General features: G+C 38.6%; 14 protein-coding genes across 24 annotated transcripts in view; 5 read left to right on the top strand and 9 right to left on the bottom strand.

The window, feature by feature from the left end:
• Positions 1-119,832, top strand: part of adgrv1 (adhesion G protein-coupled receptor V1) — a 119,981-nt gene extending 149 nt beyond the window's left edge. The window contains exons 1-89 of the mRNA XM_053653934.1: positions 1-37; positions 1,671-1,820; positions 6,622-6,717; positions 8,951-9,055; positions 9,268-9,381; positions 10,295-10,860; positions 10,963-11,233; positions 12,506-12,835; positions 13,445-13,621; positions 14,155-14,378; positions 15,199-15,231; positions 15,813-15,939; positions 16,040-16,225; positions 16,386-16,566; positions 16,770-16,933; positions 17,365-17,869; positions 18,724-18,850; positions 19,006-19,223; positions 19,412-20,158; positions 21,037-21,410; positions 22,458-22,634; positions 23,689-23,869; positions 23,959-24,152; positions 24,313-24,442; positions 24,761-24,844; positions 25,970-26,109; positions 26,230-26,839; positions 26,934-27,149; positions 27,575-27,790; positions 27,879-28,123; positions 28,210-28,391; positions 28,481-29,289; positions 30,153-30,362; positions 31,335-31,465; positions 31,580-31,679; positions 33,392-33,571; positions 33,885-34,048; positions 36,727-36,814; positions 37,146-37,224; positions 37,343-37,481; positions 37,583-37,724; positions 37,832-38,097; positions 39,630-39,805; positions 39,977-40,104; positions 40,273-40,430; positions 40,693-40,839; positions 41,061-41,141; positions 41,767-42,031; positions 42,527-42,646; positions 42,765-42,987; positions 44,037-44,241; positions 45,753-45,899; positions 46,156-46,411; positions 46,703-46,905; positions 48,271-48,447; positions 48,565-48,747; positions 48,910-49,089; positions 49,192-49,356; positions 49,703-49,823; positions 50,025-50,148; positions 50,245-50,383; positions 50,552-50,737; positions 51,319-51,554; positions 51,777-51,925; positions 53,064-53,262; positions 53,452-53,671; positions 54,257-54,496; positions 55,313-55,462; positions 55,799-56,275; positions 57,173-57,316; positions 57,646-57,817; positions 58,034-58,169; positions 58,481-59,328; positions 59,515-59,632; positions 59,761-59,932; positions 60,389-60,631; positions 61,562-61,969; positions 63,268-63,452; positions 64,929-65,178; positions 66,179-66,318; positions 67,129-67,289; positions 67,440-67,540; positions 93,334-93,450; positions 96,178-96,356; positions 100,664-100,821; positions 108,714-108,835; positions 114,027-114,215; positions 115,946-116,120; positions 119,586-119,832. The exon at positions 1-37 is cut by the window's left edge and continues 149 nt beyond it. Of these exons, the coding sequence (XP_053509909.1) occupies positions 1-37; positions 1,671-1,820; positions 6,622-6,717; positions 8,951-9,055; positions 9,268-9,381; positions 10,295-10,860; positions 10,963-11,233; positions 12,506-12,835; positions 13,445-13,621; positions 14,155-14,378; positions 15,199-15,231; positions 15,813-15,939; positions 16,040-16,225; positions 16,386-16,566; positions 16,770-16,933; positions 17,365-17,869; positions 18,724-18,850; positions 19,006-19,223; positions 19,412-20,158; positions 21,037-21,410; positions 22,458-22,634; positions 23,689-23,869; positions 23,959-24,152; positions 24,313-24,442; positions 24,761-24,844; positions 25,970-26,109; positions 26,230-26,839; positions 26,934-27,149; positions 27,575-27,790; positions 27,879-28,123; positions 28,210-28,391; positions 28,481-29,289; positions 30,153-30,362; positions 31,335-31,465; positions 31,580-31,679; positions 33,392-33,571; positions 33,885-34,048; positions 36,727-36,814; positions 37,146-37,224; positions 37,343-37,481; positions 37,583-37,724; positions 37,832-38,097; positions 39,630-39,805; positions 39,977-40,104; positions 40,273-40,430; positions 40,693-40,839; positions 41,061-41,141; positions 41,767-42,031; positions 42,527-42,646; positions 42,765-42,987; positions 44,037-44,241; positions 45,753-45,899; positions 46,156-46,411; positions 46,703-46,905; positions 48,271-48,447; positions 48,565-48,747; positions 48,910-49,089; positions 49,192-49,356; positions 49,703-49,823; positions 50,025-50,148; positions 50,245-50,383; positions 50,552-50,737; positions 51,319-51,554; positions 51,777-51,925; positions 53,064-53,262; positions 53,452-53,671; positions 54,257-54,496; positions 55,313-55,462; positions 55,799-56,275; positions 57,173-57,316; positions 57,646-57,817; positions 58,034-58,169; positions 58,481-59,328; positions 59,515-59,632; positions 59,761-59,932; positions 60,389-60,631; positions 61,562-61,969; positions 63,268-63,452; positions 64,929-65,178; positions 66,179-66,318; positions 67,129-67,289; positions 67,440-67,540; positions 93,334-93,450; positions 96,178-96,356; positions 100,664-100,821; positions 108,714-108,835; positions 114,027-114,215; positions 115,946-116,120; positions 119,586-119,704 (18,607 nt within the window). The 3' untranslated portion in view covers positions 119,705-119,832. The remainder of the gene's footprint in view (positions 38-1,670; positions 1,821-6,621; positions 6,718-8,950; positions 9,056-9,267; positions 9,382-10,294; positions 10,861-10,962; positions 11,234-12,505; positions 12,836-13,444; positions 13,622-14,154; positions 14,379-15,198; positions 15,232-15,812; positions 15,940-16,039; positions 16,226-16,385; positions 16,567-16,769; positions 16,934-17,364; positions 17,870-18,723; positions 18,851-19,005; positions 19,224-19,411; positions 20,159-21,036; positions 21,411-22,457; positions 22,635-23,688; positions 23,870-23,958; positions 24,153-24,312; positions 24,443-24,760; positions 24,845-25,969; positions 26,110-26,229; positions 26,840-26,933; positions 27,150-27,574; positions 27,791-27,878; positions 28,124-28,209; positions 28,392-28,480; positions 29,290-30,152; positions 30,363-31,334; positions 31,466-31,579; positions 31,680-33,391; positions 33,572-33,884; positions 34,049-36,726; positions 36,815-37,145; positions 37,225-37,342; positions 37,482-37,582; positions 37,725-37,831; positions 38,098-39,629; positions 39,806-39,976; positions 40,105-40,272; positions 40,431-40,692; positions 40,840-41,060; positions 41,142-41,766; positions 42,032-42,526; positions 42,647-42,764; positions 42,988-44,036; positions 44,242-45,752; positions 45,900-46,155; positions 46,412-46,702; positions 46,906-48,270; positions 48,448-48,564; positions 48,748-48,909; positions 49,090-49,191; positions 49,357-49,702; positions 49,824-50,024; positions 50,149-50,244; positions 50,384-50,551; positions 50,738-51,318; positions 51,555-51,776; positions 51,926-53,063; positions 53,263-53,451; positions 53,672-54,256; positions 54,497-55,312; positions 55,463-55,798; positions 56,276-57,172; positions 57,317-57,645; positions 57,818-58,033; positions 58,170-58,480; positions 59,329-59,514; positions 59,633-59,760; positions 59,933-60,388; positions 60,632-61,561; positions 61,970-63,267; positions 63,453-64,928; positions 65,179-66,178; positions 66,319-67,128; positions 67,290-67,439; positions 67,541-93,333; positions 93,451-96,177; positions 96,357-100,663; positions 100,822-108,713; positions 108,836-114,026; positions 114,216-115,945; positions 116,121-119,585) is intronic.
• Positions 119,833-139,917: 20,085 nt separating this feature from the next.
• Positions 139,918-148,069, bottom strand: arrdc3a (arrestin domain containing 3a). Its single transcript, XM_053654143.1, has 8 exons — positions 147,560-148,069; positions 145,573-145,654; positions 145,254-145,401; positions 144,757-144,859; positions 144,385-144,641; positions 143,708-143,870; positions 143,318-143,460; positions 139,918-142,699 (listed from the first exon to the last, which is right to left on the bottom strand). The coding sequence occupies exons 1-8, from the start codon at positions 147,837-147,839 to the stop codon at positions 142,631-142,633; spliced, it is 1,245 nt and encodes a 414-aa protein (XP_053510118.1). The 5' UTR covers positions 147,840-148,069; the 3' UTR covers positions 139,918-142,630.
• A 7,324-nt stretch (positions 148,070-155,393) lies between these two features.
• LOC128625643 (arrestin domain-containing protein 3) lies at positions 155,394-163,827 on the bottom strand. Its single transcript, XM_053654141.1, has 7 exons — positions 163,504-163,827; positions 160,594-160,635; positions 159,813-159,873; positions 158,177-158,318; positions 157,090-157,186; positions 156,728-156,984; positions 155,394-156,250 (listed from the first exon to the last, which is right to left on the bottom strand). Exons 1-7 carry the CDS (start codon positions 163,760-163,762, stop codon positions 155,717-155,719), a joined length of 1,392 nt encoding a protein of 463 aa, XP_053510116.1. The 5' UTR covers positions 163,763-163,827; the 3' UTR covers positions 155,394-155,716.
• An 812-nt stretch (positions 163,828-164,639) lies between these two features.
• Positions 164,640-172,673, bottom strand: LOC128625669 (arrestin domain-containing protein 3-like). The gene is made up of 7 exons (XM_053654236.1): positions 171,927-172,673; positions 169,840-169,878; positions 169,519-169,579; positions 168,827-168,974; positions 167,692-167,788; positions 167,315-167,571; positions 164,640-167,205 (listed from the first exon to the last, which is right to left on the bottom strand). The coding sequence occupies exons 1-7, from the start codon at positions 172,192-172,194 to the stop codon at positions 166,732-166,734; spliced, it is 1,344 nt and encodes a 447-aa protein (XP_053510211.1). The 5' UTR covers positions 172,195-172,673; the 3' UTR covers positions 164,640-166,731.
• A 126-nt stretch (positions 172,674-172,799) lies between these two features.
• pmpca (peptidase, mitochondrial processing subunit alpha) lies at positions 172,800-179,226 on the top strand. 2 transcript variants are annotated; one of them, XM_053654231.1, is made up of 13 exons: positions 172,800-173,155; positions 174,107-174,309; positions 174,961-175,040; positions 175,157-175,239; positions 175,327-175,421; positions 175,505-175,605; positions 175,804-176,067; positions 176,172-176,264; positions 176,354-176,472; positions 177,210-177,300; positions 177,405-177,467; positions 177,548-177,692; positions 177,918-179,226. In XM_053654231.1, exons 1-13 carry the CDS (start codon positions 173,109-173,111, stop codon positions 178,085-178,087), a joined length of 1,554 nt encoding a protein of 517 aa, XP_053510206.1. In that variant the 5' UTR covers positions 172,800-173,108; the 3' UTR covers positions 178,088-179,226. The 2 variants fall into 2 exon arrangements, with proteins under 2 accessions (XP_053510206.1, XP_053510207.1); XM_053654232.1 differs by lacking the exons at positions 172,800-173,155; positions 174,107-174,309 and having other exon boundaries at positions 174,985-175,040; positions 175,329-175,421.
• Positions 179,227-179,323: 97 nt separating this feature from the next.
• inpp5e (inositol polyphosphate-5-phosphatase E) lies at positions 179,324-186,465 on the bottom strand. Of its 3 annotated transcripts, none has more exons than XM_053654229.1 (11): positions 186,086-186,465; positions 185,940-185,995; positions 183,364-184,241; positions 182,360-182,671; positions 182,161-182,285; positions 181,914-182,033; positions 181,692-181,799; positions 181,451-181,612; positions 181,182-181,297; positions 180,948-181,084; positions 179,324-180,446 (listed from the first exon to the last, which is right to left on the bottom strand). In XM_053654229.1, exons 3-11 carry the CDS (start codon positions 184,179-184,181, stop codon positions 180,314-180,316), a joined length of 2,031 nt encoding a protein of 676 aa, XP_053510204.1. In that variant the 5' UTR covers positions 184,182-184,241; positions 185,940-185,995; positions 186,086-186,465; the 3' UTR covers positions 179,324-180,313. The 3 variants fall into 3 exon arrangements, with proteins under 3 accessions (XP_053510204.1, XP_053510205.1, XP_053510203.1); XM_053654230.1 differs by lacking the exon at positions 185,940-185,995 and having other exon boundaries at positions 182,360-182,457; positions 182,548-182,671; XM_053654228.1 differs by lacking the exon at positions 185,940-185,995.
• A 102-nt stretch (positions 186,466-186,567) lies between these two features.
• mfsd10 (major facilitator superfamily domain containing 10) lies at positions 186,568-193,961 on the bottom strand. Of its 2 annotated transcripts, none has more exons than XM_053654235.1 (13): positions 193,827-193,961; positions 192,508-192,739; positions 191,804-191,900; positions 191,590-191,693; positions 191,312-191,470; positions 191,009-191,188; positions 190,758-190,866; positions 189,943-190,054; positions 189,478-189,586; positions 188,919-189,009; positions 188,770-188,817; positions 188,465-188,554; positions 186,568-188,221 (listed from the first exon to the last, which is right to left on the bottom strand). In XM_053654235.1, the coding sequence occupies exons 2-13, from the start codon at positions 192,652-192,654 to the stop codon at positions 188,118-188,120; spliced, it is 1,350 nt and encodes a 449-aa protein (XP_053510210.1). In that variant the 5' UTR covers positions 192,655-192,739; positions 193,827-193,961; the 3' UTR covers positions 186,568-188,117. The 2 variants fall into 2 exon arrangements, with proteins under 2 accessions (XP_053510210.1, XP_053510209.1); XM_053654234.1 differs by having other exon boundaries at positions 192,508-192,736.
• A 1,509-nt stretch (positions 193,962-195,470) lies between these two features.
• On the top strand, positions 195,471-199,791 carry coq2 (coenzyme Q2 4-hydroxybenzoate polyprenyltransferase). The gene is made up of 8 exons (XM_053610166.1): positions 195,471-195,517; positions 196,128-196,479; positions 196,612-196,778; positions 197,463-197,584; positions 197,857-197,942; positions 198,772-198,905; positions 199,027-199,215; positions 199,362-199,791. Exons 2-8 carry the CDS (start codon positions 196,173-196,175, stop codon positions 199,512-199,514), a joined length of 1,158 nt encoding a protein of 385 aa, XP_053466141.1. The 5' UTR covers positions 195,471-195,517; positions 196,128-196,172; the 3' UTR covers positions 199,515-199,791.
• Positions 199,597-218,883, bottom strand: gldc (glycine dehydrogenase (decarboxylating)). Its single transcript, XM_053610165.1, has 25 exons — positions 218,448-218,883; positions 218,204-218,282; positions 215,928-216,063; positions 215,331-215,495; positions 215,154-215,231; positions 214,907-215,054; positions 214,502-214,698; positions 213,791-213,887; positions 212,290-212,395; positions 212,061-212,200; positions 211,210-211,290; positions 211,007-211,104; positions 209,311-209,395; positions 209,180-209,221; positions 208,802-208,944; positions 206,818-206,893; positions 205,539-205,664; positions 202,255-202,404; positions 202,020-202,132; positions 201,158-201,296; positions 200,926-201,037; positions 200,731-200,826; positions 200,454-200,626; positions 200,260-200,340; positions 199,597-200,153 (listed from the first exon to the last, which is right to left on the bottom strand). Exons 1-25 carry the CDS (start codon positions 218,736-218,738, stop codon positions 200,016-200,018), a joined length of 3,090 nt encoding a protein of 1,029 aa, XP_053466140.1. The 5' UTR covers positions 218,739-218,883; the 3' UTR covers positions 199,597-200,015.
• Positions 218,884-222,659: 3,776 nt separating this feature from the next.
• mboat4 (membrane bound O-acyltransferase domain containing 4) lies at positions 222,660-224,101 on the top strand. The gene is made up of 3 exons (XM_053610224.1): positions 222,660-222,781; positions 222,875-223,099; positions 223,177-224,101. Exons 1-3 carry the CDS (start codon positions 222,660-222,662, stop codon positions 224,099-224,101), a joined length of 1,272 nt encoding a protein of 423 aa, XP_053466199.1.
• Positions 224,102-229,973: 5,872 nt separating this feature from the next.
• zgc:114041 (uncharacterized protein LOC574425 homolog) lies at positions 229,974-231,331 on the bottom strand. Its single transcript, XM_053654081.1, has one exon. It carries the CDS (start codon positions 230,609-230,611, stop codon positions 230,021-230,023), a length of 591 nt encoding a protein of 196 aa, XP_053510056.1. The 5' UTR covers positions 230,612-231,331; the 3' UTR covers positions 229,974-230,020.
• A 72-nt stretch (positions 231,332-231,403) lies between these two features.
• jak2b (Janus kinase 2b) lies at positions 231,404-269,960 on the bottom strand. Of its 3 annotated transcripts, XM_053654074.1 has the most exons (25): positions 269,253-269,960; positions 258,803-259,164; positions 255,385-255,625; positions 246,089-246,212; positions 245,682-245,799; positions 243,352-243,497; positions 242,677-243,007; positions 241,190-241,309; positions 240,725-240,882; positions 240,421-240,532; positions 239,468-239,654; positions 239,139-239,263; positions 238,649-238,783; positions 238,428-238,515; positions 238,120-238,247; positions 237,894-238,032; positions 237,291-237,442; positions 236,971-237,121; positions 236,346-236,485; positions 235,115-235,304; positions 234,011-234,135; positions 233,682-233,854; positions 233,454-233,571; positions 233,001-233,114; positions 231,404-231,995 (listed from the first exon to the last, which is right to left on the bottom strand). In XM_053654074.1, the coding sequence occupies exons 3-25, from the start codon at positions 255,575-255,577 to the stop codon at positions 231,861-231,863; spliced, it is 3,402 nt and encodes a 1,133-aa protein (XP_053510049.1). In that variant the 5' UTR covers positions 255,578-255,625; positions 258,803-259,164; positions 269,253-269,960; the 3' UTR covers positions 231,404-231,860. The 3 variants fall into 3 exon arrangements, with proteins under 3 accessions (XP_053510049.1, XP_053510048.1, XP_053510050.1); XM_053654073.1 differs by lacking the exon at positions 258,803-259,164; XM_053654075.1 differs by lacking the exon at positions 258,803-259,164 and having other exon boundaries at positions 242,677-242,971; positions 269,253-269,957.
• LOC128625611 (zinc finger BED domain-containing protein 4-like) lies at positions 248,867-254,287 on the top strand. Of its 5 annotated transcripts, none has more exons than XM_053654079.1 (5): positions 248,867-248,978; positions 249,727-249,797; positions 250,119-250,222; positions 250,310-250,562; positions 250,720-254,287. In XM_053654079.1, exons 4-5 carry the CDS (start codon positions 250,429-250,431, stop codon positions 251,348-251,350), a joined length of 765 nt encoding a protein of 254 aa, XP_053510054.1. In that variant the 5' UTR covers positions 248,867-248,978; positions 249,727-249,797; positions 250,119-250,222; positions 250,310-250,428; the 3' UTR covers positions 251,351-254,287. The 5 variants fall into 5 exon arrangements, with proteins under 5 accessions (XP_053510054.1, XP_053510052.1, XP_053510053.1 ...); XM_053654078.1 differs by lacking the exon at positions 248,867-248,978 and adding an exon at positions 249,535-249,630; XM_053654077.1 differs by having other exon boundaries at positions 249,727-250,222.
• Positions 269,961-282,602: 12,642 nt separating the features above from the next.
• nrarpb (NOTCH regulated ankyrin repeat protein b) lies at positions 282,603-284,311 on the bottom strand. The gene is made up of 2 exons (XM_053610339.1): positions 283,915-284,311; positions 282,603-283,800 (listed from the first exon to the last, which is right to left on the bottom strand). Exon 2 carries the CDS (start codon positions 283,465-283,467, stop codon positions 283,132-283,134), a length of 336 nt encoding a protein of 111 aa, XP_053466314.1. The 5' UTR covers positions 283,468-283,800; positions 283,915-284,311; the 3' UTR covers positions 282,603-283,131.
• Between the last annotated feature and the right edge of the window lie 4,047 nt (positions 284,312-288,358).

The raw sequence follows: 288,358 nt of genomic DNA, 5'->3' as shown, positions 1-288,358 counted from the left end.
GGTCGGAGACCCCATAAACGTCACTGCTCTAGTCCTGGTAAGCGCTTCCGAATTGGATCGGGTTTTACGAGAAGTAATTCTAGCTGTAGTAGTAGTACGAGTAGTTAGTGCTGTCTTGTAGAAGTGAGACATTACAAGTGTAGGTGTGAAGGTGTGGTATCAATACAGGTCTCCACACTGAATAAGTAATAATTATCTAAGACTTTATCACATTTAGGTATTTTAGAGCAATGCTCAGACTGTTAAGAAATCAAAGGCTATAGGAGCTTTCTTTGTGTCCTGCAGTAGCCAGGAAGATCCGGTCTAGGAGTCTATGTTTTTCACATTATAGATAAAGTAGACTGCAACATTTTGTATACCCTCAGTAAACTGTAAATCTAACATGTTGTGTTATTGTTAAAAAGTATGTCTTAAAATGATTTTTCTGTTGATTTCTGCTTGCTTTGGCTTGTTGTCTAGTAGCAGATACACCCACATTTCATTTTTAACATCTTGAAATACTGTTTTGTTGTAGAGAAATTGTAAAAGAAATGTTAGTTCTATTTTTGCCCATTCAAAAACCACTGAAGATGCACACTGTCAGACTGGTAGATAAAAAAAGGAGAAACTGTATTGGTCAAGAATAAAGCCAATTATAAGATTTGCATCAAATCAAAAATATCACGAGGAAACACAGATGATTATATAATACTAAGAAAGATAATGACAGTTTGTTTTAAGCTTAAAAGCTAATCTAAAGAAAGATAAAGCCTCTAAAAGGGACCAAAGGGACACTGCTGAAATAAATCAGCTTTCAGTTGTTTATTTCTATAAGCCATTCAGGTCAATGGAAGGATGAATGTAACCAGGTTGAGGCAGCTTGGTTAAAGTTCAGCAGTGACAGTGACATGGTAGGTAATGTAAGTTATAGATGATATCAAAGCAGGCTCAATGTGGCAACAAATTCCACATATATATCAACTGTTAATGGCAGTTTTTACAGTTGAAAGTACACAATTCTTTGAGCAAATGTGAGCAAAGTGTTACAGAATGGTGCTAAGCAGATGTGCATGTTGCAATCCCAGCAGTGTGGATTTCCACACCCAACCATCTGCTTGCTGCTAACTTGCTAGTGCACTGCTGTGCACATCTGGGCATTATTAGCGTTACAACGCAAATCTGCCTACTGTTCAACAAAGAGTGCTAAATGTCACGCTAAGCACCCTAGTGTAGCTCCTCAGTCAAATCATTCATAGCGTAGCATGAAGGGAAGATGTGTGACCTTTTTTACAGTGAGTTTTAGTGGGTGGCATTACTGTAAATGTTAATTGTCATCCACATCATTCTATGTGGAGAAAACTTACAAAATTGGACAGCTTCCCATTCTCTCATTGTTCTTTAAAGATGAAACTGTTGTTTTGCACGTCACACATGAAGTAATAGTTACACCTCTGTGAGGCTGTTTGGTTCAACACTGCAGATTGATTAAACTGGAGATTATTTTGATCCAGATACAGGATTCTTTTTACACCAAACATACCTAACTGTAGATTTATATTTGGTGTATAGACTTATTTACATCTAATTGGTCATTTTCCAAAGTGGGTGTCCTACCTAGAACATGAATGTAGCCTACAGCTTTGATGAAATTGGATGTGACGGTAGTAAAAATGTGGTTTGTGGTGATGCAGCTGCAGAGTGAGGACACTGGAGACTTTGAGGCCACCACTGCAGCTGCTTTCCTGCTGTCCTCCGAGTCAAGCAAAACTATCTTCATCGCCGTGAAGGATGATGATCTACCTGAAGCCGATGAAACCTTTGTGTTTAACCTCCGACTCCAGGTACAATTTTGTGGATGTGTGCTTTTTGCCTTAACCCAGTAATCTAGAATAAAGTAAATTTATACAGTTGACTCCAGAATTATTGGAACCATTTTTTCAATTGAGCATAAATAAATGCATAAAACGAATAATATTTCTAGCTTCTACATATGGGGAGGCAATGAAGTATCAACACACCTACAAAGAATAAGCGCGTTAAGCCTCTTGCAGTAATGTCTAACAAGGTTGGAGACATTTTTAAAGGGATCCGTGGCCAAGTCATTACCTTCTGGCAGACCCAAACCAGGGTTTAAGCTGTCATATCCTGGTACAATAAGCCATTAATTTTGTCAAGAGTGCCTGAAACCCCAACCACAAAATAGCCCCAAAGCATCAATGATCCATATTTTGCACTGTGTTTGTTGGATTTTTTATTAAAATTTCATGCAGTCCTTTTTTTTTGCCAAACATGCTAATGGTGTTCATGGTCTCATCTGATTAGCACTACATGATTCTTGATTAATGCAGTAGGAATCACAATTTTTTTGTCTTAGAAATGAGATTGCAATTTTCACTCTTCTTTGACTAATTTTGAAAGGAACAATATTTATTGAATTCTTACGTTCCAGACCATGGTAGCTACATTTCCTAGCAGATGCTTGTGAATTTTCAATTACTGACTTACTGACACATTGGTACTGCAATAGCCTATTTGTATACCGAGCAAACAAAACTGCTATTTATTATTAATATTTAATACTATTAAGGCACCAAGAGCACAATATCTCCTCTCAAAATGAAAAATGAAGACAGCAATATTAACCACTGCATAAATAATTAGCCATGGCAATGTTTCTCCATTTCTATCTATCCTGATAAAAGTACTCTATGCCAAAGGCATCATTGGCACAATTGGTTTGTTCCATTCATTTATTTCATGCACTTATTCATTGTTTGTAGATGACATTAAACATTTGTTTAGGACACATTTGTTCCTTCTCACTACAAGTGGGTGTTTGGGTCATTGAAAAATTCACTCCTTCTGTAAAGTCACCACACTTCAGGTGCGTGTGTTATGTCATGTGGTAGTTGCCATGTGGCACCCTTTGAACTAGTTGCCTGCATGCAAATGATGCAGAACCTAATGCCAAACTTGTGAATTGCACTTTTATTTGTAGCTCTAATGACATTCGGTGAGGTTTCTACAGGAATCTAAACACTGCAATTCAGAAACTGCACAATATGTTCATGTGTCATTGTCTTGGCAAGATTTTCACTGTTCCAAACATTTTTATGGGGTCCTGAGGACCTAGGGTCTCTTTAATATTGATGGGTTTTCCCCATGATGATGGATGTCAAAGGGACTTTGCAAGTGTGCTACCTCATATTTACATCCTAGGGAAACAGGACATGATCAAAGTTCCAGGAGAGCAAATTAAGCAAATTAAAAACATTTAATCATTTTGGAAATGACAGTTAAGCACTGAAGAAAGATAAGCACGTTTTCTGGAGTTGACTGTAGCTCTGGTTGCCATTCCTCTCATTGGGAGGTCTGTGTTATGAATGAATTCTTTCTTTAGTTTTGCGTGCATATGTGACCATCTGTATGCTCTTTTTTTCCGGACTTCCCTCTTAAAAAGTTAGTTAGCACACTACAGATCTCTCTTGTACTCTTGTTCAAAACAGGAGAATCTCAAAGCGATTCTAGACACGGCCTGAGTGCTTCTCATTTTTTTTAACTCTGGTCAAAGGACCCATAATCCCTAGCATGGCCTTTGATGTCTCTTCTGTAGCTCCCTTTTCAGGTTTGAGTCATGCCACTTGAGCAGTACGACTGCCTTAAGCATCATCTTCTTGTGAGAGGAAACCCATAGTGACAGGCACAACTTCTCTAACTATAAGATTAAAGGGAAATGATGTACAGCAAATCAGTATGAGAAAAGCACTGGCCTGGAATTAAGCTTCCAACGACACACAATGACACACAATGAAAGAAAAATATAACTGCTGAACAGGGGTGGAAAAACTACTGGAAAATTCATACTTAGAGTAAGTGAAATTACTGTATAGATACTGTGTCAAACTCTTACTCAATTTAAAGGTGGAAGTATCCAGTCTAAAATGTACTAAAGTGGAAGTCAAAAAGTTTGCTACTTTTAAATGTACTCAACTATTGTAAAAGTTTTTTTTTTAATGTCTTTAACTGATTTTTTTTTTTTAACTTGTAAAATTGTTAGAAAATGATTTTCAATTCATTCAATCTCTGAAGATTTGCTGGTCATGACTAACTATAGATAGCTTGCTAATAAATTAATCTGACATAACATATCCTGTAAATAACATATCCTGTAAATATTTACCATTTGCTAGAATTTAACTTGCTGTCTAGTCAATATACTGTATGTTAACTACTGGAACTGACGCTAGTCTAACCTGAAATTAGCAAAGAAAACAGGCTAATTAAATATAGACAGTTAATGTTAGCAAATTAGTTAAACTTACCTCAGCATGCTTTTTCAAATTGGAGGGGGTCAAAGACAGGCGAAGGAGATACCTCTTTTTGTACGAGTCTTTGCTTAATCGAGCGTATTGAAACAATTACTGTAGCTGAACTAGGGTTGTGTCTTATCCATATTCAGCTATAGAATTACTTATATTGTGTAGCATGAGAAGGTCAACACAGATGACGATTTGGCACAATTCTTGACAGTTTTTGAACATTAATGACGTTGACTGAATGCTAAATTGATATGATCGGATGCTAAACTCAGCCCATTCAACTGATACATAGCATACAGTCATTTGCTAGATGGGAGAAGAAGAAACATTTGTGAATTGTAATGAGTTCTTTGAAGGTGTCAGTTAAAATGTAAGGACTGCTTTTGTTCTTGGTAATATAATTACGATAGAGTACAAGTAAATACTCAAGTCAAGTTTAAATATGCCAAAATAATACTTTATTCAGGTATCTAGGGAGCATGGTGGCTTAGTGGTTAGCATGTTTGCCTCACACCTACAGGGTTGGGGGTTTGAATCCCGCCTCCGCAATGTGTGCGGAGCTTGCATGTTCTCCCTGTGCTTCAGGGGTTTCCTCTGGGTACTCTGGTTTCCTCCCCCAGTCCAAAGACAGGTGTTTTAGGCTGATTAGCATCTCCAAATTGTCTGTAGTGTGTGAATGTGTGTGCAGTTGCGCAAATGATGGGATGGCACCCTGTCCAGGGTGTCCCCCACATTGTGTCCTGACTCCCCTGGGATAGTCCAGGCTCTCCTGTGACTCTGTGTAGGATAAGCAGTATGGAAAATGGATGGATGGACTCCCTAATGCAGAATACCTTCACCTATGATGAGGTATTCACTGTATAATATCATGTTAAGGGCCAACTGTGTGTTGGATCTTTAGGGTCCTTTACATTTACCATGAAGACAAGTATTAGAATATTTCCACATTGCACTACATGTCTCTCGACAGAGACCCTGTTCAGCATGGTTCCATTAGCAGTTGTCAGTGTTTGATTAATGATGTTATGTCTCAGTTTCTTGGTCTTCCTGTCTGCTGTTGACAAATGAGCCTCAGACTGGCACAGAAAGGACAGAAGTCATTTCAAGAAGGTAGGGGTCCTCTGGTACCATGAGCCTCGTCTTGGATATTTATAGTAATTACAGTAATTGACAACATCATGGTAAACTTCTCATCAAATGAGAGCTGGTCGATTCTACAGATCTCTTCTGCACCGCCAACGAGTGCTTTTTAGCCACCCTCACACTTACAGACACATCCACCCACACACACACATGCACACAAGAGAATGCACCACCATAAGATTTCTAAAATGTACTAGTTGATTAAAAATATGATTGGGAGATATTTACAGTAAGGCATTTGATAAAAATTTTTATTAGGACATAGTATATTAAAGTTAGTTCTCTAACAGCATTCCAAGACACTGGTATAGAGATGAACAGAATAATTAAGGATGCTCATGTAGTATCAGGTCATTATATTTGTAGACCTGAATGGCTATGAGGGAAGGGTGCGAGCTTGTGGTGGTGCCGTGATTGAAGTCATGGTCGGCAGAAGGGATTGTTTGAGTGTATGTGCTCAGTGTCTGTGCGACTGCTGCAACAAGAGCTCCATGCGTGAAAGAAAGCTTTGTTACAGCTGGGAACAGCCTCACTGAATACTGAATATTTTCTGAATGCAGAGGTTTGCAATAGGGTTAATCATAGAGCTGTTTTTTCCTGCTCTTCTTTTTTTTTGCTTTTCTTTACTGTCTTTCATGCTATCCCTCATTTGTCTTACACAGAAACACACATATATTGCTGTTTTTCTCCCTCGCTGTTATTTTGTCTTAATACTTCTAGACTTAGACCAAATCCTGACCCTATCCATAACCACAAAAATGAAAAAGAATTCATACATCCCTTTTCATTTTTGAAAATAAGTTGCATGTTATATAAAAGAAGATTTCCATGTACACCACAGTATGCCATGATTTTTCATATTTTCATGTCATTGTGGTGAAACTTGGCCCAAACAGAGAAAGAAAAACACACACACATTTGTCGCACGTTTGTCTTGTGATGACCTTCCACTGACATGATGAACCTAACCTTAACCTTAACCTCAGTAAGCGAAAGAAAATATTTTGGCTCTTTTAGTTTTTAAATAAAAGCTGCAGTTTTTTTTGGGAGAAAAAGGTTGCCGTGTGGGGACCAGACAAATGTTCCCACAAGGTCAAAACTGTCAGATATTTCTATCCTTGCAGGGGCATCCCACACACTTTTTCATACAGTCTAACCTACAACACTCATATAATTTCAGAGCTCATCGAATGGTGTGACGGTTGGAACTCCAAACACGGCCAGGATCACCATCTTGTCCAATGACAATGCCTTTGGAATTATATCATTCAACTCAGTAAGATTTTGGCATTATAACTTTCTAACAATTATAATATTGTATGGAATATATACTTTTTCTGCCTTTACATTCATAGGAAAGTAACCAAAATATATAACTGGCAACTACAACTGAAAGTTACCATGGTGACTCCCACCCAGAGTTATTTTTACATGTTTACTGAAGGGCAATTAAAATCTAAGGGGTGGAGGGAGATGAGGAAATGAGACTTGGGGGAATCAGCAGAGTGGTGGGGGTGGAATGCCTTTGCAGAGGGGTCGCTCAGGTGGGAGTCTATTGGGTTGCTAGGGTGAGTAAAAATACACATATAAGAAGTTTACTGACTGGATTAACTTGTCAATGAACGTTTACATAATGTCTTGAATCTGAGTTGTGCTGCCATCCCCCATAAGGAGCTCCCACACTTTTTCAGTCACCCCTTTGATTTGATTGCCAGTAAATGACACAGAGACACAATGACAAGCAACATTTGAATTTAAAAGTCTAGGCAAATTAAGTACGACTCAGTAAAGTGATGAATCCAAACAACCGGATGCAGTTTAAATTCCTCAGACCAATCATTCAACTGCATTTGGGACTCAAAAGGGGCACAAGTCAATCTTCCATGTTAGGTTTGGCCACAATATAACATAAATTTTAAACAAACATGATGTGTATAAATTAGAGATGCACCGATATAAAGGCTATTTTTCATACTATCGGCTATTGGCCGATAGTTTAGAAACATCCGATGATCAGGGCCGATCATATCCTGTCAATCAAAAGAGGACGGGAATGTCTCTTGTGTGGAATGATGACAAAACTGCAGTTTGTAATCTCTGCACTGCTAAAATTTTATACCGGACGCTGCAGCAGTGAAGCGGAAGTTTCGGCGTCGAGTCTAATTTTTTTTTTTTTTGCTGAGCAGCTCGTGCTGAAAAATATATTTGTAGAGTAGTATATTTCATATCCAGTTAATGTTAATGTTATGTTACTATATATGTAAATAATTTTTTTTTTACTTTCCGCCCCTGTATTGTCTGATTGTTTCCCGTATGTGTCATTAGTCTCAGCTATTTTGTTTTCCTGATTACGTTTGTCATTTAAACCCCTCGTGTCTCTTTCTATGTCGCAAAATATTACGTGAGTTTTCAGTATACTAAGCGTTTGTTCCTCGCTTCATGTGCTATAGGTTTGATCTTGTTCTCACCCTCGTTCTTTGATTCTGTTTAGCCTTGTTTATACCCGTTTGTCGATCGCCTGACCCATTGCCTATTTTTGACCACATTATTGTCTCACATTTTGGATTTGTCTGTCTGTGTCTACTCTAATAATGCTCTTATCTGCATTTGCATCCATCTTAACCTCCATTATGTGCTTAACGTAACAGAGCCTAACATGAGGTTTTTTAGAATTCAGTCAATTAAGTCTGTTAATATGAATTAATAACATTCAATAAGTTAAGAAATCTTACTTTAATCTTCAGAATTTAGTTAATGTGTTGATGTTAATTAGAGTAATGTGTTTTCTGTTTATGAGACCAGTTACTGTGAAACAACTTGTTGAAATGGCGAGAATAAAGTTTTTATTGGCATTTCCTTCAGAATTGTGGAATTAATTATTATAAATTTTTAAAAAAGGCATAAAAGGCAGAACTATCGGTTATCGGTATTGGCTGATATCACTCTGAATAATCGGTTATCGGTATCGGCTGAGAAATTTGTGCATCTCTAGTATAAATCTTATAGTAGACAAGGACACATTTCTGCCTGTGAAGTTTGGGGTCTGTATCTCCAAAAGGCCTAGTGGAATTACTGCTGTGGGGCCTCTCATAACTCAGCAGAAGCTGGTAATACACAGTGCAAGCTCATAAAGATAACATAGCTAACAATTCGACAGCTACTACATGCTAGCAGTACTAACTCAAGCTCTGTAAAATTCTATAAAGAAAGGTGCTCAAAATGCATGGAAATACACTCACCATGGTAGAAGAGATAAGATAAGTCTATTCCTAGCTTTGGAGGACAAGATACTTGTAGATCCAGCCAATGCTTTAAGCTGCTAAGCAGATAGCTCCAGAATGTCTATGTGTGTTCTGACTTGTATGAGTCTAGAAGAAGAAAGAAAAGATATGTATGAATGTATGATATTAGACAGAATCTAATCAGTTCATGTCAACATCAACAGTATTCGCTGTCCAAAGAATTATTTTGAATATTTCAGTGTTCAGCTTTTCTTTTTCATTCTCCAGACCAGCCTGATCACCGTGGAGGAGCCAAAAGGCAGAAATCTTTATGTGCCTCTTACTCTTATCAGAGAAAAGGGAACTTATGGATCAGTAACTGTGAATTTTGAAGTGAGCCCCAAGAATTCTGTCCTATACTTTTTCTCTTATTCTTCTTATAATTCTCTCCTATTCTTCTTTGTATTTCTAACTGATTGAAAGAAGATACTTGAGGACAGAGCCATAACAATTGTAATGAAATTAACATTAACATTACATTATAATGAAATGTTGTTTCCTAATCTTGTTTTTATACTCATGATGAGAATGATTCACACTGACAGATCTTTGGAGGCCCAAACCCAGCCAGTGAGGATCTGAGTCCAGACAGAGGAAACCTCACTATTCCCCCTGGTCAGGCAGTGGTGGTCTTTAGTATAATGATACATGATGATAAGGTAGTGTTGCTTTCAATTTTTTTTATTTTTATTTATTTGATTTTTTTTACAATTTGTAACAGTAACATTTAAAAGCAAAATTAAAAGCTACACATACACAAAAAAAATAAACGCAAACAAAAATTAACTCGAACATGCTAATATGCTATACAGGGTTTAGAAAAGGAAATATAACATACAGAGAATGGTACTAAAATGGTACCGCAACCTTTATTTAGTACACATGAACTGTAACAAATTAAATATATTTAATGACGTGACTGACTTCCAAAGTTCAGCCAGATTTAATTAAAACTGAAATGCTGGTTGGTGCCAAACACCATTTAAAAAAAAAAAAAAAAAAAAAACCCAAAAAAACTGTCAACAAATATCTAACACTGCTAATACCGAAGATTTCAGTGCTGTATCTACATCATATTCATGACTACAATTTTTATTTTTTTTGTTAAAAATTGGCCATGACCAGAATCCGACAATAAAAAAACATAATATCAATATTGCATGTACTCTAGGCAAGTGAAAATATAATTGTATAATATTTGTACCCTGTTTAGTCTTTGCCAATTTCCACTCACTAGCTTGGACTCCCTCTATCACAGGGTAGCCACCAGTCTGGGTATGTGAGGGCTAACACTAAGGACTAACATGCTAGGGACGTCGACTACTGATTTATGTTGCTGAATAAAGATGTCCCAGTTCTTTACACATGCAAACTTTGGTGGTGTTTAAGAGTGAAAATAGACCTATTGTATGCTATATATGATTCATTTACAATATGTATTTGAATTTTAAAAGACAAACATTAGCTCATGTTAACAATGATACTTTAGCAGAAGTTAGTGAAGTATATGTTTTTGTAGGACTCAATATCTGTTCTGTCACCTTTGCTGACATTGCTTCTTCTTCAAACAAGGTTCCAGAAGATGATGAGATCTTCACCGTGCAGTTGACTGGAGTAGCAGGAGGTGCCTTACTAAGCCACAACAATACAAGTGTGCAGATCAAAATCTCTCGTAATGATGCCCCTGTGCGCTTCTTGCAACCCTCTTTTGCTGTGTCTGAAAGTGCCGGTGTCATAAATCTTACCGTTACCCGTGGAAGAACTGATGATGGCTTCCTCATTGGCTCTGATGATGGAGAAGTTTCGGTCATGTATGCTATAGTAACCGGGAATGGAGCAGCCAGTGCCACACTTTTGGAGGACTTTGTGGACCTACAGCCTAAAAGGATGGTGGTTTTACCCCCAAAGATTTATGAAGCAGTGCTGCGTTTTAACATAATTGATGACAGAACTCCAGAAATTGCTGAGTCCTTTCAGGTGGTTCTTCTGGAGGAGACGCTGTTGGGTGATGCGGTACTGGTGTCTCCAAGCTCTGTGCAGGTGACTATTGAGCCTAATGACAAGCCATATGGCGTGTTGTCAATCAGCTGTCCTCCTCCAACACAACCTGTCATAATTAATGAAGATACAACTATGAGGTATGGAGATTTTGCCATAGTGTATCAAAGGCCTTTAGATACATTTTGACTCAATACAAAATGGCAATACAAATCTTTATAATTTACTTTCTTTCCTCCAAGGTTTGAAGGCATCACCATAGTGAGAAATGGAGGAACCCATGGTCTTGTCTCTGTTAACTGGACCATAATACGGAACTCCACAGATAAGACCCCTGTCTCTAGTGACCTGTCCCCAGTCTCTGGAACATTGTTTTTTGCAGAAGGGCAAATGAGTGCCATCCTGCCATTAAACATCACTCAGGATGACCTCCCTGAAGAAGCAGAGGCTTTCCTGCTCAGACTGATCCCTCGATCTGTGCAGGGTGGGGCTGAAGTAGATGACCCTATGGAGGTGATTGAGGTTGACCTTAATGTTTTGGTTTGGGTTTCTACTTAATGTCCAAACTTTGATGAAGGTAGTTTAGGAGGAAAACTATTCTATGCATAGACTATGATGGATAGATCATAAAGGGTAATATGATATGAAAATGGGTTGTCACCCAGTTTGTTATATTGTAAAATAATCAAAATACACGAAAGAGGTCAAGAGCTTTCAAAAGAACTAAAATGACTGCACATGAGGGGTTTTCCAAAGGTTTTACTTTGTGGTTCACATCCCAAGGAGTAAAATGTCATAAATCTGGGAAGTTATCCCACCTGGGAAGTCACCACAATTACTTTACCACAGGAAGTCATGTCAGGCACATGGCTCTTTCTTGAGCCTCTTTTCTGAGGTCTTTGAAAAGAAGAACCAGGATCCATTTCCCCATCAAGTTAATGTATCTGATGAGAACTTGAGTGGTGGAAAATTAGTTTTAGATCAGTGGAAAACTTGTAATCAGCTGGATCACACTTACTGGCTGCAGAGGGATGTGGTCTGAGAACCATATGCATCTGTCTGGCACAATGACATCAATGCAGTGTTGGGTAAATTAATAGTCACCTGTCTGCTCCCTTCATGTGGTCCTAATGGAAAATAAACCTGCCAGATGAGTGCTGAAGGCAGCTGTGTGTGTTCTGTCCTTAACTTTATAACTGTTTTACTCTGATTATGTGCGAAAGCAGTGGGTAGATCAAGTCCTTGTTTACTTTTAAGCCATTAAATTGCACTAGTGCATGAATGTGGTAGATTACCCCCACTGATACTGCTCTGCTGTGCTGTGCATATGGCTGGCACTGCTCTGCTGTGCATATGGCTGGCAGGAATTGACTCAGCAACATGTGAGAGCTGTATGTAAAGGGATAGATTATAGCTTGAATATGTCAAGCACCCATAATTTTTCTGTGAAAAATCATTCCAGCAAGTCGCAAAGCAAAATACTGAGAAAAGTCTCTCGCCTAGTTCTAAAGATGTCTGGATAAATGACTAAAGGGGTAATAAAGTGGTTTGTGAATACTATTTTTGGCTGTGGGGCTTAATGAAAGAGGGAGCCTTACTAAGATTAGAGCATAGGTTTTATGCAGATGAACTTACATTAGATGTGTGTTAATGCTCCAGCTATGAAAATTATTTTTAAAAGTTCATGCTACCCAGATTACCCCCCCACGCCCCCAAAATCCTTAATAGCTTTATTGCTACTTTATGTTTAAGGAAGATTTTCACCTTGTTTTCTATCATCCCCAGATGGTATTCTACATCCAAGACAGTGATGACATTTATGGGCGATTTGGCTTCCATCCACGTGAGAGGCAGAGTATTCAGAGCCAGCCTGAGGGGCGGTTCCTATCCCTTAGCTTCCTTCGTGAAGCAGGCACTCTTGGGGAAGTGCGCTTGGCCTTTACAGCCCTTTACATTCCTGCCGGGACCCTGAATCCTGCAAGGGCTCGGGATGGTGTGCTGAATGGCACCAGTGCCGACAGTCTGCTGTTCAGTTCGGGTCAGTCAAGGGTTCAACTCATCCTGCCCATCCGTAATGACGCCTTCTTGCAGAATGGAGCCCACTTTCTTATACAGGTACTTTCTCAACAGACTACCAGTGTGAAAACATGCCTGAGTACCTTCGTGTTTTGCATGGCACTGGATTTTAATGTTTATCTTTATGGCCCTTGTTTATCTGTCCTGTCTTTTCTGAGTCTCCCAAGACTTGAGACTTGGGACAACCTCAAGTGTCTTAAGAATTTATTGTTCTATAGTACAAGAGTCTCTCAATCAGCTTGTCTGGTAATTAGCAATCTTGAGTCATGGTTATTTAAGTGGTTTGGCTTGTGGCCATAGGATTTGTATTGGTGCCCAAACAAATAATCCCTTCTTTGAGCAATGCTGAGAAATAAACACAACACAAAAAACTGGCACAGTACGAACTAATCAAGAGCTCCTTCAAGGACATATACATGTACACAAGAGTGCTGACCAAACCAAAAAGCGGCTAGTGGAAAAGTGTGACCGTGTAATGTAAGATCTTGTTACATGATGTGATGAACATGAGACAACACTGGACAAATACCAGCTTGATATACTATAAAGCAACTCCCTGTTATATATTGGTGCAGATGTTGTAAGATTTGTTCAAACTAACAGTTTTGAATTGAGTAATTTCAGCAGTGTCTATCGTTTCTTTCTCAGCTGGACAGTTTACAGCTGGTGAACATCACTCCTCCTATTCCTTCAGTGAGCCCTCGTTTTGGAGGAGCTATCAACATCTCCCTGGCTATCACACCTGACATTGCTAATGGAGAGATCGGGTTCACCAGTAACCAGACAGTGGTGGCAACAGAACCTGAGGAGTCAAACACCAGCATGGTATATCAGATCAGATCAGAGAGTTATATCAGGAGAATTTGATTAGTTAACTTAATATAAAGTATCAATGACAAAATCAATGACAGGAATGTATCATTGCAAATGTATCAATCTAAAAATATATCAGTCCATTTTTTTTTTATTCTTGTAAAGGCAAACACTTTGAGGCAATCACTAATCTCACTTCATTCAACACAGTGATAATAAAGGTGCAGTTTGTAATGTTGAAAAGTGCTTCTAGACGTGTAATTATAACATAATTTCCAATATACATTAGAAAATAATTTTAAATATACCTTAGATATTGTGAGTCACAAAATTTGCAAGTAGCAAATTTTGCAGTTCATCCCTTTCAGGGCTTTAAAATTATGAACTGCTCCTTTAATTTCAAACCACTCCATCCTTAAATCGGTCAATGCATATAAAACTCTTATTTGACAAAATTGATCAGTTTTTCTTATCATTAAAGAAGTGTCAGCGCTCAAATGACATACATGTACTTCTCCTCCTGAGCATATTCTGTCTCTTTCTAGATCATTCTTCCCTTGAGGCGAGATGGGACAGATGGGTTGGCTGTGGTGTTCTGGAGTGTCCGACCTGTTGGAGAGAACAGAGCTGATGTTACCAGAAATGACCTTTCACCTTTCACTGGTTCAGTGACATTTTTATCAGGACAAAGTGAAGCAAACATCTCCATCACCATCATGGCAGATAATGTTCCAGAGATCAACGAGACAGTCCTACTTACATTAGACAGGTGCTGTGTACTTCTTACGTTTGGCCATCTAAAAAATAACCATTGTTACTACCCCATTATTTTCCCTATAACAGCATATCCTGAAGTGTTTTATTCTTCTTATACCACAGTAATTAACCAGCAATAGCAATTTTTTAATTAAAGAACAGCTTTGATTTAAACAGCACCTAAAAAACTAATTAGTTTTGTTTATCACTTTTCAGCTTATCACCTTTTATCAGCTATAAACAGTCAACAGTGCAAATTATTTTGTCCTGAAGACTTTCCTGTGGCAGAAAAGTTACTGAATGTTACAAAATGCTGACACCAGAGACTCCTTCAGTAAATGTTCAATAAATGTCTCCCAACATACATTTTATGTTATATATTTTATATAAACCTGATTTGCCTTGCAACCGGAACCACTGTCAGAGCTGCTGTTATAGGAATTTAATCAACATATTCTGACCAATCAGAATTGAGAATTTAACAGCGCTATGGTGTAAGTTACATTAGCTGACACTAAATCTGTGTGGTTCTGTGTTATTTATTATTTATGGCCTTTGTGTTGCAGAAAGTATAATGAAACTATAATGTTGATGTTTTGACTGGTTTCAGTTTTGTCTGTTGGAAGTGTTTTATTTATGTAGTTTATCTCAGCCACATATTTAGTTCTGTGTAGAGAAATTTGAAACAAGAGGAAGGTTCCCACAAAAGGTTTACACTAATAGCAGTAAGACATGATTGTGGTGACTTAAGCACCCAATTCCTCGTTTTCTTTAACTGAAGACCCTTCTGACAGGAACGCTCCTTCCCCTTACCTCCCACTCTTCCTTTGCAGGGTAGAAACTGCACGCTTTGTAGTGTACTTCGGGTAAGTGTACACTGAAGAGATTTTGCCCTTTTGTGTGCTGTGAATCAGCACTTTGTGTGATGAACCTCTTTGGACTATGCCTTAACATTTCGATGGGTGAAGTCTCTTTCATCAGGGTGTGTGAAATGAAGAGAAAGGGTGTGTGCCTGTGTGCGTGCATGCAAATTGTGTGAATCAGTCAGGTCCAAACCATTGCTCTCTTTTCTCATTTAGTACCTAATTTACCCGCTTCCTTTATGCTCTGCTGTAAAGCCATCAGTGTTTGTATGCATGCGGTGCATCCTGTGAATACGTTTGTTTGGAATGCTGCTCCCTGTCTAGTCTTTGTCTGCCATTTTACTAATTATCTGGAGCTTCGAGCGTTGGCGCAGCCCAAGCCACGCTCAGTTAACACATTGGCCCCCCTGCTGGGTGGATGTATGCTGGTAGGCTGCGCCAAAACATGGCAACTCAAAGCAGCCCCTATAAACACATTGCAGAGATGACTGTCTACAAACACAGACTACTCTGATACCAATTTTCACACTAATGTTCTGTATCCCTACATGTAAAGGTAAAATCTATGTTTTTCCATCATACAGGACAAATGCGGAGAACCAGATTCTGAAGCCTGGTTTCACCAGCCGGGAGATTGTCATACTAGAGAATGATGACCCTGGTGGAGTCTTTGAGTTTTCACAAGTGTCTAGAGGCCCCTGGTTTATCAACGTAAGAATAAAGTACTTTTGGTACACCAGTCTCATTTTGCTCCTTCAGTTGTGTTTATACAAATAACAACACATTTCCTCTGTATCTGTACTCTCTGTAGGAGGGCGAGACGGTGGAGCTGAGAGTTATCAGACAGCAAGGTCAGCTGCTGAACCAGCTGGTGAGATACACATTGACACCCTCTGGAAATGAGAATTTTTATGGAGCCACAGGCATCCTCGAGTTCCAGCCTGGAGAGAGGGAGGTGGTAGTGGCTCTAGTAGCCATACCTGATGGGCGTCCAGAGGTAGGAATTGGTGCCAGGCTTGTATTGACCAAAGTATTTTGGGAGTATTTTGGCATTTCAGATCTAAGATGGCCATCAGTCATTCTAAGAGTTCTTCATGGGGGGTAGTGGGCTGATAAGGATGCTGACATTGACGGACCTTCTTCTTTTTTCTTATCAGCTAGATGAGATGTTCACAGTGGTTCTCAGCAGTCACAGCACTCCAGCTAGTCGCCTGGGTAACAACAGGCAGGTCAACATCACTGTGCGTAAAAGTGATGACCCTTTTGGGGTCATCCAGTTCATACAACCACAACTAATGTTCTCCATCAATGAAAGCAAAGGAATGGACATTCATTCAGGTATCTGTGTTATCCCTTTACAATACTAGCATTTTAACAATAGGGGAAGTTTTAATTATTCAATATGAAGTGCAGTTGGGTTTCCATTAGACCATCACTGGTCACATTCTCATTTTTGGGTGTGGATCTTAACAAAGACTGTATAGTGTGCTTATTTTGATGTCCATATATTTGGAGAGATCTATGATGATTTTCTATTACAGCATCCTACCCCATTGTGAGGGGGAGGGGCCGATTTGGAAATGCATCAGTCCTCTGGATTCTTGAGCCCACCTTATCAGGAGATGTCACCCCAGTCCAAGGGGAAGTGGTCTTTACTGAAGGAGAGTATCTGAAAAACCTAACTCTTTACTCCAAGCCTGATGAGGTAAAAGTCCTCAAAATATTTGATAATCCCTTTTTCCTTTACTGCAAATATAGTAATAATACTAGAGGTGGTCCTGAAGGAATTCCGACCAATTCTGCCTCTCCCACATTCATTATATTTGTTTATACATGCCCTTGACATTTTCTAATCAACTTAGTTGGTTCTGTTTCCTAAAATATAAACAAATGAGTAATTTAAACCACCCTGACCGTAACGCTAATAAATGCATGAGCAACACACTACATCCAATCTGCTTCTACTGTATGTTAATGAGCAAGCTTCATACAGTATCTGATCGCCCGCTCCTGCCTGTATAAAAGTAAAAACTCCCACTTGTATGCTCTTCTGATTTTATTGGTGGGTCAAGTGGGTCTTCTGGGATCCCAGTCCTGATGCACATACTTAAAAATAAATATATTATTTTCTGTCAGGTGCCAGAAGATGTAGAAAAATTCACCATCATGCTCATCAATGCAACTGGAGGAGCTAGACTGGGAAATATTCTGAACGCATCCTTACAGATTAATAAGAATGATGATCCCATTTACTTTGCAGGTATTATTTTCGAGCTTTTTTTTAACTTGAAAGAAGTTGATGCAATTCCTTTTCAGCCACTTTTTCACAAAGATTGTATCATATTGATCATATTGTATTGTGCCTTCTGTTTTAACCTAGAACCGGTCATACAGAGGGTCAGAGAGGGTGGTGTGGCAAATTTTCGCATTTTGAGAGCTGGACTGGCCAATTTTGTAGCCACAGTCATGTACCGGTTTCAGTTTGGAGACTCATCACTGGGAGACTTTATCCCTTTAAGTAATGACTCACTGCTGGTGTTTGACTATGGGGAATGGATGAAGAACATATCAGTTGCTATACAGGATGACGACATTCCAGAAACAGATGAACCGTTTTATATTGTGCTGTTCAATGCTTCAGGTGTGTTACATTCCTTGCATTATTAACCATGATGTGTACAGTATTTTAATGTTGTATTTTGCTTTTGGCCAACCATATCTCATTTAGCAACTAAAATAAACCTTCTTTCATAGAGCATGTTTCCATCTTTGCTGTGTCTGTTGGTGAGATTGGTAAATGTTTTAAAATACCATTCAGAGAAGGAAATAATGCACTTAATTTCCATCTCTTTCCCGTACAGCTAATTAATCCAGTGCATTTGACATTTGTTTCAATACACAGAGAGATCTGTTGATTAGGCCTGACTGGCCTGACCCTGAAAGCCTTCCCTAATCCATGTATTGTGTAACACACACACACACACACACACACGCACACACACAGAGGCAGGGTGGAACATTGTAGCACGTTAATTACAGACACTGAACTCTTTTTCTCTTACTCTGTCCAACACAAAACCAACCCACCCAAGAGTTTTTATCTTTCTCTCATTTTGCTCCTGCTCCCAAAAGCTAAGTTTATTCTTAGAGATTACTTCAACCTTCAGCTGTGCTATTGTTTAAACTGATGTCTTTATTGTGTAGTTTGCTAATCATTATGAAAGGTGTTGTGTATTACAATGCTGGTGGGACATTATCAATGCTTGGATATTGACCACGTGTGTGATATACGTATACTTTCAAATTCAAAACAGACTGGATCTTGCTTAATAATGATATGAAAATGATTATGTATTCCTCAATTATGATGTTGACAATAAATTATTGACTGAATGATGTATATTTTGTGTAATAGCATAGCTTTTTGCCATTTCAAAACTATGTACACTACTGACTGGAGACCTCTATGTGACCTGTTGTGTATTTTGTGTGCAGGAGATACTGTGGTTTATGGAAAGGATACTGCCACAGTAGTTATTGAAGCCAATGATGATGCCAATGGGATATTCTCTCTGGATTCCACTGAGAAGCCTGTGGAGGAAGGGAAGTCCAACAACTTCTAGTGAGAAACATAATTTTTTTTTCCTGATTTTCCATACACTCATACACACCAACTCACTTAATAACATGCACAAAATGAAGGCAATGACATAATTCTGCAGCACTAAATCCAACCTTCCCCATCCTGTCTGTTCTCACTGTTATTATTTTCTCCAGTGTTATTAGGAATAGAGGGCATTTTGGCAACATCACAGTCTTCTGGCAGCTGTTTGCCAATTACACCCCTCTTGAGCCGAGTCAGGAGTTTGTCAACACATCTGGATTTATAATCTTCACCACAGGAGAGAAAACCAAGCCGATAGTCCTGGAGGCCATCTCTGACAAACTCCCAGAGTTCAATGAGTTTTTTGAGCTACGCTTAATGAACATCTCAGGTCAGCACCAGTCAGGAATTAAATATATGTTTTTGGAAAAACATGGTTAGTAAAAAAAACAACAACAAAAAAAACAATATATCTTTCAATGGCTTGATGCTGGATCATTATGTCAGTGAAGACATTGAACTGTTCTTGGCATGAAATACTGTTTATACTTAACAGTATTTCACTTTTTGGTTCCATAGGTGGTTATCCTGGTGAAGGTGGCAAGCTGGCTACAAAAAACCTCAGTGCTTCTGTTCTTATCCCTTTCAACGATGACCCTTTTGGGGTGTTTGCGATAGACAAGGACAACCTAGACCAGGTAGTAGCAGAGGACGTACTATCTATTGATGACATGTCTTCAGTTACGTCCTTCGCTATCCTCCGCCAGCAGGGAACTTTCGGAGATGTCCGCGTGTCATGGGAGATCCTATCTGAAGCCTTCCCACAAGGTCTACCACCGATGCAAGACTTTATCTTGATGGCCACATTTCCCGAAGCCGTCAAGCTCCAGCCCCATGCGAGAAGGCACCATTCTGGAACGGATGCCTTCTTCTTTTCTGGCCTCCCAGGAAGTTATGGAACCATTACTCTAAAAGCTCAGCCTGAGGATATTCCTCACAAACTAGCTAATTTCACATTCTCAGCCTGGCTAATGCCCAGACCCAACACGGATGGGTTTATTGTTTCAAAGGGAAATGGCAATGGAACTTTGTATTACGGAGTAAAAGTCCAGACGAACGAGTCTCATGTTAGTGTGATGCTTCATTACACAACCATAGGCTCTAACATCACCCAAGTGGCAAAAGCCACAGCAATGAAATTTGTGGAAGATAATGTATGGGTTCATGTCATCATTGCAGTGGAAGACGGAATTATTGAGTTTTATTTGGACGGGAACCCAATGCCTGGAGGAATCAAGAGTCTCAAAGGAGAAGCCATTATGAATGGTGTGTAAACTGGGTCTGTTTTAAGGTTAGGATCTAGTACTAAACAATGTTCTATCCCATAGTGATTAGGACTGTTGCATTGCTTCATTTGTCTTCATGCAGGTTGCTCAAAATTGGCACATAGCAGCAGCAGAAGAAGAGAATTATGTTATTTCTAGCACATCCAACATTTAAAGTCTTTCAACATGCTGTATTATTTCCAAATGTGTCCCTGGAATTTAACATCACCAATCAGGATTATTTTTCTCCTCACTACTTTATACTTTACTATTGCGAGACATGTCTAGTAGTCAGTCATAACAAGTGTTGTTTAGCTTCTAGCAGTTCCTGTGGTCCACATCTGGCAAGAGTCAGTTGTGCAAATCTGGTGCTATTGTCTACAATTTCACAGTGCTCTTATGCTTGAGCGAGTATGCGTGTGCTACTGGACATTGTTAGGCACAGATGAAAGCAGCTAGTGGTCGTCCTAATGGAAGTAATGGAAAACAATGTGGCTTTTGTAATATAGTGAAGTTTCCTCGGGAGACTTTCTTGACATTTCTTTTACTAGTTTCAATCAAGTGGATAGACACATAAAATGTTAACATATTTGACATTGTATTGGGTTGATAGTTTAATGAATGCTAGCAGGCTTTGTACAAGTGTTTTGTCACTGCCCGCTCAAGCATATTTCCTCAATTTGTACAATCAAGAAATATTTTGTCTTACATTAATACCAGCACCTGGTGACCCTATCCTGACCAGATTTAAGCCTTCAGAGGATTTCATTTTTGGTATTTTTGTGTCTGTGAAGTATGCCTCAATTGCATTTTATTCTATAAACTAAACCTGTTGCTACTAATAGTACTACTGACGTGTCTTTCTCTAACTCACTCCAGATGCAGCTCCTGTAAGCATCGGCTCTGACCCTGACGGACATCAGCTCTTTACAGGTCTGCTGCAGGATGTGCGTCTCTACAACATACGTCTCAACCAGTCAGAAATTCATGAGCTCCACGGCCAGCCTGCGAAGACTGACTTCCGTAATGTGGCTGGATACTTGGAATACTGGCAGGGAGAGAAGATAAAATCGTTTGTCGTGGAAACACGCGATGACCGAGAAGAAGAAGGAGAGGAGATCTTTTACCTGCAGTTGGTGGCCGTTCACGGTGGAGCCCGGCTGCCTTTGCCTCGCCCCACTGCTAGGATCAGGATTATGAAGAGCGACAATGCCAATGGACTGTTTGGGTTCACTGGAACTTGCATTCCTGATGTAAGCACGCAGTGCATTACTGTACTAAAACCATCTACTACTGTATGAATGTATTGCTTTTTAGAAAATTTGTTTTAATATTTTGGAAGTCATTTAAAGCAGATATCAAATTTTCACAATGTTCAGAAATGTCTCCCTTAATATATATTTTGATTTTGCCTCAAAAAACTACTGTGCCAATGTATCTTGTCTATAGTATCCTTACTTAGCATCCCAGAGAATTAGTTGATTAAATAGTCCTTGCTGGTTCATCAGTGTTTGGTTTGGCTCCCTAGAAATCATGAAACGCGACCCCCCCCCCTGGTTGTGAGCGCATGTCCTCATGTATATTTGATTTGTCTTCACGCCTGGTTGGAAGGAGTTCACGTTGGTCTCTTTAGATTAGACTCATGGCATCTCCGATGGCTGATTCGATTAACAGGACAGATGGCAGACCTGGACAGAGCATTCCTTTACAAGGACTACTTCTCGCTTACTAACAAAAGCGACACTATGGCATGTGGCCTACTGATGCTTTCGTTAACACAGACACATAGTCACTTTTACAGAATTGTTGGAACGTTTTTGGTGTACTTGGAGTACGTCCTGCTCTACTTTGCATATTGCATCAGGATAGAAATTTTTTTTAAGTGATATTGAACTGGTTTGAAAATCAAATGTGGTAGGTTGAATTGGCACCAGAAAGCAATTAGATTTTTTTAGCATAATCAGCTGAGCCAAGAGGTTCACTGAGTATCCTGATTTGTGAATTCAGTTAGAAGTGTAGCTTTTTCTGACTCAGGATTATGTTGTCTCAAGGAGTTCTTGTCATCCCAATTTTTTTCTTATCACTGTCCTTGTCATCTTTGGCTTCCTCATTAGGGATCTAAATCTACATCTGGATTTCTGTAAAGCTGTTTTATGTCTATTGTTAAAATTTTGTACAGATAAACTTGAATTGAATGAATATTTGAGATAAATTTGAGTACTCATGACTCTTATACTCATATACTCATATACAGGCACACTGTATAACTTTCTATCCTATCTGTCTTATCTTATCATCAGATATCTGAGGAGGGCTCCACTGTTTCCTGCATAGTAGAACGCACACGTGGTGCTCTGGACTCTGTCTATGTAAACTACACTGTGACACAGCTCGAGTCTCCTGCTAGGGCACCCAATGTCTCAGACTTTGCCAAACCTGCAGGCTCCATCTTCTTCCTCCCAGGCCAACGCTCTGAGGTAACATGACTGATGTCAATTGTTCATTATTAATGAGCAGGGGATCTCTTGTTGGGGAAGCGCAACACTGAGCATGCTCCATGTCTGAAGTAGAGGTCAATGAGGCCTTACAAAGTTGTCGATGTAGTAGCATATAATTTAAGTTCATTCGTTCATCTGTTTTGCGATTGATGTTGTATCTCAGCCAGGTTGTAAGCATCTAGCTCCATCTGGTGGGTAGTCGAGCTGACGAAGTTTGCTTTTGCAGTGGGTTCATTTGTATTGGAAAAGTTACAGGATATGTATACACTAGGGGTGTAACATAGTGCCACTATCTGTATCTGCCTTTGTATTTTCTGAGTGCTCCAGATATTAGTGTCCCAAACCCAAGTGGGCTTGACTTAAAGTGGAAGGGTTTTCTTTTTTAATTTAATTAAATTAAATGAATCTGCAACTCTGCCCCTGAAAGCCCTGGAATACACTGGGCAAAAATGTAGCCTAATTTAAACCACTGTGACCATGACCACAAGTTACCAAGGATCCTGTATGCCTCCTGCAATGTCACCCTGTTAATCAATGTGTTTTTTCTTTGACCACTCACTCATATCCAATGAAAGTAAAAACGTTTTTCTTGCATCCCACATGAACTAGTCCTTTGCATCTCCAGGGTTGGGGGTTCGATTCCCAGCTCTGCCCTGTGAATGCAGAGTTTCCATGTTCTCACCGTTCTTTGCGGTTTCCTCCGGGTACTCCGGTTTCCTCCCCCAGTCCAAAGACGTGCATTGTAGGCTGATTGGCATCTTTAAATTGTCTGTAGTGTGCGAATGGGTGCGCGATTGTGCCTTGCGATGTGTTGGCACCCTGCCCAGTGTGTCCCAGGCCTTGTGCCCTGAGTTCCCTGGGATAGGCTCCAGGTTCCCTGTGACCCTGGGTAGGATAAGTGGTACAGAAGATGGATGGATGGATGCATGGATGTTACTTATAAACAAGCAGAGAAATATGTAATGTAGTGTGGAAAGTAATGGGATTAGCTGTGAACCTCTAGAACCTCACATCAGTCTTCTGGATATCACAGGTTTTGAACCTGCACATACTAGATGATGATCTTCCAGAGTTTGATGAGTATTTCCAAGTCAATCTGGTCTCAGCCCAATCAGGAGATGGGAAACCAGGTTCTACCCCAACCAGTGGAGCCAGCATCGATCCTGACAATGCAATCAATAATGTTACCATCAAGTCCAGTGACCATCCTTATGGTATGCATACTTCCATATTTCCAGTTGCTATTATTTTCTACATTTTAATAACTTTTAATGAATACACTTAAAAACACCTGCTGTCTCAGGTCTGCTGCAGTTCCAGACTTCTCCTATTACTCAGGCAATGATCAGACCAGCTTTAGAAGAAGCCCATATAACTGTGAAAGAAGAGGCTGGTGTGGTCGGACTACCAGTGGCCAGAGCGCAGGGCTTGCTGGGAAGAGTATTAGTGGCCTATCACACAACCCCAGTAACTGCCATTGGCTCAAAGGACTATGAGGTAATCTACTATCTGCATGCAAAGCAAAATAAATTCACTTCACATGAACTTGATTGATTTGTTGCTCTTTATTTATTGGAAAGAAGTGGAAAGTGCTACATTAATTTCTGTCCCTTAAATTTGCCACAATGTGTTGTTTTTTTTTTTTTTTCTTGGGCAGAACGCAGAGGGGTTGCTGGATTTTTTGCCAGGTGAAAGGCTCAAATATATCAACATCACTATAATCGATAACTCTGTGCCAGAGCTGGACAAGGTCTTTAGAGTAGAACTTTACAACCCACAGGGAGGAGGTAAGAGACCTCACAATCCGAGCTTTCATTGCACATTATCTATCACTAACATAATGGGACTGAATAATTAGTAGTCTCCTTTTCTGATTAACAGGCCCTCTATACATTCTTCTGCTTTGAAAAAATATTTGTCAGTGTTCCATTCTCAAAACTATCGCATGTTTTGCCCTGACCATTTTCCATGAACTTTGCAGCTGTACATATTCCATCCATGTGGTCTGAATATGATCATGGAAAATTAAACCTCTGTTCTTTGTGTGATCCCGTTTACATTCTGTGTGAATCCTGTGTGCTTCTGGTTGCTGTGTGCTGATTAAGTGGACCTGTTCTTTGGGAGTGGGGACAGTGGAAGTGGAGAGAGTGACACTGATTTCTTCCTTCCACCCTTTTACTACCACCCCGGTAAGGTCCCTGGTCTCTGTCTAATTTTCCTACTCTGAAATCTACCCTGAAATGAAACTAGAGCATCTGCTTTCCCATCTAGGGCTCTATTATTGTCATCATGGTACAAGTACAAAAATTAGGCATATGTTTTCATTATTACATATTTTTATTTTGCATGTAGTGTACAGCCTGTAGAAAGTGGGTGTGGGAGGACTTACATTTCACCAAATGAAGAATATACTAGCAAATTGTGCTTGCATTGTCATGAAAATAGAGCCCATAACGTCAGTGAAATATCCAACGTCATTCACTGATAAGTAAACACAAACTTGAATAGAATTAACATTTTTCTTTTAAGCGATGTTGGTTACTCAGTTTCTTTTCAGGTTGTGAACAAAACATCATAATATTTTTATTGAAATCAACAGTGTTACAACCGTCTTTTTCCAAGTCTCTAACATGGCTCAAACTAAGCCATATAGCTACATCTGTGTGTTTTGACAAAAGCCCAGTTAGAGTTTATGCTAATTCACTGTTTAATGCACCCTAGGTTGATTTTCTGGACAGTATCAAACAACTTTCAAATCCAGCCTCTTAGTAAATTCCAGATTATGAGCTGTAAATGTTTGGAGACCTTGTCCACGTCGATGCCCAAGTAAAACAATCTTTTTTGGACTTTGGGGTTTAGCGGCCTCCTGCAACTCTAAGACTAGTGTCTGCTTCTCTATTTACATTGCACTAAGGCCAATGAACACTCAGAGGAAAAATGTGGGAAAAGCAAATATCCATTATATTGAGAGGATTGCAGCAGTGGTGAGTGGTTTATTGAAAATGTCAGGAGGTTCATTTTTCCCATAGGGCCTTGTTTCAAATACATATAGTGTGCTCTGTTAAACTTCGTGCCTATGGCTTGCATTGGACAAGATACTTACGGGACTGATTTAATGGGCTGTCAATATGTATGTGAATTGTTTCACACACAACATGAGCAATGGTTGCATTGTGCTAAATTCCATACCATGATCATTGAAATTCATTAAAAAAAGAAACCCTTTGCTGTTAAACTATTTTGATGAGTCTCTTTCCAGTTTGAAAGATTTATCTTGAATGGTAATAATATAGATTTTTTGTTTTTCTTTGAAGCCAACTTGGGACTTGCATCGCACATCACTGTGACTATTTCTGCCTCCGATGAGGCTCACGGGGTCTTCCAGTTCAGTAATGATTCTGTGTCAGTGAACGGTACTGAACCAGAAGAAGGTCAGAGTAATGTAATGCTGCAGGTCAGGTCTCTTTATGCTAAAATAATCATTCAATAATATAGCAAAATATCCACCAGAATTTGGTGTGTACAGTATGTAGCTCACAATACTGATATTATACTTGTTTCCTTTCCCTTTCAGGTTATTCGTACTTTTGGCGCGCTCTCCACTGTCACAGTATTCTGGCAAGCAGATGCAGACTCAGAAGGAGAGCTTATCTACAGATCTGGCAACTTGACCTTCACTGTAGGACAGACCATTGGAAACATTTTCATTCGTATTTCTGAAGACGATATTCCTGAACTGGATAAGAGTTTTAAAATCCGTCTGTTAAACGTTTCTCATGGACGGCTTGGGAGCCAGACTGTTTCAACGCTGACTGTACTGGCTAGTGATGACCCCTATGGGCTGTTCTTGTTCTCAGAAAGTAGCAGGCCAATCAGAGTAGCAGAAGCAGACACTCTGGTTGTTTTGACAGTACAAAGGAGGAAAGGACTGATGGGAAGGGTGCGAGTGACCTACAGGACAGTGAGGGATACAGATCCAGTGCCGTACTCCACACCCGGTGTGGGCAGGGCAAGCGCTGGGAGTGATTTTGTACCCATTTTGGAGTCAGTAACATTCTCAGCCAATCAGAGTGAAGTGAATGTGACTGTCAGAATTCTGGATGACAAGGAACCTGAAAGGGCGGAGTCGTTGTTTGTTGAACTTAGCAGTGTCACATTGGTTGAAGGTGCACAGACACGACCAGGTGAGTAGGAACTGTCTTTTAATGCATGTTGCTCAGTGGCTAAGATTTTGACTTAAATTAATAATTGTAATTCCTTGATTTTTGGTTTCTGCAGTTGCTCTGTCACCTCAGCTTGGCCTGAGAAATGTCTCAGTGGCTCAGGTCATTATTGAGGCCAGTGATGATGCCTTTGGTGTGCTCCAGCTCTCTTCTCCAGCAGTAAGTGTGCCTGAGTATTATGTAGGACCCATCATAAACGTTACACGCACCGGGGGGATTTTTTCCGACGTCTCAGTGAAGTTTCGGGCCATACCCATGACTGCACGAGTTGGTAAGTAAAAAACAAAAAAAGATAGAATAGCTTTGCCTATTGTAAATGCCAAAGCAACCGCTGCTGCTGTAGAACTACAGTTTTAAATATAGCCAGTGTGCTTTTTTTATGGGCCTAGACAGCACAATACTGTATAACAAAATGAATATTATACTTTGTAGTGTTTGAAGATAGAAAATACTTATAGGCTTAATATAGGCTTAAGTGAAATCACCATAAAGTGTTACACCATAAAGTTTCGCTTACAAGTGCTCAAATATACTGCCCTCTTTCATTTGCAATTTTTTATTTGAAACTGAAAAAATGTCTGAAATGTTAATTCACACATTCATGTCATATCTCATTTGTATTGACATCTTATTGCAGATAGCTTAACTCATTTTTTTTTGGTGGGGGGGGTCTATGATTACTGACCGTGCCTGTAGGTGAAGACTATAGTGTGGCCTCCTCCGATGTGGTCATTCTGGAAGGAGAAAGCAGTAAACCAGTCCCTATCCTTATTATCAATGACATGATTCCTGAATTGGAGGAAACCTTCCGCATTGAGCTTCTTAACCAGACTACTGGGGGAGCTTTCCTGGGCGAGCTCACCCAGGCAATCATCACTATCCTGCCTTCTGATGATCCATATGGGTCCTTTGGTTAGTTGGAATGTCCAACATCATTTTGGCATTGATTAGATTAATTTCTTCATATGTTTGATAACTTGATCTTGTTCATGTTGCTCAGTTTTTCAGGCTGCACCAATTACTATAGAGGAGCCAACGGTGAACACTTTTGAAGTATTTTTGCCAATTGTGAGGAATGCTGGGACTATAGGTTATGTTAGTGTCAAATGGCGTGCTACCATCAATGGCAGACCTGCAACAGGTGACCTTCAACCTCTGTCTGGAGAGGTCAGCTTTGCTCCAGGTGAAACTATGAAGACACTAAAAGTAGAGGTTTTGGCTGATGATGTGCCAGAAATTGAAGAGGTAAGTAGTATTTTCTCAGCTGTCCTAGGAATTATTAAGGATTTTCTGCCCCCCCTTTTTAATGAGTGTATAAATCTTTGTTTTAGGTCATCAAGGTAGAGCTTACTGATGCCACAAATGGTGGAAGCATTGGTGGTGAAAATGCTGTGAACATCATTGTACCTGCCAATGACAACCCCTATGGCACAGTGCACTTTGAGCAAGCGGTATATAGACTACAGGAGCCTTTGGAAGGCGTGTACCTTGCCAACATTACTGTTCGAAGAAGGTGTGCAATGATCTTACCTAGTTTTAAGGCATGTAACATAAAATGATTTCAGTATCAAAAGTCCTAATAGATTTTTTTTTCTTTTCCAGTGGAGGTAATTTTGGTCTTCTAGAGATTGTATATAGTACCTTTGAGATTGATGTGGTGAATAACGCCCAGAGAATCGGCCATGACTTCCTCACCTATTATGATTCCCCCTTGCCCGGGGCACCCTCTAGTGCCATACGAAGGCCTATCAACATCACCTCAGCCAGGGACCCTCTGAACTCCTGTGCAGCCTTCTGTCTTCGGGAACGTGCCTGCCAAGCCTTTTCTTTCACTAATGCCTCCACTGCAACGTGCTTCTGGGTAACCACATCCGCAAACCAGCTTTCCGCTGCTGTCCAAACACTCACTTATATAAAAAATACCACTGCTGCTGCTTCTCTCTTCAGCTCACAGGCGACTGCCGGGAGTGACTATGTAACCATGATAATGCAAACAGCAACCATGCTGGATGGCTCAAGTATTGCCAACCTAACTGTGCCAATTCTGACAGATTCTTTGCCAGAGATGGATGAGAGTTTCATGATACAAATGTTGAAGGTTAGCCTGGTTAATATGACTGTTGCTGAGAAACACCTGCCCACCATCAGACAACCAGACACCGCTACAGTGACAATAGGGATGAATGGTGATGCGTTCGGAGTGTTTAAACTATTTAGTATAAACCCCAGTGCTACTCAGAATGGATCGTATCTGGAGGTAAGAGAGGAGCCTGGGACTAGAGTGCTGATGGTCATTGAAAGGACCGGAGGCAGTCTAGGCCGTGTTACCATTGAGTGGATGAATGTTGGTGGCACTGCAAAGCCCAATGCTGATTTTAATGGCACCAGGGAGACCCTCATCTTTGCAGAAGGTAGGTCTGAAGAGCAATACCCGAATTCGTCTTCCTCATTACTCTAAATCTTTAGTATAGATTATTTTATCTACAGTTGAATGCAAATGTTTGCATCCAGTATGGTTTTTGAATGGAAAAATGAAGGTACCTCAACTAAGTAAAAAATGCAATGTGCAGAGCTCCCAACTCGTGCAACAGAAAATCTGTCTATTAAGAGATTGCAAGTTTGAATCCTGACATTGCTACTGCCATCTATGGTTGGGAGCCAAGGGAGCGAAATTTACCTGTGCTCTCTGAGTGGGAGAAATGGCATTACTCTCTCCCCTGTCGATCACAGTGATACTAGCCAATCGTGGGCATCTGTGAGATCATGTATGCAGAAGAGGGCAAATAGCGCATAACTCTGAGTGTGTTATGCTGCCCTGTGATGCAACTTGATATGATTGGTTGTGTGACATGTCTGCTAGGAAGAACTTCACCCTCCCTTGTTGAAATCTGTTGTATGATAGTGGAGAGCTGGACGATAGGTGGGAATTGGCACGTGGCAAAATTGGGGCAAAACTGTTAGCAAATCCAATATATTTCACGGTGTTACTTTTGAAACCATGGTTTATGTTTCTTTTCCAATTTGATCAAAGTAGGAACTGAAATCAAGTACAAATTAATCTTACTGAGCTTACCCCAATTTACTGAAATTTACTGGAGACAAAGATTTTAATTTGTTGCAACAAGAAAATTTTAATTCAACTGTCTGTGTGCCACATCATTGCTGTGCCACTTACCAATAGTGTGAAGTCAGAGTTAAAACAGGTTAATGTTATCATCTGTAGAGAAATTCTGAATTGCTTTCACTACATCTCATGTGTTACTACCCCTCAAAGGTGATGTGAAGAAAACAATTGAGTTCTTCATCACAGATGACACTGAGCCAGAGGACAATGAAACCATACAGATTGGTTTAGTAAGGACTGAAGGTGGCAGTCGTATCCTGCCAGGCTCAGATACTGTCACCATCCTTATTCTTGCCAATGACCATGCAGCTGGCTTAGTGGGCTTCCACCCAGCATCACGATCAGTCATAGTTAAAGAGGGTGAGTACCATTCATTTTGATTGGTTTGGTTGAATTTCACATCTATAACATACCAGTATACATACAATAGCCCACTGATCTCATGTGGCACATTCTATTAATTTGGGATTGATAAATTATTAATTTTGCCGTTCCTGTAAGTATATTTATCGGTATTTGAAACTCACCTGTGCATGAACAAGTATCAGTTCTGCACTTCATAATGACCAGTGACTGTTATAGAGGAGAAGAGAGAGTTTTGTAACAGCTGGCACACTGGAAGAATGACACGAGTTGTAAAAGATACATGATAGAACATGGATATATTATATATTTATGGATCTCAATATTGTAGCTTATTCCACAGTGCTGCAGAGTTCTTGATTCTGATTGGTCAGGAGGTGTTTTTTTTTTAACAGCAGCTCTGACAGTAGTGTGTTTATGTTAATGCACTCATAATACGTTATCATTTATTTAGTATCAACCCATTCACAGGGACTTCTATATAAAACTATAATCCACATAATCTAAACGTAACAGTAAATTGATTTTAAATACGCTGTTATTTAACAAAGAAAGAATCTATAATCACTGACAGTATTAAGTTTTCTGTAAGGAGACATTTATTTAACTGTTTTGGAACTTTTTTGGAATCTGAAGTGTCAGTGTTTTGTAAAGCTGTTCCTTTAAGTCTTCCACAATGGGAAAGTCTTCAGTATAGACAACTTTTTTTTTTTTGCATTTTGCATTTTCTTAGTAACATGACAAGATGCTTTTAGTCTTTTTAATATTCATTTCAAGGGAGAAAGAAAGAGAGGCTGTTAAGGGAACAACTTTTTAAAGTTGCTATAATGTAAGTGATAACAAAATAAAGATTAAAGTAATATACTTTATGATGTAATGTATCAGGACATTATGAGACTAATGATTTACATCATATAAAGCACATTTAGAAGAATCCTGTCTTTAGATCCATGTTTTATTTTATAACAGGTGAGAGAGTGCCATTACTTGTGCAAAGGACAGCTCCTGCAATAGGGAATGTCACTGTGGAGTGGAGAATCGAAGGTCCTCAAACCTTACTTACATTTGTGGAAACCTCTGGTGTTCTGTTCTTCACTGCGGTAAGAAGAAAATGCTAAAAACATATAATATATAGGCATGCCAAGTGCCTTTAGGACACTAATTAGTGGTTTATTAATGGTTGGTTTTGTCCTGTATTCTATTCTGCACTATAGCATGTGTTGAATGACACTATAGTGCTACAGCTACTGGATGATGTCACTCCTGAAGAAAAAGAGGAGTACAGAGTTATCCTCTATAACATTAGGACTAAAGGTAAGATGCTAAATTGTTACACAGCAGATTAAATCCTCAATAAGTTGTTTTTAAATTTCTTTCATAGTTATTTACTATTAAATATGTCATTGTTTGCTTTTTGAGTATTTCCTTAGTTATAGTACAGTGGATATAAAAAGTCTAAAGTCCCCAAAGCCAAGATAAATCATGTCAGAACTTTTCCCCCCTCAATGTGAAATTACAATGTATAAAAATTAAGTGAAAAACAATCAGAAACATTTTAGGGAAAAATGTGAATATAGGAAAAATAGGAAAATTTACAATAACCTACTTGCATAAGTGTGCACACCCTTAAACTAATACTTTGTTGAAGCACCTCTTGATTTTTATTACACCACTCAGTCTTTTTGGGTAAGGGTCTATCAGCATGGCACATCTTGACATGGCAATATTTTCCCACCCTTTCTTGCAAAAACATTCTAGATCCCCACCCCCATAGGTTTTTATGTGGATTCAGGTCTGGACTCTGGATGGATCATTCAAAAACACTGATATTCTTTTGTTTAAGCCATTCCTTTGTTGATTTGGATGTATGCTTTGGGTCATTGTCATGCTGAAAGGTGAAATTCCTTTTCATCTTCAGCTGACTTGCAGACAACTGAAGGTTTTGCTCTAAAATCGACTGGTATTTGTAGCTGTTCATGATTTCGTTCACCTTGATTGAAGCCCCAGTTCTGACTGAAGAAAAGCAGCCCTAAAGCATGATGCCGCCACCACCATGCTTCACCGTGGGTATGGTGTTCTTTTGGTGATGTGCTTTTTGAACCAAACATACCTTTTGAAATTATGGAATTATTAAACCTTTTGGAAATGGTCTCTTCAAACCATAACACATTTTGACACATGGTTTGGGGTGATTTAGTTGGGCTTGGATGTTTTTTGTGAGAAAGGGCTTCCATCTAGCCTCCCTACCCCATAGCCCAGACATGTGAAGAATACCAGAGATTATTGTCACATGCAGAGAGCAATCAGTACTTGTCAGATATTCCTGCAGCTCCTTTAATGTTGCCGTAGGTCTCTTGGCGGCCTCCCTGGTAAGTTTTTGTCTGGTCCTTTTATAAATTTTGGAGGGACGTCCTGTTCTTGGTGATGTCACTGTGGTGCTCCTCTTGTTGATGATGGCCTTTACAGTGTTCCATAGTACATGTAATGTTGTGGAAAATTCTTTTATACCCCTCTCCTGATCGATACCTTTCAACAAGTGAGATACCATGCATGTTTTGTAAGCTCTTTGTGGAGCATGGCTTCAGCAATCAGTTGAAACCAAGAAGATGTGATGAAAATGCTATAGAAACAGCTGTTCTTTTTTATTTGGGATTAATTAGAATAATTTCATTGATGACAGCTGTATGATAATTAATTTTGAATATGCGATTGAATGGGATTGGTTCATTCTGTACACAGCCACATACCCAATTATAAAAGAGTGTACACACTTATGCAAACAGGTTATTGTAACTTTTTTATTTTTCTTATTTTCCCTACAATGTTTCTGATTATCATTTAATTTTAATACATTGTAATTTCACATTGACGGTGGAAAAAGTTCTGACATGATTTATCTTCTTTAAGTTTTTTTTACATCGCAAAAATCTGCCATTTTAGCCGGGGTGTGTAGAATTTTTATATACACTGTAGACAGAGAAACTATGTATGTTCAGCAAAGCTGATCATTGTTTTTTCTCTCATAGGTGTAACAGCTACAGGTGAGGCAGCTTTGGATGCTGAAGGTCGTGAGGCAGTGGTCAGTGTAGCAGCTAGCGATGAGCCATTCGGCATGCTGAGGATTGCTCCATCCTCTCTCAGCATATCCACTGAAGAGAAAGACACCAAGCTCAGGATTTACATTAACAGAGAGTTTGGAGCCTCAGGTGAATCCTTATAAAGAAATTAATTTTAAAAAGGCTTGCTATTAATGAAAGTTAATGCAGGTCACTTAGTATCATGAACAGAATTATGCTTGTTTCTAACTAACTAACTAAGATTGTTATCAGTGCAAAGTATATAGATGAAGTATTGCTTTACTTGGCCCATAGTCTAAATGAAGTAAAACTACAAAAACCCATTTTGAAGCATACCAGTGTTGACAATGTTGAGTTTTTATAATTGTTACAATTTTTGTTACAAAGGTCTTTTGAATGCCAATTGAATTCGAATTGATTACATTTCCTATTAACTCTATAGGATCCGTGAACATCAGCTATGAGACAGTGAAAGGTTCCCTGCAGGACCTGAGTCTGATTGAAGGGGCTCTGGCAGAACCTGGTCAGGATTTTCAACATGTCTCCAGCTTTGTGGTCATGCAGGATGGCCAGACCTCTGTGTCCATCCCAATCACAATTATAGATGTGAGTGTTAATCAGGAGCAGGAGCGATTTTGTGGTCATTTTGTTTTATTAAAATTGCAGTTATTGAATGGTGGAAATTGGTTTGACACATTACATTAGAATTTGCATTCAAGTGTAAAAGTTTGCATACCTTTAGGACAAAATGAAAAAGACGAGGACATTTACCGTGTTAGGTTTAACAGTGGTCTGTTCATCAGTGTATATACTTACCTAAGTCCACCCCTGATATTATACCTCTGCTTGTCCAATCTTTTCCTGTTCTGTTCTAACTCAGATATTGTCCTTTTTCATTCTTTATGGATATTATCTCTAAGAACCATATTTGAGCTGGCCAATAAGGTGCTAAAAGCATCAGACGTAGATGGTCTTGGTGAACTCTTGCTAGAACTAGAAGCGCCCTTGTCGTAGTAGAATCCCATTTAACCCCGTGAAAAGTTGTCCTCTGCACTGGAGAAAGTATACTTTTCTTAAGGTTCAACCTGTGCCCCAAACCCCTCATGTGGGCGAGAACAACATCTCGATGTTGAATCGCCAGTTCCCTGGATTGTGCTAGAATTAACCAGTCATCCATGGATGCCCTGGAGTCGCAAGGGACCAGAGCACTTTGTGAAGGTGCGAAGGTCGGCAATGGCGTTAACCGTGCTGCCAAACAGGCCAGAAGGTTCAACAGGGGCATCCAGTAGGGAGACCTTATCTTTATCCCCAACCCTGAGAGGTTGAGCCATAGGTGCCTCTCTGCTGCAACCAAGCTCCCCATTGAATGGCAGATATGACTGTTTGCTTATGTATATTTGCTTGGTGACCTGGAGAGACAAATCCATGGCGCAGTGAAGCGATGCCACTGCCTCGGGCCCAATTCCCTCCCTGTTATTGAGCTCACTCAGCAGGTCTGCTTGGTAGGCCTGCAACACTGCCATTGTATGCAGTGACCCACAAGCGAGACCCGCTGCCGCATAGGCTTTGCTAACCAACGCCGAGGTGGCCTTGCATGGCTTGGATGGGAAAGCTGCCCCCCCCCCCCCCAATTACCTGTCGATGATGGAGAAAGGTAGCTCTCAAGCACCTCCTCCACCTTTGGCATAGCTAAATAGCCGTGCTGTTAGGTCCCCACGATGACTGAATAATCCAACATCGCGGGGTTATATATACAGCTAGCGTATGGTTTTTCCCAGAAGTGTGATATTTCATCATGCACTTCTGGAAAAAAGGGGAGTTTTCTGCAGTTTGAGGGAGATTTATATTCACTGGGGAGAAAGCGCTCATCCAGCCTGCTACGAGCCAGTTCCTCTTCCCTGGGCCAGTCTAGATTAAGTTTTTCTACTGCCCTAGTAATCAATTCAAGCAGCTCTTTATGCTTGAGAGCTGCTCTCCATTTTTGGTGCAGTGGCACCCCCCTCTGGCTCCTTGGAGTCAGAGAGGGTGTTTTGGCTTTCCATAATGGTAGGAGGAATTGCAATGCGAGCTCCAAAATCCGGCAGAGAGTCGGACCCGGAAGACAGAGCAAGAGCTAGAGCTCATCTCCGGCTCTTCTTCTAGATCCATACAAGATTCCCAGCACCTGAGCTGGCTGGCTGCCAGTCCAGATCCGCGAGGCTCTGAAACCCAACTCCCTTCGGCCGAGAAGAGAGCAAGTTACGAGGGGAGCTGGCTGACTGTAAAGCGCTCACAATACGCATAGTCAGACCTTTCGAATGCTGCAGTGGCATGCTCCACCCCCAGATACTTCATACAGAAAGTATGTCATCACTGCCCCCCCACCACCAATGCTGAAACAGATGCAAGGCAGTGACACACTTTCTGGATTCTCTCTCACTCATTCTTTTCTCTTTTTTTCTTTTTTAAAGGGACAAAAAAGTAAAGAGATTTTTCTTTTAAAAAAAAAAAAAAGATAGGGAGGAAATGAAGAGTATTTTGCAAGCATTCAAACGACCAACATGCAGTCTTGCTGAAGATAATAAGGCTGGCCGCATGGTTCACAGGTTCCGTTTTATATCACGAGACACGTTTAATTGCCACGCCACCTAATCACGGCAGGCCTATAAATAGGCATGATGTTACACAAGCTTCAGATGCTGGTCATGCAGGAGGGTGCTTCCTACAGTGTGAAGCTCACGCAATGTTTGAAAGGGAACATTCTACTTCTTTGTAGATAACTACAAAATAATCTTATAGTATCTTTTTCCACAAGTATAAAAAAACATGGCTGATGCAAATGTCTCTGAGACAAGTTCGTTCCTGTTATTACTTGTGTAATAGCAGCTATAAGCAGTCATTCCATCACCAGCTTCTCTTTTGTTTACTCTTTCTTGAAGTTAATAAGATGAGCCAGATTATTTCCATGTTAAATAAACATCTCCTTACACAAAGCTTCACCATAGCAACAATTTATTTAGCATTTTTCTTTGTTAAATAACAGCACTTTTTGAAATCCATTTACTAGTCTTGCATTATTTAGAGTGTCTGCCAGACATGTCTTGTGAATTAGTTATTACTATTAAAATGATAACATATTAGAATAAGCACATTAATATAAATCCTGTGATTTGCCGTGCAGTCGGCACTACTGTTATATAAAATTAATCAACAGATCAATCAACATTCAAGAATTTTGGTGTTACCATTTATTGTGTGGTTTCTCTTCCTATTGTACTGAAATATCAATCTCTGTTTTTAAACAGGATGACATCCCTGAGTTGAAGGAATTTTTCCTGGTCAATATAACATCCGCTGTTCTGATAACTACACTCCCAACTTCCCCTAAGCTAGGTACACTGAAAATCTCTGTCATATCTCTGATTCCATAATCCTTAATACTTCAATGAATCATGCACTTATTCATTCCCCATCAATCACCTGTATACTTTCATCTCAACCGTTTCTTTTTTCATTTCTGTATATCTTGTTTTCAACTTTCACTAGAGGTGCACTATAGATTAAAAGGTAATGCTGAATGTCTGCTTTCCTTCTTGTTGTAGTCTTCTTGGAAGTCCTTTCATCTATAACTGTAATCATATTGTTTATTCTCTATTCAAATGCCACTGAGCTATATTTCAAAAGGAAGTCTAACATTTTGCTATTGGACTGAATATGTTAACAGATACACAAGGTCTGGTAGCGGAAATTAGCATTAATGCTAATGATGGAATCCAGGGTATCGTCAGTTGGCAAAGCATAGAGTAAGAACATCCCTTTTTAAACTAATTCACAACACAGGTCATTAAATAATGTCATATTTTGATAAGATATGTTGATGGGTTATGATTAATGCATGCGTGGTATCGTTTTTTTCCACAGTTTTGAAGTGAACGAGACGATCGGAGTGTTATCTTTAGTGGCTTATCGGGATGCTGGAACATATGGGAATGTCTCTGTCTTCTTCTATGCTCAAAATCTAGAGGCTCAGTTGGGTCTGGACTTTAATGCTACAGCTTCAGTGAGTCATGAATATAAATTCATCTCGTACTGTCTATTGTGCATTTTGTGAAATTGTTATGACTTATAGAGAATAGTAAATCAAATATGATTCCTTTAAAGGTTCTCCATTTTGTGACTGGAGAGAGGTACAAGTTTGTAGAGGTGGTGATCTTGGATGATCCTATTCCAGAAGGAGATGAGAAGTTCCAGCTTATTTTAACAAATCCATCACCAGGACTTGAGCTTGGAAAGAACATTACTGGTTAGCACAAGTTAAGAAGAAGAATGTAGAATGTGTTGAACCGATGTATTTGAATGCTCATGTGCAACCCAAACTCATAACATTTTCCTTCTGTTCATCTTTAATAGCAACAGTGACCATCTTAGCCAATGATGATGGCCACGGAATCATTTCCTTCAACAACAGTGAGCACTTCCTGTTGCGGGAGCCCACCTCAGTGTCAGGTCTGGGCCAGAGTGTGGCTACTCTGATCATTGTACGAAATCCACCACAGGGGACATTTGGGACCGTGACCGTGCAGTTCTCTATTATTGATGCTAATGGAACCCTGTACACTGAAGACCTCACACCCTCTGAGGGCTTTGTCGTTCTGGAAGATGGGGTTAGATTTAAGGTTAGTAGAACAGCTGTGTGTGTGTATAAATAAATAAATTACATATATATATTGTCACAAATGCGGAGACGGACGCGGATGCACTTGCAGATTCAAAGATTGATGAAAGTTCAAACCAAATACAAAAGACACTAAGCATACGTGAACCAGGAAAATAAACATAAACCAATACTTAGGACACAGGAGAGCATAACGTGACATCGAAAGCCAGACCCCAAGTGCTGTACAAACTGTGACTTAAATGCACAGAGGTGCTTGTTAATGAGACTCAGGTGTAAATGGTCATGTGACTCTGATGCAGAGGTGCAGTGGCTGCTGGGAACTGAATGGTCCCTATTTCCTTCCGGAGATTCATAACAGACCCCCACCCCTTAACGCGTGGCTCCTGAAGCACAGAAAAAGTTTGAGAGGGGGTATTGGATACCCAGACCAGAAGTCAAAGTTCCCCTGAGTGTCATCTCTCGCAGGGCCATAACGAGGAAATGAGGATGCTTGCCGTGTTTCCTGGAGTACAGATGCTTGACAGTCTCTTCCGTACCACAGAGAGATGATCTCCCTGGCCTGGCTTGGGCACAGAGAGATTGCCAACACGCAGCCAGCGAGGGGAACAAAACTCAAGGTAGCTCCCAAGAGGGTGAACCACAAACATGAACCACGGAGCTAGAGGGGGAAGCAATCCTCTACACGAAGTTCTCCATGAGATCAAAGGAGGGAGTGACGCCCTCCGTGAAGCATGAGGGGGGAGCGATGTCCTCTGTGAAGCAGGAAAGGGGAGCAACATGCGGTGTGAAGCAGAGCAATGGAGTGACATCCTCAGCGGAGCAGGAAGGCAGAGCAACGTCTTCATCTGAGCAGGACAACTGAGTGACGTCCTCAGTGGAGTAGGAAAGTGGAGCGACATCCAAAGAGGAGCCTGGCGTAGTGACGTCCGAGGCAGAGTAGGAAAGCAAAGCGGAGCACTCAGCCTAACCCGGAGATGGAGTCCTCAGCTGAACAGCAACATCCTCAGCTGAACATGGAGGCTGAGCGGCGTCCTCAGTCAAGCAGGGAGGCTGAGCAAGATCCGCAGTAGGGGAGGGAGGGTGGTCCCAGATTTTACACCTAAACTAAGTATGAAAAATTTTGGAAGACATTTTCCTAACATTTCCTCTATGTGTGATGGAGACTTTTGGGACACCCTGTATATATACACATGTCAAACATAACATTAAAACCACCTGCCTAATATTGTGTGGTTCCCCCTTGTGCTGCCAAAACAGCTCTGACCCATTGAGGCATGATTTTGTAGGAAGACAGCCTAGGCAAGATCAAATAACAAATAAAAATATTTTCACTTCAATTTGTTGAAATATTGATAAATGTATTATTTCTATGAAGTTGAGGTGTCAAGTTATGCTAGTAGTAAGAAAAAACCCATTTTGGCCAAAAAACTATTTTTTGTCTTTTTTTGACACATTATATGATTTCATTATATTATTCTTACATCTTATTCCTTAGCTTGTGTTTTAAATGAATTATGTCATTGGTTCTAGACTCTGGAGATCTGGGCAGTTCTAGATGCTGAACCAGAAATGAATGAAACCTTCAAAGTGTCTCTGTTCAATCCTACTGGAGGAGCACGACTGGGAGAACCTGTAGAGACATTTATTACTGTGTTACAGAACCAGGCTCCACTGGGGCTTTTCAGAATATTTCCATCTAGCAACAGGTACACACACACACACACACACACACATACACACACACAAACACACACACACACACACACACTCCCCTTGAGTTAAATTTTGTTGTATGTACTAGTTTATTTATCTTGTGCCATTGTGTTTGTGTGTGTGTGTGTGTGTGTGTGTGTGTGTGTGTGTGTGTGTGTGTTTAGGACTCTGAGCTCTTTAACAGTTGAAGAGACTGTTGGGACTGTGTATTTGACAGTGGCTCGCAGTAATGGTCTGGATTCTGCAGTCAGTGTGGAATTTGAGACAAACTCAGACACAGCCTTTGGCATGAGTAAGATCATTATTTTAACATCTACTTGCTTTCTTAAAGCATATGTTGCACCACAGTTTAAATTCTGGCCACAAAACTACTGTAATGAATATGTATTACATTCTGATATACTTAGAAAAATAAACACTGAAAGTTTGTATTCAAATAAAGTTTGCACTGATTTGACAGGGGGTGATTATTCACAGCTAGCTGTGTATCAGCGCTTCAGAGACACCTGGCCTTTAGGATGGTGTTCTGTCTTTAATGGAGATTCCTCTCTGATCTTGATGCTCATGCATGACCTGGTCACCCTCTACAGGTGGCAAGGAGTATTTGTGTCCATTCAGGTGTGTGACTTGTAGCCCATAACAACTAATTAGAACACGATTTGAAACGAACAGGAGTTTGACTGTTTCTTTTTAAGTCAAAGATCATATATAATTTGAGATGTGCACTGTCTAAAAGATGTAATGAGCTTAATTCATCAGCACTACTGAGAAATTAGGCCCAAATCTTTTATTTTACTTTGACTGAAAGTAAATATGGATGGTGTAAATGTTTAAAGAGACATGAGGAAAGTGAATGCTACTGTCTGTTTTGCTGTTACAGAATGTGAGTGTGCAGAGTCCAGGCTCTTGTGTGGGTTTTACAGTAAATGGTACCACCTATGTGGCAGTGGCCCATGAAGACACCACGAAGTCTCCTGCTGCCAATGTCAGCATATTCCGCCTCCAACCAGACCTCAATCTTACTCTAGTGAGTCCACTGGTGTGGCTGTTTGTGTGTTCACTTGCTACCATGCAACAACAATAGCTCTCCCTCCATCCTGACACATGATGCCTCATTCCTTTTTAAACTATATAGATATAGTTATAGCTATATATATATAGCTATAGTTTCAACTATATATATATATATATATATATATATATATATATATATATACACTACTTTTCCTGGTTCTCTTTCTTTTCCAGGAGCATACCAGGGCTGTGGGAAGCCGTGATGTTAAACATTTCTCTGTCCAGACTTTGGATTATTTCATTGCACTGAATCAGGTTAGGGAACGTTCTGCCTTCCTTTATGTTATATTACATTATTCACCAATGGTAGGCTTATTACAGATGTGCAGAAGGGCATGTGCATAATGTTTTGGGCATATTATTTTGCCAAGCAAATTCTATAAAGCCAGTGAGCCCTAGTTTATTGATAAAAATGAGCAAAACTGTCATTATTTTTACTTTGTTTTTTGTTTTTTGAAGGCGGTTTTCATAAATTTTCATTTTGTGGGGCCCGGTGTTATAGGCATATTGTATGAAACGTTCCATGTATGTTGCCGGTGTTCTGTTTTATGTCACTGATTTAAAAAAAATTTAATTAAAAGTGTAAGAACACTAAAATACTTTTCCAAACATGTGCCTTGGTTCCATTTCTCTAATTAACAACAAAAAAAAATAACCGAGAGTAATGGAGAATTACGTGTGTTAGTGCAGTAACTGATATTTATATCTTATTTAGTCACAAATTTTTAATATATTCGAATATACAAGTCATCCATAAAACTCAAAGAACAGGAAGCAGTGGGTTTTGCTATTTAGAAAAAATATTGTTTAGCTTACTAAAATAAAAATAAGATCCACTCTTTAAATAGAAATGACAACGTGCAAATCTTTTCTTTGTTAGGTATTTGTGTGGACTGGAAACTCTCTCTCCCTTCATCACACGTTAGAAATTCAGGACATCACCTCACTCTTTCCCTTTACCCGAGCAAACAGGAACATCCAGCATTTAGTGGCGTGCAGAGGCAGAAATTCATCCGGCTGCCTCCTCTACCAGTGGATTAACGGCAGCTTTCAAAACCCCCAGCCTCTAGTAATCAGTGCCAAAGTCAAACAAGTGGAGTCCATACAGTCGGGAGGGGAGACGTTCCTGCTAGTTGTTACAGAAGGTAATTTTGTATTGAAATGTTAGGAGAAGAAACTGCTGTGTAATTTAATGGACGATTGAACTCAGAACTAACAAGGTTAAGTGTAGGCTATGCATTGTTTAGCAGCTGAACTCTCTCTGTTTGAAATTTGAGTGATGGTGTACAAACTAAACATGCACTGTGTTCTAAGGAAACACCAGACTTGTAGGCTCCAATGCATATTTAGAACTGGGTTACACAGAACTATAGTGAGGCACCAGAACAGATCTTAAGCATAGTAAATGGCTGATTCTCAGCCAGGCTTGTTTCTAAGACCGCAGCCAATCGAGAGCGTTATAATTTTACACAGGGGTAGCAGTGTCTTTGCAGCCCTAGTCTGAACCACAGCTACACTATAGAGGCAAATGGGTGTGCATGTGTGTGTTACACTTAAATAATACAGCTCCACTTTCACTTCCAGCCTGAGTATGTATGACTTAAAATGTGCTTCTTTTTTTTTTTTTTTTTTTGTCAAAGGCCCAAATCCCACATGCGAGGTGTTTTTATGGAGTTCTCAGCAAACCTTTCAGCCAGCACAGTCCATTCCATTCCCAGGCCTTTCTTCAGTCCATGCTTTCACTCCTCCATCAGGCATATGTATGTTAATATATTTTATCACTTTTGCTTTACATGTTGTCATATGGCATATTGGATTAGTAGAAATGAGCAATCTTAAAAAGTTATACAGCATACTAATAGCGTATTTATTTCTTAGCGCATCTCTTGCTGGCTGGAACAAACGACTCAGCACTGTACATGTGGAAACCTGAACTGATCCAGTTCACTAAAGTCCTAAAGTCCTCACCAGCTCAGCAGTTCCTCTATCAGTCCATCCTGTCCTTTAATGTGACAAAGAGTCTGATCATAGCTAAAGAAGGATCAGACTCTGTCATATATGAATTGATCTCAGTGTCCAACCAGTCTGACTTCATCCCCCGGTAAAGTACATTAAGTATCTGCTTCGCTATTACTACTGTGTTATAACAACAGCATGACGCATGCATTGATAATGAGATATATCCTTTCAATATGGTAAACATTATTATCTTTTCTGTGTTGACATTTTGACTAGTTGACCAATATTTCAAAAAAGCAGTCGAGTAGTCATCTGTTATGCAGTTAAAGCAAAAACTGATTCAGGACATTGCTAATTTCATTAGTGCAGTTAAATTCTGATAAAACAACAGCTGCTGAATAAATAAATCAGTGCAATAAAAATCTGTATCTATATCTTGGATTTAACCCGAAGAGGGTGTGGCCTAAATCAGAAGGGTTTATTATTATTATTATTAGTAGTAGTAGTAGTATTAGTAGTAGTAGTAGTATTTATTAAATATGAACCCTAACACTATAGCCCTGTCAACACTGGGGAGAAAAACACAGGTAGAATTGCCAGCACTGTCAGCATGGTGTGTGACTTCCTGTTCTTAGAATTCCTCAACCTCAGCTACATCACTCGAGTTCATATCCGACCTAGTTCATACTGTATGTTGCAGTATGCGGGATGCGAGTCACGATGCTCACCTCTAATCTCAACCAGATGCACTGTGAACAAGCTGTTGTGGCAGAATAATAATAATAATAGTATCTGTATTTGTATCTGTTTAGAGCACATTAACTGTTCATAGCAAATAATGTATTTACTGTATATTCAGTTACATCCCTACTGTGTATGATATTACACTATTTAAGGACATACCAATTCTTGAAATGCATTCTTGTGGACGAGCTAGTGGCTCAGCTGAAATTGTTGACTCTGAAACTGAGAGCGTGCAGCATGGCTCATCAACAGAGCCCTCCTTAGATCAGTCCTGGAGGAAGGATGCTATTTCCACTGCTGTGTCTGGCAAATTTTTTCACGCTGTCTAGTCGATGATTCTTCAAATCTATGCAACCCTTAGTTCTTAGCTTATATGCATTATTATCTGTGCATGTTTCTGGTTTGTTTTGTCACTATAAGAAATTAGTTTGTTTTGTTCCCATTTAGTTCTGCTGAGCTCTTCTTCCAGCCTGGAGTGAGTGAATTAGAGATAGCTGTGAACATAATCAATGACGATACTCCAGAAGTGGAAGAACGTTTCCGTGTGAGCCTCAAGAACCCTAAAGGAGGTGCTGAGATTGGCTTTCGTGCCCAAGTCACTGTGATTATTCCAGCTAATGATGATGCCTATGGCATTATTGGTTTTGCCCAGGTATTACATATTGTGATCAAACAATGCATACTGACTTAGAGGCTAAGGCTAAAAATAATAATTTGGGGATCACAACTTCATGCAAATATGCTGTCAATAATACACATATGGTATAATTCATGCAATAATATACTCTTAAAGAAAAAGGCATTTTTCAGTTTGTTCCACAGGGGAAAACCATATATGTGTGGCAGGCTGAGAAAACCTATTGGCTGTCACTGTGGTTAAATTCTGGCCAACAGCTAAACATGGAAGAAAAAAAAAATGGTTTTGGCCAAAATTGAGTTTTTCAGCCTATAGTTTTCAGTACATATATTATATTGTACAAAATGTCAAAATTTCACATTTTCTCTCATCACTATATAAATGTCATATGTAGAACCCTAGAACAGAGTGTTTCACTTTCAAAAGCTTCAAATAGGACCTATTACGAAGACTAGAACCCATAACCATGCAAAAAAAACCCAAAAAAAACCTTAAGGAGCCCTGTATGAGTGGGTTGTGGTTGTCTAAATGGAAGTGTGTATAATTTACATTCACTAAAAATGCATATTAAAATATTGTACTTATTGTTTCTCTATTTATGTACTATATGTATAAGTGCATAGCATAGCATAGAGCACAGCATAGAGAAGACAAACATTTTACTCAAGTACGTATAAAAATAATTACTCAACTGACAGTTAAAGTAATAATGTTAATCATTGCTTGAGTAAGAATAATAAAGTATTGAATGAGAAGACTACTCAAGTAGCAAGTCATTGTTACTTCGGATCTGATTAAAACGAAGGGAAAATCCTGAATCTCAGATTACATGGAGAGCTAAGTAATAGTAAGCTAACGTAAGTCACACTTCTCCTTGAAAGTCTGTCTGTTCTGTTTATATGATATAAAACCTGGGTTCAAGATGAAGCAGCATATCCCAGTCCTGTGATGGGTACAATAACACAGAACCTGTCATTTTCAACAAAAATCTCACACAGACCGCAAAATAAATAAAAAATGGTTGACTGGCTTTGTTTTCACAAAATGTTAACAAGACAAACTTGTCAGCATCTGCATTTAAACAAGACAACAGAGAACAAAAGAACAGAAGAGAAAGTGTGTAGAGAGCGTGAATGTAGTGAAGTAAAAGGACATTTCTGTGATTAAAAATGAACTTGAGTAAGAGTATGGCCAGTTAAATCTAATCTTAAATCTTTTTTTCAAAAAGTTACTCAAGTAAATGTAATGAAGTAAATGTAGCACATTACTACGTACCTCTGACTATGGTATAAAGTATAATACTATGGCAAGTCTGGTTTAGCTGATTGACAATATTGCCCATGAAACTATCTATAACTTTGCTTCTTTTTTTTTTGTTTTGATACCATACATTTTCTTCAGATGGTAACATACTGTATATACGGTTAACCAGACCCTAAGTATCAGATATTTGTAGCCTGCTGCATAAAGAGTCTGACCATCTTTAAGCTGTTAAGCATTTCACCCGTTTTTGTGTTTGCGGCCAGAACTCTCTCTCCCTGGAGGTGGATGAGTTGGAAATTGATAACCCGTTCTCTTTGAGTTTGGAGAGGAGGAAAGGGACTTTTGGGAGACTCACTGTGCGCTGGGCAGCCAATGGAAGCCTGGAGGACATTTTCCCAACATTAGGAGTGGTGAGATTTTATAAAGAAGGAGCTGAAAACAAATGATAGCTGTCGTTCTGGTATGAAAATAATCAGTGGGCCAGTATCAAGAGCAATATATCCTGATATGATTTGTGTGACTCGTGGCCCATTTCAAAAGGCATTGTAATGGCGCCAAGTTCACATTCACAAGGGTTGCTTCAACAGGCAATAAATTCTAACTTTAATAATTCTCTTCACAGGCTAATGGCAATTGTAGTTCACTCTTTTTTTTTTGTGTTCCTAGGTGACATTTTCAGAAAGTCAGACTGTAGCCACCATCTCACTGACTGTATTAGCTGACAGTATTCCAGAACTAGCAGAGAAAGTGGCTATCATGCTAACAGATGTCACAACAGTTGGTGTTGTGGATCCATCCGTGAGAGCTGTGATTGACACACAACGTGCTAGAGCCATGGTCACCATCAAGGCTAACGGCTCTCCATACGGAGTGATTGGATGGCACCTAGACTCCCAGTATTTCATCACAAGCGAGCCTCCAAGTAAATCACCTCAGAACATATTTTGGCCAAACTAATATAATTAAGGGCGCCTCGGCACATATAATAGCCTAGACTCACATTATAGTGGTGTACCGCAAAGAGTCGTGTCTCTCAATTTCTGCCATTACTATGCTAAGAAATATGCAAATAGCTTGCACAGATCTGTGCATATATGGCATTCAAATTAAGGAAAATAATATAACAATTATTATATTATTTTGCACAACCTCATCATTTATTTTACACTTGAGCTCAGACGTTCAGATTTCTCTTTAATCTTTCCACTTTTAGAAAGCCCAAGCAATATCACATTGAGCATTGTGAGAGATCAGGGAGCGTCTGGAAATGTGGTGGTCCACTATACAACCAGACCTGTACTCTCATTGCCGCTGGTTAGTCAAGCCAGTGAGGGTCAGGACTACATTGCCAAACAGGCTAGCATCATCATGATGGAGAATGCAACTGTTGCCCTTGTAACCATCACCATCTTACCGGTAATTAGTTCAGTGCTGTTTCCATGCAACCAAACAAAATGTTTTACTATGTACTATCTTCTTAGACTTCCTCAAAGTAGAACACTCATATTAGGGCTCTTTATTTGGGATCTTAGGTTTACACATACTGTAAGAATTTGCATATCACACATCTTGTATTCTTTATAAGGATAAGTACAGACATGTTTGTAGGTCATTTTCTATGCATTAAAAATATTGTAAAAAATTATTATTTAAATAATGAATAAAACACTATGGGGCATGATGTTATAGGAAAATAAACAACAATGTAGTGGTGTGATGGAACTCGATGCAAAGCAGAGTTACAGTATATTTACCACCATACAGTATATTTTATAATTTACAGTATATAACATTATGCCTGAAAGTGTTTTATTCCTCTTATACCAGAGCAATTTCCAAACAATGAAAATATTTGATTTATATAGTGACAGGGTGTGCTTTTTTGTCCATTTATAGTTACAGTTAATGTTCTGTAACATCCACAAAACAAGTTATCCTATATATCACAGCCTCTCTATGTTTCCTCTACTTGATGTTTATACACAGCAAAATCACCAGAGTTGATTTAATACCCACAGTGTTGAATTTACATCCTACAGTGTATATATAAGTCCATTGGACTCAAATAAACGCTCTGGGTGTTAATGCAACACTAGGGATTTTACTGTGTAGACAAAAAAAAAATTAACATACGTTATTAAGATCCTGTAGATTGGAAAGACTTCTGTGCTGACGATTTTCCCATGCTGGAGCACCTACAAAACAGTTCTGCCTCTGACTGTTATAAAGCCCTGTTATAAAGAGTGAATGAACACCTTCCGAACAATCAGAAGTGAGCATTCAAAAGCACTGTGGTATAATATATTTTAATGGCTTAATTTATACATTCAGGGATTCTTTAATAAGTAAAGCCATGTTCCAAATAAATTCATCATTACTAGTTTTCATTCATTGTTAACATTAGATTAACATTTTTAGATGACTCAGGCCATCTATGCTGAGCTGTAACCAAAGCTGTTGGTTTAAGTTGTTAAACAGAAAACCTGGCTTTTCAGGCCACGGTGATCATCAAAACCACTGAAATCTTTTGCTTTTTTTTTATTTCCTGAAAAATATCTCTCCCTTCTGCAAATTGCTGTGATTGTTGAATATTTTATCCTCATTTACTTCAAGCTTCATGAGTTTTGTTTGGACTGAGAGGACTTGATTGTGTCTCCTGGCAAACGATCACATGCTGTGGTAGAATGACTGGTGTATTAATTCTGAGCCATTGACGCCTCATGATTTTGAAGTCAGATGATTCTTCTGCCTGATTATGCGGGTGCTTGTGTATCATCACAGGATGATATTCCAGAATTGGCTGAGACATTTTTGGTGAACATCACTGGTGTGGAGTTGATGGGAGATCAGAGCGGAGCCAGCCAGGCCAGAATCAAGAGGCCCGGAATGGAGATTGCTGAGATCACAATTCAAGAAAATGACGACCCCAGAGGAGTCCTTCAGTTCAATGTGTCAAAGGTGTGATGTTTATTCATTGACCATCTTCTATTTACACGAACATAATTGATGCATTTATAAGAGATTGGGCAGCTGGGTGCTTTGTTCATTAATCATGGAGAACATCTTTATTTTCAGGATGCTTCTGGATTACTGTTTGCCTTTGAGGTTCCTCCACCTGGTAATGTGCTTTTTCTACAAGTCGTGAGGCTTGCTGGTAGAACTGGTCGGCTTGTGTTGTACTGGGAAGCTCAAGCAGTCATCGCCACTATTGACGACTTCACCCCGTCATCAGGCAACCTCACATTTCAAGATGGACAGGTGTATATTTGAATCTACAGTTTAAATATGACCTCTGATTATGCATAAATGAAAGCAGTCAACAAATCTCTAATCAACATGCTATGTATTCATGGGTGTTTATTTTGTAGTGTATGAAATAAGAAATTGTACTATATTTTTACATCTCTACTGTCTTTGTAGGCAAGTGCCATTATTGAGATCACTATTATTGACGACACTGTTGTGGAGCCTATGGAAACCTTTCTCGTCAAACTCACTCACGTGATAGGAGGAGCCAGACTGGGAACCGACACTTCTGTTCTGGTCAACATCCCCGCCAATGATTCACCTCTGGGTCGCTTTGGCTTCCAGGAACTAACAGTACATATGAAATAATAATACTTCTCTATAACAACATTCCTCTATGCTCTCTGCACATGCCTTATGCCTTATATGCCTTAAAAATATGTTCTTATTATCCAGATTACTGTTTCTGAGCCCCAGTTTCCTGGTGACCCTGCATCCTTGGCGAATCTGACAGTGGTGCGAAGTTTGGGTGGAGAGGGAACGGTCTATCTCATCTGGCTCCTGGAGCAGCAGGGGAGAGATGATCTACAACCTCATAATGGGACTCTTGTGTTTAATGGGGTGTGTTTTGGGACTCCCTACTAGAGGAAATTCAGGCATACTCTATTAGCAAATTTAATATGGAGCTCAAAATATTTATTTAGATTCTATGTTTGGATTTAGCACCACAGTTTAGCATGATTTATGATTTATGACTTCAATTAGCCAATATTATTGGAAATTCTATTAATTATATTTAATTAATTAACTGTATGAATTCTAGATTTTGCTGATTTAATAGATTATTGTTGTATTTTACTAATGTTTTACTTTTTACTATATTATGTTGTATAATAATATACTATATACTATAATAATAATAATAATAATCATCATCATCATCATCTTGTTTTCTTATTCTGTCCAGAGTGAGTCGAGAAAGTCTGTGGTGATCCAGGCTTTGGCTGATGCAGTGCTGGAGGGTGAAGAGAAATTCACAATCCAGCTTCTCTCTGCCAGGAATGAGGCTGTCATTGACCCCACAAGAAGTGAGTGTTTAGACTATTCTCTGCCATTTCTAGTAGTTGTAAATCAGCATAAATGCATTTCTTTCATAATCTTGAAAGCTTCTCAGAGCTGATGAAGCCCCTCAGATGAGTGCTGAAGTGTCAGAGATCTTGCAGAAATCATGACTTGTGGACCTTGAAAAATCTATTAGTGCTTGTTGACTTTCATGTTTGCTCCATTAGACCTGGCCACAATTGTGATTAGGGCTGACCGTGGAGCTCTGGGCATCATTGGCATTGCTGACTCTTCCAGGAATGTACTTATCGGAGAACCTCAGGGAATGTACAATGGCACAGCTTTTATCAGGTACAACTTCACCACCCAATATTTTTGTTGTTGTTGTTGTCATTTCTGTTAACTGTTGAATAAGGTGGTGAGTGTGTGTGTGTGTGTGTGGTATAGTCTTGTCAGAGGGCCAGGCATTTTTGGTGAGATTGAGATATACTGGAACATTACACCAGCCATCGCCAATGAGTTTGTGGAGAACTCTGGGAAAGTTATCATGAGAGATCGCCAGTCTGCAGCAACCATTCAGCTGATGGTAAGAGAACCAAAAGCTCAGAGTTGTAATATTTAATTTATATTCTCATGTGTAATATGGAAACGCTACATTCCAGATTAATTACAAAAGCACATCCAGAAAATGTAAGCCAGGTGCTACATATATGTGTGTCCTTCTAATTTTTTGTTGTCTTCTTTTCTCTTCCAGGCTGTGGATGATGATATTCCAGAGGAAAAGCGTCTATATGAGCTGAGTCTCACCTCACTAACTCCCGGTGCAGACATCAGCCTCAGTCGACAGCATGCCACCGTCACCATGGCAGCCAGTGACCTGCCTTATGGCCTCTTCTCCTTCTCCCAGTCCGCACTGAGCGTAACAGAAGATGACAGATCAGTGAGTTACCTTTTTTATCCAGTGATTTTCTAACATACAACCACTGTATATGACGGTGAACTGGAACAACAAGAGTGACAGTAGAGTTACATCCTATGATTCTCTGGCAAATTTATTGTAACATATTGTCTTATTCCACATAACAAAGCTGAATAACATTGCGGTTATACTATCAGTGTATATAGTTCTAATAAAATACACCCCTTAACTTCTGATATCTGTTCCAGCATCAGGAGAGATTCAAATAAATGAATAGGCTTGTGTATAGGATGACATGGAGGTCTATGGAAACATAGAGCTTTATACTAAATGATCAACTAATACAATGAATGGGTCAAATACAAACAGATTTTTAAAAAGCTATATTCTTAATGAGATATCAATCAAACCATTCAGATTAATAATGTGTCCATTTTATCCCAATCCCTTTTAACAATGGTGCCACACTACACCAGGTTACCTACACAGATACTCATGAAAATATTGAAAATATATTGTGCACTGCAAATTTATGCCTTATTTTTGGCATAATGTTACGATCTGATCCAAGGTTTCTAATGTCTGTGGTTTTGTTCCTCCAGGTGAACATCACAGTGGTGCGCTCCATGGGGCTGCTGGGTAGTGTGTGGGTGAGTTACCACACAGAGGGCCAGACTGCAATGAGTGGGCTGGACTTCGAGCAGGCATCAGGCAGACTACTGTTCAGCCCAGGCCACAGCTCCAGAGTCATTACGCTGAAGATTGTGGATGATTTACTAGCAGAGGGACCTGAGAACTTCTACGTTAACATCACCCAGGTGCAACTCCTCAATGACAGGTAGAGTAACAAAAACGTTGGTGTCACTTCAGTACAGCATGGCATGTGTGAAATATACAGGTAGTGCTCAAAAACACAGAAAGCATGAAAACATGAAGATCAACACAACACAATGGATCTTCAGACATGGTTGTTTTCTTTAGATATTTAAAAGAGTCAACTGTCTATTGTGTATGATCGTTGTGTTGGTTTTTTTTTTCTCATTCTGTTCCCTGTAATTAGTACACTCAACTTTACCATAAGAGAACACGGTCTCCAAATAGACCAGCCTCCAGCAATAGGCAATATCTCCTCAATCATGATTGTCATCCAGAAGAATGACAATGTCGAAGGCATCCTGGAGTTTGACCCTTCCTACATTAACATCACTGGTACGCACTTACTTTACTCACTTGCTTCAGTTTAAATGCATAGTCATGCTTAAATCAGTTGCATAATTTTACAAGTATAATAAATCAGTAGATATACAGGAATGCAATTAGTATTTTCAGTTTATATACTGTATGTGGTGGCCTGGGAAAAGCCTCCACATTTTGAAAATTGGACATTTTCTGCTATATATAGCTCCAAAAACTACAGATTTTAAGCAAATCTTTAAATAAAATCTGTTTCTTGTTCCCATGTATCTGAAGCAAAGTAACCTCCAGGTTACTCACACTTAAAGGGTTGGGGGTTTGATTCCCACCTCCGCCCTGTGTGTGTGGAGTTTGCCTGTTCTCCCCGTGCTTCAGGGGTTTCATCCGGATACTCCCGTTTCCACCCCAGTCCAGAGACATACGTTGTAGACTGGCATTTCCAAATTGTCCGTGGTGTGTGAGTGTGTGTGTGTGTGGTTGTGCCCTACAATGGATTGGCACGGCATCCAGGGTGTCCCCCGCCTCGTGCTCCGAGTCCCATGGGATAGGCTCCAGGCTAGATGCAAGATGGATGGATAGATGGATGGATTCCGCTTTTACTACAGAGCATCCCAGACAACCAGTATCTGATTATAATCTGAATTGATCTCGATTGGACTTACAGTACGTCCATTTCATTATGTCTGTCTGACATGACTGTCCAACAACTTGATCAAAACCTGGCATGTGAGGAAATCACACATACCTAGTATGGTTTTAACCATCTATAGGCAAACTGACTGTATTTACTGCTGCATATCTTAAACCAGCTCCTTACTCAGTGTGTTCTTTGCAGGACTATAGTTATAGCCATCTTTTTCCTGTTTGGCAGAATTCACAGCAACATCAGACAGGTTTTTCCAGACCACCACACATTCATTTGTTCAGTTCACCTCTGAGGTTGCCAGGGTTTTCTTGAGTCTCAGGGAAATGAGTTTTCCCACTTTAAAACAAGTATTTAATGTTTGATTTTTTAATGCACACTGCTAAATTGCAATACAATGTTGGATAAAATCAAGATAAAGTCAAGTTTTTAGCTATAAGATTAAAAATATGATATGATATGATATGATATCCTGTTGATATTATATGTTTTCTTTATTATTGGTTTTAGTTGAGGAGGATGTCGGCACTTTCTCTATCCCTGTCCTGAGGAGAGTGGGTACATACGGGCAGGTCAGCATCGAGTACATAACCAGAAGCTTGACTGCACAGTCTGGCTCAGATTACATCCTACTTAATGGCACTATAACCTTCACACATGGCCAGAATGTCAGCCACATTAATCTCTCCATAGTGGATGATCTGGACAGGTGAGTGAGGTTTGGACCCTTCAATGTGTTTTTAGATTTAACCTTGTGAAATATTTTTGATATATTGTGTTGGACTTAAAATCTGTATATCCTGTTCATTAAATTAAGGTTGTGATACCTCATATTTTATTTGAATGATAACACAAATGAAATCAGATGAAATAAAGTTATTCCCATAACTTTTCACAGGGAATATAATGAGGTGTTTGAAATCCAGCTCACCGCGGCCTCAGGAGGAGCAATACTGGGCACCCGACTCATCGCTCAGATTACCATTGCTAAAAGCGACTCACCCAGCGGAATGGTCCGATTCATCAATCAAAGTGTGATCTCGATCCCCAACCCTGACAGAACACTGAGGCTCAGCCTCGTTCTGGAGCGCTTCGGAGGGGTGGTGGGTGATGCCACGGTGAGCAGCATTTAGATAATGACCACATAACGTGCACACTTCACAAGTATTCCACATATGTGGAAATGATTTTTGAAAACTTTCCATTTGATGTTTCCATTGCTTTATTCATTCAGCAATGGGATAATGGGGGTCAGGGATTGGACAGCTGACCGAGAATAGATAGATGACCTGTCAAGTTAATAAGAGGGGAAGCTGAGTGTTGGATTCCACAGTGTTATCTTTATGTAGGAAATATACTGACTGATTTAAAGCTCTAATTATGCAACTTGCTGGATAGGCAATATTTTCAGCAGTATAACCACAACTGTATTTGAATATCAACAATTCCTCCATCATAATGCATAATATGCATATTCTGCAGAAATTGCAGAGCTTATGATGGCCTATTTTGGGTTTTCCTGAGTAAAACTGTTTAAATGAAAAATGGTTTAACAATATTAGCAGTATTTTATATAATCAGTAATAAGAAGAATTCATTTAGTCATTAAAATGATAATAAATTGCTCTATATGACTTGAATAATATACCGGAAACTGATTCAGACAGTAATGCTAATTGTGAAATATTATGGTTCTCTCTCAGATAACATGGAACATTCTAGGACCCAACACAAATGAAGTATTGCCATCTGTAAACACAGATTTTGGTGAACCGGTGAACGGATCGTTCCATTTCAGAGATGGAGAAGGGGGAACGCGTAGCATCGAGCTCCAGATTCTGCCCCATGATGAGGTAGAAGTGGAAGAAACATTTTTAATTAGACTCAGCCACCTGTTTGGAGACATGGATGTTGACCCCAGAGCAGGCTCTGTCACACTGCGGGTATGTTATTGTTACACTGCTGACAGTGCACAGTATTAATATATTTCATAATGTTATTGTTAGAATGAAATATTATTTAATCTGTTTGTTGCTCGTAGAAATTATCTCAAAACGTGAGAGCGTGGGTATTCAAGTCAAATTTGTAAAGATTCAGCTACAGAAAGTTAATTAACATGACTGAATAGCAAATATTTATTTATTTATTGTTCAAAGATAACTGAGTTACTGATCAGAAGGTCAGGTGTTTAAGCCCCAGTACTGCCAATCTGCCACTGTTGGGTCCTTAAGCACTGGCCTTAACCCTCTCTGCTCCAGGCGCAGTGTAACATGGCTGACCCTGCGCTCTGACCCCTTCTTCCTAACAAGCTGGGATATGCAAAGAAACGGATTTCAATGTGCTGTAGTGTATATGTGAAAAATAAAGGCTTCTTCATTCCGTCTAACACACATAAGACACAACAATGTAATATTATTATTTTTTGTTTCACAGTCACATTTCACATTTTCACATGAAGAATAAACACATACTTCTGTCTGATTGTCTTTAAACATTATCTTTCATCCATGACTTATTATTGTATTTTGAACAAGACATGTTGCCACTCCACTAATCCAACAAGAGGGTAAATTAAATTTTAAAAATCTATGAAAGTTTGTAAAAATGCTTCCCTTTCTTGATGATCTGCCTTCAGCTAATCGCAATCAAAATCTTTTTTTTTTTTTCGTACAGAGATCACACTTCATTTAGCACTCTACATAATGAATTCTTGTTCTTTTGTGTGTGTGTGTGTGTGTGTATGTGTGTGTGTGTGGCAGATTTCAAAGTTTGGTGACCCGAACGGCATAGTGCAGTTCACCGAACAGGATCTGAGAGAGCGTATTTATAGTGAACCTGCAGACCATGAAGGTCCCCTGAACATCTCCCTCCTTATCATGCGCAGAGAAGGAGTCATGGGAAATATCACTGTAAGGACAACGCACACTCACACAACTCTTTTTGAATAATCGATCTCATCCCCTTTGTATTGCATCATACCAAGGACATTATTATAGCGTTACAGTAGATATTTCATGTAAGAAGTTATTAGTAGCAGGTCATTGTATTAGCAGTGACCCATTTAAAAGATTATATGACCGTATAAGTCCAGTTACCTTGACCAATAGTGTCTGTAATAAGAAATACCACTTACAGAAAGTTTCAGTATGACATAGATAACTAACATTTAATTGACTTTATGGAATATGTTATAATAAACAGTAGGAAAATTGTTCATTACACCCAGCCCTATCACTTTTCCTCAGGTATTCTGGGAGATCCTCAGTGACACAGACTCAGCGGGTGACTTTCTCACCCTCCATGGATCAGCTACCATTCTGGCCGGTCAGCGGCTAGCAGAGCTCGTCCTTACCCTGCTACCTGACCCTGTGCCCGAGCTGGAGGAGGTCTACACAGTTCATCTGAGCTCGGTGGAGGGTGGTGCTGAACTTGATACCAACCGCAGCAGTGTCCGCCTCCGGGTCCGTGCCAACGATGAGCCACACGGAGTGTTTGCCCTTTTCAGTGAGCACCAGAAGCTACTTGTGAATGACACTAACCGCAGCAGGTACTTGGCGCTGAACATTAGCAGGCTGGCTGGGACGTTTGGCAGCGTCAGTGTCGGATACCAGATCAGTTATCCCACTCCTGGCCAGAGCTTCACTGAGGACAGATCTACTGGGAGCATCGTGGTGAAGGATGATGAGAAGTCTGCCAGTATCGCCGTGCCAATTAGCACACAGGTTTGTTATGCACATATTTGGATGGTGTTATTTTAATGTGCATGCGTTCCAATTAAATGCAAATTTTACACAATTTCTTTGGAGAAAATGTTATTATAATGGTACAAAAGATAACAGATGTAACTAGACTGTAACGAGAATGTTAGTGACTCAAATCGATCAAATAGAAAAATCAAATAGATTAAAAGTGTAGCTTTCAAAGAAGAGTGCGATGTAAAGATTGGAAAAAGTTAAGGCAGTGTTTTTGTAATTTTCAACTGTCCAGTTTTGGTGAGTATGTGCCCACTGTAGCCTCAGATTCCTGTTCTTCACTGTCAGGAGTGGACCCTGATGTGGTCTTCTGCTCAAGGTTCAACATGTTGTGCATTTTGAGATGCTTTTCTGCTCACTGTGGTTGTAAAGAGTGATTGAATTACCTTCCTGTCAGTTCGAAGCAGTCTGGCCATATTCCTCTGAACTCTCTAATCAATAAGCCATTTCTGCTACCAGAACAGCCACAAAGTGGATGTTACAAAGTTATTTTCAGTAATATTCACACCAGCTCATCTATCACCAACAACCATGTCATGGTTAAAGTCACCGAGTTCACATTTTTCAACATTCTGATGTTTGATGAACATTTGAAGCTCTTGACCTGTATCTGCATGATTTTATGCATTGTGCTGCTGCCACATGATTGGCTGATTAGATAACTGCATGAATAATTGTACAGGATTGAATCCAGGAAGTAACTGCTTTGTACTTCACTAATGATAGTGGAAGTAGTAGATGCTTCTGTGAACACGCTGTTGTGTTGTTTGTGTTAGCCACGGTGACTGAAATGACTTATATTACTTATGAACGGGGAAGTTGAAGACAAATGTACATTTACTGTTAACATCCTATTCTTCTTTTCAGGTTTTCTTTGTAACAGGTTTTAACATCACAGTGCAGCTGATGAATGTGAGTCTGATAGGACCTTTGCTTGCATCTCCTCCCCGTGTGCAGCTGGATGCAAGGATCGTCACTGTGTCTGTGCCTGAAGAGGCTGCCAATCCTGAAGTCAGTCTCCATATTCCATATTTATCATTCAGATACAATGCAAAAATGCAAGCAAATTGCCACAAGAGGGCACTATAGTTACACATACACCGTGAGAAGATTATATATATATATATATATATATATATATATATATATATATATATATATGTGTGTGTGTGTGTGTGTGTGTGTGTGTGTGTGTCAGTGCATGGGTGTGTGTGTGTGTATATATATATATATGTATATGTATAATTGGTTCTTCTAAAACTCAAATATTTTCAGAAAAGTCTTGTAGAATCACATCATTATCACAATTCTTTGCAGTAAATTAATCACCGTCTTTCCAGGTGGGCTTTGCCTCCTTGGACCTGCAGGTATCTGATGTCAGGAGCGGCCGATGTGATGCGTTAATCAACAGGATGGGTCTCTATGGAGATGTGACTGTGCAGTGGAGAGCTGGATTCCCTCCTGGACAGACTCCATCAGGGTACCAGCCCGGAGAAATCACTCCCAGCTCAGGTTAGTAATCGTCAAACTCAGACACACAGGACAAGAGATATTCACACTGTGGAGACTGATAAAATAAAATTTTAAGAAAACTGTGACATTAGTGCCAAAGCTTAAATTATGTAAATTGATATACTGTATATTGTGGATATAGTGTATAGATCCTGCAGGTGTCACTTGTCCAAGTCTTGCTTAATGGCGTGTTTGTGTTTTGTGTTTTGTCTGTAGGCACTGTGATCCTCTCTCATGGCCAGAGGAGCAAAACCATATCTTTTATAGCTGAGTATAATATGTCTGTGCCTGTTACACATGCAGTTCACCTGACCACTATAGAGTCCATGTCACCAGGAGGAGCCAGATTCAGGTAATACCTGCTCCATATGTCCTTTTAAATTCATGTAGTTATATTTTTATTTTTGTTGTCTGTTTTATACCGTATTTATTGAGTCTGAGCTCAAATGATTCTTGTATATGAGAATTTCCTTTGTTTTTACATTAATATATTTGATAAAATGACGCTTAGAAGTTTTTGAAAGAAATCATTTTGAATTCCATCAAGTATTCCTCATATATATTCTCACCATATTATATAATACTTATCAGGAACTAGTGGGTGCCATAATATATGATGACACTGTTACAATGTTTACATTTTGTGTTCCTGTGATTGCTCAGACCTGGTTACACTGTGGCAGAGGTGGAGTCACTAGGACTGTATCAGTTCCATCCTGACTCTCGGAAGCTGGATATTACAGAAGACGTGCACACCATCACTATCTACGTCCAACGCCTCTACGGCTTCCGCACCAACCGCACCCAGCTCTACTACAAGACCTGGCCAGGTAGTGCCCTTCCTGGTGAAGATTTTACCCCAGTGCACGATGGGCAGCTACTCTTTGAAGGCCGCCAAACAGCTGCCGCCATCAACATCTCCATTCTAGATGACTCACGAATGGAACCTAATGAGACATTTTATGTGAACTTGACCGACGTTCGCGTAATCAGTGCAGGCTATACTTCTTTTAGTGCTCGTCCACGTATTGTAGCTGAAAACAGTATTTCTGCTATTACCATTCTCGACAATGATGCCATCACTGGATTTGGATTTTTAAGTATTGGCCCAGCGATGAGCCGCACTTCTGAAGACAGGCTGGAGGGGGCGCCAGCTCAGAAAGTTGTCCTAAGAGTACGCAGGACAGCAGGACAGACAGGGGTGGTAAGTGCCCGAGTTCGAGTTTATGATGGTGGTCTTGTTTCTCCGGTGCTGCATGGGGCTCCATTCCTTCAGGAACACAATGGGACATGGGCAAGGGAAGGGGACGACTTTACACTTGAGTCACAGATGGTCACTCTGTCGGAGGGGCAAACAGAGGCTGAGGTCAGCCTCTTTATTCTAGACGACCAGGAGCCGGAGGGGCAGGAGGTCTTTTATGTCTACCTCAGTGAACCAGAAGGGGGAGCACAGATCGTCAGCTCACCGGATGAGAGTGGCATCACTTTCTTTGCCAAAATCATTATTCTAGGTAAATGCGTTATTTTTCTTAAAAAATCAACCCACAAGGCGAACATACTATAGTTTCAATAGAAGGTATAGTGTATGAAATGGGAATGATTGTAAAAAAATTAAAAATACAAACTGTACTAGTCTAAGTCAATGCCTGATCGGTTTTGTATGATGACTGTTTCTTTTTATTATGTATTTCTCTCAGGGAGTGATCTTCACAACGGAATTGTGGGCTTCACTTTGAGTTCTCAGACAGGCCAGGTTCTGGATGAAGACTCAGACAACAGGACAGCCATACTCTTCCTTCAGAGGCAGGAAAACAGGTAAACGTCTTCCGCTTCTTCGTCTCTTAGTCTGCGTTACGTTTTATCGTAGCATACATACTGTTAATGTTGTTGACCACAGTTCACACTGCTGGACAGGATTAACACCGGGCTTGTGTGTTTGACAGAGCATTTGAGGATGTTTTCGTGTCCTGGAGGGCAACATTCAGCCTCACAGCTCCAGAATTGCTCAGTCAGGGGATTAATCTGACACAACAGCTGCAGCAGACCTCGGGCAGGGTGCTGTGCAGGAGAGGACAGGTTCTCTGTCTCCTCCAACTGGAGGTCCGACCAGACCAGGTACAAATGCAGGACGGGGCTGTCTGACAAACTAGCCGTCCAGTCATCTAACTCCTTCTCTCTCGTGCATTCATTTTCTTTGATGCCTCTTAATTTCTTCTGCCGCATGTAATGCTAGCATTAGAGTTTTCTCTTCCAACTCAGTTCCTCTAGCTAGAACAGCCCTTTAGCACAATTGCTAGAGTGTCATACCAGTGTTGTAACTATTTCTAGACAATTGTCAGCTTTTCAGTGTGGCTTGTTTCTGTGAGACCTAAACTCTACTCGTGCCTTGTCTGGTGTTATACTTTAAAATTCATACAAGGTCTGTCAAATGATTCAAATAATTAATAATTAAAACAATCAGGATTAATGTACTATTTAAAGTCTACACATGGTTCAAAGGATCGAACTAGAAGGATGGCATAATGACATAAAAAATAGGTGTGCTAATCCATGTATTTTTACTGTTTGCAGGAGCCCGAGTTCCAGGTGTGGTTCCTGGTGGAGATCTATGAAGTAGGAGATGGTGCTGTGATTAATCAGAGTGCTCGCTTCGCTAACATCACCATGCTGGAAAGTGATGACCCACGGGGACTGGTGTATTTTGCTGTGGGCTCCCGGCTGCCTGTGGCCACGCTCCGAGCAAGCAGAGTCACTCTGCAGGTCTACAGGGAGGGCATTGTGGCATCAGCTTTATCTGTGAAGTACCATTTGCAGGTGAGGTGCAGTGACACACACACAAACACATTGTGGGATATAATACATGGATATTATATTCATGTACAAACATATACACTGCTGATGAAGAGGTGGTAATAACTCTCTTTGGTGCCCATGGGCTTTTACACACACACACATACACGCACACACACAAATTTGAATTTGCTTAGAGTGAGAATCTACTTCAGGTTTTACAATATGACCTTATGGACCTTATGACTAGGGTTAAGCATGTGACACAAACTATGACCTTGGACTAAAATTAGGCATCTTATGTCTTAACCCTTCACCCTTCACCCTTACCAAGGCCAAATATATGGTTGTACAGTTCTGCTGGAACACTGAATTTGACAAGCTGTAGACAGAGTGATGTATCAGATTACTTCTCACACTCTCTCACTTCTCTCTTTCTTCCTTTTTAGATTTGTTCTCCATTCTACATAAGTTAATTCAGCTTTCTTTTGTACTTTGAAATTAGAAATCAAATGCACTTTTTCTATCCCTGAAGCCAATCCATCAAGCATTCTTTTTTTAAATAAGGTTTAACAGTTTATCAGAGGAAGGATTCATTTGGCTGCTCTTTCAGTCAGATATTGTGCTGTCTGAATAATAAAGAGCTTCTCAGACCATCTGCTGTTCAATGGCTTAAAATCTTCATTTCTGTTTACTATATTTTCTCATATAAAATACGTATCTATATGTGCAAATATCACAAACAAGTATTTTGACACACTTTCCTGAAAACATATTTATGTATAACGGAAGTCCAAGGGTGGTAACTGAATGTCTTGCCAAAGCTTTTTTATTATTATTATTATTTAGATTTTATCCAGCTGAACTGAAGAAATGACAAAAATGGCTTCTTTCTACTTATGCTTTTTGGTTACTTTGAAAAAAACAATGGTTTACACATTTGATTCTCCACAGGAGTTGCCAAAGGCTGAGTCCATTGGTCCAACTCTGATCTGGCCTGCTGTGGCTGATGCAGATTTCATCATGGCCAGTGGTGAGCTTACATTCGATATTGGCCAGCAGAGTGCTGGTTTGGACATCACACTCACGCCCAGCATCGGCTCGTCAAACCCCACACCCAAGCGCTTTCGCGTAATTCTCTCTGATGCCACTGGAGGTGCCCGGATTCACCCAGTGTATGGGATGGCAAATGTGACTCTGGTTTCGGACACTGAAGCTCAGGCCGTGTGGGCACTGCTGGAACAGCTCCATCAACCTCTGGATGAGACACTGATCAACCGTGTACTGGAGGGGCTTATTAATAAAGTCAGCATAGACACGACACACGAACAAATGACCGCCGTGCTGGATGCAGTGGGGAAGGTGAGGATTAGCGTGTGGGTTTATATAAGTAGCAGTTGTTATAGATGGTTTCCACACTGTGAAGCTGGGACAAAATTGTGTTTTCAGTGATGCTGCTGTAGCCTTCTTAACAAGGGAGTTGGTGTAGGCAACCCATGAGAGGTTTTCTAAAATGTGGACACCCCAGAACTTGCAGGACACTTGCTCAACAATACCATCAATAAAGAACACTGTTTTAGTCAAGTCACTTAGACCTGAAATGCATGTTGAAGCCCCAAGTTGCTACCCAAGTTGAGTTCATACCATGGGTTGAAAGCATTGTGTGAAATGAGAGAGAGGACGTTGCCACCATTAATAATTACATTTAAATTGCTTTAGCTACCTTAATGAAATGCAGTAGTTCATAGTAGTGTGTTTGATTCATGTTATATAAATGTAGAAGAAACAATGATTTAAACTGACATTATGTACTTACTTAAACAGTGCAAGTCAAAGTAGGAGTGTCATAAACCCAAGTCAAGCCTTAGGTATTCATAAAATTGAGTCCAAGTTCAACACTCATCCTGTCTGGACTTCCTGATATAATGATGAGCTCTTGGTCTGGTGTTTGGAGGATTGTTATTCCACAAGGTTCTGAATCTCCTCTGAATAATTTGATTCTGAAATCACCGGTGTATCATCCAGTGTCAGGTGGAGGATAAGCTAAGGCCTTAGTCATTTTATACATTGGTATAATAAGTAAACTGGTGAAAAACAGAGAATTAATGCTTAGATTATAAAGAGTTAAATTATTTGATTCTCAGAGTTAGAGTCATACAGTATGTAGGGTGGTGGAGATGTAGATGGTGTCCTCAGTAAGTCTGCAGATGCTGTGTGGCTGGGTTAATGGCTTCAGTATTAGACAGCACTTGATATTGATGATAGAAGGCTACAGCAACTCAGACTTGTTGGACTTGGGAACTACAATGGTGCTTGAAAGTTTGTGAAACCTTTAGAATTTTCCATATTTCGGCATATATATGACCTAAAACATCATCAGTTTTTGTGGAAAGGACTTGTGTGGAAAGCTGATGATGTTTTTCGAAAATCTGATAATGTTTTATGTTTTAGAAATATAGAAAGTTCTACCACCACTGTACTTGTGGTACACGTACACTCTGTGTAAAGGCAGAGACTGATTAAGAAAAAATATGATGGTGAATCATCTGATCAGCGCAGATCATGCTGGAGGAAATGATCATTTATATAAAGATGATATGATTGGTTAGATGTTTAGAATCTGTCCTCTGAATGATCATGATGTCTCATGCTACATCTAGATTTTGAGTGAAGCCGAACAGACTCCCCTGAAAGACAGCAGCCGGGCTTTGACCTATGACCTCCTCTGTGCCCTTGCCAAACCGAGCCGCACAGACACACGAGGCCTGAGCCATTTGGCCACAGTAGCCGAGCGTTTTGCCTTCTCACTGATTAGTGACGCTCCATGCAGCACCGATGGACAGAGGTAAAAGTTTCAAATCTGTTGTCGCATGATTTTGACTTGCTGGAACTAGTACACTACTCTACGCTACTTTAACAAATGGGAGATTTTGCATACAAGTGCTCAATTTTATAAACCAGCCTCCCAGATTAATCCTAATATGGCTGTTATGCTGGGGATACGTTAATGTGATCACATATAATGCTAACTGACCATGACTAGCTTGATGCCTAGTTAGCATTTCAGGTAATGTACTGTGCACTTAATATGTTAAAATACTGTATGTTTAACGCTCATATTCTGTACATCAATTGGCCATGGATCCACCTGTATTGTTTGTAGGTCCTGTTCTTCACTTTTGCGTATTGTATTGTATTGTATATTAGTTTCATTTATTAGCAATACAAATAAAATTCATGGAAATGGGCTGTTAGATTTCCATGTATCTCAGGAATCACCATGAGATACATGGAAGATTTCCATGTATCTCAGGATGTCTATTTGAGCATGCATGTGTTAGTGTGTGTTCATTTAGGCTCCCCAGATCGATCTGAAACGCTCTGAGGAGAACCACACTTTCTAAGCACAGAACTAAAAGTTAATAGAAGTAATTGTAGAACAGGCTGAAAGGCATGACGGAAGATCTGAAAGACATAATCTGAGATTCCTGAGATACATGGAAATCTAACACAGGCTAAACCACCCACATGCTTGGTAATCCTCCTGATGGCTGTTGTTTCATGTTTATGATTTCTAAATGATGTTTTATGGTCATTAATGAAATCGAGCCAAGCACCTGCAGGGCAAAAAATCTCTGCTGTGTTATGCAAATTAAGTTTTCCCCTGTCAAACATGAAACCATTGAGGGGATAGGTTCAGCTGAAGGTTAAATACGTGTGTTAATTTTAATAAACAAATATTCAGTCGTGTAACTGAATTATCTGAGTCCACTTCATAACATCAAACAAGTATCTAGTTTAAATCTCTCAGTCTGTAATACTTGGCGTTTCAATATTTGGTTCACTGGTCTCATGGGCCTTTATTTAAATATTATTCGTATTGTTAGAAAAAGTCCTCTGCTAGCTAACAGAGTGTCATATTAAACACGCAAGCAGCAGCCTGTATAGTTGCTTGTCAGAGGTTTGTGTGTGTGTGTGTGAGAGGGAGAGAGAGAGAGAGAGAGAGAACACCACATATACACATGGTCATATTGTGTGAATGTTATTTCCTGAATTGTTCACCATGAAATATGTGATAAATATATGTGACACCAAACATGGTAGAAATATACTGTTATGATGTAACTACAAGCGATCAGCTTATATCATTTGATGAAGGAACTTGCCTTGGGATGTGAACTGACGCAGGCCAGTACATTAGACCTGCCCACCCCCACACACCACCCTACACACAATTGTATTGTTCCACTTTTAAAATCAGTCCTTTTGACCCACACAGAATATAAGGGTTAACTTTGATTCCTCTATACCATTTCTACAGAGGAAAGACCTTGGACACGTGTCCTTACTTCACTATCACAGCGTACCACTGGTATCCCACAGACATCAACGCACACACCTTTACGGGCACGGATGGCGATACCTTCACCCTACCCGATGCCCTGCTGGAGGTCCCAGTACTGCCTGGGGGTGGCATGTCTCCCTTTGCCTGCCACAAAATACATTTCATTGAGTACCACACTGAGCACTGGTTCCTCACTAACACAAAAGCCAGCGCTCTGAACAACAAGGTAAGCAAAGCCAAATGTGTTTCTTTTTCAAATCAGCAGGCAAATTGTATTCAGTGATTACATATTCAGTGCATGAGATGGGTTTGGTACGTTTTAAAATCTCCAAATGTTTGCTACTAGCAACTGATTTGTTTGGTTCTGAGATAGATGTTTATTAGTAATTCATTGATTCATGACATTTTTTTTATACTTCCTGCAGAAGTTCATGTTTCATGTTTATGTAAGGAAGGTTTTATCAGATCCTATTTATATTTCAGGTAGGGGTTTCTGGTTTTAATTTAAGTGCAAAAATGTAGGTATTTTCTACTGTGTGTTTAAGTATACCCAGTATACTCAGTAAAATAATAACTCAGTCATAATAATAATAATAATAATAATAATAATAATAATAATAATAATCAGAAAAAGAAGACTACCATTACCAATGATAATAATAAAAGGGGAAAGGATGAAAAAATAAGGTTCAGTTTTATGAAACGCTAAACATAGTGTTTAAATTAAAATTTAAAAAGTTTTTAAAACCCCATTTTTCAGGTTCTTTTATTGTGACGATTTAAAAGCTTGCATTAAAACATAATGATTCTTAAACATACATTTTAAATAGGAAAATTGCAACTGTAATTAAGAATATTTCAGTTATATAAGAAACTTGACCAATGAAATATATAATAGAGATCAATCAAAACATAATGAGGAAACCCCATTTGATTGGCTTTAGCCACTGTCCAGATGGTGGCAGTGTTGTTCAGTCTGTCTGTTAGCAGTCAGTCGTTTGAGTCATGGCTATTCCCTTCTCTGTGCATGCTGTAATAGTAATTTACACGTGTTAAATATTAAAGGACGATTCCAGTTTGTCAACACTGCAGTTTCCCAGAAGAAGATGTTTGTATATTCCTGGTATTCTGTGATAGAAATAAACTTAGCCAGTTTGTTATTTATGAATGTTTTTCTTGTGTGTGTGTGTGTGTGTGTGTGTGTGTGTGTTTGTGCACGCGTGCAGGTATTCTCTGTTAGTCTACAGGGCCGGGGGTCCAGACCTTTAGAAGACGGTAAAGAGGTGGTGTACCGCATACACACACCAGATCGCCGCGTGAAACCCCGGCAATCTCTGTGCCTTCTGTGGAACCAGGCAGCAGAGAGGTGGTTTACCTAACTCTACACCCACACACACATCTGTCTTATCATCTTTGACTACATTTACATGTACATCAATAGTCCGAATCGGAATTTGGCAGAATTCTGATTAGTACTGAGTCACGTAGACGCCGCAATCTGATTGCCCAATTCAGATTAAGACAATATTCTGATTCCCCAAATTATGATTTCCATCCCTGGAATATCCCTGTTTTAATTGGTCATTGGTTGCATGTAAACACCTTATTCAGAAAATCCACTGAAAGGAGAATATATGCGCATGTTTAGTCCACAAGGCATTATGGGTGCTAACTGATGCTTATCTGTAGGCTCGGTATTTAGGAATGGCAACGCAGACATACTTACAACAACCATGTATACAGGAATATCCCGATGCCTGTACGCATATAAACATCATATTTGGAATACGGGTGAAACCTGAATATAGACCTTGAATGGAAATTATTGTGCATGTAAATGTAGTCATTGTGAGAACCTTCTACTGACATAAATATTAATGAATTTAATGAATGCTATGCTACACCTAAATCTGTCTCGAACCCGAACCTGAGTAACCAAAAAGAAACCCTTTGACTCTTTATTTATTTATTTATTTATTTATTTATTTTTAAAATGTTTTGTAAAAAGGCAGTTTTCCTAGTGAGTGGCAGCTAAATGTCCCCACAAGGCCAAATCTCTCAGGTATTCCTCTCCTTGTGGGGACATTTGTTTTTTAGACAATCATTTGGTCATAAAAATCATGCATATTCAGTGTAAAGCTGCTTGACATTTATTTTATTGGTTTCTCTTGTTCAGCTGGCTGTCTGATGGTCAGTTCTGTCGAGTGGTAGATGACGGCGAGAACTTTGTGGAGTGTGCCTGTTCACATCTGTCCATCTACACAGCGTACGCTGAGATCGACACTCTGTCTTCATACAACGAGGCTTTCTACGCTGCAGGCTTCATCTGCATCTCAGGTCCAAATCTGATTAAGTCTTTAGTTGCACTAAAATAAGCCTGGCAAGTCAAGACTTGCCCTCTGTGCACTGTGTTTCGTTAACCTCTCTCTTTAGTTACAAAGATTACAAATCTGCTCTGTTGGAAATGTGTTGTGTCTCCTTTCACAGGTTTTGCCTTGGCCATCATATCTCATGTGCTATGCTCCAGATTCCCCATGTTTGCTGCCAAACTGCTCACGCACATGATGGTGGCCTGTCTAGGGACACAGGTAGGACAAGTTATAAATGAACAAACTCTTCAAAAAAAAAAAGTATGCGGTTTTGTGACAGGCCCTTTGCTTTTTCTCCATCTGTAATATGGTCTATTTTTGCAGGGAAAACATAAGTGTTGGGTTTTTTTTTTTTTTCCTGTTTTTGTCCTGTTGCTATTCTCATGGTCAGAAATGAACCCACCTACACTGACGTGTGTGGTGCTACAGAGTGTGTGACATTTGAAATTTGCTGACACAAAGTTCTTTTTAAACCCACTTTGGCCCAAAATTGTGCAAACTTTCCCATTTTTCAGGACCTCCTTTTAACTCAGACACAACAAAGTAGCCTTAAATAGAAGATTTAATAAGTCTACTCATATTTCTTAACACGCAATTTCGTAGATGTACTATAGCATATATATACGTGGATACTTTCGCCAAGTATTGAGTCGTTTTATTCATAATAAATAAGAACAAAAAGCTCAGTGACTACTAAATGTGATTCAGGCAGTTGATTTGTCATTTACACATGTGAAATCAGAAAATGTCTAACAAAACAAATGAAACACCCACACAAGCACATCACGTGGCAAGAAATGCATTTGTAGTGAAATCTATAAGTACACTCACCATCCACTTTATTAGGAACACCTGTACCAGTCCTATACAGGTCAGATAAAGTTCACATCACACATCAAAATGTGATGTCATGACCGTGGCGTGGTTGTTTGGTGCCAGACGGACTGGGTTGAGTATTTCAGAAACTGCTGATCTCCTGGGAGTTTGACTTTAACTTTAGAGTTTACACAGAATGGTGCAAAAAACCAAAACAACAAACATTCATTGAGCAGCAGTTCTGTGGGTGGAAACACCTTGTTGAAGAGAGAGGTCAGAGACGAATGGCCAAAGTGGTTCAAGCTGACAGGAAGTCTTTAGTAATTTAAATACCCACTCTTTACAACTGTGGTGAGCAGAGAAGCATCTAAAAATGCACAACAGCAAAATACCACATCAAGTTCAAATCCTGTCAGCCAGGAACCTGGACAGCAGGACAGCAGAAGTTGATGAAAGACCAGGTGATGTGTTGCCAGTCTTCAAATGTCCAGTTTTGATGAGTTGCCTTATTTTTGCATTTGCATTATGATAATGAAGAGCCGAGCTTCATGCAAAAGAGTTTAAAAATAGCATACGCCGATCAGCCATAACATTAAAACCACATGCCGAATATTGTGTAGGTCCCCTTTGTGCCACCAAAACAGCTCTGACCTGTCGAGGCATGGACTCCAGAAGACCTCTGAAAGGTGTGCTGTGGTATCTGGTACCAAGACTTTAGCAGCAGATCCTTCAAGTCCTGTACGTTATGAGGTGGGGGCTCCATGGATCGGACTTGTTTGTCCAGCACGTCCTACAGATGCTTGATCAGATTGAAATATAGTTTGACTGAATTTGGGGAATTTGGAGGCCAAATCAACACCTTGAAATCTTTGTCATGTTCCTCAAACTATTTCTGAGCAATTTTTGCAGTGTGGCAGGAAGCATTATCCTGCTGAAAGAGACCACTGCTGTTGCCACAAAGGGGTGTACTTGGCCTGCAGCAATGTTTAGGTAGGTGGTACGTGTCAAAGTAACATCCACATAAATGCCCGGACCCAAGGTTTCCCAGCAAAACATTGCCCAGAGCATCACACTTCCTCCACCGGCTCGCCTTCTTCCCATAGTGCATCCTGGTGCCATCTCTTCCCCAGGTAAGCAACGCACATCCGCCATCGACATGATGTAAAAAAAAAGCAGTAGGCACTTTCGTGGTGGGTAGGGATCAGCATGGGCACTTTGACCTACATATGCGGCAAGCTGCAATGTACTGTGTGTTCTGACAACTTTCTATCATTGCCAGCATTAACTTTTTCAGCAATTTGTGCTACTGTATCTCTTCTGTGGGATCATACCAGGTGGGCTAACCTTCGCTCCACATGTGCATCACTGAGCCTTGTTCACCCATGACCCGGTCACCAGTTCACTGGTTGTCCTTCCTTGAACCACTTTTGATAGGTACTAACCACTGCATATCAGGAACACCCCACAAGACCTGTCGTTTTGGATATGCTCTGACCCAGTCGTCTAGCCATCACAATTTAGCCCTTGTCAAAGTCGCTCAGATCCTTACGCTTACCCATTTTTCCTGCTTCACCATCAACTTCGAGGACTGACTGTTCAATTGCTGCCTAATATATCCCACCCCTTGACAGGTGACACTGTAATCAATATTATTCACTTCACCTGTCAGGGGTTTTAATGTTGTGGCTTATCAGTGTATTTAACGGCAGGTGTAGTAGTGTATAGCAAATATCTGCTGCTTTCTTCTACACTAGCCCAAACGACTGTGCATATCCTTAGTTTATAACTTTCTGCGTATTTGTGCTTCAAACGGCTGTAATTTGAAATGATGTCCAGGCCCAAAAATTTTCAGCATAACAGTTCACTACTTTGCATTTTAATCCCATCTATTAAATTATTTTAGAATGGCTAAAATAGCATGAGGTTATTCAGAAAGCTGAAAGAATGCAGTGTAGACCATGTACTCTTCTTTTTGAAACCATGCTGACCAGGTGATCCTTGCATACCTCTTTTCTCCACACCACTAATCCATTATAGAATGATATTTCTAGGAATTACATGATAACAGCTTGGATGAACACGTCTAAATAAGACCGTATGGGCTACCAGGGTGACAACCCAGCTATCTCCAGTCTCCCTTCCCCATAAAACCAGAGGAAAAGGGGGTGGGGCAAGTGGCTAGTGGTCTGATGCTTGTGAACAGGTGACCTTAACCAGAGTGGGAATTTTCCACTGGACCTGAATTAGTATTGTGAAGCCGAATTACATGAAGGTGCTCAGGTCCTTAGCAGGGCCTTTGCAGGTCTCCCAAAACCTGTATGCATTCTGTCATTCATTAAGTGTTTTTGCTTTTTCTCTCTTGTCACGAACTGTTTTGAATGGAAAATTCCATGCTGACCATTTCAAGTGGCTGTGGGTCTTACAGAGACATAGACTGAAACTTGTCTATCTTGTCTGCTTGTTCTGTCAGTTGTAATGCTTTCTAGTTGGAGAAGGAAAAAACGGTTGCACTTTCTATGAAGCCCAGATTTATAAATCACTATAACTGTGCTCTTAGTTCCTCGTAAGTTGAAAATGATTCCTTGTAAGCATTTTATGTACTTGAATAATGACTTGTATCACTTGAAGAATGTAATGACGAGTGCTATAGTGTTTTTATAATTATTAATAAATATTACAGTCACTTTATAATTATTCAAAAGCTATAAAGCTTGTGCAGTACACCACATGTCATTATAATGAATAGTGCCAAGATGATTGTTATCAAGGGAGTACTTATTAGCAGATTATTAAAGCTTTATGGGAAAGGAAATATGAGGATATATTGCTAAGTTACAAAGAATTCTAAGCACATTTGAATGATTTATGAATATGGGCTCTGTAGAAAGTGTCACCAAAGGAAAAGAATACACACAAAAAAAGTTTTTATTAAGTGAAATCATACTTACAGTGCAGTCTGTCGGTAAATTGACAGTGAAATCATTTCTGGTGTTTTGGCATTGCACTTTGTACTGATGTACACTGCGTACAACGTTTTTGTCTATATATAGTCCTGCATTGGTTTATCTGTAAATCAACAATCATGTGGTATCTGGCTGCTGAGTTGTTTTCTTGGCCCAGCTCTGTCATTGTATCATTAGTTCATGCACAGCCAGGCTAACCAAAGGTCTAGATTTGATTCCGGCTGTGTAATTTGAATGTGGAGTTTGTTTGATTTGGTGTTTTTCAGCATGAGAACAGAGAAGTGGCAGCACCAGTAAAAGAGACCATCAGGAAAAGCAGAATAAGTTTGGATATGTCAAAAATGAACTATTTGATACTGTTTAAAAAAAAATAAATAAAAAAGGAAGAATGCACTGGTGAGGTAAAGACTAAAATACGTCTAGGCAGGAAAAACTATCTAGGATGTCAGAAAAGATGTCAAGGTTTACGGTACAGAGAAGATTAGAGCAGCGTGACCTCAGAGACTTCACAAGAAGATATCCCTGGTAAACCTCAAACACAGAAAGGCCAGGTTACATATATTTCATATAGCCCATGTCATATAGCCCATTCTGGAGTGTGAGGAAAGTGTAGAGAGAAAAGGAACTGGTCATGGTCTATAACATTTGGAATTATGCATAAACATGCATAAGGCTCACTTGCCTTTGGCTTTAGAAAAAATATTCTATCTAGCACTGTAAGGCAGGACTATGCAACTAAAATTTGTACAGGTCCAGGTACATCCAGGTACATTCCTTACTCACAAAGTTCTGGATAAGCAACTATCACATTGAATAGCAACAGCAGTTACCTTTTAATGTGTAACTTTTAGTGATTAATTTTGGCTAGTTTGAAGTGTTTGAATGCCGAAGCATTTTATTTTAAAAATGGGGAAGCAGCAATTACGCACATTACGCACAAATTTAGATTTTTTTTATTGAAGTCTACTAAACTTATTTAGTATATTAAGTTATGCCACAGCACAGTTGAATTCTCGAATCTGTAGAAAATGAGTCAGAAGGTATGCATTATTCTGTATCATCGCATGGCTCGGACAGTAGCTCTGGCTGTAACTTGAATGATTGAAAGGTTTATATTAATGCACTCATTCTAATACATTATCATTTCTGTAGTAACAGCTCCTACACAGGGATGCATACGGCAGACCCTCCACACAATCTAAGACTAAAAATGGATTTTAAAAAAGTTTTGTTGTTAACAAAGAAAAACGTTTCGCAATAAATGAAGTTTATTTAACATTCCTAGGAGGAGGTGCAGGGTTCAGCGCTTTCTAACAGTCTTCAGAGAAACTCTTCACGACAGAGGAGGTTATGTTTTCCACTTTCTCAGTAAAATGACAAGCTGTGTTTTTTAAGATAGACGCAAAAAAAGGAGATGCTGATGAGAGAATGACAGTTTAACATAAATGATAATGGGAAGTAAATTGTCTTGCATGTGTTCCACAACATTAAATCTTCCTATAAACCATTAAAATGTGAAGTATCTTGTTCATTAAAAAATAAAACATTGTAATCATTGCCAACTCGGGCAAGTTGGCCAATATCACACTACTTTGGCACATTTTATTGTCCTAAAACCACATAGTATGTTATTCCTTGCTTAAGTATCACATAAATAGAATAAAATTGCAACTGAAAAATTGCTTGGTTTACTGGCGCTCCAAGTTACCACTTTTGACTAGCATCATGGACTCTGAACAGGTACAATGTCTGTTTCGAACTTAAAGTTTCAACATGTTTTTGTCATCATCAGTTTGCTAATTTGAAAAGAGAACATACATGAAGTGTAGTGAAAACTCTCCGCTTTGTAGTGAAAACTCTCCGCTTTTCAGTGAAAGAATTTAATAAACACGTGAGAAACCTCAAACTGAGTTGCTGAGTCAGCTGTTTTTTCAAGCGCTCAGTTTAGTCCACTGCAACACTACTTGAACACTTTCACGTTCTATATAGAACAGTAAAACAGAGGACTCCACTTTCAGAAAAGGTTTCACGCAGAACCCTTATAGTGAGCTAGGCCCTTTCTTATTTAAACTGAGGGCAGTCATCAGTTACACGTGATTTGCAGCCAGGGTATGTATTTAAATGGTTGTGATTCCTATTATTTCTTATGATTTAGTCATAACCCATAAATAGTCATACCCTTGAATTAAAGTTGGGTCTTTTTCTGCAATTTATCCGTTTAGTCATTATGTCTTTGAAAGGTTTTAGAGGACAGGGTCAAAGCATGCCACTCACTGTAGCACACTCAACCTTGAATTTAATCATTTGATGTTTTTTTTTTTCTCTGTGAGCTACAATATCAAACCCTCTGGGGTATTACTAAAATAATTATTTAATCAGTTTAGTAGTTCTAAATGAGTTTAAACCAGCAATATTTACAAGACAGGAAGGCAGGGGTGGTTCCTCCATATGTGTATGTTGAGTCCTACCATATATCTCACCCATTTAACAAATATTAATCTTCATAAAGTTCTCATTCACAACTCCATACAAATTCCATTGAAATACCAATTACCTCTTTTGAGTCCACTGACTTAAAAATGGTGATATTTGACAGATTTAAGCTGATGATGGTGCATTGATTTGCTCACCTTTCAAGATGTTACACAGTCGCTGGGCAGCACACACACACTGCCCCATTTAGCTTCCATAGAGTTATTATGGGAACTGCAACCATTGCAAATGGAGATCCATTGGGGCAGGATTTTCTCGGCCCTATGTTCACTCTGTGAACATTTTTGTTGGTGAGGAAGAGTGGACAGGACAGTTAATGACAAGGTTGCCAGATTGTTTAACAAGAAATTTAAACATACTCTGTGGCTGCCATGATCTTGTTTTAAAAGAAACAATCTGAGTTAAATGTAATAAATATACGCAAAATGGCAAAAGTGTAAGTGTAGACTGTGTGTCTATGATGTGCAGAACCATTTTTTTTTCTGCAAAGACAGGGAGAGGGAAAGGGAGATTATGGAGTGGATAATGTCCGTGCATCAGAAATAAATTAAATACTTGTGTTAAATACTTGTTTCCCAATGCCATGGCTAAGGGAAAGAAGAAACATGTCTCCCAAGGCCATATTATTTGGTCTGGTTTCAGGGCTTTTGTGTGGTTTTTAAGATGTAGCTGGGCTGAAAATGTTGTTAAAACCTGTCAAAACTGATTAATAATATTACCTTGAACACAGTTGAAGGTATGCCTAAAACCACTCAGATTTTTTGCTAGACTATATACTGGATGACTGTATGTTGTCGACTCCCAGTTACGGAGTTACTCTATAACTATTCATTACATAATAGCCTGTAGCATAAGACAACTGTGATAGCCTCTCGACTCAATTTTTGATTGAGGCTATGTCCTTACTGATGTTACCCTGCACCACCTAAATCTATGGTCATGAGTCGCTGCTGTAGGTGAGATTAAATTCTTCCCTACTTTCTGATCATTCTCTGCTTTAATCTATGAACGCTTTAACCTTATGTAAGGAGAATGTTAGCAGCCAAGAAAAACCTACTCACAGCACTAAGCATTCCCACTTGATAATCTTTAAGAGAGCGCGGAGACTATTTACACATGACTCAGTTTTTCCTGTAATAATAAGTACACAATAATAGTCAACCCTGTCGCTTATCTTTGAACATCTTTTCCCAAAGAGAAAGTTCATGAGCATTCAGAGTTATCTGTTGCTGTTATCCACTGACCTTAGATTTAACCCAAAAGATTCATACATACATCCCTTTCTGTCATCTGGTATCTGATTGCATTGATTTCTTTGATATCTGCATTTTGGCAGATAGTAGCATGTACACATTAGCATAGCTATGCAGTTTGGCTGCTGGCCAAGCATTGATCTACATCAGGTTCACAGCTGATAAACAGGGGACAACAGTTGGTTATCTTGAAAAAAAAATAGAAAAAGGAAAATGCAAGATCAATATCAGCTGGAGAGGTCAAGCCACCTGTCTCTCCTTCTGTCCTTCCTCTCACAACTGAAGATTGTAGTGAGTGGAAAGTTACCCAGCGAAGCTCACCTGGCTTTGTGTGTCATCATTGCTAGGGCTCTTCATATGAGCGGCAATAACACATTTAACTAGGGCAATTAGCTAGCATGCCTGGGCAATAAAAAGGTCTTTAGCTTCAAACGTATGCAGGCTGCACTCAGTGACAGTGCAAGGTATAGAGCTACAGTACATGAACACACAGAGACTTAAACATGTACAGGTCAGGAACATAAACAGGTGCAGTGGCCGTGTGTGTGTGTGTGTGTGTGTGTGTGTGTGTGTGTGTGTGTGTGTGTGTGTGTGAGAGTGGTTATTCAAAGTGAAATCTAAGCCTGTCTTCACATGTTCCTTAGCTCCTTGGAAAATTTCAGGTCCAGGATTATGTTATGTTCAAAATGTAAATGTCTTAATTCCTATATGACAGAATTTTCTACAGAGTTTTCCAGAATTTTATATACACCACAGCTACAGTACTTGCGAGGACACAGAGTTAAATATTTACATAAGGACACCTTATAGTGCATATGTACTGTACATCGTGTTTCTCACTTTTACACAGGGTGAAATATAAAGCAGTACAAGCAATGCTTAACGTTACTTAAGTGACACTAATATCAACAACATAAATTTATACATGTAAACAACTACACATAACAAAGACTTTAATACTTTAATGAGCTGACTCGTGCATTATTTTTATATGTTTAAACAATTATACAAATGTAATTAGGGGCATTTTTTTTTTTTTTTTTTTTTTTTTTTTTTGCTGCATGTTAATCCAGCCTCAAGTTTCTACTCAAACATTAACTTTTAACACAAAATAGATACTTTATTGTACAGTATGGTAGCTACACACTAATTACAGGTGATGTCTGGTAAACACATTTCATGTTGAATATTCAAGTACACAGAAACAGGGATAAAAACTATTTTGTCTACAGCAGTATTTCATGTAATAGTACTATTACCATACAGTTATTTTAAATGCTCAGTAATTAAATAATCACTAATTAAACACAACATGGAGTGTTTTAGGTGTTGGGCAACCACAAACCTCCAGGTTCAGTGCACTCTGGCTCAGATTCTACAAGTCTCTAGAACTGTCCTGGAGGTATAAACACCACTCTTTCAGAAGATATTCCCTTAGTTGGTGTTTTAATGATGATGGTTGAGAGCACTGTCTAACACACCGCTCCAAAATCTCCCATAGGTGTTCAACATGGTTGAGATTTGGTGACTGTGAAGGTCATAGCATATGATTTACATCATTTTCATGCTGAGCAAGCCATTCAGTGACCTTTCGTGTCCTGTAAATGGGGAGGTTGTCATTCTGGGAGACACTGGAAGAAAATACAAGAGGAAATATTTCATCACAGGGTGAATGTGATATACTCAGTATTGTGTTACAGTGACAGTTCCATGTAAGAGGACCCAAAACATGCCAGCTAAATGCCCCCACAGCAAATCCGAACTGCCAGCTTTTCATTTAATTTCTCACCCATGTATGTATAGTTTTTGTAAGTAATATAGTTGGTGCATGCTTGGTGCAAGTTGAAAATGTAAATGCGCAAGTAATAAAGTGCCAGGTGTAAAGCAATACATATGAATCATATCCATATTTATGGATTATATATTTTGCCAAAAGTATTGAACGTAACATTTCAAGAAACGAACAAAAATATACAATGAGAAAGAAGAACAACACTCTTCAGTGGCAAAAATTTAACCTGGTCTTCAAATGAACAGCATTCTTTGTTAACAGTTTTCTAATCTTTGTTTTCGCTAATCTTTGTTTATGAATGCATTGCCAGAGTTTTCGTTTGTTCTTTCAAATTTTCGTTTACAATCCGCAAGTTGTTCGCCATTCTCGCACAAATATCATGTGTGGGCGGGGCTTAACATTGATTTACTCTCATCAGCTAGTGAGCTTTGGATCAATAGCACCCTGACCAAGAAGTAGAGACTTTAGTGGCACGAATTTTGGAGAGCGTTCTGGATGCAGTTTTCTGTAGAATTATAGTGTTTGTACTCTGTAGTGGAAATTATTTACTTATTTAGTCAGTATATTAGTTCATAATTAATATTTGAGGTTTGGGTAGTCTCCTATGACTGTTTTTCGAGATTAGCTCTCAGGAGCAGCACAGAGCGTCATCGTCTTCTCATCATCACCGTCATCACCCTCCCCCTCAAGCTGTCGATCCAAATCTCACTAGCCAATTAGAATAAATCATCGTTAAGCTCACCCACACATGAGATTTGTGCTAGAATAGCGAAGATAAACTTACAGAGTGTAAATGAAAACTTTGAAAGGTGTAAACGAAAACTCCGGCAGCACATTCATAAATCATGATTAGTGTAAATGAAGCTTAGGAAACTGTTAACAGAGAAAGCTGTTTATTTGAAGACCAGGTTCAATTTTTGCTTTTTTTTTTTTTACTTTCAGATCAATTGTTAAATTATTACATATAGTTAAATAATTAAATAATGCAGTGAGTCTACTTTTTATTTTCTTATATTAGATTATATCTACTTTATTTGTTTGTTTGTTTGTTTGTTTGTTTGTGTTGTTCCTTACATTTCTGGTTGCACAGGGCTATTTCTTCTTCTACTTCTTTTGTTTAGACAAAACACGGTGCTCTCAATGCTAGCCAGGTAAATTTTCACTCCAGTCACCACAGGCATTTTTCTCAGAAAAACAGGTACTTTATTGAGAGGAAGTCATGAATTCTGAGTCACGTGGGTCCATACTTGACGGTATTTGTGTATTATTACAGAATGCTTTCCACTTGGCAGACTCAGTGAGTCATTTATTTATTTGTAGGATTGTAAATTAGCCTGGCTTTCACACAAACACCTTTACCACATCTGCTTTCTGTAATGCAGCTTCCTCTCTAACTGTAATGTTATCATGAGTTATTTTTCTTAGCACGACCATTGTATGCATCATTTGTTTTGGATTCATTTATGATTAGAATTTCACTCCTAACTCAGTGGCTAGTGAACCACTGCACTTTATTTTGAGATCCTTTGACACTGATGGTTTCAGTGGTAGTGTTTATCATTTCTCTCTCTCAGGAATAGAAAAATTTATAGTTAATTGATCTATATATGAATTCCGCTTATTTCTCATTTGTATGTTTGTATGATGTGGGGTATTTGAATGCACACATATTTATCAACAGGAAAAACACTTTTCAGAGATATTCTTTCTGGCCTGACAAAACAGCAGTCTATTATTATCCAAGACAGGAAACAGGTCATAGAAGTAACCAGAATAAACACTTCCCTTGTCTAAAAGTACATGCATGTGCGTGAGTTTATACTGACCGCTCATTTACTGTAATGAGGCAGCCCCAGATGACGTCAAGGATGGAGAGAGAGAGAGAGAGATACAGAGAGATGGGTCGCAGGAGAGGGGGGGAGATAGGGAGAGGGAGGGAGAGAGAGCAGGAGGGGGGGGGGTGAGCAGGAGAGGGGGGGAGATAGGGAGAGGGAGGGCGAGAGAGAGAGTGCGAGAAAGGGAGGGGGGGGGATGTATGAAAAAAATCAAGAGAAGGAAAAAAGAAGTCTACATCCACATCCTGGCCTTTATTACTTTGCATTTGCTGAGATGTGTGTGAATGTGGGTATGTGTGTCCCTACACTCCCACACTCACACAAACACAGGCAAGTGAATCCAAACAGTGCGTTGGTCCCACGACTCAATCAGATTAGGCAACAAAGGCCATGCTGCGTTGCCAAATCAAACATAGCCATTTTCTCCTGATCTAAAAGACTTGTGCTTGTTCATTTGACGTAAATCATTTGACTTGTTCTCCTCATTTAGATGTCTGGTTCAAACTGGTCAGAGCTCTGCACCTTTTTTTCCCTTGTGCTAGAGAAATGAGATGCACGCTGTACAGGTCAAGACCTTACTGCTCCAGATCACGGTGAACCTCGAGCTAATTGCTAACCCCAGTGTGGCACTAACATGATCTTCTCTAGTGGGGGTGAGGGGCCATCACAGGATGGCTAACGTTACCGTCTTGTGTCGCCTGCCCAGCTCAGGGCCTGACATCAGCCAGGCAGAGCGTTTTCTGATATCATCTTGCATGAGGTGACCAAGGACATAGAAATAGAGCACTGTATCTGACTGTGTCCAAACACACAGAAGAGTCATATTATAAACTGCTGAGCATTTGAGGATCAAGCTAGTTGTTGCATAACAGTGAGTGTATGCATGACATGACATGACTTAACACAACAGCACATCATCTAATAACCTACCATTAGAACGTGATGCTGATGACAGCTTTATGGTCTCCTACACTGTAAAGGGTCCACATTATTCTTATATAAATCTGTCACTTTGAAAGCTTTGTAAGCTTCTTTAATATAATGTGTACTCATAATCCTTCTGATATTTTATGGTGCTTCACCATAGCTCTGACACCATTATTTAAATTAATTTCTAGGTTCCTAGCACCCCAAAGGGTTCTTGAGTTTGTCTCTTCAGAATTTATCTCCTTGTATCATCACCTTGGTCATTCAAAGAGCCCTCCAGTAACTTCCTTAAGATTCAGATTGTAGGGTATTCATTTTCCTATTGAACAATGCTTCACAACTTTCAGGTCACTGATTAGTGAAAGACAGCTTAAAGGAAAAATCCACCCTGAATGGCTTACTTAATAATATTTATAATAACCATATGATCTACAGTGGTGTCCATGATATATTTTGTAATAAATTTCCAACATTACGTCAGAGTGGTAGACAACATCTAACTTGTCAGTTATCAGAAATACAAGCAACCAACAAATTAGCACCAGAATCGCTCGCTAAGCACATAACAGATATTCCAATATAAACATGTTTATTATGTTTTAGAGTAAACCTTTGTTTCAAGCTAGCTGTTTTGAAACTCAGAACTCAATCAAATACAGCCATTTTCTCTTGTTCTGTCTAATGCCACTTCCCCAAAACACAAAAAGTACACACAAGCTGCACAGGCTACATGCAAGTACATGAGGTTGAGCATTTTTAATCGACAGGCCAGTAGATATGCCTCCCTCTTCTGCTTGGCTGGATGTTGGTGGTCTACATCGTTTGTTTTTGATCCCATTTCCAGGACCTGTGACAGCTCTAGTATCCTGTATTTTTTTTTCTCTCTAAACATTTTTATTGACATCTGTTAGAATATGAGGAGAGCTTCATCAAATATGACAAAAAATGCTTGGACTTAAAATCACTGACTTGCCCTTTAATCATGTAGGTAAAACATGGAAACAGTAAAGACTGCCCTAGCTTCCAAATACCTGATTTCACTAATGGTGTTTCTTTCCTTGTTGAAGTTGAGTAAGAATACGAATGAAGTATGTGCATAAAACTCATATATTTGGCCTTAACAATATCAGAGGGTTTTTTTTTTTTATAACAAGTAACACCATATATCAATCTGAAATGTAGCTTATAAGCTTTGCTCTTTAGGCCTACTGTATGTGTTTTCTAACATGAAAACCTTTCCTATTGACCTACTTTCTGTGTTTTCCAAAAGAGAAGAGTTTGAGAGCAAACACTGACATGTCATTTATCCATGCGTATGCCTTTGCCTGCAATGAATTTGTCCAACAAGCAACAAACTCAAAATTGGACCACATAGAACCTTGAACTTGTGTAAAGAGGTTTGCAAATAAAAGCAAAAAAAAAAAAAAAAAAACTCATCTGACCTTTAACTCAGTTCTCTTTACTCCAAATACATATTAACAAGGTTTAGCTCAGATTGCAGAGTTTTCTCTAATTTGTCGACTCTCGTTTTAGCAAATGTTTAATTTACACTATGGAGCTCTCGGTTCAACCCCTGTATTGTGCATCTAATGCTTTACCACACTTCTATACGGCAGACCACATTTTGGGAAATGTTCTTGATCTCCTGCAGTCTTGTATATATAAATGAGACATAATTTCTTGTGCTTTGTCAGTCATCACTATGCATATTCCAAGTCCCAGTTATGCAAGCTGTCCATACAGCTTTCTGTTTGCTGGTCACTTGTCTGTACAGCTCATCAATAGCCCCTCAGACCTCTGGACAGATTGCATTGGCTGGATTATTTTTGGAAATCCCTAGACATGTGGGTGATACACTTAGCCTGAACTTTGGATGGTAAAAAGGGGACAGAAGTCCAGCTTCACCTTATGAGCAGCCCCCCATGTCTGTTGATCACACATGGCCTTATGCTGGTAAAACTCAGCTGAGTGAATGTGAATTATTCAGACAGTCTGCTGACTGCTGACTATACCACATGTCTGCTGTTCTGAAGTTGTAAGACATTTACCCAGATCTGATTAACCATCACAATAGACAATCAACTATATGTATGCAGTTAGGTTTATCCAAGCTTCTGGGAAGTACTGACTGAAAAAGCATTTAGCCTCTCAAGTGAAATGGGACTTTCACAGCCTTGGATAGTGTGAAGTGTGTTAACCTTGCAATGCCTGTTAAGAATAAAAGGGAAATACACTGGAAGCAGATTAGAATAGAAATAAAGAAATAACACTTAAGCCAGAGTATACAGGATGTGCACAAGCGTCTACAGGATGTGCATAAAGACACGAGGAAGGAAAGCATCAGGGATTAATTTTATTAAACTCCATGGCTATTTTGGGATTCTTTTGTCTCTGTTCCTTGACTACATGGGAGTTTGGATGGTGTTACACGCAGCTGATGCTCTGATATTGTTTGTCATGTTGCTAGCCTGCATCTTCTGTGTGAGCTTTTTGGTATGTGTTTTCAACAGATATTTACACCTGTAGGGGTCGCTCTATAGCCACGCTCGTCACTAAAACACATTGTGAAAATGTGTTCTTGCTGATCTGTCCAAGAACGAACTCCACTGCTTGGAATACATTACTTGGAGTCAAATAATCCTCAAATATTGTACGACCGCAATTCCAAAAAAGTTGGGACACTGTGTGAAATGTAAATACATGTAAGTAAAAACAGAATGCAATGATTTGAAAATCTCATAAACACGTATGATATTCACAATAGAAAACATATCAAATGTTTAAACTGAGGAAATGTACCATTTTAAGAACAAAATATGGTATGATTTTGAATTTGCTGGCCGCAACACGTCTGGGAAGGCTGGAAAAGTAAGTGTTACTAAAAGGAAACAGCTGGAGGAACATTTTACAATTAATTAGGTTAATTGGCAACAGGCCAGTAACATGATTGGGTATAAAAAGAGTATTTTAGAGAGGCAGAGTCTCTCAGAAGTAAAGATGGGATGGAATCTGGATGGAAGCATATGTTCATCTAAAACCTGTATATACCTTTCAGAATTGGTGCCTTTCCAGATGTGCAAGCTGCCCATTCCATGGGCACTAATGCACCTCCATACCATCAGAGATTCAGGCTTTTGAACTGAGCGCTGATAAACAGCCGGATGGTCCCTCTTCTCTTTAGTCCTCTTTAGTTTAGAGGATGTGGCATCCATGGTTTCCAAAAAGAATTTCCAATTTGGATTCATCTGACCACAGAACAGTTTTCCACTTTGCCTCAGTCCATTTTGAATGCGCTTTGGCCCAGAGAAGATGGCAGTGTTTCTGGATCATGTTCACATATGCCTTCTTCTTTGCATGATAGAGCTTTAACCAGCATTTGTGGATGTCACGGTGAACTGTGTTCACAGACAATGAGTTCTGGAGGTGTTTCAGAGCCCATGCAGTGATTTCCATTACAGAATCATGCCTGTTTTTAATGCAGTATCACCTGAGGGCCCGAAGATCACGGGCATGCAATATTCATTTTCATCCTTGTCCCTTGCGCACAGAGATTTCTCCAGATTCTTGAAACCTTTTGATAATATTATGTACTGTAGATGATGAGATATTCATAGTCTTTACAATTTTACATTGAGGAACATTATTCTGAAATTGTTCCACAAATTGTAGACGCAGTTTTTTGCAGATTGATGAACCTCTGCCCATCTTTAATTCTGAGAGACTCTGTCTCTCTAAGATACTCTTTTTATAATCAATCATGTTACTGGCCTCCTGCCAATTAACCTCCAGCTGTTTCTTTTTAGTAACACTTACTTTTCCAGCCTTTTGGTGCCCCCGTCCCAACTTTTTTGAGACGTGTTGGGACCATCAAATTAAAATTTACCATATTTTTTTCTTAAAACACACATTTACTCAGTTTAAACATTTGATATGTTTTCTATGTTTTATTGTGAATAACATATGGGTTTATGAGATTTGCAAATAATTGCATTCTGTTCTTATTTATATATTTTTTTTATTTTACACAGCATCCCAACTTTTTTGGAATTGGGGTTGTATGTTGTCTAATCATTAATTAACTTTTAATGAATAGCTCCAGTAACATGCAGTGAAGTAACTGATTGAGTGTCACACGGCAGGTTGGAGATGATTGCGTTGAGAGGGCAGGCAAAGTGGCACAAAAACAAAAGTTATAAGGAATTATTATACAGACCTCCTGAGAATACTGAGCTTAAAGGCTTCTGGCCTTCCACTGGTCACCTCTATTTCCAGTCTGAACCATCGCTCCCTGAGATAGTAAATGCAGTGTCCATAGGCCACCAACTCGATGTCAGTGATAAAAAGCATGAAATGGCAGAGAACAGCATCCGGTGTCTAGGAGCATTGCAGTGAGCTTATCAGGGAGGTTAACTGCCTAGTTAATTGTTGTTGCTCTTTTCAGGGGTTAGTCCCATCTTTTTTATTTTGCATTTCCTCCAAGTTAAATGGCAAACTTATTAAAAACACACGGGGAGAAAATGACTTGGAAGTTAAACATGTATTGTTTAGGCTAATGTGTAACTTGCTTTAATGGTCGAAATGGTGACGCTTTCTCGGAGGAGACATTTATTTAACATTTATGGAAGGAGTCTCCAGTGTCAGAACTTTGGAACTGTCCGAGTTAAAGCTGATCCTTTAAGTTTTCTGATACAGGTAGGGTTTCAGGACAGTTTGTGGTTTCTCAATAATGTGACAAGACACTTTTTTTGTCTTGTTAACTTCATGAGAGAGAAAAATAGAAGCTGCTCCAATGTAAGTGATAACAGGATAACAATTGCTGTGGTATAAGAGGAATAAAATGACTTAAGGATTTACTGTTATAAAAAAAAAATATATTCAAACCAGCCATATTTCAATGTTCGCTCAAAAACCTGACAGGGAAAATGGACAGGTTGTCTGTGTTACTCAGGAGTAAGAGCTTGCAGTATAGCTACTTCCTGCCAAATGCGCTAGCAACAGTACAGTGTAAACAAGAACATTTGCATTGCCTATTGTCAGTCAGCTACCCAAGAGTTACTGGACCAGCACAGATATGGGTATATGAGTGAATGTATCATTTATACTAACCCATGTTTTTTTGCCATACCAAGTCTCCTGAGTACAAATGCAGTGTTTGCTCATTTGCTGTAATTACATAATAACGAATGAAAGCCTTGGTTTAAAAAGATTCCTGTGGAATCGTTTAGCACATTTGCTTTTGTATGAAATGTTGGATTTAAAGGTGCAGTCAACAATTTGTAGCATTTTGCACTATTAGGCAAAGTTCTCATATTGTAGCAGCTGTCAATATATACAAAATATACAAATTAAAGGGCAAAAACAATATAGTGTGTTGGTAAGGTGTTGGGCCACCACGGGCCACCAGAACAGCTCTGTGTAAGATCCAAAAGATTCTCCCATAAGTGTTCAATTGGGTTGAAATCTGTGGACTATGTTGGCCATAGCATTTGAAGTACATCATTTTCATCCTCATAAAACCATTCATTGAGCCCTCCTGCCATGTAGATGGGGCAGAGTCATCTTGGAACAGATTACTCCCATCAGAACAGAAATGTTTCATTATAAGATAAAGGTAATCAGTTGGAATAACTTTGTATTAATTTGCAAATGACTCTTCCCTCTAAGGCAAACATATTCAAACTTTTTCACCATGAAGCCTACTTCCCTTTTTTCCCCAGCTAACTTTGATCAAAATTGCTGACTACACCTTAAATGAGGACAAACTAGGACAAAGAAATCAATTTTTTCTTAACATTGGTCCTTCATTTAGGAAATGACACAATCAGAATGCCCTGTTAACCTGAAACCACCTTAACAACTCTGATTATAATTTGTTTTGTTTTGGCAGAGAACCTCTGAGTCATGTTTCAAATGCTGCCCTCCCACCTAATCTTATTAACTCAGTCATTACCATCAAGATCCCAATTTCTTGGGATTTCATTATCATTACCTGTGCCCACACGTTCACAAATATACACGCAAGTGTGCATGAGAGTTGTCTCATCCTACAACTACTGTGAAATTAGAAGCCTTGTTAGGTATTTCCTCCTATCTGACCAGGAATATAGTTAAATCTGTTGGAAATAGCATGAGTAGTAATGTAGGATGGGTTCTGACTTAGGTGGAGACTGAGTAGAGAGATATGAAGAAGAGAGGGAAAGTGATGTGCATAGGTAGATGACAGAATAGTGATGAATGTAAAAGCCTTAGGCCAAGGTCTATGAGCTACGTGCGGCGCAGTCAGCTTCTCTCGCAGAACAAAAGCGACCGAGGAAACACCCATGATGCTGCCGAGGCTGGAACCAGCTAGTTCAGACCGGTATCTGTTAGGGGAGGAGGAGGAAAGGGGGTAGAGAGAGAGAGAGAGAGAGAGAGAGAGAGAGTCTGGCTATGTGCTATACTCTCACTGATGTCATCTTTTTGGCCGATACTATTAATAGTTCAGCATTAAAGCTGCATCAGCAGTGGAGCAGTCGCCTTCTTATGATTATGTAGTGAACTGATATTGCGGAATTACTGCCATAGTACCATGTGTGATAGGGTTAGTAAATAGCTGTGGTCTGTACTGCTGTATTGTCTCATATAATGGTATATATTGATATCTTGTTTCTCATTAAAAGCCGAGAGTAAAAATTTTCCTCCTAAATTCAGTACCACTAGTCTCTGACAACTCACACTTTTACATTACAACACTGGCTATTATCATTTCCTTTGTTTTTGTTGAGCCTAGCTCGAGACATAATTCAGGGTAAAGGTCAAATGATTTTTTTTTAAAAATACAGACTACACATTTCGTCTCAAATACAAAAGTCAACGTGCAGCATCAGAAGAGAACAGAAGAGAAGCGAGACCTCTGATTTCTCTGTGGTTTTTGAAGACTAGTTAAAGGTAAGCTTTGAATCGAACACCACGGTCTCGGTCCTTGATGACAAACACACATGCTGTCCTGTCTTCTACACAGGAAAGCACCAGGACATCTCCGCTTCCTGAAAGGAGAAAACAGACTAAGTTTGACTACTGTGATATTATTATCACAGTGGGTGTGGGTGCGGAGGATGGGCATTTCACTTTTCAGTGAGAATGTGAGCAGGGCGTACATTTTGTAGGGCTTTGCAGCTCACCAACCACTGGGTCTAGATGTTTTCCAAAATAAGTTTGGAACCACACAAAACTGTACATATTTTTCAATGTAAAATTCATATGAATTAATTCATTATTAAAAATTAATGTGTTTTCTGTAATTGAAACTAAACTACATAACAGTGTTACTGCTAGGAAACTAGGTGCATATACAGTATATGCAGTTTTCAATCCTGCTAAATAACCACAATTCACTGTACCAACTACCACTGAAGTTGTTTTTAGCTTGGGATCTCATTTCCAATGCTACCGCCAACCATCTTGAAAGAACATTAGCTTATTAGCTGTGTCCTCATACATGTCATACCATACACAAGACACCATGTCAGTAAATCATCACTGTCTGGTTTATGCTCTTCTCATTTCTTGCATGCTTTCTCTTCCCTCATTATTAGACTGAATGTTTTTACACCAACAATACCTCAGCCTACCTAAGCTTCTATGAAGCAAGAAACAAAATTGTGAGAGAAATGTCAATATTTGATTATGAATGAACAAAGAAACAGTGTGTAGCCTCATACAGCCCTAGATCCAACATTTCTGCACATTTGTCAGGTGGGCTAGTGTTACTTGGCTCTGATTGGTAGTATTGTGTAGAACTGAACTGTAAATTGACTGTTGCTGTCTACCAGGGTTGCCAAGACTGTTGTTTTCAAGCCGATTTGGATGACATTTGATGGTTTCTATTTTTGTCTGAGAGTTGGAGTATGGGAATTGTGCATACATTAAGTATATCATTAATTATATACTTTTTGTAAGGCAAAATGGATAAGCAGTTTTTAATGCAAACATCAAATGCATAGTATATGTAATGTATTTATGTAGGCTGTGGTGCTGATTACATTTCGTGAATATGTTAAATTGCATATCAGTAGAAACAAGGCATGGAAAACGCATGTGAAATAAAAATAATATTTTATACAATATATGTAATACAGGTCCTTTAGGAAATTGACTTTAGGGAAACTGCTTGGTTTTAATTCTGCTGTTTTATTATGTATCATATAATATTATTTTGTATACATTACAAAACATTTTGCAGTGGTAGACATGATTTTGGAGTTAAACACAGGGATCAGATTTTGAGTTTTAGAACTGGTGTTTTGTTGACTATTAACTATTATGTTGTGAATGGCCATTAGGCGAGTTTTATGATCTGGCAACCCTGCCTGCCATTTAGGAGCAACTCTTTTCTCAAACTGGTTTGAGTGTTGCAGAAGAAAATTATCACAAATTATGTTTGTGTTTGAACAATTTTAGTATAATGTTTGTGCGCATAGTTACATTTCTTTGCAGAGTAATCATGCACAAACAGCTCAACACCCCTAGATGATTAGCATCACAATTTACCTGTCTGAAAGATCAGAGCGGAAACTGACCTGAGGGTGCAGACGGCCCGACTCTTTTCCCAGCTGTAAGTGGGGGAGGTGCGCTTGTGACAAACAATCATGGCCAGAGAAGACAAGAGGAGTGGACATGTACTAAATTTAGCAGGTCATGCCTGAAGTGCTTAATTGTTCATATAGTGAGTTATACTAATTTATCCAATTAAAGGTTATACAGAATTCATTGATGGTTCCACGGATCATGTGATGGTATGGAAATTAAATCTCACAAGACAAATGTGCCAGAGTTCGAAGAATTCTGGTTCGTGCCGGTGATAAAGGTTGCCTCATTTATCTAATGTTTCAGTGTTGCAGGATAAACACGCAACCACACGTCAAGCACAGTCTGGCTTGAACCTGCAATATCTTTCTTTTAGCTGTGCAGTCTTCCTGTCTAGTCCCTGCCATCTATACGTCAGTCACAGCAAAGGGTCTGTAATGCATGAACTTGGCTATTTTAAGCCTGCATGGCTTCTGTCCTTTTCACTCAGCTTGTATCTGAGGAGACTGCGTCTCGACTCATCAACAGCAAATGGATCAGATTAATGTAAATGAGAAAGGCTTGAAACGTGAAGTTCCTTCCAAAACGTTCATAAAAGGCGACCTGTTATGCTTGCGACTTTTACTTAGAACTTGAGGTAATTATAAGACAAAAGAGAAAAAATCAAGGCTATAAAGAAAATACAATGATCTTAATTGCATACCTTCAGCTTTTACTAAGTTCCCTGTGTCACTAAGTTCTTCTAGCAGAGTGCCTGCTTTGTCTTTTGGAGGCTGATTATAGTGATCTGTGAAGGGCTGTTTATGAGTCATCTTTCAGTGCCTGCCCCTGAGCATCACCACCACATTGCTGGCTGCTAATGACAGAACTCAGTGAGGAAACAGCATGGGACTGATCCTGCTGTCTTTAAACCCCTTTATGTACTGAACTTTGTTGAAAAAGACTGAAAATTATTAGATACAATTTGGAGCCCATATATTTGTTCAGTCTAGTTTAGAAGGGTAATTAGCAAGATCTTATAGAGCACCAAGTTAAATGAAAAATGCATCTGTATTGAATGGAGATTCATATTGATGCATGATGGCTTATAGACAGTTGTGAATGAAGCATATCTCCACTCTCCGCCTGCTTTATCAGGCTGTCCATGCAACGAATTCCAGGCCTGGGCTGTCTAATCTCTTATCTGTGGTCTGCTGTCATCTCCAGGTTTTGGAAATTGATATTACGTTGCACTGTATTAAGGATCGTTCCACCATTTTGCAACAGTTACACTGCCCTTATTGTTCTCCACAGTAATTTAATTCATGTTTATTGGTAAAATTAATAATAATGCTTATTAATGTTTGTGCTACTCTGTTTCTGATGGTTAAAATAAGCATATACACTCACCATCCACTTTAATAGGAACACCTGTACACCTGCTCATTTATGCAGTTATCCAATCAGCCAATCATGTGACAGCAGAACAATGCATAAAATCATGCAGATACAGGTCAAGAGCTTCAGTTAATGTTCACATCAAACATCAGAATGGAGAAACAATGTGATGTCTGCGGCATTGTATGGATGTTGGTACTGGAAGTGCTGATTTGAGTCTTTCACAAACTGCTAATTTGCTGGGATTTTCCCACACCACAGTTCTTTGGGTAGAAACACCTTGTTGATAAGAGAAGTCAGAGGAAAATGGCAAGATTAGTTTGAGCTCCCAGGAAGGATATAGTTACTTTAATAAGCACTCTTTACAACCGTGGTGAGCAGAAAAGCATATTCGCATGCACAAAACATTGAACCTTGAGGTGGATGAGCTACAACAGCAGAAGACCACAGTGGGTTCATCTCTTGCCAACCTAGAACAACAATCTGTGGCTATTATGGGCACATAAACTGGACAGTTGAAGATTAGGGGGAAAAAAATCACCTGGTCTTCAGTCTGTGCCTCAGATTCTGTTCAGATACTGTTTGGAATGCTGACAGCACATTCTGAAGAGACAGGAAACTTTTCAAAATTTCTTATACATTTTGGTTTGTAAGTAGACTTTAGCAAGCCCAACCAATCATCACAGCCTGAAGATTTCATACATGTATTTTTGTAATATCCACGGAAAGGTGGAAAATGCCAGCACACAGTAGTTTAAGGAATAATATTACATAAACTCAGAAACTTTGCTTCCATAGTCAACTAGCTAGGCTGACTATCTGACTAGATGAATGACTAACCCTGTAAAATTGGTGGATCATGCATAAGACACTGCACCATAACACCATATTCCCAAGGCCTAAACCATGTTCCCAATGTCCATGTTACATCATCAAAGTGTAGTATGTCTGTGCCGGAAAGTCCAAAGGAAACTGGGTAGCCAGTAGTTTAATGAGCCATGGTAAAGCTCTGTTTGCACTTATTGCAATATACCGTATTCATTAGAGATTAAACTGGTTAGGGTCCATCAGCAGAATGCTGCCTTTCCAGCAGTTCCTTTCTTGAGGAATTGCATGTGAATTAGTCTAAGCTACCTTATACTTTCTACCATATACTTTTATCTCAATCTGCTTTTGCCTGTTAACAGGACGTTTGTTACGTAGGCTGTTTGGATCAATCCTTGGCCAGAGAGCGAGCCAGAAAGGTCATTAGGTGAATGAGGAGGTGCCCCGCTTCCCACAAAGCTGGATCTAATGTTACTGATGTAATCATCTCAGTGAGCCTGGGAAAACAGTCCATATCAAGTAGAAGGTGTATCTGAGCTCCACTCCTCTGTTTCATTCACTTCAGCAGCTCCCTGGGGAACACTGGGTTGGCACAAACATGTTTTGTGCCTTAGCCTGCATCACAGAAGTTGTCTTTACAGGCTGTATAAGTAATACAGGACATGATGTTTCTTTTCATCTTTCTTCATTCTTTTTGGGGTTTTTTTTGGTTTAAGACAAGTGTGCTTGCATACGCTTGAACAATAAGCCAACTGCATATGAAACACAGGAGTTTTACATTTGAATTCATCGAATATTCACCTCCCTGTTCTTGCTGTCACATTCATTAGAGTTGATATTTGTTGGGAATTTTAATAAACTCTTACAAGCTGCCTGATGCAAAAAGTCACCTTATGTTTTTTTGTTTGTTTTAAAATGTAAATTGCAGAGTAACCTTGTACAAATGTGGGTTGCTGTCTCTTGAGGCGTAGTGTGGGAAAGTCAAAAGAAAGACGCAAGTCCAGGTTATTTAAAACTCTCAATGGTGACAGCATTGTTGGTCCTTCCCACCTCTGTCTCTAGGGTGTCTAGGCTGCAAAACCTCAATGTGGCACAGAAATTGTGACGACTTACACTGTACCTGAGGGACAGTTAGCACTCTTTTATTTATCCCAGTTTAAGTCACCTACACATAATAACACATGCCAGAATATGATCTGATCAGTATTTGGCCCTCTGGACTTCCTGCATTTGTTTCCTGCCTCCGAACCTCCCACATGCAACTGAGTTACTCACCCCTGTCAGTAATATGAACAGGAAGCTGGCTAGCCTTCTTCAAATAACTCAACATTTCCAATTTATGCAGCACTTCTTTGAAACTGTTTGGAAGTTTGACTCAGAGCTTATTGCTGTAATCAAGCGAAACATGTTCTTTTGTTTGTATTGATAGGGTCACATTGTTACAGATTATAAGCTAGTTCCCTTCCAGTCCACAGCTTTGTCCTGTACTGTTCAGGCATACAGTACTACTACTGTATTAAGAAAAACGTAGTTAATTTCATGTACCAGCTTCTTGATATGATCTTAATGACATCCAGGCTTGCTTTTGGCTTGCTAAGGTCTTTAGTAATTCAGTCTTAAATAATAAACCTGAGTGTGCAGTAAGTGTACTCTGTTATTCAGAAAGGAAGACAGTTCTGTTTGTGTGAAGTATTATTAGTATAATGTGGTGACCAGGCAAATACATAACACTACAACTGTTTTAATTGCTAATTAGAGTGCCACTGTACTCTTTACACTCTGCACCCACTGTTTTATTCTGTTTTATTATGCTATTATTATTTACACTGCAGAGAGGGGTGTAAAGCAGTGCTATTATTGGTATATGTATGTGGATTTAAACCCAAAATGGGCATGGCCTTACCACTTACCACTCTGCTCCTGGGAAAACTGGAAAACACTGCAGGAAAAACCCAGCTGTAGGAGTGCCAGCAGTGTCAGCATGGTGTGTGTATTCTGGCTCTAACATTTGCGACCTATATGAGCTACATCACTCAAGTTCATAATTCATCTTAACTACAGACGTGCACGGGACTGTTATTTTGAGATTGCCATGATGGAAATCTAGAATCGTATGCACTGCCATATAAACCTGTAGCCAATCATCTATCACAGCACAGCACGCTGTCATTTTGGCTCAAGTGTCTTCATATCAGCCCAGATAGAGCAAGTCGTCTACTTCAGTCTGCAGTATTATAGATGCTCAACCTGCAGCAGAAGAAACTGCTCCTTTATAGTTCAGGCGACTTCCCTGTCTGAGTCAGCTAAACAGCTGAATAATACTTTAGAGTGAGCTGGATATTAGTAAAACTGATTAGCCAGCAAACTTTCTATGATCAAATGCCATTAGTGTCACCTTGTGTTGATATCTTTATATTTATCTGCCAGTTGTGATGTATAGCCAGGACTTTTCCTGGAAATTTTAGATGACATTTGGTAGTAAAGTAAGCATCCAGTTGAAGTCACAGTACGCGGTGGCTTGGGTTATATGTGGGAAATTGAACTTATTCCCATTCACAAACTGAATGATGATGAAATTGCTTAAGGATTAAAATATTGAAGTATTGAACATATATAGTTTATATATTTGTTTGTTACTATGTGTCCAGAGACTCAACTGGCTCTGCTTTATGCAAGATGATGCCCTGTAGAATACTGGATATAATATGGCCTTGACCTTATGGTCTCCCTTTTGAAGACTGCATAAAATACATAGCCATAAATCATTTAGCCATGTTCTGAGGGTTATGAGAAACTATGTTGTTGAAATGTCAGGGTGAAAAGTGTCACTGAACTGATCCATGGATCTGTATGTATGTGTATGTGCAAGCATTTCCTGCTGAATGAAACCATGAACGTCCTTCTGGACATTTTGTTTGACTTCTTGGTAAAGCTACTTCTTGGTCTTGCTTATTGTTTCGTTTGTAAGCAGTATTCATTATGTAGGTCATGCTGTAGGACACCAGCTGTTTGTGTGTGTGTGTGTGTGTGTGTGTGTGTGTGTGTGTGTGTGTGTGTGTGTAAATACATTCTGAAACCTTGGTATAGACAACACACAATATATAGGAGAAATCCAACTTGCCGGAGATTATGCGTTAATGTGTCTCCCTCTTTCTTTTTGTCTCAGATTTGCTTCCTGGTGTCAGCATTCAGAGGTCGATTGTTCTCAGATGACAGCTGTGCTACGCTAGGCCTCTTCTTCCACTACTTCCACCTCAGTCAGTTCAGCTGGATGCTTATACAGGTAAAAGCAATTCAAAACGTGACTGCATGAACTCCATCATAGAAGGTAACAACTTGAGCATATAGGTTCCCTACATGGGCCTCTCTTTATCGTTTTCCTTTTCTTCGAGCACTCTGTATATCTTAGTAGGAAAGTAAACTTCTCAGAATTTCAGGGAACCACTGGCAGTCAAATATCAAAGGCATCAGAGATGAAATATTTAGCAACCTCTAAACATCTAGTAGTTTATATATTACTCTTGGCCTGGTTAATTTCTGCCACACTCAACTTAGATTGATTCAATTTTAAACAGGAATAGTACACATTCATTCCCTGTCCTACTTATCAAACACGTGTTTTTACACGGTCTCATGCACAACTTGAGCTACGTGTATTTCTGCTTGCACAGCGTTTGTGAGGGAGTTGTTCAGACGTGCCTGCGGTCACCTCTCACAAATCCTCTGCCAACTCCAAGCACACCTACTGTTCTTCAGCTCTTCTCTTCTGTGAACTAATATTAGAATTAATGGCAGCCTTAGGCTTGATTTTTAAGCAGTCCTAAAATGTACTGCTCTGTTTTATTCACTTCATGTGTAATTAGGTCATATCACTCTGTATTGTATTTCCTAGTAGTGTTGCCATTAACATTTTTGTCCTCTCTCTCTCTCTCTCCCTTGCTTTCTGTTTGCCTATAGTGTGAACTGTTTACCTTCCTTTATCCTTATCTTTCAGTAGGCCAGCACTGCATTTCCATCTCCACTTTTAAAATACAATCAATGAAGACCATTGATTTGAGAGGTCCCTGCCTTGTTTATGAAGCAGATATCAGTGTCTAGCCAGTGACTGCCTGTAGTCGCTTCCAGTAAATCATAGTTGGCTGGCAGAGAATCATTATGGCATGGTAACAGCCATACGGTGTAAATGCATTAGAGGCTCTGTAGGCATCATCTTGCTTTCATTAAGTCGATTGAGAGTTTTACTAGTAATTTTCTCCTTTCAATGAGTTTTGTCCAAGGCCAGAACAGCAACAAAAAGTTTTTAACGTGTCAAGTTATGTCATAATTTATAGGATTTATAATTTCAGGTCTTGACTTCAGCAGTGTTCAATTTCTGAATCCAGGGTGTCTGCTGTCTTTAAAAATCCTTTAATTGTCTGAAATCATATTTTACTAATTTAAAACCTTAATAAGTACTACATAGACTTACATTCAAATATACAGTATGTACTCTTAAATTTTTAATACAAACATTTCTCAAACGTTTTTTTTTTTAACTCTCTATCACACCTGTAATGTGTGGTCGATTACCATGGACAACAATTTCAATATGTACTTCCCTGTATTCATAAGATAAAGCATGGAAAATCTATAATCGGTGTGGCCTTTTAAGCACATGTTACACAAGAAATGGCAAGACACACTCAGGTGCAGTTGGAACTTTCATGAAGTTTGAGTTTTAACTGACGCTACAGGCTGAAATATAGTCATGTACTGATAAGGTTATAGTTCCTAAATGGCACAAGAATGCATAAATATTATATTTTATATTTTCCGACTAGGAAAAAAATACACTGTGTGTGCACATCAGGTGTAAAAGCCATATTGTTTAACATAACAGTGTAATATTCCTCCCACAGTCCAAAGACATGCATTGTAGGCTGATTGGCATTTCCAAAATTGTCCGTAGTGTCTGAATGAGTGTGCGATTGTGTCCTGTGATGGGTTGGTACCTCGTCCAGGGTGTCCCCTGCCTTTTACACCGAGTTCCCTGAGATAGGCTTCAGGCTCCCCACAACCCTGTGTAGGATAAGTGGTATAGAAAATGGATGGATGGATGGATGGATGGATAATGGTGTAATACAAGAGCCAGTGCTGCAGTCCTCCACTCAATCACCTTGACACCTTGTTCAAATGTACTGTCACACCACAACGTCTTCTGATGTTTACACTGTAAAGCAAAAATATAAAAACACACTACAGTTTTGTATCAGCTGGCATGATGGGTGAATATTAGTAAATAATAATATGTAATGTTCACTATGTTCTTTATCATGCATCACAAGGGTAGTTTTGTATATGCAAAGTAGTTAGGAACCTATTTAACAATCAGTAACAAAACTGGTATTCATTTAACCTGAAACTTCCAGTACGTGGGAGAAAGGTCCTTCAAAATCATATATGATCATAAGCACTTGTGTGTGTGTGTGTGTGTGTCTGTGTGTGTGTGTGAATTTAAAAAAAAAAAAAAAAAAAAACATGATTATGGTACAGAGCTTTAGAGTATGTGAACATCCATACAAAAAAAAAAAAAAAGATTATACACAGAATTGTATGTTTTTTTCTCTTTCTTTTCTAAATACCTAGAAAAGTAAGGTTTTGGATCATCACTGTAAATATGGTTTTAAATGACACATTAAACATGTCTTTCGAAGTATTTCATTTAACCTTATGACACCCGCAGACATAATTAGAATCATGTAAATATTTAAATACATGTTGTAAATGCTGTGGAACCTTAAAACTCATACAGAAAGAAATCTTACAGAGGTCAAATGTAAATCTTCTTAAGTTAAGGTGGAAGACGGAGACAGCAAATGGCTCTGTTGTGTTCTACTGTCGCATACGTCATTGCAAGTTACTTTGTCTTCTTTAAATAATAAATTCACATGAAATATTTGGAGACGCGACGATGAGGGTACTTTTGCCACTTTTCCAGATTTTATGCACCTTGTATGTTGCTTTACCCCAGGCCGTTAACTTCTGGCAGACCCTGGTAATGAATGATGAACACACAGAGAGACGCTATCTGCTCTACTTCCTGCTGAGCTGGGGACTTCCTGCTCTGGTCATCATTATTCTTGTCACGGTGCTGCTCAGTGGTTATAGTTGGAGCATTCATGATGTCTACGGACTGGTACAGGGAGAACTGTGAGTACACATACACATACAAACAAGACCAAAAGTCTCAAACCAAGATCTTTGTGTGTAATTAGGATCTTTGTGCACAAGTTAAAAATTAAAAAGAAATTTAAAAAAAAACAGGCTCATTGTAAGTAGCAGTGGTGATAATGAATTATATAGAGAGGACAATATTCAAGCATTAAAGTCTTAAGTGTAAAAACTGTGTAATGACAATAAATGTGTTAATGTGTAAATAGTGTATCAACAGGATATTCAAATATTTAGATACAATTATAATTCATTAGAAAGATTCCTTAAAAAAATAATGAATTTCCTTTATATTTTATAATCTTTATTAATCAGTGTCAGCTGAATCAAATGCTTGAGAAGTGAACAAATACAACCACTTCTTGGCAGTGGACTCTACAAACGTGTCACACTGCCTCATACCTGCCACACACACAAACACACACACACACACAAACACACACACATACATATACATATGCTGTAGACACACAATGCTCTTTCTCAATCTTAAATGGGATGATTAACCCCACTTATCCTGACTGGCAGAATAAATACTTCTTTTGTTGTTAGTGCACGTGCCCTACCCAGGATAAGTGGGGGTGGGTTCCTCCATTTGTAGGTAGGGCTAGTGGGACTATTTTTAGTTGCTCTGTGGTTATGAGGTCACAAGCCGTGACTGTGTATACATTCAGTTTCATACCCGCCCATGCTCAGGTAAGAGTAAAACGCTTTAGTTTCTCCATCCTCCCTCTTCCTGAGCAACATTTCTGCGGTCTCCAGGGTGGCTACACTCCCTGCCTTTGCCGGAAAGGTAAATAACTCTCTCATGGAGAGACAAACAAGTGATGTCATCTCACCTCATCTCACATGGCTTTCCAGTTCCCGCCTCTTCACAAGGAAGCGAGTTTCAAGGATGTGTTTTCAGAGAGGGAGCTACAGTACGTACCGTGTCTCAATGGAGCCTAATCAGAGAAACATGTTTTTAAGCATTCTCGTTCCAAACGAAAAACAGGCATGCTGATAGGACAACTATGAATTTCTGTTCATGTTTAGTCTATGACAGAAATAAAGATTTGACTTCATATCATGACTCTGTGTATTAGACTATTATGTATAAAAGATTTCAATAACTTTTCAATAAGATTTCAATTTGAAAAAATCATACAAGGAGACTCTCACACATCTGGTCAAATCAGTTTATTGATGAGATGGAGCAACTGATTAACACATTTTGTTTTGAGTATTCCAAATTGTTGCGCTAAATAATTACGTGTACGTGTAAATATAAATCTTTAGTGTATATCCAGATCGGTCACAATTAAAGTAAAAAAACAACAGAAAGTGTCTAAGGTGTTTGACCACCATGAGCCACCAGAACAGTTTCAGTCTCACCTTTTCACAGAGTCTCTGTAACTATACTGGAGCGATGGACATAATTCCCACAATTGGTGTTTTGATGATGGTGGAGGAGAGCGCTGTCTATAATGTCACTGTGAGTTGTGACTATGAAGGTCATAACATATCATTTACATCCTTTTCGCACTCATAAAAACCATTCAGTGAGCCCTCATGCCCTTTGGATGGGAGTGGTCATCCTGCAAGAGACTATTTCCATCATGTTAAAAATGTTTCATCATAGGATAAAAGGTGATGAGTCACAATAACTTTGTATTGATTTGCTGTACAAAGTCATGGCAGCAAAATTCCAACAGCATAACAAAGCCTCTGGTTTTTCCTTAACTTATCACCTGTCGGTATATTTCATGCCCTTTTTAACTTTGCAGAGAAAAAGCAGGTTGAATCAGGTTTACAGGATTACACTTCATGGTAAATCCTTTTTTTGCACTTTTCCTGTCTGGAAAACCACAAGGAACTGGTTGTCCACTTCACTGTACTGAGCTGATTGAATGGTACAACATTGCCACTGCCAAAGGCTCTTTGATAATATTAAGCCTTAAATCATTTTCCTAGCTCCCTAAGTTTGGATTAGGCAAAGTAAATTTGTTTGCTACTCATAAATGTTAGAGCAAAGCAATCACTGGGGATGCTAAAATTATATCGGGTTAATATGTGACATGATGGAAAAAGTGCAAAACATACTGACTTGAGTAAAGGTACTGCTACTGTACTGTAGTAGTAATTCACTTGAGGAAAAGGAAAAGTAGTGATTAAGGAAATTAAGAGTGAATAAGTTTTCTGGTGAAAACATACTTGAATAATTACTTTACAAATGACTCTTATATTTATATATATATATATATATATATATATATATATATATATATATATATATATATGTGTGTGTGTGTGTGTGTGTGTGTACAGTTATGTTAACTATGCAAGTGAGATAAGTGAGATTGTTAACTATGCAAGTGAGGTTGGATGTTGAATTGTTAAATGCCGATATCTTTCATGGTTTTGGCATAATTTCCAAATCATTATTGTGTTGTTTAGCAATATACTGAAAATTGGGCTAATAAATTGGGCCAGGGATGCTCATCTGTCTCCACAGTCTCAGACAGTGCTGCTGCTGAGACGGTGTTAAGTATTTGGGCCCTTTGTAGACTTTTTTATAAGAAACTGCTGATTAGGTCTGATTAGGTCTTGACATTGAATTGTTTTACATTTGCACATACTGTTTTTTTTAGTGTAGCAAAGTTGAATATTTTATTTTTACAAAACTCAAGTAAAAGTGCTATGATTTAATTATACTTATAGTTTCAGCTTTATTTATAAAGTCAGGACTCAATGATTAAAAGTCAATCATTAGTCAGTCATTACAGTTTTATTATATAGTCTATTATGGTTTCCCAGTACCCTATGCTGATATTTATGACATGCTGATTTATTGTAGGTGTCAACACAATGGTGTGTAAACTAAATCCCATGGAAGCTTTTCAAATCACAGGTACTTTTTGATGCGATAATGACTGTACATTTGTCGTGCAGTACGTAAATACACATATGAGTGGAAAGCATTTTGTTTACCCATACAGTGATTAAGAGCTTGCTTTCCTTCTTTCACCACTCCCTGGAGCAGTTTATCAGGCAGTGTACGTCAGCTAGCTTTGTATGACCTCTCTGTTTTCTTAATCTGTCCTCACCTTGTCCCTCTCTCCACCTTTATTGTTAGGCAACAGGCCTCAGTTATAGTTACAGCACTACCTCAGCATCATTCCATCTTCCCTGAGTGGAGTTAATATTACGCCAAAGCCGTGGGAAGCCACAGTTACCACTGTGGGATATTTGACCTTCAAAGTGTAAAAAGAGTAAACTGTTTACTTCTGCTACTTTGAGAGTGAAATTTGAAAGACTAATGCCACCCTGGTTCCAGTTATATTGTGGAGGATTTCGCACTATGCAGCAATATCTGAGTTCTTCTAGGAAGGCAGAACTGAGGTTTTTCACTCTTCCATGTAACCTTTTGCATTTTTGCATGCTTTGAATTCTTTTAAAGATATAATATGACATTCATTTCTCCCAATATAATGACTCTCGGCTTATTTGTTAAGCTTTTTTTGCCCTGTGAACGAAGGGATGGTCCTTTCTATTTGGACATCCATCACGTCAAAACAAAATCAGCCCTCAATGCACTCCCCAAGCTTTCCCATGGCAAAGGCCAGTTTGAGACTTGCTAATTGCACAGTGGTGAAAAACAAGTGCAGATTAAAATAAAATTCCTGAGATAAAATGGGAGGATGGGAAAGTGTCAGCAAGAAAGAGAGAGACTGTACAGTTACCCAGGAACCAGAAAATCAAGCTGAAACGTTATGACACAATGTGTTTTTGAGACATAAACAGTAGTCGTGCCCTTAAGGCAAGTGGATTTACACAGCACATACACATAACACACAGACATACACAGCACATACACATACCACACAGACATACACAGCACATACACAGCACATACACATACCACACAGACATACACAGCACATACACATACCACACAGACATACACAGCACATACACATACTGTACAGCCATACACAGCATAGACATACACACACAAACATACACAGCACAAACATTTGCTGCAGAAAGATACACTGCATAGATTTACACACACAAACATACTGTACAGAGCTCAGATGTACACAGCACAAGGCCAAGAAACACAGCTCACTGCACACATATATAATGTTTCACTTAATAGGAACTAAAATATTTCTATAAATACCTGCTGTATAATAAACATAAAGACCACATTGATAGTACTTTATTTCTGTGACTTTGGTAAAATAATATTCTCTGTGTGTCTCTCTGTATTTTTCTGCTTCTGTCTCTCTCTCTCTGTGTAGATGCTTCATCCCGAACATGTACACAGCTCTCTGTACAGCTGCTTTCATTCCTCTTAGCTGTGTGGTGGGAGTGTTGGTGGTCTTCATCCATGCTTACCATGTTACACAGCAGTGGAAAGCCTATGATGATGTCTACAGGGGCCGAACCAACAGCTCAGGTGTGTGTACACTAAGCCTTAATGACATATACATTCACCAGCCACTTTAATAGGAACACCAATACCCCTGCTTATTCATGCAATTATCCAATCAGATATTTATTATATTTGTCTGCATTTGTATATAAATATGCACTGTATATGTTATGTGTAAATGCTATATAAGTGATATTTAGATAGCTAAATACATTAAAGCCCAGGTTAAAACTACCTTTTCATTCAACACTATAATCATTTAAATTTACATTTATTAATTTAGCAGACACTGTTAACCAAAGTGACTTACAAATGAGAAAATAAGAAAATCATCCTTGATCATGTTGGTCACCATTATTAGTAGCCTTTTATATCCCCTGTATTATATTTTTCTTGTATTTGCTTGTATTATTATAAAATAATATATCTTAGATAAGAGCATATAAGAGCATTTCTTAACAAACTAACCCATGAAACAATGCTTGCCCTTCAGGAAGTATTAATCCTTGTTTATATTCGTCAATAGGGCTGCCGTGCTCTTAGCTTTCTCAGTAATAATAACACTACATGAGGCTAATCCATAACTATACAGCTATTTTAAGAGTGGACTACAGACCTGTCACTGTGAATGCTTTGCACATGCTTTTTGAGGCAAGACCTCAAAGCCCCTAAACAGTTGGCAAGACCTCAATACCTCTGAGCCTGCATACAAACAGTTGTGTTTGATTATTCTTCAAGCCAGAACAGATTTAGGTATTTAGATATTACTTTGTCATTTTTGCCATTTTTTTCTGTTCATCACTGACCTAGGCCATCTGTTTTAAGCACATTTTGAGCACAAAATGACCGAATAATATATCATATCCTCATAGTATTTATTAGCAATACAAACAATATTTACTGAAATAGCCAGACAAAACTTACATGCTTAGACGCAAGTGTGTTCACTTCTGCTTACTCCAAGTGTTTAAAAAGGGTCATTTCACATTTTGACTGTACATAATTATGCAATATAAAGATTATTCATGTTCGTTATACAAATCAAATGAAACTACTAAAACTTTGTGTTGGAAAACTCATTTTTAGGCATTGTTTCACATAAAAGAATCAGCTTGAGGAAAACAAAGGTGATAAATTATTCTCAGATCCTAATACACAGATGCTTCCAGACACCCTTCTGTCTGCAGTGACTAGGTCAGTAGTTGACTCAGCCTCCCCCTCAGAGGCAGCACAGCTGGCTCATTGCTCTACAGCATACTGCCATCTCACATGCAGAAGTAGGCAAGCTTGTGGTCAGGGCAACCTGTGTGCTTCTCTCTTCTTCTTAATCATCACTCTCTAAAACGTGCAGAGAGCTTGAGCCAAGGCTGCTCGATGTGCCCTGTACTATTGAAAACTGTTGAAAGAGCAGCTTTACCCTTGAGATGTGCTGATAATCCACCATTCCAAACCTTCTTTACCCTCAAAACAACTTCTCCATAACTGAGCAGTGATCTAGCCTTTGGGAAGGGATGTTCTTTGGGAACTCTCTGTGGAAATAATTACTGTATGACAGCCCTATTTAAAGATTTAATTTGCGGTTTAGAGTGAAAGTGGAGAGCTTAAAAAACATAGAAGATGTTTCCTGGAAGCACCCTAGACTAGCAGCAAATGCTCACCCTATCTTTGAGTTGTTTGTTTATGTCTAGCCTTCTGTAATGATCTGCAGCTTGCTATAGCTCCTAAAGCAAACAAAGAAGCAGAAAGGTTTGATTGTGTGAAGTGATGCATGGCATGCTAGAAACTTTTGCTGATGTTTACTGCAAGTATTGATTTTCTGGAAATTGGTGTTACTCAGAATTTCACAATTTCTTTAGCTTGTAATGGCCTACGAGCATCCTGTCCTTTGTAATAATAGCATAAAATCGATAACAAGTAGCCATATGATTGAAGATTAAAAAAGGGTTAAGTGTAATTAGCTCTAGTTTACAGAAGGAACATGCATGTTGATCACCATATGATCCATTTCCATTATAACTGCTGCCAGTGCTCTGTATGTGGAGTATACTGTTATCTAATGGCCCTTTTAGTCATCACACCAGAGTTGGGCGTTCTTCCAGTGTGTGGGTTAGTGTTCAAAATAAAGAACCATTAAAACCATAACAGTAGATAGAAAATTCATCATCTGTGGTGTTATGAGGAAGTGACACAAACGGATTTCAAATTAATATTAAGTTCATGAATAATGCATAAATAAAGTGTACTACATACTTAGATGGAATAATTAGAAATCAATGAATAGTTACTGAAAAGGGCACATACTGTAGATAAATACATAAATGTGTGTCTTCCCTGAAAATGCTCAGCATTTAATGCAAGGCTTTTAGAGATGTATTCCCTTCTGTCTTGTCTTCAGAAAGTGAGATGCATACCCAAATGGTTTGAGGACACAAGGGCATTATAGTTTTCTGGTTTTTGTCCTGTTGCTAGGTGATGCATTGATATATTTGTTTGGATCTGGGGTTGCACAATGGTGTAGTGATTTGTGTTGCCACCTCAGAGCTCCAGCTTCAAACTTGAGAATAAATTACTGTGTTTGGGCATGTTTTCCCCATGTCTGTGTGGATTTCCTCCAATCTATATAAAAAAAAAAATTAAAAAACATGCTGATAGGCTGATTGACTTTTCAAAATTTCCTGTAGGTATAAATGAATGTGTATGTGTGTATGCATGGTGCCCTGTGATAGACTGGTGTCCCATCCAGGGTGCATTCCCACTGATGATGATTGGATCTGAACAGATTCTGCTTTATACTCTGGAATTTATTCTGCCGCCTCTGTCAGATGAGCTGACATGCTTTGGATTCGCACCAATTTCTCCAATTTCTTCCTCATCCCATACTTTGGTACAAGATATGAGTATAACTTATGATTTACTGCGGTTCATGTACTTATCTATAGATTCTTCACACTATCTTACTGGAATGGTCTTGATAATGAATGTACAACAGCTGATGAAATCTAGTGCGGCTCTTGCATCTGTTGCATTCCTTGCCTGAAACAGCAAGCCTTCATCTGATAAAGAGGAACATACTGAAAGTTCTTTTCAGCTGTACCTGCTCTGGATGCAAATAACCTGTGGACTGACCTAACTTCTGACGTCAGATCAGATCAGATTGCTGGATGTAGTTTCAGGTGCTAACAAGCCAGGAGGCCGTCTAAGCCAGAGTTACCCTACATACCCCCAACCTTATTGTCCCTGCTGTGTTTCACAAAGAAAATACTTGTAATGCTATTAACTGCTATTACAGTTATGTAAGCGGAATCAGGTAACCAAGACAGTGTTTATGGCTAGATATCTATCTGAATAAAAGGGCATTTTTGATAGAGTAGACCATTTTTGATAGCAAGCAAAGAACATGTCTGTGTTTTTATGACTGTAATTGTACTTTGAACTGAAACTGCTCTTATCTGGATTTACAGTAACGACTAACATTTGCAGGTATATGAGAGAGGAAAAGAATGAAAGCGCTTAAGCAATGCAAAGTGGTGAATGTTGTTTCCCTAGCTGCTAGCTTAAATATTCATACTCTTATATAGTTTTAGATTCATTTTGATGTGATTAAAGCTAAATTGACTCAGTTTTTATGTATTCCTTGTGTAAAGGTTGGTTACTTTTTTACACAACTTTAGCTTCAGCATTAAACTCAGCTCTCAAACAGCTAGAAATATAGACATTTGACTCTCAGGTCAGGCATTTAATTTTTTGATTGCTTAAGACACATTCAAGCCAAAGCCATGTGTTGCTATATTCTATCTAGTCTGTTTGTCTTCTAGTGCTCAGAACACCATCTGTTTGAAATTACTCAACCATTATGCTTTTATGAACCCATTTAAGTGTTTGTATCACTCACTAAATGAAGTTGTTATATAATGCCGTTTCAGTGTAGTTGATTTTATTGATTTCCTTGTATGGTAGCAGCAAAATGGAAAAGGAAAAGCCAACAAGTCAACAGAGGAATCATTGGCTGCTTTAGTATAGAACATTCACGTAATCTACTGCATCTTTAACATGTTCAGTCATTAGCTTTTACTACAAACGCAGTAAACAGAACAAGAGCAATAAGAGCTCAGAGTGGATGGAGATATACAAAGTAACTGAAGCAAAAATGGAAAAAAAATCTAATGTTTACTGTTCAGTTGTCAGGACAAGTTGTCATCATTATATATCCTTGATGGCATCATTTTTTATTATTATTTTTGAGTCTCATTGTACCTTGCACTTTTTCTGGAACACAAGTTTTTAGGACTATGCACTGAAGACAATCTTTCAAGTTCATTGCAGGCACATGACGCATTGTTGATCATGGATCTTGATCTTGAGAAGATGACTTTTGCGTGACCCTGCGTTTCGTGTTTTGCATAACACTTCAGCAGTGTGTTATTAGTTTACACCAGATAAACAACAGGGCCTAGGGAACACAGTGTATGAAACATCTGCTCAGAAATCTTTTGCCGCCAAGAACACTCCCCATATGCCCGGCCTATGAAGAGGAGCAGGATGTCCAAATGCCACATCCATTCAGCTCACGTAACCAAACAGACAGATCAGAGTAATTGTTCATAGCAGGAAGAGAATCGCTGGAATCCTTATCTTGGTTGTTCTTCTACACTTGCTAACCTCCAACTTTTCTTGCGTATTACTTACCAGCACTTCTTCCTCCAGTTCTTCCTACCACTTCTTCCTGTTCTGGTAATAACACATCAGCATTTAATATCATAGAAGATTATATAACCCAGACACATTTCAGGCTGAGCTTAATCTGAAATCTGAATGAAGTGTGCAGTAGAGTATGTGCATTACTTCTTTTGCAGATGTCATTCTATTCACTAATGCCTTTCTTCATATAACTAAAAAAAACGAAAGTCATGGATTAAGTGGCATGCAGTTCTTTTGAAAAGCATCCTGTTTTATTTAGGAAAACCTTTTCACTACACTTGCCTGATCACACAGTTCTTCCTCCGCTCCCTCCTACAGAAGTTCCCATTCTTAGTAAAGAAAGAATCTGTAATACTGCTATTGAGAAGAGATTTATAGATAACTTGTAGAGCAGATCATGTAAGCATGAAGTCTCATGGGTAAACATGTTTTTTTTTAAGCGGCAGCTCTTGGGTCTGTTCTGTCTGTGTAGAGAGATTACTCCTCAGGGTTTTGGGAGCATGCTGCTCAGAGGCAGAGGCCAATTCCTGACCAAAAGAAAGGAATGTACTTATAGCGATGGCAAGCAAGGGTAGGCGATGAGCTAGGGAAGAAGAGATATTTTGGTGAAACGGTAAGGAAAGCAAGAAAAGGGAGGATGAGGGAAAGAGAAAAGGGTGATGGAAAGAGGTGGGTCAAAGTTTTGTGGAAGAAAACAGTTTGATTGACGTAAACAGAGGAAGAGAGGTGCATCAGAGCAATGGAAGTAACACTTCTGTACTAGCCCAGTGGGTAAACGCTGACTTTTGCAGCCTGTGTTCTCTGTCAAGTGAGGAATGTGTGACCTACGTTTCACATCTAGGTACACCCAGTATATCACCCAGTCCTTAGAGACAGAGACAGAACAAAAATTAGACAATGTTTACTTAATCATTTTTACTACTAGTTTCATAAATGTTATGTTAGCTATCTTGGAAACAAGCCAGTCACTTACATGTTGTACATATGTTCAACATACTCGTCTTTGAAAGCAAAAGGTTGGTCCCCCAAAAACTTTCAAAGAACTCTGGTAAACAGAATTATTGGATTACCTACACCAAGAGAGATAAATGATTTCTTTCAGATTAGATTTCTTTCAGATTTCTTTCAGATTTCTTTCAGTTCTTCTTTCAGATTAGGCACATCAGTGGGTAACTGCCTTTCCATTAGGATAGTCTTTATCTCATGAGCACAGAAATCCTGCCTACCTAAAAAGATAACTTCCAACTGGAAAGCACTGTATGAATTAGTCTATCATTAGAGTTAACATGTACTTCAGGCTCCATTATGATCAAAGTTTTCCAACCTGTTCCCGCCAACCCGACGGATCTTAATGCTGTTGAATTAGCTGAGAAACACAGCTATTACCAAAGCATATGACACTGTGTTCTGAAAGAAGCATAAGTGGTTCCTAATGTTATTGGAAATGGCAGGTTCCTCTCAGATTCTTTTTTCCAGATGAAAGTCATTTCTAATGGCAGTTGCTGTTTTGGGATGCATGTACAGTGTATCTGGAAAGTATTCACAGCGCTTCACTTTTTCCACATTTTGTTATGTTACAGCCTTATTCCAAAATGGATTAAATTCATTATTTTCCTCAAAATTCTACAAACAATACCCCATAAAGTAGAACAATACTTTCCGGATGCACTGTATGTACATTAGCGACGGGAATGGACTAACATATTTTCCATGCTGATTCAATAGTTGACTTTGGATTTTGAGTATGATACACATGCTAGGATAAGGCATTAGTGTTCCTAATTTTGGGATGCAGTTGGTGTAATAAGTGAACCACTGTTTTAATTTATTTTCTTCATTAGAGTTCATCATGATAGATTACATGGGAATAGACTGTGCTGTTATTCCACTGATAACCAACAGCTTTAAGCTACTAAGCTTTAGACATCTTGAAACAGTGAGGGTTTTTTGGACAGTGACTAAGAACAGATGTACCATGAACAGTTAAATAGTGAATTTTCACTCAAGCAGCTTTGCACTTTGAATATTTGAACCTCATTCATCAAAGGAAGCCATTGATGTGCAAACACAACCTATTTTGAGTTTTCAGAAGGTTTCAAATGCAATACATTGCAAATTAATGGAAGTAAGGGAGGTGTTCCAATTCAAATAAGGGTCAAAGTGGTTTTTGTGGGCATTGTTCATGGGGTTGTCATTATTCTGTGGTATTAAGTGTTGTTATGTTGTTGGGGTTTTTAATGAGGGGGAGAATGTAATTAGTGGCACTGTAGTATTCACTTCATTCTGTCATTAAATTCACATATAAAACAATGTTCAAGGAGTACGTCAGGAAGGTGAGGTAGGGCAGAACTCATATAACTATGGCCCAATCAACATTATCACAACATTATCCCATATGTCCTCCCAGTCCATATTGGGTGTGAAGTAACATGGATATAATACATTGATTGCAGGTTTTTGGCCAGAGGTTACTACAGGTAAGGGTAGTGGTATTTAGTGGCGGACGTGCATGTACTAATGTCATGATTGATCATTCAAAGTGTGCCTTTGCACGTAGTCTGTGTCACACCGTATCCAAGTCATCAGGTCACTGTGGTTCGTTAAGTGGGGCTGTTTAGTGAAGAGGCTTAAGCTAACAAGCATGATGTCAGGCAAGGTTCAACCCACCAATATCTTGACCTCCAGTTAAAACTCTAAGATACAAAGGTGCACAATTTTGTAGGAAACTAAGTGCTGATGTTGTGTTGTAATGGTAATAATTTAAAAAATATATAAAATAATATATATTTTTAACTTTATACAAATGCGTTTTTGATCTTTAACCAGTATGGCATCATTCACAGGCTTTCAGCTTACCTTCACTAAGACCAATTGAAGATGTAATCATTTGCTTGAAAGACTCCCCAAAATGCAGTTGATTGTCCACATTGGGCCAAGCCTCACAGCTCTTGAGTAAAGGCTTCTAATTAAGACTCTCTTAATAAATTCACTTGCCTTGCCAGCCGTCTTGGGCATCAGTCCCAGGACCATAAAAATACCCACTCATCTACTTTGCCAAAGCAGAGGATGTTGGATACTATGGAAAAATTGACATGCTAGGGTATTCCAGGCCAGTTTGCTGCACAAAGCAGTGAGCCTGTTTTTCCTGTATTGCATGCTGACTTGTCAAGTGTTTCTTTGTGTTTGTTTACAAGTGTGTCTTGGCTTCTGTTCTCCAGAGGTTCCCATGGTGTTGTACATGTATGCCTTGGTCTCAATGGTGTGTCTGTGGGCTGGCCTCCACATGGCGTACAGATATCTCTGGATGCTTATTCTCCTCGTTATTTTCAACATCTTGTTGGTAAGTATTATCCATAATCCATTATAAGCAAGGAACAAGCTGTTCTTAGCCACCTCTTCCCCTTTAACTTTGTCGGGTTGTCATTCACTCACCTGTAACGGTGTTTATCCATATTAAGCCACCAGTGATCTTTTCAATGCTTATTTTTCACTTCACATGTTAAGGGTACATGTAAAAAAAAAAAAAAAATTATATATTTTTTTTTAAAAAAAATGTAAGCCTGCCTAATTGCTTTCTTTTTCTAAGACTAGTAAGTCTAGTTGTTCTCTTAATTTTATTTATTTTTTTTTTTTTGGATGAGCTGGGAAATTATTTTTGTTGTGTAGTTCTCAGAATGACAGGCCTGCAATATCTTTAAGTTTGTAAAAGTTCATTCTTATCTTATCAGTTTATCTTATCTGTATTAATTTTAGCGTTGGTACCAAGCCCCAGCTGATAAAGCATTCTGCACAATGTCATATTTGAGAAGAATTATTACTATACAGTACTATAGGGTAGACTGATAAGACATAGTATTTGTCAACACCTGATTGAACTGCAAACCACCAGTAAAACACTGTGAACAAATTGTCCCTATCATTGAGACTACATGTGCAAACTCATTTAAACCTGGCCTATATCAGAGCTAAGTAGCCAAAATACCTCCTTACATCTTTTAGCCTATCGATTTTTCTGTGGCCCACTGAGGGCTCTTACATAATATTGATTCCTTAAGCTACTGCACACAGAGTGAGTTTTGCAATAATCCTTATATAAGGAGTAAGTCGATTTAAGCAGTTGTCAGCAGTATCTACAGGTGAGTTTCAGAAAGAGGAGGATGATAAGACCTATGCTGAAATGGCATGTTCTTCTTTACAGCCCTCTAATCAATATCTAAACAATTCCCATCATACAATTTACATATTTGATCAAATAAAATTGCTCCATGGTTTTAAATATGATGTCATGCAAGCAAATGCAAGACTGCAACAAAGATACAATATAAAGCAATGACTATATACACAGATTAGGCTGGCAAACGACCAATAGACAGGTCAAACAAACTATATAAAAGTGAGTCTGATAATCTTCACCATCAGAAACAGAATGCCAACATCTGTCACCCTTATACTTTTTTTTTTTTTTTTTTTTACAATCATATTTCTTAATTTTTCATGCATTCTTTTCTCTGAGTCATGCCTCATTCGGACACCGTGCATCTGGAACAGAGCGTGTCAAGGGAGATTTATCCATCACTAATGATTACCTAAAAAGCAAAGTATTTTACCCAGATCTGTATTAGAGCACTTCAGTTCATTAATTAGAAAATACACTTAAAAAAGGCATTGATAAAGCTACAGTAAAGAACAAGGCAACTAATATTATTGGGTTAGTAGGGTTTAGAGGAGTGGTTAAAGAATACTGTAGACACTGTTTGTTATTTGTTATATTACAAGAAGCTGTCTTTATTGTATGTCTGTTATGTGGTAATGCTTCATGATGTGAGTTTGTAATTCATTTTGACTGATCATTAGCTAATCACAAAAAAAACAGGTATTAAAAGTTATTTATAACCTTATTCTTGATTCTGATTGTTCAGAAGGTGTTGATTAATTATCAGCCGGGTAAATGTGAGGCAGTGAGTGTGCCATAAATGCTTCATTCTTCATTGCACAACATCTTTGAAACATCTTATAATGTTTACCAGCTGGCTATGTTATGAAGTGATAAAGTAAATTAAGAGTACACAACCTAATGAGCAGATGTGAATGCACTGTGCCTTTATCACAAAGGGAACTGATCAGCATTGTGGTATTATGGGATGCTGTCCTGGGCCTCTCACTCACCCTGTTGATAAATAAGACCTGGGTAAACTCACGGTAGTCATTTTTGATGAATGTACTCATAATTAATAAGTCAGATACTTGATCGTGTTCAAAAAGCGATAATTATTTTTATACCAGCCTATTTTTTTGCACACACACATACACACACACACACACACACACACACACACACACACCAGATGGAGACAGATGGTGTCCATCTATAAATGCAGGTTTATCAGATTTTGGGATGGATGAGTCCAGGTTTACTCTAAGATTGCTTTGGGACAGAGGGCAGAAAATGATGCATAATAGGTTCTAAGTATACTAACACCTACAAACCTAATTTACATTCAACAAATTTTTTATATTCTTCCACTTTTAGATCAAGTGTATTTAAACATAATGTAATATACATATATATTAATAATTTTATTTACACCATGCTGTGTGAATCCATGATTTTCTAGTACAGAATTTCAAATAGTAATAGCTTGTTGTACAGCTCTATCAAAAAGCGTACCAGTATGCAGAGGGTTGCAGCAATGATGCTGAAAGCAAAACTACACCATTAAGCCATAACATGAGTCAGAGCTCAGACTTTTGGCAGCACAATCGGGACCTACACAATATTAGGCAGGTGGTTTTAATGTTAAGGCTGATCCGTGTATACCAGCACATTTGTTTTGTCTTGTCTGGCAGTTTTCTTAAACCTACACATGCAAAATGTCTGCATGGATGACTAAACAGACGCATGCACTGGGTGGACTGAAATATGAGGAATGTAGTGATTAAAAATATAGATCAATCTGCTGCGCAAACACTCAAAACAGACTGAAGTCAAACCATTTATCTTTGACGTGTTAAAGGATTAATTTGCAGTGTAGCTATGTTAGAGGCATTTCAACCTTTCAGCAGCTTTGCCACATTTGTATTTTTCAGTTGTTTTTCTTGCTGCCATTGTAGCAGTTTGAGTCTGTTTTCAATAATCTTCACTTCACTTCCCCTCTCTTTTCATGGACGCTTTTTTCCGTGACGCCGATTTTCCATGTTGATCTTGTTGGTCTTTGTTGTGTCCCCGTTGCGTTAACTGTAGTAGGTTGTTTAATGGTGCTGTTCTGTCTGTTAGTGTTTAGGCTTTCACGAAAGAACACCTACGAATTTGTGCCAAGTGTTTTGTGTGTCATGTTGATGTGAGTACAGAAGAAAGTATACATATGACTATACAGTCTGTTATTCTTTCTTGGTCAGTGACAAGAACTTGAATGGAGTAATTTTTTTGCTTGAAATAATCATTTTTGTTACGTGTATGTGCGTTGTGTTTGCTTTTTCTGTTAATATTTCTTCGTGGTATATCTGTTTTTAGCAATAATGGGATGTGAATGTGTTTCGATTCAAACAGGAAATAGTCATTTTAAAAAATGTATACGCATTCCTGAGCCTTTAATTAATCAAAGTGGTAGTAAAGGGCACAGATGCAGGTTGCAATACATCTGTTTTTCCCTCACAGTATCTCATTAGCAAATTTGGCCCTGACAGAAAAAAATCGCATGTCCACACCACATTTCCATCTCTTTCAACACTTATGGCCAGATCCAGGACGGAAAATGTCTCGTGATAAATATGAAGATAATTAAATTGTCGTGGCACTATTTACATGGCCAGACTCTTTGCTTTGTCAGTAAACTCTGTAGCATGGTTCATTACCAGCATAAACCAGGATTTTGAGTGATGGAGCACGTGGCCACAATTAGATTTCCTTTCCTATTTTTGGGCTCGAATAGATCCATAGTTCCATCTTCATTGGGCTACTCATCCTGTTATTACTGACGTGAGCACTGTGTCAAAAGGATATGTTTATTACACTATTGGTATTAAATTAGCAATACACGTTTATCTTCTTGTTTGTTCATTCATTAATTTACCTTATTGTATAAGTCCCTCTTACTCAATCGATCTCGATTGTCTCTTACTCTTCCTATAAAAGTTTCTTTTGTGTCCCGTTTCTGTACTCACTGACCCATCAGCTGGATCTGGAGACTCGGTTAGATGACACACAAGGGTAATTAAGCATGCAGCGATAGCCTCTAGTCATTTGTGTGCTAATTTGCTTGGAAAGGACCTTTGATTATGCTCCACTCACCTCATCATACACCATTCAGCAGAACTTAGCAGCCATTTATGGTCCAGTAAAATGGGATAATGCAGGGCTACAAGTGTATTCGCTCTGGATTACCTAGCGCCTCATTTGTGAGGACATACACACCTGTGTGTTTGTCTTTCCTGGGCTGGAAAGAAGAAAATAGTATCCTATTATGTGTTGGTGAGAAAAATCTTAATGGTTGCTGACTCTTGGGGGGAAATACATCAGTTGAAAATCAGCAGCCAAAATATACCTGCTATTAGTATCAGGCCATTGTTTCCACCAGGAGAAAGTCTATCTAGTGATATTAAATATTAGCTGTTTGATGTGTTTTCAGTGCTTTAACTGGGCACTCAGTAGAGCACATTTTAAGACATCCTTCAGAGAGGGTTTCTGTAGAACTTTTTTACGAAGCTAAGAAACTTCATAAAATATCCAAAGAACTACAAGAACCTTAAGAGTATAGGCCATACCATACTCTCTGTGCCAAGACTAAAACTACTTTGTCTGTCGTTACTTTAAATTCAACCATATATGCTATAGAGCCTTTCTCTATCAAAGAGGGTTCCTAGTAGAAGCTAAGGAATCTGGAGTGAGCTGAACAGGTTGCTGTACTTATTAACAATAAAGGTGGAAAAATGCAATTGAAGATCAAGGCTACCAGGAATTGGAAACATTGTTCTGTAACAGCTTCATGGGACATCTCTTGCAACATCTTTTATATTCATCATATACAGTACATTTGAGCCCATAGCCCATTTTGCCTTACATCTTTCATGGACTGGGTTTGTGCTCTGATGTTTAGTGGTAGTGAGGTATTTTGCACCTGCATGAGCTGCCTGATTATCAGTTCAGTGCTACTGTCTAAAATGATGTGCAAACCATGACCTTCCCAACTAACTATTATGTCATGCTGATGGGAATGACGTCATTCTGTTGCAAAATCTTGCGTGAGGAATTTCCTGACTGTGTGATTTGCAGTCTTTGCTCTCTAGCTGCAAGTCAAATATGGACCGTTCCACAGATGGTCTTTTGAAGACGATTTACAGTGACTTTGTGAAATAAACTATGCACCATAAGGTGAAGTTTAACTAGTTAACTCTGTGTCAGTGCTCAGAATTGTGTATATACTGAAGTTATTACTGTAGACAAGCTTATAGGATCTTTAAGGGAAGTCTTTAAAATAAGTATTAAAAAATCCGCACTGCTTTGCACATTTTAATCTGTTACTTTGTGTCCGCAGGGCCTGTACGTGTTTGCGGTCTACTTCCTCATGCATAATCAGCTGTGCTGGCCTGCCAAGGCAACTTACACAGTGGAGATGAACGGCCATGATGGTGCCGACGGAGTGTTTCAGAGCAGCGGAGCAGCCACAGTGGGGGGAGGAGAGATCAGCAAGTCTACACAAAACCTCATCAGTGCCATGGAGGAGGTGTGCGAATTCATTTATCATTCAATTTAATGGATATAATGAAATATATTTATATTAGTATTGATAGAATTGCAAAAATTCAGTGTAACTTACCAGTAATGGCACTGATTGGCCATGGCTAATTATTTCGATTTTACTACCACTGACAACAGTCCATTATCCAAAATACAGCTGGACACCGGCTGTTTTATTGGATACACACTAAAATGGTTAGTTAAGTTTGTTGACCAGATATCTGACTCTGCAATCGGCTCTATGTCAAATGTGTGATTGAGTTACTCAATAGCTCAGCCACCCAGAAGGTCTTGATTTCTATGTGATTTGTTGATTTCAGTGTAATTTTCTAATTATGTTGCTGGTAAATTGCACACGCAATGCCTTTTATCCAGGTCCTGAAGTCCTAATCAGTGGATGAGCTACCTTGGCATCTATTCTGTCACTACAGAGAAAAAAAAATCCTGATTAGATCATTGTCCTTTCTGTGTCAAGATTTTAACCCTTCGTTTTCAACCAGAATTTAACTATGCAATGAAACACTGCCACTACAATATTTCATTGGTTAAATGAGCCTCATTATTCTGTCATTTTCCTAGCAGTGACAGAAAACCTTGGGGATTTCCCTCAGCTTTTATTTTCAGTTTGTTTCAGTTGCATGTTATTTACAATGCAGATTTTATCAGAAAAGTTAAATGATCCAAGCGCCAAAGTGTCTGTCTATGTATTTGTGTCATCAGACACCTATTTATCACTTCTCAGGAAGTGCCTCTTGGCATGCTGGAATTTTGTTTGCTTTCAGAACATGAAAACACACGCACGCACGCACGCACGCACACACAGAGTCCCTTACTGTAAATCTCTAGGGAATCGAAGCTGCTAAAATCATGATTACTCAAAAATAAAAGTAAAGAAGCAACCTTCCCTCACTGAATTATTTCATTTTCCATCACTGAATTATTTCATTTTTCCTTTACTGAATTGTGAATTATGAAGTCAAAGCTTTGAAAAAAAAGCGCATTATATTATTATATGTTAGCGTCTGAAATTCTAACAGGTATTAAAGCGCTATGTGGATGATTTCTTTGGTGGTATATTGCAGCCTCATAATACAAGTATCCAGACTTGGTTCAAATAGCTAGTCTAAAACGGTAGATTAGACTTGAATGCCTGACTAATCCTGTTCCATTCATAAAAGTACAAACTCTAGGTTATCGTATCCATCCTAGAGAGAAGCCAATGTGATGGGTGGTGGAGTTGAGGGCTAGCTTTCTGTTTAGCCATTATGAAAGGATATAATAAATATGGCAGCGCCTAATTTGCTTAGCTTTGGACAAGCTGTCCTGATTATGCTATTCACTTACTGGTGCCTGGGACATGGAACAAGTGGAGTGGCTTTTGCCTCATTTACTGCCAATGCTGCCACTTCCTTAGTTTGACAAGTAGAAGTGAAGTCATCAATATATAGAGACTCATAGAGAGAACTCATTCTCTATTCACTTCACAATACTGATCGCTCACATAACTGGCAGAGCCAGTGTGTACACCCAGTAGTTCTCACTCTGCTGATAGGTAGCTATAAAATGTTTTTTACTTCTTCTAGTGTGTATGTTTTATAAACACTCTAAATTCCATTTAGTTGATGGTGTCATCTGCAACCCTTAATGCTTTACCTGGAGACAGAACGTAACAGGAGGGTTAATAGATAGTATGTTTGTATTTCCCTTCTGCTCCAGATCTCGGCAGACTGGGAGAGAGCTTCTTTACGGCCTAGTATTGAACCCAGCGGTGTGTTTAAAGAGGCCCCTCAGAGTGGCACTTACCCCCCTGAAGGTGGCTTCGTTAACACAACTCTCGTCCAAGATGAGGAGTCCCAGGAGTTTGATGACCTTATATTTGCCTTAAAGACCGGTATGATTTCCTCCAAAAGCATCACATACTACATTGTTGTACTTTACTTTTTGAATAACATTTGACATCAGGGTTATTCTCTCTTTGCCTCTGCAGTGTTGCTGATATGTTAGAGTACTCCTCTTAGTAAATAAATCTTGTGTTGACATTCAGTTTAGCCAGTGTGAAAGTCAGTGGGGGTCTGCCTTCAGTAATTTATTAGATTAATGGGATACTGTGCAACTCTGTGATATATTATGGTTCAGCTTCACTATTTCCCCATAATGGAGTAATTACACTTTGCCCAGCAGGATAATACGCCTTTATAACTGAGTATGTGCACATTTAATTTTAGCTCAGGATGTACACAGTATTTATTTCTGGTTACTAAAACTGTTTCTGCATATTTTAATGTACAATGTTAACAAAATTGCAAAGACTAAATGTTTCTTAATGCCAGTTAGCAGCTTGACCTTTCACCAGTTCATCATTTGAAGTGCATTTAGCCCCATTTAAAGATGACTGCTGCCTGAAAATCAAGGAGCCATTTGATTGAGTGGCCTGGAGGAAATCAGGCTTTACCTTTTCAACGGTTAATCCAGCAACCCCATCCAAATTATTTCTCCAAGTCTGCTAAATAAATACGTGTTGAAAGCAAGACCTGAAATGTTTTGACCTGAAATGAATAATTTCAGATACAGGTCATATATCACAAAGCTTCTAAAATTGCACATCTTTCATGTTAATATTCAAATAAAGTTCTATGCCCTGTTTCTGTCTCTCTGCATGAGCCCTCATGCAAAGATTTGCTTAACTGATCAGCTAATTTAGCTGGTGTTGAAAGCTTTACAGCTTTTAGACCATTCTATTATCAGTTTTATATAAACCCTGTTCCAACAGTCATGTCAGAAGCTTCACCAAGTCATCATCAAAAGCAACAAAATATTAAAACATATTTTAAACAGGATGATTAGATACTAAGATTTATGATGATAGATCTTGTTTTGCAGATGTTCCACAATATTAAATGGAACTATAAATAGTTAAAAAGTATGATGTTCTTTAATAAATGAAAAATTGTTAGTGTTGGTGATTTGCTGTAGTATAAGAGGAATAAAACACTTGGTGTCAGGCCACATCACACCACATGTCATGTAATGATAATGTTTGAATAACAGCATGCCCCTTCATGTTTATTTCCTTAGTTAATTGAGAGAGGAGACTGTCAAACTCAACTAAGCTGTATTCTAAGAATTTCTATGATCTATTTATACTTGCAAAGACCATCTTCTCGCAGTTGGAGAACTGGCCTTGAGGAAGTCTGATAATAATTTAGACCAAGAACAATATGTGATTTTTGTTACTATCCTAGTTACATAAAATACTTTATCTGTAATTCATGTCTAGTTAGGATACATGCACAATTCAATGTCTTCGTAGAAATATTTATAGCATCATGCGTTATAATGTAATTAACCTGTAGTGAGATTTGTGTTACTTTTACTAGAAATATATATAATATACATTAACCGAGAGCGAACCTCTGAGAGGTCAGGGCCCACATGAGTAATAATATTAATCATATTGTATATAATCTATATTAATTTAATGTAATAATAATGTGTATCTTTTTTTTATATAAAATTGTTGCCTAAGCAATCACAAAGAAGAGCAGAGAAAAGAAGAGCCATAACTTTATGCAAAGCGATTCAAGAGTCATTTGTAGTTTCACTCATGATGTGTATGTAGTTTCACTAGTTTATGTAGTCTATGTAGTTTCACTCATGATTTATATAACAGCAGAGTAGTGAAAAAACAGTTTTTGACAAAATCCAAGATGGTCAATAGGAAGTACACTTGAATGTCAGATGTTGGTGTGCATTCACTTGAGCATACTTGGGGGAATTATAGGAAAAATGAACTGTGAATTTAGCTCAAATTCTTCAAATGGTATAAGGGAAAAAATTTTAGATGTTACAGTTCTTGACCACAAGGTTGCACAGCCATGAAACCTCTTGGGTATATTCAGGTTGTCCTGAAGATATGTTTCATGATCCTGGAGATTTTTTGTGATGTTTATGTATTTGCATTGCTGAGATGCACCCTCACATCCTGTTTTTTATTGTTGCATTTGCCAGTGAGTTACAGGAGAATGGTTTTGAATATGAAAATTTCTTTGATAACTTTTGTTCAGACAGCTCTCAAGATGATGTGAGCCCAATTTGGTGAAGATTGGACAAAATTTGGAGGAGGAGTAGCAAACAGCTCAATTAAATATAAGCATTTTTAACATGTTATTGTAACTTTTTTGTTACACTAAATTTGTTGCATAGCCTGAAGCTGCCTACCAAGTTTTGTGTCAGTGCACAAAGGCATTGCTGAGATACAGCCTCACAACCTGTTTGGTGGCTTTACTAGTCAGAGTCATTACGGACAAACTGTTTGGAGTATTCAAAATTCTCTTGATAACGATGGTGAGCCTTTCTCTGAAGATGACATGTGCCAAATGTGGTGATGATTGAACAAAATCTGTAGGACAATTAGCAAAAAAAAAAAAAAACTGTTTTTGACAAAATCCAAGATGGTGGAAAATCTGTTTAAGCAGAAGTTGCATCATAGGGAATCCAGGGATGCCTAGCTTTTTAATTTTGGGCACACAGTTCAAAAGTTGTAACTATAAACATACTTCCAAATTAGGCCCAAATTTGACCCTGTATTGGCACTAGATCGTTGGCAGCACTTGGCCCATATTTGGTCAGAATGTTTTTTAGACCCTCCTCAATCAGTATTTTAGACCCTCCCCAATCAGTGTTTCACAACAAAAATTTCACAACTTTTTTCCTGATGGTTCTTTGGGCTGCCTTAGACACCCTAGCCAGAAGAAGAAGAAGGTAGAATAACAGTGGGGTGCCTACACACCTTTTGTGTTTGGCCCCCTAAATAATAATCAATGATAGGGTGGTGTGATGATTATTTTCCTGTACCAGCATGTCTCTAAACATTTTATTCCTCTTATATAACAGCAATTTGCCAGTGATCACATTTTTTGTTAATTAATGAAAAACACAGCATACTTTTTTATCAGTTTATAGTTACATTTAATTTTGTAGAATTGCTGTGAGACAAGTTAGTTCCTCTTTCTAATTATACAAGTTCTTCCTCTTGACTACAAATAGCTTTTACAGAGAATGTACAAAGCACTGATATATACATATACAGTACATATACAAATACATATACATGTACATATACAAATACATATACATATACATACACATACATAATGAGCCATCATAATGATATGTGTTTAGTAATGGTGCCTTTGTCATTACTGGACAGGTTAACTGTATACCTACAAAGCACCTGTATAGTTGATGGACCTGATAAAATAGCTAATGACTGTAGTTGCCATGAAGTGGCCACTGAGTATGTGCGCGGATGTTATATGATTAGCTCTTAACACTATTTATATGACAAACTCCACAGGTTCTTGTCTAAACCTGAGTGACAGTGAGTCAATCCACGGCAGTCATGATGGCACAAGCGTGGCCAACTCCCAGATTGTTGAGCTCCGGCGCATTCCCATCGCAGACACACACCTGTAACCTTGCTGCTTTTATACTGAATCCATATGAACCAGCCAGCAGTATTTTTGTACTGGTACCAGCTTTGCACTAAATTTACCACAGTTTTAATTTCTCATAGACTTTGAGCTGTTTTTTATACCTGGAGTTTTGTCAATACTTCTGATCTTTTTATAAATAAATATATATATATATATATATATATATATATATATATATATATATATATATATATATATATATATATATATATATATATGTATGTATGTATGTATGTATGTATGTGTGTGTGTGTGTGTGTATATATATATATATATATATATATATATATGTATATATGTATATATATATATATATGTATATATGTATATATATATATATATATATATATATATATATATATATATATATATATATATGTATGTATGTATGTATGTATATGTGAATTGTCACTACAGTGATTTTGTGACGTTTATAACAGATGTAAATATCATGTATTGTAGATTGAGAAGCACATGGGCAATCTGGCCCTGGAGTTCAGCTGCTTGTTGTTGTAACAGGTAATTAAAAAAAATGGAGTTTTATTCAGGTTGTCTGTGTGTCATCTATTGGCTGTTGCTTTGAGCTATAATTTATTATAGTTGTATTGCAGTAGGTTTTTTGAGTAGCTTCAGGGGCTAAGATGTGGAAGGATGTCCTGTATAATTTCTCAAAATATCAAATGCAAAACATTACAAAACAGTTGGTCTCCTGGGAGGGTTCTGCTGCCAGGCATTTCTGTTTATACACTTTGTACAGCAGATAAGTTGAGGGCACGCGATTGCAAGTGTATTCTGATTTTCTATAAAAAACAATGTGAAAGCGGTGCTTTTTACTCTTTGCATCTGCCATTGCAATTCCATTAGCATTTGGATCCTCACATAAAAATCTTAAGATGTATAAGATACCTGTGTTAAAGACTACTGCTGTTTATGCTTCCCTTTATGCTATGCATTGCACCAGGTTACACCAGGTACCTGTATGACACTGTTGATCTCAAATGTCCCAGACAAAGTTGATGAATAGATAGTAGTTAGTCATATGTGCTGCTAACTTTAGGTTGACAAACTGGTTCAGTGACTGAAGCAAAAGCATGCAAATCTGTGATCTGTGGGCAAACAACTAAAGCACATACAAGTAGAGTCTACCACTAAACAACAAAAACATTCAAAAACATTCTTGCTACAGTATGCAATTATGATGAGGATATATAATATAAAACATGACCATAGGGTATAGAGCAATTGCACTGCCACGGCCTGACTTAATAACGTATGTGCCTAGATACACATATACACTATGCTTACTAATAAACAGACAATGGTGCTCTGTTCAGAAGAAATGTAAAGAGATATATTCGCACAATACATACTGTCCTTGTTGAACAGATATAGTCAGTAATACAGTAGATCACTAAAAAGAGACCAGCTTACTGACTAATTGCTGACTCATTTAAAGGTATTAAACTATATGACTTTAGGCTTTTTCAAAGTGATCTCGAACAATAGTTCCACACTGCACATTACATATCCAGTTGAAACCACAGGCTGTTTGTGTTTTTGCCTGGAGAACAGCCTCTGACCTTGAATTGACTTTAGATTTCAGAGTCAACTATTCCTAAATACAAGCCCGCCTCATGTTTAGAGGCCAAAGCCACTTCTTGGCCACAATTCAGTGTAGGATCGGGTGTCTGTGTTTGCTTTTTGGCAGTCCAGAGGTGGATGAAAGACAATATTCACATTCTCTCTCTCTCTTTCTCTCTCTATCTCTCCTGCACACATTAACACTTATTAATAACACTTATTAAGTAGACACCCCCTCCCCGAGCCAGAATAAGGCCAGAAGTGCTTCAGTATTACCCATAAGTAAACTAGCTTGTGATTTAGTGCTAGAATATCAGGATTTGATATTCAGGCAATGCTTTTTCAGATCTGCTGTGTAACTTATTATTCATTTTCAAAGTTCTGCTCTTGTATTGCTTTCGTTCTGCCAATTAGATGCTTACCTATGGCAGAAACATTGGCACAAAATAGTCTCTGGATCTCTCCCCAAAGCAACTCTTTTGTGGCACACATTGGCTAACATTTTCCCACATTTTAAGACTATTTGAAGACAGTAAGGAAGCTGATGCGGCATTTTCTCATTTTAGGAAGGAAAATATGTGTCAGTGACGTGTACAGGACGTGTTATAACCCGAGACTCAGCTTCCATGTGATGCTGAAGGCTGATCAGTAAGCATAATCAGCACAAATGCCAAGGCAAGGCACCAAAGACAAAAATGGTGATTTTTGCCTTCAGCTGTGAATGTTAAAAATGTTAATATTCCCCAGTGATAACTTTCAAATTCTCATAATATGTTAAAAAATAAATAAATAAATAAATAAATCGTCCATGTAATTTCACACACTAGTTCAAATATAGTTTTTCTCAATATGTAGTTTTGAAAAAAATATTTTTAAAGAGGCATTTTATTCATACAACCATATAAAATGTGTACATGTTACACTTACTTTTATTTTAGACACAAACCTTTATTTTGATTTATGTAAAGTACGTAAAAGTCATTAAGTCAGCTATATACCAAACAAAGGTTTCAACCATTTTTGTGACATGCAAATACAAATATATAAGTGATAGATTTCCTTGCTTGCATACTTTTAAAGAATATTGTAATACAAAACATCATTGTTTTAAGCAATGGACATTCTTTCACAGGTTACATGTCAATGTGTTGCATGGCCTTCATTGACCAAGATGCCTGAATTGCATCAGTAAATGCTATTGGACAGAACATATCTGATGAGGCTCTCATCTGTCTTGTTTTAAACATTCAGGACCCTCTTACTATTTTTTATAGCTTGGTTATACAGACAGACAGCTTTGAGTCTGAACTTTATAGATATGGTTTGGTTGTGGATCCCAAAAGAAATGAACCCAATCCAGGCCATGTCTCTCTGCCTGCTTCTCTCTCTCTCTCTCTCTCTCTCTCTCTCTCTCTCACTACTTCTTTGTTTGCATCATGTATTCAGTCAGGCAGTTACTCGTGATCATGGTGTAATCTATATGTTTTTTTAAACCTGCCTATGCCGGACATCTGGGTCCAGCCCAAGTCAAATAACATTCTTAAATTTGAGGTGTGTGCTAGTCAAACTTCTCTATTTTTGGTATCCACCCCTTCATAGTCAGTTAAATGGCATGAACTGAGTTCAGATCTTGTTTGAGCCTGCTGAACTTGTTAGTTCAACATTCAACAGTTGTGTTATGTATCCTGTTCTCGAGGACATTAGCCTCATGTTTGTGATGTCTGTCCTGTCCTGTCGGATATTATAATATCATTCTTTATCTTTCAGATACACCATAAACCAGTAAGGAAGACATCTGCATGGTTATACTTGCATATTACTGTTTGATTTTCTGTCCACAGTGTTCATGTCTGATCTAACATCAAAGCAGACCATTTTCTGAATTACACCAATGGTATTTACATTACAACCAGCCAATTAGTGTTAAATGATAGTTCATCATGAGCTGTCGATCTTTTAGTCTGCATTTGCATTTCACGTCTTGGGGAATAGTGTTGTGTTTGTGTGCAATTCAATTCGCTCTCACTGCTATCCTAACCCTTATAGAAAAATGACATACAATTTATATTTTTCCATCTGTAATTGTGTGAGTAACATGCGACCACATGTGGAAGAACATTACAGTGTTTTCCAAGTGTTGTGCCCCGAAATTGAATTTAAGTAAACATGTGACATTGTGAATATGAAAATGAATTATTTAATAAGATGTACGTAACATCACTCCTGAAAAAGAAAAGCATATGGTCTAGTTGTAAAATAATAATAATAAGAAGAAGATTTTTATTTATAATCGTACTATCCGGTGTCACCCAGAAGGGGAGGGGTGTCTTTTGAGTCTGGTTCCCCTCAAGGTTTCTTCCTCATATAATCTCAGGGAGTTTTTCCTTATCACTGTCGCCTCTGGCTCTGGCTCATTAGGGATAAATTCAAACATTTAAAATGTATATACTGAATGTATTTATTTCTGTAAAGCTGCTTTGTAACAATGTCCACTGTAAACTGCTAAACAAATAAAATTTAATTGAACTGGATTGAAAATCATGTTTAAAAAAAATCCACGAAACATGAAATATCATATTTATTTATTTTAAAAAAACATACCTGTAAAAAATAATAATGTGGAAAAAATTACATTAAAAAAATAATGATATGAAAAAAACATGTTCAAATAATAAAATCAAATGTGAAAAGAAAAACACACTCACTACATGTGAAAACTGTGGAAAACATAATATGTGAAGTATCAAAAAACCACATGTGTAACTTTCTCATGTGAATCATGTGATTTTTATCCTGGTACAGAAAGATCCACAGCACTAAATCCTGACTCAGGTTCAAGTGTCAGGAGTAGCAGTTTTTACAATCACTATAATCTGCCAACTAATAATATCCAGCAAACAGCAGTCCTATGGTCAGACACTAACAGTGACGAAGGGCTAGAGGATGATTAAGACAAACCGTGTCAAGAAAAAGAAAACGTCAGTAGGTGCACCAAGATTTTAATGTATCTAATAAAGTGGCCAGTATGAATGTATAGTGCTGTAAAATCCTAAACGCTGCTGTGCCATCACTACAGCCCCGACTAAGCCACTACTATGTTAATATACCTGCTGGTATAATGTAATACATTATTTATAATGTATTATAATGCAGTTGTGGTTCATCCATAGGGGTATGTTTACTAGAGCCATTTATATCAGCCATTCAAAGTTTCCGTGCACAACTACATAATATCATAAAATCAGCTGAAGTACTAATAACCTTTTTTAAAGTGACTAACAATGTAAAAATAACATTGATTTAGATGCCGTTCTCGATGTTGTGCAATTGTTCCCCATTTAGCACCATAGAGTTATTATTGCACTTAGTGGTCAAAAATGGGAACAGTAACAAATGCTAATAGAGGCTTATTGGGGCAGGAATCATGCAGATCACACACTCGCTCTATGAACATTTTCAGTGGAGGAGGAGGAGCGGACAAGACAGTTAATGACAGACAAATGGGGATACTTTAAAAAACTCCAGTATCAAATTATCAGAAGTAAATCTAATAACAAAAAACTAAGTCAAAGTGTAAGTGAAGGCATTGTGGCAATGATGTAGATGTTGATGGGGTGCAAAAATATGATATTATTAGCTCTTCTGTATGCGCCGCACACACTGTCACAATGGTGATGGGAAACACACCTGCTGTATCAAACACAGTTGAACAATATGTACCTCAAGTTTCTATACTGTACACTGGATGCCTGTATGTTGGTGACTCAACTGCCTGTAATGTGGCCACTCTACAAATGTACTAGACAGTAGCCTGGCCAAGCATGATATCCTCTTGACTTCATTTTGTTTGATGCTATGTCATTGGTAATGTTATCCTGCCCCACCAAAATCTGTGCTCCTTTCACAGAGTGATGTCTCCAACTTTCTTCCTCTACTTGATGAATTCTACTTGTATGCTGCGACACTGCCCTGAGCAAACAGATTGCATCAGGGTCAGAAGGTCATGACCTCTAAAGCTGCACACACTCACAAACTCAGATCAGTTCCAGATGATAACTCACAAATCAGCAGGCAGTAAGCAAGCAGCGCTGTGAAGAATACTGAGCTTAAAGTGCTGCTGCTGCTACTACAGCTGGGACAGCACACTGCTCAGGCACTCATACACACACATGCATATGCATAATATACTCCATTTTACTACCTACCAGTCTGTTTAATGTATTACAGCTACTAAATGTATACAAATCAAATGTGCATTCATTTAACTAATAATTTATCATTAAGCGTACAATACAGCTAAAGGTTCCTTGGAACTGAAAAAATAATATTTAAAAAAAAAAAGATCAGTATACAGTAGATCAGCACTGTCTCAGGTTTGGAAAAGGATTATCTACCTGCAAATCTTCTATATGCTTATATCATTGCTCACATAAACAACCACAACTTATTAACCATGTGATGTTTATTAAATGTTGGTTGAAGAACGCAGGGTACATTTAATCCAGATCTAGAAGTCAATATGTCACCCTGCAATCAATAATGGTAACAGTATTGTGCCAAGTCGAATTGTTGGGAACGCTTTAACTCTGAGAAGAATTCTACAGACCACATTAGTACAGATTTATTTATTATTTATACAACAAGCAGCCTAGTTGTTCAAATCTGTAGAATAATTTTCGTGCTATTTATTGGAGCCTTGGACCTTTTTATTCCTGAAATTTCCACTGACAAAACACACTGATTTAAGTAATGGTATAAATAGTGATCAAAGAAAATGATTCATTTACTCATATTAAGTCATACCTATTTCTAGCTCCATAGTTAGCTTTCTAGCAGAGATCAACGTTAGATATTATCCTCAGCATTTCCTATAGGCTATAGCTGAACAAAATTATTTAACACAACAGGCACTTGCTACCGAACATCAGTGTGATATTTTAAGTGTACAGAAATACAGAGATTTTATAAAAGCTCTGGCTAGCTAGTCTAACTCAGTCAGCTAGCTAATGACTTAGCTGTACATGTTTTCCACAGACTGAATGTTGAGCTAGGAAATGTCGATATCTCCACAAGTTTTGGCTCACATAATTTACTGACCATTATCACATTCTTTCCTCTGAAGCATTGAAAACTGCAGATACCTGATAAATTGGTCCAGGGATGCCCATCTGTCTCCACTGTCTCAGACATTGCTGCTGCTGACTGAGTGTTTCTCGTTTGAAGTGTAAACTTTTGGCAGGAAGCTGCTTTATATTGTCTTGAAACTGAATTATTTAAATTTTGCACCGTGTTACCGTGTTTTGGTTCTGTTAGTTTATGTGTAGTCTGTACCACAGTGTTTTGCATCAGTCTAAGTATCTTTTGTGTTTTGGTTGGTTTATATAATAAAACATTGAAAATCTGCGATTGCTTCCGCAGCTAGGGTAACTGTGGACTCCACTTTGAGAAACACTGCTTTAGGTTAAAAGAAAAGGATTGGCAGAAAGACTGGGGAATAAAATTTGGGTTTGGTATGTATAGTCAGTGGCCAGACAAAGAAGCCCTTGAGATCAGAATCCTTCAAGTGCACAATAATCTCATGCAGGCTGCAATGTATCAATTGGTGATGGAAGGAAACAAGGAAAAAGCCACGTCTCCTCTTAGTCTCAAAATAACATACATAATAATCTCCGTTCATTTGGCCTCTATGTAGCACTTTGTGTGTGGTAGCAATGCAGACATGGCAGAAGACACGCACTGGCTGTGATAAGACATTCCCACCATCATGGCACCAAGCCAGCAGGCATGCATAGTGGAAACAGAGTAGCCTCTATCTCTCCATTACACACTTACTGTCTGTACGTCTCACTCTCTATCTTCAACCTTCTTCTCTCCCTTTGAATCAGCCAGCCGGTCTAAACCAGTTTTAGTTAGTGTTTTCCACTTTTGTAGCACTTGTGTGACTCATGTGTTGCTCACATGCTCACTAGGGAAAACAGTTAATACCCATGAAGTCTTAGTCCTGCTTCAAGTGAGCCCCAAGGGTTTAAATGGGTGCATCAGGTTTCTATATAAGAGCCTGCTGAACTAGAAATTGGAGGGTGAGAGGAAGTGGGTGTCTGAGAAAACAAGTCCATATGAAAAGGTGAAAGATCATAAATATGTATGACAGTAGCATGTCTAGAAAAACTATTAGAAGATTTCTGTCTCATATTTAGAATGAGACTGATTGAATACCATGCTGTTCATGAAGACATTATGAGAAGACTCCCTTTCCAGTTAATCTGAAAAAAAGGTTTGTAGATGCTTTTATGACAGAATATTGTCCCAAAACTATGCAGCTGAGACGCAGCAGGGACAAAGTGAGCAACAGGAACAAGTGGGGAACAGGGAGCTACTGTTTGCTCCATACCGTTAATGTGTGCAACAAACAAAAGATGGAACCAGATGCTCATCTTTTGCTGATCGAAAGCCCATGAGCTTCTCTGAAGATGATATGGTATTTCTTATTATTAATTACTCACAATAGTAGTACTTGTCACCTCAGGGCGTTTTTTTCTTGCCACTGTCACCTCAGGCTTTCTCATTAGGGATAAATTTGAATAAAAATGTTATATCTGGTCAAATTCAATCAGGTTACTTAACCAAACCTGATTCTGACTTCAAGAGAGAGAGAGAGAGAGAGAGAGAGAGAGAGAGAGAGAGAGAGAGAGAAATATCACACACAATGATTTACATGATGTATTTATTATATTATCAGCTTATATTTTTGCTCAAGCAGAGTGCCTTTAAATATGTCATATGTTGTACATATGTTATTATCTCTTATGTCATTAAAACAAAATAGTATACACAGTTATTAAAAGAGAATGTCCCATGAAACCCTGTCCCAAGAACATCTTTTACACTGCATACCAACTAGGTCAAGCCACAAACCTGACAGCACCTGTTGCACACATCCCTACAGAGCAAACCACAACTGTGGGTATGTAGAACAAAGAAAGATAAGGACACAGATAATAACTCAAGCACTCACTCTTTCTGTACCTTCTTATAATACAAAGCTGGTGCTTTTGTGAAATATCATTCTACAGTAATATCAATATCAATATCAATTTGCAACCCATGAAGTAGTATACTAAATAGCAATAATATGCTTCCAGTACACAATGCATCTAAATATGTTAAAGAACTAAAGGATAATCTTATCAAACAGCTTGGACTCCTTATTTTTTGGAATGTTGGTAGTAATGTGTTGCCCAGACTTAACAGTTCTCACATCATTATTTTTCACAAGTATGCCACTATAATATATATACACTATAATACACTCACTGACCACTTTATTGGATCACATGTACATCTGCTCATTCATGCAGTTATGCAATCAGCCAATTATGGCAGCAGCACAACATATAAAATCATGAAGATTCAGGACAAGAGCTTCAGTCAATGTTTACATCAAATATCAGAATGGGGGTAAAAATGTGAAGGCCATGACTTTATGGTTGTTTTTGACATTGTGGTTTGTTTGAGTATTTTAGAAACTGCTTTTCTGGGATTTCATACAGACCAGTCTTACACAGTTTACACAGAATGGTGCGGGTGGAAAGAAAAAAAAAAACATCTTGTGGAGAATGATAACCGGTTAGAGCTAACAGGAAGGTGACAACAAAATGGAATAAAAGGAATTGGAGGCTACACAGGCCAAAGGTTCACCCAAACTGGGCAGTTGAAGATTAGAAAAAGACCAGGTGATGTTTTAAATAATGTCATAAATGTTCTGCCTTCATGTCAAAATTCATCCCTTATCACACTTCCAACATCTTTTATGTAGGGACACTAGGATTGAAGCTTGTGAGACCGTAACACTAGCTATTTGACAAGTAACAAGTTTATGATACATTTATTTTGGCATGTTAAACCACTAAGAAAATAAAAGTAAGACTATTTTGAACCCACACTTGATGCAATTCAAAATATGTATTGAGATCAGTTTATATAGTATTGTAGACATCTGAATAATATTAAAATGCTGTAAAAACAGGATTTTTTTTTCTTTTTGTGAAAACACATTGGTATACATTCAGTGTGAGCACACATTACATGGAGGCTTAAGTGTCTGCTTACTACCCAGCCTTATGTAATCAGTCAAAATCTAATGTGTTTAAATGAATAGTACAAATGATTTACAGTGAATCATTACCCATCTGTGCACTCTGGTAGAAAGAAATAGCTGTGATTCCTCAGCGTTCACATATATAGTGCTCTAGCCTGTTGGCAGGATATATTTGCTGGCATGTTTGGGGAAGTCCGCTGTGTGAGCTGTGGTAGCATTACGGCCATACGCGTAACACATTCCTACTGTGCCGCTCACCATGCTGACTCAACTTGGTGCAACTGCTCGGTGACGTTGGCCTTCTTCTACAGTGTAGGTTAGACAGAGAGACTCAGTGATTTACGGTGGTTTTGGAATTGAGAACTGAGTCAGGGAAGTGCTCTTGTCCCTAACTCACCCTGTTGGAATGGGACAGTGTACAGCTGAGCTGGACAGATACTTGGCAAAAGCAAATGACGAGTAGGAAAAAGTAGTGTGGTGTGCCCATGAATATAAAGAGAAAGAATGAAAGCGTATGAATGATAACAAACAGGAAGAGAAAAGAAACTAGGAATAATTAGTAGAGAGATGAGAATGAGATGAATTAGAGAAATCAGAGAAAAAGAAGATTACTATGTATATGCATGTTCTATCTTAACTTTTCATCTTTACTGCTTTACATGAGTACAATGGTAACAATTGAGTAAGAAAAGTTATTTGTCAAAGCTCTAATGAAAAATATATCAAATTGGATTTGGTCTTGTGGTTCCCATTTCATTGGTTTCCAAGAATATTCACATATTCAGAATGCAGTGTGTAATTAATCAAATGGTTGTTTCTCAATGGAATATTTGCCAGCTCTACATATAGTAGATAACTTTGAATGTTGTAAATCATGTTTATTTACAGAATGTATGAAGTGCAGCATAATTACAGATGTGAATATGACAGAATGTCCTGAATCAGTCATAAGTCACTTGTTAAACCATTAAGCCCATATAAAAATGCACAATTAGTAGTTTCACACATGCACATAACCTCTTGGTACCACAAAAATACCACAGTGCTAAGTCATCGGTATCTGATGCACCATAGCTCACATAGAAGGGGTTTGGCATTCAGTATGTGTTGTGCCTTCTGAAGTGGCTGAACTTTGGAATTTGTGCAGGCAGTTTTTAATGATGAACTTCTGAATCATGTACAATTTGGAGTCTCAAGCAGAGAAGGAAGAGGGAAGCAGGAGAATAAGAAAATTAATTGAAATCTTTATTCTACAGAAAATTGCAATTCAAATTAAAAAAAAATAAAATGTGCGTCATACAATTTTGTGCACACTGCACATAGTGAATGATGTTTGTGTTTTTGCTGCTACAAATGCCAATGTGTACTCAACAACTGAGGTTTGCACTCTCTCTCTCACACTCTCTCTCTCTCTCTCTCTCTCTCTCTCTCTCTCAAACACACACATACAAGCACACTCATACACACATAAATTACATGTATGCATATTGTTCTCATGGTTTGCATCTTTGAACAAAAATAGAAATAGAGTCTCTCTTACTCTTTCTGGGAAGAGAGCTGCGTGGAATCATAAAGTGGCTGCCACTGAAACTTGAGCTGGGTGAAAAGGGTGAAAACAATTGCAATCCCCAAAGCACAAACATCACCTAACCACACACTGTTGTGATAGACAGCCTCAGTGTAACTCTTGACCTGGCTCCTGTTCCAGACCACACAACAAGCCTGAGATCCTCAAAAAAAGTACATGATTGTGTCCATTCCACACAGTCACCTATTAAAATACTATCCACTGGAATACTGCAGTGTTGTTGCAGTTTTGGTACCTTTTAATACCAAGTCAAATTAGGTTACAGGCTGTGTACTGAGATTACTAAGACTGTGACCTCCTTGTGTGACTTGTGGGACACAAATGAATTTTCCAGTGAAGCAAGGGCTTTCTGACAGTATCTAATGTTACGGAAAAACAGAGACTCATCTAAGCAGGCCTCATTATGGTTATGGGCTGTTATAGAAACGGGTCTAAAAATGGTGATGGAAGTTTCTTGTGTTGTGCTCATAAAACGGAGAGGTAGAACAATGGAGAATCTACATCATAGGCCCATATTTGTTCTGGGATGAATTTTCATGCAAATATACCTATGCTTATACTTAACTCCACCCAAACTTAACTTCTCCAAACCTGTGTCTTGTTTTTATTCACATTAACAAAGACTTGTTCCTGTTATTAGCAGAACCTCTGCTTTCAGTTGCCTTTATGTAAGACATCATCAAGGACTTTTTCAATTCTGGCCACTACGTAGTTCCTGTGTTACTCTCTGCATGGTATAACGGGTATATTTCTACACCAGTCACTCTACTTGGCCCAGGCTCAAAACATTACAGATAAGAGCTGTGTGCAAAAATCTACAGAGCTTCAGTAGATGTTTACCAATGAGTAAAAATCTAAAACTATTAAATCTGTTGGATTTTGGCCTCAGAGTCTACTTTTGTCTGTTTAAAAGAACAATTCATGCAGACTTTCACCAGTACTTGTTGGCAAGCTTGCACTTGTTTGTAACACAGATTAATGTATAAATTGCCATGTTAGTGTCAATTTGGCATCAAGAAGGTACAGTTTATAAATTATACTTAGTTTATCACTTATTAACAAATGACATCACTTATTAACAAATGACAAACTAACAAAGGACTTATTATTCATCACTATTTAAACATCTTGCCAGGCTTTAGGCTACATCATACACATATTGAGATGAACATTACAGGATGTTGCTCACAATTAACTGTACATTTTCCAGCTGTAAAAATACTGCAGCCCATCTTAGTGATAGTGTTGAACAATAAACACAGAGAGATGCTTATATGGGTTGAGGAGCAAAGACTGACCAAATGCTAATTTGGGTTTGTAGAAATTTTCGAAATGCAGCATGCATTCAGCATTATTGATCACTAATGTTAAATTACACTTACTGAAACAGGTGCTAGCATGAAATACTGGCCACAATGCTAAAAATAGCCAGAAAGGATTCGGTTAGTGGGAACATGTCACCGCTAACACCGCCCTTCTCTCATGTCTGGGGTTGTGGAGGTCAAGGTTCGCCGTGACTGGGGAGAAAACGAGATACAGAGGGCAGCATGAATGAGTCCAGCCATCTAAAAAAGGAAGCTGTCTGGATGTAGTCAGAAAATATCAGTCTCTTTCTCCCACATAGAAGGGGTCCCACCGAGAGAGAGAGAGAGAGAGAGAGAGAGAGAGAGAGAGAGAGTTATCCAGATCAATGACCTATTCCCTATTTGGACCAATGTGCATTATTTGTTTTTTTTTCCCCACTAATAGAAAGGACAAGGTACTAAACTAAATAACAGGGTCATAGGGTTTGCTTTACTCTTCATTTTATAAAAGGTTAGAAATTAGGCTAGCTACAGTGGTGCTTCAAAGTTTGTGAATGTTCTATGTAATAGTGGATCATTTTCCTCAATAAATAAATGACCAAGTATAATATTTTTGTCTCAATTGTTTTATTGGGTTCTCTTTATCGTCATTTAGGACTTGTGTGAAAATCGAATAATGTTTTAGGTTATATTTATGCAGATATATAGAAAATTCTCAATCAAACTTTTGAGCATGATTGTATATCTGGAGCACTGCAGGCCAGCACAGTACTTTTTCAAGTTGAGTCCCGTCAATAGTTAATTGTGTGAGATCCTGTTTCTTTTTTATCTGGTCAGCCATGGAGGTCATGCTGGTTTACTAGCGAAACCTATCAAACAAAAGCAATTTAAATAGTTCAATACAACGAATGCTTCAAGTGGTTTTCTCAAATTCAACTGAAAATGCAACTTATAATGATTTCTCCAGCCTCAAAATTATTCAACCCCCTGAACAGAATCCCTCAGAACAGCACAAATATGCCAAACGGGTGTTGTCTCACGCATACCTGATGCAACTAATCAAAGGCTTCATTAGTTGCACCAGGTGTGCTTGAGCCTAAACACATTAAATACCTGAACTGGCTAGGGGTAGAATACGTGAAATACCTGGACCGGGCAGAAAAAGGAAGCAATCAGCGGCTGCAACCAGATTTTTGAGAAGGCAGGTTGTGAAAAACCCTCGAGTGACTGCAAAAGACCTGCAGCAAGACTTGGTGGCAACAAGCAGTGAGGTTTCAGTGAGCACAGTAAGGTGTGTACTAAATGCAGAAGGTTTCCATGCCAGAACTCCAAGACGTACACCACTTCTGACCCAAAAGCACAAGAAAAGTCAGCTCAAAATCATATAAATAAGCCACAGAAGTTTTGAGATTCTGTTCTGAGGTGCAATGAAACAAAACTGGAACATTTCAGCACACTGGTTCAGTGGTATGTCTGGAGAAAGAAGAATGAAGAAAGAACACTCTGTCCACAGTCAAGCATGGGGGAGGTTCGGTGATGCTCTGGGGCTGCTTTGCATCCTCTGGCACTGGAATCCTGCAGCGTGTGGAAGGTAAGATGGATTCATTGAAGTATCAGGAAATCCTAGGAGAAAACGTCATGCCGTCTGTGAGGAAGCTGAAGCTTGGGTGTCATTGTACCTTCCAACAGGACAATGATCCCAAGCATACCTCAAATTCCACCAAGGCTTGGTTGCAGAAGAAGACTTGGAAGTTTCTACATGGCCATCACAGTCACCTGACTTGAACCCCATAGAAAATCTCTGGTGGGATTTGAAGAAGGCGGTTGTAGTCTGCAAACCCAAGAATATTACTGAACTGGAGGCCATTGCTCATGAGGAATGGGCTATGATTCCTCAGGAACGCTGCCAGAAGCCATGCATCTCATTTGCAGCAGGTCATAACAGCACAAGGGTGCTCTACTAAGTAATAAAGATGTTTAATATGATGGGGTTGAATAATTTTGAGACTAGAGAAATCATTATAAGTTGCATTTTCAGTCGAATTTGGGGAAACCACTCATTGCAAACAGTTGAAAGTCTGTAAATTTTGACAATAAATCTGACTTGCAATGGGGGTTGAATAATTTTGATTGCAACTGTATATACATGCATTGATATCAGGGAGCCACTGTGCTATGAACAACCATTTGGATCAAATTTGAAAGTTGATACTGCTGAAGGAGAATGAATGCAAAGCCGAAAATAAATGTGACAGTGCACAACCCATATATGTCAGATGTGAACTTCTAGTGACTTGTAAACACCTCCTCTTGAACAGAATGCAGCAGGGATTAAGTGGTCCCACCAAAGACATTTGTTTACCAGCTGTAGGCAGAATTGGATAGCTGTACTTCCATGCCAGCTCGAGCTTAATCTGTAAACATGAACGTCAAACAAACCCATCTTTTGCATGCATGCTGAATGCACTGAGACTCTGCATTGTACTGCATTCTGGAAAGGATGTGGACATGTACTGAGATATTTGCCAGGACTTTTTTTTTTTTTAATGCACAACCAAACATCTCTCAAACCCATATTCCAGGTGACAAGCTGTCCCACTCTCCTCACATTACCTTCATTCATGAGGACAACAAACAGTTCTGGCCAGGCTAATCATGAATCTGCATTCTCTAACTTGGTAAGAACTTGAATTCTGGCTCTACTCATACCTGAGTAGAGGTCGTGCCTCCCCATACCCCTTTTCACATACCAGCTATGTAGACTATCCTGGGACTTGCAACAAGTCCTGGAACCTAAGCCTGGGAACAGTAATGTCTGGGTTACTGGATTTCCTGTTTCTTTCTTCCATTGGCTCAAGAAGTACACAGACTGTAGGGGCAGCATGGCAATTGGTTTTACATGTCAATAGCCATAACAGTCTGCAGCTGGCCTCTTCACTGTACTGTTTACCTTGTCTACCATGGCTACGCAAGCATTTTGGATCTGGGTTTGTGTTGTGTGTGTACTGCTCAGATTCCATGATGGGGGTGCCATTTGTGTCCCACTGATATTGTATTTAAAAATATGTATGTAATGTAAAAGACATGTTAAACATAGTTAAAGTGTCCTTCACACCAACCTACATGCATGTTTCAAATGAAATGTAATAAAACCTACAGCAACACAGAAAAATAGAATTTTGCCAGTCCCTGACCACTACAATGACACGTTCTGTTTAAATATGATCATACTTAATGTATGACTCCATTTAGCTCTCATGCTTGAAACACACTGTTGCATGAGTCACCATTATAGGTTATGAAAAATGTACATTTTAATTCACTCACTCAACCCTGTTACCTGAACACATTCACCACTATGGATTATTTGGAATATTCCACAAGTCACATTTACATTTATTCATTTAGCAGTCACTTTTACCCAAAGTGATTTACAAATGAGGAAATGACAAAATCAACAGGAAATTTTTGTGAATTTCCTGAAGATCATTGGAAGAAGAAAGTCTCTCATTCTTTTTTTCTTTATTGTCAATAACATATTGATATTGGTAATAAAGTAGTTCATTAAAAACATAAAATCCAAGTAATGGATGCTGTATTTTCAACAGCACGGATGCTATATTTTTTAATTCTATGCTGAAAGAATTCAACCATTACTTTCTCATGCTACTGCGACTCTGTCAGCAAAGAAAGCCGCTACTAAAGATGCAATATGTTAGTGGTAAAAGAATAAAGTTTCATTTTTAAGGGTGTTTTAAAATTGTACTTTTAAGGATACTGAGGTGCTTTGTATAGATGTTTTTCTAGACAGGTTGTGACAGACATTGCGAAGATGGTGGGTGTTATTGGCTGTGTTATTGCAGCACAGCATCGGAATTACTTCTAAAAAAGCATGAAATCCCTTCTTCATATCTTTAAAACTAAAAAGCTGGAAATTGAAAAAGATTGAGGTGGTCCACTAATTACTTTTCTCTTAAGTATTGTATTTTATGACAGTGCTATCTACCAAACTGTCCTTTGCAGAAATATCTATAGTTATAACTATAACACTATTGTAAACCTTTTAATAGCAAGCAATGCTGTGTGCCTCTTGACACATTTCGATACTTTTTAACATGTCCTCATCGACTTCCCCTCACAACATAACTTCCCTTCAGTGCATAACACATACAGGCGTGTCACACACGTGGCCACTTGCCAAACAAGAGGAGGAGGGGACAACAAGGAACAGATTTTAATGCAGAAATGCACTTACCCTCTGTAGTTATCATAAACATAAATGAAGAGTGATTTTTTTAATTAGCACACAACTTTTATTTCAAATAGTGAACAGAATGGTTTCCATATTTCTGACAAGATTTGCATATGCTTACTCATGGCTTTCTCCTTAAGCCATGCGTGTAAATAAAACCACAAAGAGATCTCTATAAATGAATCTCAAGATGACAATAAAGAAGATAGCGAACTCATTTGCTGCTCATTAAAATTAAAGACCACCTTAGCAGTGCTAAGATAGCAGCTCAAGTTTTTCTCTAAAATGTTTTTTCTTTTAATACCAGCTTATTTCTCCCAGTATAGTAGATCAATTACAGTTCTTGTACTATAGATTGCTTTACTGCCGGGCATGTATACGACATAAAATCTTTGCAAATAATACTATTTACCACCACACTTCTGTGTGTAAATATAGCAGTTACAGGTATATAGCACACAGTTTTAATTCTGATGTAAATATTAAACGATATACATGAGCATTAATGAGCATATATGAGCATATATAAATAAAGAAATAGATTTTTTTTTATCTAATTTAGGAGATAGACACAATTGACTTAAAGTGTTATAACTATATTAGTATATTAGTTATATTAGTCAAAGGGTATATTTAAATTTAAACAACAAATCTCAAAGCATCTAATCTAATCCATAAAAAATGCTAAAAGCTATCATAATGGCTTATTTTATATCGTTGACTGAATTTCTCAGGTAGATTAACACAAAGGCTGATGATTATACACATCATGCTTCAATCTGAGTGAAAGCTTACACAATTCTCAGCATGCAAAGGATTTCCAAGGACATCCCACAGACTGCTTACAAAACCAGTGCTTTAAATCACTATTTAGTTAGACAGATTTCAGGAACAACATTGTGTACCAAAACTGATAACCACAATGTTAATTAAGGCAGTAAAATCAAGTAAAATTTATCAAATAAAGAGAAAATCTGTAATGCAAGACCACTGTGCCATTGTTTTCCTGGATGACGCTATGGATGAACTTCCATATGTTCGAATTCTGCAGCATTGCCAAGAAGTAATTTATCAGAAATAGTGGGTACATTCCCATGCACCTGTTTAGTCAAGGTTTAAACAAACTGTGATTATCCATTTTGTTTTTAATCTGTTCTGTTTTTTTAGCAAGAAATAAATTCTGTCTATTACGGAAACCTAGATCTGCATTCCACAAGCACATGATTTCCCAGACATGAGATGTATGGGACCGTTTAGAACGCTTTACTATCCTGTAGCCATATCTGTGATTATGGTCGGCTCTAGGATTAGCCAGGAAAGGTTTGAGACCTGTGTGGCATAAACAGGGGCTGATCAGCAGCCGGCACTACCCACTAATCCCAACCTCCTTTATGCCACTAGCACGAGGTCAGATTACCACAAAGGCCCTGACCTGTATGAGTCAGTGACAGAGGTGGCCACAAGAAGAGTGCAACGTGCTAGGACAATAACTCATCAGAGCTGAACTGGACCTAAGCCTGGCAGAATGCAGATTTAACAATACCATTGTATACTTGGATGGTTACTTTGTTGATGAGTTGCTGACCAGCCCATGTTCTGCATACAGTTTGAGAGACAATGTCTAACGAAAGTTTCACACTTTTGTCTCAACTCTAAGGACAGAATGTTTAGTGCAACCTTACCAAATTTGTTCCAAACCATGTCAAAAGCTTGGGAAGTATAAGGTAAGGTCCCCCCTCACAAATTACCTATGGAGATGTCTTTTAGATGTATAAAGATGAAGGTTTTCTAACAAAAAAATGGCCAAGATTACACTTTCACCCAGTCAGTAAAGTATTACCTTATGCTAAATTAGTGAGAATCGGCCTTTAGGCTGCCTTTCGAATAAAACAAGATGTTGGTGAATACACCATAGCATCATAGCTCTGTCTTTTTCAATTACCATTCAGGCTGTTTGTGTACTTGCTTTGGAGATGCAACCAGGGGCCCTGCTAAGCTCAGCACAGATTTGTTGTGTAGCTGTATCTCTGGCTTTAAATGAACCTCTCAGGACCTCTTTCTTCTTTCAGCCCTTCGCGTGCCAGTCCATGCTTTCCTCAGTCCAATCATTGATTGCCAACCATGACGTAATTTGATGGATTTTTTTAAACATGGTATTAATCAGTGTGCCATTCAATGTGTAAGAAAACAAAACTATGTGAAAATGAAATTTTCTAAAGACGTTTTAAAAAAATTTATTTAGTAGAATTAATTCATTTAATTAACTGAAATAAAAGCTAGAAGGCAGAGCTTTGTGGTGCTAGGGTAGCAAATGAGCGTTTTTTTTCTCTCCTGATTTTATACCACCTTATATCTCCCTGAATATAAATTACAGCTGTTCTATGGATATTAGACAGGACAATAGTGTCTTCGAGGCTGTATATCCACTTTTGTCAGGCCCTTACTGCCAAGCATTTACAACCTTTCCTAAGGCTACTCTCGAACTGTGAACAAAGTGTCCCTGATGAGATGAGGTCATGGGGTGAACACCTATAAACGGTCCTGGTCCTGCCGTCTTTGTGTCCGACTTTTCAATGCAGTCTTAGTTTTGTGTTTAGCCCAAGTGAAAACTAAAATGCTGTTTTAGTGAATACTGCAGATATGTTATATTTTCTCTGAAACAAGCAAGCAGGCAAAGGTTATTCTGCATGTCAACCGTTTTTAATATAGTTGCATTCAAAGTCAATGAAGAGCCACTGCAGAAAGCGCATTTAGCAAATGAATGTCTATATTTTCTTTCTCACTGCCTAGAGTAACTTGGACAGTGTGCAAATAAACATGTCATTTGATTTGTTTCTCTCTGGAACATTTCCAAGCGTTGACTGGAAATTACTGCAATTCTCTGGTTCGCCTCTAGGAGCACTACTGCACTAGTTTTCAGCAAAAAAAGCCAGCATGGAGAACTGCATTTCAGGGGCTATTAGATATTTCTACACAATTATTATTATTATTATTATTATTATTATTATTATTATTATTATTATTACTACTACTACTACTACTACTACTATTACTATTACACATTGTTAATTACATCTCAAAGATTTTTAGTGCTAATATAACAAGCCTAATAAGACTTATCCATTAACCTACCTAGTATGTTAGTTTTCTATAACTATATGGGAATCAATAAAGTTTAATATTAAGAACATGAGAGTGGGAAGACTGAGTGTAAGTGTCTGTTCAGAGGTTAATTTAACCATAATTAGCACTTCTGTATGTGAATTCCTGAAAGAGTAGATGAGAAATGTTGATAGTGTGGGAAATAGGAACATATCCCTCATTAGTCATGAAAGGAAGTTAAAGACAATATAAACATTTTACAAACAAGTACAAATGAAACATCACTAATGTTTTATTGGTTGGAAAAAATTTATTCAGCTCCAAGGAAGAACGAAGACAAGTTCAAAACCATTCTGAACAGAAATTTGTCGGTTATGTAGTGTTGATTATCACGGAATAAAACACAAAAAAAGTTATACCATTGTCGGGGTGGGGTTGGGGGTTGGAGAGAAAAAAAGATATTGCACTTTGGTTCTAAAAAAACAAATCCAACAACAATTTCTACTTCATTCATTCCTCAGAGAGAGAAATAAAAAAAAAAGAGTTTAGCTTTAACACTGGACTACATGGAAGGCCAAGCACAATAACAGACCAACCATGAAAGGAAAAAATCATTAAGTTTTCTTTCTTTTTTTTTTTTAAGCTTATTGTTTTTGCCTAAAATCACTTGCCAGTGGTGATTTTGCCATGTGTGGATTACCATATACAAAAATGAACTGTCCACTAGCAACCCAATTCTCTGAAGGTGTGCTAGACCACAACTATTGTTCCCAAAATAAATCCATGTGAGAGAAACAGAACCGCTCCAGATCGTCTGACCAGGAAGCAAGCCTTAAATGCCCGTAATGGTAATCAAAGCTAGTCATCACAAAACATGATTTAAGCCATAGCAAATCAGAGTGGCATGTCTGGGGATCAGTGCTCGCTTTGAAGGACTATTTGGTTTTTCCCTTTTTGTCCTTTTAAACATAAACACGCTTCAGACGACACAGAGACAGTCAGAAGGTTTTGAGTTGTAATAAATGTGAGTGATGAACCAGGTCAGTTCTTCAAGGCCACCATGATAAGACCACTTTAATGAGTCTGTGTATGTTTGAAGCAGAAATCCAAAACTTACTGAGTTCTACACACCCCTTAGAGAAACCACAAATGTCACATACACGCACACATCAGCTACTTGACTATGAACATCCATAGTGTCCTTTCAAAAGTTATGAATTTAAGCGATGTATCAAACACCACTTAAACCATTTTCACTGGGAAATGACTGAATACCAAACTTCCTCCAGACCTCTGTGAGATATGAGTAATCTTTACATTTCATTTATATATATATATATATATATATATATATATATATATATATATATATATATATATATAGTAAAAAAAACAAACAAACAAACAAAAAAAACACACAAAACCCCACAGGTGCTACATTATTACTGCACGGAAGCAGAGCGTTAACGTAGTTGTTGAATGAGTCCTGAAAACTAATGTATGCCTCATTTCAACATAGTTCAAGCCACAGTTTGGCTGTATCAAATTTCTTCATGGGTCCTTTCAGAATCTCAGTCATTGTTCTCTCACGTTTTGCTCCGAATCATATCTGCAATCACTGGCCTGGAGGAATGCTAGGACAAAAGAAGTCTCAAAGTAAAACAGGACAAAAAGGGAATGTCTTTCGTCTTAGAAAGCTGCCTTGTGCATTGTCTTCTCTGTTCTTCTGTTAATCTAATCTACTTTTTTTGTCTCACCTACATCCTTTTTTTTTTTTTTTGCTTTCAAACAGTGCAATTGAAACATGAAACATGTCTTTTTCAATATATATATATATATATTTTTTTTTGTTTTGTTTTGTTTTGTTTTGTTTTGTTTGTTTGTTTCCAACCTTTTGGCAAGTGAGAAGTTCTCCTGAGACTGAGTGCTTTTTTAGGCAGTATTATATAGAAGACTGCACTGCGTTACACTACAAATAGAAAGGCAACGAACTGTTCAGGCCGTTTGCAGGCAAACTGCTGGGTTCCACCCTGTTTTATCTCTCCGCCCTGCCTACACATGCAAGTGGCAAATGGTCTTCTGTTCTCTACCACAAAACATGCGCTAGGAGCATAATCCCCAAAAGAAACGGAGATTGGCTTGAAGGCATACTATGTTTAGAACTTGTACATGGTGTCCATGTGAACAGGAGGAGAAAACAGAAAAAAGTCACACTGCTATTACAAACCATACAGGCAACAATGCCAAGTCTGAAGAGCCTTTCAGGTGGTGTATGTCACTAAGCACAGTTTGTCATCTGCATGTCCTTAAGAGGGAACGCAATTAAGGAAAAACAAAACCACCTAAGAACAGCTGAAACTAGATCAGAGCAGGAATTGAGTCTCTGAATCTCAGTCGGATTTTTGTCTCTGAATCTATTCTCGGCAAGCTGCACGGATGAAGCGAAACAAGCCTGCGATCATTTAGTCATATTAGACCAAGACAGTGGAAAAACGAAACAATTAGTGATTTTCAAACTGAGCCTTATAACTCAAGCTAAATATAAGATGTGCAAAAATCCACAACAGAAGTAAGAGATTCTAGTCTTCTCTCCTTTGTACTGCAGGTGGTGGCTATAGTGTATCCTCTGCATATTTGGCTGTCTCCAGGTAGCTCTGTGCTACAGAACCTTACTTTGTGCCATGGTTACAGAAAGAAGCATGAGGACAACAGAAACTAGGCTGATTAAAACCTGGCATCACAGTCCAACCAGGTGCATCTGTCCACAGGGATCAACACAGATGAGCAAAGTGGTCACACTTCCCTGTGGCAGGAATGAACTGACACGGCAGCAACTTCCTGCACTTTACTGTCCTTCTTCCTGCGTGTTCGTTTTCTCTCGGCATCGACGGCGGCGCAAGTGCACTCGTTGTCTCCGGGAAAAAAACTGAAAGTCGAAAGTTTGAAGGGCATGACTGCTCTGAGCTGGTGCTATGAGCTTTTCAGCGTGATGGACATGTTTCAGGCCTCTGCTCCTCTGGCTGTCTGGTTTGATCTGGATTTGGATCAATCTAGAGGGAGAGGATAGAGCAACACAGCTAAAGTTAGGACATAAATGTCAGAAAGGTAAATATGAAAATCAGACACCATGGAGTCACCCTAAAATTGACTAACACACTGTTACAGTGGGTTGACATCGTGTTGTAATTACAATAATTATGAGATGACTGCTCAGGAATACTACTCAAAGCTGTTCCTCTCCTTGGACTCAGGTGGAAACACACAACACCTTATTTATTAAGTATCCCATACTAGAAACTCACAAGTATCATAGGAATTAAACTAGAACATTACACTCCTCGCTGCCTTAAACTGTGGAAGACACAGTATTTTTATTTTTTTGGTCGTGTTTGTTTATAACATGACTTCACACAGTGTCAAGTCAGAGCTTTCAGGAAATTCAGAGCTCCTTCCTGGTAATTATAGGTTCCAAGTAGTCTCTAAACAGTTCTTACAAGTTGGAAGCTCATAAATACTGTCATTTCAAAATGATGTGAACATATCTCTATGTGTTTCTTTAAGCTGTTCAGCTTATAGCCTTTAATGACACATTTAGTTCTCAGCAGTTAGTGCTCAAGTCTATCATCTACAAATCTAGTCACAATTTGTAATTTATTGGTAGTATTTACCTCAGAATATGGAGGAGGAGGCTGGAAGCGGAATTCTTGGATGTAGGCAAACAGTGGGCCATCGAGGTCTTCACGGCCCGAGGACACTTCCAAGCAGCTTTGTCTCTGTTCCTCTGTGACCACCTCTGCATAAGCTGGGGGTGCTATAAACAGATGAACAGAAAACCATGTTCTATTTGTGTACCATTTCTGTTAACCATTACCTTCCCACCTCCTTGTCTGGTTGTGTTAATTGTTAGTGGTTATGTATAACAAATCTTTGAATATTTATTGCGCCACATGTATAGGGCAATGCATAATCCCACAGCCTATCTACATCTATATATGAGCAAAATAAGTACAAATATAAAAGGAGTATAACGTTGTACGACGTGTAACCCCAGTACTCACCTTCAGGTCTCTCTGGGAGACTCATGCCTAGCCAGTTCATGGTCATGCTACACTGGCTGCTGACAGAGGATGTGCGGCTGCCAAAAGGGTGCAGGGGGATAGTGCCGATCACCAGAGGCAGGGTGAGGGACAAGTTCATAGATCCTGGAATGTCCACATAGACCTAGAGGAAACAAGCAGTGGCAACGGGTCAGTCACATATACCTTCAGATGTCTGATGTAATAATCCTGATAGAAAGGTCAGTTTTATGACGTTGTGTGATTATGCAAGAACAGGATGCAACTGTTTCACAGGGTTATGAGGTCATTAGCATGCAGTAGCCTGAAATTTTGAGCTCAGTGGTTGATGGAAGTCTAAGTGCGATTAGCTTTCATTGAACACTTGCCTTAAAAATATTCGAACAAATGTAAACTGCTTTCAAGCCATGGTTTTAGGGAATGCAGTGTTTTATGGAAAACATTTTTTAAAGCACAGATATAAGTCTTAGGTGTAGCTAATTATTCAAAGATCAAGCAGAGAAGCAAGAAGTTAAGCTCAGTGTATTATAGGCTTGCTGTGTAAAAATGTCTTACGCGTGTTAAGTTTTGGAAATGTGTGCTTCATCAAACTGATCACAATAAGGCTTTACCTACAAACTGTAAAGCCTGTGAGTAAGTGATGAAGGCTCCTAACTCACCATGAGTGAATACTCCACTCGAATGATGCTGCAGTCCAGGATGGACGGTGACACGGGAGGGATCTTCAGCAACTTCCCGTTCCATGTCTCTGTCTTGCCAGAAGACAGTGACTCCCCGCGGATGTTGGCCACCAGCTGCTTGATCTCCTTCATCTTCCCTTTGGCATAAAAGGTCTGAGTTTGGTAGATGGCAGCCTTTGGCACGACCATGCGCGAGGAGCAGTTCTCAATCTCTGCGAAGATCTGAATCGATTCTCCTGCAAACAGCAACACAGGACTGAGTTGACATGACTATTCTGACAATAAACTACAATAATGCCAAGAGCTTTATGAATAACGAGATACAAATCATGCTTGGGAACATTATGTTACCTGGGGTGTAACCCTTCCTTTCAATTTTGGCACTTAGGGAGATTGGACCTGAGGTGCAGAACCAGCAGCATAGTGTCTTGTCTTTCGTGCCTGCCTGTGGAGACTGAAAAAAGCAGAGGAAAAACAAGAACAAGACAATGTTAGTGTCCTGAGACTTGTTAGCTTTAGAATACTTCAAATATACCCTGTTGAGCAGTGGTTGATACCGTGGTCCTCAAGGACTCCCAGTCAGTCCACAAATTCTCTCTCTTGCAACATCCAAAGCTCTAAACACACCAAAAACAAGGTATCGAGAACACAAAGTACTTGGAACGGTGTGTTTTGAGCTGGGAAAGAACAAATATGTGGCCTGGGAGGCCCTGAGGACCAATTTGAAAGCCCTGGTACTGTAGAAGAAACCCAAATCATCAAAAGAAGATAAAGTAAGAATAGAGACGTGCTAACAAAACGCAGAGCGTAACAGAGGTATCCTGTGATGTGAGGCAGATACCACTTACCAGCAGGAGGGGAGTGTTGATGTCAATGTGTTCGAAAACGGTGAACTCTTTCTTGGTCTTCATGGGCAGAAGCCATGGTCTGTGCAGCTCTGCTTTGACCCAGTAGCGCACGCTGCCATGCTTCCCTTCGAAAGAGGTAGCCAAAGGTCTGCACACAGAGAACAGAAAGGTGGCATGAACAAACTGAAAGCTATTACATGATCAGACATCTTATCAATCTCTCATGAAGGACATTAAAAAGAAAAGCCTACGTGTTTGTAAAATCTTTTAAATGGTTTCACTTTCATGTTAAGCTGGGAAATGTTAAGAACGCACTCACATTTGCGGAAGCTCAAAGCTAAATGCATACTCGTGTCTTCCTGAATGAATTGTGGTGAGACCTTCCTCAGAGTTATCATCATCTGAAAGAGAAGAGAACAATATTCCAAATACATGTATACCTTACCTGAGACAGTACTATATAACAACAACAACAGGAGAAAGAGCTTGATCTCATTTAATTGTCTTGAGTTACAACAATGATGACATTCAAAAGACAACAGAAGGGTCATAAAATTTAAAAACATCTTTAATTAGATCATTTATATGGACACTTTGTACCTTAATAAAATACATCACACATATTTTGCTCTTGGGGTGTAATTATAAATAATAATTGTGTGTGTGTGTGTTTTATTTGATTTAACATGGGAGACACTCATAAAGGGCAGCGGACATCCACAATACAGAATTAAAAATAAATCTTGTTGAAGTACATAATATATTCGATTTAAAAAAAAAAAAAACCTTAAGTTAAAAGAAACAATCTAGTTTTAGATTTTGGGTTAAACACACACTTCCTCTCCGCCAGCTCAGCCGAAGCCGCGTGCACGCGCACAGCTGTCAATCAAAAGCAGAGCCGAACAAGAGAAGACCGGCCTAAACCGGAGCTGGCTGCCTCAGCGCGCGCCGCCTCGCGCATTACGCATTTACAGCCGTGCAGCGTTCACCAAGAGCTGCAGCTCAGACTTGTTTAGCTTTATTCACTGCGCCCTGCACTCACCAAATGTTCCCCCAGTTTAATTTACACTCAAGAATAAACAGAACGAGACAGGCAGCGCCAATGACGAGACAGAATACCGACCATATTTCTAAACTTCACTTTTATTGTTAGTATTTCAACGTTACAAACGATACAATCGGTGCATTGATTGAAATACACAAATAACAAGATTACAGAAGAAATGTTCAAGACAGAAAAAAACAAAATCATTGACAGTATATATAAAAAGGTAAAGCAATTACAAAATGAAAGCTACTGTGTACAGAAATTAAACATGCAAGTTCACATTTATTCGCCCCAGTATCCCATTAACACTGGAAGAAGAAGGGAAAAAACCCCTCTACATGCGCTGGTCTACATCCATATAAAGAATGACATGAATACAGATATCGGGTCTTCAGACTGCTGTGACATGGCCATAGGTTTAGGCTACAATATCCATCGCGTGCGATTGTCCCAAAGCTTGTATGTTTGCAACATATTTGCAAGGCTGCAGCAGTTTAGTACACAGTGCACTTGAACATAAACATTTCGTTTAAATAATAATAATAATAATAATAATAATAGCCGCAATGTCAACGCTTGCATGAGAAATATTAGCATATCTCCTATGCATTTGGTCAAAGACGGATAAAAACACGGAAAATGCATATATATATATATATATATAAAAAAAAGTTGCAGCTATGTAACACTTTCTGCAGAAGCGTGATGTCATCGAAAACACGTTTTGCCTGAGCCTATCAGGAGCGAGCGCGAGCAGATACTGCATCAGAACAGGATTGAACCGCTTTTAACAATGGGTGGAAACTAAAGGCGAAATTGTGATAAAACACCAATTAAACATCTTGTTTTTGCGGGTTTTCAGGTCAAAATAGCAAATTAGCTTTCTGCTCTAACAGATTTACCGTGTGTTTAGGAAACTTTTCTTTAATAAAAGGGAAAAAACCCTGACTTAACCAACAAGCAGCCTTGTGTTGGTTGCTCGCCCATTCATTCTACCTACTTCCTCCTGACAGTTGGGTTAAAGCAGAGGAATGATACAACAGTCTGAATACAAGGTCAATTTCGATCTGGAAAGGTTTTTAAAATGTATTTTGCGTTTGATTATGAATCAACGCGATCATCCAATGATGCAAAATGCACAATTAAACAGTTGTAGTCTGCAACCGCTCTACTTGTAAACAAGTCTGAGCATCCCACTGCATCCACACAATATATCATATATATATAAATATATAACATATTGAGATCGTATTCTTACCTCTTCCATGGCCAATAAGGATGTCTTTGTGATTTAGATACTCCACTTCTTCTGTGTAATTTTGAGTGTAGGCAGTGTTGGATCCAGCATTTCTCGATTCAGTCCAACGCACTTTTGCGAACCCCTTGGCGTGGATTTTAAGAGACTTGACGCGAATTTCTCCGGTCACTTCGATGAGGACTCTTCCTGAGACGCAGTCCCCGCTGGAGAAAACGGGGACATTGCTGTCATTGTGACAGTCGTAGCTTACAACGAAGCTCTTCACTTTTCCTAGCACCATGGTGACAAGAAAAGGAAACAAAAAAAAAAGATGTACAAAATTCTGTAGAAAAAACAACAACAAAGAAAAGTCTATGAAAATATTCTCGTATGAAAAAAGCACGTTTGAACACTGTTTAGTGTCATTGATGTGTCAGAGCTGAATAACAGCAGAGGATGCTGTTATCGAGACTCGACACAGGTTCGGTGGTCCGCTATGAAAGACAGCCGAGTTTCGTCGCCCTGCTCACTTTAAGCGACGGTTTTGGAGAAAAACAAGTCACTGCGCATGCGCGAAACTTTTCTCCCCACCCCCGGCTCGAGGGAAGGAAGGGGAGGGGGGACATTCCCTGTCCAACTCTACAATAACACACTACAACGAACAGATGAGCAATACGAAAAAGACATAATTCAAACAATATTTTCACCTTGTTGATTTAGCAGAGAAGTTACAAACTAAGAGGCTTTGGGAAAAAAAACAGTCTTGCTGAAAAATCTAGTTTAGTCTGACCAGCTACCAAAACACAGGCAGAGTCTATGAGACTGGTGGACCATCTGTTGGCCAGCTGTTAAGTGCTGGTAGGAAGGAAGTTTCTGAAGTACATCTACTAATGCTGCACTGCTACAAAGTTATATAACATAAAAGTTACACAACAGTAAGACGATTAGGATGTTTCAAACATTTATTGGATAATTTAGTCAGAAATAATTAAGCTGGGAAACAGCTCAGGCAACCAGCTATGAAAATATAGTCTTAACAGCTTGACATAGTCAGCAAACTGGTAGCTGGTAAGTCTTAGATGAATTTTCAGCATTAGAAGTTAATGCTTTAAGTTACGTGGGTGTATTATATACACTATATTAAAAGTTTTATGTTACGCCGGCCACAAATAATGACGTTTAAACAAAGCAAAATGGCTCCTCGTGATGATGGTAATGGTGGTGATGATGATGGTGGTCATGGTTGTACTGAGGAGAAATAAAAAGTCATGCTCAGTTATATGCAACAGCTGTTTACGTAAAATACTGCAATTATTGCAATATTACTGATGTTGTCCATGTCATACAGTTAAGTTTAGTGCTGCCTTGCAGGTATACTTGTAGCTGAGTGTATATTAGACCTCAATACGCCACCTTGTGGTTATACTAATACCTGACGCTCTTATTGTTGAGAATTTTTATAAACACCTGTTGCATGTAATTTAGTCATAACTTCTGTACTGTATACTCTTTAGTACTCAGACTCATCTGAGGTAAATAACATAAAGGGTATTTTGTACAGTGTTGAAATGCATCAGTTCCATCTCATAGCTGCCATGACATTAGACAAACTAAATGACAACATTTCTAAGCATAACAGTTTGTGGCAGATGATGTTTTATACATATTATACCACCGAAATTTTAGAGTATTTCGCTTAGTAAACAGGTCGGAACATTTTAATAAGCCGAATGTGTTTTAAATTACTTAAAGCGCTTGATGTTGATAAAACCCTGAACAGCTATCGCCCCCTAGTGGATAAATTCACTCATTTGAAACCTGATTTGAACTTTGTTGGAAACAACGATGTTTTTATATGAGGAGATTTGTGACTAATATCTAAAACTGTAAACTGTGCTTCCCAATCCAATATTTATATTATGTGTTTGTAGACTGTGCAGAAAGTCACAACAAGAATTAGCTCATATGAGCTAACTAAATGCAAGATAGCATGATGTAGCACAAACTCATTTCATCTTAAACCAAACAGCAGTTTCAATAAAGTGTGAAAGTCAGAGTCTCCAGAAGAATCGTGTCTGGTTCTGCAAGATGCGCAATAAAACTTACATCTAATTTCCTTATAAAACTGCACTAATTCTACCTGAGACTATTGATAAAAAAATTTTAAAGAAAAGGGTCATCACTCCAAATATCGACTTTGTTTCATTTATTTCTGTTTACGGCTCTTTATTGTATTTTTTTAAGTAGAAACATTTAATTAAATTATTTTTGAAGGCGTCTTTGCTTTACAATGTCTTTGCATGTGAATAAGACTTTTGCACAGTACTGTATATCAGAAGCATTATTCTCTCTCACACACACACACAGTCTTTGGAGGAGAAACTAAAAATAGATCGACTAAGCATACATTTTATCAAGTAAAAAATAACATAAAAGAGCAGATGATGGAACCCTAAAATTGGGGGGTGGGTGCATTTTATTTTTTGAACGAAAGGGTTACAACTTTTCTGTTTACCATGTTTCGTATTCAGAGGAAACAGAACAGAACCCAGTACACCATTACAGACTTGAAACACTTAAAACAGTAATCAAGAATGCAGCTTTCTATCTGCCTTTAAGTGTGTATGTAATAATTTACCCTGCATCATTCATATCATGCTGTAGATGGTGATATAATGCATTGGTCCAACCTAATACTTATGTTGTTGAGCTATTGCTAGATATTAGGCTTTTAGTCCTCCCATCTAATATCACAACCAGCCTTCACTGTTATATCCTCGGTGTACTGTTGAGTGTGGACAGCTGGAAATGCAGGCCAAGATTGAACTGTTTTCCTGTACTGATGAGGAGTTTATGAGTAGGAGAGCTCACACACAATCAGATTTCTCCCAGGTTAAATGAGGATTTAGAGAACACAATCAGGTCCTATATTAAGGTCACCTCCGTGACCAAGATGCATTATGAATGCTGTGTAACCAACAAATGTTACCTAGTCACTATTTTGTGACTTCAGTCATGTTTACAGAGGGGGTGGTGTACAGTACAATTATCATGAATCATCTTTTGTTGACAGTGTAATCCATATCTGGCTTTTATCTGTAGTTGCAAAACTGTTCATTTGTTGATTATGTCAACAAGCAGCCTACCAAGCTCATTTTGTTCATAACTCATTGGTATAATATGCATAATATAATTGTATTATAAAAATGGTATAATTGTATTATACAAAAAATATTATACAAAAATATCACCGCTTTCTTTTTTACTTGCTGTGATGGTACTGATCATGAATAAGCTAACCCAACAAAAAATCCAGTCAGCATATTTATTTTTACACAATTATTGAATACATGTTAAAAAAAAAACAAAAAAAAACTAAACAACAAAAAAACCCACATATATACATACACATATACATACATACATATTTACACAATTGTTGAATACATGTTAAAAAAAACAACAAAAAAAAAACCCACATATATTCATACACATATGCATACATACATACATTATATATATAAAAAAGATATTAAACTATTTGAATACAAATATGTTCTTTGATAATATCAGCAGTAGATCATTATAACAGGCACTCTGGAGGTGGATGTGCCATCCTGCCACCACTCAAGAAATGTAAGAGAAGTGATAAGGGAAATCTGTGTATGAGCTTAGATGTATGATGGACTTTACCAGAAAGTTTCCCACTTCGCCACTTGAAATTGCAGTGACACAATAATATAATTCCATAATTTTTCCTCTACTTGATCTGGAAAAAAATATGCAATTAATTACAATAATTTAATTTAACTTGTTTGAGGTATGTTTCATAAAGCCAGGATGTTCAGCTATTAAACAAAAATGCTTTGTGTCATATCTCTGATTTGTTTATTTGCTATGAAGTCAAAAAGCCAGGTGAACATCTAAGTGTGGAGCGTCCATAATTTTTGCCATGGGTTATATAATGACTTTGGAGGGCATGAAGCTGAATTTTGCAGTTGTACGTTCGGTGAAATGGAAATCAAAGCAAAAGAATATAAAAAATATTTGAATACTTTGTTAAAGCCAAACATATTCTATGTTTACAGAATAGAAAAGGAGCTGGCTAATGGTGCCACAAATCTCATTTGTGCAAATGAAGTTAACAAGTAGATATTTTTTCAAAGTTTTTTTTCCAGTTCAATCAGATATTAGTTAGTTAGTTAGTTCCGTCCGCGCAGCGAGGCGCATCGGGCAACAAGCATTCGCCAGCGGGCTCGGTCGGCAGCGTCAATTTCCACATCTTCCCACTTAACATCGAGCGCTCGTAGATCTTCCATGAATGTTCGTCGCCATGTATTATGCGGCCGCCCTACTCTTCTCTTCCCCCGTGGCGGCGTCCAGCGCAGCGCGATCTTTGCGTGGCGGTGGTCAGACATCCGTAGAATGTGTCCTGCAAAGCGCATTCTTCGCTCTACGACCATTTCTGCCAGGCTGCGGGAGTTTGTTCTTCTTAGAATTTCTTCATTTGAAATACGATCACGGTATGATACACCGAGTATTCTTCTCAGGCATCGTTGCTGAAACACATTCAGCTTGTGGATGACTGCCCTCGAGCTCTTCCAAGTTTCAGATGCATAGATGGCGGTTGGGATGATGATGCTATTAAACAGGCGAAGTTTGCTGTGGATGTGAATAGTTCGCCTAGCCCAAATCGGCTGTAGCTGTTGGAAGACTGCAAATGCTCTGCCGATTCTGCGATTGACATCCGCGTTAGTCCCACCATCCGCAGCCACAATGCTGCCAAGGTAGGTGAACTGTTTGACTTCTTCGATCAGCTGGTTGCTCACCGTGATCCGCACCGGCGTCACCCGGCCGACCGCCATGACGTTGGTCTTGTCAGTGCTGATCCGTAACCCAACTTTGGCTGCTTCGTGCTCCAGGCTAGTGGTCATCTCCTGTAAGACTTTCCCATTTTGCGCCAATAGCACAATATCGTCGGCGAATTCCAGGTCGGTCAGGCGTCCCTGGCCTGTCCACGGAATTCCAGACGCTGGTTGTGTTAGTGCTCGTCGCATGACGAAGTCCATCATCATGAGGAAAAAGAATGGTGAAAGAATGCAGCCCTGTCTGACTCCGGTCTCGATGGTGAAAAAGGCAGTATGACCTGTGTCCGTCCGGATGCAACAGCTAGAATCCTGATATAAGTTCTGGAAAATGGTGATAAACCGCTGTGGAATGCCATATAGCCGTGCGATGTTCCAAAGCGATTTCCGGTGGACGCTGTCAAACGCCTTCTTAAAGTCTATAAAGTTGACCAAGAGCGGTTTCTGATATTCGGAGCTTTGTTCAATGATGTTTCGAAGAGCAAAGATTTGTTCAGTGCACGACCGACCGCTTCTAAACCCGGCCTGTTCGTCCCGTAGAGCCTGATCGACTGCTCGCAGTATCCGTTTGAGGAGGACGAGACAAAATACCTTGCCTGGGACAGACAGAAGGGTGATGCCTCTCCAATTGTTACAGTTTGCGAGATTACCTTTCTTAGGTAATTTGACGATGACACCCTGTCTCCAGTCATTTGGGACACGTTCCATGTGCCAGCAGTCATTGAGCAGCGTAGTGAGCACCCGTACAACTTCATCACCACCCGCTTTCAGCATTTCTGCCGAGATTTGGTCAAGACCAGGTGCTTTGTTGTTTTTCAGATGACGAATCGCTGCAGCGACCTCAGCATCCATGATGTCGCTCATGTCCACTTCCAGCTCATAGGGAGGAGGAAAGACTGTAAAGTCGTGCGTGGCTACGGGAGCCGGCTGGTTTAGGGTGTTTTTGAAATGTTCCACCCAACGCGCGTCCTGCTCTTCTTTGCTAACTAGCATCCTGCCGGTTGTATCCCTTATCGGCCCAGTGGAGCCGCTTCGGGCCCGAGTGAGGTCTCTGACCACACGAAACAGAGTCCTGCTGTCACCCTGGTCCGCAGCCACTTGTGCTTCAGTGCCCTTCCGGTCCAGCCAGTCCTTCTTGTCTGCTCGGCAACTCCTCTTGACCCTGCGGTCAAGTTCTCGGTACGCCTGCGATGCTTCATTTCGCTCCTCTTCGGTCTTTGCTTGATCGCGCTGACGTTTCTTGACCCGTCTTTCATCGAGCAACGACCATGTCCGGTCCTGAATCCACCGTTCTCGCTGCGTTCCACGCCGTCGACCAATTGCTCTCTCTGCCGTCTCGATGGCAGCATCCTTGATCTGTGCCCATTGTTCTTCGATGCTGGCCGAGTTGTCAAGAATCTGGAATCGGTTAGCGAGTTCAATGTGGAAGTGCTTGGCGGTCACGCGGTCCTTCAATTTCTCGGAGGCAAATGACCGAACGGTGTTGTGTCCGGCCACTCTTTTCAATTTTAGTCGGATTGAGGTCACAAGCAAGTGGTGATCAGATCCGACGTCGGCGCTGCGAAAAACCCGTACGTCACGTAAAGCCGAGCGCCACCGTCGATGGATGCATACATAGTCGATTTCATTGTGAGTGGCCCCATCTGGTGACCGCCACGTCTTTTTGTAAATCCGTTTGTGAATGAAATATGTATTCCCGATGCAAAGGTTGTTAAGATTGCATAGGGATAGGAGACGCTCTCCATTATCACTCGTTACTGCTGCCGATCCATGAGGTCCGATCACGTTTTCCCAGCCCTGACGGTCGCTGCTGAGTTGCGCATTCATGTCGCCAAGGAGGATCTTTATGTCATGGTTGGGGACAACCGCGATTGTGTCTTGCAGCAGGTCGTAGAAGGCGTCCTTCTCTTCATTATCTGCCTCATTTGTCGGCGCGTAGACTTGAATAACAGTAATTTTAGCATGGCGAGACTGAAATCGGGCGGTAAGGATGCGATCACTGATCGGTTTCCATCCAACGAGTGCCTGTGCCGCGGTTTTGCTCAGGACCATCCCGACGCCGTGCACGTGATGTTCTTTGGCTCCCGAATACAGGACGATCTTCCCGTCGCTTGTCATTTTCCCATTACCCGTCCACCTCATTTCGCTGACACCAAGAATGTCAAGCCGGTAATTGTCGAATTCGTGCAGAAGCTGCTCCAGTCTCCCACACTGGTACAACGTTCGCACGTTCCAGGTTCCAATTCGTGTGATCGTATTGGCGTCGAGTATCCCGTTTTGCATCGGGCGCTGGACGACCTTTCGGCTTTGCTCCAGCACCGTCATCAAGGGAGAAACAGGGTCATCGCGCCGGTATTGTTTAGACCGCTGGTTTTTGCTTGTTGTTTCCGTAGCAAGACAGATTTTACGGGATCAGGGTGCTAGCCTGATAATATCAATCAGATATTACAGTTTTGTTTTTTGTTTTTTTACATGCATGTTTGGTATCAATTTATTTGTGATTTAATTTTTCCCTAGAGTCTATTTGCTCTCTGCATGTGCGTTTTGATTGGTTTGTGTGTTTTAAAGGCAAAGATTTATTATGAGAAAAGTGAACATGTTTGTGAGTGAATTGTTGCGTTTGCCTGACATGGATGGATTTTTGTGAACTGAGTTTATGTTTTTGGATTTGTGTTTGAAAAAAAGATTAATTGGAATAATATTAGTGTTAATTTGTGAAAACTGTAAAAGCAAGTGAGTGCATTGGATCGGCCTTGCAAGCTCATGGTTGTTGTTAATCTCCAAACGCTTTGTATCGGCTTAATATTTACCGACTGTTCGTATAGGGCATGAAATTAACATGCACAGCACCATTTTCTAGCAACCAATTAATCCAATATAAAACCCACCCACTTTTACATGCACATGCAAAAAAAAAAAAAAATATATATATATATATATATATATATATATATAAAATAAATTTATTAAAAATATACTTTCATACATCCTGCTTAATTGAGTTACAAAATTAACTACAATTATTTGTTACTAACAAGAACGTACTGGGGTGAACTCAAAACGCTATGCCATATGCGACAATCATAAAAATTTGATTCTGATCATCTGCATGATGCAACTGGCACCACAACAAGGTCCCAGTAGTGGGTTGCTGCAGCAATTGCAATGGCTAAAAAATACATAAATAATAATAATGTAAATGCAATAATAATTTAATAATAATATGCACACATTGCATATATGTTACAAACCCAAAGTCCTTGAACCACAGTATCATCCATATCTTAATTTCTTGTGTCATCACACTTTCAGATTATTCATGTTTCTCAGGGGATTTAGTTGGATAAGATTCTGGTTGTGTGGTTGGATTTGGGCAGTATCCTGGGGGGGGTCCTGTTGGAACATAGCCTGGGCCAGCAGGCCCTGGACAGAACTGTGGAGCACTCGGTACTGGATGTTGCTGAGGGACAGGTGGATTTGGATAACCCATAGGAGCGTACTGAGGATTAAAGGGTGGAGCTGGCAGAGCTGGATTGAATCCTGAGGCTGTTGAGTTTGGATTTGGATAGAGGTCTGCATAGGAAGGAGGAGGAGCTTCTGGATTTGGACACATAGGTAAAGGGTACGGACCAGGGTAAAACCCCGGAGGTGGTCCAAAGGTAGCACCTGGGGGACTGGGCCCAAATGCCAACTGGGGTGGAGGTTGGTTCCATCCTGGTCCATCTGGGTTCCCATAAGTTTGAAAAGCTGGTTGGTTTTGCCCTGGAGCAAAAATCTGGCCTGCAGGGAGAATGATCACGGGGAATTTGATCTCTGGGTCACTAGCCAAGGGCACATCCAAATAAACCTGTGAAAAAAACCCTGTCATTACCATAAAATATATATGCAGACAAGTGACTAATGACAAGAAAAGCCAGTGGGTCTGTTATGCTGTTGGAGGCATTTCACTGTCATTAATTTAAAAATTAATGAGACGTTATGCTGAAGTTGTTCTGGCGGCTCATGGTGGCCCAGCAACATAATAAGGAAGTTTATGATGTTTATATATTTTATATATATATATATATATATATATATATATATATATATATATATATATATATATATATATATATATATATATTTGTATTTATATTTATATATATCACTCAAAAAGAGTTGTTGTACAAGCTAGAAAACACTTAAAGATAAAGGTCTTAATTGCAAATCCAACGCAAAAAGTTTTAGCCAACAATGAAATATAGCTTCAGCTAAATACACTTTTTTTGGAGTTATATGCTAAAGATGCTGGCTGTATGTAGAAATAATAACAAAACAGTAATACCTTAAATATGTATTCCACTTTCAGAATTTTACAGTTTGTAACGCTCAGTTCCAGATTTTGTGGAAGCGTCAGGTTTGTGATGACGGTTTGCTTTGATCCAGATGGTACCCGATCCCCAGCAACTTTTAAAATAGTACGGGACGAATACTTGGAGTGACCCTGTGCATAGAAGGCCTGTGTTTGCTCGAGACTGTACTTCAGCTTGAGATCACGAGACGAAGCGTTATTGATGTCAGTGGAAACCTTGATGACCTCACCTTTGAAAAAGTACGAATAAAGAAGTATGACGTTAACTACTGCATACCTTTGTGACTTTTCTTGTGAGTTTCATGGCACTTGATTTTGTAAGGACATTATCTGACCTTTCATATAACCCATTTTGTCAATTGTTGCTTTCACTGAGGTGCTTCCAGAGGTGAAAAGTTTCATCTTTTTGTCGATAGATCCAATCTGTGGGTTCTGAGTGTAAAACAACAAAATACACTATTGAAATATAACTAAATGACTATATTTTACATGTAAAACTGGACAAATTTTAAAGTAGTTCACATAATTAATAGTATACATGCCTGGATTAAATTGAAATAAATATACAGTCAGATCCATAAGTATTTGGACAGTGACACGATATTCATAATTTTTCCTTGTAAACCACTATAATGGATTTGAAATGAAGCAATCTAGATTTGATTGACATGTATACTTTCAGCTTAATTCATTTGGTTTAATAAAAATATTGCATTAACCATTCAGGTTACAGACATTTTTTAGGAACTCCAGACCTTTTATCTTCTTAATTTGGCAAGAAATAACAAGGAAACAGGCCATACCTGGCAATGAAACTGCTTAACAGTCAATTATCCAATTACTTTTGAGCCTGTGAAAATGGGGGGACTCTGAAAAAAAATGGCTGTAATTCCTAAACGGTTAATGCAATATTTTTGTCAACCCCCTTAAATTAAAGCTTAAAGTCTACACTTCTTGCTTCATTTAAAATCCATTCTCGTGGTGTACAGAGGCAGAATTATGAATATTGTGTCACTGTCCAAATACTTATGGACATGACTGTAGTAAATAGATTGTAGATAGATAGTTATAAAAAGAACATCCCACAAATAAGTAAACAGAAGTAACTTGTGTAATTTGGAATACATTTCAGTGCTCTCTACTTTTGCAGTACAAAGCATTCACTCTTTGGTATGTGTGGTATGTTTGGTTAGGTACTGCACAAAATCTGAATAACAATGTATACTATTGAATTTGCCAGCCACATTACTATGCTGGATTTCACAGATCATTTTATTTAACACATTATTGTGCATTTAACGAATAAGCCTAAACTAAGGATCAGTAAACAAGTCAAGAGGAAACATAGAATAAATTTTTTCCCCACATAAATTTATGGAGAAAAAGCACATATAGGATTTTTTTTTTTTTACCTGCACGTACCATTAAATTAACGCCACTAAGCCTTGGAATAAAGATGATTTCTTTTTTTTCAGTGCGGTCCATTTTCCATGAACGGTCCAGTGTGACTTCAAGAATGTACTTTACTGAGCCATGGTATCCGTCAAAAGATGCTGGAAAATTTCTACAGAGGAGAAAATATTATTTGTATGCATCCTTAATGGTAAAATTCTCAAAAATATTTAAAGCTGAACTCTTTTCATATTTGGGTTTTTGATTAATTCTGCATACAAATACTCCATGTTGCAATGTTTACATGTAGCTAATCTTTTAGTTACAATATGCGCACTACATAAATCCAAGTCAAACTTTTAAACTTCTTTGAAACCGACTTTTCTGATTGTGTAAGGCAGTGCAGAGGGTTACAGGTTCAATTGGTGGTATGTATCACGTGAAAAGCATAAATCAAAGCATTACAGTTTCTAAGGTCCTTACACACTACCATTGTGTTCTTTGTTAAGTTACCCCTTAGGTCACTCCACTCCCTTTGCTATATGCATATGCTATATGCGTCCTCCCTGACAAAACAAAGGTTCCATTCAACGGTCTGTGTAATATGTGAATAGCACATCTCGTCATGAGTTCATATTCATCTTCTGTAACTGCTTTATCCCCATCAGGGTTGCAGTGGATCTGAAAGCATTCATATCCTACTCCTGCTCTTGAGTGTGTGTATATTTAGGCATAAGAAGACTAACCAATGTAAATCTCCACGTGATTTTCAAATCATATAATTTGTATGGATTACTTTTATATATGGAATATACTGTCAAGTTTAAATTGCTTATTTTTATTACAGTTACAGCATTTACCAGATGCCCTTATGCCGAGCGATTTACAGAAGTGCTTTGACGTCTCGATCAAAAACACATCCTCATGCTAGTCCACTAGGTCAGGGACTAAGAATACCATGGAAAAATTATATTATTGTCATTACTTTTATAAAATGACATACATGCAAAAGATTATTTAAAAAGAAAAATATATATATGACTATAAAAATGGCACTCTATAAATGGAGAATAGTCTGTCCTGCCTGCACACAGCCATAAGCCATATGCAAGTACTAAGTACTAAGAAAGTCATGATACACATGCAAGTACGAAGAAAGTCAGCTTTTCTGAAACCTTTGTAAACCTAGTGGAAAATTTTAGTTCAGTTTGGCTTATGCAAACATTTACATACAACTTTACTAAAAGATTGGTAAATGAAGCCCAATAACCTGAGCTCAGGATCAAGCCTGGGACTCAGAAGCTGTGAGGCGGCAATGCTACCCACTGTAGCACCATGATGCTCCTTTCTAAAATCAGCAGGGTTAAAATTCTTTTGACAGGTTCTCAGTTTTGGCAATAATTCTGCAAAGCTACTAGGATTGTGTATGTTATGAGTACTGTCTAAATATCTGCTGACCCACCTGGAAACTGCAGTCATGATTTCACAATTACAATGATCTAAATTTCAGCATTAGTGAACTAGAATATTTGTATTACTACTACTTCAGTGAAGCATTTCTTACAATTATGTATTTGTATAAAGGGTTTTTGCAGTCCTATAACACAAAGCATCTCTAAAAGGCATGAAATGCTGTTAAAAGCTAATTGAGAATCACCACACTCACCCATGCGGCAGTTGTAAGCTAAATGGATAAACATGGCTTCCAGGCTTAACCACATTGTTGTCTGGAAGTGAAAAAAACAAGGCAAAAAAAAAAAAAAAAAAAAGAGAGAGAAAATCAGTTTTGTGTAATGGAAGACAAAATAAAGTAGCTAATGTGACAACTGAATAGGACAAGCAGAAAGTTATAAAAAATACAGGTCAACTTCAGAATTATTAATGCCCTTTAAGAAAGATGAACAGAAATTGTTTAAAATAAATATCACATATTCAAATAATCCACTCAAACAAGTGGAGAAACTCCCTTTAATTAAATAATTTACCCAATTATCTATTTTGTAATCTAAAGTACCTCTAATTAAGGTATTTTTTAAGAACTCAATATTAGTATATTAAATAAAATAATTTATACATTCATAATAGTTTTAAATAACAGCCCCGTTTCTCCCAAAACCCCATGTAGCAATTTTTATTTATATTTCAAATTTTTTCATTTAAAAAAATCTATTACTTTTTAAATATTTGTCTCAATATTCCCAAACCCACACGTGAAATATGCTGGCCTCACCACAGGAGAAAAAACAGTAAGCTAGCACTTGTTCCTTTATAAGTGTCTTGCTAGACATTACATTCTGTTATTAATTTGACATGAATGATGTTTAAGCTCATATAACTCACTGCATGTTATATATATTAATTTGTTCTGTTCTTTATAAAGGGTGCCAATAATTCTGGAGCTGACTCTAATTTGGTAATGTGAGGAATAATAATAATAAAACACTTACAGATCTCTCCGCTTATTAATATAACACCGGGATCTTCTTTTCCTGTAAAACACAAAACAAAAAACAAACAACACATATTAAGCACTTGTTTTAAAGCGTAATACTTTATGCACTGTATGTATTAACTGGATGGTCAAGATAAAGATGTGTGCATCCTATTAAGTGAAACGATTCCTGAAATCGGAATCATTTCATTTTGGATTGAAAGAAAAATGAGAACAGATGAACATGCTGAAAAACTAGCAGAAAAGTTTCACACTATAACAAAACATTTAAATAGTGTACCCAAGTGCTAATGTTAAAGACTAAAATGTATTAAAAAGCTCTTCTGGTACGGGATCGGATTTTACCTCATTTGGCTATTGCTTTCGTCCAAAGTGACTTACAGTCGAGACAAGATCAAATTGAGCAGTTGAGGGTTAAGGGTGGCAGCCTGGGAAAACACTTCACATGGTGGAATTGTAAAATTAACAAAAATGTTTTGAAAACGATAGGGTTGGAACTGAAATACTCTCACCGAGCACTTTATTAACAACACTATACAAATACTGGGTGGGGCTTTCCCTTTGCTCTCAAAACAGACTCAATTCTTTGTGCCACATGGATTCCACAAGATGTTGGAAACATTCCTTTGTGATTCTGGTTCATGTTGACAAGATTGCATCACACAATTCCTGCTAATTTTTCAGGTGCACGTTCATGCTGCAATTCTCCTATTCCAGTGGTGTTCTATTGGATTTCTATCCGATGACTGGGAAGGCCACCGGAGAACACTGAACTCATTGTCATGTTCATGAAACCAGTTTGAGATGACTTTTGCTTTATGACCTGGCGCATTATCATGCTGGAAGTAGCCATTAGAAGATGAGTAAATGTGGCAATGAAGTGATGCACATGGTTAGCAACAATACTGGTATAGGATTGCGATGATTGACTGGAATTAAGGGACCCAAAATGTGCAAAGAAAACATCCCCCACACCATTACACCACCTCCACCAGCCTGGACTGTTGAGTCCATGGATGCATGCTGTTGGTGCCAAATTCTGACCCTACAATCTGTGTGCTTCAGCAGAAACCGAGATTCACCAGACCTCCTTGACGTCCCATCCAGACGTACTTGGATGGGACGTCAGCCCATCGCAGAGCACCATGCACACACATTCACACACTCATTCACACTTTTATTATAGCCAATGCATGGATCTCAACCAGTAATAAGGTTCTAGCATTTTAAAGTCTGGTTACTGCAAAACGTGAACAGGGAGAAAACTGCATTTAAAGAGTCCAGTTCAATTCCACTGAGACACACAAACACACCAACTGTATAAAAGCAACTGATATGTTGCTAGGTCTAATCACGTTGATCATCAATATCATCTAAACCAGTCTCTATGGTAGCTGATTTCTGTCATGTAGAAAAGAAAAGAAAAAAAATCATAACATATATTTTCTTTTCTTTTTTTTGGCAGCAGCATGTCAAAATTCTGACCTATCTTAAAGGCTGGACTTTTTTTTTTTTACTTATTACCACAGCGTCTTTATTTATAATCTTAAAAATTTGACTTAATTCAACATTTTGATATACGATATGCAAGTAGTGAAACTCTTATTTATCTTATTTTATTACCTAGTGCATAGGTCAATGCTGTTTTGCAGAATAACCCAATTAGCTATTTTTGTAGGTATGCAACTAGCTGTATAGATGCATAGTTAACATACTGTAGATATGTCAGGGGATAACCCCTATTAACCAATCACAAATACTTTCTTGACATAATTATTTGGCACTTAGGAACACCTAAGAATTCAACTTAATAAATCATTATTTCAGAATACCAAGTCAAAAATTCAACATAATTTTATATAATCTTGTAATGACTACAAGAAAACAAGTCAGATTATTTAAAATGTCAGAACTGATATAAAACAGAATTCTGACATAATAAGTCTATAATATATATATAAGAGTTTGAGATACAAATTTGTTTATCTCGAACAAAATGCTCCAGATAAAAATCTCGAGCAGTAATACGAGCCTTTACGAGCGCCTACTCAAACTGTTCTGTGTAGAAAGCCAAGGTAAGATTAGAAAGCAAATTTATAGGTTTTTTTTTACATGTCAACATATTTTATGAACCCCCCCCCCCCCAATCACTCACACACACACACCCACCAAATGTGTATGAACAAGGAAATAACAGTTTATTATGACAGAACACAACTATTTATTTAACAACATATTGCCACTATTTGCACACACTATTTACATCCAAATAACTATTCAACTTGTTTTACAAACTTTTACTGTACTGTGCAGCAGCTTGTTTGGCAGATTTGAGCATTTTGGTGTATCCTTATTATAGTCTTATGTAATGGGTTACATACATACTTTGTTATTTTGTATAATACTATATTACTGTATTATTGTATATTACTGTATTATTCAACTCAAGGAATCATTTTTTTATTATTCAATAACTACTTGACACATGTCTACAGGGAGTTTGGCCTCATCACCTAGACCTCAATATCCTTATAGCAGCTAGTTAAAATAACGTTAGCTATGCTAATGGACGAATGACACATATTTAAACTCCTCAGTGTGTCTTTTACAATCATTTAACCTACCCAGGGAAAGCGAGAAATGACCATTGAACTCTCGCTCGAAAAAAAATAAAGAAATGCATAAAATATTTCCGGGATATTGTATATAATTTGCGGTCGTCAGGGAGACTCCCGGAACTTCCGGGAGAGTTGGGATGACTGAGGCAGAAAAACGTCGGTTTTAACGGTCAGAAATCCGCCACAGTAAAAATTCAGCGGGTTTTCCCAACGACAACAATTCAATAAACAGTTGAATGTCTTTATATGTATTGTAAGCGTAAACAGAAACAACAGCAAGGCCTTACCTTTCTTTGAAGGGTCCTGCATGAAGTATTGTTTGAGTTTAAAGTATCTCTCAGTAGCACTGTAATGGTGATCTCTATCATTGTGCCTCTCGCTCCAACTCACTTTTGCTTCCCCTTTACACTTCACATAAAAGCTTTCTATCTTAACTTCTTTAGTCACTTCGAAAGCGACTCGCCCATTAATAACATCGCCATTAGTGAATGTATTACTGTTATTAACAGCTTCGTAAGTCAAGGAGAGCTGTTTGATCGTTGGCATTTTAGAAGCCTAAAGCGCTAACGAGGTCTCCACATGAACTCTCGGTCCGTGTATAGTGAACTGTAAACTTCCTCCAAATCTTCCCCAAGAGCTCCCTGAGTGTGGAAGGCCAAAGGGGCCAAAGAGTCCAAAGGCTTTCTAGAGAAACTCAAGTCTGTACTCAGGGCTGTAAAATAGCTGCTATAAATAATAAATGATATTAAATGTATCTCTCAATGGTGAGAGATACAAGAGTGGCGTGTCATTCCATAATTTAACATTTTATTGTTGTCAAATCGCTATGATATACAGTCCCGTCCAAATGTTCTGGAGTGGCAAGGCCAATTCTTTGGTTTTTGCTATACCCTGAAGATATTTGGGTTTGAGATCAAAAGATGAATATGAGACAATAGATCAGAATTTCAGCACTCATTTCTGATATATTACATCTAGATTTGTTAAGCAACTTAGAACATGGCAACTTTGGTAGCAGACTGCCCAATTTTTAGGTGAGCAATAGTATAGGAACAGATCTTAAAGTAACAGTCTTAAAGTAAACAATATTTGGTTGCATATCCCTTGCTTGCAATAAGTTCATCAACCCAGCGACCTGCTGACAACACCAAACTGTTGTATTCTTTTTTTGTGATGCTTCAGATAAAATCAATCATAAATTAAATCAGATCATAAATTAAATGTGTTCCTTAGAAAAAAAATATTAAGTTCCTCATAAAAAATGACAATAGAATCAATAAATAATCAGAAATGTAAGAAAGTAATACAACATTTGATTTTAGCATGTTCCTAAATTTTATACAATGTCTGAATGTCATTTTTGGGCATCCTTTTGGTGGAATTAATTGGAGTGCAGAGACTGGTCAAAGAAAGAAAAGTCTCACTGGATTTTTTTTATTGATTGTAAATGTTCTCAGAGGTCTTAGTGTTAAAATTGTGAAAGGTAAGTGCTGCATCATGAAATACATGTGCCTATCATGTTATTCCGTTGGTTAACCAGAGTGAGCTGGGGCAAAAAAAAACCAACAGACATTTGATATTTCAGAGTCTTCTCACACTGCAGCTGCACTTTTTCGCTCAGATCCTGAGAAGGCCTTTGATACGCTTGAATGGAACTATTTGCGGGCATTACTTAACCAATTTGGCTTTGGATCCAAATGATTAAAGCCTTATATTCTATTCGAAAAAACTAGCAATATAATCTCAGAACTATTTCTACTTAAATGAGGGTCCTGTCAAGGATGATCTCCATCAGTAATTCTGTTTGCATTATTCTTAGAACCTCCAGGTCAGAGAACTAAGCAGGATCACTTATTATCACCTATAATAATAAATAACACACAAAATAAAGTATCACTATATCCTTTTAAGATATCCCTCAGTCTTTAAGATCCATCCATCTTCTACCGTTTACTCCTTCTTCAGGGTCGGGGAACCTGGAGCCCAGGGCACATCAATGGCTACACCATCGCAGGGCACACTCACATACCCATTCATACACTCCAATCAGCCTTTGCATGACTTTGGACTGGGGGAGGAATCCAGAGTACCCAGAAGAAACCCCTGCAGGGAGACGCAGGGGTTTCACACACGTGCACGCAGGTGCACACACGTGGCCCCAGCGGGAATCAAACCCCGGCCTGGAGGCGTGAGGCGAATGTGCTAACCACTAAGCCACCGTGCTAACAACAACAACATCGTCACTTGAAGATTACAAATTATATCTTTACTTTCAAACTAAACCCCTATGTATATGGATAGATATTCAGGCTCCACATGATACGCCTTGGAGATTAACAGAAGACACACTAATCACGTCTCGTAAAAAATAGTCCTATAATAGCTAATTCATTTGCCCTTCCTGGTTTCTCATGTTTTTTGTATTTGTAGCTTCGATTCTCACTGAAAGCTTATGGGGTCCCATGGAGTGGAACAGTAACACCACAACTCATACAGTACCCCATATGGTTCCCTTGGTATTACTGAGGTGTGGAATCATGAAATGGAGAAAGTAGGTTTTCAATCAGACCAGGATATAATTTGGGCAAACACCTTCGCAAGTTCCAGAATCCAGCCCATCAAATGATAAATAATAAACTGATTCTTAGAATATATTGCACTCCTTTAAGACTATTTAAAATGAAGCTTATCACCACACATCCATATGTGATAGATGCCATAATGGAGAAGTGGGTAACTACATGCACATATTTTGTGAATGTCCAGTTATTTCCAGTGTTTGGATACATGTCTCTAAAGATTGAACACATATGTTGGGTTTAACAGTGGAGGCTAACCCATCTTTATTTCTCCTTAATGATCACTCTATAATTCCATTACAACTATACCAAAGAAAGTTTCCATTTTCAGGGTTTACAGCGGCAAAGAAAGCTATAGTTTGCTCAGGGTTCCCACCTAAAAGTCTGCCAAAACATCTGTGGTTATCCTAATTAATAGATATTGCCCATCTTGAACAAGACTGTAATCACAATAACTTAATATTGGGATCAGACATGTAAAACCATAATTGATCTTAAACATTAATCAATATAGATAGAGAATCTGATTGATTGTATATGTAAGGTAACCTATTATTACATGTGTATAAAGAGTGACTGGTTGCAGCGTTATTTATCCCCCAACAGACTGTATATTATTAGGTTAGGCTATTATTATCTTTTTCTCGCTGTTATTTTCATCTGCTTTTATTTTGGTATACACACACTCACACACATGTATATATGATTGAACTCTATGAATATACTTGATTTTGGTTTATAAAATCAAACAAAATGTAGAAAAAATATAGTTCTCTGCATGAAAAATATAAAGAAAGTAAATGGGAACAGTAGTACACATTTTCCCCTAACCAAAAAAAAAAGCACTGACATATCAACCATGACAATTTGGTTCAATATCATTTTGTATTGCACTGAAAATGGTTATGGTGGTGAATGCTGTTCTGATAATTCAGTCTATTTAGTAGGATAAAAATCTGGATTTGCTGGACTTTGCCAGTATCCTGCAGCGCCTGGACACTCTGGTGTTGGACACTCTGGTGTATGGTGGTGAGGGGCAGGTGAAGAACCCATAACGGTGTATGGTGGCGGACTGAAGGGTAATAGAGATGGGTTGAATCCTGATGCTGATGGATTTGAGTCTGGAAAGATGTCTGTATAAGAAGGTGGTGGTTCCACTGGATTGGCTGGCTGAGTGTATACACTTGGGTATACATTAGGAGCTGGTCCAAAGGCAGTAGCAGCAGGAACAGGGGGGAAGGCAACAAATGCTGGCTGGAATGCAGAACCTGTGCCTATTGATTCCCGTCTGTTCTGACTGGCATAGGAATCTACTTGGTTTGGCTGTGGAAAGCTGTATTGGCCTGCTGGGATAATCACCACTGGAAATATAATTTCTGGATCTCTAGCATAAGGAACATCCAAATACACCTTTAAAAAAAATAAGAGAAATGCATGACAATGCATGACATGCATGAAATGAGAAAGCACATTCTTGAAGATATTGGTACTATTAAAAAATCAAGTAAAACATCATTACCTTGAGCATGTACTCCACTTTAATAATGTTACAGTCTGTGATTGTTTGGTCCAAGTTCGAAGGGATCTTCAGCCTACTAGTGAATGTTTTCTTAGATCTAGGTGGAATGGGATCTTCCACAGCTTTGAAAATAACTTTTGCTGCATGTTTATGTCGAGATTGGGCGATGAACATCTGGTTTTGTTCAAGTTTAAATTTTAGCTTCAGAGCACGAGATGAAGAGTTTTCAATATGGGTTTCAACCTTGATTCTCTCACCTGAAAAAAAAAAAAAGAACTGAGAAATACTAGATAACAAGAATTTATACAGTGGGTTTTAACAGCTTAAATTGTCTCTTGCCTATAGCTGAGGACATGCATTATGTAATGTAAAATTACCTTGCATGTAGCCCTCTTTGTCAGTAGATGCTTTGATTGAGACACTTCCAGAGGTGAAAAGTTTCAGCTTTTTGTCTACGGACCCAGAAAGTGGTCTCTATGTATAGAATGGTAAGAAATTTGTATTTAAAGACAGCACATGGAACACTGTAGTCTGTTTTCATAACTTGTTATTTGTATTTTAGTTCATTCATTCATGTTCAGTAACTGATTTATCCTGGTCAGGGTCGTGGTGGTCTCAGAGGAACCCAGGTAAAACCCACAGAAGCACACTGGGAGTAGTGTTAATTCTGTCAGCTATTTTTTTTATTTAGTATTAGTCTTAGTGCTGTGTCTAATGTCCTTGATAGTTTGGGGTTTTTTTTAATCATTTTTAGTCAACCTTATCCTGTTTTTTTTAGTCAAATTTTAGTTGACTAAACGTCTGGGCAATTTAGTGTCAAAGAAAACTGTAAGTATTTTAGTCTAGTTATAGTCAATGAAACATGCTGACAATTTAGTCATTGAAAATGGTAGACATTTTTGGCCATAAGATTATTATTATTATTACCACCGCCTTACTAGTTGTCTTAATATAGCTTAAAAAAACAACCTTCTCTTTCTCCCAAGTCCAACTGTTGCTGTCATTATTTAACAAACATTAGCTTGAAAGCTACTCTCCACTCTGCTTGCTTAGTCCTGACATGCTGTGCACAGCACAGGAAAGGAAACTGCCGCTCATGTCATCAGAAGTTTGGATTGTAATAAAAAAAAAACAGTCTATAATATTTTTTGGTGACGAAAATAAAGAGAAATTTTTGGTAAAGTATTAATTTTTTAAAACTACATTTTAGTCTTGTCTTTTTTCATCAACAATATTGCATGTTGATATAGTCCCAGTTAGTGTTTAATGACGTCGGTGTCATCTCATATTCGTCTCACCTTAGTCATGGAAAAAAAGGTCGTCGACGAACATTTTTCATCATAGTTTTTGTGAATGAAATTAACACTAACTGGGAAAACATGTGAATTTCAATACAGCGTATAACCTGAGTTTGGGATCGAACCGAGGACCACAAAGCTGTGAGGCAAAAAACCTACCCCCTGCTTTGGTTCAATATAATGTAATTACACATTAAACAATATGAGCACATACCATTAAATGAGATCCATTTCCATGAAAGGTTGACACAAAGGTGAATTCCTTCGTTACAGTTTGAGGGATCTTCCATGATCTACTCAGTCTGGCCTGAAGAGCATATGTAATTGATCCGTGGGATCCTTTAAAAGATGATGGTGTGTTCCTACAAAAGAAATCAACTTCTTTAATGTCTACAACTCATTTAACCTCTGCATTTTAGTGAAGTGAAGTGGCATACTACTGTCGGATCACTGATAACCATTTTAGACACCGCTTCGAGAAACATGGCTCTCTAGACCCTACGCTGAGTTACAATGAATTGTACAGTTACTTGTTTTCAAAATCCATTTTGTTTCAAGCTCACCAACTTGAATGTAGCCACATTCATGGTCATATTTCTAAAATATCACTTGGTATGACACTTGGTTTGAGTGAAAAGTTTCTGGTTTTACAAGTGTAAGGGAATGATTCAATTGTCCCTCACAGATTAACCAATGTACAAAATTTATGCTGGACTGGACTAAGTTTATATATACAGTATATACTGTATATACACTCACATTATGCCATGGATCTAGGACATCTTATTTTCTATGAAATTTTCTATTAAAGTGCACACATAGAGTCAAGCAATAAAATCTGTTAACAGCTACTATAATATTAAAAATTATAAGAAGCAAATTTCCATTATCTCCAGAATTATTTACCCACGAGGAAGCTGAAATGAAAACGGAAAGGCATGGTGTCCTGGCATAACCAAATTCTTGTCTGTAAATTCAAAATGCAGAAAAATTATGTTTGTGAGTTTGAGGTAACTGAAGGTATATCATAAACTAATAAAATACAAAAGTAATTTTTATTTTAAAGCGACTGTACATGCAAAAAAAAAAACATAATTTATTATGAGAAGACTATTACTGAAGTATTTTTTACTATTATCATTTATGGTGCCAAGTAAACTCTGACAGCATAAATAAATAAATAAATAAAATGAAATAAAATAAAATAAAATAACAGAAAACACTTACATGTCTCCCCATGTCTTACAAGTATGTCTCCATTTTGTTCTGTAAAGACAACACTGGAAATTGAGCAACTGTTTTGACCTCACCTCATTTATTCTTATTTAATGATTATATTTGTTTATCACATTTACCCTAATGATAGCACTAACGAAAATGCTAATGAAATTGCTGAAGTTCAGGTGCTGCATTTTCTGAGTTGTTTTCACGAACTCTTTCACACATCTTGTTTTTATGGAAGTATAACAATAATTAAACATCTAATAGTTGATAATGACTGTAATAATTGATTATTGTAGTTCATGAATCCAATAACTTTTTTGTGTTGTAGTCCTGATTGTTCTTAATGGTATTTAATAATTTTTGTGATTCTTATGAGACTTTTTTAGTGGAAGATCATTGTGTGTAATGTTCATTTCATACAATAAATTTCCATTCTATTCTTAATAACTGGAAGGTAGGCTGTATATCATTTATTATCTGTTATCAGTAATCAGATTAACTTTTGCAATACTGAAATTGCACAGAATACATAGATCTCTAAAGCTTGATGTGAATTACCTGTGTAAAAATTTTAAATGAATCTCTTTGGTCTGTTGTTCAAATAAAATGTTTGTTTGTGAAAAGAAATAGTAGTATCTGCTATGTATTAACTGACTCACACATTTGTTATCAAATTTCTTTCACCAGCACACTGATAGCGAACAGGACTGAACATTGAAGCTTAGGTTTGTTGAAAACAAGTGTACTACGCCTTAATGCAATGCTCTGATAACAAAAGTATATAAAATTTTAGTGCATACATAAATTGTTCATAGGTCATCAAATCACTGCTGTCTCCAAATGAATAATATACAAAAACTTTTATTAAAGGATAACTTTAATAAATGTTATGCACATTAAGCCACAGAATTGCTTGGTGTGGCGAACGTGAACAAATTAAATTCTAAAACCACCTGTTAATGCAACTTTGACAGGTACATTATAAAGCAAGTAACATACTAGAAAAATCCAAAGCTCTAGTTTGATCTAAATAGAGTACAAAACTGAATCATGATTTACTAAATATACCTTAAGTCAGTTGACTCCATAAATTACATTATTCAAGAGTTAATAACATCTACAAAGCCTCAGCTCTTCAATTAGACAGTCATATGTACTACTTTTGAACAATTTATTCCTGCAGGTGAAATTCAAAAAAAGGCTATTCTACACTCCAAATAGTGCATAGTGTTTGTATACACGTGTCCTAATATTTCAGTATAAGCTACACCCTTTCTGATCACTCGCTACATTCTCAGGGAGGAAAAAATATACTAAATTGTACGTTGCATATTATCTGGGGTGGTACACTTCTCTTTTGTACCCTTTAATTTGTATCTGTCACCTAGAAATGTGGATATAGTGTACCTTTAAAATGAGTTCAGGTACATAATTAACTTTTGTGTACAGCTATAAAAAGAGTATAAACCTTTCTAGGTAAAAGATACATACTAAAGCTATAAAAAAATAAAAAATAAAAAAAAAACACTCTTGATTAGGGATGCATCCGGTATCGGTATTGGTCTGATACAGTGCTCATGAACTTGCACGCATACTTGTACACACTACACAACGTAGTGTACGTAGGCACTCGTTGAGCAGACATTGCCGCACAAAGAAACAGCAGCAGAACATAAAATGTCTGTGGTTTGGAGGTACTTCAAGATTCACGACACAAATTAAAGCATAATCTGTCTCACTGCACCGCTATGTAACTAAAAATACTGGTATCGGTGAGTACTATCGCAAAAGTATCGGTACTTGGTCTTATAAATCTGGTATCATTTAATCCTTTCAGTAAACAAACAAACAGGATACCTGCGTTTCACTGGGGGTTTGGGGATAACTATTAAACAGGGTTACTTTGACCTTTAAAACTGGATGGACTTGTTGTTTTTCATCATGTGGAAACCGTGAACACTTGATCTGAGAACTGTCTGTGAGCAGACTAGTAATACACAGGGCTAGCAAGTCGTTTACAACAAATGACAAGAGCCAAATAAAGCGCACCCGTTATGTTTAATACCCAGACACGTGTTAATCATCCTTACCCATCTTAGAGTTGTCCCAAATTAAGATCTGTTTGATTTTGAAGTATCTCTCATGAGCGCTGTAGGAGTCGTCCGAGTTATTGGTGCCGTTTGATTCGGTCCAGTGCACATTCGCGTCCCCTTTACACTTTACAAAAAGTTTGTCAATTTTGACCTCTTTGCTGACTTGCAGAACAATTGTCCCCTGAAGAATATCGCCATTTGTAAACGTGTTACTTTCGTTAACCGGGTTGTAGTTTATTGAGAAGGCTTTGATACTTCCAGACATTGCTCCGACTCGAGGCTGCTGTCTGTAAGAGCTAAGTACATTGGACTGTGCTGTGTATCTCCGGGTTCAACAGCACTGACATGGAGAAATGTAGTGGTATTGATAGTGATAGTGGTTGGACTGGAATTTCCCGTCAGAGGTGTGAACTTTCTAGTCAGATGACTGTGGAGTAAAAGGTGCAGTGACGTGGTTTCCCCGTTTAATTTTTCCTCTTTATTTAATCCTAAGTAACACAGGAAAATACAGAATGACAAGAAGTTATGTACCAGGGGCTAGAAGGGGTTGTAACCTTTTAAAAAGATTCCGTGGTTTCACAGCTTTCTTCTTAGAAGAATCAGAAATGAAATCTATGTAAACTTTTAAGTCCACAAGAAAAAAAAAGTTTAACAGAGGCGTACTCTTACTAAATTTACACTTGTGTATAAAATATTTAGCTAAGAACAAAATAAGATTAATTAGGTTTAAAAAAAAAAAAAAAACCCACACACCCGACTCTTCTTTCTTATAATGTGTAAAAACCGAGAATTAAAATTTCATATTTCAAAGAGATATGAAGTATAATCTATAATATAATCTATAATCTTCCTAAGATTAATTAAGATTCCTTAAAAGGTCAATTTATAAACATAACATAGGACGATTTAATAATTACAGTACACTTTCTGTGGCACATTTTAAGGATTTATATATTTTTTTTTATTTTATTTATTTATTTATTTATTTTTCTATTAACCTTAAATATCATTCTATTTATAAATTCACTGTGGTTTGTGAAAGTAATTATGTTTTCACGCAATGTATATAAATCATCACCACCATCTTTCGCAATTTTCATGTTATTTTAAGCTATAGCGACTAGAGGAAGTGATCTTGAATCACATCCGGGGACTGCTCATGGTCACAAAAAATCCAACATGGCGTCTCACATATCGAGATTCGGGTGTTGGGGCCGTATACAGAGGTGGGGGTTTATTTGCTTGTCGTTATCAATAAATAATGGACAACGTACGTCAGTAATACGTATAAATGTTAGGAGAATAAGTTCAGTGTAATATCGCTGTCTTGTTAATTTGTGCAGTGAGCTAAATGAACGTGCCTGGCTAATTTACCTTTAGCTTCTCATACTTACTACTGTATTATGGATTAACCTAGTAGTTAAAGTCAAGTAGTTGACACGGTTTATATTGTGGTGATTATAGCTAGATCAGAATGATCGATGAATCGATGAGTCGAGTCGTCTAGTTCAGGAATCAGCTACACCACAGGTTCCTTGGTTGGAGAACCCCCGGTCCTGCACATTTTTAGTGTTTCTTGCTCCATCACACCCACTTTAATTCAGGAATGGGTCTTGATTATCGGATCAGTTAAATTAGGTGTGTTGGGAGCTGGGAAAAGACTAAAATGATCTATGGTTATTGTTGTGAGCTTGAAGCTTTTTGAAAATGTCAAAAAGAATCCTGCCTTGGTGAAGTTTAGGAAACAGTCTAAAGAGTGTTTAGCATCAGCAATAACATGTTACAGATCCCAGATGTTGCCGAGTGAATATGGTAAACTTCTTACAACTTGAGGTAGAGGAAATGAAACACTACATAAAGATATTCTCATTTTATGATGGCAGAAACACTTGCAAAAGATTATTGACCTTGTAATCTTGTGTGTCTGTGATTACTTTGTAATTAACGTAAGAAAGTGATGTATTCTAATTTTTTTTTTAAAGTACTGTGTTTTATTTTAAAGACTTTTAGATCTTGTTTATTAACGTCTGTTTATGAAATGTTTATGATTGGTGGGGAAAAAATGGTGTATGCAAGTAGTGTTTACTGCTTTTCAAATGTGCCACTTCCACAATGACTTTTGAACACCCCTAATTGCAATATCCTGATTGGCCAACAGTGTTGCTCTTTTGTTGTAGGTTTGGCATTGCTGCATGTAGACAATACAGCAGTGCAAGTGGATATCCTAATATTTCTCTGTCTACACCTTTACCCGGCATTCCCAAGCCTGTGTTTGCTTCAGTTGATGGTCATGAACAATATGAAACCAAAATAACCACTTTAGAGAACGGCCTTAAAGTTGCATCACAAAATAAGTTTGGCCAGTTTTGCACAGTTGGAGGTATGTATGTGACTCATTTCAACACTATATCATTTTGATAATTTCGTGTGTTTTGTTGTATATGTGTGACGAATATGGTATATTGATGGACATTGTGATTCTGATATGCCTTGCAATACTTGTACAAAATAGTGAACCTGTAATGTTTCATGGTTAAATATAGCATATAGTCTGCTCCATAAGTATTTTGACCAGACTAAATGCTATATTCAACCACCAAACATTCAAATTCCTAAACAGTTAACGCAATTTTTTTGTTAAACCCCTTGAATTAAAACTGAAAGTCTACACTCCAATTATATCCTGACTGCTTCATTTCAAATCCATTGTGGTATTGTACAGATGCAAAATTATGAAAATACATATAGAACCGACTGTAGTCTTTATAGTCCCTGAGATTGGTTTGAATGCTCACAGGACCATGTAGATCATCGTGGTTGTTTGGGCTCATTTGTATATAGTATGCGTCTGTGATGTCATTTTTGTAAAAGTCAGTATTATTATGATAAAGAATATATTCTTTACCCTGAATCAAGATTAGACTGTTTGTACTCAGTTTTTGTTATTACTCCAGAATTATTATGTTTTTATTCATATAGTATGGTTAGGAAAGGTTTTTAAAGGTCACATTCTGCTGTGTCTTGTTTTCAGTTTTGGTAAATTCAGGTTCCCGCTATGAAGCCAGATATCCTAGTGGGATTTCACACTTTTTGGAAAAGCTTGCATTTTCTGTAAGTTTTTTTTTTCTTCTTCATGTTTACTATACTATACCGCATTTTAAAAAATAAAGGATGGTGATAAGTCACCAGTAAGTTTTGTTAATGTTTTGTTTTCTTGTATTGTTTAGTCTACATCACAGTATGGAAGTAAAGATGAAATTCTTCTCTCACTGGAAAAACATGGTGGAATCTGTGACTGCCAAACATCCAGGTTTTGTTATTTTTTAGCATTGAAATCTTCCTTATTTAGTCTTTTTCTAAAAGTTGTTCTTAACATAGCTTTTATTGTTATTTTCAGAGATACAACAATGTATGCGGTGTCTGCTGAAGTCAAGGGTCTGGATACTGTGGTTAGCCTTTTGGCTGATGCTGTTCTGCAGCCGCGTTTATTAGGTAAGATCATGCCGCACTTGTTAGGAAGAGTCTATAGCTGTGATGTATTCTTGAGTATTTTCTAAGCATTGTGTTTTCCACAGACGATGAGCTCGAGATGACCCGAATGACAGTAAGGTTTGAGTTGGAAGATTTAAACATGAGACCTGATCCTGAGCCTCTGTTAACAGAAATGATTCATGCTGTGAGTGAGACCTGCTTGCTTATTTATTTCTTTATTTATTTATTTACAAATCATGTTTTCTGGACACACATTATGGTTTATGCTTGATTAATTTACTCCCTTCTAGTCCTGTCTTATTCTAAGACCGAGTTTCCTCTCTATCCGACCACAGCTCATTTACCCACCCTCTGACATTAGTTTCATTCTTTTTGTTTGCAGGCAGCATTTCGAGGCAACACTGTAGGCCTGCCCCGTTTCTGCCCAGTGGAGAACGTGGACAAGATTGACAGGACGTTGCTACATAAATATATGCGCAGCTACTACACCCCAGAGCGCATGGTGTTGGCAGGTGTGGGGGTCGAGCACGAGCAGCTGGTGGAGTGTGCCAGGAAGTATCTGCTGGATGTGAAGCCAGTTTGGGGCACAAGCACACCAGAGAATGTGGATCGCTCTGTGGCCCAGTACACAGGAGGCATTGTTAAAGTGAGTTTAGTGTCAGTAACATACCTACACCATGATAGGATTCTATTGTACTCTTTTCTATTCTATTTGTATTGATCTATGCTCATTCCCACATGTGTGTACAGATGGAGAAGGACATGTCTGATGTGAGCCTTGGACCCACACCCATCCCAGAACTCACTCACATTATGATTGGTTTAGAGAGCTGCTCCTTCTTGGTGAGTTTGCAAAACCGTTAGCAGGGATAAATTCTTCATCAAATACACTGCTGACAGAGAACTTGCGATTTCTTTTGAACCACTGACAGGAGGAAGACTTCATCCCCTTCGCTGTCCTCAACATGATGATGGGGGGAGGAGGCTCATTCTCGGCAGGCGGCCCAGGGAAAGGCATGTTTACCCGCCTCTACCTGAATGTTCTCAACAGGTACAGCACCTTCTCCCACTGTCAGGGATACATTTGAGAATACTTCATCACAGAAATTGTAATGTTGCTCATAGGGCTGCTTGTTATATGTCCAGAATTATTGGCACCCTTGATCACAATGAAAACTCATTTTACGTTTAAACCTACAGAGATGTATGGTTTTATTTTTGTACAATATTTCTTGAACCATTTGTTGCACTGCTAAATAAATTCCACAAATTATGGTTTCCAGATCTATTCGCCTCTCCCTGTGCAGACTTGGAGGCTCATGTATCGTCTTTCTGCCTAAGTTTTTTTTTTTTTTTTTTAATTTTTCATTATGGTCCTGCTTGTGCATGTTTTTAACTGATGATGTATTTTTAAATATCTATTTTTTTAGGCTAACAACCATCTGTATCTTTAGTTATAAAAGCTCTTTGGATTTACCAAGACATGTAAACATGATCAAAAGCCATAAAAGAGTTTATGGAGACTGAATGGGTTAACAAATAGAATTTCTGCAGGTCCACCAATTTTGTTTAAATATACAATACTCTGTTCAAATTGCATTGTGTAACAGAGTATTAACAATATGCTACATTTGTCCATATCGTGCAGCTCTAGTTGCTATTAATGGGTTAAACCAAGTGCCAGCATTCTATTGGTCCAGTCTTCCTTTTTATTATTTATTGATGGCATATTCCATACTAAAAATATAACTTTAAGTAATGTCTGGTTTGAATTATGTTGTTTTTCAGACATCATTGGATGTACAACGCTACGTCCTACCACCACAGCTATGAAGACAGTGGCCTGCTCTGCATTCATGCTAGTGCAGACCCAAGACAGGTACAAATGCAAAATGGTATATATTTAAAAAAAAAAAAAAAAGAACACATCAAGACACATCTAGTAGAGTGTTAATATTTTGTAAATATATTTTTTCCTTTTAGGTGCGGGAAATGGTGGAGATAATCACTAGGGAATTTATACAGATGGCTGCTACAGCAGGAGAGGTACAGTTATATATTTACAGATGACTTCAAGTTGAGACCTGAGCATATTTTTTATACCAAAATGATTTGCTTACTTGCAGATGGAACTGGAAAGAGCAAAGACTCAGCTGAAATCCATGCTGATGATGAATTTAGAGTCCAGGCCAGTTATCTTTGAGGATGTCGGTCGGCAAGTTCTGTCCACAGGCCACAGGAAGTTGCCTCATGAGCTGTGCACTCTCGTCAGTAAGTCCAAATTGCATTTCAGTCCATTTCACTGGTGATTTGAGATCAGATTTTTCCTAAGTGAATCTAGTTAAACATGTAAACATACACTCACAAAGGAGAAAATGAGAAGGCTGCTTTTTTGTCTGCTCTGTTGGTTTCCCCTTTCTTGCATACATAGACTGAATCAGATTATGTATAATATTGATTATAAAAATTAACATTGCATCTTGTTTCTAATTTAAGGTAATGTTACAGCCAGTGACATCAAAAGAGTCAGCACGAGGATGCTGCGCAGCAAACCAGCTGTGGCTGCTTTAGGAGATCTGACTGAGCTGCCCTCCTATGAGCATATCCAGGCTGCTTTATCCAGCAAAGATGGCCGTCTGCCTCGTATGTATCGCCTCTTCCGGTAGAACATCATCACATGTAGTGACAAGTTGCGTACACCAGTGACCAACCTACAGTGTAACTTTTTATGGAACTCTTTTATTGAACTGTTCTGGAGAAGTGCTGAGTGACATTGGTAGTCAAAGTACTTCATGGAAATTGAACTTCGCCTTCAGAGGGCTCGTTAGTTCTTATATTGCGTGGATGTGTTTTCGTATCCTGTTCAGAGTAAATAAATGTGGACAGTTTTGCAGTAACGTCCAGCAGACTGGCTTTAGGCAATTAAAAACTTGAAGGGCCCTGTTACCACATAGTAATGCAAGACGTCAGTTTCATGTGAAGTTTGCTGATGTGCTAAGAAATCATTAGAAGTAATCATTTCCAATTTAGCACCAAGTATTAATAAAGGTTGATCATTTGAGTCCAATCCAAATTAAATAATTTTATTTTTTATTTAAAATGTTGTTCTGAGAGATGCTGATTACGTTCAAATTGTTCAAAAGTACTGTAATGTATAATTTCAACAACCTAATATTCAGGTGATAATAATCAAGCCTAGGTTTTTGTAGATACGAGGCACTGGCATTATGGTACTAAATTTCTAACAAAAAATATACATTAGTGTACCCAGGAGTACAAGCTGTTTTTTTTAAAAATTATTATTAAACTAATGCCAGATTATTGGTGTATCATTAAAACCTGGGTTCTGTGAAAACACTCGTAAAAATAGTGGCAATGTTAAAATCTGCTTAGGGTTAATGAGATTGGTTATGAAAGAAGCCCATTATAAGAAATATAAAACAGCCAGGCCTGCAGCAACATTTCAACCCAAAACTACCCTGTTCTGTTCTGAGAGTCAGAAGCCTGGGCAGACTGGAAACAGTTTTTCAAAAGGCTTTCTGAGCATTAATGCCTTTGTATGGTTGAAAGCGCTTCTCTCGTCAGTGGTTGTGTGATGTATATTTATTGGCATACAAACCTATCACTGCATACGGTACATGTCATTTTCATCTAAATCTTAGTTTGTTCATTATAAATGACTGCCTCATGTACACACAACCTTCTTCCCACATTTTACAAATTCTAATAATGCTCTGACATTGTAATGTGCAAGTCCATCTGCTTCTTCATGTCTGTTTTTGTTCATAAATGTGGTTTACATTTATTACTTGGTTATTCATTTGTTTATTTATATTTCTTTGGTCTGTTTTAAATATTGGGCAAACTATATTTTCATAGCTGTACTAACCCAGGAAAGAAAGAAAAAACATTTAGATGAGTGTAGATTCAGTCATAGCGTCATGTTACTTAAATAACTCTGTAAACATTAAAAATATGCTTGTTTAGGTTGAAACAATGTTCTAGAAAAGCAACAAAAGGAATCATAAACAGGATTTCAGGCACTTTCCATCAACAGTGAGGAATGTAATACAAAAGCATGATTTAGGGTTACGTATTTATTTGTGGCCCATGCAAGAGGAATATAGTTACTTAGTCAAAATCAGTCCTTAGTCCTTTATAAATAGCCAGCTGACATCAAGTAAAAGGCTGAATTATTTTGTATAAGAAGTTAAGGCAATGGACGTGAGTCCTAGATGAGACTTTGTGTTCAGTATGACTTGGATTTTCCCATTCACACTGCTGCAAGAAGACAATTTCTGGCTAAAGAAACGCAAGGTGGTTTCTCTAGGTCACATTTCCATTGTTACAGATACCAACTACATTTTGGCCGAATTTACACTAAATCCGTAAAATAAATATTTAAAAAATAATAATAATTTAGTATTTGTAGCAAATCTGTGTTTGTTAGTTGAGCTGCTGATTTATCCATGTAAGGCCATTGAACACTGTATTAGTTTGAAAAATGTGAGTCGTATGACAAATCTTTCATTTGATCTTAAATATAAGCTGACACATTAATATAAAAACTCAAAGACATTAGGTAAAATGTAGTGCACAAGATATAAAGAGGTCATTTTTACATTCCCTTCATTCTCAGCCATATATGTTCACCACTTTCTACAGAATGTGTAGTGTTCTCATGGACATTTACAGCTCAAACCCAAGACCTTGAACGATAAGGCACAGCCTCTTTTCAAGCTCCTGTGAGTGAGTGAGTGTATGTTCCTGGATGGGGAGTCAAACGCTACATCTCCCTCAGTTCTGAGCTTCCCTTTGGTCCTGAAAGTCCAGCTTCCTGAGTCAGTAGCTCAGAATATGGAAGATATGGTCTGACACCTGCTGACCCTGGATCAGGAGATAGAACAGACAGTGCTGTTGCTCTGGTTCTTCATGGCTTCCCTCCTCTTCAGTTCTCTCGTAATCCTTCTCTTGATGCCTTCCAGGTACACGGCTCGGTCAAACAAGCCCGCTCCCAACGGAATGCTAGAGGGGAGGTACTCGTGAATTAGCACTCAATCTTGCAAACTGGAAATAATAACAACCTCCTAACAGTGGTGAAGAATTTATAGCACAAGCTTGTTCACATAATCCTATAAGTTCCCTTCTAAAGTATTCCATGAAGCTCTCAAATTTAAAGAAGCAGTGTGTAATTTTTAAAGTGCACACAAATACAATGAAAACACTGACTAATTTCCTCTAAAGCCTTACAGTGAAAATATATTTGCCCCTTTAAGTAAAGTGGCAGAGCTGAGGAGTTTGTTCTGAAACTATTTTCTATGCAGAAAAATATAAAGAACAGTCTGGAATGAATGAAATAGAGAAGTCCATTCCATTGTAAGGTCGATCAATGTCAATCGGTTTTTGATTATATTGAAATATCAGGTTTATCTGAAATCATTACACGATTATTATAGATCTATAAACATTACAAACTGCTCCTTATACATCAGAGGCTCACAATCCATTAGTTGAATTGCTGCTTACTTGTCTCTACCAGGCCGGAGCTTGACCTGGAACATGCCAATGACTGGCCGGTGATCTGAGGTCTTGATAGATGAGCAGGATGTATACTTAACCACCTTGATGTCATCTACTTGTCTGCTCCTAAAAAGGATTCGATCCTGCAATATAAAGATAAAAATATTTGGCAATGGGCACACAACATTATAAACTGTATTCACATACTTTAAAAGGAGCTGAAGATGAAGATTTTCTCACTGTATATGATGGAGTTCTCTGCTTGGGTGTTGTGTCATAAACGTCACAGCCAATGTCAAACTTGTACGTGGGAGTGAAGTGGATTGGGGCTTCCTGAAATCCTTTAAAGATGGAACCTATAAGGAGGAATTAATGGTTACACATATTCTTCTTGAGCCATTGGGATTCAAGCTTACATTTTTTTAAGTAATACTACAATGCATATACTCAAAGTATGAAGGTAAAGAATGCTTATTAAGACTCATTCAGTCATTAACTTTAAGACTAACCGTCTTTCATTTCTTTGCAAAGCTGATCATGCTGGAGGAGGGCGTCCATGTTTTTCACGGTTAGTTGGTTTAAAATATCCTCCACTCTTCCCCGGTCTTGACTAAGGCGGAAGTTAAAATCCCCAAACCAGAAGACTTCATCAAATCTGGTGGTCACGTCCGCTGAGAATAAAGTCGTTGAGTAATTCATTATGATGAATGTGTGACGCTTAAGCTGATGGTTAATTAAAAGGAAACTCACAGGCAACTGAACGGTAAGGGTTGGTGTCAGGAAGGCACCTGGGAAGAGCTAAAGCTTCTATTATCTTATTGTAGTCCAGTATCCTTTCATAGACTTTCGAATCTCCCGCTGAAACAGAAATTATACCCAAGCGTTATATGGTTGCCTATTAGCAATAAATTCGCATTGGCAAGTATACTGTGAATGTACATTTCCATTAGGAGACTTAAACTTCTTACATACAAGTAAAATGAGATGTGATGAAGAGGAAGGATGTCCCAAAGAAAGTGAAGCCAATGCCCACTGCCCCTTTGGTCTTAATCTGCGAAATGATCCGAGTGGTGACGGTAGCATGCTCCACCTCTACAAAAAGAAGCCAACACAATGGTTGTTCAATCAGTCTGAAGTGAGAAGTACACAAATCTGCCAAGCAATGCTGTGTGAGCCAATACTGTAGGAAAATTATAATGCTACAAGGTGAAAGACCAACCGGAACAGAACCATATGAGGTCCCTGCGTATGAAGATGGTGAGATAAAGCACTCCATGCGCAGCGGCATACAGCATCACATAGTACGGTCCCAGAGTTTCCTGCAGACGGATCTCCCATTCCTTCCTGTAAATACACAAAATGCTGAGTGAAGGGTCCGAGATGAACAAAGACAGGCGGACAGACAGCAAACTTCTTACCTATCAGGGCATCCTTCTTGAACCCCAATGATATAGAAGTCTTGTGCAAAATCGGTGTCTGTAGGGAGCAACAGGTCATCTAGGTTGTTCGGAAGCCCCTGCATGCAATATTCACCATTAATATAAAATATTTCGTGCATGTCAATGATATTGAGTCTTTGTGTCACAGCACTTAAGCTCGAACTCACCTTCTCTCCCTGCATATTCCAAGTGGCAACATAAATCCCAATTTGCCTGCTCGGAAAGTACCGGTCCAGCTCTTCAGCTCCGAGTAAGGCTCCGTTGCCCATCACACTGCCCTCCAAAAAGCTCCTGTAAACAGCATGTGTATGTTAAGTACATGTTTAACAGAAAGGTTTCACATCTATTTTGACAGATTAGAATTGAGTCAAGTACAAACTCCCAAAACAAAGCAAGCCAAGACCTGGCAATAACCAGTCCACTACAAAATTCCATTCTTCATGATGAATGCGTGCTGAGCAAGTGTTTCACTGATCCAGCCCTAATCCCCTTACCTTCACCCCACTTCACATTTCAGTTCTCTTTCCCTTACATTGCACTCGAACATACTGGACCTAAATTAATTCAGAAATTAAAGCAATGTATCACAGACAGTAAGCACTGATTTCCCCCCCCCCATTTACAGCTTCTTTATTCTTTCTTGACTTGCAAACTCTGGTTCATTTGTGAAATGTACTTATTAATCTACTAAATAGTTTGATGTACTAAATAAAGTGATAATCCAGATGATTGTGTGCATTTTAAAAACAGGGTTAGACAAAACACCAGGCGCAATAATGAACAGAAATGCACATGCATCAAAAACCAGACAAACTTCATAGTCTTACAGTGACAGCAGGCAACCTGTGCATAAACATAAAGCATTCAAATATGACCAAGATATCCTTGCAGTGAGCTGTATGAGTGAACAATCTGGAAGTGAAAGTAGTAGAAGTATGTGGCTTAGTCTACATTCACAACACAAACAAATAAAAGGATTATACCTGTTCCTCACATCCTTGGGCCGGATTGGGTTGAGCACACTGAAGGCTGACTTCATGGAATTGACTGAGGTTCTGTCCGACACCATTGTGTCCCAAAGCTGGCTGTCACTGAGGTTCTTTTGCAACTTCTCTTGCAGGCTCCCATTCCTATAATCCAAGCAATCCCTGTCAATCTGATTAGCAGTCCTTAAGGACATGGCGGCGATGCTGTACTCCAGTGGAGGAAAAGTTCCTGCAGGCTGCAGCGGGGAAAGAATAATTTTGGAAGGTTTAGGATGCTGCCCAGAAAAATGGCCTTGGCCAGAAGGACATCTGTCGTCCTCAGGGAAGCTGTTACATCGATCCCAGAATGGTGGGGATTGCCAGGCCACTTGATCAAAATTACTTCCTCCAGCGTCCTGGCCATTCTTTAATACCATATGGCTACTAGGTGCAGAAAAATTGGAGACTTCCCTAAGGGAGTCAGTCGAAGAGGTCATCTCCGCTGGATCGGTGAGGCTCTCCTGACTGCTCCTCAATCGTCTTCCCTTTTTCTTTTCCTCAAACGACATGTTCCTACTTCCTTTCGCCATGCCAAGAGGCTTGGGAAGCAAAGGTGGACGAGGCATGTAGGGACCAGGTTTGTCTTGCTCCCTTTGCTCATCTTGAAGGGTTTGGAGCACTTCGTTAGATGACTTCTTACCACTGAGCTGTTCTTTACTGCTTCTGTCATTTGCCACTTCTATGCTGAAGTTAGCTGCATCATTCCTGCAGAGTGCTTCTTCTGACTGAACTCCAACAGGTTGGAATGGGACGATGAGGTCTTCATTCTCATTCATCCTACTCTCCCACTTGTTTTCAGACACAAACAAGTGCCATTATCCTTATACGCTCACATTCTGAAAATACAGAAAACAAAAATGATTGAACGACATTACAAAAGCCCAGATTTTTTCTTTTTTGCTTACTCATCGAGCTACAAGTATAAATGTTCAGTAATACAGAATGTGTTGAAATGCAGGTGTTTGAGACCATTGCACACACTATAAATGTGGATAATTATTTCAGTTAGCTAGACAGAAAAAGACTTATTAGCTTGTAATGAGAACAGATATCTTCAGCTACGTTCAGTTTAGTCAGAAACACTAATAATTTACCAAATTAATAAGCTGGTAAGGCCTATATCGTACGAGATACCCCACACCCCTGTCAAAATCGAACAAACCGGACAGTAGCTTAGTATACTAGATAAACATGGAGCACAGCGAAGAGTTTAACGAGAGCCGTTTTTCAACTGTGAAGGACTTCTCACTTGACTTCAATAAAGATGATATACTAACTTATTATACTCTGTGTTTTTTTGTTAAGCTGCACGTTTGAGCCGCAGTCGATCATCAGCGGTGCTGATAGTGACAGAGAGCCGCAGATTCATCACTGTGACACGTATCTGACGCTTCAGGTCTCTGATGGAGAAGCCCCAACAGTGAATACATTTACAGGCACATCAATACTCTGATATCTGAATTTAGCAATATTCTAATTAGTATTGGGTCACGTAAATGCCACAATCCAATTGCCCAAATTCAGATTAAGACAATATTCTGAGTCCCCAAATTATGATTCCCACCCCTGGAATATCCCTGTTTTAATTGGAAATTTGTTGCATGTAAACACCTTATTCAGAAAATCCACTGAAGGGAGAATATATGCGCATGTTCAGTCCACAACGCATTGTGGGTGCTAACAGATGCTTATCTGTAGGCTCAGTATTTAGGAATGGCAACGCAGACATACTTACAACAACCATGGAATATTGTGATGCCTGTACGCATATAAACATCGTATTCAGAATAAGGCTGAAACCCGAATACAGATCTTACACGGAATTTGACATGCATGTAAACAGTCAGTGTGAAAAGACCGTTGTGTGTAAAAATTGCATTCTTAATCAGTCATTCATGTTGATTCAAAATGAATCAATTCCAACCATTTTTTCCTCAACCAAGAGATGGTTTGATAAAGGAATAGAGGGTAGGAAGGCACACAGCAAAACAACAACAAACCATGTTTGCTGCTAAGGAGCTACAACTGTAGCACAAGGCCCGCCCCTAAGGAGGGCATATACATTTTAGAGAGCATTTAATTGGACGAACACAAGATTAGTACAGACTTAGTCATCAAAAAATTTAATCATGTCCGAGACCTGACAAACGGTAACACCGAAGCAACGAGAACATCTCCAAAACAATTTTGCATAACTTTTTTCAAGATATACTCATTGTACTGGTGCCTATAACACTAAAGGGCCGGTAGGTTTGATTTCTGGGGAACTTTAAACTAATAAAGGCGGTTTAATAATCTGAACAAGGGCCTGTGTAAAAATGCTGCAGTTGCTAAATTACCTTGCGGGGCTTTAACCTTTCTCCAAAATCAGCCACAAGCACAAAATGTCATTAATGGCTGACTTGTTCATATTATTAGCTGGGTGCTTAACTCGTTCTGTGTTTATATATATATAATAAAATAAAAACCCACAAACCCCTAATAATCTACTTTCATTACGGATACCCTCGCTGTAACTAGCATAACACGCTAACCTCAGTGCTGGGTCTGTATGTGGAGTCTCAATCACAGCTCTGTAGCTCGGTTACAGCTTGAAATAAAGGAATTAGAGTTAAAAATCTATGTTTTATCCGCTTGTGTTGGAAAATAAAACCAGTAATAACAAAGTGCATCCCGTTACCTCTAGGCAGCTCCTCGCATGACAGCAAACTTTTTTTTTTACTTCCTTAGCAACAGCAGACAACCTACAACTCGCTGAAGCCGCCATTATACAGCTCGCGAGCAGAGACCGGGGTTGCCAGATATATTCGAAAACATAAATCCAGAGGTGAATGAATCAACACAAATCTGAGGAACACCGAATACAGCAAAGAAGAGTACAAATGGACTGAATATAGAGACTAGGACAGTATGTGTTAATGTATAGACAAAAGGAAGTGAAGTAATGCCTACAGGATTAGCTGTAATCCACAGGAAAATATAGAAGGAAAAACAAACAATATGGCAACCTTGGAAAAGACCATCCTGAGATGGTATGAGAAAACTCGCGAAAGCGCCGCAAGTGTTCAGATTAAACACTGCATTTATTTGCTTCAAAGCATCTCAACACAACTATACTGTATACTGCGGTCTAGACAAGTACAAAGATCGCAAAATACAAACTGTACATTTGGTACAACTGTTTTTAATAACAAAAAAATTAAACAAATAACAAAATGTAAGAATAAACAAAAACAAACGAAATGTAAGGGGTTCATATAAAATGATATAGAGGGAATAGATTACACAATTTCTGGATTTGTTTACTTTCCATCAATTTGGACAAAACGTAAAACAAGGTCAGTTAATTTTTTTTAAAGAAATGTTTGATGTTGATTCATAAAATCACCTTTATGATTAAAATATTTGGCTAATATCAATAAGATAACTAAAACTATTCTTGTTCACAATGTGCATCACATATTATCTGTGGAAAATGGTGGTATAATAATATATTTTTGTGTTTAGAGAACAGCAGAATGGTTGAATATGATTACAGTTGAAGAATGCATGAATTGCGCTTTCAATTTAATTATAATAACGGTTATTGCAGTCTAAATTTAATTTCAACCTTGTACTTCTTTTCCTTAAGGAGATCTAGGAAATGACAGATATATAGTCTTACATTATTTTCACTCCTTGAAAATACAATTCCTTTGGCACCTTCAGGAATATACTCAATTTTATAAGGGTAAAATAACTATTTTGCCAAGAGGAGGTAATTCGATATACCTGCATTTTCTTCTTATTCTTCCATTTACAAGTTTGGAAGTGAAACTAGTAGACTGTTGTGAAGCCTGATTCAGTTTCTGGTATATTTAACTGAACATAGAGTGCCAGCTCACATATTGAGCTGCGTTTTCTTCTTTTTTGTAGATGTAACCAATGCCTTTACTCTTGCAGTGTAATTTCGAAATGACTTCCTTGTGTCAACATCTTAACTGTTTGTTAGTGTGCATTTATTCATCTTCAGAAAGCGCTATATCCTGGTCAGGGTGGTGGATCCGGAGCATTTCTCAGGAACACTCAGGAAATACACCCTGGATGGTACGCCAGTCCATTGCAGGTCACCATGCACACAACACGTTATTCGAAATAAAATGATTCTCACTGGAGAACAAAAATTGCAATGAACTGTTTGGAAGCTGCTCTTATTGGTCTTGTTGGTAAGCTCAGCCAAATGATCTGACACACTGAAAAGAGGCGGAATTTCCACTACGAACTTCTTGACAATGTCAAGTTTGTATGTATGTCAACTTTTAACGTCTGTAGTTTTACATGTGAACAGTTCATCCTGCGAGAATAAAAAATTCTCTCATCAACTTTTCACAACTTCCAGCTATTTTTCTTACACTGGTAGTTGCAAAATAAATGCAACCGAGTGCCTTATAGCTACGTCGTTCACACCACTATAGAAAACACTGTCCACATGATGTTATAGAGTTAGAACAGTTTTTAATTTTAGCAATAAAAGTGAATGAATATCTAATGCAGCCCTATAGTGTAACAATACCAGGTCATTGTTATACTGCATTGCAGTCTTTTCAAATCATATTGCACTATCAGTGTTTTCTTGTGTAAAAATGTATATAAAAAGTAAAGTAGAAAATATATGTACGCCATATATAAAGAGATTGTAAGAGGTATTTCCAGTAAAAGCTGCATGAGTGTTCTTAGTCCTCTTTGTGTTGCTCCAGTTGGCTCAGTAAGAATAAAGGGACAATAAATAAAGCCGAACTGATGAAGAAGCACATCTCAGCTCCAGCAAGCCAGTACACTGCAAAGGAAATATAACAACTGCCTAAATATAAAGAATTACACATGCCTCTTTTTAAATTATCTAGACCAGGAAATGGTCAACTAAAAAGGCTAAACATGATATATACTCTTAGTAACAGATGTATGTGGGTTAGATAATTCCTGGAGTGCTAGTAGTACTGTACTGTAGGCTATAGTAATATGAGAAAAGGTTTCTCCTTACTCTGTTTAACCACATGCAAAATGATATGTGATTAGTCACCTGAGGAAGCCAGAACTGGACCCAGTGCTCGGGCCAGTGCGCCAAGACTACGCAGGATCCCCATCACTGTACCCTTCTGACTCACTGTGCCTAATGCAATCAAGATATGAGAAAAACTGTTACTCATTCAGCTACGAAACGAAATGTAGGCAACAAACACTGAGTATAAATACTGTTACTTTTTTAAATTTAATAAATTTTTCTATATTATTATTATTATTATTATTATTATTATTATTATTATTAAGTATTTAATTAACAGGATGAATATTGGGAATACATTTATCTGTAGATGTGAAACTCACCGTGTCCAGATACTTGTGCTGAAAGACACGGCACAACAATGGCAGCAGCTGGAGAAAAGCACAACGAATGCAGTTGGTCAAACAAGCTATTTCTTTTCCAGTAAAATGTCAGTTCTCAAAAAGAAAATATAACAATAGCTAATGCTTACCAAAGGAATACAAAAACAGGCTGATGTAGAGGACTATTAAATTCCATGCTATTCCAATGAGGATGAAGGCTGGAATGAGTAATAATATTGCCTGAAAACACAAAGATCTGACTTAGAAATAGCACACATCATTGACAGGACAATGCTTATTCCTTAAAGCCCACAGTAAATATGATAAATACTGTCTTTTAGTCTATTCTTCTCTTTAAGTATATCTCAATGGTGTTACTCATGCATATTTAGATAAGAAAAAAATGGAAAAACAGTTTTTCAAACATTGAGGGATCAAGATGAACAGGCCACATCAATTATACAGTATTTCTTGAACTTCTACTACTTCTATGACTCTCACATAATACTCCTACCACTAGGGAGTTCTTTGTATAAAATGCTAGAGAGAATATAAAATTCTAAATGTATTTATCTTCACTGGCTTTGCCATGAAACAAAGTAACACACAACTGTTGTTCTTGAACTGTGTGTAATTTTATGCTCATGCACCTGTGAATGACTAACTGTGTATAACAGAAAAGGTATGGTGTTGCCCTAAGAAACTTACCATGCGGACTGTCCGGATCTGCTGACCTGGTTGGATCCTGCGTGCGTATCCTCCCTGGAATGTTGCCATGGTGATACCAATGAAGAAGAACATCTTCCCCTGTTGCATGCTGGGAGAAAGAAATGCTCATCTTGACATTTTTTCAATACAAATAAAGTCAGCTGACCGTTATCAAGCATTATAAATTTGACTTTCCAAATAAAATATTGTCAGTTATAATGTAAGTGAAATGTGTTGGGGTTCAGACAAGAACAATACTGAGTGTCTGTCAAGGCATGATGATTGTATAGGTGTGTTAGAGCAGGAATATTGTGCAAGATGCACAGTACAAAAGCAAGGTTAACTGTACAGACAACTAGGACCAGAATGATCTTAAAAAATAAATTCATGGTGGGCCATCTTAATATCCCAATATGGCCTCAGTTTGGGGATATTTGGGAGAGTTTTACCTTGAGTAGAGCTTACCTGGAGAACTGGAAGCGTTGATGAGTTAAGAAGCTCAGTGTGAACTCAAGACCAGAGAAAAGGAAGAGGTATGCGAAATACACCCAGCCTAGTACCTTAAGGTTGCGCATCCCTAGTGTAGCAATAACAATATGAAGAAAAAACAGAAAGTCAGTGTAAGGAACACACTGTGATGGTTGAGTATGAAAGTAAAACCACACTGGGTTGCAGCATTTCTGTAACAGTCTATTTCATAAAGTGTGTGCAATACTTACACCTACTCAAGTCAAACCACCTAAAGGAATGTGGCAGAAAGAGGTCATTCAATAATCTCAGAACTATGCTGAATACCATTCTTATTTTTACAAACTGTTTGTTTGTTTGTTTTTAGTTTAAGTCCATGCCCGCTAACATGGCTATTTATATGATGGGAAACAGCTTAAACCATCACAGTCCATTAAAATATGCCTCAGAGATATTGGACTTTGTCATATGGGGCATAAAGGAGGATCTTTACCTATTAACAGAAATTTGTGAGTGAGTCTGGAGTGACGTATTCGGCAACAGGTGTAGATGATACGGTCCTAGCAATTATCCAAGTAGAAACAACCTTTTCTACCAACAACAGGGCTGATTTTGTGAAGTTTATTTGTACTACATTGATCCCAAATGGTTTGCCATTTTTTGAAAACATAAGAGTTTATAATTGGATTGAGATCTGAAGGTGGAATAGGGCATTTTTGTAATGAAGACTAAGTTCAACACAGAAGCTATTAGACAACAGTAAGAAGCTACTGATATGGGATTTAAATGTACAGTATACTGTATGAGCCTACGTTGTATGGAGGGTGGCTCCTTTGTTCTTGTGACCGCAGAGAAGTTGAAAAGGGCCACTGGGTTGAGCAGGTTTCCTATCTCCTGAACACCTGTGGGCTCTGAGGTGCCCTACGTTAAAACAAACAAAAAGGATTTTTGTAAAAATGACTCATAGATGAAGTATTATTTATCCACCAAAATTATGAGTAATTATCATATTAGTGCATGGGATAATTACAAATCATATAATGTTTCTTATTTTTTTTCTTGCCTTGTGCAAAGTCTCTGGAAGCATGAGAAAAATGAACAGCAGGTCTGCTACAGAGAAGAGAACTGCCAGTAGAGCAGGGCCTTGATAAAACAACTCAGCGTCCACTGGCCTCAGCGCAAAGTAGGCGCCCATTAACGGACCCAGAGTGAAGCCCAAAGAGAAAGCAACACCAATCATTGCCTAATATGAAAACAGCACAAAAAGGAACAGGTCAGTCATCACACTAACCACATAAACATCTACAAGGGCTTTTAGATCTCCTCCTGAAACACAGACACAGTTGTAATTAAACCAATGACTCACCATTCCTCTGTTTCTCGCTTTAGGGCAAGGCAGGTCTGCAACAACAGCAGTGCAGAGGCTGACGTTGCCCTTACAGATTCCTCCCACCACACGAGACAGGAGAAAAACACTGAAGCTGTGAGAAACAGCCCACAGAATGTAGGAGAAAATCAGCCCTGCCTAGGCAACACAGAGAATAATTAATTTTCAGAAGGTCAGTCTGAGCAAAGATTACATGTGAAGCCTATTGACAATCACTGACTTTAGATCAGCTTCATATTAAAATCTAATCTTCTCACAGTAGTTAAAAGTAGCAGTGGTCTTCTGCCATGCTGATCAGATGCAGCTCCCATCACAGGAGAGAAAATGAACTGCAATAAAGAGTAGACTGAGCCAATCAGTCCTAAGAAGTAAAAAAAAAAAAAAAAGAAAGAAAGAAATTATTCATTCACTATGGGACACAAGCTGCTTGGGAGATACAGATCCAGAAACTAAAATATGTGTAAATATTACCTCCAAAAAGTACATTGGTGTATTTTCTGTCCAAAGGAACTCCGACAGTGCCCCGGAACCAGTCCACAATGCTTTGTAGCGACAGATACACATTATCCTGTTTCAATAATTAAAAGGGAAAAAAAAGAAAAGAAAAAAAAGGTCTGAGGTAAAATGTCAATATGAGAATTTTTTGTTCCCTTAAATATTTACATTAAGTGGCAGTTTACACTAAAAACATATACTTTATTATCCTGACATAACAACAAAACAAAAAATCATTGTACTGTACAACATTAGATTCTGAATCTGGCTTGGTACAAAAAAAAACATCCAACTTTAATATCTATTAAAGTTTTTATCTAATATTTGATCAAAAAATCTTTTCACCAGATTTTATTTAAAAAAAGAAAAGGTACACTTTGATGCTGTTAGAAGCTGAACAATGCTACAAACCACATCACATCTTACACCATCTGGTGCACAAAGTCTGGTGCATTTCTCATGACTCGTATATAGATTAAGGAAATATTTGTAAACATTAATAAACTGCTCTCGGCTCAAGCAGACTTCTTCTACACTTGTGCAAGCACAAACCCACAACTGAGTCATGCTAGTATATACACTTAATGCAAGTAGTCAGTTTTGGCATCAGATGATGATGGGCAAAATCTCTTTAAAAATGTTTTAACTACTTTTTAACTATAGCCTACGAGAAATCTTACCCCTGTTTCACTGTAGTGATCTAAGATGGAGGGGAGAAGGGGGAGGATTACTGTGAACCCCAGTAGGTCCAGTAGAAGAGCCAGAAACACCACCCGAATGACTCTGGAAGAGTGTCTGTCATCTGGAGAACTCTTCTCTCCTGCCATCACTCTTCCCTTCACTGGCCTCTTCAAAAGTGAACAACCTTGGAGGATCCTCAAAGCATCTCCTGGGGTCACTGAGATGACACTGCTTTCAATGACAATAAGTGAAATAATAAATAAGTGCAATAATAAACCTGCAAAATTGGCAAGTACTACCAATCAGTTCTTGGTATTAATAAGGAAGTGAGTCCTTAAAGCTCTACCAGGAAATACTCGATGATGCTCAAATGTCAACAAAGTTATCATTGTTACTTTGTTATTGTTCAGGGACTTTTTCACTCTCATAAAATTGATCTCAATCAGTTAGAGGTACAATACTAATACATATATGACTGATTCTGTGTACTCACCGCTCACATAAATGTTTTACTTATTTAGAAAGTAAAGAAAAGCACGTTTGAATAATTCTCATACTCTACTTGTTTCTGATACTATCAAAGTGGGATATTTCATTTCTGGGCTGATTCTAGTAATATAAATAACCCTGCTGGAACAGTGTCATCCCCAACCCCAAAAAGCAATAGAAACCCTCACAGAAATTCTAATGGCTTCCACTATAAGTACAATTACAAACCATTAACCATTAAAACCATTAACATAACTGGTCGTTAATTGTATCCAGTAGACATAACATGCCACCAACAGAAGGCAACAAACTACCAGTAAAGACCCACAGGGACCATTACAGTTTCCATTAAAACCAACACAATCTCTTTTATAACCATTATAAATTCTATGATGTGGGTTCTATTGGGGGGTATTTTCAGCAAGGTTGTAATATGCATTGATTATTATGCGTAGTTATTATGCATATTATGCATTGATTATAACTATATATATATATAAAACTTTAATAGTTTTGAAAACTGGAAATATATAATGGGAGTTCGGACCCTCTTCAAGTCCCTATTTCTCAAGGTAGGGAAGTGAAGTAAACACACGTGGAGATACACGAGATGTATTATACTAGATTACTAGATATTAATACTGGATATATTACACTGTATATATTATTCTGGACATTAATACTGGATATAAACGAGACTACTGCTCGAAACAGTGTAGCATGAAGACAAACCGTTACTGAAGACAGTTGTCTGAGTCGCACTGTTTGCTTTAGCCGCAGTATTTAAAAAATAAAATACTGCAGGTTGTTTAAAGAAGCAGACGATTACCTTCAGCTTCTGTCTGTCCCTCAGTCCTGTGCGTTTGAATGAAAGCACTCGTGACATGTACTGACACAGTCAGTAGTCCAGCTCTACAGCACTTCCGCACTAAACAATAAGGCGGAATAGTGCGCAGTAACGCGGTGTAGTTCAGTACTCAGTCTGGAATGTAGCCTCGTTTCAACAACCAGGAAGTCGTGTCCGGTTTCAAAAAATATTTGGGACGTAAAAAGGAAGTTTGGAAAAGGAGAAACAGAAAGGACAGAGTTTCATATGTGAAGTGATAAATATTACATCTATTTTTCTTTCTATCTACTATTTGGAAAAAAGAAACTATTATTATAATACTGTAGTTAACTATGTGTAGGCTATACCTCATGCAACAGGAATACTGTTTAAATCATGGACTCTTTCTTCTAGATGTCGAACACAACAAACAGACAAACAAACAAATAAATAAATGGAGGGGGGCACGTTTGCTTCGCACCTCTGGGTTGGGGGTTCATATCAACCTCCATCCTGTGTGCACGGAGTTTGCATCTCCCTGTGCTTCAGGGGTTTCCTCCGGGTAATCCAGTTTCCTCCCCCAGTCCAAAGACATGCATTATAGGCTGATTTCCAAATTGTCCGTAGTGTGTGAAAATGTGTGTGATTGTGCCCTGCAATGAATTGGCACCCCACTAAAGGTGTCCCCCACCTTGTGCCCCGAGCTCCCTGGGATAGGCTCCAGGCCCTGCGACCCTGTATAGGATGAGCGGTACAGAAAATGGATGGATAAATAAATAGTCTAAAAGTCAATTATTTTATTTTATTATATTTTATTTATTTATTTGTTTGTTTGTTTATAAACTACCCCTGGTGTTGATTTATTTATATTGTATATATAGCACTTTGTACATTTTTTTGGTCAAAGGACGGTGTTTTAAATGTGCTTTATGAATAAAATGTACTTACTTTCTTACTTACTTACTTTACATTTACATTTACGGCATTTGGCAGACGCCCTTATCCAGGGCGAGTTACATTTATCTCATTTATACTTTATATTATATTATATTGTGTACATTAATGTCTTTAAGTAGGCCTATATGATATCCTCATTTTGTTGATCTTTGCGTTATTCAACTAAAAAAAAAAGGCGTGAGGGCAATATGTTAATAACGGATTTAAGAAAAAGAAAGAAAGAAAGAAAGAAAGAAGATATTTTCCCCTGTAAACTGTAAAGTTCTACGCAATATTTACTGTAATGTATACACATGACCACGTGAGGGCGCTGAAAACAACCTCGCGGTGTAGCTTATGGTGACGAGCTGTTTACTACAGTAGTTACTTTAAAGTTATATTAAAATCTGGATTCAGGATTTTCCAAAGTCAGCTAAATCATTTAAGGTGTCGCAGAATAATTCAGATTTTATTTTAGGCTACATATTCAACATGCACCATGAAAATAAAAAAAAAACATCAAAATTAAAATGTTATTAAACATTAAAACAGGATGCATGAAGAACAGTGTTAATGTTGTAAACATAATATAAATAATAGCATAAAATTAGAGAAATTTATATTCTAATTAAATATTTTAATTATAATTGTAAGCATTTTTTCCTCAGCGGAACCTAGTAGCAATTCGATGTTTCCGACGGGACAATTTACCTACAGCACACAAATCCTTCACGTTACCTACATGTCACAACATTAATGTAAGTCGGAAAATACGTACATCAGACAGTAATTAAAGTATTTTTAGAACTGTGTTGATGTTGTATATTTAAAGTGGCTTCAGTCCATCTTTGTGACATAGCATGTTAACTTGTAGCTGTTTAGCAAATGTTCATTAGCTGTTCATTCAGCTCGTTAGCTGTTACACGGTGGAAAGAATGTAAACAGTAAAGGTGACGGTTGTTAATGAAATCTCAGTATGGTGAATGAGTTACACTTGCTCTTATAAGTAATCAGTAAGTTACAAGCAGAAAATCATCCAAATGAATGATAGTGTTATTTAGTTTGCTGTGGATTTATTTTATTTATTTATTTATTTAACTTACTTCCATAATTAAAATATGGACCTGTAAAAGTTACGTGGTGGCTTCGGCAGCACATAGTAGTATATAACAGTAAAAACAGCACATAATAATAAAAATAATAGTAATAAAATACGTTTCATTTATATAGCACCTTACCCAATCCCAAGGTCACTTTACAGTTGTGGAAAAGGAAACACACTAAGATACTAAATAATAAACAGACTGAAAAGCATTTGAATAAAGAAATTCCCCATGTTTTTTTGTTTTGTTTTTTGTTCTGTTTCAGGTGTTCATTGACATGTAGGCAGCTGTCATTGTCACAGTATTCAAGATGATGTGTGCTAAGATACTGACACTGCTTAGCTCACACCCACTACGCAGACTTCCATCACAGACGTGTTTCACTTGTTTTACGACTCTCCAGAAGGACAGGAGAGATTACAGTACTGTTTCACTTGCATCAGGATCCTGTTTTATTAAGAGAGACTTTCAGAAACAGAGAAGGAGTTTGTCAGACATCCTTCGCTATGGTCTTAACAACAAAAGATCTTTCAGCCTGAGTCCTGCAGGGATAGTAGATGCATCTCCAGTGTCTGTTCAGCCATACCTCCGCTTAATGAGATTGGACAAACCGATTGGTGAGCTTATGTGAAGCAAACACATGTCTGAGTACATTGTTATCAAAACAGTCCAGACATCACAGGACCTCACATCACCTCAGCAATATTATACATGTGTCACTGACTGTTTTATGTGGTTTGTGTTGGTAGGGACATGGCTGCTGTATCTGCCGTGTACATGGAGCATTGGGCTGGCGGCGGACCCGGGCTGCCTGCCTGACCTACACATGCTTGCACTGTTTGGGACTGGAGCTCTGCTGATGAGAGGAGCGGGCTGTAGCATTAATGACATGTGGGACAGAGACTTCGACAAGAAGGTATTCTTTTCATGTGCCGCTGGAATGCAACTGTTATTCAGTTTAATTCAGCCTGATTGTATGTTTAACCCTTTCTTGCATGTTTCCCCCCCCCACAACATTTCAATGGGAGTCAAATCTGGTCTTTTAACTAGGCCATTCCATAACCCTCCATTGCTCTTTTTGAGCTATTCCATGGTGGATTTGTTAGTGTGCTTGTTATCAATATCCTGTTTAAAAGTCCACTTTCAGTTCAATACTTTAGTGACGCATTTACTAAAAGTTAAGTATCAGACCAAAGCCAGTTCTTTCTGTATTCACTTTTGCATCTTCTTTTTTTTTATTCTTCCCTATAGCTTCATATGGTCTATATTCTCTTTTATTATGTCTTAAACTCTTTGTAATTTATGTGGCCATACCACTGTAGTCTTACTACTTCACAGAAGCAACATCAGGGCTTTCAAGCTGCTGTAAATGTCTTTTTTTTCTTCTTCTTTCTATCACTGGTTCAACAGTCTGTTTTAGGCCACTCTAAGCTTTACTCTTCTCAACTGATAAGAGTTTGTATAGCTTCTGTAATTCCTTTACATGGCTCATTTTCACATTATCAAATCATGTTTTGGTAGTGATGGGTAAAAGTGAGTTGTAAGTAATTGTAAGTCATCTGATGTTGTTTAAGGTCTTGTACTACTTTCTACTCTTCAGGTGTCCCGGACAGCCACGCGGCCCATAGCTGCAGGACAGATCTCTCAGTTCCAGGCGCTGGTCTTCCTGGGAGGCCAGTTGAGCTTAGCTCTGGGGGTCCTGCTGTGTCTCAACAATTACAGGTACTTCACTTATCTTATATTGTACCTATTATTTTAATTTGAGTGGTTTTTAGTTGGGGATTCGAATCCCTGCGACCCTGTGTGAAGATGGATGGATGGTTTTTAGTGTTTTCACCCACTCTAATGGCTTTCTAGTTCTTTCATTCCAGTAACATTTTATTCATTTTAGTTTTACATTAGTGTCACCTGTCACTTACTCGGTCGATGATGTCAATGCAATACAGTGCAGTACAGTGCAAACACTGTATAACATTTCAATTGGTGTGTTTCAGCATAGCCCTTGGTGTCGCCTCGTTATCGCTAGTTGTCACCTACCCTCTAATGAAGAGAATAACATACTGGCCTCAGCTCTTCTTGGGTATCTTCTACAACACTCACATTTCAACATATACTAATTTAAAGGAAAAGTCCACCCTGAATGACTTGCATCTTAATCTTTATAGTTTATAACACGTGATATTCAGTGTCAAATTCTCAGTTTACTTTTTAGTTCTTCTCCTTCCATCAACATGTTGGTCTATTTTTACTACATTATGCACAATGCCATTTGACTACCTACTGATAGTGGTGTCAGTGGGATTTAACCATTGCTTCAGCTTTACCTAAAGAGAGCAATGCAGCAGCGCTTTAGTACTTTAATCTGTCCAGCTTTCTCAACTCCTCATCTGTACACTCTGCCCCAAACAGATCAGCTTCCAAAGCTTCAACTTGCTTGTTAATACCACTGTTAATCGTATCATGCTTCTCATCTTGTAGATCACTAACTAGCCGAGTCGAGTCTTTGCCGTCACTCAGTGCAACTGCATTGCATTCTGGAGCATTAAGTTCTCATTAATATTACCTTGAACATAACTGGAAAATGGTGAATGAGAAGTTCTTGCTCTTTTATTAGCAGCTAACCGCTAAACCTGACCATTATCCCTTATGTGTGAGATTTGTTCTCCTATTAAACAGCATTGTAACTGCACTAACACTGTTCCCTGTGACATGGGTGCGACACATAACCTCTAACGTTTCACAGGATTAATGAAAATAAAGCCCCAACCAAAAAATTAGCACCAAAAAAAAATCACTAATCGCGTCACAAATATTTCAATATAAACATAATTTAATGTGTTTCAGGGAGGACTTTTCCTTTACTGTGTAAATTAGATTAGTGCAAAGTCTTAAGACACTTTTCTTGCTAGGCCTTACCTTTAACTGGGGAGCTTTGCTTGGCTGGTCAGCCGTGATGGGATCATGTGACTGGTTCGTGTGTCTGCCTCTGTATTTCTCTGGCGTGATGTGGACGCTGATATACGATACCATCTATGCCCATCAGGTACTTTCTAGTTTATTGTATTGTAAAGTGATGATGCTTTGTAGCATGGTTTGAATAGCAGGGTACCTGGTTTGTGTGCATGAATTTGGGATTTCTAAACTCAATATTCTGTACTGAACAGGACAAAGAGGATGATGTTAAGTTGGGTGTGAAGTCCACAGCCCTGAGATTTCAGGAACACACCAAGCCCTGGCTGAGTGCCTTCACTGTGGCCATGCTGTCTGGATTAATACTGGTAGGCACTAATGCAAACCAGACCATGCCGTACTATGTAGCCGTGTCTGCAGTTGCTCTTCATCTAGCACGACAGGTTAGTATGGTTCAAGATTTTGAAACTTATTTTTATTTTTCCATTAATTTTAAGAAATGAAACCACACAATTGTTATATTAAGATGCAGTAATGTTATAAAGTAGTGTCTAACCATTTTTTTCCTTCCAAATGGTGTGACTTACAGATTTATTCTTTGGACATCAACAGTCCTGAGGATTGCTGGAAGAAGTTCGCCTCCAATCGTAATTTAGGACTTTTGTTATTCTTAGGAATAGTTCTTGGCAATTTGTGGAAGAGAAAGGATAGTCAATATGAAACAATTAACCCCCCACCCTAGTTTAAAAAAAAAAAAAAACCCAAAACTTGTTTTTTAAAATTATGTAAATACGAATTTTGCTTAGTCATAATCATTGACTTAAAACATTTAGTAAATTTTAATAAACAGGGACATGATACTTAATTTGTTTTGTAATTGTTACATTTATTAAAAACAATAAAATCAATGTGGACATTGAGAACAGAGACATCAGGTTACATCTACATACACTCAAAAGAAAATCCTTACACATTTCAGAGTTTTTTGTTTATACATGGAATAAAATATAACAAACCTGTGCAAGCTGATCACTAAATCAAGTATATAAGTTGATTCAAGGAATGAAGTTTAGTCAAGGAATAAGTTGTTTTAGTAAACCTAAAGAGAGCAGTATATAATGTGCAGAACAAAAACAAGGCACCAGATGAAATTAAACACAGAATTCAAAAGGACAGATGTGTTGTATGTGCTGAAGCTGTATTATTTGGTGAAAGTGAGTGAAGAATGTTTGTTGGGAGGTGGTCACGAGGATGCGCACTCCTCATACGGAGATTCATAGCTGTCCATCGGGGGGCAGGTGCACACGAGATGCTGGTCACCATAGATGTCATCAATCCTCGAAATTGTAGGCCAAAACTTGGTTTCAGGTCTCACAAAAGGCTGCAATAAGACAATAAATGTTGGTTCCAGTTGTAAAGTAAATATTTTTTTGTATAGATTATATAATAAATTTGTCCTGAATACTCAAAAGGAATAAGATACATACCATTGGGAAAGCAGCAGACTCCCTAGAGTAGGGTCTGTCCCATTTGCTTGAAGCAATGCATGCCAGAGAATGAGGAGCCATCTGTGTACATCATCACTATGTTGAGTCTTTATGGCCAACCATTGCATTGTTCAGTGTTCATTTATTGCAGAATACTTAAAAGCAATTAGCTCAACTATACAGCGATTGTGTACCTTTAATGAGTTAACTCTAGAATCCATCCTGCCTGACTCGATGTCCGCAATTTCCTGTCGAATGGCCAGCAGAGAGTCGCAGAAACGGTCCAGCTCAGCCTTGTCCTCCGACTCAGTGGGTTCAATCATTAGTGTTCCAGTCACAGGCCATGACATGGTAGGAGCATGGAAACCTAGCAAATGTTTCAGAAATTTAGTACATTACTAATAATTAATACTTGTACACGATTAATTTCAGAGGAAAAGCTGAGTTCTTAAAAAGTTGATAATCCTGTACCATAATCCTGTAATCTTTTGGCAATATCCACTGCCTCGATGTTGGCAGTCTTCTTGAATGGTCGAACATCCAAAATAAATTCATGAGCAACGAAACCTGTAAAGAAAGCGTTTGTTTTTCAGAAAAATCTCTATTAAAAAAACCTCTAACCTACCAGCAAGTATAATGACACTATCCATCAAAACTGGTATTCACCTTTAGAGCCCCTGAAGAGGACCTTGTAATGGCTTTCTAGTCTCTTTGCCATATAGTTGGCATTAAGGATTGCCACCTCTGTTGCATGCCTCAGGCCATTAGCACCCATCATCTACAAAAACATTAAACAATAAAAAGTTTATTATTATTATTATTATTATCTTAAAAGCCACACTAATTTATCATCATGTTCTGCTAATAGCCGTCCCCCTGGCTGACAGAGTCACATTACCTTTATGTAGGCCCAGGAGATGGGCAGGATGGCACTAGAACCCCAGGGGGCAGCACTGATGGTGCCTAGTGAACTTGTGTTGCTGCACTGCATGTTGACCACTGGGTGGCTTGGCAGGAATGGGGCAAGATGCTCCTTCCTGAAAATTGTCAAAAGTTTATAAACACAGACTTCACTTTGGCGTATGACTTTGAGTGCACACATTTGAACAGGACAGACAAACAAATAAATAAATAGCAACACGACATTTAGTGTGTGTGTTCCGTCATTATCACAACAAAAAATTACAAAAACTGAAGGAAAAAAAAAAAAAAGTTACATTACAAGTTACATTTGTTAATATTTCTTAATATACAGGGTGTCCCATAAGTCAAACATCATAGGGCTAATGTGTATTTTTATATTTTTAAAGACCATGATGCATCTGAGCAAGAAACAATGACTCCAAATAATTTGAGTCAAAGGACATCAAACATTATATTGAGGAAGTTCTGTAAATGAAAGCTTTCGTTTTGAAATTTTTTCCCCCTTCAATTTCCACCTGTGATTATGGACTTAAGACACCCTGTATCTGTTCTAAATTAAAGAAATTCATACACTTCTTTAAATCAGGTTTGAAAACTATGAGCAAAAACTCATAAGTCAAGTTCTCCCCAAATTTCTTTTCCCCCTCTGTTGATTATAAAATGATTCTTTATCCATTTTGATGCATCTGAACATTTCAGATAGCTGTCTTGCTGCAATATACACCCACAGTATATTTTTAACATATCTTTTGTGAACAGTGCAGTTGCACAGATATAAACCTAACTAGAATATCAAAAATGACTCAATAATATTAGAAAGAGAAACTTGAACTTACACTCCAATTGGACCCATACCGGGGCCTCCACCTCCATGAGGAATACAGAAGGTTTTATGAAGATTCAGGTGAGAAACATCTGAGCCATAATCACCTGGCCGACATAATCCCACCTATTAGAACATGTCAGAACATGAGCATACAAATTATGCTCATAATTATGTTAATTATATGTTAGCGTAAATTGGAATCTTTTCAAGTTCAAACAGTTTTGTTAAGGGATGTTTTTCCTAACCTGTGCGTTCATGTTAGCTCCATCCAGATAGACCTGTCCGCCATTCTGGTGAATGAGCTCACACACTTCACTAACATTCTCCTCAAACACACCATTAGTTGAGGGATATGTGATCATTATGGCAGCCAGGTTTGCTTTGTGTTTATCAACCTGTTGATGGAAAAGTTGAAGGAATCTATAATAAAATGTCCAGTAAGAAAGGCAACTCCATGGTATAAAGTAAGTACTTGTTATAGATTTGTTTCAGACTTCATAACATGTAACATTGCAAATCTGGGACTTATCTGCAGACCTTAACAGATAATTTTCAGCCTTATCATCATTCACACTTGTATTCATAGCTGGAAACCCGGTGACTATTGTGAATAGGGCAGTTGGAGTACAGGGAAGACTGGAGGAAAGCCAGGAAAGACCACACTGAGAATGGGCATCTGGTAACAACCCAGTAGTCTCCAAGACAGAAACGCCATATTTACTATAAAGTCAACATAGAGAAGACAACCCATAGGCCTTTCCGAGAGGCGGGATGAAAGATGGGCCTTATCGGATGGATCATATGGAAACAACGTGAATGAATATGGATAACAAGAGGAGCCTGCGGATATACGGGTGTGGGTGGAAAAAGATGACCACATTTAGGGGACTGCGAATCCACCAGGGAAAAGGACTTTAGAGTGATCAGCCAATTCAAGAGCATTGCCTTGCTCAACGTTGAAGGAAAGTTCTTCTCCGTTTTGGCACAGAGAATAACTAGCTACATCACAGAGAATGGCCATGTTGATTCCAGCTACCAGAAGATGGGGGTCCCAGGTTTTCCAGAATGTGTGGAGCACTCGTCTGTGATTTGGGAGCAGATCTGCACATTGTTTGGCTTGACCTTGAGAATGCGTATGGATCAGTGCCACATCAGCTAATCAAGCATGCTACTGAGTTCTTCCACATGCCTGACATCAGGAGCCTGGTCTCCAATTACTTCAAGGACCTGCAGATGAGCTTTGCCCTCCAAGACTTCACTGCCGGATGGTGGCAGCTGGAGGTAGAAATTGCCATGGGATGCTCAATCTCCCCTATATTGTTTGTATTGCCTTTGAGGTTATACTCACTGGAGCAAGACAGTTGGTGGGATGAGTCAGATTGCCATCTGGACAGAAACTGCCCCCCTGAGCAGCTACATGGATGATGTTACTGGCCTCCTGCCAACAGCACCATGCACAGCTAGGGTGCTAAAAAGGATTGATGAACTGATGTCCTGGGCATGGATGAAGATAAAGCACGCCAAGTCTCAAAGTCTCTTGGTCAGGATAGAACATCTAACAGCTGCCGCTGCAAACCATCAGCATGGGCCACAAGCAGGAGAAGACCAGGCAAGTGTTACAGCTGAGAGAGTCTAATGACCAGGAGTACGGAGTATAAATGTCCAGGTCCACAAGGGCCACAAATGGAAAGCCCATGCTGAAGTCGATCTGGCAATTAGCAGGCTGCAACACAGATCACTGGCAGAGTCCTGACAGGAAGGACATGTCTTGGGTGGCAAGAAGCTCTGCGGGTATGGTCCAAGGTCAGGAGCAAAGAGAGGAAAGAACTGGTAGTGTCTGAGGTGACAAAGATGGAAGACGAGCATTATAAGATCTATGTGATCTAGGTGGCAACATGATCAAGTCCTGAGCAGATTGGCTGAGATGCTGGAGAAGCTCAGACAGGTCATCAGCAGTGGTCATCTTTCATCAGGGTGTCAGCACATCCAATTTGTCAGAAAAGAAGGGGGCAACATAAGCACCATGCCAAGAGTTCCATCAAGGAAAGTTCCTTTTCACCCAGGACTGGAGAATGAGAGTCGAACTTGGCAGGAAGCTCCAGTTCCCTGTGAGATCACAGTGATGTGGTCCATTGGCACCGAGACTGGGCTCCTCATCAAGCTAACGGTCCCTTGGAAGGAAGGAATAGAAGCTGCCTTTGAGAGGAAGAGGCTGAAACACTCCGAACTTGTCGCTGAATGTAAGGAGGCTGGCTGGAGAACCATCATCTACCCGGGTTTGTTGGAACATCAACTGTTCGCCTCCTGAGGAATATGGGAGTTACTGGAGCTAACCAAAAGAAGGCCCTGAAAGACCTGGCTGAAGAGGCCTAGAAAAGCAGCTTTTGGCTCTGGGTGAGGAGAAAGGGTAGTGTTGGGGTAGTAACACCTAACCCAAGGTCTAGTTGCTGAGAGTTGCACTGCGCCCACCTCCAGGAGATGTTCCGGAGTTAAAGAAGCGAAACATTGTTGACCAGACCAAGACCAAGACAAAGATTGAACTCTTTGGCCTGAATGGCAAGCATCATGTCTGGAGGAAACCAGGCACCAGTCATCACCTGGCCAATACCATCCCTACAGTGAAGCATGGTGGAGGCAGCACCATGCTGTGGGGATGTTTTTCAGCAGCAGGAACTGGGAGACTAGTCAGGATTGAGGGAAAGATGAATGCAGCAATGTACAGAGACATCCTTGATGAAAACCTGCTCCAGAGCGCTCTAGACCTCAGACTGGGGCGAAGGTTCATCTTCCAAAAGGACAACGACCCTAAGCACACAGCCAAGATAAAGGAGTGGCTACAGGACAGCTCTGTGAATGTCCATGAGTGGCCCAACCAGAGACCAGACTTGAACCCGATTGAACATCTCTGGAGAGATCTGAAAATGGCTGTGCACCGACGCTCCCCATCCAACCTGATGGAGCTTGAGAGGTCCTGCAATGAAGAATAGGAGAAACTGCCCAAAAATAGGTGTGCCAAGCTTGTAGAATCATACTCAAAAAGACTTGAGGTTGTAATTGGTGCCAAAGGTGCGTCAACAAAGTATTGAGCAAAGGTGCATACTTATGTACATGTGCTTTTTTTTTGTTTTTTATTTTTAATAAATTTGCAAAGATTTCAAACAAACTTCTTTCATGTTGTCATTATGGGGTATTGTTTGTAGAATTTTGAGGAAAATTATGAATTTAATCCATTTTGGAATAAGGCTGTAACATAACAAAATGTGGAAAAAGTGAAGCGCTGTGAATATTTTCCGGATGCACTGTATGTGTGAACTTGTTTTGCATAACATTTTCCTTATTAATACAAGTAGCACAAAAATGGCAGCTACAAAAATAAATAACCAAGTACACATTATATATTAAGCCTTACAGAAGCACTATATGCCCTATATGTTAATATAGTAGTCAGTGATGAAGAGGCAGCCAAACCTCATTGTACTCGGTCGAATAAGACAGAAAAACAAGATTCTTATATAGTATAATCCTGTACCATTGCCTTCAGGTGAGCCACATCAATGCTGCCATCTTTGTCCACCTCCACAACCTGGACTTTCATACCAGCCATTTGAGCACTGGCAGGGTTCGTTCCATGAGCAGACTTGGGAATCAGGCACACCTGAGATTTAAACACAGACAATAAGCCAAGACATTTTTGGAGCTGTGTGGACATGACACTTATGTTTACATTTTTTTATGGCATTTGACAGACAAACTCTAATAGATGTACATTAAAAGGCTAAAATTAGAATGGGTCAGGACTCATCAGCAGTGTTACTGCTGATGAGCAGTAAAAATAAATGTTATTTTTATAACCGGTGCTAAAAAAGACAATTTGTATACAACTTGTACAATATCCAGAGTCTAACTTGAATTATCAAATCTATCAGAGCTCTGATTACATCGAAATCAAACCTATCAGTGATATGTGGACATCAATAAACAACATTCTTAATAAGACTTCAAAATTTGATTTTCAACTACAAAACCAATTAAAACTATTTAACCGTACAAGGATACTGCTCCACAGAAACCTTTTCATGCTTCATGATCACGAAAGGCAAACTAGTCAATGCCCCTCAGGTTATTAATATGGGGGGAAAAAAAAAAAAGAAAAAAAAAAAACACAACACCAAATATGGAATTTTGCATGGAAGCAAAAATACTGCAAGCTCCTGCAATGTGCTGGTTGTTGTACATTTTATTTGCTCAACCATGGCAGTTTGGACCTTGGCTGTTTCAGATGTACTGTCCACTATCTAAGATATGATTTCAAGTGAGTGTTAAAACCTAGAATACAAAACAATGGAACAAGTGATAGGGATTATCTTGAACAGTATTTCTTCCTCTGTCTCACGCTACCATCGTCTGCTTGTGCAAGTATTCAGCCCTGTCATTTTTATCATTGTCTGACCATTTATTCAGTTCAGAACAAGCACAGTAGATTGCAGTTCTTAAGTTACAATATATGCAAAGTGCTGAACTGCCAAAAATGAACAATTCCATGACGGTTACAAGTTTAATCTATTTGTGGGTTTGTCAGGCATAACCAAACTAAATTGGTTGTTATGTAATACTCCTGTCCTTATCTCTTTCCCACTGTGTACCGGTGCAAACAGGCATTCAGATAATTCAAAGACGGACAATCATCTGTAAAGGTTTCATCTGTTCCCAGCTAGTCATGGTCTTCCTTTTGTTCTGTGGCTTGATCAATTTATGTGGGTTCTGTTTTAGATTAGTTACCTACTGATTACATGTATATAGACACTCACACTTCTGTGGGATTCTCCTTTGGAATTCAGATAGGCTTTGATAGCAGCCAGGCCAGCATACTCTCCCTGAGCACCACTGTATGGAAAAGCAACACAAGATTCAGGCTGGCACGCAACTCTGACTCAGCAGATCACAGTTCAAAGTTCTTAAGGACAATATCTCCCTGAGGATAAAGTGCAGCATGACTGTATTAAGTGTTAATCAATCTGTGCTGGGGTTGTCTGAAGATTCACCAAACATTAACAGCCCTCATATCACAGTGCCGTTTAATTAAATTAATTGTTTGCAATGAACAAATCAAACAAAAGCAATTGAAATAGTTCAACACAATGAATGCTTCAAGTGGTTTCCCCGAATTCAACTGAAAAATGCGACTTATAATGATTTCTACAGTTTCAAAATTATTCAACCACCTGAATAGAATCCTTCACGACAGCACAAATATGCAAAACAGGTGTTGTCTCACGCACACCTGATGCAACTAATCAAGGGTTTCATTAGTTGCACCAGGTGTGCTAGAGCTGGAACACATGAAATATCTGAACTGGCTAGGGGTTTGTTGAGTGTACAATACCTGGACGGGGCAGAAAAAGGCAGCCATCAACGGCTGCAACCAGATTTCTGAGAAGGCAGGTTGAAAAAGACCTGCAGCAAGACTTGGTGGCAACAGGCACTTTCAGTTTCAATGAGCACAGTAAGGCCCATAATAAATGCAGAAGGTTTCCATGCCAGAAATCCAGACATACACTACTACTGACCCAAAAGCACAAGAAAAGTTGGCTCAAAATCATAAATAAGCTACAAAAGTTTTGGGATTCTGTTCTGTGGAGCGATGAAATAAAACTTGAACTTTTCGGCACGATGGATCAGTGGTATGTGTGGAATAAGAAGAATGAAGAGAGAACACTATTTCTGTGGTGGCTCAGTGATGCTTTGGGGCTGCTTTGCATCCTCTGGCACTGGAAACCTGCAGTGTGTGATACTTCAGTGGATTCATTGAAGTATCAGGAAATCCTAGGAGAAAACGTCATGCCGTCTGTGGCATACAAGCATACCTCAAATTCCACCAAGGCTTGGTTGCAGAAGAAGTCCTGGAAGTTTCTACATGGCCATCACCATCACCTGACTTGAACCCCATAGAAAATCTCTGGCGAGATTTGAAGAAGGAGGTTGCAGCATGCAAACCCAAGAATATTACTGAACTGGAGGCCATTGCTCATGAGGAATGGCTAAGATTCCTCAGGAACGCTTCCAGAAGCTCTGCATCTTGTTCGCAGCAGGTCATAACAGCAAAAGGGTGTCTACTAAGTACTAAAGATGCTTGCCATGAAGAGGGTGAATAATTTTGAGACTGGAGAAGTCATTATAAATTGCATTTTGAAGCATTAAACCACTTGAAGCATTCATTGTGTTGAACTATTTCAATCGCTTTTGTTTGATTTGTTGGCTGAAAAGTCTGTACATTTTGAGAAAAAACCTGATTTGCAGTGGGAGTTTGCAACTCTACATTATGATTTCTATAGTAACAACTCATTCATAGGGACTCGTATAGCAGACAGTCCTCATAACCTAAGCCTAATAATAAACAGATTAAAAAATGTGTTGTTCATTAACAAAGAAAACATATTTTTGGTTTGATTAAGTTATCTCTAAGGAGACATTTATGAAGAGTCGCCAGTATCAGCACTTTGTCTTAGTAATGAACGAGTTTCCAGGACAGAGGACTTCCTGGTTTTTCGCTAACATGTGTGAGCGAAAAGAAAAAAAACATAAAGAGAGGCTGGTAAGGGAATGACTGTTTATAGCTGCTCTAATGCAAGTCAAAACAAGAACTAGCTACTCTAACTTCTCTAACTACTGGATGTTCCACAATGGTAAATCTGTAAACTACAATTAGATAAAAAGTATGATGTGTCATTCTTCAATAAAATGAAGATAGCAGCAATTGGCAAATCATTTCAGCAGATGCAGTACTTGCTGTACCTGTTTGGTTGAAAGGAGATCTTGTCATATCCTGTGATCTCACAAAGATCTTTTTCCAGTTGTTGGAAGAGCTGCTGATAACCCTCTGCTTGGTCCAGCGGCACAAATGGGTGGATGTTAGCAAACTCCTGCCAGGTGATAGGCTGTCAATGAGTAAAAAAAGAAGAAAAAAAAAAAGCGCATTTTCATGAATGAGCTGGCTTAGTGATGGTCAATTAACTGGAACGAGCAAAGAAACAGCAAAGCAATGGCCTACACATTCCAAAGCATGTAGGATACATGGTCTTGGTGACGGTACACATTCTTTTATTCGAGCCTGACATTGGCACCAAGGCAATCAATGATTGTCCTGCGTAAGCCAGAATAAGCATGACTCACCATGAGTTCAGACGAGCTGTTCAGCTTCATTGTACAGGATCCCTGCATTTAAAGACAGTTTCAATGGGATGTTCACATAGGCATAATGAGATAATGTAATATGTATTCAAATCAGCTTCTGCCTGACTTACCAAAGGAATCATACTGTGTACAAGAGAAATATCTTTATTCTCCAATCTTTTCATATAGCGCACAATGTTGGTCTCTGAGTGATAACTGAAAGTGCAAAACATTAACTAGTTAATTTTGTGTATATGAAGAAAAGCTAAGCTGAACAGAATATACTGAAACCTAATGGGAAAACTAGTCTGGCTCGTTCTCCAGTGTGGTAAACAGCATTATACGCCAGTCAGCCATAACATTAAAACCACCTGCCTAATGTTGTGTTGATCAATCTTGTGCCGCCAAAATAGCTTGGAGGCATGGACTCCACAAGACCTTTGAAGGTGTGCTGTGGTATCTGGCACCAAGACTAGCAGCAGATCCTTTAAGTCCTGCAAGTTTCAAGGTGGGGCCTCCATGGGTCGGACTAGTTTGTTCAACACATCCCAACAGATGCTCGATCAGATTGAGATCTGGGGAATTTCGAGGCCAAGTCAACACTTTGAATTCTTTGTCATGTTCCTCAAACCATTCCTGAACAATTTTTGCAGTGTGGAAGGGTGCATTATCCTGCTGAAAGAGGCAACTGCCAAGAAGGGGTGCACTTGGTCTGCAACAATGTATAGGTAAGTGGTACGTGTCAAAGTAACATCCACATGAATGCCAGGACCCAAGGTTTCCCAGCAGAACATTGCCCAGAGCATCACACTGCCTCTGCCGGCTCGCCTTCTTCCCATAGTGCAGCAGCTCTTCTGTGGGATTAGACCAGGGGGCTAACCTTCACTCCACACGCACATCAATGAGCTTTGGGCACCCATTACCCAGTCACCAGTTGTCCTTCCTTGGACTACTTTTGATATGTACTAACCACTGCATACCAGGAACATCCCATAAGACCTGCTGTTTTGGAGATGCTCTGACCCAGTCGTCTAGCCATCACAATTTAGCCCTTGTCAGAGTCACTCAGATCTTTATGCTTGCCCATTTTTCCTGCTTCCAACACATAAACTTCGAGAACTGTTCAATTGCTGCCTAATATATCCCACCCCTTGACAGGTGACACTGTAATCAATATTATTCACTTCACCTGTCAGGGGTTTTAATGTTATCGCTTATCAGTGTAAATAATTTAAATAAACCAACAAAGCACTCTGGCCAAGATTAGATAATATGCAAAAACAATGTTTTGCAGTTTTATAATTTTGGGGAAAAGAATGGTCATGTTTGGATGTGACCCATTCTAATTTACTAGCTGTCTATGATTACCTGTGAAAGTAGGGAAGTCAGTCAGCTATGTAGTTTTTCCAGACAGGCTTTTGGATGTTATACCACATACATAACATGCACTGTAATATTGGGTTGTGTGGTTTATAGCTATGTTTTATTCAGTCACATTCTGTCCTAATCACAAACAGCCTCACCATTGTGTTTTGCAATCCCAGATGTTATCCTGAATTTCCATGTTGTACAAAACTTGCTAAACATATTAAGTAACAGTAAAATTATTTTTGCCGATTCTCTCTGTTGAGGTCATCATTTAGAGTGCCTTTGACACTAATGTATTATCCCAAATAATTAAGATGTATTAGTTATTAGCTATTCTGCCATGATTCAAATCCTAATGTGAATGTAAAGCCTTCCCCACTGAAAGAGAAGGTCTTAATACTTTGCATGAGTAAATATTAAATTAGCGCTTTAGGAATAATATAAGACCTCATCACAGACCTGTTGAACACTGGGTGGGTGAGGAACTTGCTGGTCCTCTTGAAAGGACTTGCAAGCAGGCCTTTGGTTCTCTCGCTCATTTTTTCAGCAATAAGTTCCTGAAACAGAAATCAACACAAGTAATAGTCAGAAGGTATTGTTTACCAAGTACCAAATGCAAATTATCATCATGTAGCTCATGTTAGGCTTCTCTGGGTACTCACAGCAGAGGATTCACATCCAAACACCCAGAGCAGATCATCTAACTCCCTCTCTGTAATGGTTTCATCCAGAGACACTCCAAGCTGAAACCATTCAAAGAAAAATATTTTAAATGTTCAAAGAGACCTTTAATAGGAATGAATGGAGTCATATACAGTGGTACTTGAAAGTTTATGAATTTTCTATATTTCTGCATAAATATGTCCTAAAACATCAGACTTCTCAGAAGTCCTCATGGTAGACAAAGAGAACCTAATTAAACAAATGAGACAAAAAATATTATACTTGGTCATTTATTTATTGAGGATAATGATCCATTATTACATATCTGTGAGTGGCAAAAGTATGTGAACCTCTGCTTTCAGTATCTGGTGTGACACCCCCCCCAGAACTGGACACACACACACACCTCATCCTGCCTGTTATTAATTTTTTTACATCTTGCATTCATTCACATACTCACAGATGTAATATTGGATAATTTTCCTCAATAAATAACTGACTGTTTTAAATAAGAACAGGGTGCTCAATCACACCTGATTTCATCCTACTGATTGAAAGTCACCTGACTAATTTAACATTAAAATGAAACTGCTAATCCTAGAGGTTCACATACACTTTTGCCACTCACAGTTATGTAATAATGGATCGTTTTCCTCAGTAAATAATATTTTTGTCTCTGTTTAATTGGGTTCTCTTTGTCTACTTGTAGGACTTGTGTGAAAATCTGATGATGTTTTAGGTCATATTTATGCAGAGATATAGAAAATTCTAAAGGGTTCACAAACTTTCAAGCATTACTGTAACAATTCAGTGCAAGTGCTCCTCATAAACACTGCTGGAAGGGACTTACCATTCCTTCACCATAGATTCGTAGATTGATCTTCCGCTGTGCAGCCTTCTCCAGAATGTCTTTGGCAGCAACACCACAGTGAATCTTCAGTGTGTCAAAAAAGGTTTCATTCTGGAGCTTGTGTCCAGCTCTGATAAGTCCTGTGATGGCAGGAACATGACTGATAAATTAGAGACATTAATGACAAACTTTGACTTGAGTATCAAAGAGCAAATGACTGATGACAAACCCTCAGCAAGAATCAATGTTGCTTTATGAGTTCTTTCAGCAATGTGCCTCAGGCCTTGTGGGCCATGATACAGTGCATACATTGCAGCCATATTTGCCAAGAGAGCCTGAGAAAATATTAAACAGATGAGTCACTCACTTTACAGTTGCAATTAAAATGATTCAACCCCCATTGCAAATCTGGTTTCTTGTCCAAATTTACAGATTTTCAGCCGTTTGCAATGAACAAATCAAACAAAAGCAATCGAAATAGTTCAGTAGAACGAATGCTTCAAACGGCTGCCCCAAATTCAACTGAAAATGCAACTTATAATGATTTCTCCAGTGTCAGGATTATTCAACGCTTCATGGCAAGCAACTGTAGTACTTAGTAGAGCACCTTTTTGCTGTTATGACCTGCTGCAAATGAGATGCAGAGCTTCTGGCAGCGTTCCTGAGGAATCTTATCCCATTCCTCATGAGCAATGGCCTCCAGGTCAGTAATATTCTTGGGTTTGCATGCTGCAACCACCTTCTTCAAATCCCACCAGAGATTTTCTATGGGGTTCAAGTCAGGTTACTGTGATGGCCTTGTAGAAACTTCCAGGACTTCTTCTGCAACCAAGTCTTGGTGGAATTTGAGGTATGCTTGGGATCATTGTCCTGGTGGAAGGTACAATGACACCCAAGCTTCAGCTTCCTTACAGACGGCATGATATCCATGATATCAATCTTGCCTTCCACATGCTGCAGGTTTCCGGTGCCAGAGGATGTAAAGCAGCCCCAGAGCATCACTGAGCCACCACCATGCTTGACTGTGGACAGAGTGTTCTTTCTTCATTCTTCTTCCTCCAGACACACTGCTGATCCATCGTGCCGAAAAGTTCCCGTTTTGTTTCATCGCTCCACAGAACAGAATCCCAAAATTCCTATGGCTTATTTATATGATTTTGAGCTGACTTAGTTCATGCCATACTGTGCTCACTGAAATCTCAGTCCCTGTTGCCACCAAGTCTTGCTGCAGATCTTTTGCAGTCACTCGACGTTTTTTCACAACCTGCCTTCTCAGAAATCTGGTTGTAGCCGTTCATAGCTTCCTTTTCTGCCCCGTCCAGGTATTTCATACATTTTCTACCCCTAGCCAGCTCAGGTATTTCATGTGTTCCAGCTCAAGCACACCTGGTGCAACTAATGAAGCCCCTGATTAATTGAATCAGGTGTGTTTGAGACTACACCTGTTTTGCATATTTGTGCTGTTCTGAGGGATTCTATTCAGGTGGTTGAATAATTTTGAAACTGGAGAAATCATTATAAGTTGCATTTTCAGTTGAATTTGGGGAAACCACTTGAAGCATTTGTTGTGTTGAACTATTTCAAATCTTTGGTTTGATATGTTCATTGCAAACAGCTGAAAGTCTGTAAATTTTGACAATAAACCTGCAATGGGGGTTGAATAATTTTGATTGCAATTGTATATATTTGTATTTATACAGATTATTTATACTACAGTTACAGTTTTGTACCTGAGCTGTGCAAATGTTGCTTGTGGCTTTGTCTCGGCGGATGTGCTGCTCTCTGGTCTGCAGAGCTAAACGATATACATCTTTTCCAGCAGCATCCCTGTGAACGAGAAGGAAAGAGATGTAGGCACACACAATATGTATGCACAGATATGTCTGCAAATTGTGTGCACATATTTAAAACACAAAATGGTCGATTTACTGAAACGAACGGTTTCTTAGATTTGTGAGTACATTTAAACTCAGCTTTAACCACACTTACACAAAGCACCCAGCTGTGGAAAATAACAGACTGATAAATACAAATGGGCAGTGTATTAAAGATTTTGACTAATCTGACTTCACTGGAGGAAGCTGCACACCATGTCATTTGTAAAGAATGCCATTAGAAAACCAACTGCGTTAAATTGAAGGCAACGGCACTAACAAAATATAGTTCTTTTTAGGTAACCATACTATATAGGGTTAATTGTGGGCGTGTCCACATTTCAATGCTCAGTGACAAATGTGTAGGACAGCTATGAACAATTGGTACTGATTAACTTCACTGTTTATACATGTGTTGTAAATGAAGAATAATTAAATTTAGCACTGTTAAAAGCTTTGTCAATATTACCAAATTATATCAGCAAATTCAGCCAGGAAGTGTTTACAAATCACAATTTTGAGTGCATAAGTCAAAAAAGTCTTCAAGTCAAACAAACAAAAATTCACCTTGTGACTCCAACCATCCTTCCTGGCATCATTCTGACCAAGTTCTCCTTGACTGAGAAGAAGGCAGCATGAGGTCCGCCATAGCAGAGAGGAACGCCAAAGCGCTGGGAGCTACCCAGAGCGACGTCCACCCCAAATTCACCAGGCGGACGCAAGACACAAAGTGCCAGCAAATCGGTAGCGCAGCAAGCCAGAGCCTTGAATTGAAATGGAATATGATGCAAATGAACAATTGTTATAGCAGACAGTCAAATGGAGGGAATTTAAAAAATAATTATCAGTGTAAAATGTATCAAAATGGCAAAAAATAATCATATCCTCTGGTTTCCTAATTTTATTTATTTTTTTTAAACAAAGTTATAGAAACTGTCAGTACATTCTACAGTCCTATTGTGCAATACATACCCCACCCTTATGGGCCCGATCCACAAGTTCAGAGAAGTCTTCCACCCTGCCTTCAGTGTCAGGGTACTGGAAGAGCACCCCACAAACATCCTTTCCACTGAAGTCCATCTCATGTGGCAACTTCAGCATAGTCTTCACCCCGATGTAGCTACAAATGACAAAAGGTCACAAATGACTATAAACAGCTTTTTATATGCGCAGACTATATGGTTTAACTCAATAGTGAAGCTCAATCAAGGTGATGTACTGGGCTCTGGTCTGCACCACTGCAATGGTCTGTGGATGACAACGGGGATCAATGTAGAAGATCCTTCTCTTGTTTTGCCTGCAGATATAAAGCAATCAATGAGCCCCATAGCCAAGCCAAATTAAATGCAGTATTTCAGACACATTTGGAGGCTGTTAATTCTCCAAGTCTTCTAACCTGTGGCAGAGCTGCATGGCCTCCGCAGCAGCAGTGCCTTCATCCAGCAGAGACGCATTGGCCACTGCCATACCAGTGATGTCACACACCATGGTCTGGTAATTGAGCAGACTCTCCAGACGACCCTGCGCGACTTCCGGCTGGTACGGAGTGTACTGGGTCACCCTGTGAAGTGAAAAGTTTTAAACAGAAATGTATGACCTAAAATGGCAGTTAGAAATTGTATTGCGGCCCTAATATGCATAATTAACAGATGAGTAAAACAGTAGATGTGCATTACAGTGTAAAAGTTTTTTTGCAAAAACTTGCATAATTTGATCATGAGATTTTAATGAGAGAAAAGCCTTAACCAGGAATCTTGTGTTTGAGTCACAGGATTTAACTCGAGCATGCTATTCATAGGACACAGAGGTTTTATAAGAGTTAGCTTGTACTTGGACTGGCTCCTGAAAACCCATGTGGAAATCATCACTCCAACTAGTGTGCCAGATTCTGCATGCAATCTGCATATCTCTGCAGGTCTTTACTAATAAAATCTTTCACTGCACTTTGGCTTGCTGTTGAATAACAGGCATAAAAGGGATTAGCAGGACACACCATCCAGAATTTTCCAGAAGATTTCTCTGTATGGCCGGGGGCACTGAGCAGTTGTAATAACCCATTCCAATGTAGGACCGCCAAATCTTGTTCTTGGAAGCAATCTTTTGGAGGGACTCGAGAATTTCATTCTCACCTGTGAAGAGTCAACATAATCATTTCAACCTTAACGTTTTAAATAAAACCATTTTTTCTGGTTTAGCAGGACATTTGAAAAAACAAAAAAAATAAAATGTGCATTCACACAAGGAAGGGTTTGTTATCATGCTTTGTTGAACAAGGGCCATTCTTCCACGTGACTCCACTGGGGCCACAAATAGCTAACCATGAACATAACTCAACTTGACATTCAGGAAAATGCATGAATAAGGCCTCTGGGACAAGAAGACTTTCACACAAAGGGGAAAAACCCTTGAGGTGCAGCACACGAATAAAACAAATTATGCATAACATTTATTTAACATGATAATGCCTGAGATCTAGTTGGATGTGTTAAGTCTAACTATTAAAATAAGTATAATGGGGTTATGCAATAGGTTACTGCCCAAAGCTTATTTCCAATAACATGTTGTGAAGTGTTCCACAGGATTACTGTTTTTTATTTGCATTTCAATATTTACATGTAAAGCTGTGGAACCAGTTACTGATCAAGCAGGGAGAGGATGATGGGCACATGTGGGCTGTTTCTTGGAGTCTTTTGGAACTAGTTTAATTCTTGTTGCTCGGATGCACTGGCGCATGCTGGAATTCCCACACATTGTGAGGCAGCTTAGTAACACAGCAACTCGGCACAGCGTGGACAATACGGTAGTACAGACTGAAGCACACACATTGAACGCACATACCCATGCAACAATATCTCCTAATCTCAGGGTTTGGATTGGCACGCACATCAGATTTGTTCCCACTTGTTTTAACCATGCAGTATCACACCATGCAGCATGTCTGCTGTGCTGAAATGTTCTCGTCTTACCATCATAAATCTCTCACACTGAAACAACAAACATTCTGCCAGGTGATTTCTTACAGATATAGATCAATCAGGATAATCAAATTTTAACCCTATTTTATTGACCTGGGATAAATACATTTGATACCACAGTTGGCTAAACTGGAGTGCTTTTTGTTCTAAATTGGGAGATCTGGGTAGCCGTTTTTAAATAACTTGAATTGTTCCCCTCCTGTACAAAAGGTTACATCTGCTGTTCATGTGCAAATCTCTTACTGGATTGGAAAGCAAGCTTTGGGCAGTTGAACCAGCAAAATCCAGTATGGGGGGCATTCAAAATCCCCCATGGAGCTCTTCAGCATGGCTTGCTTTATCACTACAATACACACTCACGGAACTGACATCTGGGTACTCACTGAACTCACTCAGTTACTTAACATAAAGACCAAAATCATGAACTGATATATTTTTTTTTTTTACTGATATGACACAGAGGTCTCCTGCATAATATGATTATTAACATCTAGGTTTACCCTCCCCCCCCCCATTATTTTTTTAATCCAAACAACCCTAAGCACTCTCTTCGACAAGATAGAATTTACAGTCTGGTTCATACCAAGAAGGTCTCTCCAGGGGTGTGTGTAACACACATATTATATATTATATAATATATATATATATATAAAATGCATATCAAGTCAAAATTGTGGGCTGAACAATACATATTCAACCTTTATTTTTATTTTCTACAGAAAAGAGACCATAAAGTTGAACGAATAGGAACAAAGAGATTTAGTGCCACAGTCAGTGCTGTATGTGATGTAATGTAAAGCTGACTCTAACCAGCTCAAACTGGCCTTGTGCTCCAGCAACTCAGGCTGAACTTTACTCTGGCTTGCTATCCTACTGGCAAGTTCGTGCTCCTTGCAAAAAAAAAATCCCAACTCCAAATATGTGCAAAGGAAGACTTCAGAGTGGTAAACAGCCAGCCTGGCTATTGGCACACAGCGAGCGTGCAGCCTACATTCCACCACAGACACTGCTGTTTGCGCAGATCCGGTTCGTCAGAAACATCCCACGTTCACGCCTCTGACCAGAGTAGAAACTCTTACTCTTTTGTGCGTGTGAGCGTCAAATCATCTCCAAACTTCGTACGTGTCACACTTATTATGTGCATGCAAAACAATACATGCACCACACACCCGTTTAATTTTAATCTCTTACCAAGTCTAGGATTCAGTGATTAAATTACAATAACAAACCGCACGTGCGTTCCTGCCTCACGCACGAGCCACTGCTGGAGTACACATGAAGGTGGAAAACTTACACACTGGGTCGTCCATTTTCAGATTCCTTTCCAGGCGAATAGATGGTGGGATTGTGTTTTCTATTAGCTCTGACATGGACTGAAACCAAACGAATAAAAATGTAAATGCATCATTACACATGCATCACATATCAGGCTGGAATTCATAACTTTACAGAGCTGCAAACTGCAACTAGTACAGGTGGAAAGTGAGTAAATTAATTCGAGACTGTTACAAGGGGATGATGGTATTTTCTCAACTCACCCCAAGTCCCAGAGTGCTGAGCATTTCGCTCTTCTCTTTGTCACCAGGTCCAATGTGTCTTTCAGCAAAATCATCATGTCTCGGCAGAATCCTGTCAATCATTCTCGAGCCTAAAACCGCGCAGGATCTCAGCTCGCGTGCATTTGTTAACTCGTTTGAAAATTTTGTTTTTGCGTGTGTTTTCAGGAATGCATTCCTCTTCCCACAGGCGGTTTTGTAGGTTTTGTACTGCACGCGAGTGTTCACCACTCTGCGGGTCAGAACCGCCCAGGATCTCACGCAGCTCTGCATTTTATTTCCAGCTTTAAAAAAAAAATAAAAATTGAGAAACCTGATAATTGTTCAGTCACACGCCACTCTTTGTAATCTACTGACGATTTACCTACTGACGCGAAGTTTCTGGTGCACTGATTTAAAAGTATCTGGGTTGTACGCCTCCTTGTTATACAGCGAGCAGCCAATCAGTAAGCAGATGCGCCAAAACGCATGGCAAACCCCGCGCCAAAGCCCCGCCCCCTAAACCCCTCACGTGACCGCGTGCACTTAACTTTTTTTTTAACTGTTGTGGTCTGATGATGGACAGTACTTATTTGGTCGTCTATAAATATAAATATATAAATACAGAATGTGACTTTTGGACTTATGTTAAATCAAAGTGACCAGCTTAAAACTGTTTTATTGCTATGAATATACATCTTTTTAATCTATAACCAGCTTAAAACTGTTTTATTGCTATGAATATACATCTTTTTAATCTATAACCAGCTTAAAACTGTTTTATTGCGCTATATATATATATATATATATATATATATATATATATATATATATATATATATATATATATATTATCTATGACCAGCTTCAAAGTGATTTATTGCCATGAATATAAATATATATTTTTTTTAATCTATGACCAGCTTAAAACTATTTTATTGTTTTGAATATAAATCTTTTTAAGCAATGACCAGCTTAAAACTGTGTTATTGCTCTGTTTCTCAGTTTCTGGGTAAGCCTGGTTACTGCTGGTTTGGAGGGTCATCCAAACAGGTAACAAATAAAAGGAGATAAAGTGTGCTGGTAAGGTGTGCCAACACAAGCCAAAAGCTCCAATTCACCTTGGCTAAGACTGAGCAAGTCTCTGTTGAATCTGTACTGGAGATACAGTAAGCACCATTCTCTTCCAAAAGATATTCCATCAGTTAGTATTTTGACGATGGTGGTGGAGAGCGCTGTCTAACACATCGCTCCAGAAACCCCCAGCTGTTCAGTTGGGTTGAGTTCTGATGACTACCAAAGCTGAAGCACATACTTCCCATCATTCTTTACTCATCAAACAATTCATTAAGTCCTTGTACCCTGTGGATGGGGGCGGGGACATGCAGGCAGTGACCACTCCCTTTAGGATAGAAATGTTTCATCATAGGATAAAGGTGATCAGTCAGAAGAACTTAGTATTGATTCGAAGTGATGCTTCCCTAGTGTATGCAGACAAATGGTCAACAATATGTATATCAAAAATTTATTTTAAAGGCTTAAATATGCCCCAGAGTCAGGTGAATATATTAGAATATGTTGTTCTTCTCTTATTTAATTCCACACTGACCATAGTCAACTTTTTTTTCTTAAATTCATAAAAAAAAAAAAAAAAACCCAAACTTATAGATAGCTTGATGAACCAATAGCTTTGCGTGCTTCCACTGCCTTTCTGCTCTTCTGCAGTCTCTTTTTAGTCTTACAGTGGAGGTACTATTTCTCCAAGGGGCAGCCTTTAATTATCCCAGAGTGGTCAGAAATGACAATGTCTACTATCTTTGGTTCATTAATAGCTAAAACATATGAGATCACCAGATCCAGTGTATGGTTATGTTTGTGTGTGGGTCCAGATATATGCTGCATAAGGCCAAAAGAGTTTAGTAACCCTGTGAAGCTGACAGTCGATGGATCAGAGATTACATCCATATGGATGTTGAAATCACTGGTAATTAATACATATTCATAGTCAGTTAATATCCTAGAAAGCAGTTCCCCGAAATCATCAAGAAACCTTTGTTAAGTCTAGAAGGGTGATAGATAACTAATAAAATAACAGATTGATCACCCTTGAGATGCACTCCAAGGTACTCAAATGTTTCAAATTTCCCCAGAAATCTGTTTGCAACAAAAAGTATGACGGTATAGACAGCAACACAGGGTGCGATGCTGACTGAGCTTAGTTAGAAGCCCATGCATTTCATCCATTTCTTCAGTCATATTTCTCAGTCCGGTGACAACTGATCTGAGGGGTGACTGTGGCATTGCTATCCACTTTGTGGGGTTGTGGGTAGCATTGCTGTTGTTGTTGTTATTGCTCCTGAAGGCTGTTAAGAGTGGATGGAAGTGAGCATTCGAGTCCCAGCGATGTTCAGATGGAATCCGTCCGCCTTAAACAGATGTCTTCGCTCCCAGAACAGATTAAGTTAAATTATTGTTTAGCCCCAGCAGCCTACTAAAGTGGCTGAACCCCCGCCCGATTGTTTGTATCGGGCCTGATATATGCAATTTGACTGAGGAGGAGTTCACAGAGTCCAGAAGGTGAATAAAATCTTGTTTTAAATCTTCTGACTGTTGTTTAGAAATGTCATTTGAACCCGCATGTACAATTATTTTGTCAGTTGTTGGATTGTTCCTTAGAATCTGTGGGATGTTTTCATGATGTTGCATATAGCTCCCCTGGGAAAACAAAAAGTTTTAATTCTTTTGTTTCTAACATGCCTGATTAAGGGCTTTGGTGCATTCTTTCTGCATGGAGTAAGGATTCAGTGCTGAGTGTCTTACAGGTGAGTTGGCATGGTGGTGAGTGCGGTGCCGGTGACCCACAGAGGGGTTAAACCTCTGTAGTTGTGATGATGATGGTGCGATGTGCTTACCCAAGACTGTGGTGTTGTTTCCTCTGGCGGAATAGCCTGGTTTTGACAGCTGGACTGAGATGATTCCGGCAGTGCAGAAGCACAGTCCCTGGGTGAGTTAGAGTGTGGTGTGGAAGAAGCCACTGATAGTTTCTCCATAGCTGATTCTGATAGTACTTCATACCGGTTTTGAAGTACGAGAGGTTGTTAATGAGTTGGTTTTTTTTTTTATTATTCACCTTTCTCTTCCCCCGTGCGACAGACCAAGGCTTCCTCTGAGGCACTCCAGTGGTGGATGACAGAATTAGCTTCGGTTTTGCACCTACTTTGTCCCATCGAGTTGGGTTCTCTGGGTTACTGCTTAAACCGTTCCAAGGAATAGTGGCGTCAGATTCAGCCACCTGAGTAGATGTTACAAGCAACGAAACATAATATTTTCAAATATTTAATGATTAATTAGAATGGGCAGAATATGTATGGGCTTTTTTTTTCCCCCAGAAAATCCCTTCCAGTATTTTCGGTGGAAAATATGTCTCCACTGAAAATACAGAAAAAGATTTTCCAGGAAAAAAAAACCCAAAACAAAACAAAACAAAAAAACATACATATTGCCCTTTCAAAAAATATTAAACATATTATAGGCACTTCAGTTTTGTATTCCATAAAGCAGTCACTTGTATTCTGTTACAGCCCAAACACAGAGACAAATAAGCAATGTTTAGCAATTGCCTGAGTTGTAAATATCTCTGGAATGGCTTATGTAGGTGGTTAATTTGCTGTAAAAAAAAAAAAAAAAAGAAAAAAAGAAAAGAAAAAGAAAAGCTATTTAAGTATGGTCACTTCACTTAATGTTTACTTTAGACCAAACAGTTTCAAATGTTGCAAACAGTATACTGTGAATCAGTTGAGGTAATAAATTCAGTTGCATCTATTCAAAGTAATCCATATTATATTATTTTAGTTACAGCCACATTTAAATGAAATAAATACATAAACTATGACTTGAAGCAGCAGCATACCTAAAAGGGAAAGCATGAGTATTATTTGTCAACGTTGAAGCATCTGCTTAACAAATGTGTACTCATGACAGTGTTGCTGCCTTTTAGAGCTTCATTTACTGAATATGTAGACAGGTCTAACTCACTGCACATCTATCTATCCATGTACGTCTGGAATTTAGATTGCTTGTTTAATATAAATGTTGGAGGCTCCATAGCAATCATACACTCTCCAAGGTGTTACTAATAAACTCATATGTTCACTCACAATAAGAAGCCACAGACAGAGCAAAGCACAAATCAGGACATATACTAATCATATGAGAATGGATCTTTTGTGGATGATTTTTAATCAAAATCCTCAGCTGGCATACCAGTTGTTCACTATACCTTTGGCTTTTTTGTTTTACAGCTTGGCTACACAAGGATATCTCACTCTGTTTAACAGGTAAGCAGGAATGTTTTTAAAATTGTAATATTATATTGCCAAACATTCTTCATTAATTCAGAAAAATGATTTCAGTAAATTTGTCTTGGTAAGGCATATCTGTCTGGCATTGGGAGGATTCATCCTTGCCATTCTGACTATGGGCCCATACAGCACGCTGCTGTTTATCACCAATATCACATTTGTGTTACTGGTGCGCTTCATGGAACCAGTTCATATTCACTACTGGATTTTTGGGCTGCAGATGTGTTGGCAAACATTGTGGCACTTCTATATGCAGTACCAACACTACTGGCTCCAGGAACCTCCAGATTCCAGGTAAAAAAAAAATTCCACTTTCACTGACTACAGCATTTTAAACGTCTTTAATATTTTGGGTTTTTTTTCCCCCTCAGGTTTGTGCTGGCCATGTCTGCTTTAATGCTTCTCAGTCAGAGAGTTACGTCAGTATCAATGGATCTCCAGGAAGGAAAAGTCATCAGGAATTTCCGAGAAAGCTTCCAGAGCCAAGTTGTTTGCCTCGTTCCTTTCATGAGCTACACTATGTATTTTCCTGCCCTTATTGGAGGACCGCTTTGTCCATTCAACACTTATGTGAACTTCGTGGAGCAGATAAGTGTCAATCCACCACCTTCTCCTCTTACCATTCTGTCTTGGAAGATGTTGCAGGTTTTACTTCTGCTAGTTCTCAAATTTCTCCTTACAAGCGTTCTACAATCAAGCATATTCAGCCTAAGTAGCTCTCCAAGTATATTATGGATCTGGATCTTCTCCCTGGTGCTCAGATTGACTTATTATGTTCACTGGAAAATAAGTGAATGTGTTAACAATGCAGCAGGATTAGGTTTCAGTGGCTACAGTACAACCAGAGGTGCATTGTGGAATGGACTTTCTGATGGTGATGCATTTGAGATTGAAACCTCAAGTAATATTTCAGCCTTTGCTCGCCTCTGGAACAGGACAACTGCTGCCTGGTTACGCAGATTAGTGTTTCATAAGAGCAGCAGGATGCCGGTGCTTATGACTTTCTGCTTCTCGGCTTTGTGGCATGGCTTGTACCCAGGTCAAGTGGCAGGCTTCCTTGGATGGGCTGTAGCTGTGTTAGGAGACCACAAGCTACACAAACACCTTTCTCCAAGGCTCACCACAGCTTGGAGGAAAGGCTTGTTTACTTGTTTAAGCTGGCTCTACACTCAGGTTGTCATCGCTTGTGTTGTGGTCACAACTGAACTTCAAAGTTTGGAGGCACTCATGCTGTTTTGTACAACACACATTGCTCTAGTTCCACTTGCAAGCATTTTAATACTGTTCATTTTATAAGACCAGTATACACTCACCGGTCACTTTAACAGAAACCCCTGTACACCTGCAATTATCCAATCAGTCAATCATGAGGCAGCAGCAAAATGCACAAGATCATGCAGATACAGGTCAAGAGCTTCAATTAATGCTCATATCAAACATCAGACTGTGGAAAAATGTGATCTCAGTGACTGTGACATGGTTGTTGGTGCCAGACAGGCTGGTTTGAGTATTACAGAAGTGGCTGATCTCCTGTGACTTTTAACAGTCTCTAGAATTTACATCCAGTGAGCAGTAGTCCACTATGGGCAGAAACACCTTGCAGATGTGAGGGGTCAGAGAAGAATGGAAAGGTTGGTTTAAGCTCATAACTCCTAACAAATAACTCAAATAAACTCTCTTTACAACCATGGTGAAAAGCTGAATCCTTAAGTTGGATGAACTACAACAGCAGAAGACCACATTGAAACTGTACAGTTGAAGATCAGAAAAACATTGCCTGGTCTTTTTCTGATTTTCACCTGTCCAGTTTCGGTGAGCCTGTGCTCACTTTACCCTCAGATTCCGGTTTATGGCTGACAAAACTGGAACCTGATGTGGTCTTCTGCTGTTGTAGCCCAACTGCCTCAAGGTTCAACATGTTGTGCATTCTGAGATACTTTTCTGCTCTCCATTGTTGTAAATAGTGCTTATTTGATTTACTGTGCCCTTATGATATTCCAATTAAAGTGGCCAGTGAGTGTAAAAAGCTTATGATGTTCAATTATCTTTTTCTTGTCTTTTTTCCCCATTTTATTAAAAAAAAAAAAAAAAAGCAATATCAAGGCAGTCGACAATTAGTAAGGACTAATAAGTGATGGGGAATAAACAATTGTGATTTGTGCAATGTGTAGATATATACAGATATGTCTATGTAAGTGTGTGTGTCTGTTGTAGGTGTATATTTGAGATCATTTGAGGAAATAAACAAATGCACTTATGGAAATGTTTCGTGTCTGTGTGTGTGTGTCATAAGTGTGTCTGTTGGTGTGTGTTAACACATGGCGGCCGATTTGCCTGCTAGTGGTGTCATTCCACTATTTCCCAAGTGAGTACTATAATGATCACTTGTATAAAGGTAACTTCTATTTGTGAAATTACACATGTACAATTAATTTATTTTAAAAATCATTCAAATAGGCCAAGCATTTAAATGTTATCTTTTCTTCTTCTTCTTTTTTTTTGTACTGTTGTCGAGTCATGGCTTTATATTTTTAAACAAATTTTTCTATGTCTTCAGCACACAGCTGGTACTCCCTGACACTGCCCAATAGTCATTTATATTCATTTGTTATGCTGTGTGGATCATTTTGCTCTTAGGGTTTCCACTTATCCCCTTAGAGAGAAGAGTCACTGCAAATCAATTCAAAGTTATTCTGACTGATCACCTAATCCAGAATGTGATATTTCTATTCTGATCAAATTGGCCTCTTCCAGGATGACTCCACCCCCATGGGTTTGTTGTTCAGCGATTGGCGTGACACTGCCGTCTTGTGGTTATGAACAATACTTTAAAGAACACAACTTAAAAACAAAATCTAACAATCCAGAAAGAACAATCTAGATCATATTTAATGTAGGTAAGAAGTCCTTGTCCCTGCAGTGTACATGATGGTATCTAGCCTAACCTGGTATCTTTATACTGAGACATAGTGTATGCCTAATTGTAAATGATAAGTCATTCACAGTGAGGGAAGGTTCCATGAGAAGGAAAATTGTGTTGGATGGAGGCTATAGTTCATTAACCTATCAGGGGTCCTAAGTCCATACTGGTGACCCTGGACATATAACACATAGTTGGATTGTTAAGTGCTAAATTACTGGAATGGGATTAACACCAACAGTGGGCTAGTGTTTATATCTATATCTTTTCCACATTTTATAGCATTACAACATGGACCTGAAACAGACTTATTTGGAATGATATATCCTGAATCTACACAAAATAGCCCATAATACTGATGTGGGTGTTAAATCTATATCATTTTTAAAAGTGAAAATGTTTAATTAGTCTTTGTGTCATAATACAATATTTTGCACATTCAAATGTAAGACATAAATCAAAAGGCAAAAATATAAAATATTTTAATTCCAACACGAAAGACTACACAATGCAGAACACTTGAAGGTTGGGGTGGGAATGCTTGTGCAAGGCACTGTACAGTATTTCATCAAGTATGTGAAACAATTTTGAATACGAAATAGTACAGTTGAAGCAAGAGATTGAAATAGTAGCAAGACCGAACTGTACAAACTGATTCAAAGAGTTTGTGCTGCATATGAGCTCTGTCTCCCTAACCCTTGTCACTTTATAAAATAGACCTAACAAATCTAGTATATGTGATAATGCAAATGCATAACCTGTTACAGAACCTGCATGGTAAGTTAGAGGCATTGTATTATTAAGTTTGACCCAAATACTAATCTGTAGGCTATAATCAGAAACAGCCATCCAGCGAGTTTAGCCACATTTAAAAAAAAAAAAAACGTTTTTGACTTCAGGGACACTGAACTCAGAATGTTGGTAGTATTGCTTGTGACCAGGGGTGATCAAATACAATATACTGAGAAATTACACTTAAGTGGAAGTATAGATAATATTTCAGAATCTTAATCAAGTAAAAGTAGCTAAAGAAAATACTTAAATGAAAGTAGAAAAGGTTTCTACTTTTAAATATACAGTATTAAAAAGTAAAAAGTATGTTAAATGTCTTTAACTGATGAAATTTATGTTTAAATGTATTTAATGTGATGTTTTCAACTGAAAATTAACTTTTATTATTCATCTAAAACCATTAGAAGATGAGTTTAATTTTAAATAAACTATGCCATTTTGATGTTTGACCTTGCAATATTTACCATCAGCTAGATTTTGACTTGCTGCTGAGCCAATTATGTTAGCTACTGGAATTAATACTAATATATTCATGTTAATATAGTCCATACATCCATTCATTTTCTATACCGCTTTTCCTAGTGGGTCATGGGGAACCTGGAGCCTATCCCATGGCGCATGGGGCACAAGGCGGAGTACACCCTGGACAGGGTGCCAATCCATTGCACATTCACACACCCATTCATACACTCCGGACATACCAATCAGCCTACCATGCATGTCTTTGGAGTGGGGGAGGAAACCGAAGTACCTGGAGGAAACCCCCACAGCACGGGGAGAACATGCAAATTCCCCACACACAGAACACGGGTGGGAATCGAATCGAATCAGGAATCGAGGTGTGAGGCGAATGTGCTAACCTGGTTAATATAGTCAGTTAGCAAAATAACAAACCTCAACATGCTTTTTTATTTCTTTTCTTTTAATTAAATGGAGTTCATACTGTCTATGGAGGCAAAGTTGTTGCTTTCTCCAACGGAAGCCCTAAGAGGCCATGCATTATTATTTATTTCCTTTCTTGTTTTCTCGTGACCACGACTTTTCTTGTGATCTTAACAGAACAAAAAGTTGTTTTCTTGTGATCTCGACATAACAAAACTTGTTTTCGCATGATCTCGGCATGACAAAAGTTGTTTTCGCATGATCTCGGCATGACAAAAGTTGTTTTCTCGTGATCTTGATATGACAAGCACACCTTGTGAATGGGACTGGTGTTGCATACACATTGGCATCTCAACAATTGCCATCATACATTTAATAATATCCCGCTGTACAGATGGACGTTCTTCACATTAAGAGAGAGAGGTGTCCCAGAGGAGAACCAGGGTCACTGTATGGTCTTCGACAATGAAGTTGTAGACCTGACAGCCTCCTTCTCCTAGCGTCAGACACTAATGTGGAAGTCAACTGTTTGTTATGTGGAGATCATGAGAAAACAAGATAGGAAAAAATATAATAATACAGGGCCTCCTGGGGCTTCCGTATTCTCCAGCATATTGAAACATTTTACTGAGGCAATGCCAGGGTGTTCATCCTCAAGTTCCACACTGCAGTCCAGTTGCTTATCCATATTCGGACACATATGGATATCTCCAGCACTAACTACTATACTATACCTTTCTTGTGTAGCATATGATGCAGATATCACATTAGTATGATTTCTGTTTGTCTTTACACTGATGAACTTGACTAGATGCTAAACTGATCCCATTCGATTGATATGTAGTCTACAGTCATTGGCTAGTTGAGAGATGATAAGACATTTAAATTGGTAAGGAGCACAAGAGTACAATCATTCAATTTCAATAATAATCAAGTAATCAAGTAAAGTATAAATACCTTAAAATAATATGATAACACACTCCAAACAACAAAACCCCCCCAGGAAACTCAAATGTTCTGCTCTGCTACAGCTCATAAGCAATGCAGTGACTATTTCTGACAGGTGAGAAAGAGAATACACTGGTTAATGTGTATATGGTCCCAGATATAACTGAACAATAATGTTAAAGACACAGTGTCCCAATTATTAAATGTAAAATCTCTCTCTCTCTCTCTCTCTCTCTCTATCTCTCTCTCAAATAAATCAATGCAACTGATTTGGAAGGACAACACTTACATTTTGGAAGCTCAACCATGCCAAATATTTAAATTTTCTGAAAAGTGTATTGTGAATTTATGAAAACTAAATAAAATATTGTCATATCACCAGGCCCTAGTTTACATGGTATTTGGAAATCATACATTTTACTATTCATGACACAAAAAAAACACAAAATTATCTACAGTTTACAATGATATGATACTGAGGTTAGTGTCTTTCCACTTCTAAATGATCCTTTCCATTTATTTGGCAAGTTTCAGTGTCAGCTGCAGCATCTGCAACTTTTACCAAATCAATATTCTTCTTCTCCACCAGCCTGTTGACCATCACTACAAAAATAGGGCCTGCCACAGCACTGAATTCACCGGGCCAGTCCACCAGCCAGCCTGTGATACTCAGACACACACAAAAGGACCTGTAAAACATCACTATTATTGTTGAACACTTCTGCATCCTGAGCTGCTATTAATAATTTGAGGGCAGTAAGACAAATTATCAACATGTTATTAGAATCTTTTTGCACTACCTGTTATATCTGACACTTTCACACTTACTGTGCCCCTTGTCCTGCTTTAATAGTACTGTACTGTCTTGTGTTGTTGGTACACATTTGCACATACACTTAATGTAGAATGTAGGTCTTTTTTTAGTCAGTGTTTTGTTTTATGTAGCACCATGGTCCTGGAGGAACGTTGTTTCGTTTCACTGTATACTGTACTAGCTGTATATGGTTGAAATGACAATAAAAGCCACTTGACTTGACTTGGCAGCCAGCATGGAAAATGACAGATGAAGGACTGCAAAACAAAGGAGACCAAAAAAAACCTACAAGAACTCACCTCCACAACAGTAGCGGGCTAAGACAACAGAGACTGAGACTATGTACACACCTGCTTTGCAGCTGCTTGTAACCTGGCATTTGCTTTGAAATTCTATGGTACATTAACCCCGAGTAAGGCTAAATACATTCACAAATGTCAATATACAGTCAACTCCAGACTTATCTGCACCCTTCGTGAAACTACCATGGAAAATGAATAACATGTAATGAATGGTTTGATGAGCTAAAGCATAGTTTGTTGTGCGTTTCTTTGTTTCAACATTATTTGTATAATTCCATAGTTAATATTTGGTGAATCCGATTTAGGCCACCGGGTTAAATAGGGTTCAAAATAGGAGACTGAACTGACTGAACTAACCTTTACTGGATCCCATCTGGGGACCCCATCGTCACTTATGTTGTTGAAAGGTTCACTTACTCCCAAGTCTCCTGGCACGGACAGCATTCATTGTTTATGTTGTCACACATTTATGATCACAATATGTTTACTCTCACAGTAGGGAATGTTTTGGAGACCTGGGTTGAAGCATTGCATTTACTAAAAAGCACGTAGACAAATCATTTAGAGTAAATGTATTGGAAAAGAAGTTTGTAACGCAAGAGATACAAATTAGGACACACTGACCTGCAGCAGGTGGCACGACGAATGCCCCAGAGGTTTGCAGTAGCACTGTAAAAGTCCGCCAGCTCTACAATTTCCACTATACTTATGATGTGGACGGCCACAAAGCAGCCAAACAGGAAGCCATAGAGTGTTGTGAAAGCCATGACTGGCCAGTAGGCATGTGTGATCGGCAGGAACAGCACCACCACTCCCAGTAAGATGGACACCATCACTGATACCTGGTGGTTCCTCAACACCCGCAAATTAGCCAGCCAACCACAGGCCAGCCTGCCCAGCAGATCAGCCAAAGACAAAACGGAGAGGAGGAAGGCAGCCCAGTATTGATCTGTACCTTTGTGATTGGCATATAGCACCAGAAATAGAGGTGGGAATAAAAAACCAGAGGCAGCCAAGATGGCAAAGGCAATGTACAGCAGCAGCTCAGGCCTCTGGATCATTAAGCACTGGAAAGGAGCTTTCTTGGATGTTGGGTCCACCATGAGGGAAGCAGTTTGGGAAAATGCCTTAGGTTTAAGGGGTCTCATCAGAGCTCCACACACCAGAAGATTGAGCTGAAGTCCTCCAATGATACACAGAGCTCCTTGCCATTAGTATGTCTCAACGAGCCACTGGAAAAAAGGGCTGAAGGCCAAAACATAGATGCACTCGCCTGAGATGGAAAGGCAATAGGTCAGCAGTGTTTGAAGTAATATCTGACCATGATGTTAGCTGGCATCCAGCAGTAGGATACACCAAGTCATGTTTTGTTTTGTGGGTTGCATTGCATCACTCAGCCCTACTTGGGCTACCACCATCTTTAGACTGGTTGCCATGGCAAGTTTAGAGCCGGTCAGAAGCCCCAACGAGTTGGCATGACCTGACCCACACCCTTCTTTGGACACTGCTGAGACTAGAGTTGAACATGGCAGCTCAACTGTAAGGTCATTATCAGCCTGGAAGAATCTTCCAAAAGTGGCTGTAGACATAATACTGAAGAGTGACCAGTCTCAGATCCCGGTGGTGGTGCTACAATATTGTATACTTCTCAGGATTGAGACGGTGCCATAAATACATTTAAATACATCAGTAATTGTCACAATTTATCAAAAAGACCTGAGCCTAACCTTGAATTGTTCATCTTTTATCTTTGTGTATCTTAAATTCACATTTCTGCTCCTTTCTTAGTCCTTACCTTAGACCTTTTGAAATAAACTGCAATGCGCAGTAAATTAATAAAAAAAACACCACATTTTTAAAAAGCTGTTGTGTATCAGATAAAACTAAAGAGACCGAAAAATATTACATTTTATAATGACTTTGTCCAGACACATATATTTAATATATGATTTTAATTAGACAGCCACCTGCATGACGATGGAAAGCTATAAACATTATATATCTTTCTTCATTTCATATTTCACTGCTAATAATTAATAGTCCAAATATAGTCAGAATTGCATTCATCTTTCATTTTTATAAAATTATAAAAATCTTTATTTATTATATGTACATAAAAACATATATAAAAAGAACGCAATTGCGTGTGCATTCTTCCTTTCACAGTTCTTCATGGTAAGGAAATATGCTAGCACTGCTAGCAACAGGGTGTTAAGAGGGGGAAAAAGCAAACCAAAACATAGTTGCTTAAAGGCTGGTAGAAGTTCCAAGTCCTTAATGAGGTTTGCCAAGATGGCACACTGAAAAGCAAGGAGAGTGATGATGGAGGTCCTGATTAACGACATGGTGCTGATGATCTTCAAGGCAGTTATTAGAACAAAGCAAAGTGTTTCTCTCTTAAAATGGAGGCACTTGGGTGTATAGGTCTGAATCACTGCTGTCTCGAAACAAGTCGATGCGCAGAGCAAGCTCCTTAAAGGCCGGACGAAAGGTCGCGTCGTTATCCCAACATTCCTGCATTATCTCATACATCTATTAGAATTAAAAAGATAAGGCAGTTAATAATCTTAAACGTAGATATACAGTACTGTGTGTATAAAAATATTCCCTAATAAGGAAATCTGATCTAATCATCAGATTAAAATGATGCTTTTCAGGTATACTTAATTCAACATAAAATATTATGTTCTTTCCTGGTGCAGCACCTATGCTTGAAATTTGGAATTACATATTTAAATAAAACAGTGTTTTGTTTTTTAAAAGAAGAATCAAGGCCTTGATGCTCACGTACAAGACCTGTTCCTAGAACAGCACCCCCCTACCGCAACACTCTCTTGAAGGTTTATGTTCCCTCACGCAATCTGTGATTGATTAATGACTGACGCTTAGTAGTGCCTACTCAGCGTGGCTCAAGGTCCCTTTCCAGAACCTTCACACTAATCGTCCCTCAGTGGTGGGATGAAATTCCAACCTCAATCTGGACCACAGAATCTGTCACTATCTTCAAAAAACAGCTAAAGACCCACCTCTTCCATGAACACTTAACTAACCCCTAAAATGCTACCCCCACATTATTTAAAAAAAAAATATATATATAAATTACTCTGGCTCTTACACCTCTATTCTATGCACTTTGCTTCTTCTAGAACTGAATTAAAGATCTTGTATTGTAACACTACTTGTATTGTTCTCTGCTTGACCTATCGCTTTGCTTGTATTTCCTCATTTGTAAGTCGCGTTGGATAAAAGTGTCTGCTAAATGAATAATGTAAATGTAAGAAACACAACAGGAACAAAATTCGACAAAACTGTAAGTACTAACAGGCCAACACTTGTCCTCCCTAAAAAGTCCTTTATATAATGAATTAATTCAATGCCATTATATGTCACTTAAAGTCAGTCTTTGAAAAGGAGTATTTATAAGCAGAAATTGCAGTGAAAGCACATGATGTCTACTTCAGTTGCTGCCTCTGGTTAGTCGGTTTTGTTTAGTCTGGATTGCTCATTTAGAATTATTTGCACTTATTGGCCACTTACCTCTGAGGGGCAACCCACTGGCTGAGGTAAGCGGTTCCCTTTTTTCAGCAGTTCAATGAGATGATACACTATTGTCTGGCCATGCTTGTCTCCTCCCATCATGCTCATAAACACCTAAACATGAATAGGGTGCAGCAGCTTAGCTAATAATGTTGTCTTTTACTCTTTTTATATAACATGTCATGCAAAATCAACAAACTTGGACAACGTGATGGTGGACGAATTCTATTTACTTGATACGATTATGGTATGTGCACACTATAAACCACAACCTTAACCATTTTAAACTCTGTTTCTCCTTTGTGGACACAGTGTGAGCAGTACAGTGATTCTAAGATTTTGAAAGGCCATTGCTTACACGCCGTTCATTATTCTTAGGACAAAACGAATAAAAAGCGAGAACAAGCGTTAATGAGAAAACACAGACCGCGCAATGGAATGAGTGATACATACTGTAGGGGGGCTACAGAGCTTGTCACTGTGTGTGAAGAGTTCATACAGAACAACACCGTAACTCCAGACGTCTGATGCCACGGAAAACTTGCTTTCTGTTAAGGATTCAGGGGCATACCTGAAAACAAATGGACCATGTTTTAAGCGTTTTGTCTTTCACGAAATACAGAATAAAATCAATCCAAAACTAATAAACACATCTAAACAAATCAAAATACAAAATCTTACCAGAATATTGGACTTTCTCCTGGCTCTTTGACCTTGTAGTATTCTTTGTCCTGAGGCAAAACCTTAGTCAAGCCAAAGTCACCGATTTTTACCTGAGACTCGCTCTCCACCAAGATGTTTCGAGTAGCCAGATCTCGATGAATGTACCGTTTGTATGCAAGGTACTCCATACCCTGGATCAACACAAGCCATTAATGTATACACCGCTTCTACTCAAAAAAATCCTCTAGCCTAGAGGCCAATGAATATTATATATATAAGAATGCAGCAACCGTTTAATAATACACACATGATGCAGGCACAGATATCGGCATGCATTACTCTAATACCTTGCATATTTGAGAGGCATAATGTACAAGCTTCTTGTGATCAATCCTGGCTCGGTTCTTGCTGAGATAATCTCTCAGACTGCCATATGGCAGGTACTCCATTACAAGCCGAAGGTTTCGACGGCCTGAAAGAAAAGACCAGCAAATTGTTTTTGGTTATGTGTTTGATCCAGACAAATGAACACAAAAATTTAGAATAACATTAGGAACAAACGTTAATTATTCCAGAAACAGTTCTTCCTTGTCAATCAAATGTACAAATGTTCAATCAGCCAAGACATGTTTGTGTAGGTACCAATAACTGGTGTGTGGTGGGCGTTCTGGCGCACTATGGATGCCGTTGCATCATCCAGACGGATGCTACACAATGTCAAGCGCTTCGAGTGCCTAGAAAAGCCCTATATAAATCTAAGGAATTATTATTATTATTAAAACAAACTAAATGCTACCATATAAAAGGAGGACGGGCTATTCTGTCTGTGCACAGCTGTAAGCCGTAAACAAATACCTCAGCTAACAGATGAGAGTCACGCTTTTGAGAGAAAGGATGTTTTAAGACCAGTTTGATTTTCCCAGAGGATGAAAGTTGGCTTATAAATCAGTTCCATTTGAAACATCTCCTTTTAGCACTGTGCAACACTTTCAGCACGTTGGCCGGGGCACACAGCAATTTTAAAAATAGGTGCACGATCACCTGCGTACAGTGTATATATTTTTTTTTCTCCTCCATTTTCACGTCACGCCATTTTCTTGTTTTCTGTAATTTGTCTCTAGACTTTGACCTTCTCAGGTGCTAAATATTTTTAATAACACAGAAGTTGGTCAAAATAACCATGACTGTTTAGCTGTCATTTCATGTTTCCATGTTTCCAGCCGTTTGTGAGTTTGACCTTTTATGGATTTTTGTAAGCTATACATAGTCATTAGCAAAGTACCGAACTTTGGACAACAAACATGTCTTGATTATGTCTTATCAACTATATCTGTGGTAAGGGGAAAAAGTGCAATATTTATATGGACTCAAAACAAAGGAGTCTACATATGAACATATGATTCTAGAGGAAGGTTGGAGGATACTTTAATATAGACAACAGGCCTCCTCACCTGCACCATAGCACACTCCTTTGTACTTCACAATGTTCTCATGTTGGAGAGACTTAAGGATCTCAATCTCCCTCTCAAAGTCGCGCATGTGTTCAGTTGTGCTGTGTTGGAGCTTTTTCACTGCCACCACCTCACCTGTACCATCCTGCAGGGGGTCATATCGGCACATCTCTACACTGCCAAAGTTCCCCTGCAGCACAAAATAGTTCATTATCATCACCAATAATTCATAAATAACAAAGTACCAATTTATTACAAGGGTAATGTAGTGCAAACTTGTTCATTAGTTTGTTTTGGTGGTTTGTATGTGTTTTCTTTTTCCTCCTAAGATAATGGTGATGTTGGCCACAGGTGACTGGCTATGGCTTTGTGTAATTAGGTATTTAAAAAAAAAGCACGCTCATTGTGCATGCTCCTCTGCTATGCCCACTGACAAGTTTAAGCTCACCCTTCTCTCACCAAGCTGTCCACTATGTGTCTACTATGGGACCAAAAAAAAAAAAAATGAATGAAAGCCTCACTTCACCTGCAGAAAGAATGGAGATGCAATAACACTCAGGGTCACTACTTGCAGGTACAGAACAACCAGGAAATTTTTTGATGTCTCTTTTAAATGAATGCCTGGTACTCAACCAATCAGCACTTGCCTGACAAACAGCATTATGAATAAGCATGAAGCATTGCAGACTGAGGTGTGGAGGTCAGCTCAACTGTGCACCTCTGCCCACTACACTTACCCATAAACCCCCTCTTTCTGTTTTGGCACAGAAGAAGTATAAACCAACCTTACAGTACTAGTGCAGATATGGTCCCTTAGTTTACCCTTTACCTGTTTAATTCAGATACAGTGCCCTATTTGACCATTTATTTACTGGCACATATTTTTCTGATAAGTCAATTACAGACAGACTCTTTTTTTTTTTTAAACTACATTAGAGCACAGAGCTTCACTAATTTGCATACTGAACGTACAGAAACTAGCTTTCTGCATACCTGCATAAATGAATGTTATATTTGATCTGGACACTTCTTCATGCATGACCTTACACTGGCTTCCATTTATAAGGTTGCGAACAGGTTAACCCTAAAGGTGGTCTCTACCCTATTAGAACAGACAGATGTGGTCAGTGGGCCTTATTATGCATAGGATATGTGGACACCTGGACACCATGGACTTCCTTTTGAAATTGAAATGACTGGAAGGTGATAAAGAACATCTGAAGTGCACTACCTTGCCAAGTTGCTGTAGGAAAATCAGATGCCTTTCCTCAAACTGCACTGGCTCCTGGTCCTCGAACGTTCCTGTGACGAGCACAAGGCCTCCGGTTCTAATGGGCACCAAGTCACTCTCCATCATCACCGTTTCATAGTCTGTGGACAAAGATTTTATATTTCAGGGAAAATTCTTTCTTGATCTTCGCTGATCTGCACAAATGAACATCGACACAAATCCACTCTTTTTTTTCAAAACAAAAAATATATATATACGCATATGAACACGTCAAGATTATACAACTCTGTAATTTGGCAGAACAATGTCGATACAACGTCAGTGTTATCCAACACTCCAGATATGGTTAAACATGAACTAACAGCCCAATGCGGTCGCTGGTTAGGCTGCACTATATACTGTTTACAAAACATCAGCTACACTGATATTACAGAAGCCTGCAACATGAACAACAAATTCAAAGATTACCGATTTTGTGCTTTGGTACTCTGTGGAATTGATAAAAAACATCTTGCCCTTCTCTACTAAAAGTAGAAAAAACAGATTTGGCCTGTTTCTGCCTCACCAGCCATATTCCCACAACAGTGCGCATGTGTGTGTGTGTGTGTGTGTGGAAACCACAAACCTGGGCAAGAGAGAGTGTTGAGGTCACGGATAATTGCTCTGAAGGATGACCTGCATGCTGGCTCATAGTCCATGCAGCTGTTAATCAGGTTGGCCAGTTCAGTCCATTTGGGGACAGGCAGCTGATGGTGCTTTTCATAGAACAAGTGTTTCTGAAAGGAAATGTTCAAAACAAACTATTTGTAAGTTTACAAGTTTACAAATATTTTGTTATGTTCTCCTCGTTATGATGCAAAAACACATTTTTCAATACATGATGGTCAGCGCACATGTTTTACAGTCCCTGAATGATATATGAACAGTCTGGTGAGATTACCTTACCTTGGAGTTATCCATGTTGGCAAGCGGCTTCTCGCCTCCGCTGCAAATCTCCCAGAGAGTCGTGCCAAAGCTCCACTTATCTGTAGCAAGGCTTACATTCTTGGGGTCCATGATACATTCAGGAGCAACCCATGGGATTCTCTCCAGTAAAACTGCAAGAACAGAGGCTTGGACTGAGCTCCCATATCCAAGTAGCACAGATAAACATAAAAAGGCACAAATAAACAGACTCCTAAACTTTAAAAAAACAAAAAACAACAACAACAAACAAAAAAATTTTGATTCCCAATTTGATTCTTATCATGTAAACCCTGGATTACACTTGAACTAGATGTCTTCTACTGGTGACTAAACCCTCCAATACACTGTGACTTGATCATTTTAGCTAACTTAGGGATAAATTACATTTGTCATATTTACATTATGTCTGAAGGTTGAGGTGCTTTTCTATAAACAGATACGCATCACTGAATAGGGACTGGTTCATGAGACTGGTTTTTAACAGTCATGTAAACTACAATTAATTAATAAAATAAAATAAAAAATCATAGCGGTATACTACACTTCACTGAGATAACACTACATAGCATGATGGTCACTCACTCTCTCTGGGCAGCACTGTGATGCTGATGCCTGGGTCGCTGAGTTTGATAAAGGGAGGGTTGCCCGTCTTCCTGTCCTCCTCACGGATTAGAAGGACATTTTTGGCACATACATTCCCATGAGCTAGGTTCTTCTCCTCCTGTCGGAAGCAAGTGGGATGAATATATAATTTGTGTCTTTTGCTTAGAAGGACTTTGAAACATTATACTTTCTTACACTTCCTTACCAGAAAGTGCATAGCCCACGCAAGCTGCTTAGCCACTTCTAGCTTCCAGAGAATACTGATACTGTTCTTGTTTTTCTTCAAGTAGATGTCCAAGGAACCAAACTTCACATATTCCTGCACCATTATGTCTGTAACAGCAATTACACACAAGTTAAGCTCCTGCCATTACTGACCCAGAGAGGAAGAACACAAATAAAAGCTTGTCAGCAGACATATGGTGCTTAAGGGGTAATCGAGAAGGGTGAGTAGAGGGCATGAGCTTAAATTTCAAGTATAATAGGCTTAGGAGAAACATGACACACACTTACTCTCCTCGCCACACACACAGATGCCATAGGTGAATGTCAGATGCTTGTGGGAGAGCTGGCTCATCATACTGGCTGCCTCAAAAAAGGACTGCAGATACAAAAAAATACAAATAAAAACAGTGCCAACAGTTCAATATCGCCTTTGTTGGAAAAAGTACCAAAAATATTACAAACCAAGAAAACTAACAGCCATAAATTGTAGCCAATGTGACGTTACATACCTCTGAATATCTTCTGTGTGCTTTATCGAGGACTTTGATGATGACGTCTGTCTGGTGCATTTCTCCATAGTCTCCCATCTCTTTCCGAACCCCCTTAAAGATCTTCGTAAAAGTACCCTGGCCTTGGTTCTCTCCCTGAGACAGAGAGATTAGGTAGATAAGTACACAGACACTTTATATACACCATTACTTTGAATTACTTGCAGCAAATACCAGCTCACAGACATCATATATTAGCTCCAAATTTTATTTTACAGATGTGGGCATTTAATTATGAAATGTTTGAACAATGTCAATAATTGACTATTTCTATCTTGCCAAGATTTTCAATCGTTTTTGGTAGTCTTGAATAAGGAACAGACATGACGGTAAGATATGGGTCAGGCCTCTCTATAAGTGCCGATACAGAATTATAAGAGAAATAGATTTTTGAACTTTCATGTTTTTTTAAATTTATTTATGGAGACTGAGAGAAAGAAAGCCTGCTCACAAACTCCAGGTCCTCTTTCCGAATTTTGTGGAAAACCATCTGACTGATGTTCTGTCTCTGCAGTGAGGGTGAACGGAGAACCTCTGAGCCTTTGTTACTCCGACAAACCAGAAGATTTGACTTTTCTGCAACAGACCAAAGACAGATCAAGAGTATTAAAAGCCCATAATTATTCGATCTATAAATAAAGTGTCACATAATGTCAAATTACTTTTACACAAACTCAAATAACATATATATTCAAATTTAAGTCTATGTATCCCCCCCGCAATCTATTCTTGTACTGTACATCTGTCTATTAAGCTGGAAACGTCTGGTGCATTACTGACCTTTTGCCTTGGGAGGGCAGCATTTGCTGAACTGAAAGGCAATGCCATCTGATCGAACGGTCTCTACTTGGTAACACTTGAGCAGCTCATGCATGCTTCTGAAGGTCCTCTTAGTCCCACTCAGAACATAATCGCCACCGTCTGACCTACTGATCAGGCAATGCTTGTATTCCACTTCAGTACCCATCTAAAAGAAAAATATCAGATCAAAATCTTAACTACATTCAATCGTAACTACACGTAAATCTACTTTTTTCGAAGATTTAATTGTTTAAAATGTTCGTACTCATATCAGTAGACAGGTTGTCATAAGGTAAGCAGTTTACAGCAATCACAACTCCATAAATGGATGTGAACTGACTATAAAGAACAATTAATTCATTGAAAACTGATACAGCATGTACACGCGACACTACCCCACTGTATTACCAATTTAAATAAAACACCTACACTATATTAATCGCATTTTTGACTGTAATCACAATCCAGTGCAAGGACAACTTACTCATACTGGATATTAGATCCTTAAGTGCATTAAATCACAAGTTTCACATTCATAGGGTTTGACCAAATCTGACAAATCACATCACGGTCTGAAGAATCATATCCCAATGACAACTTTCAATTATTTGCTTTCCAATCACACTGAGACTACAGACTGAGACATTCTTATTCAGGTACAAACATCCGGGATCCTATGACTGCCACAACTGCATGCTTATATAGAGTCTCGTTTTGTTCATATTCACTGTTTAAAAATACAATCAATTAAGGTGACGGTGGACATATCATTTTGATTTAATACAACTAACTGGGTGAATAACTGTGATAAATAATCTTGATTTCAATTATTAGTATAATAATGATGCTGAACAAGCTGTAAAATATGGTGTCTGGGCATCTTAGGTCTATTCTGAAGTGGGAGGCTTCTCAATATCAAAACGCAAACATACCCCGATAGCAAATGTCAGGAAGTATTTGTTATAATCTTTGGGGCTGCAGCGTAGCACAAAAAGACCTCGCTGGTTTCCAGCCTTGCGCAGTTTACTGATAGCAAACTCCATTCTGTTTTCCAAACATATAACACAAGATGGTCAGTACAGCACAATTATAGACCATAAATGAACGAATAAACGAACAAATGAATGATCTCCAACTATACTATTTTACATTGAGTTGCCCAACAAATTTAACATGTACAACCAAGGAATTTTATCTGAATAGATGACCCCTGTTAAAGAATATTATGAGGCTTACGATATTGGCCCATGGCAGTAGTTTTCAATAGCCTCCAGTAATCGAGGTGGTGCAACATCTTTACAGAGGTAGTGATGTGCATCGGTGGTCAACCTGTAGTAACCATCTATCAAAGACACGAAGGACAGAGCCTCGGCTAGAGAGGAGAACTCCAGCTCCTATTGAAAAACACACAAACATTTCCACCAGAGAGCATGCACTTAATAAAGGGTCACAACAATTGAGCAAGAAGCATGATGTACAACCAACATAACACTATAATTTATATCAAAGCATTATATTTCCTAATCAGCAGCTAAATTAACTGTTTATAACAGGGAGGAAATCATTTTAGATACCTTTGTTTAAAAGCTGCTGGCTGATAGCATGAGTGCAAGTCCGTAAGGTTATAGGCCACTAGAAATTTTCACATATTCTTAGCAGTGTTTGTAATTTTGAGCTAATCACGTTGATTGATAATCTTACCAGAGTTTTGCCATCCTGCTTGTTGATGGAGACGACCCGGCTCTTGTGGGCTCCCTCTTTGGTGGCTTGTCTGATACTGATATCAACCACATGAGGGAAATCACAATACGGCTGCAGGTCCTGCACAGGAAATACAGCATCATTGGGGGGTGAATAGGAAAAATGTTGCTTTGCCCTGTATGTCCTCAAATATTTGAAAACAAATGTGATAAATACGGCATGTTAGATGACTTAATATTTCAGTGTTGGTAACTGGCCTTACACTATAAATTTAATTCATCCTGATAAACATTACTAAGGTACTCAGCTTATCCAATACAGTGCAATAATATGTTTCCATCTACAGAAACTCATAACTGGAGATTTTTTTTGACAGTAAACAGCTGAAAAGCAGTTCAGTATACTTGTTATGTTGTTACTCAAGTAGGCCATGTAAATAAATCTAGACAAAAAAATACAGTCAGTAAAAATGATATACTGAAGATCTGTGAAAAACATCACACTTTATCTGTTTATTCATTAGATAACATGACAGCGAGCAGTCCAATTCCACTACAACTGCATGAAGCACATGACTAAAAGCTGTAAGATTTTGAAATCTCGCCCTCTCTGTTAGAAAAATGCTATTGCAAACTACTTGTGGAAGAACATTTCGTAACATGGAGTGCACTGTGCCCTTCTCCTCTGTGCTGATGTCTGTGAAGTCCATACACATTTAATGAGAATTCAATACTGTGTTCCAGTGCACTCAGTGCTGTTATGTTGGTAAAGGGAATTTGCACAGGTAATGTGGTAAATGGTGGGGTGCCTATATTTGTGACATGGTTTTCTTAATAAATATTTGTGATAAATGTATTTATTTTTCCTTAGAATATATTTACTTCAATTAAAGGCTGAAGTGCATTTCTGTCCTGCGTAAGCCAATTAAGCATTCAGGCATTTTTTTCATAACCTTTTTTTACTCATCTTTAACAAGGGTTCCAGCAACAAACAAAACAGATGATGACCCCATAGAAAAATATTTAGGACACAGGAACAGTTAACAGTTCTTTGGTTGAAATACTTTGTCTCAGCAAATATGAAGCAAATGACCAAGAGAGTTTGGTCGCCCCACTCTGATGCAAATTCTGTGTTTTCTTGTGGCTCCTAACGATGAAATGGTTTATGCATCTGTGCATAAGGCGGTTGGAAGTAATAATAATTAGGCACCAAGCACTCCAAATGCCTTTTATTGGGGGTAAAATAGCCCTTGCTGTCATCATTTCAAACAACCACCTTTATTTGAAATCAGCAGCAAGCTAGTCTTAGTTTCCAGTTGACTTTGCTCTGGTCATGCAAAGATTTCAACACACCAGAAATCAGAAAATCGAAGATGCAACACACAGTTACAGAGAATCCATATTTCCACACGGTCCTGAAACCCATGATTAATATATAATTTCACACAGCCAACAATAAGTACCAGGAAACTAATCTGGTTTGCTAACCTCTAACTGGGTGTCCTTTTGCTTTTCACGGCACCACTGAATGCCTTGATCAGCAGAGACGATTATGGTGACCTGTCCTGCTGAGGCCTCTTTGACCTGGAAGCATTCTGTGTAGAAGCCAGAGTCAAGTGCCTCTAGGTTGATCAGGTATTTGAGCTTGAGATCACGTGGTGTGGCCCGGCACTGACTGAACTGTTGCACTACCTTACGGAAGCGATAGCGGATCCGCTTCCGCGTTACAAAGTGGTAGTCCTGGATCTTCAGCCTCATGTCTTTGGGAAGGAAGGACTTATAGCTGTGGACAGAAAGCATATAGATGGGTGTCTCAATCCTGTTGAAAAAAAAACACCTGTTTTTTTTTCTAGCATATCTTACATTCTTAACCAAGATAAAAGCAAAGAAGAAAGCAAAATTATTCTGACTCTTTAAGTCATGTATGGCTGCAAAGAGGTGACACAGATAAAAACCAAACAGGATATTAAGCACTGAAATTAGATCAGGCACCACTGTGTGTGCTGCTTTATGACAATGTCATTTGTTAAAAGCACTACACAAATAAAATTGAATTGAACTGAATCATTTCAGATATAAAAAGCAAATTAGGTCATCACAACAGCAGAGACATCAGCACCTGCTGCACACTGCATGATTTACCTGGTTCTCAATAATTCTTACCTTATGGCATTGTAAATATCAAGCGGAGAGCACTGCTTTTCTTTGGCTATCCTCATCATATCTAAGACAGCCATACCAAGGCACTCTTCTTGGGTCTCGTGGCTGGTAGACAGCTTCACCCAGCCATTCACAAAGTCACTCCTCCACTGAAAGTGAATTAGGGAATAAAAGGTTTATTCAAATGTGGCTTAAAAAAAAAGTCACAGAAATGCAGATGTCACACATACAGTATGTGGTTGTATACATCCTGGTATATAAAACAAGTTAGAGATTTGGGAAGAATATAAACTCTCATAAGTGCTATATTTTCTGACATGTTTTCATCAAATGTGCTTTACCTGCAGGTTTCCTCCATTACACAGGAAAAGCTGGACTGACAAGACAAAAATATTTTGCTATTTATGTCTGGCTATTTCCCAGGATGCAAGTCCGCCTAATGCATGAATTGTCTAATGCATGAACTGAGTCCTGCTCCTTGCACAATGAAGCTTATTTCTAACTCTTAAGCCTCCACCAATGACTATAAACCATAAATACTGAGTAAATACAAGAACTGGTGCCTAAACCTGACTGAACAATAATTGAAAACATAGAAAAGGTTAGCCAATACTGAACCTTAACCAATGGACTAGCCCTTGCAAGATTTGTACACACTAGTTTTTCCTCTTTAATGGGTTAAACTGTATTTCCACAGTAAACTCAATGTCGGCAGCTCAATATCAAGCTACCTCAGCTTATGGTGAACAGAACAAACCAAACTATTGGCAAAAACTGGAGACAACCATCTTGCTGGAAGTACCCAGAACAAGTTTCCTTTATTTGGCATTTGTTTGGTAAATAAGGGCTTATATCCATGATACACCCGAATTATTTTTACCCACTGTATAATCTGAAAACAAAACTGTCAAGTATTTATTTAAAAGAGAGTTACCTCTGTTGCCAGAAGCCTAATAATTTTCAGGGGCATCCTACACAATATAAAACATTTACACAACAGAAAAAATGTTGTGTAAAAAAAAAAAAAAAAAAAGTAAGTGTATTGAATGTTTCCCCCAAAAACATATTTACTGGAGGAGAACTGACTGAATAGCCCTATATGTAAAACATTGCCAGGACTTTTTCTCACTATGATGTGACAATGAATAACAGTGAACATCCACTCTTGGTTTTAGGCTTCAGTTTCACCTGTGAAGACTGCATTCATTGTTAAAAAGGATAAGCCATTTTGAAGCTGAGAAAAGAGGGAAAATCAATCATTGCACAAACACTGGGCATAGCTAATACAACAATTTGGAATGTCCTACTGATCAACAGACACTGAATGGGTTGGCCAAGGAAAACAACAATAGATGATGAGAGAAACATTGTGAGAGCTGTGAAGAAAAACCCAAGAACAACAGTCAGTGATATCACCAACAATCTCCACAGGCCAGGGGTGAAGGTATTAATTCATCTCAAAATTAATCTCTACCAAAGTGATGGAAAGGCCAAAGTGTGGAGAAAGAAAGAATCTGCTCATGATCCAAAACATACACGCTCATCTGTGAAACATGGTGGAGGTAGTGTCATGGGTTGGGATTGCATGGCTGCTTCTGGAACAGGCTCACTAATCTTTATTGATAATGTAACTCATGAGGGTTGCAGCAGAATGAATTCAGGAATTTACAGGAACATGTCTGCCAATTTACAGAGCAATGCATTCAAATTAATCATGAGGAACTTCATCATGCAGCAAGACAATGATCCAAAACACACTGCAAACTCAACAAAGGACTTTATTAGGGGGAAAGTGACTGTCCAAGTCAATCACCAGCACTTAACCCAATTGAGCATGCATGTCACCTCCCGAAGAGGAGACTGAAGAGGAGAAGCCCCCCGAAACAAACAACAACTGAAAGAAGTTGCATTAAAAGCCTGGAAAAGCATCACAAAAGAACAAACCAGCAATCTGGTTGTGTCAGTGATTCACAGGCTTGATGAAGGTATTGCAAGTAAGTGATATGCAACCAAATATTAAGTGTTATTTACTTTAACTTACTATACTTTTGCTCACCTAAAAATTGGTGGTCTGATACAAAACATCTTAAGTCCATCTTTTGATCTCAAGCACAAATGTCTTTGGTGTGTAGCACAAATACATTGATAGTATTGCTGAGCTCCTGAACACAGCAGGGGGACGATGAGAGATGCCTCACTCTAGCATGCAACTATTCATTGCTTAGTGTTAGGGGTCTTGCGACTTCCTGTCTAGAAACATGCCCTATAAATGAGGCTGCAATTGTGTTAAGAAATATGACAAAACAAGAAGTCTATGCTGCAAAGCAACCTACCTGAGCAAAAAGATAAGCCATAACATGATCATCAAGGATTGGACTCTCAGATCCCTTGGCAACGCCACATCTGTAAGCTCGAGAGGCTCCACAGCTATACCACCCAGGAAAGTAATACCTGTAAAAACGAATGAATATATGAATACATAAATAAAGCATGTGTGTTTTGCAGGTAAAGTACACTGTACCGTATCTGACTGAGCCATATCTTTCATTTCTCACAAAGATTATTCACTAAAGCAAGATATACAGAGAAAATTCCACTGCCCTTACCTAAAAAAATTCTTGATTTATTTCCATAACAAAATGTACTGTTGAGCATCATGTTTTATCGACAAATTAGGCACCTAACATCAGTTTAACTAACCTTCACAAAAATAATAGTTTCCAGCTCTAAATTCTATTACCTAATTCTGAAGATCAAACTCTCTTTAGTTGATTCATCCAAGTGAAGAAGGTGGTTGGGTGATAACCAGACTCTGTCACGTTCTCTATAAAGGCTGAATAGGCTGAAGTAAACTGGTGACACCCCTGTGCAAGAGGAAAAAGAAAAGAAAGCAAGGGTCAAACAGAGGGCTAATCACGCAACCATTTTACTTTCATTACTAAAAAGACCTTGTACCTACTCAAGCTTAAAAGGTGAAGATGTTATTCTCGTTTCACATTCAAAGGTAGTGCAAAGGTTAAATTTGAAAATATGTAGAACATGATAAAAAAAATTGTTTAAGTCATGGCCTCAGCACATGTATTATGTAGTAGAGGAAACCCATTTCTAAAACTGTGTTACTGCCCATAGGTCTTGGTTGTGTTTACATCGGTCTGTTCTTATAGAAACTTATAGAATGCCTTCATTCCTCCCCTATCTCACTCTGTTTGGAAATAAACAGATAATTTTAAGAGTAGTAATTTTAAAAACTGGTAGTGCTTATTAGGGCTGCACAATTAATCGAACATCGATCTCGATTATGATTTTGACTGCCCACGATTAAATGAACATGACTGATTGCGATATTGAAGTTTAAAGTTCATCCTCTGCTAATAGAAAACTCCACTGCAGATCAAATCATGCGCTTCCAAAACTTACAGCCAGTCACCATAGAGCGGCGCAGGGATGACGTCATTTTGTAATGCCAAAACCCGGAAACGAGTTAGCATCCCGCTACCAGCTTCGCTTCGTGTTCTAGTGCTTTGTGCGAGGGGAAATCATGACACTAAAATGTTGCTAAATGGCATCACAGAGGTTGTCGGGGACATTAAACTTAATCACCCCGAACAGGAAAAGTCTTTGCAGATAAACCAGTTCAGGTGTGCTGTGCACAATTCCCCTCCAAAAAAACATGGATGAAGATATATCCACAGAGTAAATCTGTATTATGGAAAATGTTTTTAAATCAAGTTTGGAAAAGTTTGTCGGAAGTTTGGTGATGCTGACGTTGAAGTCGAGCGACCGTGGTGTAGTTCATTTATAGCATACGGTTAGCTGTTTATTTCTGGCGATTGTATTTAGGTTTCAAACTACATAAAAGTTGTGTTCATTTGTGAAAATTATCTTGATGGACAAAACGTGTTAGTGTTGTAAACTTTTGTTGATCACAGAGCTTATTTTTTACAATAATCCAAAAGTCTATGTGAAAATTCTATTGGGTTTTTGTCGAGGGAACGGGTGTGATGATAAATGTCCGGGTTCCGGCAAAAATGACATGTACCTCTTTACTGGGTGATTTGGCTGTGTCTCTCCTCCTGTAAACACTGTTATTGCCTTTTCTGCATACGTCTGAATTGTTTTCATTTGGTTGCATATTGTTATATAGGACCAGTCTAATTTCATGCAAAGATTTGTACATTAGCAGGAATGTAGCACAAAATGGAGGTGAAAGCAGTGATCTGTTTATTTAAATGTGAAAGTGCAATAAAAAATACGTTGTCCCTAAAATCAATGAATAATCGTGATAAATATTCGTGAGCTCAATATTGATCAAAATAATCATGATTATCATTTTGACCATAATCGTGCAGCCCTACTTCCCAACACACATTTCGGTATGCATATCGTCCCAACCGCTCAACAGAGGACAGCATATCTGCTACCATTCATCGGTCTCTGACCCATCCAAAAAGGACAATTACGTAAGGATGCTGTTCATAGACTTCAGTTTAGCATTTGAAACAATTACCCCACAACAACTGACAACAAAGCTGAGCCTGCTTGGTTTAAACACCTCCGTCTGCAACTGGATCCTGGACTTTTTAATAACTACTGATTCAAAATCCTGTCTTGAAGCACTGGAAGCTACTAAAACTGATCACCCAACAATCGGGATGATTTTAATCAGACGGTCATCTCTTGAAGCAAAGAGTTTTAACATTATTTTCTGCTGGGTACCTGGCCACTCAGGAATCTCTGGTAATGAGCAAGCATACAGAGCTGCCAGAGAAGCACTAGCTACTGAACCAGTAAAATGTCCTGTACCTTCCACAGATCTGAAACCAACTCTGAATTCATACATTAAAAAAATGGCAGTCGGAGTGGAATCAATGTCTAAACAACAAATGACGGGAAATAAAATTGTTGGGACAAGATGCGTGTTCCCTTTTAATAATGGCTGGGATCAAGTCACGATGCCAGATAGCACATACAAGACTCACACACACACCAGTTTTTACCATCAGCTGAAAATCCACCAAAGTGCTCATCTAATCAGAGCCCACGATCCATTAAACACATTTTACTGGACTATCATACCTCTACACATCTGAGGAAACTGTATTATTCAGCTGATACTTTTGAAAAGGTTTTTTAATCAAATGATTTTGGAAGTTTTTAGGAAAAACGAATCTTAAACACCTTATTCATCAGTTTTGTTTAAATTTCATATATATGTATATATTTTCCCTCATCCAAGATAATGAATTGTTAATTCCGCTCATTCTTGCATATAAAATGTGATTGGCTTTTGTGTGTGTGTGTGCTATTATTATTATTATTTTATGATAATTTGTGAATGATGGAGGTAAATCATCTCCAAATTTTCTGTCCTGTCCTTTTCTCGATGGCCTACTGATGAACAGACTGAATTCTGTATTCTATGAGGTCACAGATGGCCCATTCACTCTGCTGTTTCCAAAATTCTAAAAGGGAGACAAACCGAGCGATCACACGTGCTGAGATTGCTCTTCAAAACTGTTTTACCTTCTTTGATAGCTTTACAAAGTTTACTGCAAGACTCTGAAATGTCATTTCAGGATCGTAACCTCCGTAGCCATCGTAAGAGAGAACATACCAGCCCTCTGCATCAGGTCGAAACATTTCCTTTTCTTTACTTTGTGTAGAGCGCAGCATACATGATATTGCACGAAACTACTTGTTATGTTTCTTGGTTCAGATTGCAAAGAAGAGAAAAAGGGAAGCAGCACAAGTGGAAGAGCTGCAAGGGCCGGAGGTACATCTGGAAGAGCGTTACATTGTAATCGCTGCTGTGCCTCCTGAATTTCATCCACAAGGAGCCTCCTCTGCTGCCACTGCCTCAGCGACGAGCTGCATCAGAGAATCTCTGATGGACCAACCCCTTACGATCCACGGCCTAAGCAGTCCAGAGTACCAAAAAATCTACCACTCAGTGGTGGATCCGATGCTGGTGACGTCCACTGGAAAGCCACGTTGCTACTCCATGGCGCTGGGCCGTAGGATCAAGCAGCGGCTGTGGAAGGCGCTCAACTGTCCCTCCTTGATGGAGGATGAGCAGTTACATTATACTGAAAAATTCAGCATACCAACGCGGAAAAGCTTCGCTCCTTACTACAAGTTGGACACCAGTCAAGAGCCCTGGCCTGAACAGCCAGAGAGGAAGCGGAAAAAGAGATGAATGAAGACGGAAGTGAAAAAAAAACAGCTTTATTCTGAACAAAACATGCCAACCCTCTGCATAAGATTTAAACATTTCTTTACTGTGTGTGTAGAGTACAGCAAATTAATACTTGGAGTAGCAAATCAGACATGCTTATACATGATATTGATTACAACTTCTTGTCATGTTTCTTGGTTCAGATTGCACAGAACAGCAAGAGGGAAGCAGAACCCCAGGATGAGGTGCATGAACAAGGACAGATGACAAAACGGTCATTTTAGTGTTTTTTTTCGGTTTGACCTCATTCATCGGTCTTTCAGTAAAGCTCTGTGTAATTGTTTGTGTAAGAAACCACATTACAAATTTCTGGCAAGATTTACAAAAGTATTGGTACCACTGATTTTCTTCGTACTCGCATGCAACCATTGATGAATGCCGAGTACACTTATTAAAAGTACAATTACAAGTGCCTTGGTGAATGTCGGTAGGCCAGAAGTCTCTTTGGCCTTTCAAACGTAAAAAAGAAAAAGAAAACAATGATACTGATAGTTATTCAATATTTCAACTCACTCAACGACTCTTCTTGGTTCAGATTGCACAGAAGTGGAAAGAAAGGGGGAAACAACACTGCATGACCTGGTGGAGTTTGAGGAAAAGCTACTATCCACTTCTGCAGCCGCATCCACAGATGTGATGGTAAATGTTTTTGTTTTTTATTTTGAACAATGTCTGTGTGACCTTAGACTGATGACATTGGTCTAAATACTGTCATTTCCTTTCTAGAGATCACGCAGAAACTACAGGCTGATCTAAACCAGGAGACAGAATTTCATTGGCTAAGGAAATTTAAAGTTCATTTCTGGTGATGCGATTCGCCAAAACGCTGGAATTCAACTCTTGAAATGATAAGGCAGATTCAATACAACAAAGATCCACTGAAAGCAATGCTGTCACAGCAGAAGCACAACATCGCCATGCTAACCTCAGCTGAATATGACAGGTTGGCAAAGTTGGAAACGGTGCTGGAGCCTTGCAGGTAATGTGATTTCTCTGTCATCTCCAATTTTACTGATAAAAATAAGTCATTTGCAAGTCATCTAGACATAGTTTAAGGCCTTTACCCTAAATAGTTGCGATCTGAATGAAAACTGTAGTCATTAAGTCAATTGTGTGGTGGTCTGTTTGCACTGTAGGTACATCACTGAGCTCCTAGGTGGCGAAAAGTATGTATCCTGCTCCGTGGTGCTTCCCGCACTACATCATCTCCTGCGTCCAATGGAGGTCTCTGATGTTGACCCTGCCTACATATCGCGCTTCAAGGCTGCATTCACAAAGGACCTCAACCGGCGAAAGGAGAACTCAAACCTGTGGTGGTTAAAGGTGGCAACCGCTCTAGATCCTAGGTTCAAAAACCTTAGGTGCTTTCCCAGAGCAGAGAGGGAAGAGCTGAGCGAGATGCTGAAGGATAGAGAACCTGCACCACAGACCTCTGGAGAAAAAGTGGAGTCAGAGCCACCAAAGAAGAAGATGGCCCTCCTACTCATGGGATCAGAGTCGTTGTCTGATGAAGAGGTACTGGCCACAGATAAATCTCTAGAGAGGTACAAGGCAGAGTCTTGTGTCAGCATAGAAACATGTCCACTACAGTGGTGGTCATCACAAGCAGGTACATATGGTAAGCTGGCCCATATTGCAAAAAGGTACTTGGCTACACCTGCCTCAACAGTGCCATGTGAGAGACTGTTCTCTTTGGCAGGCCACATTGTGCAGAAGAAGAGGTCAGCTCTATCATCTGAAAATGTGAACAAGCTAGTCTGCCTGTGACTAACTCGATTAAAATTCTTAATCGATTCACAGCACAAATATTAAGGCTGCATGATTATGGTCAAAATGATAATTATGATTATTTTGATCAATATTGAGATCACGATTATTTATCACGATTATTCATTGATTTTAGGGACAACGTATTTTTATTGCACTTTCACATTTAAATAAACAGATCACTGCTTTCACCTCCATTTTGTGCTACATTCCTGCTAACGTACAAATCTTTGCATGAAATTAGACTGGTCCTTAAAGTGCATCATCTCGTAGAAGCAAAATATAAATAAAATTGTACCCAAAATATAGGATAAGTAAAAATAAAAATATCATCAACCAAATGAAAATATGCATCAAATATAACAATATGCAACCAAATGAAAACAATTCAGGGTTATGCAGAAAAGGCAATAACAGTGTTTACAGGAGGAGAGACGCTAGACAGTTTCTTTTAGGAGCACTTGTGAATCTAATTACAAAAATTTAGGAGCACAGTTGAAGTTGAGTTTTTTATTTTATTTTATTATTATTATTATTATTTTTTAGAGATGGTAACAGTAATGTGCCACAATATAACACACAAGTAGGCATGAGAAAACTTGAGCTGGTCAATTATGACAGAATTTAGGAACATAGTGTGAGCCATGACAAATTAATTTACCTTCTGATAAACTAAATTTAATATTTTCATTTCATTTTACAGGCTGTATGCAAAAAAGAACAACTGTTAACCTGTTCCACCTTGTAAACAAATACAATAAACATCAATGTTCAGTGTTTGAAGTCTGCTCCTCTGAAATATATTTAAAGCTACACTATTAGACATTTTCCGCTGTCATGGTTCTGGGCTGGAGCCAGTTCTTGACCCGCTCTGTGTATATTGTGTATATATCTGAATAATCTCATATAGGATGTGATTGGGTGAGTTCATTTACCCGTCAGATGCAAAGCGCTTTAGTTTAATGGTGTTCATTAGGGATGCACCGATTAGGATTTTTACGACCGAAACCGATCCAGATACCAATCTTTTTTTGTTTAAGCTTTAATCAGGAGGTCTGTTATAAACGGTTAAATATAATCTCTCTCCTCATGGTCACTGTTAATTGAGTTAAAATAATAGCAATGAGGAATACTGTTGGTTAATTGATAAATAAACAAGCATAAAATATTTATTTTTAAATATCTTAAAAACAATAGTCCTAATTAAAAGTAGATTAATACAAGCATGATCCATATTAAAAAAAAGGCTAATAGCCTTCTATAGAAATAGCGAACTAAGCTTAATGTCAAATTGATATTAAATGCAACCCATAGTAATTATACATTATTTCATTTCTCATTTTATTTATATTTTATGAAGTTATTATATTATCTATTTTTTATATTAAATTATTTATTTATACCTAAGCACATTTTCTGTCTTTACATTTTATTAGTTTTCTGTTTGTTTGTTTATCAGTTGTTCCTTTTATATCAGTGCCCCAGTACAGTGTTGCCATGTCTGCTGATAATATTGTTTTTTGGGGGATTAAATCAAAATATGGAAACTGGAGTTGACTTTTCTGATGATATTTGGCAACCTTAAGTTTAAATGAAGTGAATACGCTATGTATTTGAGTTAGTGAAGAGCGTGAAGGAGAGCAGCAGCATACTCCTTCTGAACAGTTGCTATCTTGATTATGATTGGTGAAGAATTATTTAATGAAGAAGTTTGAATTAAACCCACCTTACAGCGTTAGCATTATTATTAATTTACTCCGCCTGACACCACTGTATCTACACAAGCAGGTGAAAGTTCAGGTCATTTTGCGGGATCAATAAAAGATGGCGGTTTGTGAGATTGGGGAGTTGAGAGAAGCAGATCATGTTCAGATGTGTTATGCTTCATCATAATGGCTTCTCTGCAGTACTTACACACTTGTTCGGTTGACTGAGGTGATGAAAACAGTGTGAAAGTAACTGGTGCGCGGTGTAGATGCATTTTGGACTTCCTGTAGTTTTTAATCCCGATTTTATTATACAACTCCGAACAGGTCACTCGCACCAGTGCAAATAAATATTTATTCACAGTCGCACAAAGTACTTTTCAGTCACAAATGCGAGTGAAATGGTCACACTGTAGAGCCCTGAGTTTACCTGCAAAGTTTTTTCCTGTTCGGTGTGATGACGTTTAATGTCCCCGACAACCTCTGTAGTGCCATTTAGCGTCATGTTAATGTCATGATTTCTCCTCACGCAAGTGCTGGAGCTCACAGCGAAGCTGGCAGCTCGAGTGCTAAAATGCTAAGCCCATTTCCGGGTTTTGGCATTACAAAATGACGTCATCCCGGCGTCGCTCTATGGTGATTGGCTGTAGTGTAGGAAGTGCTTGATTTGATCTGCAGCGGAGTTTTCTATGAGCGGAGGACGAACCTTAAACGTCAATATCACAGTCGATCATGTTCATTTAATCGTGGGCAGTCAAAATCGTAATCGCGATCGATAGCCGATTAAGCCCTAACAAATATAAATACACATAAATATACACATATATAAAAATTATTTTATAGTATTTATGCATTATTTATATGGATGCACAAAAAGCAATTAAACTACAGTCCTACATTAATAATATATATTCTGGTGTGTGTGTGTATTGGGTTCTTATCTGTTTTGGACAAACAGTACTGTAATGTTTTAGTCTGAAGTTTATATTTATAACACTCAGTTTGTGGAATTTATTTTAAATAAAAAAAAAAGGGTACTGAAAGCCCCGCCCCCCATCTAATTAATCGACTAATCGAAAAAATGATCGGCCACCTAGTCGATTATGAAAATAATCGTTGTTTTTTTTTTGTTGTTTTTTTTTTTTAACAGTTGAGTTATATTTTAGGAAATCCATTGTGAAAAATACAATAAAACGTTAGTGTTTTTTTTTTTTTTTTTTAAAAAGTTCAAGTAATCGTGATCTCAATATTGACCAAACTAATCGTGATTATGATTTTTGCCATAATCGAGCAGCCCTAGTGCTTAGCCAATACAGATCTTCACACCTGGACAGGTATGCAAATCCAATCTGTATAAAGCTTTGAATTGTTTGAATGGCCTGCTTTACAATGAATCAATGAATCACTTACAGAGCCAGGTAGGTAGCAATGCCTTAGATTAACCACTTCATAGAAATGTATGTAATGCTAGCTAACTCCTGTGTAGCTAATATTATTAATCTCTTTCATTAGTTATAAAAGTCCTTCGCATTGTGTGTCTGTGGTTGTGCAGTAGTGTTTTCATCACCATAATTGCCCCTAAACATGCCATCAGAGCGCTGCTGTTTAACAAGCTACATGTTTATATTGACGAACAATAAATAGAGGTAGACTGACGAGTCCCTCCAACACTGGCAGCATATTATACTGGATGCTTCAGTTCTACCTTACTCTCTATAACTACAGGGATTTTCAATTGTGAGTAATATTCACAGACTTATCTGGTTTGTGTACAAGCTTCTTTTTAGAACTGTTTTAATGCAAATGTTTGAGAGTGTAATCGAATTTCCTTCTTATGTGCAAACAGGACCACCTGCTGCACTACACACATTGGCTGAGGCATGATCTGCTGTCCGCTTTAACCAGTTTTATTTTCTATTTGAAACAGATTTAGAATTGCAAACTGATGTGGTATCAGAGACTTTTTGGGAATTGGGGTTGTAGAACATTACCTACTGCTTTTTTGTGGGCATTTCGTTTTCTGGCTAGTTAAAATAACTTTTACTTGTCATTGCGCAGTAGATTTGAATAAAAAAAGCAGTGTCATTCGTCATGTTGATTTCTACATGTAGGCTAGTACAGTGAGTATTACTCAAGCTTAGTCGTTAAAAAAAAATATATAATGGATCAGTATCGCCTGATACTTAAAACAGCCACTGTTTAACCACTCACCAGCTTACATAACATCACACCTAACGTACAAACACATTTTTTTTCTTACAAATTTAAGATCCAACAACGGAGCTCATCTAAATATCACTAGTTTATTCACTTCTACTGTTGACTCACCACACTCCTTGGCTGCTTCGATGGCCAGCTGTTCAGCGATGTACTCTCCTGGTGGGTAACAGAGCGGAGTGCAGTCCTCTTCACCTCGTCTGCTGTGGTACAGATGAAGTGTCAGTGCAGTGACAGGTGGCTTTGGCACTCTTTCTTGCCGATGAACGTCACCATTCTGGTGGGTTGGGGGGCAAGCAGCCATGTCCGTTACAGACACACACGTGGGTGTGGATCAAGGGGCTACATTCACCTGGGAAGAGTGGAGACAGGGACAACAGTAAATAAACAAATACATAATTTATTTGAGATAAATCCAGGGGTGTATGAAAGCCATTTTCACCATAAATATTCTATTATTTAACATTCCTCTTTTCATGCTTATTCCCTGGGCAGTGGTTTAATCATATTTTATATATATATATATATATATATATATATATATATATATATATATATATATATATATATATATATATGCCAGAGCTTTTTACTCTAAGCAACTCAACTTCATGAGACAGAATGCAATCCAAGCAAACAGCTGAAACGTTGACAGCCTTACAATAACTCTCCTGCCAACCTAGGACTGTTCCCAATAGTACAGAACTTTACACCACTGGCCAGATGTGCCATAAATATAACGGAAATACACTGAAAATAAACTGTACAAGGAAATTAAGACATGAAAATGCATACAGGAAGCCCTCTGTTATGTTTGTTCCCTGGAGAGAACTCTTCAAAACTAAGGACACTTGTTTTAATCAGCATGGGCAATATCAAACTCGCAAGGGCCACAATCCAGGTACATTTAAAAAGAAAATGTTTTACATTCTATAATGTAAACAGGGGAACAAATAATAGCAGTACAAAAAGCAAGGGCAGTGCAGCTAGTGTGAATCTCCTTTTTCAGATGATAGAATACAAAAAACCCCCAATACCGTTAAACAAGTAAAGATTTAATGCGTTTCACTTCACTACTGATCCGATACAATTCCATTCAGGTCTACTTAAATACAATCAACTTAGTTTTGTAATACTAAAGTAACTGAGTTTCGTCTTTAACGAACAACAGTTTAAAAAATTCATTAGCTACACTGCATTCGCTCACGTACAGTACAGGGGATACACACGTGATCCACATGTGATTCACACTAGAAAGCGACAAAGCAACATAAAACTGTGGTTTCATTTTATCTTGTCATATACATCCTCTCGTTAAAGGTGTATAGACATTACAGAGAAAAATAAAGCTTTAAATACAAAAAGTAAAGAACATTGGTGTCTCTGGTGTGTGTTTGTATTTAGTACAGTTATCTTGGATGTACTATCTTGCATTGGGAAATAGTTATTAAAATATTTCAGTTCATTTTAAGACCATTTTAAAAAGAAATACATTGTATACTGTGGTAAATCGTGTGCTGTAGGCTACATTTTGGCCATGACTCATTCTCATTGAAGCTGGACAGACGGTACACGCCCAGAGGTGACGACAGCAGCTCTCGCTCTACACCACAAGAGGCAAAGTACAAGCGACTTGAGCGACTTGTCTGACCCAGTCTGCTCATACATGCAGTCACTGTTACACTGTCTGCTGCAGAAACCAAGGTTGTCTGAGATGACTTGTATCTACTGTGGGTTTTTAATGGCACTCTGACAGCTATCCCTAAAATAGATGATATGAAAACAATAAACTGAGATCTCAGAATGATAATATTTTATCGGATTTCTTTTTATGTTACTTTACAAATGTGCTATTTATAATACATGCCGGTGAATACATGTGAGATTTTTACAACATATTTCAAACGTATAAAAATCTAAATTGAAAAGTTTTGTTTGCTTTGGCATTAATTGCAGGTCAAAACTTCATGGCTCAATAGACAGAATTGAGACAGAACCATCATTTTAAGGTCTCGAGTTGAAATGTCTCTATGACTGTCTAAGGCTCTAATCAGCAACCAGAAATGAACATGATCTGGATATATTAACCAATAAGTATATTTTTCTACAAGGAAGCGGTTCTCCCTGCTTGTCAATTATTTTTGTGTTTATACAGGCGGTTCATGCAAGGGTAGGCTATAAACATGTGGGTGATTGCTGCAAAGTTACTGATCTATCTTATGGAAGCACTGGCAATAAAGCTGCTGTTTAACCAAGATTTCTGCTTCCCAACATGGCCAACAACAGCAGCTTATACTAATATAACCACATAAGGAAATGAGTGCTGCCGAAGTAGTCCTGTCCTGAAAAGTTCCTGAACTTTTTAGAGCTGGAGAGACCTGAAAGATTTTAAGATCTTGGAGGCTGATGAAAAGCTTGCATTGCTACTTGAGCGGTTTTGCAGGACTCTTCTTCTTGTCTCAAATTGTAGCGTTACAAAGTAGACAACATAACAATTATTATAACATAGCAATTATTATAACATAGCTATTATTATTACAATATAGCTGTATTTAACAGCAAGTGTTGTTTGGTTGTAGCTTAGAATGCAGATGTAGGTCAAGCAGTTGTGCATGTGCTCAATTCGTCAAATTCAATCGGTGTAGTAATTTGCTTTGTTTGTTGATCTGGAATCAATTGTGTAACTGCTTATATGGGACAAAAGCCTAACACATTTGTGAAAAAAAATTCAAAGCCAGCTGTTGTATTTGTCTTAATTAGGGATGTTTTTTAGTACTCATCCACACCGATACGGGTGTCAAGTTATTTACGTTTATTCATTTAGCAGACGCTTTTATCCAAAGCGACTTACAAATGAGGAAATACAAGCAAAGCGATATGTCAAGCAGAGAACAATACAAGTAGTGCTACCATACAAGATAGGGTTCTAGAGAAGCAAAGTGCGCAGAGAAGAGGTGTAAGAGCCAGAGTACGTTGTTTTTTTAAATATTTTTTTTTAAATAATGTGGGGGTTGGCATTTTAGGGGTTAGTTACGTGCTCTTTAGCTGTTTACAAGTGGGACTTTAGTTGTTTTTTGAAGATAGGGACAGATTCTGCTGTCCGGATTGAGGTTGGAAGTTCATTCCACCACTGAAGGACTGTTAGTTTGAAGATTCTGGAAGGGGACATTGAGCCATGCTGAGTAGGCACTGCTAAGCATCGATCGTTAACTGATCGCAGATTGCGTGAGGGAACATAGCTCTGTTTACGTTTTAACAGGTTTACGTAATGGTTACTTAATCGAAGGAACACTTTTTGTACTTGTAAAAGTCTATTCACTTCACCAAGTAACATGTCTGAGATTTAATGAAAGTATATGTGGACCCATTAAAATATGCATCACCTTCAAATGATGTTTTTTACAAAAACACCTTTCTATGGTAGGGAAAACCCTGACATAGGACCACATGATATTGGATGTTCATATCAGAGCATTTTTATAAATACTGTATAAGTACAAGTAAATATCGGTATTGAAGCACCTCTAACCTTTAGAACAGATAGACTTGTCATTGCCTAGCTGTTCTTGGAGAAAAGTATTTTGGGATTTGGGCAATGCACCAGATCCGGCCTTTGAGAATGCACACCATTCAGCTTCCACCTTTACAAGGACTTTCAGCACCTGTCCACTAAGGGCTCTTGAGCTGCTGGGCCGTAGTCCTTGGATGGTGATTCATTCCAAGGGGGCAAACCCACAGGAACAGGTGATCTGGCTGAGATGCCAAATCTGTGTCCACTTGGGACAGCAGAGGAAGCTGCCAGAATGTCCTGATCATCGGAGAAAGCAGTAATGGACACCAGGGTCTGGCAGGTCTTCTCGGGGAAATGAGCAGGACTGTGTGGCGTCAGTGCTGAATTTTGTGGAACGTGGAAAGAATCAACAGTACAAGAGGAAATGATGTTATTCAAATCTTTAAAAAAAAAACCAACAACAACAAAAAAAAAAACAACAACATTTTACAGACTCCCTCTGCTTTGGTTATATTTAGCTAGCCAATGCAAAAAGTATGGTAGGCAGTTTTTTATGGCATTTTAGCAGATGCCCTTATCCAGCGTGTCTTACATTTATCTCATTTATACAACTGAGCTACTGAGGATTAAGGGCCTTGCCCAAGGGCCCAACAGTGTTAGCTTGGCAGTGCTGGGGCTTGAAATCCTGACCTTCTGATCAGTAACCCGGAGCCTTTAACCACTGAGCCAGCACTGCCCTAGTTTATTAGCTGCTACAGCACTCAGCTTGTTCTTTGATGCAAAAAGAAGTATAATGACACTGAAAGATATATCATTTCTTTATATATTTGTCATGGCATTATTTTGATATCCTTATGCAGCAACATTTATTTATGTTAAGAGTTGCATTAATTTTTGGCCGACATCTTGTATTGAGGATGGGAGAGCTGAACCACTCTGTAAGGTCTTCTCACACACACACATCTCGAAGACGTTCAGTGGGGTTATGGTTAGGACTCAGTACATTCGGGTACTCAGCTGACTTCATTTTATTGCTGCATAATGTTGCTGAGCCTAGACCTGACCAACTGAATCAACTCCAGAGCATAACACTGCCTCCAGATGCTTGGACAGTAGGCACTATGCATGACAGGTGCATCACTTCCTGCGCTTCCCTTCTTACCCTGCCACGCCCATCACTTTTGAACAGGGTAAATCTGGATTCATCAGACCACATGACCTTTTTCCATTGCTCCACGGTTCAATATTTATGCTCCCTACCAAATTGAAGTCATTTTCCCCCGATTAGCCTCACTAACATGTGGCTTTCTTTTGGCCTCACATCTTTTTAGTCCCAATCATGCAAGTTCTCGTTGCATTGTGTGTGGAAATGTTCTTACTTTCACTATTAAACATAGCCACGAATTCTACTGTTGATTTTTTTATGATCTGACCACATTTATTCTGCAAATCTGACAGTTCAGCACTATCCTTCCAGGTTTTAATAATGCGTTGGACAGTTCTTAACCCAATTCCAGGGATTTCAGTAATCTCCTTAGTTGTTTTCTTTGATTGATGCCCCTTCTGAAACACGGTAACCATGGGATACATCTTCCGACACGGTTGTTATAAAATGAGAGGCTACCTGCTCCATCAGTTAGGGTTAAAAGAATTGTTGCCAGCTGAAACATATTAATCACTGCAATAATGATCCAATCATAGGCTCTTAAGTATTTGCTTATTTAAATCCAAACCACGACCTTTTGTTTGGCCAGGCAGTGTACATGAGCTCACAGAAGCACAGGATAATAAATTCTTTATCTAAGACACAAACAAAACCAGTAAGGTCATATCAACAGCTTGGAGATGAGTGCTACTGTAAGCTAATAAACGACAGACTTTATGTTCTTTTGAACTCCTGGCCCTGAACTGCTGTGGTATTACTGAGCTTCGATCTCGATGATCTGGTGAATGCTCAGACGGTTACATCACTAATTTCTAGGTCTTTATCTTATCATAACCTTTTAAGTGCAGATAAATATGGAGCAAGTTTTTTTTTAATGCTGTGTTTGACAATATTGTTTACCACAAACCCATGACACTGCCCAAGGGGATTATCAGCTCATTACATTGCTGCTGTAAACTTACTGAAACCTTACTTTGGCCTTTGGGAAGGAAGATGAAACAATCCTGTTTATAAAATGAACAGTGTGACTAACATGAGCTCCCACTGAGCAACTGCTCGTAATGGAGTTACGAAATGGGACAAAAGTCATCTTCAGAAAAGTGAAAAAAGACAGGAAGTGGGGGGGGGGGGGTGGAGTGAGAAATCATCTGGGTTTGTAAAACGCATCACAACAAGAGAATGAGAAGCTGAATCAAATAAAGTCGTTAGCAATCAGCTCATTTGTGAAGATGTGGCTTCAATCCACTCAGATTAAAGAATAATCCAGTGAACATAAATTCAACATTCACGTGAGCTTTGCAGTGAGATCTTACTTACTAGCAGCAAATTAACAACAAACACTTTCTAGTGGGTACAGCCAAACCTGCATAACACACAGACTGCTCGTACACACAACAATGCACTGTTCAAATGTACACTCGTGTGATATTTATTTTCCCCTATTCCCAATTTACTGCTTAAAAATAACCCAAGTTAAATTATTTATTCATCCAGAAGAGGGCGGCAACTAACGAGTATTTTCATAATCGATTAGTTGGCCGATTGTTTTTTTGATTAATCAGATGGGGGCAGGGCAAACAGTCAGTAGCATTTTTTTGTTTATTTAAAATAAAATTCACAAACTGAGTGTTACAAATATAAACTGATTGCCCAATTATATAAGACTGAAAAGCACCCAATACAAACAGACACACACCAGAATATATATTATTAATATAGGACTGTAGTTTAATTCAGTTCTTTTTGTGCATCCATAAAAAATAATGCATATATACTATATTATATATTTTAATTATAGATGTGTGTGTGTGTGTGTGTGTACAATGCGTCATGTGACATCATCACAAGCGCATTCAGCCAAAGCCCTCGAGTTGCCAACTAACATCACTGCAAAAGACCGTGCAAAACAACTTCGTGAAATTGCAATTTCGCCAGTTCAAGTAGATTTCCACAAATCAAAAACACAAAAAGCTCCGCAAATTGAATTGCGAATGTTGAAAACAGCCGCAGCAAAGTCAAGCATTTTCGGCTGCAACAATCACAAATAAATGCACAGTAAACAGTAAAAAAATAAAATAAATAAAAAAAAAAGACATTACATTTTCTGCATTATCCTTTTACAGATCAGTCCAAGTGTTTGAATGCCTGAGTTCTGAGTGGCAAAGAAAAAAAAACAAAACAGTGTAATCATTACTTCGCAATTATCATCATGGTTAACAGCATTAGCATTAAGTGTTACATTAACATAAGTGTTAAATCTGACATGTCATTACAGTAGGCCTATTCAAACTATTTTTACACCAAAATTTTCATTCTTATTTGCTGAAATTTGTTTATAAGAAATTTCAACTGATATTTTTGGTGCCGTTGCTAATAAATGCATCTAACTGAAGTTATAATTAGTATATAAAAGTAATTATATCTGTACATATTATGTTAGCTAAGTCGAAAATACATTGATAGATTTTATTTGACATTAATGAACTCAAAACATTCTCCATTAACTTCAACAGAAAGCGAGAGCACAGGAGACAGGGGTAAAGGGTATTTCCAGTTTTCAGTTAAAATCAGAGAGTGCAAAACACCTACACAAATCATCCCAGATTGATGTCGACTATCTTCTGTTTTATTCTAGGGGGAAAAAAAGACAGCTCTTAAGCATATTTCTGAGTAATAACCCATACTATTGTACACCGATATATATGCATAAAGGCTGGCAGGTGTGGTAGTCTAATACAATCTGAGCAAACATCACTGGATATTCTGGATTTGGCAAGAGAGAGAGAGAGAGAGATCCGATCAAGTGAGAGAGAGAGAATGAGAGAAAGAGAGAGACATAAGGCTAGTTAGGGAATGATTATTTATCTCAGCAATAACATAAGTGAACACAGGAACTAACTAACTCACAGATGTTCCAAAACATCAAATCTTGCTATAAACCAGTAGAATGCGCAACGTTTCATACATTCAGAAATTAAACATTGTAACTGTTGTCAAATCGCTATGGTATAAGCACAATAACACACTCTAGACAGTGTGTCATACCACATCACACCCCCTGGTGTGCATTATTTTTGTATAACAGCACAGTGCTGTGTGTTATTCGTTTATATATTATATATATATATATATATATATATATATATATATATATATATATATATATATACACACACACACATACATACACATATACACACACACACACATATATATCTCCGCACAAGCCTATTCAGATGTATACACGGCAGACTTAACCTCCCCAAACAGGTTTCTAGACAGATGGTACTCTTAGTCCCTGACCGAGGGAACTAGCCTGAGGACGGCTTTTTGATAGAGACTACAAAGCAATTCTGTAGGTTGCTCTAGATAAGATAATCCGCTAACTGCCGTAAATATAAAAGAAGTCACACTTATCTCATTTGTACAAGACCACACTATAGGTCTTCCTCTTTACTGTCCTGCATGTTTTACAGAAAATAACTCTGCAGAATGTTGGAAACGCATGAGGAAATTATGCACTGGGCATGCAAATATCTGGGAAACAATGAAACAATGCAATCAAAGCAAGCGTACTGGACTCCTGAGAAAAGAGAGGAAAAAAAAAAAAAAAACACACATAGATTGGTGCTTGACTCCTTGTTGTGTTTACATCCCTCCTGTCAGTCATTTTATTGACACACCCCTCATCTCACCCCACTGCTGTGCACGTGACTCAAACAGGGCTTTGGCTGAATGTGTGTTGTGATGACGTCACGTGACGTGTCTTGGCTCAAATCTGTGGGAAATCTGCAGTAATCTTGAAAAATTCCAAGTTCCTCCAAATCTTGTGGTGTCTGCAGGATTTTGCGTTCATTTCTACTTTCAAATATCCTTTTGTACCTTGCACTTATGCGTGTGTGGGGGGGGGTGATAATTCATCTTCACACTGATCCACAAAGTGTTTGCCTGTATGGAGAATCTTCCACTAAACATACGCAGATGATGCTGTAACTCTTTGACCAGTGCAATTTACTCAAGTGATGCATATGCGTAAAGCACTACTCTACAATTACAAAACAGCATCTCAAGCTGCAATCCTCTGCTTCACAGGTGTTTTTCAGAAGACAGCAAGAGTGCTGATGAGACTGGAGGAAGTGAAATGAAGAAACACAAACTTACTCTAAGCCCAGGTTTAAATGATAAAAATATAATGTAGTTGCGCAACACTGACCAACAGGAAGGTTTCTGCCATTTCATCACTGAAAAACTATTTCAGTACTAACTGTTCAGATTAGATTAGACTTCTGAACATGTATTCCAGGACATTTAGAGTCCTTCTGACTGTTAGGTAGGCTGTCATGTAGGACATCTGTAGTAAGTATGATAAGGATATGTGATCTCTGTATAAATTGCAAAAATGGGAGTGTAAGGTTGTCACACCAGAAATCCCATGTGAACTACATATACCTCATTTCAACACAAACGTACAGTTTAGGTCTTACATGCTGTAGGGCTCATGGCCACGCAAGTGTCTTTATACTGAGGAAATAGCACACAATCTCCCCCCCCCTTACCATTCCTTACCATGCCACTCTGGACAGTATATACATTATATGGCCAGAAGTATGTGGACACTTGACCATCACACCCATATGTGCTTATTGAACATCCTAATACAGATTTATTCTCTCTTTACTGTTATAACCACCTCCACTCTTCTGGGAAGGCTTTCCACTAGATTTTGTCGCATGGCTGCTGGGATTTGTGTTCATTTAGCCACAAGAGCATAAGTGATGTCAGACATGGATGGATGTTGGGTAAAGAGGCCTGGGGTGCAGTCGGCGTTCCAGTTCATCCCAAAGGTGTTCAGTTTGTTCGAGGTTCAGGGCTCTGTGAAGGACACTCAAGTTCTTCCACTCCAACCTTGACAAACCGTGTCTTCATGGAGCTCGCTTTGTGCACAGGGGCACGGTCATGCTGGACTATGTCTGGGTGCCTTAGTCCCATTGAAGGGAAATTGTAATGCTACAGCATACAAAAGGCAGTCTATACAATTCTGCACTTCCAACTTTGTGGCAGTTTGGGGAAAAACCACGTATGGGTTTGATGATCAGGTCATGTTAGCTGGAGTTATTTCTACTGGTCATTTTATAGAAGATAAAATACAGTGATCACTTATACAGTGCAAGTCAACTAGAATTACTACAGACATCCTCCAGCAAAATCACTTAATCAGCCCTGCCAGGATTTTGTGATTATATGAAACTCCGCAATATCTGGAGAGTCTTGCAATTTTTCAAAATAACCTCAGATTTTCTGCATATCTTGGCCAGGACGTGTCATGTGACGTCATCACAACACACATTCAGCCAAAGCCCTCTTTGATTCATGTGCGTCAAACATGAGTACAGCTCAATTACCAACAAACATCAGTGTGAAAGACCATGCAAAACTTACGCAAAGGTGAAGAAATACTGTTTTGCACAGTGTGCAACATTGTTGTAGAACGCAAAAGAAAAACAAGTAGATCACTTTTCTTCTGCGAAGCATAGAAAAATGGCTGCTGTGCCTCAAATGCCAAGGCAAATCATCCTGACTGAAGCGACTATATGCATTGTTTGCATGCTGTGAAATTGACGAATAGCAAATGAGTACAGTTGAACATAAATCTACATAAAACAAACAATGGACAATTTACAATGAAAGCCATGTTTTTACATTTTATGTGAATGAATCTGACCAATTTTTATTTGGTACTAAATTTGAATTTTTCATTTATTTTCAGTATCCTTTTTATATATGAGAGAGCCCAATGGATCTTGAGGTCGGAAAAGTATTAAAAGTGTGTACTGAACGTTGTCTGTGGTATATGTTTTAATTGATTACAGTGCTGTCAAAAAGTATTTGCCTGATTTCTTCTGTTTTTGTGTATATCTCATACTACATTTTTCAAAAATGAAAAAATCTAAGATAAAAACAAAGGCAGCCTGAGTAAACAAAAAATGCAGTTTTTAAATGATGATGTTAATTAATGAAGCAAAAAAGTTATCCAATACCAACTGGGCCTGTATGAAAATGTATTTGCCCCCGTAGCTACCAAATCCCCAGATCTATTAAACTGCATTCATAATGAGGTTCAGCTAGACTAGACACAACCAGGCCTGATTACTGCAAACCCTGTTCAATCAAATCAACACTTAAATAGAATTTTTTTCTACAGCATGAAGTTGGTTAAAAGGTCTTACTCAGTAACACACTATGCCAAAGTTGAAAGAAATTCCAGAAATGATGAGGAAGAAGGTGACTGAAATACATCAGTTTGGGAAGGGTTACAAAGCTATTTCAAAGACTCTGGGACCCCAAAGAACCACAGGGAGAGTCATTATCTCCAAATGGAAAAACTCAGCACAGTAGTGAACCTTCCCAGAAGTGGACGACCTTCCAAAATTCCTCCAAGAGCAAAGAAACTACACATCCAACAAGTCACAAAAGAGCCAGGGACATCATCAAAGGATCTACAGCCTCTCCTGCACCAATAAAGGTCACTGTTCATGACTCCACTATCAGAAAGACACTGGGCAAAAATCTCATCCATGGAAGAGTGGTGAGGCTAGGGGTGTAACCTGGCCTGGGCATTCGGGGCTGTACAACCGAAGATTTTTTTCTTCAGCCCCAAATAGTTCTCAACTTGGAGCAGTTTGTCACTACGTAACTGAACGTCAGTAAAAGAAGATGGTGGTGTTGTAATTTTATATCTTCAGTGAACGGAAGCAAGACCAATCAGACAGGGTTTACAGGAAAATACATGGAAACACTCGTGTCTTATTGGCTGACAGTCTCTCAATTCTGCCAAATGCTAGCTCACAGTTAGTGTGAAGAAAAATTAATATATGGCTTTTTTTTTAAACCAGTAAATGGGTTGAAACCGAAACACTAACATCCTCTCATGCTGAGCAGGAAAGCAAGGTTTGTAAATGTCTATATGAGTTCATGAATATGTACAAGTTACGTGAACATGATATGAGCAGAGCATAATGACAGATAACGTACTCTGCATGGCACTGTAGCAGCTAAATAGCTTACATTGATAGCTTAGTTGTGCCTCCCCTTGGCTAGCGACACCAAACTAGCCTAGTCTCGTTTTAGACAGCTAAAAAAAGTTTTGGTCATCTCGCAAACAGTGATAACACCTGAGGCAGGTTTTTTTTTATTATAAATCCAATTTTCTGTCCAAGCAGTCTATTTAGAAGTGTGTTTTAAAACTTTTTTTTTTATAGAGAAGAATCTGGGCTCAGCCCTGGAGGACTAACAGTTCAGCTAACGTCTTTGGGTGAGGCGAAAACCACTGCTAACCCACAAGAACATTAAGGCTCATCTTAATTTTGCCAAAACACACCTTGATGATCTTCAAACCTTTTGGGAGAATGTTCTGTGGATTGATGAGTTGAAAGTGGAACTGTTTGGAAGACAGGTTTCCCGTTACATCTGGCGTAAACCAAACACTGAACTCCATAAAAAGAACATCATACCTACAGTCAGGCATGGTGGAGGAAGTGTGATGGTGTGGGGATGCTTTGCTGTTACAGGGCCTGGGAAACTTGTAATAATTGAGGGAAACATGAATTCTGCTCTCTACCAGAAAATCCTAAAGGAGAATATCTGATCTTCAGTCCGTAAATTGAAACTCAAGCATAACTGGATTATGCAGCAAGACGATGATCCAAAGCATTATGAGTAAATCCTAGTCCTAGAAGTAAGTGAAAGTCTGATCTCCAGTTATCAGAAGTGGTCGGTTGCAGTTATTGCTGTTAAAGATGGCACAACCAGACTAAGTTTAAGGGGGCAATTAGTTTTCACATGGGTAATAGGTGTTGGATAACTTTTTTTCCCCTCAATATTTTTTTTTTTTAAATAAATTGTGTTGTGTGTTTACTCAGGATGCCTTTGTTTTATGTAGTTTTTCATTCGAAGATCTAAAACTATTTAGTATAACATATACACAAAAACAGAAGAAATAAGGATGGGGCAAATACTTGTTCACAGCACTGTACATCTGTCTTCACTGGTAGTAGTTTAAATGAAGAATCTTGCGCTTGCACTTTTGCCAATACAAGTTGATTTTAGCCAAAAAAAAAACCCCACACAAGACTCCACAAGTTGCGTCACAAATTTTGACACACACAAAAAAAAAAGAACGGGGGGGGAGTCCAGTCATCTTGAGATAGTCCAGTCATCCTGAGATAGTCCAGTCACCCTAAGATAGTCCAGTCACCCTGAGATAGTCCAGCAATACTGATCTAGTCCAGTCACCCTGAGATAGTCCAGCCACCTTGAGATAGTCCAGTAAACCTGAGATAGTCCAGCAATACTGATCTAGTCCAGTCACCCTGAGATAGTCCAGCAATCCTGAGATAGTCCAGTCACACTGATCTAGTCCAGCAATACTGATCTAGTCCAGTCACCCTGAGATAGTCCAGTAAACCTGAGATAGTCCAGCAATAATAACATTACCAGTCCTCCCCACGTAAAACTAATCCAGTCTGAATAGGGCTAAAGACTGAATGCTCAATGCTATACATATCTGCCTACTAGCATACTATATAGTGTGATAAACATGGCGCAGAGCTGTATATGTTTATACACTCTTTAGTAGGCATGCGTGCTGTTTCGGACGTAGCCAAGTCGAGGGAAACGCCTCACTTCCGGCAGAAGGAGTTTACCAAACTAACCGACATAAAATTCTCCATGTCTGCATGTTCATTCTGCGGTATAAACCGGGTCTTGCTGCTAAAATTGCACTTAAATGCAAAGTTTGTTCTAAAATCAAACGGTCGAGTGAATCATCTGCTGACGAACTAACCTTCCAGGAACTGCAGGCCTTCATGTCATGTGAAGTTTACATGGACAGCTAGCAGGCTTCCACAAACTTAGCTGTGTGTTACATTGGTCTATTTATATGGTACATATCTAAACAGATGTAAAAGGTGTAAAAACGAGTTAACAGCGTGATAATAGACGTTTGTTACCGAATATACTGTCTCGTATAAGAACCTTTAAGAACCATATAGATTAATCTTACTTGCTCGGCAGTTTGTTTTTTTAAACAAGATCTTACCGAGTCAGCTAATCAATTGGCATTACTTTCACACAAAAGAAAAGAAACAGGGGGAAAAAAGCTGGCTAGCCAAACATGTCACTCGGGTGGATTAACATTTTCCACGCTTTGTTTTTATTAATTACCCAGCTAACCATGCTAAAGTAAGATAATAACTGCAAGCAAACTAACCAAAGGCAAAAGGAAAGGAGAGCTGCAAAACTTACTTGGTGGCTTGCTGTCGCTAAACTAGCTAGCAAGGTTAACCTGCTGGCCAGCGCAACTTTAATCCCAAATCCCAGACTTAATCCATAACGTCGGTTTGTCGTAGTCCAAATGTGTTCGTCTTTCCCACTTTCGTAACATCTGAAGTTCTCCGTTAGCCGAGCTGCTAAACGCGACGGCAGCTAGTCCCTTACTAGCCGAGCCAGTCTTGACATTTAACGTTACGCGCTGCAAATCTCACCGCTGAAACACACCACAACAAAATGTACATAGGCCAAACTGTACGTTAATCAAAAAAAGACAGAAGCAAAAACCAAATAAACTGCGTGACTGATACACAAAGGCAGGCTAAAAATGAACTTCAACGCTGTCAGCTAAATAAAAAAAGACGCGTCCGTCAAACCAGCTAACATGCTAACTGTGTGACTCAGAGCGACACTTCATAACTCTCTTAGCGCTACAGTAATTTTCCAAAGAAGTTCCGGTTATGTCTTCAACGACAAAAAAAAGTGAAAGTGTGGCCGGTATTTAATTTCCAACACGCAGTGTGCGGGAGTGTTTTCCGTCTCCGCCTCAGAGCTGCGCAGGTTAACAGCAGAGCGGGGGAGGGGGGCAGGGGGAGGCGCCATAACACACTGCACTACCACCTGTAGGCTGTACACTACACTCACAGCACACCACACTGCTCACACTGTCCTCCTGCCAAATATACACCAAATCACCCAGTACATTATCAAATAATGCCACGGTGAGCATCTTACACAGGCAAATATTATGACAAATATATTATATATAACTATTATTTATGTATAGTTGTTTGGTAAAGGTAAAAGCCTGTGGAATGGTACAAAAATTTCGGTGGAAAATTTGTATTACAAAATGCTGTGTACTACTACTACAACTAATAATAATAATAATAATAATAATTATTATTATTATTATTATTATTATCATTATTACACAATAACAACAACTCCAATAATAATAATAATAATAATAATAATAATAATAATAATAATAATAATGACAGCATGGTGGTGCAGTAAGTAGCATTGCAATCTCACACCTCCAGTTAAATTTTTAGCTCAGGGTACCTTCCACCTGTGCTTCCACCTTCCATCTCTTCCCTCTGTCCAAAAACATGCTGGCTATGCTAAATTGTCCCTAAGTGTGAATAAGTGTGTGTGCACGATGTCCTGTGATGGACTAGCATCCCATCCAGGGTGTATCCTTGGTCTGCTTCATGCGCAGCATTCCCGGGATAAGCCCTCAGATCCACCACAACCGTGATCAGGATAAAAATGATTACTGAAGATAAATTCATCCGTTTTATTATTATTTTTGATTATAACGCTACTACTACTACTACTACTAATAATAATAATAATAATAATAAAATACAATGTCTTGATTATATTATTATATTACCTAATTTTTACATTTACAAAGTCATTTAGAGAAAACAAACCAAGCACAAATGTGTGTATATATATATATATATATATATATATATATATATATATATATATATATATATATATATATATAACGGCCACATTAAAACCAAAATTACACTCCTTTTTTTTCCTTTTTCACATGTAAAAACCTCAAAAACAAAATTTTCTGTGAAAGCACATAATGCTGGAATGGTATTGTTTTGGTCAGGATTCTTCTTCTTCTTCTTCTTCTTCTTCTGATGCTCAGCTGAAATTAATTGTGCAGTACCAAACTGTAAGGCCTACAGACAGGAAACTTGTTGAACAGGTAGCATTGTGTGCCCAAACACAGGCAAGCGAGATGGACCCAACTGGCAATTGCCCTAATGGTAATGCTATAGTGCAAGCGTTTATGTTTATGTGCAAGGTATATTGGCCCATATTCGGCCCATGTTGCGGCCCATTATTTTTTCCTCTTATTCCTTGGCTTAAGTCAAATTCCATTAGGTTCCACCCAATAATTTATGCCATGATGAATTTGTTTTTGCATAATTTGTATATAATATAATATATAATATGAAATACATAATTTGTATATAATATAATATGCAAAAAATGGATTGGCACCCTGTTCAGGGTATACCCCGCCTTGTGCCCCATGCCTCCTTGGATAGACTCCAGGTTCCCAGTGACCCTGAAGGATAAGCGGTATAGAAGATGGATGGATGGGACGGTATGTCCATAATGCACAAATTAATTTGATGATGAAGTCATCAAACAGGAAGCGTGGGCATGTCTGATGTATTCTGAGCAAAAATGTGTGAATTTGAACTGCTCAACATCAAATCAAGATTCCTGATTCCCTTGAAACTGCTGAGTGGTGGAAATGTAACAAAGTTATGACTTCTCAAACAGGAAGTCAGCCATTTTGAATTTTACCAAAAACATTTTTTTCACTTCACATGAGAACTGCTCATAACTTTTAAATGCCTTGATCCTCTTGAAGGTGCCAAGAATTGCTCATGTAAGGAATTTGGGATTTGCCAAACAGGAAATCGGCCATTTTGAAATGTAATATGTAATGTTTTGTTTTTTTTACTTCTTCTTTGACAGTTCTGTCCAGTCATTATGAAACAGCATCATGAGATTAGTTTTAAAAAAAGTGCTTCTCTGATTTTTGACATGTGAAGTTTCATCCATAAATTGCAACTGAATATGAAGGCTAAATCACCAAACTAGACATGAGGGCATATCTCAAGAACGCTTTATCTATTGACATCCAACTTCTCACATATATTTAGCAATGTGATCTGAAGTTAAGAACAAGATTTGAGTTCATTTATAACTTGCGAGGGCTACCAAAAAACAGGAAGTGAGGCGATAACTAAAAAACAGCTTGGCCTTTTGCTTTCAATTTCATTATATCTTCTTGGGGGTGTTGATGTTCGCAATGGCTTCTAGTCTTGGGGACAGAAAGTGCTTATATGTGTATAGCTTGCAGCTATATTTATGAATGCTATCCTGTAACTGCCAGTTCTGCACTCACACAGCTTTTACTGCCACTGATAAGCTGCTCTTGTTAGACAGACAGACAGACAGACAGATTAGACAGAGTCCTATATACAAACAGTAAAGTAAGTAAGTAAATGTAAGGTTTTTTTTAAAGGGGGGAAATTAAATAAATAAGTAAAGTGATGTATTAATGAGTAATGAATAAGTAAAGAATTCTAACAAAAACAATAAGGTTCCAGCATTAAGTGCTTGGACTGCTAATAATAATAATATGCATCAGCAACCTTAAGCCATTGGTCAGGTTGGTTTGCAGACTGCTCTTCAGTTAAAAATCTAATCTAATGTGTGATGACCAATATTTCTTTCTTTAGTTTTGCACTAAACAATGGATCTATCTGAGACAAAAATGTTTCAATAAATATATGTTCAAATATGCATATACTTACTTATAATGATTTCATTACATGTGCATGTCCCTCTGCGTTTCTGTCATACATAGGCCTATATATATATAGTTATACTGTATATGCATTTTCCCCCTGAATGCTCATAAGGGTGCCAGTAAGTTGACTTGGCGTTGCACCTGTCTATTCAACCCCTGCAGTTTTGAAATTAGTGTTTGCTTTTCCGAAAATTAAAACAATAATGCAACAGTATGATGAAGCATACAGTGGAACACAATGCAATATAGTAAAGTTCATGCCTTGTCAGTGACACAAATGATTATCATTTTTTGAATGTTTTATACAAGTAAACATCTTATTTATTGGAAAAACTGAGGTCAACAGAAAACAAATCTTTAAAAGCATTCATATGAGCAACATCATTAGTTAAGACGTTTCATCTGAGACATAAATTATTACAGCTGATCCGGAATCTAGCAACTGGCCACATTCTGCTTGTAAAATGTACAGAAATGTCACAACTAATGAAGCTGTGCAGTTCCTTAATGAACTCCTACAGAGTTATTTTGGCCACAGTGTTTGGGAATGTCATGCTAATCACCCTCTAAGAGATTTTCTACACTTGTTATTTATTTGAATTCTTCATTTAGTCAAGTCAAGTCAAATGGCTTTATTGTCATTTCAACCATATACAATTGGTGCAGTACACAGCGAAACGAAACAACGTTCCTCCAGGACCATGGTGCTAAAGAAAACAACACAGGACTACAAGAGACGACACAAAATAACTAAATAAGACCTACACATTTTTACATAAAATGCACATGCAAACATGTGCAAACAGCACAAGACAGTACAGTAACTACTAAAATAGGACAATAGGCACAGTAATTGACAGTGTAGCACCGACCAGCACACAGTTCTAGTGTGAACATGTTAGATATAACAGGCAAAAGAATAACAATGTAATAGAAATGCTGTTAACATAAATATAACTTACTATGACATAGTATTCAGCAGAAAAGCTTATACCATATTTGGACATAGCAGTTATTGTGATAGCAGCCAGGTAGAGAGTACAGTAGTGAAAAGAATTTAAATCCAATATTTTTTATAAATATAGTAGCAGTGGACTGGCACCCTGTCCAGGGTGTACCCCGCCTTGTGCCCGATGCTCCCTGGGATAGGCTCCAGGTTCCCCATGACCCTGAAAAGGAGTAAGCGGTTGAAGATGGATGGATGGATGGATATAGTAGCAGCAAAAATGCAGTTAGTCAATACAGAAATCTGCAAAGCGGAGTGGGATGGTGTTCAGCTGAGAGAGAGAGAGAGAGTGTGTGTGTGTGTGTGTGTGTGTGTGTGTGTGTGTGTTGTCAGTTCAGTCACTTTTGTGTCTTTTCTCCCTTATTTCTGTCACAATTTACCTTAGTATAGAGAAGGTAGAGAAGTCTGGATAAAGTTAAGCAGCAGGGGGAGCTACAGTTTCTTTTTTTACAGCAAAGCTATGCGCTGGTCAAATCCCGTACTGAACTCTGAAGCTGATGTAGCACACTGTAGAATAAACAACTTTAAAAAAAAAATGGGGCTTAGACATCAAACTGTACCACTTACTTTGAGAGTTACTTTTATTGAAATATATTATAATTTATTCGTCTTCAGTATACTTCAGCGGACCTGGATTATATCCAGGGAACACTGGGAGTGAGGAGAGGGATGCCAGCACACTGCAGGACACCAAGCATACACACACACACCCCCCCCCCCCACACACACACATACACACACATACACACACTCATACTTTGGGGCAATTTTGGGAAGCCAATCCATCTGTTTTTGGAGGTGGAAGGAAACCTGGAGGAAACCTCACTGAATACATTTGAGTGTAAATTTTGTACATTCTGTTGTATTCTGTTTGTATACAAGAAATAACAAGACATTTATGGTATTGATTTACAGTGTGCATTTATTAGTAAAATGCATATATATATATATATATATATATATATATATATATATATATATATATATATATATATATATATATACATGTTAAGATATTAAAAGTTGGGGAAAACACGTTAAAATGCATCTCCTTTTCTGAAAGATTTCCTATTCGTTTGTTTATATTTTTCCTATAAAAGGACATTTTTATTTAATAACATACCAAAGCCACATAACGGTGTCATTCTCACTGTTAAACTGCAAAGACAGCTTATTTGTTAACTTGAATTGAACACTAGGTTTGGGGAACCTTTATTTACAAGGATCCCATCTCAGGGTCTTACCCCCTTCTCTTGCAAAACATTACTTTACCACCTACATGTTCCTGACATAGACCCCATTACATAACACAAACACTGTAAGAACATCCCCAGAAGGTATAGCTGAACAAAGGGTGGATAGGATAGTGCTTCGGGAACTTTAGGTCTGTTAGGCTATCCTATACCCCTTTGCTGGATTCCCGCCTGGTGCTTTTGTGTCCCTTCCACCCCCACTCCACTTTTCACTTTCACCCAAATACTCCCTGTGTTTCCCCTCCCCAAACCCTGCACCCATTATGGAGTGCCAATTATGCAGTGGAGGGTAAAGGGGAGGGAGGGGGGTGGTGGATAACAATGCAGATAAAGAAAGCATGCGGTTAGAGCCTTGTGAATGGCTCCATTCAGTCAAGCCAGGCACAGAGAAAAGCAGTCCGGCACTCCCAAACCCCAAAGTTTCACTTAGTAGAACTGTGCATTTATCTTCTGTAATTACATGCAAGCTCACACATACATGCATATGTTCATGCACGAACGCACACAGGCTGAAACAGAAGCGCAAACTTATCTCAAACCTGCAAAAGGCTTTTTTTCAGACTGATCCAATGCCACATATCAATGCGTAATGACTCACCTTAATGTGTGTTACATCAAAGGTGTCACATAGTACTACTCAAGTTCAAGTTGCAGCCAGAGTGAGATTTTATCTCACAGTGACTTAGAAATCAGAAGGAAAAGATTAATTGGTGCCATTTGCTGTTAAATGCTTTTACAGTTTAGACCAACTGTCCAAATTTGTCTTTGGTTCATACAGAATGGCTTTTTATTTCTAAAAAAAAAAAAAAAAGGAGAAAAAAATGCATACACTGCATGTACTGTCTAAACTAAGAAAGTAATTAAAGCTTAAAAATAAATCTATACAAGTCAGTAATTAGTGGCCAGTACAGTTTAAAGTCTGTAAATGAACTTTTTAAACCTCTTCCTTAACAGATCAGGGATTCCACATGGATTACAGGTCAACATATTCATCACAGGATGTTCAAGTTCAGTACTAAATCCAAAAATGCATTAACGACAAAGCAGCAGGTCCTTAAGCCTATATATAGACATGGCATTTAACATATCATTGACCATTACTGTTAAGACAGACCCTCATCTTTGCACAAGTTCAAGCAAAGAGAGAAAAAAATGAATGAAATGGCCTGGTCTGGAGCATCCTGTCTGTGAAATAGGTCATGGCCCCCTCCACCTGTTACCTCACAGATGTTTAACTCCATACTATGTGTCTGCCCTTATTAATCACACCCGCACACACAGCTCAAGTTATGTGTGAGTATTTAGAGAGGGGAGGCTCCATATGGGTCCTCCTGCAACTCTTTTCTGATCCGACAGGAGGGCAGATGAGACGTGATCCTACAGGTCACCGTGCACAGACGTAAGACGAATAGCTGAGCAGAAGAGAAGTGCATGGGGCCCCACTACCGTCTGCCAGCATAGTCCAGCTCCCGTCACCTCATCCCCTAGATCCACCCCCCCCCCCACACACACACAAGTCTATAGGATTTAAGAAAGCATTTTCATACAAATAGGTACATTTGTAGACAATAAAGTATGAAGTATCTTAATAATTACTAGAGCTAGAGAAATGAAATGTCTAATGAAAACACTTTTTAAGTACACTTTACACAGGATTAGATATAAACTTCAGACCAAACAGTCATGATGATAGTAATGATGATATTAAAAACATGTGGTTTTTAAATTATTTAAACCCATGTGTCAAAATAAACAGAATTTATTGTATCATACAGAATATTCAATTCTCTGTGGAAGAGTGCATATTATTCTGTGCATGCTAGTTAGCTTTATCTTACGCTGCATTCGAATGGGGTTGTGTTTACTGTCTTTTTACGAGAAGATTTCACATGAACATCCCGATCTTGTACTATTTACTGCCTATTTTCTGACAGATCCAACTTCATAAGCTGCAAGTCAATGTTTATGCTGCTCACTAAGGCAGAGTGCACAGAGATTTGGTAGATTTAGAAGTAATGGCTACATGGTAGCAAATCACTTTAAATATCCATTTGAATGTAAATAACTTCAAATTCTGAATGCATTCGGATATTCATTTTGTTATAATTGTATACTGCAACTAAGAGTAGCATTACAGTATGTGTTCAATTCGCATAAACCATGGAAGGTAAAAAACTGTTTTGAACTTTTTTAAGAAAGAAAATTGTAAGCAGGCAGCAAATTTTTCATTCGTCTACATATACAAGATACCTTTATTTTTTCAATTATTCCAAATGAGTTAAACAGCTGTATATTTTAATATATGCTCACTACATCAGGTATAATATATAATATATATAATATACATTCTTTGACCTATACTGTCCATTATATGCCCAATAATATTCCATTTTTTAATTCAGCTATAGAAAATCTATGTAACAGGAAGAACAATGTAACAAATGAAAAGTACATATTTCACTTTACTTGAATAAAAGTAAAAAAAAAGACTGAAATTTAAATTTATTTAAAAAGTTAATTATGTGTAATTCATACGTAATTGTATTTATATACTAAATATCACATGGTCTATTACATCCATTACCATCGCATAGACACTGGAGCAAGCAGTCCATATGTACTGTAAGTCATATTTATGGCCCTCATTTCCCAAAAGGAAAAAAACCCTCTCATATGGGAGAGCTCAACAGATGGTAAAGAGCGGGTTTCTTTCAGCATTTTTGGCAAGTGGAGCCCAGTGCAAAACTTCACATTTCATGAATTGGCTGCGTGCACATAAACACACCATTTTTCTCAGGCTGCACTGCATCAGGGTTACATTACACAACTTTGAGCATCCATTTTCAGGGTTCAGTGTAAAATGGATTTGAATGAGAAAGAGAAGGTCAGGAGAGGAGGTGTGGAGGAAAGATGAGGGGTGGTGGACTAGGGAGCAGGCTGGGAAACCAACAGGAGGGGAAAGAAAGGAGGTGTACTTGGGGTAGAGGGATTTTCCATTTGAAAAAATACTGGGGCCACTGGTTATTGAGTTGCATGAGAAGGATCCCCCTTTTTCTTTTTTTTTTTGTTCTCCCCCTGCACCCCTCCTCCTCTACTCTCTCCAGCCTTCTACCTCGCTGGTCTTCCTCTCTCATTACCATAGCAGCTGCAGAGCTGTGTATGTGTGAGTATGCATGTGTGTGTGCGTGTGTGTGTGTGTGCATGGGCGGGGGGCAGGGTAAGGCAGTGTGACTTGGGCAGGGGCTCCCGTCAATGGTGGGACGTCTGTAACTTGAATAGAGGAGCAGAGAGCCGGGCTGGCCGAACAAAAGCGAGAGAGAGGAGGAGAGCGAACAAGTGAATGGGGCGGATTGTCACTAGGAGCTAGAGCACGCAAAACGGAGTGAAATAGTAAAAGAAAGGAAGCAAAAAAAAGGGGAGCAGAGGGCATGTGAGGATTGGCCTGGCCACCTGTCTCTCACTCCCTCTGTTTCTTGGCCCTTCTGTTAATGCAGGGACCAAAGGTTAGAGTTATGAGAGAGAGAGAGAGAGAGAGAGAGAGAGAGAGAGAGAGATTTACGTAAAAGAAATTTTTAGTAAATGCACTGTATGTTGGTGGGTGGTGCTGTGGGGGATGCAGGTTGAACACAAAAGCTCTTTGTTAGTACTTGAAAAAAAGCAGCTATAGATAAAAACACAGTAAAAGTATTCCAGAATCGGTGTGTTAGACCAATGTAATTTGCAGACTGACCTCAGATAACAGGCTTAATTCATTCGTGAGTGGTAAATGTAGATACTTGTGCAATGTGGTTATCTGATCTCTTTAGCTAAAATCCTTCACAGACTTCCTCAAGCAAATGTGTGTTGAGCTATGCAAAAAATCTCTCTCTATTCAGTATGTCAGCTGTTACGATATGTCTGAAAATATAACCCAGAGTGTGCTAGGTTTGATATTGATAGATAGCCACTTAAAGCTACCTACCATAACTGGTTTACTTCCAGAGTTATTCCTTATATAAGACTCAGTGCTTTTAAACCATGTAGGACCTAAATCATAACATTATGTAAACCCAACAGGGAATTGTCTTGGCCACAGCAAAGCAATCATGATGACTATGCTCTCTAATATAACTAACAGGTACTGTATATTTCCATCAAAGTATGTGGCTATTTATATGATTCTTTCCATTTATCTGGAATTGTGCTTTTGACTAAACACATAAAACAGAAAAGTAATTTTTACAGCTGTTGCTGCCTCACATGCTCTATGGTCCCTGGTTCAGTCCTGAGCTTGGGTTACAGTCTGTGTGGACATATTTCTCCCGGTGTCTTCTTAGGTTTCCTCCTAAAAACATGCTGATAGGTGGGCTGGCTACTCTAAATTGCCTCTAGGTGTGAATGAGTGTTTGAATGTGTGCATGCAACACTGGCATCCCATCCTGGATTCCCACATGCACTGCTATTCCCACCTCACACTCAATGTTTCCAGGATAAGCAGATAAAGCAGTTACTGAAGATGAATGACTTTTTAGTCATATCAACCAAAGATATGTTTGGTCACCAAGCTATGTTAAGAACTGATATAATAAGAGGTCAAATTCATACAAAACTAGTTAATCAGGATATGTACAAAATGGTCTGCCTCACTGTATTATGAATTTACACCTGACTGTCATGGTCATGATCCTACCACATAGCTTGGAGTCCCTCAGGTGTCAGCTGATGGTTCAGTCACTGGGCTTAGTGATCAGATCACATCTCTTATCTTTGCTATGCCTGACACAACGCCCCCCCCCCCCCCCCACACACACACACTTTTTCATCCTCTCCCACCTCGTATGAGATATCACACTGTTTCTGACATCTCCTCCTGAATGCCTTTTGTATAACCTCACCACTTGAAATATTTTTGTGTAATTATTTATGTTCCTAGGCAAGAAATGGACCCTTATGTTACTCATTGTCTTTAATATTAATCCTGGGTTTCCTGAACTTAATGTTGTGGTGCTGGATAAGAGTGTCTGCTATATGACTAAATTTAAATGGGATGTATGGCACAAAAATACAATTTTTCCATTGTCTATACTGGTATAGCATGAAGTTATCAGTGTAACTAGTTCAGAATTCTTTACTGTCGTACTCAGTTGCATGAAGTGCTTTGTGTACAGGGAAACAGTTAATTTACAGAACGTTACACACACTAATGCTATGTATACCAGCAGTCCATACAGGATTTCATGACAATGCTTGATTTTGAGATGGCTTTTTACAAGACTTGTGATGCAATTTGCAGAGCTTATTTTTCTTCAGAAAACTATTTGAATTGGTGAAATTACAGTTGCACAAAATTGTTTTACATGGTCTTTAACAGTGATGTTGGTTGGTAAATGAGATCTTTTAGTTTTTACTTACGACACATGAATCGAAGAGAGCTTTGGCTGAATGTGATCATTGCAGTGACGTCACATGATACGTCTTCGCCAAAATCTGAGGAAAATCCGCAGTGATTTTGGAAAAATTTCAAGCTCCTCTGAATAACGTGGAATTTCCTTGATTTTGCATTAACTTCTGCAATCGCAAAACCCTGGAGGGACTGATACCAGATTGTAGACTGCGCTTTGTATACTGCTGAGCCAAAATTGCAATCAAGCTAGTAAGCTGAACATGCTAAGCTGAACAAATCAAGGTTAACTAAACCCATTAAATGGCTAACATGATAATGTAAATATCTATTAGCTAGTTTAGGCTACAAATCCTCAGACCCTCAGTGAACAACATGACGCTCTTTTTTAAAAAAAGCAGAATTTAATATTTAAAAAAGGCTTTTGTACAAAGATACAAATACAACATGTAATATCTTTCAAAATATGACCACTTACACCATTTTAAACATTAAGAACAAACCTTCTAGACAGATATAAAAACAACAACATAATTCACAAAAGCATAACAAGAGATCAGTGGTTTGGTCTCTTTTTATGAACTTCTCTTTGTAGAAAAGAAGAATTCCAAAAAGTTGGTCCAATAAAATCACAGTCATTTGACATTTATCTCAACCAAGGATGGTATTTTTTTACTCTCATGTCATAAATGTTATGGCATTATCAAGTAAAGACTTGTGCATTGTGTAACATTGCGCTACACCGATTTTACCATGTAACGCCCCCCTTAAAAAGAGGAGGACGGGACTTCAGTGAAGAAGTGCTCCAAGAATTACTGAACACTTTACCTGAATGTTCTTCCATGAAAAGAACTCAGCATAACATTAAGTGTTGAAATTGCTCAGATATTACAACAATGTCACGTTTCTGTGACAAGTGTTTGATATTGTGCAAGGAGGAACACCAAGTAAAGCACTTTACAACGTTCTAAAATCAACATCTACAGACATTTCAATGTCTTTGCCAAAAGTGAGAGAAGACTAACCTACCATGGAGCTTCCATACAATATGATTTTTTTTTCCATTTAGAAAAATAGTATCTTTCAAAGTTGGTTGTGATACCAACTGTTCATAAAATCAGCCATCAGTGCAATAGTTTAAAACATTCTCAAGTATAAATGATGCATATTTCTATACTGGCTTTGAATGATACTTCATCAGTGTTTTCTCACAAACCTCTAAACTTAGAACAGTTTTCCAGCATTAGCAATGAAACTGGGCAAAAAAAACAACAAAAAAAACCACACAAAACACAGGCCTATGTACTTCAATATGCAGTGCATTGTATAGACATGTGTAATACAACATGTTTCTGTGAATCTGCTCAACTTTACGGTTGAAACGAATAAGTTATGTTGAGTGAGCAGCCTAACATTTAAAATGGCTATAGCTTAAAACAACAATCGTGACAGGCTTGGCCCTGAAAACACCCTCATTTAATAATTAAGTAACTTGTGCCCAAATCCCCTGTTGGTGTGAATTTAGATTTGATATAATCGTGTTTACATTGTGTTCAAGTTAGGGGGAAAAAACGTTCATAAACACTATCGATTTCCAGTTTCTAACAAGATGAGGCTTCCATGTACAGCAATTGCTCTTTAAAAGCCATGGAACAAATGCATATTTCGCTGGAGGTCCTGAATCTTTTACTGTGTGAACGTCTCCACACCAATTTTGAGGTAAGATTCCTGACAAAGTCATAACCATATATGCATCACATCAGCTAATAACCATTCCTGCCATTAAAAAAAAATAAGAAAAAAGCAAAGAACCTGTTTAACATGTATATATCAATCCAGCTATGTCATTGTATCTCAGTGTCAGCAATCTGTGAGTAGAATATATTCAGAAAGTAATCTATAATCATGCACTGATTAAATGTATAATATAAACTGTATTCACTGTTCACAAACCACATCTTTGACATTGTACCAACCCAATACCATCTGCATTTTGGACTGGAATCCATTCCACACTATAATCACCAATAATCAGTCTTTGACTTTGGCACAAAAAGTGGTCGAATGCGATAGGCTTAAGGCAGCGTTTCATGATCCTGGTCCTGGAGTCCTTGGGAGCTGCACATTTTGGTGTTTATCCACACCCGACTCGACTCACCAGCAATTGAAAAAGCCCTAATGAGGTTAAAATGAGCGCAGCAGAGCAGGGAGAACACAAAAATGTGCAGGGTAGGGCTGCATGATATTAGAAATTATATATATATATATATATATATATATATATATATATATATATATATATATATATATATACACACACACACACACACCACATATTGTTACATTTTGTGATTGCAATACATCTTAAAAAAACAACAACAAAAAAAAAAAACATTGGTGAACCACTGATGCGGCACAGTTTTATGTTTGTTGGAGAATTTTCTTTGGGTGGACACAGCACATTAGGAGTTGTGTGATTTATTTTAAAGGGTTCATTCGAATGCTGCAGATTGGGTTGTTTTTAATAGTACGCTACTCTAAATCATGCTCAGATGAAAACCACCTGATAGATCAATGATCAATCTGTCGTAAACGGTTGATTATTCATAATTCTCATCCCTAAATTACCATGGTTTGATATTCTGCAAGAGGGGAATTTTGCAGAGATAAATGTCTATAAACGGGCAATCCAATCTGGCCAGATTATTACGCAAGTATCGCAAACACTATTATCGCAATCACAATGACCAAGCGATATATCGTGCGGCTCTAGATCAGGGTTTGACTCCAGGACCAGGTTGAAGGGAAACCTGCTTTAATGTCCAGCTTCTCTCTGCTTCTGCTTGCTTTTCTCAGAGCGCTCCGGATGAGTACTTGGCCCTCGTGATGAGGTAGAGTGCGATGTCCTGGTGGCCGCCGAAAGCCGCCATGTGCAGCGCGCTCCAGCCGTCCCGGTTGGCCAAACGCACATCGGCGCCGAACTTCACCAGCAACTTGACGAGCTCGAGGTTACCGTCGATGACGGACTGGTGCAGCGCCGTCTGACCCTCGGGCCCGAACGAGTTGACGTTGAACTCGCAGTTGGTCATGCCGCGCAGCAGAGAGTGCAGCTCCGCCGTGTTGCCTTTACGCAGGGCTTCCTGGAAGACGCGCTGACGCGCCGAGCAGCTCACGTCCGCCTGGCTCATACTCTCAGCAGGTAAACCTCACCGGAAACAGACCGGAAACGGACCGGAACCACTTGCCTTCCTTGCGCGCTCTCGCCTCTTGTTCTTGTTCTGCCTTTAATTTTTGTTGTTTGTTTGGATGAAAATATAATCCGCAATGTCCCTGCAATTTACTCAGTAGGAATACGCCAAAGTTAGTTTTTTTTATATACAGGATAGGTTTTCAGAAAACGGACGCAAATCGTTTAGAAACGTGTTCCTCGCCTACAATTCACGTGTTTCATCAGACTATCCAGCGAGCATCGGCCACTTCAGCAGCCCATAGCGGAGTCCAGCAGTCTGATCTCTTCCGATCTGTTCCAGATACATTGGTTTAGAAAGCAAGCATGTAATTACACCACACATCATTCAAGATTGATATTATTCTAACAATAAATAAAAAAAACACACAAAGAATTAGGCTCTTACCCCCGAAGTGTTGGGATTACCCTAACTCTGTGTGCGTGGTGAGAAGATTACCCCGCGGCCACCCTGCTCCTGCGCCTGCGCCTTCTCCTGCTCCTGTGTGTGCACTGTGTAGCTCCTCAGCTTCGCCTGATCTTCCTCCACTCCCTCTGTTCAGCTCATTTCAATAACAATGGACACTCCTATAGCCGGCCTGTTAGGGCGGGGCTTGGCCTCATTTCTCAGGCTGTGCGGGGGCCGCGGGAGGCCATTGGCTCACATCCCAAACCGCATACTAGCCTCCTAAAGGAGTATGCAACAGCGCACAAAGAACATGAATGCGTCCTCTACAGACTGCATACTACTGTACTAAGCAGTAGCAAGAGTACTAAATAGGACGACAGACTAATGTAAGGCGGGTTTAACTGCTTTTGCATTTAGCATGTTTAGAAAGTTGAGAAAGAGAAAAGAGCATGTTTGCGTGTGGTAACAGAAGGCAATTTGAATGGAAACTACTACTAAAATCACACCTCACCCTAGGCTAGACATTCAGAAACAAAGTACTAAAGTGTGCTTTTCCTGTCACTACCTTTAGTGTGTATCTTTGATATGGTACTCTGAATGTGGAACAGCTTTAAAACGATTTAAAGGACATAATGTGACCCTAAGAACCACTCTTTTTACCTGCAATTAGCTTTTAGAGTAACACTTTAAAGATATATGGATCCTCCCAGGTTAAAGATACATACTGAAGGTACAAAAGATGTACCCACAATAATGAAATGGAAAGACATAATGTAGTACCCCTTTCCTGAGAGTGTAGCTATTCCGACATATAGAGCCATGACCCTGACCAGGATAAAGCAGTTACTGAAAATGAACGAATTAATTAAAATGTTAGTATACTACATGTACAGTGTACTACATATACTGTAATATGCAGTTTTAGATGTAATCATGAAATTTGACATTTAGTATGAAATTATAATTTGGGGGCGCATAGTGGCTTAGTGGTTAGCATGTTCGCCTCACACCGCCAGGGTTGTGGGTTCGAGTCCCACAGTGGCCCTGTGTGTGTGGAGTTTGCATGTTCTTCCCGTGCTGCAGGGGTTTCCTCCCCCCAGTCCAAAGACATGCATGGTAGGCTGATTGGCATGTCTAATGTGTCTGTAGTGTGTGAGTGTGCCCTGCACCCTGTCCAGGGTGTACCCTGCCTTGTGCCTGATGCTCCCTGGGATAGGCTCCAGGTTCCCTGTGACCTTGAAAAGGATAAGCGGTATAAAGGAAGGAAGGAAGGAAGGATGGATGGATTGTATTTTGGACCTAATATATATTTTAAAAACTTTTAATATGTTTTTAAATGTTATTTCAAACGAATGTTTGCATGGAATGATTCTTTCATTAATTCATCTTCAGTAACTGCCTTATCCTGGTCAGTGCCATGGTGGATCCGGAATCTATCCTGGAAATTCATCATGGATGGGACACCAGTCCATTGCAGGGCACCTTGCACATACATTCACACTCAAGGAAATTTCAACCAATTCATAACCATTCCACGCAGAAGCATGTTTTTGAGAGGTTGGAGGAAACAGAAGAACCTGGATGAAACAAATGGAGAACATGCAAAACTCTACACAGTACTGTCCTACATGAAATTATATGAAATTATTTTCACACACTCTATAATATGAAATAGACTATATGAAAACACAACACCTTCACAGTTCCTTGAGAGTTGGGAGATTAACAATTGGAAATGGGTTAGGGAAACATTCTGTAGGACATATAGAACATGTAGAACATTTAAAGGTGCTCCCAGAGTGACAAGTTGATGAACCTTTAAGGGTTTTTCTAATAGTGTGTATTAAAAAAAAGAAAGCACACATAAGTTCCCATGTGAAATCATTTCCCCCTATAAGGATAATCCTAAAAATAAACAAACTGACAATGCTGCTCATATTCTATGAAAATCTGGGTAAAAGTAGTAATGCACTGAATTTTCCCACGGTAGGCAGGTCTTAGTTTCTCAATACCCAATGAGTTATGCATTAAATCTGTTGCAGGTATTGCTCCATCTCATGTGCAGTTGAGCCTGTACAGGTTCCACTTTTATTTTTGCTGAAATCCACACTTCCCCTTTTTACATGCATGGTTTCAAGAATAGAACAAACGAGGGCAAAATAATAGTCTCCTTTTAAAACGAATATCCACAATCTTTCAAAAGAGTGCAGTCGTATAACATTTGTTGATCAACAGTCCATTTGTTTCATTTGTGGTCGCAAGTGGGAAAGCTACTTGCTCACTAGTTGTTTTTGGCACCAGTTGGAGTGCTTATAAAGTGACACAGAATCCAACAGGCCCATGGGAACTAGACTACTGTATGCTGGGCCTGTATCGACTTGCAGCCAACGGCACAAATGGCACAACGTCCTAAATAGGGTACTGGAAGACCTAAAGAGGCCTGACAGGCAATTGCTTCATTAATGATCACAAATTTATGTGCTGTTAAACAAAAGTACACAATGGTTTAATTAATAGAGAAAAATGTATTTATTTGTGCCCAAATATACCTAGATCTTCTTAGTTTTGCACTAAGGAAAAACAAATGTAGGACCTGAGTACTTTGCATATACAGTCATGTGAAATAATAAGTACACCCCATGGAAATTGTTGGGTTTTTTTTTTAGATATATTTGGAGAAGGAAACATTTGATCCTCTTTGAAACAGTGCCTATTAATAAAGTTGATATACTTGAACAAAACCACCACAAAGAAAAATGAGCTTTTTCAATCATTTATTCAACAGAAATATCAATAAATGTGATATTTTTTTGTGGAAAAAGTAAGTACACCCCTACATTTATCACATCTTACATGATATGAGCAGAGCATAAGGAAAGATAATGTACTTTGCATGTCACTGTAGCAGCTAAACCCATACAATGATAGTTTAGTTGTGCCTCCCCTTGGCTAGCAACACCAAACTAGCCTAGTTAGAAAAGTTTTATATTTTATCGGTCTTTTAGTCCTACAAACAGTGACAACACCCAAGGCAAGTTTTATAATAATCCAACCTTTTCTGATCATGTCATACATTGATTTGTGCTAAAATGACTGAAATAGCCTAACTATGAGTTTCACTTTGTAGTGTATTTTTGTAGATTTTATAGGTTTTGAAAGTAACGTGAAAGTAAAGTAATTACTAATCTGGATCTGCTATTAAGTCTTGCAGGTGTTGGTGTCAAAGTGCATGCTTCTACAATCAGAAAGAGATTGCACAAATTTGTCTAAATTTAAAATCTGTCTAAAAATTTAACATTAGAGCAAGACTACAGTTTGCCAATGAGCATATAGGCAAAGATCAGGCCTTTTGGAATAATGTGCACTGGACAGAAGAATGAAAGATAGAATTGTTTGGCCACTGTAACAGCAGACATGTTTGGTGCAGACCAAATACAGCTTTTCAGGAGAAACACCTCATACCAACTGTGAAGCACAGTGGTGGAAATGTTATGGTTTGGGGTTGCGTCTGTGCTTCAGAGACTGCACAGCATGCATTCATTAATTCAACTATGAATTTTGCATCATATCAAGGAATGCTTGAAGATAATGTGAGGCCATCTGTCCAAAAGTTGCAGTTGAACCGAAAGTCAACAGGACTTTCAACAGGATAATGATCCTCAGCACACTAGCAAATCCACCAAGGAATGGCTCAAAAAGAAGAAATGGTAGGTTATGGAATGACCTAGTCAAAGCCTGTATTTGAATCCCATTGAATTGTTGTGGCGGAATTACATGCAAGAAAACTCTAAAGTATCTTGCAACTGAAAGAATATTGCAGGGAAGGGTGGTCAAACAATTTAGCAAGCCTGGTGGACAATTATGCAAAATGCCTGCAAAAGGGTTTCAATACTAGCTTCTGAGGCCAAGGGTGCACTTACTTTTTCCGAAGACGAATATCACATCTATTGATATTTCTGTTGAATAAATGATTGAAAAAGCTATTTTCCTTTGTGGTTTTGTTCAAGTATATCAGCTTTATTTATAGGCGCTGTTTCAAAGATGATCAAATGTGTGCTTGTCCAAATATGTCAAAAAAGCCAACCATTTCCATGGGGTGTGCTTATTTTTTCATATGATGACTGTATGTAGTGCACCATATTATATATATCTGTTATGAGATGAGAAACCCTATTCAACATAAAATCCTTTCTGGAAAAAAAAACAAAATTTGAAACAGGTCTTGACTATCCAACTTGACTAAACTTGTCTTCAGATACGGTGCTTTATTCAGATTTATCATGTTCTCTTCCCTCCCATTTCAATAGGCTTCATTCAAATGGCTTAAAAAATCTCTGGCGGTGTGACAGGATCGCAGTGGTCGAATTGCAGTGACGTTTCAATAGCGAGGGTGGGTCAGCCGGGATCCAATTTTAAACCACGTGCTCTAGGACCGTGGGAAAGA

This window comes from Ictalurus furcatus, chromosome 22, assembly GCF_023375685.1.
Source record: "Ictalurus furcatus strain D&B chromosome 22, Billie_1.0, whole genome shotgun sequence".
Lineage (NCBI taxonomy): Eukaryota > Metazoa > Chordata > Actinopteri > Siluriformes > Ictaluridae > Ictalurus > Ictalurus furcatus.
This window is presented reverse-complemented; position numbering and strand designations above follow the sequence as displayed.

Bases quoted from the DNA above. Each gene is read 5' to 3' on its own strand.
- arrdc3a (XM_053654143.1), bottom strand. From the start codon at position 147,839: ATGGTGCTAGGAAAAGTGAAGAGCTTCGTTGTAAGCTACGACTGTCAC. The intron at 144,860-145,253 runs GTAAGTGGTATC...TGCTTTTTTCAG, and splicing joins TCAACACTCCCCTCCTGCTG to TCTCCACAGGCAGGCACGAA. The intron at 144,642-144,756 runs GTAACATAATGT...TGCTGTTTGCAG, and splicing joins AAGGAAGGGTTACACCCCAG to GAGAATCGATTCAGATCTTC.
- LOC128625643 (XM_053654141.1), bottom strand. From the start codon at position 163,762: ATGCCAACGATCAAACAGCTCTCCTTGACTTACGAAGCTGTTAATAAC. The intron at 158,319-159,812 runs GTGAGTGTGGTG...TCTCCTCTGTAG, and splicing joins AGCTTACAACTGCCGCATGG to AAATTTTCCAGCATCTTTTG. The intron at 157,187-158,176 runs GTACGTGCAGGT...TTTTACACTCAG, and splicing joins TTAGTGGCGTTAATTTAATG to AACCCACAGATTGGATCTAT.
- LOC128625669 (XM_053654236.1), bottom strand. From the start codon at position 172,194: ATGTCTGGAAGTATCAAAGCCTTCTCAATAAACTACAACCCGGTTAAC. The intron at 167,572-167,691 runs GTAATTTTACAT...TTTTTTTTTCAG, and splicing joins CAAAGAGGGCTACATGCAAG to GTGAGAGAATCAAGGTTGAA. The intron at 167,206-167,314 runs GTAATGATGTTT...TTTTTTTTAAAG, and splicing joins AAGTGGAGTACATGCTCAAG to GTGTATTTGGATGTTCCTTA.
- pmpca (XM_053654231.1), top strand. From the start codon at position 173,109: ATGGCGTCTCACATATCGAGATTCGGGTGTTGGGGCCGTATACAGAG. The intron at 176,473-177,209 runs GTACAGCACCTT...GTTGTTTTTCAG, and splicing joins TACCTGAATGTTCTCAACAG to ACATCATTGGATGTACAACG. The intron at 177,468-177,547 runs GTACAGTTATAT...GCTTACTTGCAG, and splicing joins TGGCTGCTACAGCAGGAGAG to ATGGAACTGGAAAGAGCAAA.
- inpp5e (XM_053654229.1), bottom strand. From the start codon at position 184,181: ATGAATGAGAATGAAGACCTCATCGTCCCATTCCAACCTGTTGGAGTT. The intron at 182,672-183,363 runs GTATAATCCTTT...TGCTGTTTACAG, and splicing joins CCCAAGGATGTGAGGAACAG to GAGCTTTTTGGAGGGCAGTG. The intron at 180,447-180,947 runs GTAAGCAGCAAT...CCTCCCCTCTAG, and splicing joins CTCCGGCCTGGTAGAGACAA to CATTCCGTTGGGAGCGGGCT.
- mfsd10 (XM_053654235.1), bottom strand. From the start codon at position 192,654: ATGGCAGGAGAGAAGAGTTCTCCAGATGACAGACACTCTTCCAGAGTC. The intron at 191,694-191,803 runs GTAATATTTACA...TTTACTTCTTAG, and splicing joins CACCAATGTACTTTTTGGAG to GACTGATTGGCTCAGTCTAC. The intron at 189,587-189,942 runs GTAAGCTCTACT...TCTTTCTCCCAG, and splicing joins CAACGCTTCCAGTTCTCCAG to CATGCAACAGGGGAAGATGT.
- coq2 (XM_053610166.1), top strand. From the start codon at position 196,173: ATGATGTGTGCTAAGATACTGACACTGCTTAGCTCACACCCACTACGC. The intron at 196,480-196,611 runs GTGAGCTTATGT...TTGTGTTGGTAG, and splicing joins GAGATTGGACAAACCGATTG to GGACATGGCTGCTGTATCTG. The intron at 196,779-197,462 runs GTATTCTTTTCA...TCTACTCTTCAG, and splicing joins ACAGAGACTTCGACAAGAAG to GTGTCCCGGACAGCCACGCG.
- gldc (XM_053610165.1), bottom strand. From the start codon at position 218,738: ATGCAGAGCTGCGTGAGATCCTGGGCGGTTCTGACCCGCAGAGTGGTG. The intron at 216,064-218,203 runs GTAAGTTTTCCA...GACTCTTCACAG, and splicing joins GAAAATGGACGACCCAGTGT to GTGAGAATGAAATTCTCGAG. The intron at 202,133-202,254 runs GTTAGGAAAAAC...ATGTTCTAATAG, and splicing joins GAGCTAACATGAACGCACAG to GTGGGATTATGTCGGCCAGG.
- mboat4 (XM_053610224.1), top strand. From the start codon at position 222,660: ATGGATCTTTTGTGGATGATTTTTAATCAAAATCCTCAGCTGGCATAC. The intron at 222,782-222,874 runs GTAAGCAGGAAT...TGTCTTGGTAAG, and splicing joins TATCTCACTCTGTTTAACAG to GCATATCTGTCTGGCATTGG. The intron at 223,100-223,176 runs GTAAAAAAAAAA...TTTCCCCCTCAG, and splicing joins CAGGAACCTCCAGATTCCAG to GTTTGTGCTGGCCATGTCTG.
- zgc:114041 (XM_053654081.1), bottom strand. From the start codon at position 230,611: ATGAGACCCCTTAAACCTAAGGCATTTTCCCAAACTGCTTCCCTCATG.
- LOC128625611 (XM_053654079.1), top strand. From the start codon at position 250,429: ATGATAAGGCAGATTCAATACAACAAAGATCCACTGAAAGCAATGCTG. The intron at 250,563-250,719 runs GTAATGTGATTT...TTTGCACTGTAG, and splicing joins ACGGTGCTGGAGCCTTGCAG to GTACATCACTGAGCTCCTAG.
- jak2b (XM_053654074.1), bottom strand. From the start codon at position 255,577: ATGGCTGCTTGCCCCCCAACCCACCAGAATGGTGACGTTCATCGGCAA. The intron at 241,310-242,676 runs GTTAGCAAACCA...TTTCCTGTGCAG, and splicing joins AAAAGGACACCCAGTTAGAG to GACCTGCAGCCGTATTGTGA. The intron at 239,264-239,467 runs GTCAGTAATGCA...GGTCTGTTGCAG, and splicing joins CTGCCCTCCCAAGGCAAAAG to AAAAGTCAAATCTTCTGGTT.
- nrarpb (XM_053610339.1), bottom strand. From the start codon at position 283,467: ATGAGCCAGGCGGACGTGAGCTGCTCGGCGCGTCAGCGCGTCTTCCAG.